We start from the raw sequence: 269,710 nt of genomic DNA on the forward strand, positions 1-269,710 counted from the left end.
AACCAAACCAGTCAAAAGCTTTGGTTCCTGGCCCAAACAATCCGTTCCTCCAGGTGAGTCTGTCTTTGACCCTTCTTCTAATCCTACTTTGGATTTACCAATTGCACTAACAAAGCAGCATCGAACTTGCACCAAACATCATATTTCCAATTATGTTTCATATTAGTCTTTATCTCCAGAATTTCAAAGTTTTATTTCCTCTTGTCCTCTACTTCAATTTCTAACACTTGGCAGGAGGCATTATCTCACTCAAACTGGAAAGAAGCTATGGCTGAGGAAATGCAAACTTTGGAAAAAAAACAAAACATGGGACTTAGTGACTTTGCCCATAAGAAAGCAACTGTTAGGTGCAAATGGGTGTTTGTGATCAAGTACAAGGTATATGGGATTGTTGAAAGATACAAGGCAAGATTGGTGGCCAAAGGTTTCACTCAGACTTATGGCGTTGACTACATGAGACATTTACCTCTGTTGCCAAGATGAACACAGTTCATACTATTATTTCATAAGAAATTAATAAAGGGTGGAGTTTACAACAATTAAATGTGAAGAATGCCTTTTTGCATGGAGAACTCCAAGAAGAGGTATATATGGATATACCACTCGGATATTCTACTATAGAGACTTATAGGAAAGTGTGCAAGTTAAAAAGGGCTTTATATGGGTTGAAGCAACCTCCAAGAGCGTGGTTTGGAAGGTTCCATAAGGTAATGATATCTAATGGCTGTAAGCAGAGCAATGCAAACCACACTTTGTTTATTAAAAGAGATGGTTGCCACACTACTATACTTTTAGTATATGTGGATGATATTGTGATCACAGGCAGTAGTGAGGATGAGATTTTAGCATTAAAGAATTTTTTGGAAACTGAATTTGAGATCAAAGATATGGGAAAACTAAGATATTTCCTAGGTTTAGAGTTGGCATATTCTACTAGCGGTGTATCTCTATCCCAAAGGAAGTATACATTGAATTTTCTTGAGGAAACTGGAATGCTAGAATGTAAGCCTGCTGAGACTTCTATTGAGCCTAACCTACATTTGAAGGCAAAGGAAGGAGAACCAGTTGACAAGATAAGGTATAAAAAATTAGTGGAAAAGTTTATCCATCACATTTGCAGTTAGTCTTGTTAGCCAGTATATGCATGATCCCTATTCCTCACATTGGATGTAGTATATCGGATCTTGAGATACTTGAAGACTACTCCAGGAAAAGGAATTTTAATTTTAGCTCATGGACATTTGAAGATTGAGGCATATACAGATGCAGATTGGTCAAGATGTCCAGATGATAGGAGGCCTACCTCTGGGTATTGTGTATATGTGGGAGGTAACCTTGTGACTTGGAGAAGCAAGAAACAGGCTGTAGTTGCGCGGTCCAGTGCCGAGGCCGAGTTTAGGGCGATTGCTCAAGGCATTTGTGAGGCACTATGGTTTAAAAGGCTGCTTCAAGAGGTTGGGACGAATTTAGAGGTTCCTATACAGTTATACTCAAATAGTAAGTCAGCAATCAACATAGTTCATAACCCAGTACAGCGTGATAGGACTAAGCATGTGGAGATTGACAGACATTTCATCAAAGAGAAGCTTGAGGCTGGGCTAATCCATATCACCTTTGTACTTCAAACGAGCAACAGGTTGATGTGCTCACAAATTGCTTGAGCACGAAGATATTCAATTACATTATGAGCAAGTTAGGCATGATAAATATCTATGCTTAAACTTGAGGGGGAGTGTTGAAAACATGGACTGAGGTTTCCTAATTAGAATAGGATTATGTTTCCTAATAAGTCTAAAGTTTTATTTCTATTTATTTTATATTTCCTTTTCCTACTTAGTATAAGGACTTAACTAGGTTGTAACTATAAATACCCTATTGGGTCTTATGAATAATATAGTTTTAGAGGAGCAATTCCTCATATTATAACAGATACTTTTAAAACAAACACCACAAAATAGCGAATTGAAATAGAAGCAAAACGAAAACACATAGAGATTTAACGTGGTTCAACACCGATGTGGTATGTTATGTCCACGGACAAAGAAGAAGAGTTTTTCACTATATAGAAGAAGAACAGAAGGAGGTCAGACAACCAATCACCAAGAACGGAATTACAAGAACTCTCACCCAAAACCCTGATCTCAAATCTCAAATCTCTCAATAATGTGGTAGGCAAATATAAGATACATATATATAGACTCCAATCAGGTAAATGGGTTGACCCATCGGATCAGGTCGTACCGTATCGCGGGGGCTCTGCCCCCACAACCCCTCCACAAATCTCCACAAACAGATCATTTGGGTCAACAACCAAAATATGTCGAAGCAGGTCCATCTTCCAAATCAGGTATAAGAATTCAGGTCAAAACATAATAAATACAATCAACCATGAATTGCTCAGGATGTGACCATGAACATGAACTTAAGTTGGCTGTAGTGAGCCAAAATGAAATCTAGAAAATAGTGTTTGTCTTGACTAGTAGGGCAATTCGTTCATTCCCAACCTTAAACAGTTTACAATGTGTTTCAGTGAAGCTAACCAAGAATCTCAGGACTCAAAGACATTTACTAGTTCAAATTTCACCACATATGCCTAGCAACGGAAATTCTTGTGGTTTCCACATGGATGCATACCTTTTCTGGAACTTTGCTGAAAACTAGCGTCTTGACAATGGGTGAAACAATTAACTTCTGCGACATTTGAGCAAAGCTAGCGGTCGGCTCCAAAAGGTTTGATGGACCAAGGAACAAGATTTGGAGAACCATTCTCTCCCATCCTGCCATTAAAGAAAGATACAACAACATGTCCATTGGTTGAGAACTAACAAGCCTATTTTAATCCATTTGATTGTGACAAAATAAAAACCATGTAGACTGTGAAAGGGATGAAAAAAATAATTCAACATAGATTGGTATAAGGGATTACACCTTTCTGACGGTTAAACTTGTTATCAACAACTGGTTCATCAGGGACTTCCTTTCCTTTACTAAGAAGCTTCACAGCCAAACCATTTTTTGCAGATTTTAACAAGGATTCTTGGCTAATGCACTCTGGTGGTTGCCTGGGGACAAAAATTACTGCATCAGTCACCAGCAATGTCCTTGAGCGCTTATGGTAAAATGCCACCTCCACATATGGCCCAATTCCTGAAAGCCATGACCACGTTAATGAAAAACAAATCAACAGAAAAAGGTTCAGATTTGTGCTTGTATAATTCAGCTTACCAACTTCTGGTGAGCTGAGGACTTTCTGTTCTATCTCACTGGCCCATGGGGTGGAAGAATCCTCATCTTTCAGGGTTTTGGCACGAAAGATGCCAAAGAACTCAAGTGGCAAATTGAGTGGCCAACTCCATTGCCTAGGTGCCACCCATATTTGAGCTCTTGGAAATTTTCTAGAAAATGGACCCACAAATATTTTGTGTTCATAAGCAAAGGTTGGAAGGACAATATACTCTACTGGAGCCCCCAGTTCCTTTACAAGCTGGCAAGAGACAATAAAGCTGAATGGACATCAATATAAACAATGGAAAGCACATACTTTGCAGAAAATACAAGTGAATCATATAAACTGATTAAGAATAAACTGATCCCGAGGATACCCTTTGATACATTCTCATACTGTATGTACCAATATTATTTGAAGATTGGGTGATAAGAGACTGTAAGCAGATAAACTTCTCTTTTAGGATGAATGTGCTGGAAGATAAGTAGACATGTAATCAGCTACCTAGGGACACATTCAAGTCAGAAGTAGAGTAATATGAGGAAGTTGTCCTTCGTTGCCTTTGCCATGTATGCAAAGGTTGCACAAAACCATGGGGCAAAAGCTCACCATTTGAACCACATTCTGAAAGAGTTTGCACATAGATGAACTGGTCCACCTAGGCGATTTGACCTTTTCAAGGACCATTCACTCTTTCTAATAGTCTGAATAAGGAGATTGCAAAAAAGTGGGCTTCTTTCCATCTCTCATACTTGGTTCTAATATTCTTCATATGTTGACAACATAGAGATTATAAAACAGAATATTTATCTGCACAACTGATCCATAATCTCTCGTCTATGAAGATAGTACAACATATTAATAGGAAGAGTGACTTGGAGAAAAAGAGAACCTGAATGCACTCCTTGGTCGGAGCAATCGGTGCATGTATCCATAATCCTCCGGACTTGAGCTTGATGACTGTCATTCGGATGTTTGTTGAGACGCTGCTGAATCCTAAAGCTTGCTCTTGTTCGAAGAGCCATATAGAGCCTTTCACAGCCTTAAGAAGATGGGATACGAACAAAATGGCAGTTAGAGCAAGCAAGTGGGTAGCAAGAAATGTGCACCTCTTTTCTCCAAGAATGATTTATTGTTGCTGTAATTTACAGCAAATCAGAACTATAACTTTTAGCCTCTGAGCGCTCAGAGTTCTCAAAATCTTGTGCAAGTGCCAAAACAAATTTTATGTCAGCTTTACTATGTTGGCTTCTATGTCTACCAAAACACAACAAAGGATGTAATTGGGCGGGAAACAGAGTGTATTTCTAGTGTTCCTGCTGGCTTGGATGAAGTGTGGGATGTGATTGTCTTCATAACTATAGTGTGTCTAGGTAGCATAGCAGCCAAGTTGAGTCACCAGAGTGAGTATATTCTTTTCAGGATCCCAGAAAAAATCAATACTCCAATAAAAACAAGCTGGTCAAGATGTACTTATTTGTTTTAAGACAACGGAATTTAATCAACTTCATGAATTTTCTAAATCAACCCCATTCAATAGAATGCTGATATGAATTGGAAAGGCGGCAGCTCGTACATGTTCAAGTTGATAAATCTAAATCAATTAAACAATAATTTGGTACATGGAATACATCTTTCTAGAAAGACACAGCAGAATATTGAAGTACCAAACCAATTTAAAGAAACCTAAGGTAACCATACAGTTGTCATAAATCATCTACTTCCAGATTCCATATGTGCACATATTGAGTATAACTGTATATGATGGTTCAATACCTGATACTGAAGGCAATCAGCACACAGGCAGTTAGAGATAAAAAATGAACCCAGCTCATTAAGTGATAGTATCCATCTTAATAATACATTTTCTCTGAATCATACCCACTTTGACTCTTTAAATTGTGATAATGCAATGAGAAAAAAATGGGCAATTACTTCAAAAAGTAAGAGGACTCCTAGTGGTTCAGTCAGGAAATTCCCCCCAGGGGAGGGGGAATTGTTCATACAATAGAAGGTTTTCCAGTGGCAAAAACCTATGTGGAAGTTATATTGGACCAGAAGACAGAGAAAATACAAGAATTGATAGACAGCACCATCAAAATATCGAGGAAAACAGGAAGAAAAAAAACTTGAATTAGTTATATGCATTCAGACACCAGTAACAAATAGTGGGGGAAACCCATTCAAGTACAGCCATTTACCATTCTGGAATTACTCTTTATCAATCAGAAATGAGACAAAACTTGTATCTCTCACTATAAGACCAGTAAAATTTTACGACAAGGTCAAGCAGCTAGAATTTCATTAAATCAACCATCCAAGGGAGAAAGTATGAGCGAATACTCATATGTTTTTTAAATCAAGCAATCACCTAAGCAAAGAAGATCTCAAGAAATATTCTGACGGAAACAAAATAAACAAAGAATGTAGTGAATAAAGTTACCACTGAAGAAGCGAAACAGCCCCTCACCTCAGTCCTAATTGTGCGCCTACTTAGAAAAGGGCCAAGAGGGAAAGGAAACCCTGTGAAATTCAAATAAAATCGGCCACCATTGTCGTTAGTTGTAGTAGTGCTTGCAGCAGCAACCACCAATTTGAAGTGATCTCTTTTCTGGCTTCTGGGTTTCAACCGTAAACAGATACCCTGCAACGGTCCTCTCAAAAATGTGGAAGTTGGGTCCCTGATGGATTGAGGGTTCTGCAAAAAACTCGATTTTGGAGAGGTAACGGCAATAGCTGTAACCATTTTTTAATGCTTGATAACCATTCTTAGGAAAGACCATTCTCGCTATTTCAGCTTTCAGATTCACCACCTTCAACATAAGATGAAAAATCAACTTCAGGTGAACGTTGTGACACGTGGAGGATCGACTCTTGAATCTTGATCTTTTATTTCGATTTTCAGAATTTCTCGTGGATATAAATTAGGTTCAGGGAGATCGAGAAGCAACTGTTGAAGGCAGCGCAGGAATAAGGTCACAGAAAAATTTGACTAGGCGAGAGAAACCAAACCAGACGGAAATTAAGTGAATCTGGGCTTTAAAAAACTAGGCCCAATGCTTAAGTGAAGCCCAACATCTGGCCCAAGGGTTAAATCTGAAAACACAACATATGGGCTTAGATACAGATGAGGAAGTTGTATGATAAGAGGTGTTAGGTTTGATACAAAATATTAGGTATTTGATTTGAGTTATTTATTTATTTTTGTTGAGAATTGTACTGTTCATTAAGAGGCAAAACTTAACACATAGATTTTATCAATCACACAGTGGAAAATGGCCAAGCCATCAATGCCTCTAGTGACAGGGCCTCCTGGCTAGGGAATGAGCGACCTTCTTGGCCTTCCTAGAAACAAAAGAAAAATTACAAGATTCTGTATATGATGCCAGACGATGGATATCCTGTATTATTCTTATTATATATAGAGAGTGGGGGAGTGAGATTTTGTTCCTCGATCCAATGTATAATATTAAGTGCATTAGACTCTGCCTCCAAATTGCGTAGATCCAACCCCAGCCCCCTCCCCCCAAAAGGCCTTGCGAGTTGCCAATGCCTCACCCACCTCAATCTATTAAAAGGTCCAATTAACCGACTTTACAAACTTGGATTCTCCAGAGTGATCCCTAATCACATAGCCCAACCAACTTTCCAAATCTTTCTTCCTTAAAGAAGCATCGCAATTAATCTTGTAGGACCCAATACACAGGGGTTTCCAAAACGTTTGTTCCCGTGCTTTCTCTATCCCCATAATCGACCTTCCTGGTTGCTGATGAAATCCCATAAATTTCATAGCTGCCTTCGACGCTTGTGCAATTTAATCTGAAGGATGCCAATCACGTTCCTCATATATTTTAGAGTTTCTTACACGCCAAATATACCACAACAGGAAGCACATTGAGTTTCCTTGCCAAGAGTCTTCTCAATGTTATGTTCTTGATTAGTATGCAAAAAATTGCATATCTGATGAACTATGTTGAATTGAGCTCTTAACCTATTTTATATTAGGCTGGTCCAATCCAGTGTCCATTCACCAAATTGAACATTATTAAACACATAACAAGTTCACGTCAAGGTGTCAATTCACAATTCTCTTGACCTCATGGTAATGCGGAAATGGACATGCTTGGACTCATTGAAATGCCTTTCGTCTTATAAAATTAAGAAACATCAATTTAAAGCTGCATTTAGGCAAGATGGAAATTATTGCCATATATGAAACGTAGAAGGATGTAAGAGATCATTATGATTAAGACAATATTTGAATTATGTCATCCTTATCAAAACCACGCGGTAGGTCCTTGAACATCTATGACAATTACAAATGATGCTTCGCTAACTCTTGCTCTACCTCTCTCAACCTTTCTAAGAGGAATATATTTCATTGTCAAATTGGATAGAAACAAAGTAAATGCAACTTGTACGGATCATATGATCACAAAAAATTTGCAAGAAATCAAACTAAGAGGACTTCAAGTCTTCAACAGGGAATCAAGAACAAAATATCATTGAAAACTCTTTTCCCATCTTCCAATCACTAGGCGTTTGTTTACTGGAATAAAGGTGGGGTGGAAAAAAAGGGGTGGGAAAATTCTTGAAAAAAGTATAGATTTCTTACTTTTTCTTTAAATCCCAAAATGATAGATTGTTTTGTTGCTTGGGGTGGAAAAGTGGAAAACTTCAAGGAAACTTGTCTGCTAATGTAGCAGCCTCAATTTTTCCACCACATGCTATTTTAAAACCCTACATATTTAGTGGGACTTTGTGAGAAAGTTGGGAAAAGTAAAAAGTGGGACCCACCCCTATTACTTTTCCACAAAACATTTTCCTTTTCTTTTCCTTTTCCCTCACCCCACTATACATGGGACCCACATGTTTTTTTTTTTTTTTCCCACCCCGCCTTTGGAAACAAACGCAGCCTAGCTAAACTGTATTTTCTGGGGTTTTATCTTATGTTTGATGGCTTCATCCATCTAAGCTTCTGGGTTTGTAGAACTTTTGCGTTTGTTTCGGTTCTCTCCTTTTTTTCAATGAATGAAAATTTCTGTTTGAACTCAGAAAGGAAAAAAAGAAGAAAAAGATGTAATATCTATAAAAGATAATCAATCTTTTACTGATAATGTAATTTTTGCATGCAAGATGCATAATAATTACGTGAATGATAGTCGTATCAACTGCGGTGGATCATATTTATTTGAACAAATGACAGGAACAACCACCAAATAAGATCAAAATCAACTGTGGTGGATCATTTGTTTTTTGAAATGGGTTCCTTTTCTTTCAGGTTAGCTATGGATTTCTTCATTCTTTGTTGTATATGCAGGGATATCATATCTTTTCCTTGTCCATTTATGTAATACAAATCGATCTCTTCCAACCCATTGTCTCCCATAAACTTTAGAAAGATTACTGTTGATTGATAGTTATCAACAATAATCCATCAGATTTTCTCAACTTTTATCATTAATTATGTCTCCTCTACCTGCTGTGGTTCAGTAAACTCCACAAGGCATCAACTCAACATTATCACTTCTCGTTGTTAACTCCCTCCACCCTCTCAAAAAAGAAAAGAAAAATATATGATCATTTCTGGTATTAATTTCTTCATCAGATAAAGTTCTGGATGGTTGGACTGTCACTGAGAGATAGAAATCTTTGCAGGTATGATATGTGGGTCATATGGTTCTGGATGAGAGGACCACAAAGGCTTAGCACCAGAAAAAAAGAAAAAGGTCCAATCACATGTATAGATATGATCTTGCAAGAGATTATGTTTCATTTTGTCTTCTTCAATAATTGAAGCTTTTAAATTATTGACCAAGAGCTAGCTGCTTGGTTTTAGATTATATATCAAGGGCTATAGTAACCCAACAACATATGGATAACTATGTGAATAAAAACAGATATATAAATGACACAAATTAAGAGCTTTGAAGCTTTAATTATATATTAACCAAGTTGTTGCAGTATGATTCCTAGCTAGAATTTAAGCTCAAGAGATATATATTAATCAAGTTGATGTATACGTAGAACAACTTCATATATGGTGGGTGAAAGAATCTAATTAAAGACCTATAATGCCCATTAGTCTGAATTTTGATCATTTTGTTTGTATCCCTTTAATTAGTTTGATTGTTTCCTATTTAGTTACGTAATGCTTGTTTGCGCCACGTGTTTATCTCTATCTCCGTTAGGGAGTTAATGCTTATGTGTCGTTTCATATAAGGGGTGGAGAGAGATTGATATAAGAAATTATTTATGTGAGTACCCAAAGTGGCTCAATTGGTAAAAAAAAACAACACCAAGTTGCTTTGTCTTGTTGGGACAATCGAACTATGATGACCAATGTCAATTATGCCACATCCAAGGAAGGCTGATTTGATAATCTCGATCTTATAAACCCTAGACACTAACAGTGAGTATAAGTTCCTTAGGTGAAGACCAAGGGTATACACGCTTCAATCCCTCGAATTCTCTTATTGTTCACTGTGATTCCATATTTTCTGGTGTTGTTCATTGCCGGACTTTACCATCAGAGATGTTTCGCCAATCAGTCTAGTCTGAGTGGCTCTTAGCAGAATTTTAGGGTTATTTGAAGGTCAAATCAATCTCATCTTACTAGAATGATTTGATTGGCCATCTAATCCATTCAAGCAATTTCAGCAGCTAACACTCTACACAAGGGAATTTAATTAAAGACCTTCGATCAACATGGCTATGACCATATACTAGAAAGTAGAAACACCACTTTTTGTGAAAAAGAAAACCACTAAATTAAACAAATCATGGTGACCTTCATTTGTCTATTGTGAAAAATAAAAAGGAAGATGATTCATGCACGGCAAATTAATCACATGTTGTCCTTGAACGTACGATATGAAAAGCCAAGAAAAGGAAGAAGAAAAATGGTAAAAAATGGTAATCTCATGAGACTTCAGTGAAGCCAAACCACCCATCTTCATCTTTGAATTCATTTACGTATTGACAAAATGACTGAAAATACATGAAAACAACAGAACAAAGAAAGAAAGAATAAATCCACGTAGTAATTATAGCAGTAGCTAATTAAGAGCTTCATCATCTAATTATTTCTCATGTGAAAGATGGAAAGAAAAGAAAACTGAGTGACGGATTCCAAACCTTACAAACAATTCTCCTTCTTGAAACCAAACAGATCCATATCTGCAGGCCATAGGGCCAAAGAATAATTCCTTCTCTCTCTCTCTCTCTCTTTTGTCACTCTCTGTCTGCAACTTGATTATTAGTACTAGTGCAGTTCTTTTTCAAGAGGTCCCAAGGATGATGGTGACCTTATATTGTATGGCCAAACAGTGTCCTTCATTTGCTGTATTTGTCGATATCTCATACCTAATTGCCAAGTGTTCTTTTCTTTACTTACGTCGTTGTTTGGGAGATGATGATGATGGTTATAACCAACACATATATATAAACATAACCTTGAGAAGATAATTGTCTAAACCAAGTTCAATTATAGGCAATAATGGAACATTTACTATTTGGGTTATGATTTTTATTTATTAATCACTCAATTAATTCATGAAGCATTCGTGTATTGTAGAATATATTGAAGGATCATCAGAAGATTCCAATCAATTCATATAGGTAAATAAGTTAAATTAGCTTACTCGGATAAGTTAATTAACAAGGTGGAAAGAGCAAAAAATCATCCATAGTAGAGAGAAATTCACTTTTTAAGTAAAGTAATCTTGGATTTCAGGTATTTTCTCACAGTGATTATGATCTCTTTTGTCATCTTCTGGTAACAAAATTCATTTTAGATACAAGAAGACAGATTATACATGGGTTAGGTTTAGTTAATGTAGATTCTCTCCATCTAGCTTGCTCGTCAAACCATTCTCTCATACTACCCTGCCTGCCTGACACGGTAGAACGTACCTGTGAAATTAGGTTCCACTATCTCATGTGAGTATGGAAAAATGATCTGATGGACATGTTGGGTGAAAAGGATTCAAACTTGTACCAAACACCAACAAGAAAAATATTATATATCAATGGGAGCAGTACTGTGTGAGGTAGGGGATAGCTGAAACCAACAAGAACCCTAAAAGCATTACTGTAAACACTGCACAGAATTACAAATCATATGGTAAAAACATAATGCACCATGCTCTTTTGAGAATTGATAATCTGATCCAGTCTCTGAAAAACATGGGCTTTAGTTTTCTCAGAAAAAGAAAATCAACCACTGGTAGTTTTGGTGTCTGCAGGTTATTTTGATTGGTCTGAGGAGATCTGTTAGACTCCTATACTGTTTCTGCAGGTTATTTTAGTGGAGTGAAGAGATCTGTTACTGTTACTGTTACTGATATTAACTACCTCTTTATTTAAGCATCTGAAGAGAAGAGAGAGTACAAAACGTACTGTACGGACAAACTGGGGATTATTACTGGGAAAACAGAGATGGAAGACACTTAATCACACACGAATCTGTGAGAATGAATTCCTGGTTTAGGTTTACGTAGCAATCTGAAATTGAATGCAAATTTCCATTTGATGTCCTGACAAGGGACACCTTCACCATCATCTTCATGTGCAGCATGACAGATTCACTTATCAACTCCAAACCAAAACCCGAACCCATTGGTGGGCCTCTCTTTCTCTCCACCACAGCCTCTCTGCTTCCTTCCTTCTTTCTCTGATTCACTAGAATTGATTATATATATAATATGTTTCTGTGCTTCTTCCTGAATTATTAGTGTTTCCTCTCAGTTTTTCTGGTGTCTCTTTCTCTCTTCATCGATTACTCAATTTTTCTTTCAAGCTTTCTGCTACTCTCCCATGGTTCGAATTTCACTCTATCAAGAATGCCTTCACTTCCGGAACTCCAAATCTCCCTTCCAAGGTGGATTGGGATATTCCGGCAGCAAGGAGAACACTCTGACAACCATTTGGAAGATGGCAGCGGCGGAGGTGGAGTTGAAGAGGAGACTTCCGCTGCCGTCTCGGAGAGCTCTCCGGTGGAGTGCTACGCGTGCACACAGGTTGGAGTTCCTCCTTTCCATTCCACCAGTTGTGACCATGCCCATCCACCGGAGTGGGAAGCCAGTGCTGGGTCGTCGCTGATTCCAATACAATACCAGAACCCTCGTGGTTCCGCCACCACCAGAGGTGGCAGTGGCAGTGGCGTTGGAGAGTCGAAATTTAACCGCAGAATGTCGATTAAGGGGCCTTGGGGACGTGTGCTTGATCCGCGGAGCAAATTGGTACAGAGATGGAACAGAGCATTTCTGATAACGCGTGGTGTGGCTTTGGCCGTAGATCCGTTGTTCTTCTACTCGCTCTCGATTGGAAGAGACGGAGCTCCTTGCCTGTACATGGATGGTGGCCTTGCTGCCATCGTCACGGTGTTACGGACTTTGGTGGATGCGTTTCAGCTCTTCCATCTCTGCCTTCAGCTCCGACTCGCTTACGTCTCTAAGGAATCCCTCGTCGTCGGCTGTGGAAAGCTCGTCTGGGACGCAAGTGCCATCGCCTCTCACTACCTTCACTCCCTCAAGGGTTTCTGGTTCGACGTCTTCGTTATCCTACCTATCCCCCAGGTTAATTAGTTTTCTCTCTCTGAATTCGATCAGAACAGAGTCACCGCTTCCGATCGCATTGATCGCCTCAATTTTCAAATCTACTTTTCAGATTAATTTTTTAATTGGTAATTTTATTGCAGATGATTTTCTGGTTGGTAGTGCCCCAATTGATCAGGGAAGAGAAGATAAGACTGATCATGACGGTTCTTCTATTTATGTTCTTGTTTCAATTCCTACCAAAGGTCTATCACAGCATCTGCATCATGAAGAGAATGCAGAAGGTCACAGGTTATATCTTTGGCACCATCTGGTGGGGTTTTGCTCTTAATCTCATTGCCTATTTCATAGCTTCCCATGTAAGTTTTTCTTCATTTCTCTGTAATTCCCTGTGTTGTTTATCTCCTCCATCACATCAATGACTATATGAAAACAATGTGAAGGTGGCTGGGGGTTGCTGGTATGTCCTTACAATACAAAGAGTGGCTTCATGCCTTGGAAGTCAGTGTGACAGAGGGAAGAAGTGCAGGGTATTGGCTTGTTCCAATGAAGTCTGCTACCGGCTTCCATTACTAGTGGATGTAATTGATCAATGTAGTAACAATTCAACAATGGCAACGAATGGAATTCCGAATGTTCCAGTTTGTTTGAACGGCCATGGACCGTTCCCCTACGGAATCTATAAATCAGCTCTTCCCATTGTTGCAAGCAATTCTATTGTGGTTAAGATCCTTTACCCAATATTTTGGGGCTTGATGACACTCAGGTATATAGCTGAAACACTGACAATAAGTAGAAACATATATAGGAACCTGCAGGTTCTAATTTTGATTTTCATTGTTTTGTTACAGCACATTTGGTAATGATCTTGAACCTACAAGTCATTGGCTAGAAGTGATTTTCAGTATAATTGTTGTGCTCAGTGGTTTAATGCTTTTCACTCTATTGATTGGAAACATTCAGGTTAGTTTGCATGCTTTGAATGAACATATATAAAGAAAATTTTCTCTAGTTAGTCATTGTGATCAGTTGCAAAGTTGTAATATGCATAGGTATTTCTGCATGCTGTCATGGCAAGAAAGAGGAAGATGCAGTTAAGGTGTAGAGACCTGGAATGGTGGATGAGGAGAAGACAGTTACCATCTCGTCTGAGGCAGAGAGTTCGCCATTTTGAAAGTCATAGATGGGCTGCTATGGGTGGAGAAGATGAGATGGACTTAATCAAAGACTTGCCTGAAGGACTCCGCCGAGATATTAAGCGCCATCTCTGCGTGGATCTCATCAGGAAGGTAAACAAAGGAAAGTTAATAGGATCACCTAAGCTGGTCCAGACACCTCAGTTACATTGGCTGAGACCAGCATATCCATCTGGGTTTGATGTTGTTCTTCAGATACATTCTTTTTCAGATTTTGGTTAGCTTAATCACATGTACTGATAATGTTTTTTGTGCAGGTACCCTTGTTCCAAAACTTGGATGATCTAATCCTTGATAACATTTGTGACAGGGTTAAGCCCTTAGTCTTCTCTAAGGATGAAAAGGTACAAAACCATATATGAAAACTTGAGATGAATACTGAACTGGGTTATTTGTATTCTCTCCATCTTAAGTGATTCTTGCATCCATGAATGCAGATAATCAGAGAAGGAGACCCAGTGCAAAGAATGGTATTTGTGGTGAATGGTCAGTTGAGCAGTAACCAAAAACTAAGTAAAGGCATTGTAGCAACATGTACATTAGGCCCTGGCAGCTTCCTAGGGGATGAACTTCTTTCATGGTGCCTTCGCCGCCCATTCATCGATCGTCTCCCTGCTTCATCGGCCACATTTGTCTGCATCGAACCAACAGAAGCATTTGGTCTAGATGCACATAGCCTTCGCTTCATCACTGAACACTTCCGCTACAAATTTGCCAATGAAAGGCTTAAGAGGACAGCCAGGTACTACTCTTCCAACTGGAGGACATGGGCAGCTGTGAATGTACAATTAGCATGGCGTCGTTACATAAAGAGAACAAGGGGTCCTATGATTCAGGGGATTGAAAATGGCAATGGCAATGGCAATGGTAATGGCGACAGCGATCGACTCCTTATGCGCTATGCTGCACTATTCATGTCTCTTAGACCACATGATCATCTTGAGTAAGAAGAGCTTGAAGCTACCCTGGGTGTTCTATCTACCCAAATCCTAGTGTTTAATTTGCATAAATTATATGATTATGTGTACTCCCCTCACGGATTTGCATGTTCGAAAGCCTTCTGCACCGGGTTTGCCTTTTCTATGTGATGGGTGATGGGTTAAGTATTCCTTTTGAAACACCAGCCCAGCCAAAATTACTCTAATTTCAACCTAGCCCATCTGGGCCTAAGTTTAGGGTTAAGAGATCTCATGAGACCAAACCCGTTCCTGCTTCTCTTACAAGTCTGAATCTTCTAAACTCTCTTAAGACCTACCATAATTCTATAAATTAAAAAGGACAAACTCCTGAATTTATAATTGATTATATCTATTACCCCTGAAAAAATAAATTATAAATATTTTTTTGCAGTTAAATTATTAAAATTAAATAATGATATTATCACCAAGCAATGTATATGAAATACCAAATTTACTTTTATTATGAAAAGATTGTGTAGAATAGCATATTTGGACCTTGCAAGCTCAAGAATTATTTGTGTTTTTTGAGGCGTTGGAAACTTTTGAGCTCTGGGTTCTCTCATTTGTAGATGGGTTACCCCACTTTTTAGTGTTTGAATTTTACATTTTTAAAATTTGAGATTTCTATCTCAAATGGGTGCTGCTTCTTTTCTCAAATTTCACATACCCAATTTAACAAACACAATTGATATTTGTGGACTTGCAGTTTAAAATGATTTTGGATTTCTCTTTTCTTGTTTTCTAGAACATATAAATCAAACAATAGCAACAACAACGATAGTGGGTTTTTGGGCAGTATTGATAATCAGAGCTGATTCTCTCCCTGCACAAGCCTGGATGAATCATTATCAAACAATCACGTCTTGCCCCTACCAAACACTCATAAGCTGAGAATTTTCAGTCATGCCAAGCTCAAGTCTGCCACAAGGAACTTCAAACCTGATTTGATGATGGAGAGGGTGGTTTTGGGAAGGTTTTCAAGGGTTGGCTTGATTAGAAAAGTAAAAACCTACGTGTCTTTAAATAGAAAAACTAAAGGCGACTGTGACCTACCGATAGCTAAATATTCCGAGAGCATAGATGAACTGAGGAGCGAAGGAGAGGTCATGAGAGAAGAGAGACAATAGAGCAAGGGGTTGAGGACAAAATGGTATTGTAAAAAATATTTTTATAATTAAGGATAAACTTGGTATTTGTAATACTTGTTTAGTGATAATATTGCAATTTAACTTTGATATTTAATTATAAGGGGTATTTGTAATTAATTTTTTTTAAGGATAGTATATGTAATTGATTGCAGAACTAGGGTATCCATATTTAATTTGTCCGATTAAAAAATAATAATAAAATAATAAAAATACACCTTCTAAACTCTATCATTTGCTTTTCGAGAATATTTGTGAGAGAGCTAAAACCCACGTGACAATATAATTGAAAATTGTGAATCTATGACATGATTTCACTTAAATCTTATGTATCAAGTTGATCAAGCACAGTGGGGGCACTCTCTTATGCGACGCAGGTAACATTAAGAAACTCTTGAATTCAAACCTCAATTCTTGCACACTTTTCTCCCCGTCCCCTTCCATGCTTGGGCTTATGGGCACACAGTCTTTGTGACCCGACGATAACAATTAAATAAAAAGGACGATTAAGTATCCGAAAAACTTTCAACAGATTAGGCCTTAATAAACTAGAAAAATTATACCACAATGGGTAACGATAATTAGTATGGTTGATTTGTTGCATATGACAATTCAAGTTCAAGTGCTATGTAATAGATACTAATGATAGAGAGTTCACCACTCAATTAAAAATGGAAGAGCTTCTAAATCAAGTCATGAAATACTCTATCTCTAATGCCCCGCATCTTTTTCTAGTATTATTTTATTATTGTGGGCGAACGTGTCATTGTGATCGAGGTCAGACATCGTTTGTGGGTCCCACAACAATGGAATTAGACTTAACGAAAACGAGGAAATGATCGGCAGTTTTCCAACTTGAGCCCCGTGAGCACCTGCCAGTGGGCCCTGCATAAGATATTACAGCGGGCCCACAAGCCCATAACAAAGCCCATTAGTCCTATAATTAAATATATATTATATGTATAATAATATATATTATATGTATAATTATATACGTGTATATATATATATATATATTATATATATTATATATCATATATATTACCGACTGGGGCCGACTTAAGAGAGATTAGAGGAGGAGGTGGCATTTAGGATAAGGTTGAGAAATCGATGCAGAAAAGGAGAGGCGATGCGTGGAAACGAGAGGAAGGTTAGTTGAGAGAGAAGAGTGGAGTGAAGAATAAAGAAGTTCGAAGAGGAGAAAGAATTTTACTTGTACGTGGAAGGGAAGTGAAGGCAAGAAAATCAGAGGGAATAACGTAGAGAAGAGAGAGGAAGTAGAGGAGGAAAGAGCAAGGAAAGAGAAAGGGAAGTACTTGCAGTTGCAGTTGCAGAATGTACAGGAAGGAGAGAGAAAGAATGAAGAATGAATAATAAGGCCATTAAATGAGAAAGATGGTAGAGTTGGAAGATTAATGGGAGTTGTTACTTGTCCGTGGGGTGAGTTGAGTTGAGAGAACAGAGAAGAAGAGTTAAGGAGAGAGAAAATAAGTGGAGTGTTTAAGAAATTGAAGAAGAAAGAAGCCATTAAAGAATATTAAGAAGAGAAGAGAAGAGACAGAACGTGCAAGAGGAGAGAAAGAAAAGTGAGCTAGAGGAGAGAGAAGAAGTGGAAGTGAAGTGAAGCATAGAGGGAAATAGAGATAAAGGGCAGCCATTAAAGGCCTTAGAGGAGAACGTGGAGAAGAGGAGAGAGAAGGAGTGGAAGCAGAGGAGAGAGGAGAGAAATGAGAGAAATAGAGAAAGTGGAGGGAAGCCATTAAAGGAAGAGGAGAGAGGAGTGGGGAGAAGAGGAGAGAGAGAGGGAGTGGAGACAGAAGAGGAAGACAAGAAAGGAGAGAGAAGAAAACCGTGGGGAGGAGAGAGAAAGGAGGAGAGAGAGAGAAAGAAAATAATATAAAAAGGGAAGGCATGAAGTAAGACTGAAAAGTGAAAAGATTGAGTCCGTGCCGATGGCAATCCCCACGGTGTGTAAGGCCTTGTGCCTAGAAGCCACCCACTCGGTGGTGAAGAGAGAGCCACTCCGGTGGTGAAGAGACCGAAGCACAGCATCGGTGGTGAAGAGACCACACCCGGTGGTGAAGAGCCACCCCCCCCTGTCGTGGTGAAGAGACGAAGCCACTTCGGTGGTGAAGACGAAGCCACTTCGGTGGTGAAGAGATATGTGCATCCTCTGGATTTGCCTAGGCACAAGACTATAATGTCGGATAAGCTGAAATGCAAGTAAAAGAAAAGGGAAAAGGAAAAAGGAAAAAGAAAAAAGAAAAGAAAAAGAAAAATGAACAGGAAAAGGAAAAAGAAAGGAAAGTTTGGAATGTATGATGTTATATGATTTTGATGACGGTGATGTGATGATTGATACATGATAAATGTGCGCACTTACATGGTTGTCTTTATTGCTTGCGGCGCAAAGCTCATTATTGTAAATGTGCAGAGCTCGGATTCATGATAAAGGCAAGGTGTTGCCATCGTCAATGCCTTTAAAGTTGTAGATGTAATCTCATTCATTTAGTTACGTTTGATGTTTGTATGAGGGAATGATATATTTCTTTGAGACGCATGTATTGATCAGACACCGTTGAAAGGTCAAATGTAAATATAACCTTTAGGTGTACATATATATGTTTATGAGGCAAATTGTCAACAGGTTGTTTGTTTTTGAGAATGTTTTGTCTAGCATTTGTTTTAATGATTAAAAGAGGTGTTAAAGAAGGGGACACGTGCCTAGTGGAATGTACATGATGTGGAAACTACGGTTGGTAATGTAGAAAATTGAGAACCTAAAGCAAATGCAGACAATCATACACTAAATATAAAGAATTGATTACAATGAGATCTTACCTAAATCACTGTCGGAAATATGATTACAACCACCCATCTTCATACCTCCCAGATCATTATAGGAAAAGGACTTTTTTTTACCCATTTGGTTGTGAAAATTTTTGGATTCATGAAATATAGAAATTCATCTTTTTACATTAAAAACGTGAATATGTAGATTTATACATATGGGGTGAAATCCATGCACTAAATATTTGTGCATTCACAAAAATTCTGTTGACCAAACAGTTTTTCATAATGAAATTTCCACAAATTTAGGTTAACCAAACAGTTAATTTTATGAATTATAACTCCATAGATTTGAAATCTATAAATTTGAAATCTCCATACTCATGTAACCAAACAAGCCCTTAGGAGATTTAAATTTAGGGTTTTCCATTTGTAGAGGTTCCGCTCTAACCAAATATGAGCAACACATACAAAAAAATAAAAGAACATTCTCTACAAATATATGTGATATCTATGCAAGTCAAACCCACGACCTCTTCACTAAGAGGGGTTGATTTCACCACTAAAACAGCTCTGCGTTGGCTGCACCTTTCATTTAGAATCAAGGTTTAGAAAAAGAAAAGAAAAAAACCCTCCATTTTCTTTTGTTCCATCGCAAGCTTTAGCTTCAAGCAAGCTGAAACTACACATGTCGGTCAGAAACTTTGCATTGAGAGCTTCAAGTTGTTCATGAACTTTCTAACATTCACTTTCCAGAATAGATCCTCTCCAGTACATTAGTTGACGTGCAAGTTTAAATGCATGCCAGATTGATCTAAATCTATATTGAAAAGGCAACAAGGACCACACAAAAGGAATGAGAAATGATGAACTGTTCCTTAGTAATGGATGCTTTCTGATACGTATGTTTCCATAACGTGAAGAAGAGGCAAACAGTTCATGGTGGGGGCCTGTGATACAGAAAAAGAGACCAACAGAATGTGCTTGAGACAAGATGAGATCCAACAGTTTGGCAGCCGACAACAAAAAAACATCACGTTTTATATAATTAGCTCTAAAAACTAGAGTTGGTATTTCAAATAGGGCCCTGCAATACCTACCTGAGCTAAAGATCATCAATGGAATTGATAATTCTATAACCATCTGCAAATCTGGCTCTGTTTTGGTTAATTTGGTTACATTACAGAGGTCTTTTTAATACTGTGTCTATCTAAATACAGTAATTAGTGTAACAAATCATCAATAACAGAGACAGGGAAGGTAAGGCAGATCCAACTCAAAAGGTAAATAATGCGTGCAATGGCCTTTGTAATGAGTTCCAAAAACTGAGTCAACCTGAGATCTGCAAAAAGAAAGGAGGGGGAAGAGTGGTGGGGGAGATTGAAAAAGTTAGATATTCATTCATCCACACATTTAGAGTTTGGATTTCGCTTGTGTTGCAGGCTTGCAACGCTACTGCAACAACAGGCTGTTTCATTGCAGCCAAGTGGTTATGGGTTCAAGTTAGGAAGAAAAATAAACTCTATTATATAGGGATAAAGGGTTATCAGATCCCGCAATTGCTTGTATCGGAAGAAGTAGGGTAACTAAAGTCCAAGATCTTGCTCAGAACAACATAATACAGATATAAGAAAATTGGAGATCATTCTACCAAACACCTTCTTTTCATTTTGAAGATTGTAAACAAGCATAAGTAATGCCATAATTTGAGAGTCATGTGTGTCTCCTTGAAGGCACAATGTGTAAATTCAACATAATTAGGTCCCCACTGCATGAGAATCTAATTCACCTATAAAATGAGAAGACCTTTCACTCAGCAGACATACACTGCAGTCATCAGTTACAAAAAAAAAAAAATTTACTTAGCCACCACCACCTTCACCACTATCAGATCATCCAAGAGAGAGCCGCACCAAGCTACCATGGTCTCTGTGGGAAGCAACTCCAAGCATGTCTGTGTGATTGGGGCAGGTCCTTCAGGGCTAGTTGCAGCAAGAGAGCTTAGAAAAGAAGGGCACACTGTAGTTGTCTTGGAACAAAACCATGACATTGGAGGACAGTGGCTATATGAACCCAAAGTAGAGAATCAGGATCCCTTAGGGAAAGGGTCTATCTTGGAAGTTCATGGCAGTGTGTATGCCTCCCTTAGACTGGCTACTCCTAGGGAGATCATGGGCTATAGTGACTTCCCATTTGTAGCTAAGAAGGGTAGAGATAAGAGAAGATTTCCTGGACACAGAGAGCTGTTCTTGTACCTGAAGGACTTTTGTGACTGGTTTGGATTGAGGGAGATGATAAAGTTTAACACCAGAGTTGAGTATGTGGGTATGGTTGATTCTTCCATGTTTGGCAAAGATATAAAATGGACTGTAAAAAGCAAAGATAGGATGTCTGAAAAGGTAATGGAAGAAGAATTTGATGCAGTTGTGGTAGCTACAGGTCATTATTCTCAGCCTCGGTTGCCCACAATTAAAGGTAATGTGTGTCTCTCTGTTCCATGGAACTTGAAGTTAGTTGACAGATTGTATTAATTATTTGTCTTTGGGAAACTATAAAGGAATGGATGCATGGAAAAGGAAGCAAATGCACAGCCACATTTACAGGTGTCCAGAGCCATTCAGGAATGAGGTGAGAAATCATCCATTAATGTTTCTCTTTTTCTTGTTTTGACTAATGGAAGTATTCTCCCTGAGACTGTGTTCTGATCAGCATTTATGATTTTGCTTCAATATTGATCAATAGATTACTATCTTAAATTCTGAACTGAAATGTATTAACCAACAGTTCCCATTCTCTTTTTCTTGTTTTGACTAATGAAAGTATTATCCCTGAGATTGTGTTCTGATCAGCATTTATTATTTTGCTTCAATATTGATCAATAGATTACAATCTTAAATTCTGAACTGAAGTGTATTAACCAACAGTTCCCATTCTATAGGTTGTGGTGGTGGTCGGAAATTCAATGAGTGGACAAGATATATCAATAGAACTTGTAGACATAGCCGCAGAAATTCATCTCAGTGCAAAATCCCTGGAAATTTCACCAGGCTTAGCTAAAGTAATAAACAAATATGAAAACTTGCTCCTACATCCACAGGTACTCCCTTACTCTGTTTTCTTCTATGTATGAACTATGTAAAGGAAAATTTTCCAGGTTAGCACTAGTTTGCATTGACTGCATTTCTATTGAAGGGAAAGTGTAATCAGGAAAAATTGAATATGCAGATTGACTCCCTTTATGACGATGGACGAATTCAATTTGTTGATGGCTCTTGGGTAATTGCAGACTCCATCATTTACTGTACTGGGTAATTATCATATTGACTATGGGTTTCTCTTACTATAACAGTCAACAACATGTATCATCCAAGCTCAAACATAATTTAACCCCAGAATATGGGGAAGAGAAAAGATGCAAGATTTGTATTAATACGAACTTGATTCATGTATAGGTACTCATATTCCTTCCCATTTCTTGACACCAAAGGTATAGTGGTGGTGGATGATGACAGAGTGGGACCATTATATGAGCATACATTCCCACCATCACTTGCTCCCTCTCTCTCATTTGTGGGAATACCCAGAAAGGTAAACATTATTACCTGTGAACTGTATGCTTTCAATTCCAACCTATACTAAATTAGAAGATCTAAACCATGCATCATTAAAGAAATTTTAGTAATTCAATACTGGACTCACTGACAAGTTCCCTTTGACTTCAATATATAGATCATAGGCTTTCCTTTCTTTGAATCACAAGCAAAATGGATTGCTCAACTCCTATCTGGGAAAAGAACACTGCCATCTTGGGATGAAATGATGCATTCTGTCAAGGAATTTTATCACTCAAGAGAAGTTGCGGGCATTCCAAAGCATAATACACATGATATTGCGGAGTTTGAGGTAAGCAATTCTCTTCCCACTTTATTCATTCTTTGCTTTTGGTTCTTGTATGGACAATGCTTGAAACCTGGCAAACCAGGAGGGTCTACCAGTGAGAACACACCTCTATATATGATTTCTTATTTGATATTAAAGAGAGAGAGAGAGAGAGAGAGAGAGAGAGAGGAGAGAGAGAGAGAGAGAGAGAGAGGAGAGAGAGAGAGAGAGAGAGAGAGAGAGAGTGCCTGTACCAGAAAATCTTGATCATATCCAATCCAACATTAGAAGCCTTAATGTAAGAAATTCTCTTATATTTAAAATAACTCTAACATCAAGTCTTCTGCCCTGCAGTACTGTGACAAGTATGGGGAAAACTGCGGATTCCCACATTTAGAAGATTGGAGGAAGGAACTCTGTATATCAGCTCTAGTGAATGCCCATAACAACTTGGAAACATATCGTGATTCTTGGGATGATTGTAAACTCCTTGAAGTTGCTCACCAGAGCCCTCATTTCACCCAATTCAGCCCTGATGTTTATGGAGTGAAGGATGTTCTATAAATTTATTGATATCATTTTTCATGACAATTTAACATGCAGTCTGGAATTCTGGGAGAAAGTGAGAAGAGATGAGCATCAAACACTTCATAATGTTTTGGCGAAGTTCAGTTTTGTAATTCATTTGATCAGTTTCCAAATAGATTGTGAACAATAAATATCATCAATATGAAGCATTCTCGTTTATCTAGGTACTTGTTATGTTAATAATACAAGTGTTTGGTATAAGTAGGACTACTTAAATGTTAAGTAAGCCCCTAGAGAACTTAATTCAGCTGTGATTTCTTAACTAGGTTTGTCTTCGAAAGGGTTGCAATAGAGTTTTTGTCAATTCATCAACTAATATTGTGTGATCTGCGATTAGTGGCTGTAAAAGTTCATTCTTTCTAGTCCTGATCTTTATGGGACTTCCTCAAGGAGGAGGAGGGGTAGGGGGAAGGAGAGTCAGGAAGGCTCATGATCAGGATTTTATGTTTCATAGAGGAAACATATTTAGAAAGCATTGCAACCGTACCAATGTAACCAAAAGTTTGTCAGACAACTGAGATCAGACTACGAAGTGTTGGTATGGAGATGATCAAATCTATATCAACCTATAGAAGGTCAGTAATGGGTTACTTGAGCTGCAGCAAATGCAGTCAACCGGTAAGTACAGCCTGATTGCAGTCTTGCATAAAGGGCTCTTGTTTTGTTCCAGGTTAAGACAAACCAACCTAAAGTTGGACAAACCTGAAACATTCCAGGGTCGCCAAACAAGTCCTATATACTTGGGCTACTAACTTTTGAACACTAGCACCATCAGTTCAGTCCCCATCCTCAGCATCTACTCTCATTTCCTTGTCAGACTCATTATCATCTTCTTCATCATTAGTTTGGAATTCATCCTTCTGTTTTAGAATTCATCAACCAAACTAAAAGAGGGGGGGGACAATACAAAGAGATCTAAGGGCGAGGCCCAGCCAAAAGAAAACAACAAAGATCAAATGCCAGAAAACTAAATAAACCAACAGCAACAAGACCTAGTTTTTGCCCTACCCTTTTTCTTCTTTTTCCTAGGGGACTTGAAGTCAACAATAAAATCTCCGTTGACTTGGAATCAGTCCTTGGGAGCCTGGTTGCTTCTCCTACAACCCTTGAGATCATAGACAGGGGTAGGGATGTTGAACTTAGGAGCCACCTCCAAGGTTTCCTGATCGTCCAACGAGATAGGGTGAACATTGGAGATGGCAGGGAAACACGAGAAAGAGAATGTGCTAGCCAAACTGTTGAGGAAGTTCGAAATCACCCAGCTGGGGAGGAGGAAAGGAGGAAGAAGGGGATAAAGCAGTAGGATTTGGGCTGGAGGGGGAAGGACGACACATTAAGGTGGGTAGGGAAAGAGGGCCGGGGGGGGGGGTAGGCTGGATGTAAGGGGAGAGAGATAGGGAGAGACAGGGGCAGGGAGAGAGGAAGGAGTGGACCATGGGGAGGGGAGAGAGAGGACTGGGCACAGGAGGAAATGACTCAGATTGGCTGCAGGAAGGGGTGGGCCAAAAGAAGGAAGAAGGTTAGAGGGGTAATGGGCCTGGGTTGGGAGGAGGGTAAAGGGGTGGGCTGAATGGAAGGAGAGAGTAAGAGGGGGGAAATGACAGGGGGAGATAAAGATCTCACAGGAGGGGTTTTCGGCGGGAGAAATTATGAAGACAGGGGGATGAGAGAATTGGGAGAGAGGGCCAGGCCCAGACGGTAAAGGTTGGGGGTGTGTGTGGAGGGTTTCAATGAGACAAGAGGGAGAGACAGAATTCATCCCTAGTATCTTTTTTTTGGTTAAATTCATCCTTAGTATCATTCCTTCATCCTCTAGAGCTTCAATTAATATCTATGGAAGAATAAACAAATAAAATGGATGAAGACTGAATATGAACTCGTTGTTTCACACGAAATGAGCACGTACACCATGAAAACATCAAAAGTATCAGTGAAGCACTATAGAGTTAATTATGTATAGAAGTCGAATTTTTCAAGTATGAATAATAGATCAATGTCACTTGATTCACATAGGCATCAAGCAGATCTGCATTATGTTAACAAGATATTCAAAATCTTCCCTGGGAAACTTTTCTCTAGGAAATTGCAAGAAGATTTCTAATCCCAAGCAGAAAAAAAAAAGCATCCACTGCAATCATGAGAGGAATTGGAACCCAATTTCAAGATTTGAGTAATCAGATCAATCTCAAGAACTGCCAAATAAAAAACAGAAATAAGGTTGTCTTTAAGCCATCCTTTGATATTTAAATGCCGGGGTAAGTGTTTCCTGTCAAGGAGTGTGGATGCTAAAGCTGCATGAGACCCAAACCATGCCCTCCTTTGGTTCAATCCATGGGAGAGGTCGTTTTATATGAGGAGAGAAACAGACACAAGGGTCCTGGCATGGAAGCCACACTCCCAGATAAGAAACTTTCTTTCACAAATGAATGAAACCTAGTCACCTATTGAAATAGTTGAAACCACAATTAAACTTCTGTTACATGCCACTCTTTCAGAAAATTTTCAGATTCAAATTTGCATTTTAATAGAGTACTAGCTTTCTGCAAAACAATTAAAATGCTTAATTAAGAGATAGTAGCCCCAGCACTAGGCGTAGGAGTGTTATATAACAATGAAGGATATAGAGTACCATTGGGACATACCATGCACGGATCACACAATGAGTGTGGCCAATCTCTGGTGACTCCAAACTACAAAAGAGATAAGCATAGCCATCCAGTTATACTCAAGCATTGCCGAAGTCTACCTGAACGGAAAAGGCTGACACTGATGTTGTTGCATATTTCTAACGAGGTTTTCCATAGCATATATGTTAGAAAACTCCTCACACGAACTGATCCTTGGTGGGCTCGAGGAGCCATTAGTCACCACCATATCCTACTAAGTGGTGTACAACTAGTTGAAATAAGGATTACTGGGGTTGGAATCCTTACCCACCAGCTGTGTAATGCAGTCCATTTTTCTGCCGATTGCTCGGCCTAAGCATGACTGGTTTGTCCCTAGATGGCAAACCAGGGAGAAAGAAATGGATGGGGATAATAGTCATCCCCCCACATGGTAGGAAGAACACATCTTCTAGTCATCAATTGGGCAAATTCTTCAAACCTTGTCTCCTTGAGCACACTTGAACTGATCATAGCATCCAAGTACAAGGTCACAATTTACAAGACCTATACTTCTTGAGTTAAAAGGAATCCTGGGCACTAACTTGTACTAATCAATACATGGAAGAAGTTATAACTTGGTCATAAATTTTAAAGCAGTAAAACGAAAATAAGGACTATACAGTGCCAATTGGAGCAAAGACTCAGGTGCCATGATGGGAGTTCAATCAGGACAAGCCCAAGGCATATCATGAAAATTGAAATGCCCATACATGACAAAGGCACAACTAATAAAAGAAACGACCATAAGAAAAAAGGTTGACGGTTCCAAAAAAAAGATATCCAACAAGGAAGGAGTCATTCGGGCATTTTATCAAACAAAAGGAAGCCACCCACGAGGGGTGAGGAAGTTGCGCACAGCAAATGGGTGGACATACAGCTAACCCACCAGGGTCACAGGCCAAGTGCAGATGGGAAGTTTGTTAAACACATCATTTGGAGTTTGGGTCGCTCCAAGGCTGTGCTGCATCATTGAGATCTTCAGAGTAGGCAGGCGACTGAGGTGCATCGTTAGTTAAAAGTGAAAGAGACTGATGTTGCACTTGCACACTTATTATTTCAGTTGGTTTTGGTTTAAGTGTTGGGACTTAGGAGTAGAGAAACAATAGGAAAAATGGAAGAAAAACGGAGAGAGATTTGTGAATTCTATTTAAATTATTTTAATTTGGGAAGTTTACCGTGCCTCTCATAGTTGAACTCCTAATATTAATGTCCGTTCCTGAGTTACCCAATTTATGAAAGAGACAATCTTATATTACTAACCGTCTAGGTTAGTTTGTATTTGTTTACCCAAAAAAAAAAAATGGTTAATTTGTATTTATCTATTTTCAAGAAAACCATAAAACATAAATTCTAAGAAAAAAATATGGCTAAAGAGGAGAAAATAGAAAAAGTATTTATACGCAAATAGAAATAACGAAAATGCAATAATGAAAAAAATAGAAGTTATTGAAAACGATAGATGAAGAATAAGCCAAGATAAGTCAAGTGTAAAGTTATTTGTTCAAGGGTATTTTGTATTTTTAAAAAAATTTAACTTGCTTACATCCATGCTTCACTTTAAGTCTTTAACCATACTTCACTTTAATTTTATAACAACATTGGTGTCATTGATATTTTTTTCTCCTATAAAGAGTCTAATTGATAAATTAGGTAATTCAAATGATGATATTAATTTTAAAAAATAACTAAATATTTCTATTAATTTTTTATTTATTAATTTTAAGAAATAATTAATGAAATAGTATTTTTAGAAATAAATTGATTTCGGTATGTACCCAAAAAAATTGAATTGGTATAATTTTAGAGACGATAAATTCTTTTAAGGGAAATAAAAATCTTCAAAAAATAAATTCTCTATATTTTTTTATGGTAAAATTATCTATTTTTTTTTGGCAACTAGTCTCGTGAAATTAAGGGTGTCACTAGGTACGGTTTCAGTAATTTGATACGATTTTGGTACAATACTAACTTTGAATACCGAAAACCATAAATGAACTATACCAAATTTACACGATATGGGACGATTTTAGTATTTGCAAAAAGAGTTTGATACGATTTCGGTATTAAATTGATACCAGAAAACAGTTTAAACATAGTATTAAGTGCAATACAAATTGGGTAAGAACGAACCTATGCCCTTTTTGTCATTAGTTCGTTAAGATTCTAATGAAATTGCGATCAAACAATAAATAGAATTTGAAATTAACAAAGACAAAGCAAGTAAACCTAAGAAGATGAGTGAATGATGAAACGAAAAACTAAAACAGATAATTAGGAATAGGTTAAAGGTAAAAGTGTTTTAATTGTAAAATTACATTTATTTCCCTTAATTTGGTATGGTACGATTTCAGTACATACCAACAATATGAGTACCTAAAATATGAACTTTATTGAAGAATTTCGGTTTTTGTACATATTGTACCGAATTTTGAATGGTGTGGTTTTAGACTGTGCAATTCGATATAGTTAAACGATTCTGGTACGCATTTGACACCCTTAATCGTGATGTCAATAAGATTTTCCATTTCTTTTCGTTCAAGAATAAATTCGTGATGTGAATAAGATTATGACTTCTCTTGGGTCTGGTGTTGACAGCTTACAGGAGCTCGGATCATAGAGAACCCGGCCAGCTCTTGGTCGACCCGAAATCGAACCCCCCAAAATGATGAACCGGCAAACAGTAGAAGCAGTACCCAAAGCTTACCGGTCCAATCAATTTCGATGGGTTTCCTTTTGGTCTATTTTATTTATTTATTTATTTTATATATATTAAAAATATAATCAGTAATTTGCAATAACTAGACTTCCCTGGTGAATTAAATCTGCTCAGCTTACGTATTGCTTTCTACTTCGCATCCATGGAGTTTGTTTTATACCTCTTCACCTCTCCTTTTCCGTTTACGCGTCTCTGATTTCTCTATCTCTTACACAGATATAATTTATAGTCTCCATTAGTTTATCTAGGATTTGTTGTTTGCCTCTCTCCCTGGACAGTAAAACCCTAAGTTTTTTTTTTTTTGAGAAAATGAATTCAAAGGCTAAAAAGCTTTAATTTGGTTGCCCCGATTTGTTACCCTAAATTATTTTCTTCGTTTCTAAATCGTCGATTGATTTTGTATGTAATGGCGACACAGAAGACTCAAAGGTCTCCAGCAGAAATGGAAGATTTCATCCTTCGGAAGATTTTTTTAGTGTCTCTTGCAGATTCTATGGAGGATGATACCAGAATCGTATATCTGGAGATGACTGCAGCTGAAATTCTCAGCGAAGGTAAACCGCTTTTGCTTTCTCGTGATTTAATGGAACGAGTCCTCATAGATCGACTGTCTGGTCAGTTTCCTGCTGCTGAGCCTCCGTTTCCTTATTTGGTTGGGTGTTATCGTAGAGCTTATGAAGAGGGTAAAAATATTAATTCACTGAGAGACAAGAGTAATCGATCAGACATGGAATCTGTTATACGGCAGGCGAAGAAATTGGCTGTTTCTTACTGCCGTATTCACTTGGGTAATCCAGGTATGTTTCCGAATGAAGAAAAGAATGTTACTTCCCCGTTACTACCTCTGATTTATTCAGAAGTCTCGGTTTCAACCGATGGGTTTGGAGCAAGTAGTATGGGTAGTGGATTGACTTGTCCTCCTGGGTTTATAGAAGAGTTTTTTCGCGATTCTGATTATGATAGCTTGGAGATAATCTTGAAGGGCTTGTACGAGGATTTGAGGGGAAGTGTTCTCAAGGTATCTGCTCTTGGAAATTTTCAGCAGCCCCTGAGGGCGTTACTGATGTTAGTCAAGTTTCCTAACGGTGCAAAGGCTCTAGTGAATCATCCCTGGTGGGTACCCGGGGGAACTTATGTCAACGGTCGTGTCATTGAGATGACGAGCATTTTGGGTCCTTTCTTTCATATCAGTGCTCTTCCAGATCATACCATTTTCAAGAACGAGCCTGATGTTGGGTCAGTTTCATTCTTCTTCTTTATTTGTTATTTCCACTAATTTGCATTTTTTTCTCTTCCAACCTTGATTTTCTATCACTTGACAAGTAATAAGAATAATGTTATACTCTTCATCCCACCCATCCCAAAAATGGAGAAAATGAAAGAAAGAAAACAAAGCTAACTGGAAGTCCAAAAATGGCAGTGTTATGGTATACAACTTAGCCAATTGGTGGCAGATCATTATAGCTGGCCTTATTCGAATCTTCACCTTAGCAGCAGCAACTTGATTTGAATGGAAGAAACTGAAGTAGAGCTTTTTACGTTGCAGTCACGAACATGGTACTCAAGGGCAGTTGAGTTTAGGAGAATGAGAAGAGAAGATAGAAGTAGAAAGGGGTAAGGGGATGGGCTATCTCACCCATAGATATCTCAGTTGTTGAACATAGATACTCTACAATCAATGGCATGGCCTGCAAATTTCCTTGCTGGAATTGAACTGATAGAATATTAGAGAAGGAAGATGGAGATCTGACCTGGTTTCACTACCAAGGCTGTGAGAGGCTTCACTGGAGAATATAATTTATATTTTCAATTCTTAAAGCCTTGGACCTTGTTTCTCCTTTTTACTTAGAATGTGCAATAAATATTACAAGAAAGAACTCCCTGCGTGAGTAGTCTGCTTCCAACTAAAAGAAAGAAAAGAAACTTGTATGTAGCCTCACTCTTAACCAAGTAGCATCATGAAAAAGTATAGATACTAATGGAATTGCCACTAGATAATGAGGAACCCAAAGGTCTTTGCAGATTCTGACATTCTCATGCAGCCCGCCTGCCCATCTTCATGGGCCACCAATCTGTCAAAAAGTTTTACTTTAGTGCTGTTGGTCGATGGTCGTATGACCAGAACATGGGTTTAAGTTGTAACTTGATAGATGAGCCTAATTGCTGCACAAATCAGCATATTCACGCTCACCTGTGTTTCCTGCAGTCACTTAATGTTAGTCAATTTGTGGTGCTTGTTGGGTTGGTTCTTTCTTTGTTGAAGCTGGTGTTTTACTGCACCAAATAGCCAATGAAAAACTACAGCACGATGTAGATCCAGGAAATATATGTTTACAGTAGTTTAAGGAATTGCTTGATATTTTTCATCATTTTTGCAAAGGGATGCTTGACATTCATCTCTAATTGGTTGTGCTTAAACTCTACTTCTATATTCTGTCTCATGTCATATATTTCTTAAAGACAGCCATATATTGTATTTGATCTGGTTGCCTTGGCCCATAGGTTCTTGGAAGGACATGGATTTGATTTCTTTCCCACATGCAATAATTGCTTATCTGTTTTTGTATTTTGAACATCAGCCAGCAGTGCTTCTCAGAAGTGTCAACTCGTCGCCCAGCTGATTTATTGTCTTCTTTCACAACTATTAAAACTGTCATGAATAACTTATATGATGGTCTTGGAGAAGTTCTTCTTACTCTTCTTAAGAACACTGATACACGGGAGAGAGTTCTTGAATATCTTGCTGAAGTGATCAAGAAAAACTCATCAAGGGCTCATTTACAGGTGAATCTAGTTCATAGTTTAAAATGATTTTGATTCCCCCTGTGGGAGATTCCCTTTGCCCTTACTTCAGTTTTAATGTTTGGTCGACCCTACAATTTGTTCACAGGTTGATCCAATATCTTGTGCTAGTTCAGCAATGTTTAATAATCTCAGTGCAGTCATGCTTCGACTCTGTGAGCCTTTCCTAGATACAAATTTGACCAAAAGGGACAAAATTGATCCCAAGTATGTGTTTCATGGTACTCGTTTGGATTTAAGGTGACTTCTTTTAACTTAACAGTCTTAATCTATGTATTTACATTTTTTTTTCTTTTCCTTGTTAGCCTTAGTTCAGGACTGTTTATTGGTAACACAACTTTTTTGCTTTATTAGGAGTTTAACAGCTCTACATGCATCTTCGGAAGAAGTAGCAGCATGGATTAATAAAGATGATCCTTCTGACAAAAAGAGTGATGACGAGAATCGCATACTACAATCTCAAGAAGCCACCAGTTCTGGCAACAATGCCAGTGGACCATCTCTTCTCTCTAATGCGAGACCGATGGCAAGTTGTAATGGGAAACCTAAATATTCATTCATCTGCGAGTGTTTCTTTATGACTGCCAGGGTTCTCAACTTGGGGCTTTTGAAAGCATTTTCTGATTTTAAACATCTAGTTCAGGTGGGTGAGACATGTAATGAATATTTTTCCGGACTATCTCTTTCTCTCCCTCAAATTTTTTGTGTATGAAATGGATTTCAGGATTTGTCCAGGTGTGAAGAAACTCTGTCAACTCTGAAAACCATGCAAGGTCAAACACCCTCTCCACAACTGGAATTGGATATAGCTCGCCTCGAGAAGGAAATTGAATCATATTCACAAGAGAAGCTATGCTATGAAGCTCAACTACTTAGGGTATGCCTCTCTTAATTCACTTGTAAATTATTAGTTGAAATTCCTTTCATGGAAGTCATTTGACATTTCGTTAAACTTGAAAAGTACACCACCATACCTTTTCTATCCGTAAGAATGTGCTGGTCTGTTAATGAAAAGACTATACCCCAATTGAAAACAGCTTGAGTCTATTCTTGGCTGATTTCTCAAGATCAAGGACATTGATGTTCAATTGGGCTGATAGTCATGAAGTCGTGCTAGTTTAAGCATGTGTATTTATTTTGGCTTGAGGACATTTCACCGAAAAAAATATATCATTGGTTCGATATATATGTATTTGAGAAACCTGTGTTTCAAATGTATAAAATGTGGTACACAATGCCAAGGTTCCTGTGCTTAGGTGGGTCTGCGGAAGCTCAGATGTATGCGGCCTTACCCTTATTTCTAGAGATGCTGTTTCGAGGTCTTGAACCTGTGACCAGGTGTTTAGCAAGTGAGGAGTGCTTGGATTAGTGTAAATCAAATATCATTGTACTTTGAAATAGTTTGGAAACTGCTTGTATTAGTTGCAAAAAGACTAACTACAGTTATTGATATGGTTATGCATTTTGGTATTGGGACTTTGTAGAGTAGGGGGTTGAGGTGTTTAGTAGTATCTTGGGTCCATCTCTGCTGTTTTTTTTGTTTAGTAGTATCTTAGGTCCATCTCTGCTGTTTTGTTTTTTTGTTTTTTGGATGACTGAATAATTAATATGAAAGCAGCGAAGAAAAAAACAAAGGAGGGGAAGAAGAGGGGGGGGGGGCAGCACATGGCTTTAAGAGGGGGGATACAGAGGAGAGCTGAGACCCCAGGAGCTAGCAATTAACCTATTTCTGGGATTGTCAGTAATTGGGGGTGGGGGGGAAGAGAGCACTCTAGAAGTAACATAAAAATAGATGGCTTTCCAAATCAAGTCTAAGGATTGAGAATTAGAAGTCCATCTTCTAAGATTGCGCTCCCACCAGATGTGGTGGATGGTGGCACCAAATACTAGCTTGCCTAATTGATCACAAATTGAGTGACTGGTGAAGTTCCTCAAAATCCAAGTCCAATCACGAACAAATCCCTTGGAGCGCCTCGATTAGGGCTAGATGGAAGCCAAGGCTCTATCTCAGAGGGAGCGGGAGAAAGGGCAAGAGAAGAAAAAGTGACCAATGTCCTCTAGTCCATTTCAACAAAGGGTACAATTTAGGTTGACAGGGATGTGGCGGCTAATGAGGAAGGATTGGGTTGGAAGGGAGAGGTTGAGGGCTCTCCAAAGGGTGAGGTCATGGCTGGGGACGTGACCTTTGAACCAAACCAAGGGGGCCCTGGGGACAAGGGCGTTGGGGAGCAGAGAAGGTACCAGGCGAAGGAAGCGGTGAAGGATTTAGTGGGAGAGGGGAGCCAAATGGTGGAATCTCAACAAGGGTTGAGGATAGGGGGAGGGCATTCCAGATGTGGGTGAGGCTAGGGTGGGGGAGAGGGGTCCAAGTTCCATTAGACATGAATGAGGAAGGGGTGGCAGTCTTGGGAATATGGGTATCATAGACAGTGTGAGGACCAAGAAGGGAGTAGAGAATGCCCATCGGATGCCAGGGGGTCAAGCCAGAAGAGAGTAGAGGCTCCACAAGAGATTTGGACAAAGATTGCAGAGAGTGCTTGAGGGCGAAGGAGTAGGAGCTTTCTCCAAACCCAAGAGGGATTAGAGGGGCATGACACTGTCTAGAAGGAATCCTATTTAAGGAAAAAGGAATATACCTTGGAAACCTATATCTCATGCTTAGAGGCAATCTTTCAAATGAGCTTCAAGAGGCAAGCCATGTTAACGTCAAGGATGTGACGGATTCCAAGGCCGCCCTCAAATTTTGGGCGACAGATAGATGCCCAAGGGATGGGGTGAAGGAAACAGGAGGATTCTTGGCCTTTCCAAAGGAAGGCACAGAAGAGGGATTCCATAGAATGGATGATGGATTTAGGGATAGAGAAGATGCCACTCCAATAAAGATAGGAAGATTAGAGGACAGATTGAATGAACACCACTCTACCAGCGAAGGATAAAAGCTTTCCTTTCAAGAGTTGGGAGTCTTATCCTAATGTGGTAGAGCATAGGGAGCAATGGTGGCAGGTGAGTCTACCAGGGATAAGAGGGAGCCCCAGATAGGTCACAAGAAAGGAGCCAGGAATAAACCCTGAGAGCTGCAAGAGAGAGGAGTAGACATGGTTAGAAACACCGGAGAGAAAAAGAGTAGATTTGTTAAGGTTAACACAAAGGCCGGATAGGGATTCAAAGGTGGAGAGAGAAGAGAGGATGGCGGAAATGGATTGATGGTCAGCTTTGGAAAAGATCATGAGATAGTTCACGAAAGCGAGGTAAGTTAACTTGGTGGATCCGCATTTCGGAATAGGAGAGATTAGGAGCTGGTCATATTTGGATTGGAGGATGCGCGAGAGGACTTCTAGGGCCAGGGAGAGCAGGTAGGGGGAAGGGGGCAACCTTGGCGAATTCCCACTCAGATGGGAAGTAGCCAACCGTGTGATGCAGAATTGAATACATATTTACGAAAGAAGAAGCCCATTGGGTTAGGCCCATCAAAGGCCTAAAGTTGTCACCTGAATCAGCCCATGGCTTTCATGGGCTAGGGCTGTTTTAGTGGGTTAAAGTTAGCCCACATATGTTGAACTTCATAGTCTAGACCTAAGCCTAAATCTAGTTTTTGGAAAGTCAATAAAAGGGGCTTTAGTTTGAAAATAAGAGAACTCATTGTCAAAGGAGTTCTCCTTTGTCAAGAGTTAGGTAGTAGTTGAGTTATTAATAGGTAGGTGATGTTAGCTAGTGGTTAGATGTTGCCATTAATGTTTGTCTCTTTAGAATGTTATATAAAGAGACTTATGTAAGTGGTGAAAAAACAACTTATGAATTGAAATCAAATTGTTTGCTAGCATTCTTCCTCTTTGGAGAACCCTTGTGTTTGATCAAGGTAGGTTGGTGTTTGATCCAATCGATCCACCTTGCGGTGTGAAGCCCGGGTGTTACATGTTACATTGTTATTGTCACTTTCTTCATTATAGTTCTGTCCCTATTTGAAGATCTATTCAGCCCGTTATAATACCATTCTAGTTTCAGCCAGGGGTGGAGCCAGGATTGAACATTGGGGGGGCCGAATGTATGTGGGCCAATGTGGGACCCACTGTAGGTCCCATATCAGAATATATTATTATATTTTAATGTGGAGTTTGCATTAAAAATTAGGTAAATTAATAGAAAATTCGTGAGTGAGAGAGAGAGAAAGGAATAATTTGATAAAGAAAGAGTGAATACCTGATGTGGAGAAGATTTAGGAAAATTTCAAAATTTGCTAACTACTTCAATATTTTGTGAGACGTGTGAGAAAAAACCAGAGAAAAAATAGGAATAAAAGAGGAGATTCATGAGAGAATAAACAGAAATGAAAATAGGAGAGGATATATAAGGAGAAATTCATGGATCGTGAGTTAGTTTTTAATTAGAATTTAACCTTTTATTCCTTAAAACTAGGGATTAATGATAACCATTAGATAAAGATTATGAATGACATTTGTACCCATCATCTTTATCTTAAATTTTTATTTTTAATTTTTGGAGGGGGCCAAATAGTGGTATTTCACATTTAAAGATAGAGAGATAAGGAAAAAAACAAGAATATTTACCATTTCAAAAAATTCGGGGGGGGGGGGCATGGCCCCCTCCGGTCCCAACGTGGCTTCGCCACTGGTTTCAGCCCTTGTTCCCATCTAAACTCTGTTTCACCTTAAGTCCATCAAATTTGAACTTTATTCCCTGTAAAAGGTCCTATTTGGCTACTGTTTTGATCATTCAAATACAGTACTACATTACTGTGGAGCCATTAGTAATGAGGGAGAAGTGGGGGGGGGGTGGAGATGCAAATTTCAATCCAATGGACAAAGGCAGGGGGGAAGCCCATGGCCGAAAGAACTTCACTAATGAAGTCACATCTAATTGAATCGAAAGCTTTATGGAGGTCCACTTTCAAGAGGGTGGTTGGGGAAACACTGTAAAAACCTTGAACAATCTCCAAACAAAGGAGAATGTTATCTGATATACTGCAATACGAGATGAAAGCAAATTGGTTGGTGCTCACAAGCAAGGGAATGACTAGCTTAATGCGATTTGCGAGGACTTTAGAGATTAGAGATGAATTTATAAATGACATTACAAAGGGAAATGGGGTGAAAGTCAGATAGGGAAGAGGCTCCAGGCTTTTTGGGAATGAGGCAGAGGAATGTTTGGTTAATGGAGGAGAGTTGGGAGGGATTGAGAAAGAAACTCCAAATGGCATGGACGAGATCATCTACAATGAAATTCCAGACAAACAAGAAAAAACCCATGCTAAACCCATCAGGGCCAGGGGCACGATTAGCTTTGTGAGAGCGGATAACAGAGAGAATCCCTTTGGGGGAAGGGATAGAGCGGAGAGAATATAGAGAGGAGTTGGCAACAAATTTATTTAGTAGGGAGGGGGGGGGAGGGAGGGAGGAAGGAGAGAGTAGGTAGAAAAAGAATGAGACAATTTCAGCCCTGATGCTGGTGGGGTCGGAGATCCAGGATCCGCTCCTAAAGAGAAGACAGGGGATGAAGTTGAATTTAGCCGGCTTTTAGGGATCGATGGAAGTAAGCGGTGTTTGCATCCCCGAGGTCAAGCCATTTGATTTTAGCTTTTTGCTAAAGGAAACTTTCTTCCTGGGAGGAGAGGGAGGAGAGATTCAAGGAAGGAAATCTCTCATCCTCTGCAAGAGAGGAGTTAGTGGGGTCTCCCTGGAGAAGGTGCTTGATCCTAGATAGCTTAGAACAGCAAGAAGATACCTCAGAGGATATGTTTCCAAAAGTGGAGGAGTTCCAGGAACGAAGGGTGGTTCTGGTGTTTCGGAGCTTGCGGGCGAAGGCAATGAGAGGAAGGGAGTTACGGTGGACCGATTGGTTCCAAGCCTTAAGGACAGTAGGGAGAAAAGAGGGGTTGGAGGTCCATATACCAAATAATTTGAATGGCTTTGGACCAGAGGAAGGGAAATCAAGGATATGAAGAATGCAAGGGGAGTTGTCAAAGAGGCTGGGAGGGGAGAAGCGAGCATGGGAGGTGGGAAAGCTTGAGAGCCATAATTCGTTAACCAGCAATTGATCAAGCTTGGAGCCGATACGGAGAGACCTGTATCCTCAAGACAAGAGTTAAAAGCCTCCATAGCCATTGGATCCGGAAGACTACCACCAGCGCACTTGTGCGAAAAGCGAACAATATTGAAATCACCTCCAATACCCTAAGGATGCCCCTCAGTAGTAGGGGCAATAGAGAGGGGAACAGTAGGAGGGACGATTAAAACCATAGATAATGGTGAGGAAGAAGGGAGAAGCGGAGGTGCATGAATTGAGGGGATGAAGCGAGAAGAATTGTTTGAAATTTTGATGGGTCCCAAAAAATTCAGATACGACCATTGGGGGTGCGGTTAGAGTTAGAGAGACAGCCAAGAGGGGGCAATGGACTGGGTGATCCGATGGGCATTGTCACTATGAATATGGGTTTCAAGGAGGGCACAAAAAGAAGCTTTCGCTTTGCGAATTGAAAATTTCACATCAGCTTGCTTGGAGAGGGCATTTAACCCCCTAACATTCCAAATGAGGATATCAGGCATAGCTATTGATGAGAGGGGGCGGGGGCAACATGATTGCTGCTGGGGGTGTGTGCAGCGAAGAGGGGGGGCATTATGGTTGCTTTTGGGGTGTGGGCAGCAATAAAAGGGGGGGGGGGGAGGCTCACTGAATCTTGTAGGGGGGGGAGTGTTGCTTGTGTTTAAATATGCTACGCAAGTGCACGTGTCGCAATCAAGTAATATATAGTAAGTAGAGTATCGATCCCACGGAGGATTTTATTTTCAAATATCAATGTAAAAGGAAGAGTAATTTAAACAAGAATGATAAAGTGACTTTGTGATTAACAAACTAAGTAGACAAAAGACAAGTGAAGTAAACTAGAGATACTAAATGGGAAATATGCAATTGAAGGAACTTTAATAAATGATATGAGTGTTGGGAATCAATTTCCCCTCCCCTGAATTTATAATGCAGATACTATAGCAACACTACAACACCAGATATATCAAAGAACCTAGAACGAAATGACATAATGGCATTTTCCAACCCACATATGCATTAACATCTTAAATTCAAAATCCTCATATTCATGTGGAGAAATGAAATGAGAATGCAAATTATACCCAATTCCAATCATAGCAACATGAGGCAAGTGAGTATTCCTATCCAACCTACTAATTAGCTAAACCCAAATAAAGATTAAGCTAACCCACGCCATTCAGCAATTATCTATACTCAATTAACTTTCTAGTTAATTAAAATCACAGCATTCATTCATGGATGATCATAAATGAAATTAATCATAAACTAACATGCTGAATTCATTGATAATAGATTGTACTATAGCAAAGCTAAATAACAATGGATAATTACAGCTCAAAACACAGGTTCAGGTACTCTTATCATCCCAACACATTAAGAACTTGCTCATATCAGAATTCAAAGACAGAAAAAATATACGATCAGCATTATAGTTCAGCTAGAGTATAATATTCTAGAATTATGAAACCGAATAGAAAATTAGGAGATGCTTCCACACGAGCTCCAGCTTCCTATCTCCAGCAAGTCTCCTTGCTTCCACGAGCTTAGCTCTCCACTCTTCAGTCCTCCTTCATTCTGCTCTATTATATTCTGCCTCGCTTTTTCATCCGCCTGCCTCCTCTTTCCACCAAAAATTCCTTAAATCATTGGGTAGAACCTGGGCTGTAGGATTAGAAGATTCCTTTCTCATCTCCAGGGTTGAGAATACTCACGTATTTACAAGAAGAAAGTCCCATTTAGTTAGTTCCTTCTAGTCATTTCCACGTGAACAATCTGGGAATATTCTGCTCCGTGATGCTGCAACATCTTTACAGCAAAGTGAGAGGACATGTTATTTGTCTATTATGGATCTTCACCTACAATTCCAAGAAAAAGAGGGTTAATCAAATTCATTCATTAATTGAAGATAAATTCATGCAAGAATGACATAAAGGACCTTTCCAAGATTTAAAATGTTAAGACTCACTAAAACAACATCTAATGACAACTAACACTAAAATAAAGATAAAATACTCTTAAATCAAGCTATCTCAAGTATAAAATTACCAAACTTAACTCTATTTCATAGAGTTATCAAGGAGTGGTGGGGGGGGTTCACATAAGGGAGAATGCAGGGGAGAGGGGGTTTCAACTATATTTAGGTCAATGGAGGAGTCTGAGGTTGCAGTAGATGGGTAAAACAAGTGGGGTTTAGATAGGATATTCAAGTTGTGCAAGGGGGTGGTTAGGAGACGGTGAAGAGAAGGGAAAGTTTTGGCCAAAGGGTATTTTGATGGGCTAAATGGGTTAAGTTGGGGTTAATATTAGGATTATGAATGGGCCGAATGGGTGTGTCGAACAAAGGAGAGGGTGAAGGCCCAATAAGGGATGGGTGGGTAGTGGAGCTAGGCCCATGGGAGTATTGGTTTGGGTTGGGGTTAAAAAGGTTGATGGTGATGTGGGGGCCCACCACATCGCCATCGAGTACTAGTGGTGGTGGGAATATGGGAGATGGAAGGGGAAAGAGTGCCCGAAAATTGCATCAACCAAGAGGCAACAACGTCTATAGTGTTGTCGATGGTTGGGAAGGGAGCCTCGCTCAGAGAAACGTCAGTGCATGTAGTGTCAAGTGCCTGAAAATCTGGGGTGGCAAAGATCTGAGTTGTTAGAGGAGCTGATTAGACAGTAGGGCTGTTCTTCTTCTTTCTACGATTTCTCGGGTAAGTTTTGGCTGCCATAATTAGCACCGGATTGACGTCGGAGGAGGCAACAATCACAGAGACTTGATCTAGTTTGTCGACTAGAGGGATCTGAACATTAGAGGTGGGATCTGTAGTCATCTTGTCTTCGGGGTGCGTTAGGAGGCTTCCATCAGTGGTCGGAGAAGGAGACAAGGCAGGCAGCGTGGGCAGAATTTCGGTAGTTGAAGAGGTTACATTCGGAGCAGCGTTGCAAGCAGAGTATTCATGACCAAAGGAAGAAAGAATCTTGTTGGAATCTAGTCGTAGGCGATGATTTGATTGTAAATCAGTCCATATCGTCTTCGATGGCAACGTGGGGAGGTAGTGGCTTAGAAGCAGACACTTCGACACAGATTCTAGCATAAGAAAGGCGTTCTAGTCTCGTAGTTTTCAAATTGGAACGGAGAGGACGACCAATGGCTGATACTATATTCCTGGTTCCAGAAATCCAAGGGGAGGCCAGGGAGGTTAATCCATAGGGGAAGAGAGTTGAAATCGACCCAACAAAGAGGCTTAGATGGCTCCCAAGACTTGATGAAGATGGGCGATTTACCAACAAACCAAGGTGATCCTTCCAGAGCTTTGGCTTTGCATGAGGGTGAGGCAAATTGAAAAGTAGAGTACTGGCATCAATTAGGTAAGCATCCAATAGACCTTGGGCGTGCCATTGCTTTGACAGGGTAGCTTTAATTATTCCAAGGGGGGTGAGGAGGGACCAAGAAATTGGCCCAGGACAGCTAGATTCCAAAGTTGGATGCTAGCAGCAGTGGCAGCAGAGGGGCAGTGGACCAAGGGGGTGAGTTCAGAGGAGGATGGAGGGATAAATGAGAGGTTGCGGTCGTGGTTAGTGAGGTTTGGGAATGGTGGTGGGGAGGGGTTGAACAGTGAGTTCCATGCTGGGAATGGCATAGAGGGTAGAAACTGAGTTATTGTGAGTGGCGGAAGGGGGGTTGTTGAGGGTGGCGGAGGAAGGTGAAGGACAAGGGGAGGTCGGGGGGAAGACGTCGGAGGACATTTCAATTCGATGCAGGGTTATGAGAGCATATTACTTCTTTACAGTAAATTGATTGCCCTGATATCACTTAGCAGTCTCCCTCCACTATTGAAGCCCTTTCTGAAGATGACATGGAAAGTGAAGGAAATGTGTGTGCAAAACTTCATCTCTGCTGTTTTAGTTGGTCTTTCTCATTTAAACTCCAACGCTTTTGTCAAAGTGAAAGTGATTTTGTAGAAAGCAAAGATAAAAGAAGCCCAGCTTAATATAAGTACATCCAAGGACCAATAGCATCCTTTGCTTATAATTTCTGAGGCCACTAGGGAAGTCTTGCTTGTACAATTCACTTTTTTTATTTTTGTAATTACTGTTGTTGGAGAGGATCCAGCATTTTAATGCTTTAGGGGAAACCCAGAATGATGGCACCAATATCTTTTAATTTCTTCTTTTGGGTATCCGCAGCTTTATATGACTTGGTTTCTGACTTTGTTTGAAGGACGGAGCACTACTTCAGCGTGCACTATCCTTCTACAGGCTAATGGTGGTTTGGCTGGTTGATCTTTTGGGAGGATTTAAAATGCCTCTTCCATCAAGTTGCCCAATGGAATTTGCATGTATGCCAGAACACTTTGTTGAAGATGCAATGGAGTTGATCATCGTTGCTTCTCGGATCCCTAGAGCACTGGATGGGGTCATACTGGTGGGCGCAGAATTTTCCCTCATACCCCATAATATGCACATTATATTTTCCTTATTTCCGGTTGAAATTTAAGTAAATTTATGAAGCTTTGTCCATTTTAGGATTTCACTTTATTCTTCCTTATGCCAGGATGATTTTATGAACTTTATCATCATGTTTATGGGAAGTCCAGATTTTATTAGAAACCCATATCTAAGAGCAAAGATGGTGGAAGTCTTGAATTGCTGGATGCCCAGTAGAAGGTAATAGGATATCTCTTCTTCCCTATTCAGCTGGCGTGGCCATTTATTTTTTGGAGTTGAATTATTTGTGACCGCATCACTGTTTTTATTGCCTGTGCAGTGGTTCTTCTGTGACAACTTCCCTTTTTGAAGGGCATACACTGTCTCTTGAATATCTTGTCCGGAATCTTCTGAAGCTCTATGTTGACATTGAGTTCACAGGTTCTCACACACAGGTGGTTGTCACTCATGTCTTATCATTGTTTGGGATGTACAATATTCCAAGTTTCCGACATGGCATCAATCCTAGCCTAAACCTGCAGATTTGGATTTTACTGTTTTGGTTTTCAAAATTTGTTTAGGGGCTTGTGCTGCCTTTTCCCCCCTCATTACCTTTTTTCTCTCCCCTGCAACTCTGATTTCTTCCAGACTTCCCGCTTCTCCCAATTGGCCCTCCACAAATTTTAATATATGTTCAAACGCACCATTCTAAACCTGGGCCTAATGTTTATTAATATGTATATGTGGGCATAACCCTAAGGAAGTGGACAGGTGTTGGAAATTTTTAAACATGTTCAGAAAATATGAGATTTCTAAAGTATGTGTTTTGCTGTATACTGCTCAAGTTTCTTATGATACAATGTCAACAGGGTTTACATTAAGATAGTTGGAAGTTGTTAGATATCATTGGGTGTTCCATCGTTGCAGTTGGGCCAATATATGTTTTGATCAATTTCATTTTTATGGATTTAACATGTTTGTCCTGTTGCCATATGATTGTCATGGTCTTGTCCAGTGGCCAAAACTCTGATAGGTTGATGTTCGTGCAGTTCTATGACAAATTCAATATACGCCACAATATTGCTGAGCTTCTTGAATACCTGTGGCAAGTTCCTAGTCATCGCAATGCATGGACACAGGTATACTAATATTTGTGATTCCCTTCTTCCTGAGATTTGTTATTTTATGCTTCCAGAAGTCAGCATTATAAACTAGTTGTCCACTGCGTCAGTTTTTATTCTATCTAATCAACTCTATTGGCTTAAATGTGCCATTTCAGATTGCTAGAGAAGAGGAAAAGGGGGTTTATCTGAACTTCTTGAACTTTCTGATCAATGATAGCATCTATCTTCTTGATGAAAGTCTTAACAAAATTCTTGAACTCAAAGAGTTGGAAGCTGAGATGGCAAATACCACAGAATGGGAGCGAAGACCCACACAAGAGAGGCAGGAAAGAACTCGACTGTTTCATTCCCAAGAGAATGTGAGTTTTGTTTATCTTACATAGTTCTTGGTTTGGTTTCTTGTTGAAATTCTACAATCTACATTTATTTGATATATCAAATTATCAAATAAGAATGACATTCTTGGCATTCCCAGATTATTCGGATTGATATGAAACTGGCAAATGAAGATGTTGGTATGCTAGAGTTTACCTCAGAACAGATTACAGTTCCTTTCCTCCTTCCAGAGATGGTAACTTCTATCTTCATTATCATTTCAACTTATTTAACTCTATGGGGAAAATTGGTCCCAAACAACCCCCTACCCACCCTCTTTCTCTCTTTCAGCCCCTAATAAAATTTTCTCTTCTCCAGGTTGAAAGAGTGGCCAGCATGTTGAATTACTTCTTGTTACAACTTGTTGGCCCACAACGGCGATCTCTTAGTCTTAAAGACCCTGAAAAGTACGAGTTCAAGCCAAAGCAATTGCTTAAGCAGGTTTTTTCTTTTCTTTTTTCCCCTCCTTTCCTCTCTCTCTCCCCCCCCCCCCCAAAAAAAAAAAAAAAAAGAACAGCCAAATACACCTGGGCATGTGCTGGTTGATATGGCGACTCTTGTGTGGTTCTACTGTATATGGTGCTCCTGTTGGCCCCAGAAATGGCATGAATGTATTTGGAATGGTTCTAATCTTTATAGTTTTCCACATGTGAAGACAGAAAAAAAAACGTAGATGTCTGGTAACAGCAACTTTTGAACCTTCTATGCATGCAATATCTGTGTTGTGTTCTTCCTTCAGCTTATCATCTAGGTGTGGATTGGTGTAGCAACTATTGTGCATTGTTACTGTATATGGCGGTCCTGTCTTTGGGCAAACATCAAAAGTGGCATGGATATAGTTGGAATGGTATTAATCTATTTCGTTGTCCACATGTGACAGACAGACAAACGCAGATGTCTGGTAACAGCAACTTTGGAAACTTCTATGCATGCAGCATCTGTGTTATATTCTTCCTTCAGCTAATCATCTAGCTGTAACTATAAGAAAGCACCAATGTTGATGCTTCTGTGTGGCTTTCAGTCAACTGCACATGCAGGGGCCATGCTCCCCCACAAGAAACACCGTGACAAGCTCCTTCTCTTCGTCATCTGCCCTTTCTTTTGAATGGAAGAAGAAATGTCCAAGCTAGTAAGACAGGCTTTCTATTCTTAGTTTGTCTTGACACAATCAGAAAACAACATGATAGCAGGATTCCAATTAAATGGTGAATATGCTAGGTTGGTGCCATAAGGTTGAGTGGGTACTGCCCACCTTAATGGCTAAAAATGAATTTGGTTGGATAATTATCCCTTACCCAGGAAAGAGAAAAAGAAAATGCAGAGATGGGGGTGAATAAATTTTGATCAGTCAAGTGTTTATTGATGAATTAGAACAAGTTATTTTTCACCATGGAGTTACTCGGGTCCTGGAGTTAAACTATCTCACAGTTGGAATGCTGCCTTCCTTTTTTTTTTTTTTTTTTTTTTGGGGGGGGGGGTGTGGTTTATATATATTTGCAAATTAGTTCTGGTTTCTGGAGCAAATAGCATTCAGTGTTGTGACAAATTTTCCTGTTGGCACTATTCAGTTATCATGTATATGCATTCATTCATTGATAAGTCTAATAGGAAGGACTCTCCTACTAATTGAGTGGTTAATTAATGTGAAGATTGTCCACATTTACATCCACCTGGCAAGGGGAGACAAAGAGAAGGTTTTCCCAGCTGCTATCTCAAGAGATGGTCGATCATATAATGAGCAGGTAATTATTAAGGAAAAGAGTCCTTTTTCTTCCTTTTTCCTTAAGCTTCTATGATAGTGAACATGCAGGTCTCGCTCTCTTTCTCTACTCTTGAATAGTATTTTTTTATCTTGAGTCTGATTGTTTCAAATGCTCTCCAGTTATTTGCTGCAGCAGCAGATGTTCTACGAAGAATAGGTGAAGATGGAAGGATGATACAAGAATTCATTGAGTTGGGTGAGAAGGCAAAACTCGCAGCTGCTGAGGCGATGGATGCGGAAGCTACACTAGGAGATATACCTGATGAGTTTCTTGATCCAATTCAGGTATCTTATGCTTGAATATGTAGGTGGTCTTTTCCTTAGATGAAGTAACCTTTCCTGAACCGCTTCTCCCATTTTCCTTTTATCTTGCAGTATACGTTAATGAAGGATCCTGTTATTCTACCTTCTTCAAGAATCACTATAGATCGACCTGTCATCCAAAGGCATCTTCTGAGTGATGCGGTGAATTCCTTTTCACATGTTTGTCCAAGATTTCTTTTCTTTTCCCTTCTCTTCTCTTAGGCTAATTTGGTTTGCATTGAATGGATGACAGACCGACCCGTTCAATCGTTCCCACCTTACTCAAGATATGTTGATTCCCAATGTTGAACTGAAGGCAAGAATCGAAGAATTCATTAGGTCTCAAGGATTAAAGAAGCATGGGGACGGCGTAAGCCTGCAAAGCTCAAAGACAACAATGCAGACTGTTGATGAAAAAATTATTTTGATTGACTAGAAAGTAGCAGACCCAAAAGGGGCAAGGGGAAGAAGAGGTAGGGGTATCGAGTATGCCCTTATTCCACTCACCAACTGAAAAATGGAGATTGAAACTTTTTAATCTGTTAATATAGTATATCAGGAAATTTTTTTGTTATGTTGATAACATATACTATCTGGAAAAGAATATTGATGATCTCTACATCCCACACTTATTAATTTATTATTATTATATTTTTTTTAATGAAAACAGTCCTGGGAGAAGGTAATACCAGAGGGTCAAAAAATTATGTAAGTTTGAAGGAGCATTGGATACTATAGGGATTTTGGTTTAGGGTGATTTGAACTATATAAGTGGCAGACAATCATGATTAAAAATACCCGTGTATTTTGTTTCTGAGTTATGCTCTGCGTAACCCTGTGTCTTTGCTTCCCTCTTGCAAAATGATCGTGTATGCTTGTTTTTATACAACGGAGGAGAGGATGCTTGAATTGCTACATACATATAGCAAAAGAGATCGAGAGGAAATGGGCCAGGATAATAATGCCTTCTAGGTTAGTGAGTTCGCAGGAAGAGAAGCAGGATTGTAGACTTCAAGCGAACAGCCGAATATCCTGTATGAGGGGAAAAGCTATACTAGTTACTACACTTCGCTTGTTGGAGATCCAGCTGATGACTTCTTTACAATCCAATTCATCCACTAATCACTAGTTCTTCAATGTCTTCAGATTCCTTTCAGGCCAGCTGCCATGTCTCACTTTGTAAAGTGATTAAATTATATGTAAAAAAACCACTCCAGGAGAGGAGAATATAGTTAATTGTGTGTAAGTTGAAAGTTGAAATGGTCAAACCTCAATTCCCAAAAAAAAAAAAAAAAAAGGGAAAACTCTTCCCCATCCATGTTAAACAAAGCCAGTTGAATTAGTAAGGCCTCTTCCTTGCTAACCATGTCGAAATGTAGGGGAGCAGAATTAGCTAACATAATATTTGCCAACTTTGTTTGTCTTTTTGATAAGAAAAAAAGAAAAATAACATTATTCCAAAACAGGTACATCTGTTTTCCACTGCTTCAGTATTTAGTAGTCCTTACTATTAGTAGTATATTTGCTAGTATTGCATTTAGTAGCTACTTCAAGTGCAATAATATTGTTGTAAGAAGTGTGGGGGGATTTAAAGTTACTGATTGAAGGTAATTTTGTCTTTTAAGGTCCACCATTGGTGAAATCAAGTGAAGTGGTCAATGCATTTGATAGGTTTTTGTTAGGTCATTAAATGCTTCCGCTTCGTTGCGCCAAACTTCTTGAAAATGTTTGTTATGCCTCAAACATTGGTGTGCCCATTCCCAGATTACCATTATTAGCATTGCTTCCATTGCATTTCCACTAGCCAGTGTTCTTGTGAAAAGAAACTTTATTTTCCCTATTTTCTATTAGTTCCACACTCCAATCGGAATGCTGCCAAGCTTTACAAAAGCATATTTTGGTGGCTCATTAGCCAATGCATGGACACAAATTTTTTCAAAGTTCTAGTTAAGTTCAAAAAACCATTTATTTATATCTAGTAACACTTTATGGGGATTGGGTTTGTGTTTGGTGAATATCACCGAATTTCTTTCCCTCCAAACAAAGTAGCATGTTATCACAAATAGAGAACAGAACAATCGGGTTGTTTGCCTGTCTAGCTCAAAGTAAAAAAATTAGAATTGCACAGGTGTAAGATTGTCACTTGGGAAAAGAGTTCGTTCTAAGTCCTAGAGTTCTCGCCACTCAAATTCTCCTTGTCCATTCGCAAGATATGAATACATGCCCGAGAATAGAATTCTGCCAACCCTTGTTTGTTGGTGGTGATTACTGTGCATTTATTGCTTTCCCATAAAACTCTTTACCATTTGTTGACATTTCCTAGGTTGAATTCTGAATCCATGTGGTTGGAACTGGTAACGAGATCAGAATCATCTCACAAGGAATCTGATTCGGACCATCCAATAGCTTACTGGGTGGGACTCCTAGCGAGCTGACCAGTTTTTCAATCTCGTCAGTCTTGGCTATTATGATATTGTGTTCTTCAAAATCTATACGTTCACAAATGGATAACAGATGATTGACCTTGTTTCTGCTACCTTCTGTTTTCTGGGGTGGTTCCATCAGTTGAGACATCCAATCTGAAGTTTTTGACTCTTGTCCTAACAAAGGGCCAGAATCCCCTACAACTTTCCTGCCGAGCAGTGATGACGATACTGTTGGGCAATGATCAAGGTAATTTCCCACTTCCTTCTTTTGGATCCCTTCAAGCTGATTGTGAGTTGGGGGTTTGCACTTCTGGACCTTGGCACCGATTTTTCTCACCGATCCCTATCACCAGCTGGTGCACCACCCATACAACTGAAGCTGAAAGCAATCAGACAATAATAGTTATCACCAATAATCTTTGCAGGAACAATCACCTCCAACAAAATGGTGGAATCGTTTTCGATCTCTGACAATAATCTGCCTTCTATAGATCTCTGAAACACCCTTAAAAAAGTCATGGCAATCCTTGCAAATCCTCAGATTCTTCACTATCCTCAAAGTTGTATCCGGCGAAGTTCTAAGAAGCCCAAAAGCGAATGCAAGTTTCTCACTGTGATACATCAGAGAATGTTCCTTCTCTTCTTCCTCCACATCAAATGAAACCATGTTAGTGTCTGCAACATAGCCAGCCAGTTTCAAGTCTTCTTTTATAGCAGCTAACACGTAATAAACCTCCTGCAACTCAACCTCATTTTCTGGCAATACTACAAATTCATAAACCATATTGTCAACTTCAATCGAACTACAACCAGGGTTTTTCTTGATGCCCTTACTATTCATCAAGTGTCTTACTTCACCCATCTTGGTCCATCTTTGGTCTCGAGCATACAGGTTTGACAGCAACACATAGTTGTCCCCATTGTTGGGTTCTAATTCAAGAAGGTTGTGGATTGCAAGCTCACCAAACTGGATGTTTCCATGGATTCTACAAGCAACCAATAATGCCCTCCAAACAATTGGGTCTGGTTTCAATGGCATTGTTCGGATGAGCTCATGAGCTTCCTCCAAGAAACCAGCTCGACCAAGTAGATCAACCATGCAGCCATAATGCTCGATGCCCGGTTGCAACCCAAAGTTCTCCATGCAGGCGAAATATCTTCGGCCCTCATCAATAAGACCTTGGTGGCAACAAGCACATAAAACAGCTAAGAAAGTGACTCCATCTGGTTTAACATTCTCCATGAGCATTTTGGAGAGTGTCTGCAACGCAGCAATGCCATGGCCATTCATTGCATACCCCGATATCATTACATTCCAAGTGTAAGTATTCTTCACTCTCGTTGCCTCAAAAACCTTTTCAGCCTCGTGAATGACTCCACATTTCGCATACATGTCTATAAGAGCAGTACCTACGAATACATTTATTCTGAGTCTGTTCTGTTCTATATAATCATGAATCCACATTCCCTGGTTTAATGCTCCCAAATGAGCACAGGCTGAGAGCACCGCAACCATGGTGACCTCCCCTGGTTGGACATCGGACACCTGCATCTCTCGAAACACATCAATAGCTTTTCTAAACATTCTGTTGTGAATATACCCTGATATTAAAGCATTCCAAGAAACTGAATTTCTTTCGGGCATTTCATCAAACAACAGATGTGCCTCACTAACCGACAAGCAAGTTGCATACATGTGGACAAGAGCTGTGTTCACGTAGACATCTGAGTGAAAACCCATCCGAATTATGCAACCATGTATCGATTTTCCAAACCTTCGGCGACACAAATGGGCAACAGATTTTAGGGCAGCAGGAAACGTGGAGGAATCAGGAAGAAATCCATTCTTGTGCATCTGTGTGAGAACTAGAATTGACTGCAGATACTTGTTCGAGTGACTGTAAGATCTTACCATGAAGCTACAAAGATCGGAATTAAGGTATTCTCGGAACTGCTTGAAAAGAAGAGCAGCCGGGCCCAACACATTAGAAGAAGAAAAGAATATGTCAACGAGTCTCGTTAGTAACATTCCGTCGATTGGTAACTTGTTGATGATGAGATGACCAAGAAACTGTTTGACGTGGTTCCCATCTGCAAGAGATTTCAGCATTGTAAGGCGTTGCTCTGGAGCCATTTCATGTTGAACTGCCGCGGAAGTAGAGATTGGGAAGCGATGGAATTTACATTCGTGTCGAGAACTGACTTGAGATGTGCGAAGAAAAAATACGATCGGTTTCAATTGTCTTGCCATGATTCTCCATTACTAACCGTAATCTCTGCCCACTGTTTAAGAAGAATTCCTCTTAGTATTTCTCCATTACTAACCCTAATCCAGCGCTGAGTGACATGAGTAGCATCCACGAAGATCAAATTTGTCCCTTTCATAGGAGAAAAACGTTTGTTTCGCGCCTGTAGGAGAAACACGTTCGTTTCATGCTGCCTTTCGGAGTTAACTCGTAGAAATTGTGAAATTGTTTTTTAAAATTACGTGCAGCTTTACATCTAAGCTCTTCTATTATACTTGTGTTTCTTCATCACACAATAGATATGAAATTCATTTCTAAATTGATGATATGAAGAAAAAAATAAAACCTGCTCAATTGTGCCGTAAAATCTAAATTTGCTTAGAAATAGACTATCTATTTCTAATTAGTGATAGAGGTGTTTGTGAATTGAAATATGTATTTTTCTCACATGTCTCTGTCACAGAGTAAGAATGGAACTCACCTCTGATTTGATAAAATGAATAAAAAATAAAGCCCATTAAATTGTGCGGGGAAATCTGAATTTGCTTAGAGATAAACCATCTATCTCTCTAGTTAGTGATAGAGATATTTGTGAATTGAGATTTGTATTTTTCTCCCATGTCTCTATCATACGTTAAAAGAAAAGCCAAAGAGACCTAGTAGGGATTTCGTATCTGATTCATTTTGCGACTTAGAAGAAAACGTCTCATATAGAATAGAAAAATGGTAAATGGTAAAACCGTAGAAGGGTGTGAGAAGACCTTGACCTGTCATATTTCTCGTCTTTCATTAAAATATACCAATCATGCCTTCTTGATTAATGCCACGTGCCCATAGCCTTAACCGTCCACTCTAGATGACAACATTACTTTGCCCTCGGACTTCTGAGATGACAACATCTTAGTTTGCCGATGTCGACCGCCTAGTAATAGTGACGGCACGGTGTCCACATTTTTTTTTTGGAAAACAGCACGATGTCCACATTGTGACAACAAGAACGAGAGATTAGCATTATTTATAACGGCAGAGACACTCATACACAATAACATGAATGTCAAGTTTTCCATCACAATTAACAGAGTAAAGCCCCAGAGGAGTGCACCTGAGAACACAGGTGGTGGTGGTGTAAATCTTGTAGAATGCGTTGCTAGTTCTTACACCGCATCTGTGTTCTCAGGTCACCCCTTCGGGATACTTCTGCTACAAATCCACATTGAGCCGTGGCAACTGGCAACTGGCAACGCTCTCCAACTACTCCATTCCATTTCCTTGTAGCTTATGTTGATTAACCTTGGCATCTGCTTCTACTTGTGCAGGAAACGCAGTTTGTTGCATCGAGTCTCTTTGCTGGTCACTATGGTAGTTCATCCAAAGCCGCTATCAGTTATCAACGATCCTACCTTCTTGTTTCTGTGGTGTCTTCCAACATGGATATGGCAGAGTGCACAACAATCAATTTTAGCTCGAATGGTTTATAGGGGAACCTTACCTTCTCTGATCCATTCGAACAGGTGCAATTTCTTTTTCGTCCCATCGATACACCCTAACGGTAGTTGGAGTCCATCTGGGATCCCTGGGAAAAGGATCAATCTCACCCTTGTGAATAGCTTGATGCACAATCTCCCTTCAACCCGTTGAGTGAAATACGGCAGAACGAAGGCAAAACGAAGGAAAATTCATGGATCGACCCCATCGTCTCCGCCCCATAAGAACTACGAGATCACACCAAAACGCCTTCGGCATCCAGGGTCACGGACCCCAGAGAACCCTGATCAAGTTCTCTGCAGCTTCATCCTCAGGAAAACCAGAAAATTACTCGTATTGCTTCTTAGAAACAGATGTATCTCTTTTAACCATGTCAATTTCCTCAAGTTATTCAGATTTAGCGTATAATGCGCTTCTAATGGTTAAGTTCATACTTATTTTATGAAGCGACCGATGAGAATAACTGAACAAGTGAGCAACCCATTTTCCGAAATTTTTTATCATGCACAGGAAATAATTTGACTGATTCAGGGAGACACCTACTATTTCAGAATCCATGGTGGATCGGTGACATGCCAATTAAAACTGTCAAGGATTTCTAGGAAATGATCCAGTTGACTACATGCCCAAATTTCATATTTATCTCAATGTTTGTTTATCTATCTTCCCATGTCATTACAAAATTGCATCATCAAGGAGACAGTGGTAGTCCACATTCTTTTAATAGATTGAAGGTTGCAACCTATGGGAGCTGCAGAGAAGATCAGCCTGGTGACCGGAAAAAGATAAACTATGGATTGGCAAAGAAACTCATTTTCAACACTAGTAACAACAGGCATTACAAAGTATATTCCACAAAGGATTCTAAGTTAGATACTTGGTCCTCAGAGCTTAGGCATTGCCTTGACTGCCTTGCGCTTGGAATATTCATGTGCGATGCTAACGGAACTCTTACCGTGACGCAGCGAGAACTCTGCCTGAAGGATCTGGCTTTCTTCCAGTGTCAAGTCACCGTAACAGCCCTGTGATGTGAGTGTGATAGAACTATATGGTCAGCATTAAGACACTAGAAAGCAGGCCATGGCTATCAAAATAATAGAATAGCAAAGTAATTGCTGATTTACGGAAGAAAGCAGCTTGTTCAACAAAAACCAATAAAACAGAACTTCATTCCCTGGAGAGCCTGCGGTGACCATACAACATGAGATAGATAGGTTGAAGGTCCCAGTTATGTTTGTATTGCCACCAGGTCTCAGAAACAAATTCTGGACTCACCTTCATTTCATATTTATTTCCCAGCACCAGAAGATTAGGTTAATTTTAATGGACCACACCCTGCTTCTTCCCCCATCCCCCCCCCCCCCCTAAAACCCACCCAAAAAAAATCCCCAACGGGAGAATGTTTAATAGAAAAAATCAAGTCACTTTTTATGTCCAGGGATCTACAAGTTCAGCATTGGCATACAGCAAAGCTCATGTGCATAAACAGAGTCCCTAATGGAATTTCACAATTCTTAGAGTTTCTATGATTTTTTTCCTCCTTTTCTCCAAAGTCACATCTCTAAACTTCATCCAAACTCTGGTCCGTTCTGTATAACTTAAAAGTCAGTTAAACCTGACTCCTGCTCACTAACTGCACATGCTAATTTGAAGCTACTTTGTACATTTGCATCTATTTTGTGACCCTAAAACCTAATGGTGGATCTGACTATATAGAGGGCAATAATTACCAAGACTAAGCCATGGTGTGGGCCTTTGGTTGGTTAAAATCATGGTGGTTGATTTCATTGTCATTCCATCTAGCATAAAACATAGATATATGTTCTTTGGGTTGGGAAGATGAGACAATAAGAAGAGATTATATGACTGCAACGAAAGAGACAATAAAGGAGATTAAATGGCAGCAACTAAAAAATGTCCGAGGCACCAGCAAACCAGTAGTATTGTCATAAATCTCTTCCTGATGTACTGTTTAGTCACAGGTTTTACCAACCAAGATGACATGATTTGGTCAATTACCAGGCGGGCAGTTCTATCACAAACAGCATGATGCATGAGAATGCCTGCTGCAACTGAAACGTTAAAGGAGTCCACCATGCCTTTCATAGGAATATTACAGTGCAAATCAGACAACTCCTTTGCTTCATCACTTATGCCCCTGCAATCAGTCACCTGTCAACATAAGTTACACATACAAAGCTAAAAACAATACCTAAGTTATTAGTAGATACTCAGAAATAACCATAAGATGATAGATCATAGCTGCTCACTAAGATACAAACCAACAAATCAAGGGGCACACCTAGTACAACCTTATAAGAATTATTGAATTATTATGGGAAGGAAAAGAAAATCAAGATTTTGGAAATTATGATCAATGAGTTTCCAGATTGGTGAAGTCTGTGACATCTAATTTGATCAATGTGATTGCATTCTCGGTGAACAACATTCCATAGGACTCCTAGATTAGGATATATCACTAAAGAGGTTCTATCCAAAACAGGTAGGGAGAAAATTGATGGTTATCTAGACTTGACTATTCATTAAGATTTTTAAGGGTCAATACTTTGATCATGGTAAAAAGCCAGACCATAAGCAATAACCAAGAAGATGCAAGTTCAGTCTAAAAATTGGCAACTTTGTGCAAGAAATGCCAAAGATCATGTCTCTTCTCCACCCAACTCCTATGAGCCTGCAATAGTGGGACTTGCAGTAGCCATTAGGCATCCTTTTGATGGGTTGAAGTTCAGGTATTTAAGGATAATTGATTATTAAAAGATATTTTCTGAATTTGACATCGTACAGCTGGATCAGAGATCCTTTCTGAACATCAATCATTGGTTCTAGGGACCCCATGTGCCATTTCTGATGTTCTTCAGACCAGAAGTTATACTATTGTGAACATTAAATAGGGTTCAGTAACAGTCAGCAGTTATAAATTCCTTAAGTTTGTATTTCCAGATCTGTAGAGTTTCTGATTTCATCTATTGTTGCAGGATTTTGCGACTTCAGTTTCAAAATCTGATCACTGCTTGCTTCCAATTTTGGCTTAAGATACTAATTTGAATTCAGGACCTCCTATGAAGTCAGATTTCTACTCTGATTTTATGAACTTTAAAATTGGTATTTTTTATTTATTTTTCATTAAGTTACAATTTCAGGTTCCAGTGTCTTTTTTGGGCAGTTGATGCACAAATCCAGATTCTAATTTCACCAACTGCAAAATATGAATTACTATTTAGGGAGTTACTATTCCAGGTTGTTTCTAAATTCTGGTTTCAGTTTTGGGTGCCTAATCTCTTGGATCCTGGATTTAGACAAGGTTTTCTAATCCCTTAGCTGAGATAAGCATGCCACATTACACATAAGCAGGTTGCTTTGGAGGAGTCTCAATTGACTCAGAAACAAACTTTATCTCAACCATACACCCCCACTTCCCATGGTGAATCATTACTTGACAAAAACAAACTACCTAAATAAAGAAAGCAAACCAATTTAAACTGAAATTATCTAATCCCTGTAGTCCAAACAGCTGAAAACTGGTCCAGGTATGGACCAAACCACTCAACTTCTGCATTACTCTCACTAACTTAAACCACATCCTTTCTAAATGCCAGTCCTTGTTGCAGATCTTTGGTGCAAGTGACCACCCATATGTGAACTTCCACTCATTTTTTAACCTATTGTCAAAAAATCTAGTTCTGTTCTTCTAGTCTCACTCATCCATGTCAATATATCATATCCTCGTCTCATTGATGTGCATTACATGGATGAATGAAATGCATTGTTTTTGCATAGTGCTCCACTCCAATAAATAAATAAATAAAAACTCCACAGAGTTGCCTTCTCAAATCACTTTTACAGGAATAATAAATGAAGAAATATTTCTATCCAAGGAACATGATTGAAACTGAGTTTGTGGACAAGTGGGTACATATGCATGCATGAGAATGCTCACCTACTTTCATTTCCAACAACTATTGCAGTTGGGCATGACCAATCCATTTTGTGTATAGAAACCTAAAAATTTAAGAAAGAAGACTCAGTTATCAATCATCACAATTAAAGAACCAACAAGTCATTTAAGAGTCAACGCAAAAAAACAAAATTAAAAAAAAAATTGTAGTATAGCTACTATAAAAACATAGTTCTAAAAGATAAAAGCAAAATGCACCTAAGTAATACCACATCTACCAAAAGTAACCAGGTTTAGAAAATAGATGCAAAGAAAAAGGAGTGAGTTCAAAAGATAATAAGAGCAAACCGATATAGAGGCAGCAATAGTATGTGTCATACAAATAGCCGGTGGTAACAACTTTGTATAGGGCCAACAAGTACTGTAAACACTTGACAGCATTCTAACTATAGGTACTGCACAGTTTCCAGTTCCATCTTCCATGGTGATTCCAGTGGTTAATGTTTCTCACACCATTTTTAAAATACAGAACAAAGTGGTTGATGATTTGGCCAAGGAAAACCTCCATTTGCTGGCTTTGATGGAAGCACATGTACCTATTTGTTTTATATTTGCATATCTATCTATTGATTGCATGTATACAATCCACTTCTCGTGAAATCAGACATTTACATACACTCAGGTTCTTTTTTTCCCCCTCCTTTTGGGGTTTTTGGGTTGGCGAGGGGGGGGAATAAAATCAAAAGGTGACCAGGGATAGAGTTGATCAATTACTGCATTAGTTCCCATATGTGTTGTGGCAATTCGATAACCCCGTGACTTTAAAACCTCAAAGCATTCTTGGGTGGAGTCCCAGAGTTCAATGTCCAGCCACTTCTCAGCACCCATACTAACATGGCGATTATCCCTGTACCTGAAACAAGGATGGAAGGATTTAGAACCTAGAATGAAACTAAAGAAAAACAAAATCACGAAAGAAAAAAAAGTGGATATCTCAGCATCTCCTTAAACAGGATGTACTAAAATTCAAGAAATTAACTCTCTATAGATAGAGTCAGAAGTTTTATTCATCAGAATAATGGATCCAGGGAATCAGGATTCCTACACAACAAACAAGTACACTCCTTGCAGGACAAAAAAAAGTGCAACAACACATAATAGGGACACCTCTACAGACAAGATTTTGGAAATTTGATAGACTATCTGCCACTACAAAATCTGATTATTGTGGGCCAGAGGTAAGCAATTATTTGTCTATGAAAGTTCTGAGATTCTTTTTCATCATCTACATGGTCCAATAGAAAGAAAGAAGAAGAAAAAACAAAAACAAAAAAGGCATCAGCCACCACAAAATACAGGCCCCTTCAGCCTAAGAGCATGGATTTGGGAAGAAGGCCTTATAGTTGCTAGGTGTTCCCATGGGACACCAACATGCCTCAACATCAGTAACAAGAAACCAACTTCAAGTTCTGCTCTCGAATGAAATAGTGAGATTAACCAATGTCAAAATCTTATCGTCATGTGCTGTCTAAAGCATGAATGAGACCATAGAAGGCACTCCTGTTTCCATATAATGCTAGAGGGCAAGAGATATGCCTCCAATTATCCTACCAAAAAATATGAATAGTCTTAAATGTTAATACTAGATGTTGAATACCTTCTTTAACTGGCCAACTGAACCATGCATGGCCTAAATCAGTAATGCCTTCACCAAACACTCAAACAAGAGAGAATCTGGGAATTGTATATACTTGTCTCTTAAAATCTAAGCAGTGTCCTTGACTACTTCTCCTTGTCAAAAAAACCACCTACATCACAACAAGGACTGTCAAGCAGGGCTTCTTCAATCCACACATCCATCCAACATCCAACCTAATCTACTCTGCCTGCTAAACTGAACTCTTTCCATAAAACCTTTGGAAGAACCTGTTGAGGATTTACTCAAATTGATTTGTTTTTACAAGTTGACCATCAATTAGCTTGGGAAATGCTGATGGAGAAAGCAGTGAGTTTCTGTCTCCTGGAGCAAGTGGACACAGATTTATGTTGCCATGAACTTGCTCCCCTCACCTTGTGGCTCTTGCTTCTCATCAATGGACAGTGAAGAACAAGTATTTGGGTGGGCAAAACAACCTTTAGGACAAGGATAATAGCAAGACCCTTTCAACTCCACAAAAAAATTTCCCACCAAGACAGACTCTTTAGAATAGTCTATGAATCCATCAGCAGGCTCAATCCAGGATCTACTCAATAATTGATTCAGGTTAACCTTTCATCATGAAAAGGGAAGTCCATAAGTACATTTCTACTCATGAAGTTCTTGAAATCATCCATCCGTTATTTAACTCTTGGTTGCTTCATCCAGCTACTATAAAGAGGTAAATTATTGTCAACAGGACCATGAACCCCTGACAAAGCAAACAAGAATTGATACTCAACACTACTCAAAATTTAATGCAGGCAATACCTCTTTCAATTTGGGCAAATGATTGGAACGCACTGAAATCAGTACACCGTAAAATCTATGCCATGCTGAACAGCTCAAGATTTGGAACTTACGAATTATGGTCTTGTACTTGTGTGAAAAGTTAAACTAGGAACAGTTTGCAAAGTTAATTTCAAAAAATGGAGGAAACATGAATTTAATATGATAAAAAAAATCAACAATAAATAACAAAGGTTTTCACCTCACAAGTCACAACTCGATGCACCTTTTTGAGCTGTCACAGGAGACCACATGAACTGACTGAACACCAAGCGCATCAGCCGAGCGAAATGCAGCTGATACATTCCCAAAATCAGCCAAACCTTCAACAACCAAACAAACGGAGTAGCTTCTGTTCTTCACAACGTTCCAAATCCTCTCCTTTCGCACATCCAGTATATACGAATCAAGTGCTTCCAGAACCTCACGACTGGTCAGAAATGTATCCCCTGATTTGAAGATATCCAGATACGGAAACCACCGGCGCTTGCGAGTGGAATCCTCTCCGACGTCGAATCCAGACCTTCGTTCCATCTTCATTAAGCTCAAAACATCTTCCCTGTTTGCAAGCAACTCCTCGACATTGTCTTTCGTCCAGTCTTCCGAAGGTTCCTGAGTTGAACTGCTTGCAGCGGTTTCATGCAATCCATCACCAGTTTCTCGCAAAACTGCAGTTTGAACGCCACCGTAAGATCTCGATGAAGTTCTGTTCAGTTCGTGCCCCAATCCTGCATGCATCGAAAGGGAAAATCTGAGTGAAAACGTAACCGACTAAGAAGAGGACCAGATATGTTCGAACTTACCTCGATTCCGATAGATTTGAGTTGCCAACGACAAACCAGAAGGATTATTACTAGCGGAGAACGAACGGAAACACCGAATAGTAACCAAAGAGAACTTTTGCAGGTTACTTCGCATTCGAAGATCTGGAGATGAAAAAGATACACGGAGGAGATATTTGCAGGCGCTCATTGTAGAGAGAAACTCTCAGAACGCGCCTAAACGAGTGAAGATCGATTGATTTGGTGTAGTTTTGGATAGCGTTTAATTTTTCTAGTCGGGAAGAGCGGCAAGGAAATTTTGCTTACGTCATCGATCGATAAGTCGACGGTGATCGTATGGAGTTTGGTAAAGACCTATTCGTCAACAGAGATTTCAGGACTGATCTGTGCCGTCCAATTTGAGGACTCGCGAGGCTCAGAGGGTACAGAAAACAAACACGAAGCGTTGCGGTTGGGCCGGTGTTAGCCCTCTAATAGCCTAAACCCTAAACCGGATTATAAAACATTGGGTTGGCCGTTGGCGCCTGTTTCGCGTCCGAATCCTCTATCCGTCGGTCAAGTTGTATTCCTGGAGCACACTGGTAGATATGTCTTCAAGAGGTTGACTTTCTCCGATCTACAAGAGGTTGTCTTTCTCTGTAGCCATCACAATTCACAAGTAATAGTTGGTGGAAAGGCTTCAGATCTGCCGGCGATGGCAAGCGGTGGTGGCATGGAGAACAGCCCACACATGGCTCTCCTTCCAAGCGCTGGCATGGGTCATCTCACTCCATTCCTTCGCTTAGCTGCAACACTTGCTGCTCATGGATGTACAGTGACGCTCATCACTCCTCGTCCAACCATCTCTCTTTCTGAATCCCAGCACATCACCCACTTCCTCTCCATTCACCCTCATGTTAACTCCGTTGAGTTCAATATCTTATCTTCTGATCAAACTGCAGCCACTGTCAATTCCACTGCTACCGACCCTTTCTTCCTCCAATTTGAAGCCATTCAAAGCTCAGCCCATCTCCTTCCCCCTCTCCTCTCTTCACTATCTCCTCCTCTTTCTTCCCTTGTCACCGACACCATGTTAGCCTCCACCATTGTTCCGGTTGCCAATCAACTCTGCCTCCCTAACTACATTCTCTTCACCTCCTCTGCTAAAATGCTTGCACTCTTCGCCCACTTCCCTACTGTTGCCAACACATGGGTTTCTGATGATCTTGATCCCGATTTCAATATCCCTGGTTTGGCCACCTTGCCAAAATCGTGGCTTCCTCCGCCTCTCTTTGACTTGACACATATTTTCAGAAGACTCTTGGTTTCAAATGGTAGAGGGCTCATCGAGTCCAAAGGCATTTTGACTAATACCTTTACAGCGTTGGAGCCAGAGACCCTCATGGCACTCAACACTGGAAGTGTCTCAAGTGGACTTCCACCCGTTCTTGCCATCGGTCCGTTGGAAACATACGAGCACGGGCGAGGACCTTGGCTTTCGTGGCTGGACGGTCAACCTTCTGGGTCGGTGGTGTATGTAAGCTTTGGAAGCAGAACAGCTTTACCAAAGGATCAAATTAGGGAGTTGGGTGATGGGTTGGAGAAGAGTGGGCACAGGTTCTTGTGGGTATTGAAGGGGAAGAAAGTGGATCAGGAGGATATCGTGGAGATTGAAGACTTGGTGGACTATGATTTTCTGAAGAGAGTTGAGAACAGAGGGCTGGTCGTGAAGGATTGGGTAGATCAGTGGGTAATTCTTGAGCATGAAGCCATTGGTGGATTTGTCAGTCACTGTGGATGGAACTCAGTCACCGAAGCGGCATGGCATGGAGTGCCGGTCTTAGCCTGGCCACAGCATGGTGACCAAAAGCTTAATGCTGCTGTAGTGGAGAGCAGCGGATTAGGATGTTGGGAAGAGAATTGGGGATGGGGTGGTGAGGAGTTGAAGGGGGAAGAGATTGGGAAGCGAATCAGGGAGCTCATGGAGAATGAGGATTTAAAGAATACAGCTGCTCTTGTGAGAGAAGAGGCTAGAAAAGCTGCTGGGAAGGGTGGAAGCTCCGAAAAGGCATTAATGGAAGTGATGCATACTGGCAGGAAAATGAAAAGCCACTTTTGAAACTTTCTTTAATTCTCATTTTGTTTTTCCCCTGCTAGCTTGATATTCCGAGGTAGGGCTATTATCTGTACTGCATGAACTGTAACCTCTTTCACAAAGAGTTGCTCATCGTTACAAATTGAGAAACCTTTGATGGTTGGTTTGTTAATTTTGATGAGCTTGCATGCAAATGGTTCTCTTCTCCTCTTCTTCTTCTTCTTCATTTTTGTGTCTTCTCTTCATACATTAACCATGTAATTAGTAATAAATTCATATTTTGTAGGGCAAGGCTCTGGCACTAAGGAGATTTGAACTGTTAGATTCTTATTTTCAGGGGGTGGTCTTTCCCAACTAAACTCATCCCATGAATTATGTGGACTTCATCATTATTCTTCCCGTATTTATTAGTTAATTCCAAATCTAAACATGATATCCATCCATAGGACAGAGGTACCCCAATGCTAAGAGGCTAATAATCCCACATTTTATGGGGAGGCTTTGGCCCCAAGGAGAGTAATTTTTGAGGCAGTGGTCTTTTTCTTATTCCTTTTTCTATTTTTATTTTTATTTTATTTTTCCTATAATCCTCATCTACCTGTGGAATATCAGTACTTAACTCTGATTAAAATAAATCTGTAAAAGTAAAGATAATGGATAAAAAATTCAGTGCATTCTATGTGAAGCCTGGCCCGTTCTGAACCTGGCAACTGAAAATCACCCAACCGCGCAGGGTTATCTTTATTCTCAACCGCAAGCTCCTCTTCACAGTCCTCCGCTCCCTAAATCTTCTATCTATCTCTAAGTGCTAAGAGGAAAAACAGAGAGAGAGAGAAGCCACCCATGGCTTCCTCTTCAATTTTGTCTTTCTCCAACTCTAAACTCCTCATTTCCCCCACTGTTTCAGCCCCTGAAAATATAAAAAACCCTCAAAAGAAGCTTGGATTTGTACCTGGTGCAAGACTCTCTTGGAATTTTACCTTTAATCGCTCTCTCTCTTCTTATTCTCTTTTATCTTCCTCACCATATCGAGTTCTTCAGAAATCTATCCCGCTGGCTGCTTCAGTTGCGATTCTTCTTTGGTCAAATCCAGGTAAACCCCGTTTCCTAATTTGTTCCTTTGATCTGTGAGTTCTGTTTTACCGAATAGGGTTATTGTTTTTGCAGCAAATGCCGGCTTCTTATCTGGGTCATCTGGGATAGAATCGATCCCTGGTCCGGAACTACCTCAGATTGATTTCCTCAATCGATTCAATGGTTTGTTCTCATCCCTTATCTTCCTTCTATGTTGTATGAAGATCAAGTTTACAGAAACATACCTTCCTTCCTGCAGAAGAAAATCAGAAAAAATATGCAGAATTTGATGCAAGATTCAAGTCGTCTCCACTCCTTGAGAAGCTATTGGAGCGATCCAAGTTGAATAAAGAAAAGTAATTTTTTATTTATGATGCTTTAACTGCTCATAGTTGAATTCATGTCAGTTGATTTTAAGATTTTTGTCTTTTAAATGTTTCAGGAATAAGCAAGAGATCTTAGACAAGTATTGCTTGAGAGGTGCTGAGTGGGGAGTGGGAGATTGCTCCACAGAAGGAATGACGGCAGTGGAGAAAGACAACTTCATTTCTATGTTGAAGGAGAAAACTGGAGCAAAATGATTCAAATAAACTGATCAAATGCAGAAGCGTTTGCCTTCGTTAGGGATCAAACACAGAAGACAGTCCTGATGATTCTGAAGTTATATTTATTCATAGTAGGTCTTGTTAGTTATGAAATTGATCACAAGCAACAAATAGGATATTCAGTTTGCAGATTAAATGAGTCTGAGTTGCAGTTATAGCTTATTGCACCAAATCCATAATTAGTCACTGTTGCATACTTGCATTAGAGGAAACAACAAAAGAAGACTTTGGAATTGCTGTAGAAAGGAGGTGAATTCCACTGATTTCTACTATTTATTGATTGAAAGGAAGGAAAATTCTATCAAAAATAAAAATCAATGGTCATTAAATAATCATGACAACTTCAGAATAGGTTGCAGTAATCAAGAAAAACAGGAATTTGAAACCATGCATGATTAAAGCCTTTAGACTGACGAAACTATTGACTAGAGAAAAGATTCTTATTAATGGTATTTTTTTAGGTAAAGAAAAAAAAGGAAAAAGGAACCCCTCCTTAAGGAAAAATTGAGAACAACTCACAATTGTGGCAGATCATTAAGGGATGAACAGTCTATGAATAAGGGTGTCAATACGGTACCGAAACCGTTTAACCATACCGTATCATACCGTTTAAAACCGCACCATACCATACCGATTCAAATTCAGTACGGTATGTACCGAAACCGTTTTTTGAAATTTGGTACGGTACAATTATGGTTTCAGATGGTATACCGTTGGTACATACCGTATATCGCACCGAATTACCGAATACCGAACCGTACCGAATACCGTTTTTAAGGTTAGTTTTGTAATTTTAGTTTAACCTTTAAACCCTAATAAGTGAATAACAAATGTGCTAAAGGACTGTAGTTGTAATAGATGGTTCTTCCATTTCTGTAAATCTTAACAAATTAGTCTCTAAACAACTTGTGCTAATTTGGGGTTGTATTTTTATTATTTGTTTTCCCACCAAACAGGTTGCCTATTTGCCTAATAACCATTAACCTCCTACCAAAAAGAGCCAATAAAGCATAGCGTTCATTTGTATTTGCAATTTTCCAAGCATTTTAACTATGAAATTTACATGGGTGTTTCGTTATATTGGAAGCCTAAAAAATGTTGTCTTGTATAGGAGATAACAGACAAACATGTAGGCAAGTTTGAATTCTAGAATAGCTAGTGTTGTCTCTATTTTTTTGTCTCATCCATGTCCTTCAAGCTATCTTAAGGGTATGTTTCCCCTGGCTGTTATTTGGCTTAATCAATCTCTTTTCTTTCTCATCTATTGGAGTGCCCTTCTAAATTAAGATTCATTAGTAAAGTGATATGATTTTATACCAAATTCATACCGTACCATATACCGAACCGTTCCGTTTTTGTTGTACTCATTTCATACCGAAACCGTATCGAACCGTTTTTAAAATATAGTTTTCATACCGTATCAAATTTATATGGTATGGTACGATTATGGTTTGACGGTTTGAAATGCAGTATGGTACGGTACGGTACCGAATTACCGATACTGGACCGTATTGACACCCTTACTATGAACATAGTGATCATGACCCGTTTGACATCCTTCTTGAAAAGAATAACAATTACTATAAACTTTTATCTCTTTTGGGTAAACAAAATAATACCAAAATCATATCTAACCACAAATACGCAAAAAATAGAGGCCTTAATGGCCAGTTTGGTTACTTGAGTCTGGAGATTTCAAATCTATGGAGTCATGGTTCATAAAATTAACTATTTGGTTATGATGAAACTTTGGAATGAAATTTGTAAATTCACCCTGAAAAAACATTTATGGAATAATGGTTCAAATGTTTAATATTTTAACCACATACCTATAAATCTACAGATTCACGTTTTTAGTGTAAAAAATGTGAATATCTAGATTTCATGAATCAAAATATTCACACAATCAAACAGGTATAAATCTCCCATTCGTGAATCAAGAGATTTCAAATCTCTGGATTTATGTAACCAAATAGGCCCTAAAACAATAGCACCCCACTTTAAGTTTAAGAAAGCATAGAAACCCCACAATTGAACTTTTATTAGATATATTTGTCCATTTATCATTGAAAACCTTTCGGACACTATTTATTATGAGGATGTTTTCTAAAATAAATAGTAATTCAATTATTTTCAAAAATAAATTTAACAAATATATACAATAAAAATTTTAATTTTTAAGTTTATGTGTTTTTTAAACATAAAGTGAGGTATCAGTGCTTTAAGACCTCTATTTTGGAGTGCTAATGCAATTTACTCTTAAGTTTTTTCAAATGCATGCATCTACTCTTACCAGTAGAATGGATTCCCTTCAAAGTCTCTCTCCATAATATTTTCCTATCAATCACTGAATTCTTTACAATGCCAATGAGATCATATATTCTGTCATCAGCAAAGATCTGGCGTTTCAGCTAAGGCAAGTGTTAAAAAAAAGCTAAGGCAAGTGTAAGCTATCTGTGAAGAATGAAAATTGCAAAACTCGTTCTATCTTTTTAAGGAGTTTAAAACAGTAATACATAGGCACATAGCAACAACTTGTTGGAGTAAAAGTTGAAAATGGGTGTTAGAATTACTTCTGGTAATTACAAAGCAAAAAAAAAAAAAATCATTAAAGATGAATTAGTTTTCCAGAGTCTTAAGAGAAAATAATATTTTTCTAGATTAGGTTTTCATTTTATAAAATCGTTTCGGTTTTGACATCGGCAGAACATATTTTCTTCTTGTAGATTAAAAAAAAATTCTGGAACATCGACTAAAAATTCAGTACATCCAGCGATCGAGGAGGGTATTAACGTTTTTATCCGAATTGTCGTAAACGATTTCCGCTTAATCATCTATGAGAATGATCGCATTCTTGTGAAACACATCGCGAGGTCTGCGAGTAGCAGGTGTTTCTGCAAATTCATGACATCATTTCTTATAGAAATTTATCGTCAACTCTAATTAGAGCTTCATTGTCATCCTTGTGAATTATTGCTCATCGATTTTGTTGCAATTTCCTACATAGTTCCATATTGTAACGGCTAAATTTTCTGACGAAATTCATGCGTTCAGCGATCAGAAGGAACTTTGTTCCCTAGGTTTTCTCGAACATTGGTAGTATGGTTTTCGTGATTTAGTTTATCTAATTTTGCAGGTGAAATCTCATAATATATTGGGCTTTACTGTTTCAGAACGTGGTCACAGTTGAGTTGTGAATTTTGTGGGAGGAATCACAAGTTGATGATAATTGATAATTCTGATCCTGTTCATACGATATTGAAACGGAGATTGCTAGGTCTTTAGATATTGGGTAATAGGGTAGTAAGAATTTGATTTTTGGGTCGGAATTATGCACCGGACTGTGGCTTCGGCCACTCCCCGGGGTGGAATACCGACGGAGAGCGGAGAATATGTAGTACGTCTTGATCAAGTTCCGCGTTGGAGCGATACTGAAGAGAGGACTGCTTTGGGGTATGAAAACGAGGATCCTTCCTTTCCTAATTGGTATTTTTCAGATCCTCTAACGCCTTCTTCTGGAGTAGTAAGTCGTTCTAGTTCCAATGGGACTGTCTCAAGGTTTCCTGTGAACCATGAAATAAACTCCAAGATATATCTTTGGCGGGGAGATCCTTGGATTCTTGAGGTACATGCAGCCGTTAATTCCACAAATGAGGTGAGCCGTTTTATGTGCTTTCTTTCTTCTTATTGATGACTGTTTGGCATAACCTAATTGTTTTGTTGAAGAAATTGTTAGTTAATTCAAAACTTTGGATATGGGGACCTTGAATTTCTAAATTTTATTAGTCTTTTGTTTTAAACACCTGGCTTAGATGTTTAGCATGATTATAATTACAATGAACCCGTTTGGAGACTCATGGTGTGTCTGGGTTGCAGAGTTTGGATGAAGAACATAGCAGCCCTGGTTTGCATGCCGCAGCTGGACCGCGTCTTGCAGAAGAATGTGCAACACTGGTAATGTAGATTTAGTCGATTTTCTCTCTCTTTTTCTGACTATAAACTTATTAAAAAATAAGAGGTTGAAGCCGCAGCTTATGCCAAAAATGTTTCGTTATATTCAAGTATCTAAATAGGTCATGGGGACCTTGAAAACCCTGAAAATTGAACCCTTTTTTATTTTTATTTTCAAGTTTGGATATAGTGCAAGGTGATGAATCCAACAAGACAAGTGGAGAACCAGAAGTTCTTGGACCAAAATGGTGAATAAAAACTTAAAAAACTAAAAAATGAAATGAGTGGTCTGCATATTGTAGAGTGAATGAATATCAGCGGCCGCCTTGTAGTTTCACATTGACAATGTTATTGAAGTTCTGTTAAGGTGATACGGTAACAATTCTAGCTTATCGTCTTATTCTTGTTTTGGTATCTTGTAAGGCTGTAAATCATTTAGGTCAGGAAATTGGGGTACCACCATGTCTTTGGTGAACTTTGTGGATTTAAGTCCTGCTTTATCTAGAGGTTGGCATGAGCTTGTCGTTTATTCCAGTTGCCAACTTGAGTAGTTAGCATTTTCCGTTACCAGTTACAAAATCGTTGCATTTTTGTATTAAATTGCCAGCTGGTGTGCTATTCTTTCTACTGCAGCCAAAGACGCTAAATACTGAATCATATAATAACATGGAACCATTGAACCTCCAGTTAGGTGTGATGGTGCACAACATGTTGCTCCTGAAACGTGTTTCTTAGTCCCTTTACTTATTCCGGTAGAGTTAGATGTAATAGTTACAATAGGACAAGCTGAAGTATACCATATCCATTAGATTAGTATGGCAAGTAAAATAGCAATTAAAACAAATCAAGAAGCTGAAACTGGTTATAGGAATGACACAGTCACTGATATCTAGCATGGCTTTCCTATTATCCTATTTTCTATTCTTTGTCAAGGTTTGGCAATTATTCTGTGTCTTTGTTGCTTCACAGGGTGGATGCCGGACGGGGATGGCAAAAATTACGAATGCATATGATCTTCCTGCTCGGTAGGTGTAAAGCTAGTTGATTTTTTATATTTATATGTGTCAATTAGTTAAATTGTTATTTCATTTTATGGTTGGAGTAAAGAATTATTTGAACTAAATAACTTCTCGTTATTTATAGCCTATTCTCAGACTGTTTACTTAAAATGCATTGGCGTTGTGTTCTTAAATATATGAGAACTAAAAATTTAAAAAAGTGTGAATGGGCAAGTTTTTTTCTCCTTTCCTCTAAACTACAATTCCATAAAGCCAGTCAATGTTAACACTTAGATACTGAAGCGTTATCACACCGTCATATCTTGTATGTCTTGTTTTCACCTAATTATAGGTTGCATAACCTGTATATGTTAGCTGGCCTTTGCCTTTTCCATTTGACATCCATGAAATCTGCATGGCAGATCCAGCATTTGAGTTTTCGTGCTGCTCAGGATTTTTTTCTTTTGGGGGGGGGGGGGGGGGGTGCTATTTCCTGTATGATTCTTCTCGAAGAAATTATTTTATTTTATTTTTAGATTTTGCAATGCTTGTTGTTCTCTGTACTAGTTGAAATGGTTTGACAATATCACCTAGGTTTAATTAAAAATATAAAAAACTTATCATTTGTAGGAAGGTAATTCATACCGTTGGTCCAAAGTATGCTGTCAAATATCATACTGCTGCAGAGAATGCTCTCAGTCATTGCTACCGGTCGTGCCTTGAGCTTCTTATTGAGAATGGACTTGAGAGGTTATCAGCCTTGCCCCTTTCTTATGTTCATTATTTCTCTTGTGAAGATATGTGCAACTTATTTTATCTGGACTTCTCTAAGTGCAGCATTGCTATGGGTTGCATATATACGGAGGCTAAACATTATCCTCGTGAGCCAGCGGCACATGTGGCAATAAGTAAACCATTCCCTAATGTCTTGCTATCTTATTTATGGTATATTTTTTATGCTTCTTTGTGTCTGCAAAATACTTCTTGAAATGATCTAGATTTATGTAGGCAGAAACATTAGAAACATACTTGCATGTGGTGTGTGGGATGTACATACATGTGCCTGGTAGGGAGCATCAAACAATGAAAAGAAGCATGGTTAAAAAGGGGTTAGGGAAGAAAGGAAAAGAAATCAAGACCGTCAGGGTGGGTACCATTCTAGACATTTATTGATGCACTCACACACCCAGCCAACCCTAATCTAACATAAGAATCAATGTATCAAGAGTTCAAGACCATAACACAGGCCCATGTAGGATATTCTCATAACAAGCCGAGGCTGAGATACTTTTGCTGGTTGTATGCTCTAATAACCTGTAACTGTGGAAAATAAGGGGAATATGGTAGGAAATAAGGGAAGAAGATTGGGGGAGAGTGGTGAACACCAGATTTGCATGTGTGTTTTCGGGGAGAAGGGTGTAGAAGGCCAGATTTTGTGTGTGTGTGTGTGTATGTATGTATATCTACTCATGTCGTAACTCGTAATATGTATTCAATTCAACCCATGAGCAAGTGAGCCTCTTAACTTGTTGAATTAACGAAACCCAAGCTCAATCTAATGGAACTCTACTGCTGCTCAAGACAAAACTAATAGCTGAGGGATGGACCCCACAAGGCCCCCATGCTAGCTAGGATTTGTTACTTTTCTAAGGTTACCAATTACAGTGATTCCAATGTGTCCCTCCAATAATGAACTTGCATAGATGCTATGACAAAGTACTAAAGACAGATGTATGAGTTATTCTATGTTTTTAGCCTATGTTATTAGTTTATTACTACAATTAAATCAGACATATAACACCAGGAGAGGAAAACCCAGTGGGTTGACATCCAGAGAGAAAGATAACCGATGCCTGGCTCCCCCTCGCAACTCTTATTTATAGTTATAAGCATAGGAGATGAACTTTCATGTCCCTATACAAATAGAAGTAGAAAGTAGAAATCTAACTTGAAAGACCAAAGTAAATGCAAATAGAAATGAAAACCTAAGTCTAAAGACTAAATACAACTCAACTAGGAAGCAAGTAAAGAGAGAAAAATATAAAAATAAAATATAAAAATAGAAAGAGGCAAGGCCATAAGAGAGAGAAAGGGAGACATTGATTGATCCGAGAGAATTCTATGATAGAAAGGAATCCTTCTATCATGGTTACATATCAATTTGATGTAAACCAGATTCAGGGCTGAATTAGGGCCTACAGTAGCTTCCTCAAACCCTACTGCTTTCTAGTACCAGACTACCAGCAGGGGTATTTTGGTAGTTTTTACTTTTTTGTTGAGTCCAAATTAGGGTTTAGTTGGGTCCATTATTTTTGTGGAACCCTAGATTGCTTTTGTTTTTGAGTTTGAGTCCATTTTGTTAAGTTATTAAAGAGTCTTGTCAGGTTTGGATTTCTAAGTTGTGAAGGAGTCCTCTAGGATTTGTCCTACTTCTTGCAAGGATCCTGTATTGACTTAGAACTCAATTTGGACTCTTCTAGAGTGGGATACGAAGGTTTCTTGTATGAGAATGAGTCTTTAGTCAAGCGGGACTTTCAGTTTAAGTTGTTTGTAAATTAGAAGTTTGATTTATTTCCTAAAGTTGAGTCCTAGTGTGAGTTCCTTCATGTAGGCTATAAACAAACCTCTCTAGGTTGTAACAAATCAGTTTTGAATTAATGAAATTTCTGAGAATTGAGAGCCAGGAAGGATTGATGGGTTGGTGTTGGAAACCCTGTGGCAGCCCTTTTGTGGGTATTTTCTTCATTTGTTCATCGTTCAAAGCAGCAGGAGCAGTAGTTCTCTCGTCCTCTTTGAAGATGCAGCAAGTAAATAGTATTCCCCTGCACCAAACCCAAGCCCTGAGACCTCTCCACCCCCCTCTTCTCTTCTCTCTTACCTGCTGCAATTATCTGGAAACTTCTAAACCCCTAAAAACCTAAAAACCTGCTGTCCCTCTCTTCTAAAGCCTAATCCACACTAGGATTAGCCCCCAGATCATCCCTAGAGCCTTTGGTTGTAACCAGCAACCCTCCCCCATCCTTGGAAACCCCAAAAATCTCCCCCCTACCTAGTGCAACCCTAAACCTAAATCTGGAAAACTGAATTGCAGGGAAAATATCGAAATCAGAATTGAATTGAAGTCTTCCCCTATAGTAAACAACTAGCAGCACCTATTCTTCAGTTACCTATTAAACCCAGCTTGACCTAGACCTAAAACCCTAGCTGCAAGCCTTGAAGCCTAATTCTCCCTTAGCTGTCAGCTTTCAGAACCCTGGAAACTCAGCTATTCATCAAATAACGGTAAAATTAGTCCTTACCTCCTTGGTTCACAACTACAATAAAACACTGATATGAAGTACAATCAAAGGTCCAAAGTAGAATAACAAAGCAGGCTTGGTGTGAGCATGTGTGTCTGATGGAGAGAATCATCATACTGTGGCTGCAAAATCATGACTTTAACAACCAAAAGTTACACTCAATGTTCGAAAAGTGGGTTTTAAGTCGGGTGTCGGTGGCCAGCGAAACCACCGAAATCCCGAAATATCGGCGAAATGTCGCCGATATTTAAAAGGGTTAAAAGTTAAAATGGGTTCGTTCTTCATTCAGTTCATTGTTTGCTGGACAGCAGAGCTGGAGATGATTTTTGCAGCGAGAGAGAGAGAGATCACTGGAGATGAGCTGCAGAGTTTTGCAGTGAGAGAGAGAGATCGTTGGAGATGAGTTGCAGATTTTTTCAGCGAGAGAGAGAAAGAGATCGCTGGAGATTTCTGCAGATTTTTGCAGCGAGAGAGAAATCGCTGGAGATGACCTGCAGATTTTTGCAGATAGAGAGATATTCGCTGGAAACAGAGATTTTTGCAAAAAGAGATATTCCCTGGTGATGATTTTGCAGGGATAGAGATTTTTGGGGCATAGGTTTGCTGGTGCTGCCGGATTGCTTTTCCCGGAGGAGGATAAGCAGATCGATGGCGTTGCCAATAAGAACGCACCACTTCTGTGAGAGAGAGAGAGAATGAAAGAGAAGCCAGAAAATTTGCATCTCCCCGTTATTCCTTCTATCACTCTCTCTCACCTTGGAGATATGAAATTTGCATCTCCCACCACTTTTCCTCAAAATGTCCAGCGGCAATCCTCCGTCCTCCATCGGCAAAGGTGGTGGTGGTGGAAGCTCCGATTACATATTTTCGAGAGCAGATAGGTACCTGCCGATTGAAACCACAATATATCGACACGGTCGATATATCGCCGAGAAGTCGGCGATATATTGCCGACAAAAAGTAAAGTCGGTGTCGCCGGGGGTGTCGTGTCGCCCCCCAGCAACACCTCGAAATATCGCCCCATCGCCGACACGAGGTACCATGGTTACACTACAAGTATACAACCAAAGGACCAAAAAAGAATATCAAAGCACATTAATGTGAGTCTCAAAATCAACCTTCCAATAAAAAAAAATGAAATAAAATTCTATTCCCTTTCTATTTGGGAGGGAGGTTAAACTTCTTAACATAAAAAATGAACAAGAATCTCTTTTGACTTTAACTTCGTGACAAATAGTAACAATAAGTTACTGAAATAAACTCTTCCAATATTGAGCTCCCAGCTCTCCCTCTCTATTTTCAAAAGTATATAGAAATGGTAGGCACGGACCAGGCTTGACCTTATAAGCTTAAACAGAAAGACTGTTAAATTAAAAAATTACAGAAAGAGCACTGGTAATCAACCCCCCCCCCTCAAAAAAAAAAAAAAAAAAAAGAAAAAAAAAAAAGAAGAAGAAGAAGAAGAAAGAAAAAAGAAAAACACTTCTTCTGTTAGTAGCCACCTAGAGGCATCTACTGGACTTGGATTCCCCCAATAATGCTTAGGCTTTGACTTCCAACGCCTGTCATATTTCATTTGGCCAATCCAGTACCTACTGCATCAGGATCACCATTGGTGGAGATCCAAAAACGTCTCCAACCTATGAGCCTTTGCTTGGCAAAACATGTGCTATGTTCTCCTCACCCATTTCCATGGAATTATTGCTTCTTTGGTCTAAGTTTCAAATTAATCTGATTCCTCTTTTCTCATTTTATCTGAAATCAGGGACTATAAGACGGTTTCTGGAGAAGCAGACCGATAAAATTACAGCCGTTGTTTTCTGTAATTCTACATCATCAGATACTGAAATTTATAAAAGGTATTTCAGTTCCATTGCTTATGCTATTCCTCAAAGGTCCATTTATTTGAATAATCTAAGTGCGTCACACTGAGAAGTAAAGGTGAAAGTTTGCGGATCTACCTTTTTGAGTTATATGGCATGTTGGATTGGATCTATAAAGTGGTGGCAAAAGCTAGTATGATACCCAATATTTCCATTCAGGTCAGATTGGGAATGGCAGATTTCGTGTTGTGTTTGGGGTAAAATGCTGCGATCTATGTCAACCCAAAATGACCTGAAAGTACATTTAGTTCCTTTTTCGTTTGGAATAAGACTTCCAATTTGGGATGTGTTCATATTGGACAAGTTAACTGTGTTCAATTTTGTTGCTTTCATGTCAGGATTGGGTGAACATGATTAATTTCTAAGTTGCCTTTGGCATAGGTTTTGACCCAAACATGAATTGGAGCCGACATGACCTGGCTCCACCCAAACAGTGATCTTTTGACACCCTAGATGCAGGTTTGATGCACACGTAGAACCCATCTGCTCCCATGCCAAGTTCAGCCATAATGGAACCAGCTGTGTAGTTTCGGAAGTCTAGGACTACCAAGAGAGATGACTGCGGAGAGGGTGAGTATCAATATTAGGGTTGCATGCCAATGCATATAAGTTTGGGGTACATGGTTGAATTTGGTTCTGAGACTTAACATGTGCCATTATGACCTTGTCCTATCTATATCCAATAGTTCGTATTTTCACTCTTCCTATTAGATGGCAGAACCAGGTGGATTGTGTGAGGGTCATTATACCACTGAATGATATTTTTACTAGCACTTTATTTTCGGTCTTCTTCTTAAAGACCTTGTTCTATTGCTTTCGTTTCTTTAATATAATTATTTATTCATCCAAAAAATTAAAAAAAAAAACCGTGGACTTGCAGTTCATACTATGAATTCTAGTTGTATGTTTTTTTTGGTTACTAATTGGTTTTACCTTCTCACCCAAAAAAAAATCGTTTTACCTTGCAGACTACTACCGCTATACTTCCCTCGGGATAAATATGAGGAAGAAGTTGCAGCGTCAAAGCTTCCTGTCGATGTTTTGGATGAGAATGGTGAGACAGTATTAGATGAAAGGAAGATCAGAATAAAACCTTTGCCTGCTGTAACTAGTTCAGCTCCTAAATCTCCTGTGGACATAGCAGATCTTCCTGTCAGTGATGTCGGACTGATAGTGAGACGGTTAGTGGATTTTACGTACTCCATTATCATCTTTTAGTGCGCTAGTTGGTGAGGAATTATGCCCATGCTTATTGAAATGGATGTTTTTATAATGTCAAACTAGATCCTTGTATCATATGATGCTTTTTAGCCTTATATATTGCATAGTCAAGGCAATACCAATTTCTATATCAAAGGATACAGTAATTTATTGCAGGACTTGATCAGATCTTGAGCTGATTTTGCATTGTTTCGCATTGGTGGTTTTATTTGCTTCTAGAAGCTTTTATTTTGTCAGTGATTGATTCTGAAACTTACTTACCATTTCATATTTGTTAGTTTTGAATAACTTTAGTGTCTCTTGTCTGACAAGTTCCATTGAAGAGAAGGGCAGTTTCCCATGTGCCAAGATACTGAGCAAAGAGATAATTAATTAATTATTCTTTAGACACACAAAAAATGTTACAAATAAATAGATCATTCGTCATGCTACTGAATATATCTATCATCACCATCCAAAAAAGGAAGACATTGATTTTCCTTCTGCACCTCCAAAGCTCAGGTTTTTCTTGGCACTTCCTCTGTGTGTGTGTTTTTTAAATGAATGTTAGATCTCATTAAATATGTAAGTTTGATTTAGCAAATTTGCGTGTCAATAAAGTAGTAATATTTGGTACTGCATTTTTATGCAAATAGGCATGTATTTCCTAGGTATGAGGATCACTGACAGGGATAACCTTTTACCAAGTGAATGAAATTTGCTTTTTCTGTTGAGGCAATAGCCTAGGATCTGTTTTAAAGGAATGATCTTTTCTGGTTCCTCTATCATTGCTTTTAGCGAATTTGTGTGTCAATAAAGTAGTAATATTTGGTACTGCATTTTTTAATGCAAATAGGCATGTATTTCTTAGGTATGAGGATCATGGTAGGGACAGGGATAATCTTTTACCAAGTGAACGAAATTTGGTGTTTCTGTTGAGTCAAGAACCTAGGACCTGTTTGAGGAATGATCTTTTGTGGTTCCTCTATCATTGCTTCATTTGACAACCATTTGGTTGTAGAGGTATGAGATATCTATTAGCTTATAGCAATGATTTGGCCATTTTAAGGCTACTTGTTAAAGAATACGGGGATTTGTTATGGAAATGTAATGAAGACAAAAGTTGTAGCCATATTTATAGCGCTAAACAGAGGGTTTATGACTGCTAGGTAAAGATGTAGCGTCGACATATTGCTGTAATTTTTTATATATTGGTTTGTTTTAAATAGTAGAAGGTGTTTTTGGCAGAATTTTAATATTATCCGAGGGTTTTAACTGGTTGGTTAAATAGAGGTTCATGTGGGGCTCTAGAGGATTCTTTTGATGGTTGTCTATGACTTTTTATCTGGACAATTATGTTATGCTATATGGGATAATGGTCCTTCAGATGAGTTCCCAGGGTACTGGTAAAATGAACCTTTGTGGTCATTGTAATTTTTTTTGTTTTTGTCTTTGTGAGGGTGGCTAATCATATCAGGTTTACTAAGCAGGTCATTCAGACCTTGAGTGCAAAATGACACATAATGAATAACTTTTCTTTCTGATGCAAACTAGCCCTCCGGCACATTTGTTAAGGTTATATTGGCCAATTTCTTTCTCCCCATTTGTTGTTTTTTCTTGTTTTGGATATTTTGACCCTTTCCATCACATGAATATTGTTGGTTGTCGACTCACATGGCTTCTCTCCTCCACCTCCCTTTCTATGTGGTTTAGCTTGTTTTTTTTTTTTTTTGGATGAATAAATAATTTTATTAAAAGAGAGAAGAAGTACAAAGTCTTTAAGCAGAAGGCCGGAGAGAAGAACTAAGACCCCAGGAGACAACAATGAGCCTGTTCCTTGGGGTATCATCGACAGGGGGAAGGGATAGCTATCAATCTGGAGGAAACGTTAAAGTAGATGGCATTCCAAATCTGATCAACAGAGCGAGATTTGGAAGTCCATCTCTGGAGATTGCGCTCCCACCAAAGGTGATGGACTAAGGCACAAAACACTAATTTACCAATCCGATCGCAAATGGAAGAACCCACCAAAGGTTTAGCTTGTTGTGGAGTCAAAGTTGTATGTTGCTTGCTCTATAGATCATTTATTTTTATTATGCATGCTGGCCCATTTGTTCTACTGTAGTGGGAATCCATATATGATTTTTTAGTCACTTTTCCTTTTCCGTCTACTTCTCACTGGAAAATTATAATGTTGACAGGAATTCATCCTATTTGGATTCCTACCTCGATCCTGCATTTCTGTCCTTAATCAAAGATCCTGATCAGAGGCGCAAGGAACAGCAGGAGAAAATTTCTCAAGCACAGAGCAATTTTAATTGTGCTAAATTGTTTGGGTTTGGTGATCTTGGTGGCCCTCCTTTATCTGCTTCTGAAGAATACTCACTTCATTCTAGATATATTGCTAAAGCAAATTCTCTTGATGTTTCTGAAATTGAAGAAATGAAGATCGTGTAAGTATCCGTGTTACTTTTTTCTCTTCAATTGCAAATTTACATATTTGTGTTGATTTCATATGTCAATGATGTTACATTAATCTGCGTTCGTTTTTGGAAGTTCCCTATGATGTAATCATTAATGTCATTGGCTATAAAAACCATCATTTTTTAGTGCAATATCTTTCTACTAACATGTTTAATTTTCTTCTTTTTAAATAATATAAATCCAGGTTTAAATGGTCTCTACTGTGATTTTGATGGTCTGGTATTTACATAGCTTTTCATTTTTTGCTGTATCAGATATCGTGGTGGTGTAGACAGTGAGGGGCGTCCAGTAATGGTTGTTGTAGGGGCACATTTTCTGCTTCGCTGTCTTGATCTAGAGCACTTTGTGCTTTACATAGTAAAGGTATCAAATTATGTTTTGCTTCATTGCAGGATAGTTGGCTCATGAAGTCTCCTGTCCCAGTTGAGAGCGTGTAATCCCATACATTACGTAATTCTTTTTTGTTTCTTTCCATCTTGATTAAATGTTTCCCAAATGCATGCATCTATTCTTAATTCTTCAAATTTTTACTTTTTGGTTCAAGTTCTATTGCTTTGCTAATTTTCTGTTGGTCTCTTTGGACTTAAAACTGTCTTATTTGACCATAAAAATTTCCAGGAGTTTGAGCCCATAATACAGAAGCCTTACAGTATTGTTTACTTACACTCTGCAGCATCCTTACAGATGTAAGTATAGTATGATTGTCTTGCAATAGTATTTAATAACATGAGGTTATTGACTTCATAAATTATGTAACATAAAATTTCATGCATAAGAAATTTGGATATATGTTTCAGTGCTTTTATTTGGTCCGCATTTAGTTGTGCTGTCTTTGTTTGGCTTAGCCCCTTGTTCCCTTTGTATTCCTTCTCCCCCCCCCCCCCCCCTTTTTCCTTATTCATTCAATTTTTTTTTCATGCATAGATCTATTATATTTGCTGGCAGATCTCTTCTGGAGACCTGTATGTAACAAAAGCTTGTGGGCCTGTACTTCCAAAATGAACATCTAGGAAAGATCTCCATAATCTGGACCTGGTTCTGACACATGGCAGGTCATATCAGGCTGAAGTTTTTTGGACAGGTAGACCCAGGATCCTTGCTCAAAGCAAGGAAAATTAAGGAAACGAAAAATATGGGGCTGCCAAGAGGGCTATCAGGTCTACAGTTTTTATTTTTATTTTTTTTTTTTATTATTTTTTATTGGGGGGGGGGGGGGGTGGGTGCATCGACTTACATGAGAGGGTATATCATTGGATGGGAGTGAAATGTCTCGTGCGATAGTATTCCACAGTTTGAAATGTTTCCCGTGTGAAATATGCCCAAGGGTTAAATTTGCCAAATTACTCTCCCATGTGGTGGAATTAGGTCTTCCTGTGAAGAGATCCTTTCCTAGACAGCCGTATGTGAACTTTTTTGCAATGATTGACATTATTTTAAGAAAAATGGAGCTTCTTCTCCCTGTGTGATAGGATGGATTGCTAGTGCTCATTTTTTCCCTCTTATTCTATTGATAAATGATGTATTGAGTTTTCCGGGAGATTGTTTAATTTTGGAAGTTCCAATGTGTATCTCTAACACAAACGCCTCCTCCATACCCTGCTAAACATGGGAGTCTTGTGTGTTGGCTTTGTTTTCTTTTCTTCTCCTTTTTTTTTTGGTTGTTGTTGTTGTTGTGCCCCCAATTTGAGGAAACTTTTGAATATTTTTCTTGTTTCGCGGGAGATCTGCAGCTTGGTTCTAAATGTGTATGTGAAATTCTCCCTTGAAACTTCACATCATTTTTCTTTTAATTTCTGTGGGCTAAACAGTCAACCAGACCTGCGGTGGATGAAGAGATTGCAACAAATACTTGGTCAGAAGCACCGGCATAACCTTCATGTATGCAGCTTTATTATCCCCCCTTTCTAGGATTACTTTGTTCTCTGAATCTGATTTCTTGTCTCTTGTTGTAGGGAATATATGTCCTTCATCCAACTTTTGGGTTGAAGGCACTAGTCCTTGCTCTGCAATTGTTTGTAGATCCTGTGGTACTGTCTTAAAATTTTTCCGCTATCATTTGATTTGAGAATTACATAGATCCAGTGGGGGCCTGAAGCTAATTTGCATCTCATTAGGTCTGGAAGAAAGTAGTATATGTTGGCCGACTTTCACACCTATTCAGATATGTTCCGCGTGAACAGTTGACAATCCCTGATTTTGTGTTCCAGTTAAGTTTTTCTGTTCTTTCATTTCATATGATTGATTGGGCTTCTTACCTGTTGCTTTACATTTTAATTTCAAACTGAACTCACTTCCCCTTAATTTGTAATCGAATAGAATGGTAAAAAAGTTAGTGAATTGTTGTGGGTCATAACATGTGAGGATTTTGCAGGCATGATTTTGAAGTTCATGGAGGAAAGGATTTTATTGTGGACCCCAGAACAAAATATGTACATCAGCGACCATAGAGATGTCATTCACAGCATGAGCAGGCAACCAAGTGGTTCAAGTCCGGCAGGATTTGAGTTTCAGTTGTTTGCTTGTCATATTTTTTCCTTTTTGTAGGTTGAGTTTGGGCTTGTACCATTAGAGGTCCAGCAGCCCAGCCTTGTTACTCCCTTAAAATGATGAAAATATTTTAAATTTCGTGGAAGCAATCTACTCAAAATGGTGAGGAGTTAGTGACAAGTAGATTACAAACAGGGGAGATTACAAATCCTCAAGTAATTTACATATAATTGATTAGCAAGATAACAGACAAAGTGGTCTGTTCGACTGGATCTACAAGGTTCAAGACAGGTATTATGCTGTTTGTTTGCTTAGGGAAGCCAACTACAAAATGTTCCAAGTTGCAAAATGCAAACTTAGGTGGCTGCCTTTTTTAAGCAGTGCAGCCCAATGTAAGGAGGCTCACATTTTAACAACATTTTTTCAACTATTGTGATGCTGAAGTGCATATGAAAGGATATCGTGGTGGTAGGTCATTTCATTCATTAGCTTATCATTGTGTTGGCTATTTCAGTTTTTCATTTGTCTATCTTACACCATTATAATTTGGGATCACGTTCTTGGTGCTAACCCTCACATGTGTATTGGATCGCTTGATGTTGATGGATCATGGGTCTTGGTTTCTCTTAATTTTCTGAACTTCCAACTTTCTCTGTTCGGGTGGGGACTATTATGGGACCCAGGGCTTTCCTGTCATGCTCTTCACATTTGCGCCGTTTACTTTAGCTGGCATCTTTCAATCTAAAGAATGGAAGCTTTCTGGTCTGATTGCATGGGTTTTGGGACTTTATAGTGTGCTAGGTCACAAAGAATTCAGGTACATTTATATGAGCTTCAATCAAGTGATGTTCATCTATGTTGCAAATATATCCTTTAACCTAACACCCCCTCCCCCAATCCTTCTCCCTCTTCTTTGTTTCTTTCTTTTGAGAAATGATGTATCCATATACTTGGAAGTTCTATGCGAGTATATCCTTCAATCAAGGGTATAGTTCTTTAAGTTTTATTTCATGGTTTCTTCTGATTAAATCTGAATTGCGGGTTTGTCCTTCCTATGCTTCCGCTTGCTTTCATGTTTTCTGGATATTCATTAGCAGCAATGGAAGATCCCCATTCTTCGGATGGTAAAAAGAAAAGACCATTGAATTTCCATGTTAAATGCCCTTCAAGAATACAGATGGCTGTCATTTTTCTTCTTGCAACTAATCTGCCGATGGCATTATACATGAGTTTGGTTCATCAGGTGGGTATCTGGTTTGGTTGTTGGTTTGGCTGTCATTCTCAATGTGACTTAAAGCACTTCCATCTTCTATCTTCTTTTTGCCCTGGAAAGAAGATGAGGTACAAGCCCATGAGATTAAGCAATATAATTGCTCAGCTCAACTATGAAGCCAACTTCTGATTTTCTTGTACATTTCTTTTAGTTGATTCTTACTTTACTAATGTGCCAGACAGATAGGATGTGAAGATGTTATGAACTTTTTATCTAAAGAGGCTCTTGATGGGAGAGTGAAGAGAGTCCTTTTCTTAGTGCCCTGTCATGCCACGCCTTACTATAGAGCATATCATATTAGTATGTAAAAAGAGCTTAATTGTAAGTTGGTAGTAGGTGGAATCATTTACATACATCTGATCCCATTAAATAGGGATAAAGCTGACTTTATTGTTAAATTTTTCACCTAGAGGGGATAGAGTATCTTTTAACCTATGCGGATGTGGTTTCAGCCTGGCATTTAAAGTGTGGAAGTCCCCACGGGAATGAAGTTTGACAAGTTTTCTTACTCACCATGCATTGTGAACTCAGCCTACAACAGATTTGTTTGCCCCAGATTGTGATGGTTTTAGCTAACTAAAGGGAGAGCATGGAGTTAGTAATATGGCATTCTGAAAATCCCCATGCAAAGGAAGCATCTTGACACTTGAAGTAACATTCCTGGAAGGGGATATGACCTGTAGAATATTGATTCATCATCTTTATCAACCCACGGTGCCTGGATGTGTTGCGGATTCTAGAATTTCTGAATTGGTACCGACAGTTGGAGGGTCTGGTCGCCGGAAAGTTGAGGCGTTGAGCTCCATCGAGGTACCATTTTGAAGAAGACACATTGCAGGCTCTGGTAAGACGATAGGTAATTCTGGATTTTGATTTTGCTTAATGGAAGCAAAAGAGTGATCTTTCGAAGACTTGATCGGGGCCTGATGTTTTCCTTGTCGCCATTATCTTGTACACTAAGCTTGATTTCTTCGTCGTCTTCAACAAGGTTTTCCATAGGCTCCAACACAATGTAGGGCTCCAGCTTGGGCTGATTGCTTTGATTGATTCTGTCATCTTGTTCTTTCTGGAGAGGTGGAGTTTGAGGTACCCAATTGACAGAATGGGGAAGGAAGGAAATCAAGATCCCATTTGAGACTTTTTGCTGAAGAAATCGACCTGCTTTCAAGGAAGTGATGGATTGAATCCGATTTCAAAAATTTCAGGCATCTTCCCTTCATGGCCTTCATTTCTTTTTGAAGTTCTGGAAGAAACACCTAATTTCAGTTTCTTCCTCTCACCTCTAACAAGGTCGAATCTTGAAAGATAGATTCACAAAGAATGAAAAAGAATTCTGCTGATGAGTTTACTGAGGTTCTATACGAAGTTCTACTTTATGTCAATATCTCAATTTTTTCTTCTAATTATTTTTATTTGTTTAAAAAGAAAAAGTATAAGTAGACTTAAAAATTATTTAAGTCAAATCATGTCTCATTAAAAATCTATATTATGCAGCCTCATTAAAAATTTATATTATGCTTTAATCTAATTACATTAAGAGCAAAACGTCGACGTGCAAATTGCATATATAGTCTTAAAAATATGGGAACATGTATGCCCCAAGCCATCTAGGGTTTATTTGGCAATGAATCTTGGTGTTTTTCGCCCAAATGTGCGAGAATCAGTTTCTAGTGTGCTTGTGCCCATTTTCTCATTTGACCCAATTGAAATCCTATTTGGTAAAACCAAAATGGGCAGGTGCCAATGGCAAAATGGGCACAGAATCTTGTTTGGCAAGTGTAAAAAGTAGACACGTGCCCAAATGAGCAAATATAAGTATTTAAACTTAATTCAAACATTGTTCATAGTACAACAAATGTTATAAAAAAATGTTAACAATATAAGTACAAATCCAAATAATATAGTGTCCTAAGTAATTGGAGGCAATCCCTATTTTGCTACCAAATCATTCATAGTTGTATTCTATAATCATTTCATTTGTCTTACTTCGTTTTGATTGTTACTACTGTTGGGGGGAGTTACATAATCTTCTGATGAATCTTCATTCGGTATTTAATGCGGGTCTCCAATGTTTTAAACAATTTATCAACAATTTGTTCGTCACGAATATAATTGTGTATTGCACAACAAGCAATCACAATTGTAATTTGAGTTTCTATTGAGAACCCACGACGCATTTTCGACAAAATTGAAAATCTGCTCTTTAGGCATCCAAAACATCGTTCTATGACGTTCCTAACTGAAGAATGTCTGTGGTTGAAAATTTCAACTGCAATCCTTGTTTGTCTTCTTCTCCCCTTAAAGTCTAGATGACATAAGGGTGTCATCTATCCTGGCATAGTTGGGTGTTCAGAGTTAACATGTAATACTTACCTAAGAAAACACAAAATAATATGCGTGAGTCATATTAGCTTTCATCCGATAAAGTGTTAAAACGAATAGCAGAAGTCCATTTTTTCTTGGGGTTTAAGGTTGGGTTAGTAATTGCTTCTCCAAATACTCGGCAATCATTTTCCGAATCCTTCCCAACCAGTATACACAAAAGTAAACTTCGTGTCAAATGAGTATACACACATGACATTTTGTGTGGTGATTCATTTTTTTCCACTGTATGATATTTGCCTGTCTTCCTTTTTCTACTTGCTTCCATTAAATGAGGAAAACAAAACCAATATCTTTTTTTGGTGAAGGATAGAAACCCGTATCAACTTGCAAAGACGAAGAACTCTTCGCAACTTATTTTATCCGACACACCATAAAGAGTTCCCGATGTCAAAGATGCAACTCCAGCATCCGACGCACTATTCAAGCTAAGCTTGCTCCATGCATGAAATGAAGCGAGCAGTTTCACTCTGTTGGGTAGAAACTTAGACAGTTTTGGAACTTCTTGTGAGATTTACGTAGAAGGGTCTACAATTTAGAAATTTTTTATTAAACATTTTTAATTACTGGAAATGCCCTTATTATGATAATTTGATAACACTTGTCACAATTTCACACGTGTGCAGACGATACCCGCGCAGGCGCAGACATAAATCCCTGACTTGGGCTGGCTGACCTACCTTTGTTTTTCGGTGAAGATAGACAGTTGCAGAAAGTTTGTTTTTACGTTTCATAATCCTCAAGTATTTTCGTCTCTCTAGGTTTGAAATTTGAAAACACATAGTGGTGGGAGACGTGTTAGTCTACTTAAGATCCTGACATAATATATTGCACTAAGAGTACCATACATAATTTTATGGTCCCAAAAAACTTAAAGATAAAAAAAGTAAATAGAACTCAATAATAGCTAAATGTGGAGATTTCCAAGGCATTGTTTGTTTGAAAGTGTAGGGTGAAAAAAAAAAAAAACATGTAAAACCTATATGTAATGGGATGGGAAAATAAAACAAAAGAAAATGTTTTTAATGTGGATTATTCTTTGTTTTTTACATATTTTTTCATAAAATTTCATCTATTTTATAGGGTATTGAAAAAGATGAGATGAAAAAGTTTGCATTCCACCTCAACAGATGAAGTTTATATTTTTTTTTTAATCTCAGTAACCTAAATAAGTCATACTTTAAGATTTCATAAAAAGTTTTGTTTTTTTTTTTTTTCAATTTTTTTCCACTCCACTTTAGATCCAACAAACAAATGGTGTCTAAATGAGTGTGAATCCTCTACATGTAGAGGGAAAAAAATTTATCCACATGATTGGACATCTGACTGCTACAAACTTAAAATCATACTTTTAAGTAAATGAGAAAAAAGATTTGGATTCCTACATTTATGAAATTTTCCTTAGACCTGAACTCTTCCTTACAACTCCTGGGCTGGAAGTTGAAAACTTGATTATAGATAATTCAAAATTTGAATTTGAATGATCTTTTCTCTTTATTTTATTAAAATAGATATTAAAGTAAGAATTGGGTAATTTTTTCAAAATTAAACTCCTTCTCTCTCTCTCTTCCTTCAGGATGGATTACGATGCAAAGGGTTAGATACTGAAAACAAAAAAAAATACACATAAGGACAAAAATACAACATGAAAACAATAAAATATACAAAACTGAAAAATAGTGCATAACTGTTAATTGCAAATAAGTTGGGAGTAACCAAAGGAGTCATATATAGCCAATAAACGAAACAGGCTCTGATACCAAAACTGTTAAGAAAATCTAATCTAACGCAGCGGATTACGAACAAGAATGGAAGAGAAAGAAGCAATCAAACACATAACACATGTATTTACTTGGTTCGGTCAGTGACCTACTTCCAAGGATGAGATGAGCTCTCACCAAGCTCATGCAATCTTCAAATAGTCAAATCAAAGTTACAGTCCTAATTAAGACAATAAGACTCTATACATGGACCAAAGAGAATATACAAGACTTGGAATGACCATACCTGTAACTAGCACAGTCGAACCGAAGCTTTTTTCCTTCCTGTGCAAGCCAATAACACCTCTGTACAATGCCTTCAACGCATACAATAGCTAAGCTAAAGCTATTATCCAAAAGTAGAGCATCAATCTTGAAGAGAATCTAGGGTATAACCAGAGCAACCCTCAAGAACCGAGAGCAACATGCTAGCAGAGCATGAGAGAACCGAGAACCGAGAGCTAGAGAGGAGAAGAGAGAATGAGAGGTGAGAGAACATTCTGATCGAATGAGATTGCCTAGCCCTAACCCTCAAATGAAGTATACAAATAGAATTGGAAAAAGACAACCTTGCCCTTGAAACTAATCAATAAGACAACCTAGACCTAAAGGAAGTAAAATGTCAAAAATACCCCTTACAACAAGCAATCCAACCAACACTATGGGAAAGCTACAGAGAAACAATAATTATGGTCCATAAAAGACTCAAAGGAAGAAAAAAAAAACAAAAACTCTATAATAGCTAAATGAGAGGTTTCCAAGGCACTTTTTATTTGGAAATGTGGGGTGGGAAAAAAAAAGTAGGAAAAATAAACATATGCCATGGGGTAGGAGAAAAGAAAATTAAATAAAAGGATTTTATGAAAATATTTTAAAAGTAGGGACTATTACTTCATTGTTTTTCACATTTTTTTACAAAATTTTACTTATTTTGTGGATTTTTGAAAATAGATGAGATGAAAAAGTTAATATACCACTTCAACAAATTGAATCCCAACTTTTCTATCTCATAAACCAAACAAGCTATATTTTAGGATTTCATGGAAAAAATTATTTTTTCAAACTTTTTCAATCTCTTTTTTCCACTCTACTTTAGATTTAGCAAACAAATGGTGCATAAATGAATGTGAATCTCCTAAGCATGTGGAGAAAATTTTGAAAATTTGTTATTCACATGGTTGAATGCTTGACTTATATAAATCTAAAATCATCTTTTTAAGTAGATGAGGACAAGATTTGAATTCCTATATTTATGAAAATTTTCCTAAAAAAAAAAAAAAAACTTTGCTTTTAGATCAATCATGTGGATTATTGGAACTTGTTCTCTCCATATTGATGGAGGAGGATCTGAATTCTTCCTTATGTATACTTACATCTCTCCTCCTCGAGTTGGGGGAGACGTAAGAACAGAAATTGAAGAAGATTTTTCTTAAAAAGTCTAAGTAGGGACTGGTAAAATTTCAAAACCCCTTGCTGAATTCCATCCGAAGATTGAAAAAAAAAATAATAAAAAAAGAAGAAGAATAAAAACTTCTCTTACATATCAGCAAAATATTTAGAGCAAAATCTCATTCCTTAGCAATGAAATTCCACCTTTCCCTCTCTAAGTTTTCCCTCTAAATTTGAAAGTCACAAATTGAAGTAAGTTTTCCCTCTAAATTTGAAAGTCTCAGAGTGCTGACCAGTGACGGCGTGGCGCTGTTGGTGGTGGAGCAGCAAGTCATTTGGAACAGCTTAGAGCTTCATTCACATTACCAATCTTAATCCTCCGGCGAGGAACGAACAGAGAGACAGTAATAAACATTTCAACTTATTTCTGATTCGATTAAAGAAAGAAAGGAGATATTGAACCCTTGATCCAACGGAAGGTGGATTTTTCAGCTCTCGAAGGTGACTTTTTTTCCGTTTTCTTTTCCTGCATTTAGGGTTTTATGATGTCGACAATTATTCTGTTAACAGCAAATGTTGTTTGGGTGCTCGAATTGAACCAAGTTTTCTACGATTTGATTTTCCCCTTTTCTAGTGAAACACTAACATTGGATCTGGATTGATTATACAGCACTCTGAGGAACATTTACCTGCAGCCAACATCCTTCCAAACCATTGAAGTGAAATATGGTAGAAAATTGTGAAATCATCCAAAGACCCAAGCGTATCTGTCGGTAAATTTTCAGCCACTGCATTTCAGAATTAGGGTATTGTAGGTTGTTATTTTATTTATTTATTCAAATATTACGTCTATAGATTCGTAGCTAGCTATTTCGATTATCTTCTGGGTACATTTATATTCTCATCTTGATTGATTCTTGATTCTCAGAGGGAGAGGGAGAGGGAGAGGAATTGGACGAGGAAGAGGAAGAGGAAGGAGAGGAAGAGGAGTCGGTGATGTCTTCTCCTTGGAACGTTGTAGCAGCGATGATGTTCTTGTAGAGATTCTTGCTCGTTTGCCCCTAAAATCAATTTTTAGATTCAAATGCGTGTCAAAGAGATGGCACCAACTTATCTCAAAAGATTATTTCCGTGCTAAAATAATCGAGAGAAACAAAATGGATCCTGGCCCCATATACTTGTTCAAAACCCCACTGAACAACTACAACCACTACTACCACTACTACGGTAACCGTATCCGGACCTATGGGAGAAAGACTTGGTCTATCTTGGCAGAGGTTAAGAGTAGTGTAAGGAATTGTAGTTTTCCTCTTCCTCTTCCTCATCTTCCACATCTTCCAGGAAGTAATAATATTAAGTTTGGAAAGGGAGTCTCTGATGTCATCAATAGAGGAATTGGAACTGTTGGTGATGATGAGTTTAGATACTTCATCCCTTCTTCAAATGGCCTTTTACTCTGTTTTGTCAGCCATTGGAATAAGTCACTGCTTCCCCTTCCCTGGACGTGCCCCTGCGAGGATCCCCATAGCAGGTGTCGGTTCTTCTACCAACATGTCACCAGGTACTACATCTACAATCCCCTCACCAAGCTTGGTTACTTGCTTCCTTATTCCCCTAGTCAAAGCCGGCGACAATTTAACTCTCATGCTAAAACGGAGTCCTGCCCGGGGATTGGGAGAGACTGCGTAGCTCTGGTTGTTGGATCCAGTAGTGATGATAATTATGATGATGAAGGATACAAAGTTGTGCGTCTGCAGGCTTCTCTATCCAAATCCAATGATAATATCATTGAGTTGGAGACTTTCTCCTCCCACACCGGGGAATGGCGGTTATCCACTGTGACTGTAAGTGTTGATACTCATAAGTGTTTCTCATTCTATTCTATATACAATTGGCATGCCCAGGTGATAAAAGGAGCTATTTACTGGATGGCTGGTACTTGTAAACTTCAATACATCATTATGTGTAATGATACAAAAGAGGAGGAGGAGGAGCATAATCCTGCTGTCATAGAGATGATTCGCGTTCCATGCGACGACCAGATCTTCTCGTTTGATGCTGCCATGGGTGAGTCTGTCGACGGTTTACTCCAACTGGTAGAGTTGAATTATTGTTACAGAAGAAATTCTTTGAAGATATGGGTTTATCATCCACAGGATTGCAGATGGTTTCTGAGACATCGATTGCCAATATCATCCTCTCTTTTGTCTCCTCGTTCATCAGAGTTTATTCCAATTTCCTTTCATCCACTAAATCCAAACATTCTGCTTATCTATTCCTCTGGTTGGATCCATGCTTTTCACCTCAACACTACTCCAGTGTTAAGGGAACCATTAATTAGGTTTACTGATTTGACTTTAGCTACTATACACCCGTATTTGCCCCCAGCATGGCCCATTTCTCCTTTCCCAGCTGCTGCCCAGAAAAAATAGAATTCCATTCACCATGGTATGGTATGATCCTCATACGTTTGGAGTTTATGGCAATACTGCAGGCACTTATGATGCGATGGGCAGGTAAGAAGCCATTTTCTATGGCCTTCATTATATTCTTTTTTCCTGAAAATAATGCAGAACATAACTTTTTGTCCCCATTTCCTGTTTGTTTTTTCAAAGTTTGTATTGCATGCTACATGGGTTTCTTTTGGCTGTCATACTTAAAAGACTTTGCCTCTTCTAAGAGAACAGAAAGAAATCACAGAAGATGTCACAAAAGAATCAAATATGAACAGCATATTTTGTTGTCAATCTAATCATATTGAGAATACCCTAACTTTATGTGATTTGCATGTAGTATAACGAAACTTTTAAGTAAAACTTGAATTTACATTATCTGTATCTAATTTGCATATGTTGTTATCATACTTCATGTGCAGGTTAGATGATGCAATAGAGATTCTGGAACATGTTGGGATAAGGGAAGAGAAGCTAGGTATGGGTATGTTAATCGATCCTTGTTGAAGAAGTTGAATGGAATAATAAGAGTAAGGGGCTTTTGGTCATATTCTTAATTATGCTAGTTAGTTGATTGTTTTTGTATTAGATTGCTTAAGAACCTGAGGATTCAGCGTTCACCTCATCACTTTTTTTTTTTTTGGGGGGGGGGGGTTATAAGACATCATTTGTTTTCTATTGTTTAAGGATTAGATGAAGTTATCACAAAATTATTGCTAGTGTTGCACATTTGTGACATTTGTCTCTACCAAGAATGAAGTGTGCCTCTGATAAATGTTTGATTTTCTTGTAAGATGGAGTCCCTGTTCAAAACTTCAGTCTATAGAGTTCTTCTCTTTCATTTAATTGAAGTTTCAAATTCATACTGCATCAAGAAATGCTTAACAGTTGAATATCTGTGGGCACCACCAAGCTACAGTGGAGAATGCCAGTAGAAATTGATTAGCAATATTGGTATTTCCTTGTCCGCTGATCAACTCAATGTATTGCTTAGATGGAAATTTCAAGTCTTAATGCTTGCAGTGGGGTTTGGTAAGCCTCTGAATTCTGATTCTAAGGAATTGCTTCATGTTTGATTTCATAATGACCTCTGGACTATCTTTGGTCCTGTTAGGAAGACACACAGCAGCTATCCCTGCCATTCCTGCTTGAATTTTCAAGAAATCCAAGGTACCCAGAAGCTATCTTCTTCTTCTTCTTTTTTTTTTTTTTTTTTTTTTTTTTTTTTATTCTTCTTCTTTTTTTCTTCTCCCCTTCGTCAATGCTCTGTTTATCGAATATAGTGGAAAAGTATATTTGCTAGCATAATGACTACAGATAAGGTATACAGGGTCCCTGTTTGTTTACCTTTAGTGCTTCACATAGTTACAGGGCCCTTGTTTCTTTACCTTTTGTGCCCTAGATAATTCCTAGCCTCTATTCATTCAACTTTTTAATGTATGGAGGAGTTCATCACCCGAGGTTGAAAAATCTGGGTGAATGTTTGAGGTTTTTTTGGATGAATGTTTTTGAGTCATCCGCTTGATCATGCACATTTTCTCTCATACCATGTCAATATGATATGATACTGTGAGCGAGCTGTGCTGGACTTCCTTCCTGCACCACGGCCTCTGAATATTACCCCCCTTTTGAAACCAAATTTAGAAAAACTGGTTTTTGGGAATTGCTAGGTTCAGCCTAGAAAATCAGATCTCAAGCCATTGGAACAAATATTTTCACTTAAAACTTCTGGACCACAAGACACTTCAAAAAGAAAAGAAAAAAATGACCAAAGTTCCCAAAAGATACAAAGGTATCTACATTTAAACCTGCATTTATTGCAGTGCCTCTATTAGACGTTCATACATGAAAACTCAAAACTGTTTGGCTCTCCATTTACTGTCAAAACAGCTTGAAGGATGAAACATCTAGTTAATCTGAAGGAGACTAGACAGGAACAGCTTTCTTTGAGATGAAATCAAAGGATATCCCATGTTGCTGGAGTCGTTCCTGAAGATGGGTAGGACCAAAAACAATTCCAGGGGGAAAGACACCTCCTTTGGGCATGTTGTTGCGCCTGTCTAATACAAGAAGAGCACACTGAATTAAGATAATAGGAGTGGCTATGTATCCAACTTCTGGCCCCATCACTCTGGTAATTATCTCTGTATCTGATTTTCTATTTCCCTGTGATGCAAGACTCACATCACTGTAACCATGTCCAACGAACCACATTTTGAATGTGGCGCTTTCAACTTCTTCCTCAGTTGGACCCTTCTTTCTGAACCATCCAAGGCTGAAAAAAGAGGGAAACTTTAGGAGTAACCACCTCCCAAAAGCAGTTCTTCCAAGCACACCGATGGATATTCCAACAGTGATGAATCGCAGAATGCCCAACAGAGACTTGGAGCTTATCTTCACCCCAAAATGGGCTGGCTTCACCTTTGACCAAAAGTTATTTCTGTACATTATCTGCTCTTCACTTTCATCAACCCCAGGAAGGCCGTGTGGGTTATCCTTTAGAAAAGCAAGTGTCCTCCGCACAACAATGGAGTCTGCTGATGGTAGTTTGACAGCCCAAAGGCCCAGTGTCTTCTGGTGCTCTATTGTTGGTCCACTCGAAGGAGGGGGTCCAGGAATCTGCAGAAAAGACAGCTTTTAGTATTGAACGCAAATGCCCTATTGACTAATACATAAAGTCAGCTCTTCAGTCATCTACTCAGTCTACCATATAAGATAGAAGCGAAGCTGCTACTGCAGACAGGACTTAGGGGTAGGCAGGAGAGGCTGGAGACACGGAACTATCTGTCCATCGTGCTCTAGCTCACTCCGATGCCTGAAATGCTGCCCCCTTGACCATCAATGAGTATGGATCCTGCTCTTCAACTGGAGCAACGTAAAGTACTGATGGGTCCTGATCATCTAGTAGATAAGCTTGGTGGGCCAACTTAACCTCAATTATTAATGGTTTGTACGTTACAGATGAATTAAGTACAACGAATCCCCCCCCCCCCCCCCCCAAAAAAAAAAAAAGAAAAAAAAAAGAGTGCAGTGACTTTCTTTTCTTTTCTTTTCTTGTGCTGTACTCATAAAAACATATGCACAAAATCAAGTGAAAGAAATCGATTTTTGAATTATGGGATTTTATACTATGGTCTGCCCAGCTCTTACAGCTGATTGAAATTATGTGACCAGCAAACCTTTGAAATCTCAAATCTGGAATCCATCACACATGGCTTTTTGATCTGTCCACTGCAAAGTATACTTAATTACCTCCTCAACTAGGATTTTCTACATACATCGTAACACAATGTTCCAGAAAATAAGTGGGTAATTAGATAACAACAACAAGGTTCAGCTTGGGGTGGCTACTCCTGACACAAATGACTAGCTAGACATGGATAGAAGATTCAGGTGTCAGGGTCATGTTTCAGTTGCGCCATCGAGGATACGCCCTCTCAACCCTTCTTCACCTTTTACAATTTTCTATTTTATATGGAGCAACAGATTATGTTCTTAATCAAGTTGGCAAGTTGAATGTGTAGAAGAGAACATGAATCATTTAATAAGCAGGTAGAGATGTCATTCTCATCCCACAAGGTCAGCAATCAAGTCGTTTTCTTGTTTAAGTTTTCAATTTCTATTTAATAGGTTGTGTGCCACTGACAACAACATGCGAAATTGCCTCCTGCTATTATGAAGAACTGGAATGCTCGCATTTTCGTCATGGTTGATTATGTTGCTAAGAAACCAGCAGGACAAGAGGCAATGCAGTAATGCAAAATCTTCGTGGTGTAATGTCACCTTTGGTTTAAACATCAAGAGACCAGAAAGTGGGTCTAGGAGGCAACAACCATCTCCCCCCCCCCCCCCCCTTCCCCCATGAACACACACATCCATGTCACGCCCAGAAATCACACAGGAATAATCAACACAATCTCGAAAACAACACTGATGAACATAATTTGATACTCAAAATCTGCAAACAGTGGTTTGCACAAAGAAAAGACAGATGAAACCTGCTAGTAGAAAAGAAATTATTCAGCTAATGAACGGTATATTTCCAAGATGAAATGGCAACTCAGAATCAAATTTCTTTTAAACCAACAAGTAATATGAGTTTACAGTGGCAAGACAAAGAACGATCGGAAGAACCATACGAAACATACAAGGAGATCAAGAAAACCACAATCCATACAGAACATGCAAAGCAGGTTTCAAAAGCTGAAAGTCCCTCCATTATTTCTTTCAATGATTATTGTTTCACCTGTTTTATCTACCCAATTTTCCTTCCCTTATTTGGCTAATTGTGCCAAGAATAAATCAAGAACCAGATCCCTTAACCAAAAGAATGGCAATACCGCTAAAATATTAAGAATCAAAATCTTTAAAGTGCCCATAATTCCAAACTCTACAAGTTGCAGGTCACAGCACATAAGAAGATTTGTGGTCTATCACTGGCATGATGTGATCCGATACCATTTGAGATGTTTCGGAAGTCTCAGAGATGTTCAGCCGACAGTAAAATCTTACATTGAACTGCAATGGAGTAAGAGAGAAGGTCTTACCACTGGCTTCGCTCTTCTGGGTCTGGACCTACGCAATTCCTGCAACTGCTTCATGTTGGCAACACCCAAAACGGCCGACTCAAATGTCCCGAAATTCCCAACTATCCTCTTGCTCGACTCCAAACTCACATATGCCTCCACCCTGTTAGGCACCGACGGTGGTTCCCAGTGACTGGAATGGAACATCAAACCCAGTTCCGCCGGAATCGAATCAAACCCACAAGCAGAAACCACCAAGGACCCCTTCTCCAAAGCCTTGTCGTGGTACAGTGCTTCCATTCTCTCCATGAATTCAGGTTCACCACATATGTCCAGATAATCGCAACCCATTTCAACGCAAGCAGAGACGACGGGCTCTCCGTAAAGGCGAAAGGGGCCGATACAGTTCAACACGAGCTTCGTTTTGATGCATAGCTCTCGAAGTGAAACAGGATCGGAGACGTCGGCTTTGATGATGGAAATGGCAGGAGGCGACGTTGTGCGAGCGGCCCATTTCAGAACTTCAACCAATTTTGCAGGATTCCTGCCAGCAAGGGCTATGGTTTTGAGGGGAGATGAAGGAGCGTTAAGGAATTTCAGAGCTTCCCGTACAATGTATTTGCCTGTGAAACCAGAGGCACCAAGGATTACCAAGTCATAGTAATCAAGCTCTTCTTCCATATCTGGATTCTGGAACAGATGGAAATAGAACAACTGAACAGGAGCTACGAAATGAATCAAAAGCAACACTGCAAAAGCTAGTAAGAACAGTTAATCACCGACGCTGGCTATCTGTCAGCTCCTCGGCATGATCCATTTATTAATGCGTCGACATGACCTCGAAGTGTTAGCAGTTGGCTCGTTTTCCATAAACCGGGACTGCGTTCCAAATCCGGTCGGTCCATGATCGGCTCATCAATGGTCGAACCAGGCTGTGGTTTGTGAATTAAAATAGTCATCCCTTCCCTTTCTCATATCCGAATCATTTGGCTTGGGGTTTCGTTCGTATTCCTCAGTGCAACACTCTCATCGCTGAAGTCTGATTTCTGAATGCTCCATTACTCTCTTTCAAGAAGCTTACAGGCCTGTATTTCCACTTGTTGATATCGCGTTTGAGTCAGGTAATTATGCAATACCTGCTATGTTGGTGTTTCGCTTCTTTTTTTCTTTCTTTCTTTCTTTTTTAATCGAGTTCTGAGTTCTTTTCTTTCATGGTTTCGATTGAGCCATTAAGGCCTTGGTTTACCTTGTCATTGTTTTCCGTTTTCATCGATCATAAAAAACTGTCTATTAGTTCGTTTGCTGTTGCTTGTCGTCTTTCTTAGTTTTTGTGAGGACGAAGTCCTACTGTCGTTGGTTCTTGCAATAACTAGTGATTATGGTGGAAATTGGAAATATATTGCATTTTAAATTAGCATTCGTGTCGGCAGAATTTTTTTCTGGTAGAAGGATTGTTGTAACTGTCTGTTACAGGATGTTATTATGAACTAAAACGTCAACTGGGTTCCTGTAAACACACTTGTTTTTTGGGGTCATTCTATCTAAGTGCCAGTGGCAACGGGTGTATGGGAGGGATGAGGGTGAGAGTGAGGGCCTTTTGAAAAGAGGTGAAGACAGAAGATTCGAACCTGTAACTCCTGGCAGCGTTCACTTAACTGGAGAGGCACCAAATAGTTTAGCAAGCGATTATCTATATGATTTGCTGTAAGAGATAATTTTGACTATAAGAAGGCTTATTCCATATGGTTAAACAAAAAGATACTTGCATGTGTTAAATGCTTATCAATAATTTAAAAAAAAATAAATTTGCTGGGTGTTAAAAAGAAAAAAATCATATAATAATAAATAACTCGGTGGAAAATGGGAAATTTTAGCCTTATCCTGCAATGGGATTTAGAAAAAATATAATTTAGATGTTGCTTTTGCTTCTTGTTTACTATATATGTATATCCTCAGTTTATTGCCTTAGCAGATAATGAAGGTCCAGTTGATTTTGTTCTATTATTATTATTATTATTATTATTGAACGGAAACGCAATGAAGATCACAAATTCAGCTGTGTAGCTGACCTCTTACTGCAATTGATCTATTTTGATACTTGAATCTTCTTGATGCTTTACAAGAAAAATTAATAAAGTGAAATGCAAATGCCAGTTTTCAATTCAGAGGTCCACTACCACTCTAAATGTGTTACTATTTGTATACATCCCCCAACAGAGAGACTAAGCGCTAAGACTAGTTTACTTAGATTATTGTTTTCCATTATTGCTTGCATTTGGGGCTTTTCATTCTACTTCATTAATCTCCCTGCCTTTCTTACGCACACCTGCTTTAACTCCAGACGTGTCTACATATCCCAAATGTTGTGTTGCTATATGGATTCCTGTCTTGTGAAAGCCGTGCAGGTTTTTTGGTTGTTGTTGATTGTAATGTCTGCATCTCTTGGTTGTATCTCATATTTATACTGGAAAAGTTTAGTGTCATGTCTTTTTTCATTATTTATAGGATCAATTATGGACCATGTTGAGTGGCAGTCTTGAAGACTTTGATGTCACGAAAGGATTGATCTGAAAGGTTGTGGCTGAAGGAGATTTGAGTTTGTAAAAGAACTACACAGCTTCTGAAATGGTTCAGGGTACATCTGTAAGCACTTTGACAACTACTGGAAATGGTGGAATTTGTGGCTCCTCTGCTCTGTGGAGAAGTGAATACAAGTTTACAACCAAAACCCATAGGGCCTCTATGATTGGAAGACAATCCCTCTGGTGCCAGCATGTCCCCATATCATTCCCAACAAGTCAACCCAATAGATCACAACAAAGGGGGTGGAGGATTGAAGCTGGTTGGCTGTTTAATAAGAGTGAGGAGGGGATGAATGCAAGTTCAGAACGCAGTGAGAGTGCTAATGAGGACATATTGGTATTCTTTTTCCAGCTTGACTTAGCAACTCGTGTACAGGTTTGACTTCCAGGTTACTTGACTCAGAGAGTTTTCCTTTTCATGCTTTATGGCCTTCTGATTGGATAAAAAACTTCCTTTAAGTAGGTATCTTATCTATCATTGTGGTAGAACTTTGGGATTGCCCATTATTCGTGGATTACTTGGACTCTGTTAAGCATTGAATATATAAGCTTGTTCCATGTCTTTTAGATTAGTTATCAACGACAGTGATTTCACTAGAGCATGCCTTAAAAAAAAGTAACATTTAATTCAATGTCTTCCTGTCTAAATAAGATAAAGGAAGTATTTTTCCATTGACCTGGTTTCTCCTTGTAGTAGAACCAAAATTATTGGATTTGCTAAGGGGTTCCTTCTCTAAAAGTGTTTAGGTTTGCAACAATTGTAACTTCTACCTTCTGGTGTATGCAGCAGCTTTAACGACACCAGTCTCTGATTCTTCTCTAAAACAGTTTGTAATGTTTTCTCTAATTTTTGTTTGTTTGGCTGTTCTGAGATGACAGTATGCTCTGAACATGGAACAGTACGACATAGCACAACAGTTGAGAAACAAGCTTACTGAGGTAATGTCATTGAACTTTTATGCTAGAGAACATTGACCATATGTTGATTTACAGACACATCTAAGATGTGGTGATGGATTTCCTCTTTATTTTTTATTCATATTATATATATATATATATATATATATATATATATATATATATATTAAGGTCATTGTGTGTTACATTGCAATCCATGTCCATATCCCCTTTACATGGTTTCCTTGAGAATGAAACATACAATGTAATTGCATTCTTAGTATTTCTCTTTGTGAAAGGTTGAAGCAGAGATCATCAAGCAGCAAGAAGATAAAAGGGGATTGACATCAAAGAGTGAAGCACAGGATAAAGGATTAAGTATTCTGCGTCTGCGGTGAGGCTTTCACATCCTATATTCCTATCCCTTTATCTGCCAGTAGCTTTTAAGATTTGAATAATGTAAATTTGTATAATTGCCAGTAAGTTAGCCAAGAGTGGGTGCTTATTTATTTGAGCTGTCAGATGGTTAATATTACTTGTAAATTTAGAATTTAAATGTTAGTTCAATTCGAGAGTGCCTTCCTTCCTTGCAATAAAGTCTCGTAAAATTTTGTCTTTTTCTCTTTCTTCTTTTTATTTTTTTCAGTGCAGACATGCAGAAAGCAATTGAGAGTGAGAACTATGCTTTAGCAGCTAAATTGCGTGATGAAATTTCCAAACTGGAGGCAGAATCTCTTGCTGCTTCGGCAAAAGCATTAGTATATGAAACTGCTCAGTACGCATTTCGTCTGGGCCAGAAAGTGAAGCATAAGATATTTGGTAACTGATTTCATTTCCACTGCACGTTACTTCTAGTTTCTGTGTTTGTCTGTGGTTTTATAGGGTGTGGATTGTAGTGGGAGGAATTACATGTTTGCTTTTCTTATTTTATTAGATGGGTGAGAAAGAAAAAAATTCTTTCATATACTTGATTCATGCACTTTTTACTGAATTAATGAGGCAATGGTTCATTTCCTGGTTAATAAGCCATTTAGAACTTGAGGTCTTGGCTTTTCAGGCTATCAAGCTGTTGTTTGTGGAATGGATCCAATGTGCTGTGAATCTGATTCATGGATGGAGGGTGCATGTATTGAAAAGTTGCATCATGGACCCAATCAACCATTTTATCAGGTCAAAACTCAAAACAGCCCCCATCTTCCTCAAAATTTTCTTCCTACGATAAGTTTGTCTTGGAGTTCTATTTCTGATTCTCTTTCCTAATATTTTACAATACAAATGGAAATATTAAGTTGCTTGGTGGTTGACATAATATATAGAGCAGATGATGCATATTTTACATGGTTTATTAATCAGTGTTAGAATTCCCAAACCATTACAAACTCCCCAAGTTTCTTATGTATGCAATGAGCAACCATTATGCAAGAAAGCATTCACAATTTGGATTCTTTTGTTCCACAGGTTTTGGTTGATGTACATGCAGATCCTAACCTGCTTGTAGCCTATGGTAAAGTACTCTTCTGTTCTTCTTTTGGAAGATTTGTATGTCACTCTCTCCATTTGTACTTTCATGAAACCATATTTTCTAATGCGTCTCAGTTATCTCAGGCCACAGTTCTAATAATTGTTCTTTTAAATATTTTTTTCTTTCCTTCCACCCTTGTGATAAATCCTGAGCACATTTATGACACAATTTGTTAGGATCTACTCTTGGAATAGGACACACCAATGCATAGTTGTGGTATCTACAGAAGGATTTCATCTGCTTCTGTTCCAACTGATTCTCATGCTGCTGCATACCTTTCCATTTGTGTCATGCCATTACCCTGAAAAGCTTATTCTGGCCATTTCATTGTTTTTTATCTGAATGTCAGCTGATAATGTTTTTCTTATTAGCAGTTGCGGAGGAGAACTTATTAGCCCTTAATCAACCAGACAAGGTTAGTAATAGTCCTCAGGTACCCAGTTCTGCTCCAATGGGCTTCTTTGACACATCACATGGCCAAACTTGTACAGGAAAGGCTTGATCATCCATATATCTCCTTCCTATTTTATGGAATGGACACAGCTGGCGATTTTATTCCCATAAAGCAGTTGCGTGAGAAATACAACAGACCCCGCCATGAAGTGCCTATGGATCCAGAAAATGAAGAGGATGGTAGGGACAATACCTAAAAGGTGAGATGCTTTTTTCCCTGTTTCTGAAGAAAAACCATGAGGTTTGATGGTATAAACATGTTCTCTTGACAAAAATCTTGTTTTTGTTAAACTACTACTACTAGTAGTAATAATAATGTGTCTGGAGATCTATCCTAGCCCTCTGCTCTCTTGCCCTCTCCGTCATTACTCACTCCATCACTGACAAATTCAATATCTCCTGGATTGATCCCTGGCACCCCCTTGGTGTCCTCTTCAATGTTGTTGGGTCTAGAGCGGTCTACTTGTCCAGAATTCCTAAAGGCCCCCTGTTCTCCTTCATCTCCAATGGACCCCTTGTCCATTCCCCTGATCTCAGATCAGATTTGGTCCTCTCTTCCCCCTCTGCAAGGCCCTCCCCCTCTCAGAGACACCCTCATCTGGTTCCCCTCTGCTTGGAGCCATATCAGAGCTCCTTTTCCCTAAGCTTTTTTGGAGCAATATAGTTGGTTGACTTGGTTCAAATGCCACATCTTTCACCAATATTTTACTGTCAGGAGAGCCTTATCTCACTGCTTTCCCACCCAATCCCTTCTTAGCCAGTCCATTCAAACCTCCCTTTCCTGCATCTGTTGCCCTGACTTTGAGGACTTCTACCTTTTTTCACCTGCCATTTCTCAAAGCTCATTTGGACATGTGATCTTGCTGTCATTTGGCCCTGGTGTTGATGCCCTCAGTCATTTCAAAATAGAGTGCCGCTGGCTAGCCTCATCCATAGCCGAAACAGTGGGGGAAGCTCCTTTTCAGTGCTCGTGTCACCCATATTTGGTTGGATTAAAACCTTTGTAGATCCCATTCCTGAGCAGATTTGGAAGGCCATCTGTAAGGATATCAGCTCCAAGCTTCACTTGCTGTGCCCAAACCTTTGTTAGACTCTCTGAGGAACAAACTCATTGTTCTTACATGGGGATTAGATTCTTCTTTGTTTCTTCATCCTAGGCATTGTTAGCCTAGTTCTCTCTAATACCCCCCCCCCGCGTGGGCCGTTTATAATATATTTTTACTCAACCAAGAAAAAAAGCAATAATATATGCATGCATTTCATTCCACTGAGCTCTCACTACTGCAGGGTATATTTTGTTTACCTATTGTTGAATTTTGTTGTCTTCGCAGGAAACTGTGGCAGTATACATTAAATGACCACCATACAGCCTGACTGCTATCCCGAGCTCATTTTGCATGGTAGTGCTGTGTAAATATCTTTTTCTGGAGCTAGCAAAAAAGAGAGAGAGAGAGAACAAAAAAGATTAAAGCTGGGTCACTGGGGACCAGAGAGTTTGAGAGAAGTTTTAGGGAATGATTATTTTAGGAGGTGATATCTCTGCCTTTTCATTGCCTGCCAAGGGTACATGGTATCAAAGTGTTTGTATACTTAAAATCTGATGAACTCCAACCCTGTAATTTTTCATTTTATTTTATTTTTTTGCAATTCTATGCCTGTGTAAATAAGGCCCATGCGACTTTTGCACCATATAAACCTGGATGAATAAAGTATCCATGCTCCATGATATCAAAAGTTCTTCAAAATGTTCAGCAAAGCTTTGGTCAATCGTTACATGCTTGATTGTCGTCACCTTCCCCCACCCTACCCTGGACTCACTCTGGTTACTAGGTAGAAAACAAAGATGAAATGAAATTAATTCTAAAATGATTCGTATTTGTAAATATCACCTCACATGACCATGTAATTGATTCTAAAATACATGAATTTAATTAATAGATTGATATAGTTTTTTAAATATACTAAATTTTAAGGAAAAGAAGCCTGTCTAATAGTGTATGATTCTTACCTTCATGAATGTGAAAAATCCTGCCAAATATCTGTAATTACTTGTTCAGTATGGATGTTTCTCCTTCAATTTTATATTTGTTTTAGAATGGAGCGATGGTTGGAAGAATTATGAAGAAATTCGATTTCTGATGAACCGCTTGTGACCCTAACTTGTCACCTAGATAGAGAGGTGTTACTCAGAACCTTCTCCATCGGGGGTCTGTAACCAGTATTTGGTATTGAAACAGTTGTTAAGCGAAAAAGCATGAGGGTGAAGCACCACTCTGGTGATCAAAATCGTTAGTTCATTACTCTGCACCTCTGGTTCGAGATTCACGAAAGCATGCAATTGATCATTGGATGGGATCATGGAATTAACAGAGCAAATCTAGATTCTAGAACAACATGACCTTGGGTTCCGCCTATCTGCTCGGATAACCCAAGCTACAAAATCATGACACTTTATATGCCCCTCTTTAGATCCTGCACTAGCCCAAGAATGCTGCTGCAACTCCATGCCCATCTCTCAGTCACTGGACTTCACAGAGACGCACTTGTTTCTACCAAATTGATTGAATCTTATGCCAGTATGGGTAGACTCGAATCTGCTAGACTGGTCTTTGATTCCTTCTCACGACCAGATTCTTTTATGTGGGGTGTACTGATAAAGAGCTACGTATGGAATCTCTACTTTAAAGAAGCCATTACACTCTATCATGAAATGCTGTATCGGGGAGCTGAAATTACTAATTTCTTGTTTCCATCTCTTCTTAGAGCTTGTTCAGGTCTTGGTGACTTGGGTTTTGGTGGGAAGATCCATGGGAGGATCATTAAAACTGGGTTTGACTCTGATGGCTTCGTGGAGACGGCTTTGCTCTCTATGTACGGAGAAAGAGGAGAGTTAGAAGCTGCTCGTGTCATATTCGATAAGATGTCCACAAGAGATGTGGTTTGTTGGAGTTCCATCATCTCCGGTTATGTTCGGGATGGACAACCGGACAGGGGCTTGGGGATGTTCCGCAGGATGGTGGTACAAGGCGTCAAACCCGATTCTGTTGCGATGCTTGGTGTAACTGAAGCTTGTGCTGACTTGGGGTTTTTAAGACTAGCTAAGGTAGTTCACGGCTACATGGTGAGAAGGCAGATAGAGAATTCTGGGTCATTGGAGACTGCTGTTATTGTCATGTACAGCAAATGTGCAGACATAACTAGTGCAGAGAAGCTCTTTGAGAAGGCATCTCACAGAAGTAATGTTACATGGACAGCTATGATTTCCTGCTACAACCAGAATTGTTGTTTTCAAGAAGCATTAGACATTTGTGCTAAGATGCAGGAGAATGGAGTGGAGCCCAGTTGCGTAGGCATGGCTGGTGTTCTGTTTTCTTGTTCGCGATTAGTTCGGCACAAGGAGGGTAGATCAGTTCATGGTTCTGTTATCAGGCGAGGTATAGACCCAAATTTTGAGGTTATAGGACCAGCACTAATTGATATGTACGCGAGTTGCGGGAGAGTTGGAGATTGCCGGAAAGTGTTTGATGTGATCCAAGATAAACATATAGTCTCCTGGAATTCACTTCTCACAGTCTATGCTAGACGTGGATTCTCAGAAGAGGCACTGAAGCTTTTTATTCAGCTACTGGCTCAAGGACTCTTTCCAGACTCATTCACCCTGGCAAGTTCACTTTCAGCATGTGGAAGTATTAGTTTCTTACAGCTAGGGGATCAGATCCATGGTCATATTGTCAAAAGATGCTTTGATTCTAACGAATATGTCCAGAACTCTCTCGTGGATATGTACTCCAAATGTGGGTCTGTGAGAATTGCATACAAAATATTCAGCTACATCCAGAGGAAAAGCATTATAACATGGAATTCTATGGTTGGTGGATTTGCTCTGAATGGTTATTCAGTGGAAGCGATAGGGCTATTTGATTGGATGCATTCTAAAGGTCTTAGCATGGACGAGGTGACCTTCTTAAGTGTAATTCAAGCTTGCTCACATTTGGGTTACCTGGAAAAAGGAAAATGGATCCATCATAAGCTTATCATCTATGGTGTGGAGAAAAATTCTCATGTTGAAACAGCTCTTACAGACATGTATGCAAAATGTGGTGATCTTCAGATGGCTCAAAGAGTCTTTGATGACATGTTAGAGAGGACTGTGGTATCATGGAGTGCCATGATAGGTGGCTATGGAATGCATGGTCAAATTGATGCTGCGATTTCTCTTTTCACTCAAATGGTAGATTTAGGAGTAAAACCAAACGAAGTAACTTTCATGAATATTCTATCAGCTTGTAGTCATGCAGGATCTGTGGAAAGGGGGAAATCCTATTTTGATCTGATACTGAATTTTGGAATGGAGCCCAGCTTGGATCATTTTGCTTGTATGGTTGACCTTCTAAGCAGAGCTGGTGATTTTGATGGGGCATTTGGATTCATCAAATCAATGCGAGTTCCTCCAAATGCTAGTGTCTGGGGTGCTCTTCTGAATGGATGCCGGATCCACCACAGAATAGACCTCATCAGAAAGATTGAGGAAAACCTTCTAGACCTTGAAAAAGGACATCTTATATTACTATCTAATATATATGCTGCAGAAGAAAGGTGGGATGACTTTAGGAAGGTAAGATCAACAATGAAGCATGTTGGCCTGAGAAAGGTTCCTGGATATACTACAATTGAGATAAATAGAAGTATCTACAGATTTGGGGCAGGAGATACATGTCATCAACAAACCAGAGAAATATATAGAGCATTGGAGAATCTCATAAAGTTAGCTCAAGAACAAGGTTATCTCTTGGATGCTGCAATTCATGGTACAAGCGGGGGAACCAGGGGTGACAATGCTAAGAGTCATAGTGAGAAGCTGGCAATTGCTTTTGGTGTTATCAGCTCTCCTCCGGGAACAACAATACGTATCTCAAAGAACCTTCGTGTTTGTGTGGACTGCCATAATTTTGCAAAATTTGTGTCTAAGATCACAGGCAGAGAGATCATCATGAGAGATTTGAATCGGTTCCATCATTTAAGAAATGGGAGCTGCTCTTGTAGAGATTACTGGTAACAGACTTGGTTATAGCCTTATAGGTAGGAGTAAGACAAGAGACTTCTTTTTTTGGTGAAAAGAGTAAGACAGACATGTACAGTTACCAAGCTATTGATGTTAAATTCCAATGGAGGAACACATTAGGAATCATCTGATGAGCATCTCCAATCACATGAAGATAATGCAAAACACCAACAATAATAGATTTTCCAACAGTTCCTCTTTGGGGGCCAAAATTCCAACAGTTCGTTTTGTTAGCATGTATTCCTTCTTTCTAGTCCTCAGACGACAGTCATCCATTTGGAACCCACAAAGCTAGCTGATAAACCTATTACTGTCACTTTCACCATGTGCTTTGTAGAGGAGACAACTCTGTGAAGGGCAGTGTGAAGAATGTCTGGAGCAAACATATATACAATTGATGATTAAACATCTGAACTACCATGAAGTATCTCACTTTGAGATTCGAATTTGGAGCTTCAGTTCTCCCGAATATTATCCTCCTGATTCCAGGACCATAACCCCACATGGAAGCTATGGACATGAGTGCTCGAATGCAGTTCAAATGGTGAAGAATGTCCATGGCAAAGGGGTATTTGTTTATCATCAGTCCCCCTGATCAGATTTCTCACATTACGGAAGCCACAAATTTAAGTCGGTGGCCTTTCTACCTCATCTCAGCTATTATAACCATGACCCTCTCCAACTGCTTATGGAACAGAGACCATTTTCAATGCTGAGACGCTGGTTGCTGCCATATTCATACATTCCACTTTCCAGTAAGCTACATCGTGGTGACTTAAATCACCCTCCTTCATGGAAGCCTGCAGGTAGTTCAATTATCACTCCTCCACATTGTCCTCCAGATCTCAAGGCAGCCAGAGACTTAAAAGCGAGGGACAGTTCCCTCTCATCAAAACTATGAGAGAGATGCCACTCTCAAGGCAGAGATATGGTTGCCCCTGTCCATTTCTACTAGGCTACAACCTGGTGACTTGTTTAATCCTCTATCTTTCATTAACTCTCTCACTTCATTGGCCTTGTCCCACCTTCTGTCTGCAGCATAGAAATTGGAGATGAGCACATAGTAGCCTGCACTACTGGGTTCCAGCTCTAGCATCTTTTTCACTCCCAACTCCCCAAGGTCCAACCTTGAATGGAGTCTACATCCATGGAGGAAAGCTCCAAAAACACTGGCATCTGGTTGAACTGGCATTGTCTCTATAAATGCCAAGGCTTCTTCTATCCTGCCAGCCCGAGCCAGTAGATCAACCATGCAAACGTAATGCTTCATGGAAGGCACAAATTGATACTCTCGACACATGGAATTGAAATATCTCCATCCTTCCCCAACCATCCCTGTATGACTACAAGCAGATAAAATGCTCGTGAAGATCACTTCATTGGGCTCCACATTTTTACTCAACATCTCAGCAAATAGTGCGAGGGACTCACTAGCATCCCCATGCATGCCATATCCACCCATCATCGCACTCCATGTCACTGCATTCTTCTCTTCCATACTGTCAAAAACTTTGCGAGCAGATCCTGCATCTCCACATTTAGCGTAGAAATTGAGAAGGGCAGTGCCGAGACGTACATTGGATGATAAGAAACCTTCTCTTATAGCATAGGCATGTAATGAGCAACCCAAATACAGAGCACCCACAGAAGCACAAGCAGAGAGCACACCAACAACTGTGACAGCATCAGGTGAGACACAATCCAATCTCATCTGGTGAAAAAGTATCATGGCTTCATGAGCATACCCATTCAGAGCAAACCCAGTAATCATTGAATTCCAAGCAATCAAATCCTTGACTGTAACTGTCTGGAATACATGATAAGCATCTCCAATCATTCGGCCTTTTGCATACATATCAATAAGACCATTCCTTACAGTGCCATCTTCTAATCCTAGTTTAATCCCGATTCCATGAACTGACCTTCCCAAATTTGAATTACCTGACTGTCCACATGCAGAAAGAACACCCGCAATGGTAACAGAATTGGGCAAGAGACCAGCCCATCTTTTGTCCGTATACAGCCTTAATGCCTCATCTGGGTAGTTTCTCTGAGCATATCCAGCAATCATTGCTGTCCATGAGACTAGATCAACTATAGGCAGCTCATAAAATGCTGCACGAGCATCGGCAATCATCCCACATTTCACATACATATTCAGCAGGGCAGTTACTAAGAATGAATTCATGATGATACCCTCCTTTATTATGAATCCATGGACCCATTTTCCCTGATTCAAAGCACCTAACTTTGTGCATGCTGTAAGCAAGCTTCCCATGGTGACTTGGTTAGCATCAATCATCCCTTGTCTCATGCGATTGAATAACACGAGAGCTTCTTCTGGGCAATCATTCTGCACATAGCCCGCGATCATGGAAGTCCAAGAAACAACATTTCTCTCAGTAATTTCTTCAAACACAGCACGAGAATTTCTGATTTCTCCACATTTGGCATACACATCCACCAGACCCGTCAATACAAAGCTATCGGGATTTCCAAATTTAACAATCTCGCAGTGGAGCTTTTTCCCTTCATCTAAACCCTGCAGTTCACTGCAAGCCTTCAACACAACGCTAAAAACAACATTGTCGCGCTCTTTGAGACATTGTCTCATATGGGTATAAAACCGAATAAGTTCTGGGTAGGAATCACTCAAGAAATACCATCTGATCATCACCTTCCATGAGTAAAGATCCGGGTTCCTTATCTGATCGAAAACAGAGCGGGCACATTTAACATCCCTGAAGAAACCATACAAGCTAACTAATTTGGTTTGACAGAGAAGGTCATCTGTTAGACCTTCGACGATGAGCAAACCATGGATTTTCTTTAGAGAACCGATGGTGTTGCAGATACCCAGCAAAGAATAACAAGGGTTCGAGTAAATGGAATGAACAGAAGCAATGGTTCGATCGATATCTTTAGTTTCTAGTGATTGTTCGAAGGTACTGTCGGTTAAAAAAGACCTCCAACCAAGACGAGATTTTTTTATGCCAAAGACATGTCTATGCAGTAGACCGAAGAGTTTCATCTTTTCCTCAACCGTGGATCCTCTATTCCTTTTCATCATTTGTTGTTTTATCCTTGTAGTTTTGTCATCGCATACAGTTTCATGCCCAGTGAAATTTTGATTTTCACTGGTTTAACGCCTCCTTTGATAATCTTTCCCTTAATCCCTCTTTGATCTTCGCTATTATGTCCATTTGTAATGCCTTCTATGATAATCTTTCCCCTCAAATGAATTCTTTGCACTCATCCACCTATTTAAACCCCTAAGATTTGACTCAAGTCAGCTTTAATTCAAAAAAGAGTACATCTTCCATCTGGTTCCTTTTATTAGGGTATTTGAAAACGTCCCTACGAGAACATATAAATTTCTCTCACTTTATTATACTTAAACTTCCCTGCTAAAACTTTTATATATGATTTCTCAAAAAATCAAATTCCCACCATTCCTTGTATTAGTTTATTCGCCCTTTTCTAAAGCTCTTTAAATTTTCTTTATTACTTATTGGGTGTTTAGCGAGTCCGGATCTGCGACCCGTTGGGGATCAGGGGAGCACAAAGTGCTCTCCCAACGGCAAACCAAAAAACCAACCCAAACAACACAAAAGGGTGATGATGGGAGGGGTTTTTTTTTTTTTTTTACACATTTTGTTGTGGTGGAAAACCCGTCGGAGGTGATGATCCGGATTCTGTTTAGCCGGCTTGAATTTCTGGTCTAAATTGTATCAATTGATAATCAAAATATCTTGTGAAAGTTCAAATTTTGAAGTCAATTGCTGATTGTTTCTAGCGAATTGAGTAGCACATTGAAAGAAGGAAAAGGGAGATAAAAGAAGAATTCCCAATGCAAGTCAAGATCTGTTTGCAGATTTAAATTAAAATCCATTTTAAGATGATGTAAAAAACCATATGATTTAAATGGAATTTAGTCAGTTGTTACATTTCACCAATGGCACCAACCAAACACCCCCTTAAATCAGTTATTCGCTTTATATCTTTTCCTTTGTCTTGTCATATTGGATGGATTTGGAGCAGATTTTCACAATAGAATATAGGTCCAAAAGTTTTTAGGTAATCGATCAATATCTTACTCAGTTCAGGAACCATCTCCTATACCAAAAAAAAAATTCTGATTGTTTCCAACTTTGGACTCTCAAGTTAATATATGCGAGATCAAAAGTCTCATCCAGATGAAATTTTATGAAGAGATATAAAATGATTTTCAAAAACTACAACCATCACGCGGGGGGGGGGGCGCGAAGGGGGGGGGGGGGGCAGGAGAGGAGGGGGGGGGGGGGGGGCGCCCGGGGCGCGGGGCCCGGGGGCGGCCCGGCGCAGTCGGGGCGTGTGTGCCACACATGATAGTTACTACTAATCTTTATGTGGCAAGTTTTTTTTTTTTTTTTTGTCCAATACGTGGCAAGTTGAAAATGCTATATACTTTCACTAACAAGCAAGCACATGCTTTGTTCATATTCTAAAATTATTTTCAAATGTTCATGCAAAATAAGAATAAGAATTAATGTTTGATTCCAATTTTGTCTATTTGCAGAGATTTCTTTTTCCTATAAACAAACGCACTTGGTTTTATTACAGTGGTTTCTCTTTTCAGATTTTCAAGCAAAATAAGTATAAGAATTAGTATTTGATTTCAATTTTGTCCATTTGCACAGATTTTCTTTTTCCCAGAAACAGATGCACTTGGTTTTAGAATATTGGTTTCTCTTTTCCATTTTTTTGGACGATTATATCTTCAATTATTAGATGGAGATGAAAAATCATGTATCAATCATTCCTCCTTTTTAAAAAAATCTACAAAATAGACGATCATACCTTCAATCATTAGAGGAGATGAGAAATCATGTATCATAAATGGTCGATGGTTGAATTATAATTATGTTCATGACTGGCTGACAATGACCGGAAAAAACAATCTATGTTTATATACAAAACCCCTCACATGCTTAGACGCCTCACCCCAACCTTCATATGCTTGGCTGAATCCAAGTTTTACCTTTTGCTAAAATTCAAGTTTCCTTAGCATAACAGCCCAAATTTCAATGAGGTGGATGCTTACCCAAACTTGTGTTTTATGTAGAAAATGCTTACCCAAAATACTACAAAGATGGGTGGCCTCATATAGCCTCCTCCTCCAATTTCCCACGTGCAGAGATGAACCTGATACATTGTTTTTTCTTGAGGGATGAGTGAGAACCTGTACAGTCTTTAGCAGTTCAACTTAAGTAAGCTGGTAGAGGAAAACCTGTTTGATGTCCATTTCCTTAGTGTTAATTGTGCTCCCTTTTGTATAGAATCAAAGCTCTATCTGCTACCTGAATCTGGATGGCTGCAGTGATTATATTTGACTTGGTGAGTCCTTCCCATGGACAGAGACAGTAAAAAACTAGGGAAAACTCTTTTCTGATAACCAAAATTTTGCTTTGCTAGCTTCCCCAGCTTTGTCTGGCTGCCTCTTGTCATACTCTCGATCACCCTGGCAGTAACCCATGGATGAACATGGCTCCAATGACCCAAAAAGATATTACAAGTTCATGGTAACAATCCAAAAAAACCCAATCTTTCCCCACCAGATCAAGTCCACATGTACTGGACCTTTTGCTACTCCCTGAATTTGCTCTTCTATAGATAGTGTCCTACCAAAACTCTCCAATCCAGAAGTCCACCTTGATTTATCACTGGAGCTTTTTGGCATTCCATGGACACACTTTTAGTCAGTGAGAGATGTCACAAAGCATTAACAGTGTTTATAACCTCAATCAAGCTGTGACCTGGTGATTTTCTTAATCCCACTTCACTCATCATACTTCTTATATTTGCTGCATCTTGCCACCTTCCTACAGCAGCATAAATCTTGGCCATTAACACATAATTTCCCGTATTGTCTGGCTGTAGTTCAAAAGGTTGCTTTGCAGCCACTCTCCTAGCATGGCATTTTCATGTATCACACAGGCACCTAATAGGGCACCCCAGACAGCGTGACTGGGCTCAAATGGCATCATTTTAATCAGTTCGTAAGCCTCTTCTAGTCGACCTGCACAGCCAAGAAGGTCAACAATACAAGTGTAATGATCAGTTTGAGGTCTCAATTGGTGACTGTCAATCATATATTTGAACAACCGTAAGCCATCATCCACCATCCCTGCATGGCTGCAAGCATGCAAAACAGATGTGAAGGTGACTTCATTTGGTTTCACCTCAGACTGCATCATCTGAATAAAAAGTGAAACTGCAGCCTTACCATCCCCATGCTGTCCATACCCAGCAATGATTGCACTCCATGCAACGGTGTCCTTAACATTTTCGGGGATCTCATTGAAGAGCTCATGGGCCAAATCAAGGCTTTTGCACTTTGAGTAGATATCAATCAAACCAGTGGCAGTTTCAACGCTTGGATGAAATCCAGAAACCATTAGATAACAATGTATGTTTTTGGCTTGCTGCTGATCAGCCAGATCAGCATAAGCAGGAATAAGGCTAATCAAGGTTGCACGATCTGGGTTGACCCTTTCTTCCATCAGTATTTGTTTGAAAACTTTTATTGCTTTGTCTGCAAATCTGTTATGAACATATCCTGTGATGAGGGCATTCCAAGGCACTGCTCCCTTTCTTGTAGCTTTCATGAAAACTTGAAAGCTGAGGTGCATGTGGTTACACTTTGCATACATGTCAATCAGGGCGGTCTCCACCATAACATCTGCTTCAAGTCTGCATCTGATTGCCCACCCATGTAAGCATTTGCTGTGTTTCAGAGTAAACAGACTGGCAGAAGCAGATAGGAGGGCCGCCAAGGTTACCATATTAGGCCTTACCCCCTCCAGTTACATCCGATGACCAAGCATTAATGCACTTGCTGTATCACCATCTAAAGGTACCCTACAACATGGCCGTCCATGACACCACATCCTTCTCACACATCTCATCGAAGAGCACTCTGGCCTCAGCCAAACTACCACACTTGGCATACATATCTATCAATGAGTTCTTCACGGGAATATAATTCCCCAATCCCCTCTCCTCTAGAAGATCATGAACTCCCCTTCCCCGCTGCAAATCCCCTAAATGAGCACAAGCAGGTAAAACAGAGACCAAGGTGGCATGATCAGGCTTCTCCTCAGCACCCATCATCCAATCAAAGATGACCAAAGATTCTTCCGCCATTCCAGTTCTAAGGTACCCATTTATCATCGGATTCCAAGAAACTACAGTCCGCCCCTGCATTCCATAAAAAACCCGCCTAGCCATCTCCGTTTTGCGACAGTTCATATACATCGATAGTAAAGAATTCTGTACGTAAGTGTCTGAACCAAACCCAGTAGCCAATGCTCGACAATGAATGGACATAACAACATTAAGCAACGACATTTCAGCACAGGCCTTGAGAACAAAAGGATAGGTGAAATTATCAGGATTACTGTCACCTGAAGAGAGCATTTCGACAAACAGGTGGAGTGCATTAGCCGATAAACTGTTCTGGGAGTAGGCCCTGATCATGACGCTCCATAATAAGGAGTTTCTTTGAGGCAAATGGTCGAATGGAAGACGCGTATTCGATTCGTCTCCACAGCAAGCATATGCAGTAATGAGGCTGGATCGGATGCGCGCTGAGTGGTCCAAGAAGAGAAGGCCGGAAGTGATGACATGGGCGTGGAGTTTCTTTGTGTTGGTAAGGGAACGAGTAGTGCCACAGTGTCGCAGAAGGGATCCACATTGGGCTGCAGTGATGAGCAGGGACTTGGATTTGGACAAGGCATGTGAATTGCCATTCATCAATCTAGGAACTAGGATTCCCCAGACCCCTCTCGTCAATTGTCTAACCGTCTATTACTCGCTTCTATTCCCAGTCTATTTATTACGTGGATGCTGCTGTTTTTTTTTTTTTTTTTTGTACAAAAGCTGAAGAACTTCATTCATAAAATTAAAAAATATATATATAGACACACATCAAAGAAAAGAAAAAAATATAAAAAAAAAAGATACATGAAAATACAAGGTTTGGTCCGAACCAAGGAATGGAAATTGATCAAATGTCATACATGTAATAGACAAGGTCATCCAAGCCCTTAGAATAATGGTTGTAACAATCACAACAACAATTAAACACAAGGAATATTATATATGTATCCTCCATCTCAAACACCCAAAAAGGCGACACGTCATACAGGTGAATACAGACACGCCACAATGACGGAAATACACGCCACAAAGACGGAAATACACGCAACAAAGGCAAAGAAATAATTGTTGTAGCTCTGTTTCTCAGTGATATTTCTGTTTAGCCAAATGAAGAAAAAAAATGATACTCACCTTGGGTCCCTCATTACCAACTTCAACAATGAATCTACCCACGGCTTTCTATCAAAACAAAAAGAAAAAATCTACCCACGGCTTCCCATCCTCTTTCTCTATGGGACCTGCAAGATTGCCATCATGGACAGTAAGACTTCCACCATCCTAAGTCTCATCATTCTTCCCTCTGCAGCCATCTATCCTTTGTTCTATCTCAGTAGACAAGACAGCTTACCATCCCTCCTACAGCCATATTTGGATAGACCAGCCGAAGAGAAGAAAGATGATGATGTTTTAGCTTTACTTAAACCACCCGTATTGTTGTGGTTCGATTCCAGGTTTGATTCTTATATCCAAGTAATATGTATCACCTAAAGGTTAAAGCAAGCAAAATTAGAGTCACCTACCTGTTTAAAAACTTCAAGGACCCTGTGGACACCTATGGGTTTCACACCCGGCCGGAAAGAATTTCCGTCAATATACCTGCGTTCAGAGATTCAAATTTGAAACAAGTACATAGATATCAGTCTTTGCGGTTTCAACAATAAGAATGTGCTTCAGTTGAGTGGTATAAGGTATAACTTACATCTCTTTCAGGAAGGGGTGTTTATAAAAGGCTTCTGGAATCCTTCCCCGAAATTGATTGTGGTCCAAGTATCTAAAATTCAACAAATTAGGGTAATTATAAGATATCTAAACATTCCAACAAATGACATGGTTAGCACCAAAATTACATGCTGCAGAGCAAAATAACGATCAGTTCCCACAGTGTCTATACACACACACTCGTCAACACTTTTCGGATTTTATGAATGGTTACTTCATGTCCAATCAGTGCTTGTCAGCGAAGAAATTAAGAAAATATATACACCATAAGGCTACCTCATTATATCACACAATATGCTACAATCCTGAGGTTATACTCAATCTCTCTTTCCCTCCAAAAAATATATTTTGTGTTGAACCCGTCCTTGCCCTAGCTTCATATATCATATCCCAGGTCCATTAAGTGTATACCATCAGAAGACAATCAATCTCAGACCATTCAAACAACACAAAGAACATTTATGCAGGGATACTTCAAAGAAACTAATGTAAGGAGTTGTTTTTTTCCCCCTAAATGGGCATGGGGGTAGTTTTAGCTTGTGCATGAACCCTGTCAACCTAGCTATTAGATGTCTATGTAGGCGGTTCATATGCCATTCTGTAATCAACAAATGTGTATATTCGAACTGCAGTCATTTCATTTGTTGACGTTGCATTTTTCTTTATTTCCAACATGCAAAGGGTGACTTGGGGCAGATGTGGACCTGTGTGGATGGTCAACATAGAATGCCAACTGGGAAGAAAAAATTACTGATCCCACCAGCTATAGTTAAATTCAATCTCTTGTCAACATAAATTGTGTACCATTCCTTAGTACTAGCATCTATTTCCATCCTATCCCATTAGATACGCTTCTTTAATTTTTCTCAAGCAGAAAATAATGTCATCAACTCAGCACGTCATTGAACTATCTAAAATGCTCTGGTGAATTCACCGATGGCAACCGTCAGCCTAACAAGCAGGAGTGTCAACCACTATTTGATTACACAAACCACGAAGAGATACATATTGTCATTCCACAGCAACAATGATGATGGGGTATATGAAAACAATACATTCTTCAAGTAAGAAATTTAGCAGCACCAAGGGATTTCATTTCATAACAATGGGACACATGAATCATCTCAAATAAAGACACCACTAATTAAATGAGGTTTCATATTCATTGCATGCAATGAAGCCAGCCTGGTAAATATAATGAATACAAATGATAACAATAACAAGCCATTCTTCAAGTAACAAAAGTGACAATGATTGAAGAAACCATTCTTGTCTTGTTGCTTATAAATGTTTTCATTCACCAAAAAATGTAGCAACACCAAGGTTCTCCATTCATAATAGCCAGAATTTAATGGGTTTCATAATTAGGGTGATCTAAAAGGTTAAGACCCTATATGAACAAAATGTAAAGAACCACCACAAAGTATTGCATTATTTTACCCCTCCTTTTTAAGAAAATTATGGGGTTGGACAGGTAGAATGGCGGCTCAAGCCATACAAGAACTCTCAAGATCGATCCTCTTCACCTCTTCTTGGATTTGGAAAAAACTCTTTATCCTCCGTCCTCGTGCCCTTTCTGCTTTCTCTATCCAAATCTCCTCTAGATCCTCCACTTCCTTTTGGCTTAATCCCTAGCATCCGATGGGTATTTTGTTCACTCTTCTTGGCCCCCGTGCTGTCTGTGACACCCGCATCCCTTAAGATATTTCACTCTCATCCTTCATCTCTAATAGTTCATTAACCCCCTCCCCTCACTTGAGTCTCACAAAAATTTGGATCCCCCCCCCTCGCCCTCTCCTTCTGACATATCCATCTGGCTTCCCTCCTCCACTAAATCTTTCACAACCACTTTTGCTTGGAACCTCCTCAAATCCCCCTCCCCCCCCCCCCTCCCCAGTTCCTTGGGACCCTCTTGTCTGATTCAAAAATCATATCCCCCCGCCATTCCCTCACCCTCTGGAGAGCCCTCAACATTGCCCTTCCCACCCAATCTTTCCTTATTAGCCACCATATCTTTGCTAACCCCAACTGTATCCTATGTTGGAATGACTCAGAGGACCTTGAGCACATTTTTTTCACTTGCCCCTTTTCCCGCTCCTTATGGACCCTTGCCCTTGCATTTATTTGGCCGAGATTGAGAAGCTCCCTTGGGTTTGCCCATGATTGGAATTGGATCCTGAGAAGCTTTTCTGGCTCCTTGATTTGTGACCAAGTTGGTAAGCTAGTCTTTGCCGCTACCATCCATCATCTGTGGTGGGAGCATAACATGAGGAGATGGAGCACCAAATCCCGATCCTGAGATGGGATTTCGAACGCCATCTATTTTTATGTTTCTTCTAGATTGCTCTCTATTCCCCATCCCCCAGTGTCTGCCTCTCCAAGGAATAGGTTAATTGTTAGTTCCTGGAGTCTCGCTTCCCCTATTCACCCCCACTCTTGATGGGCTTTCTCTCTCCCTTTTCTCTTTGTATTTCTTTTGCTGTCTAATATAATTCTTTATTCACCGAAGAAAAAGAAAAAGAAAAAAAGCTCTCTTAGGATCGAACAGATGGTAGTCCCAAATCTCAAACTAATAGATGCAAAAAAAATGGCAAAAGCAAGGTTTTCTTGTCCTCCCAATGGTTAGAAAAACTCTCAAGCAAGAAATGTGTATAATAAGTAGATTAACAGGTAGACGAAGACTCACAATTAAATCAATCTTGGAATACTGGCCAGTTCTGCACGTACAACCCCAAACATCTTGTTGTACAATAAGTACCCTATAATCAAAACGGGAAATTAATTTCAAGACTATATAGGAATGTGCAAGAAGTCTCAAAAAAGAAAGAAAATCATGCCGAACGGCTATCTAGCTAGGCCATCATTTTGAATATTATTACTTACAAGATTTCTAAACTTGTCAAGTTAGCAAGTTGTGCAAGAATCCCTCCAATAAAGAAATTATTATTCAGATACCTACATAAAAATTAAACTAGTACATAAATTTTAAATTTCTAAGATACAGAATACCACATGCAATACCACAAATTCAACAACAGGAATTAGCTTACAGGTTTCGCAGAGCTCGAAAGCTTCCGTCAAAACGGATGAGTTCCCTTAGGGTACCCACCAAATGATTATTACCAACATCCCTACAAACATGGTACAATATATTAGCAGCAAAAAGATTAAAATGGCAGGGAAAATAGTAATGCATAATATGATAAAGAGAAGTTTCTACAATAAGACACCCAAAACCTAAACTTTTATAGCATTTCTTATTTTGGCAGGGTGAGGATGGGGTTGTGAGGGGTGAGATTGAATAATACAAATGTTGGAGGTTTCGCAGTGTCCCCAATTCCGGTGGAATTCGGCCTATGAAGAGATTCCCATGAAGATAGAGTTAACGAAGCTCTGGTAGACTTGCAAGTTACTTAGGAATTTCACCTTTGAAGTTATTGAAGCTCAGGTGGCTACAAAATTGACAGTAATAAATCACTCAATTAAGAAGAAAAAAATCACATCATACAGACTGAAATATTGTAATTAAAATTGATACTACTCACAGATGTGTTAGTTGCTTGAGTTCACCAATTTCCGGAGGAATAACATCTTGAAACTTATTCCATCTCAAATTGCTAACAGAATGGGAAATAAAAATGTAAACAACAAGATATTAAAATGATAAAACAAAGAATAATCAGCTTCTTGAAAAATTATAATTGTTTGCAAACTTCATAATTCAGAGAGGCAAAGAAAAACCTTTGCCTAAAACCCAATATTATATTATCCAATTATATTTCTAGAAATCAGCGATAAACTGCAACTTCAGAATGCAAATTACTTTGAGAAATTAAGCACAAGATTCAAGGACTACAAATCCTGACAAGTGATTCTTTAGGCATCGTTTATTTGCTCGATAAAAAGAGGTAGAAATAATAAACATGTGGAACCCACATGTAGTGGGGTAAGGAAGCAAGAAAGGAAAGAAAAGGATTTTGTTGAAAAATTACAAATGTGGGTCCCACTTTTATTATATTGCTCACTTTTTCACAAAGTCCCACTAAACATATAGGACTTTAAAAAGGGGTGGGGTGGGAGAGGTAACATGCCACATCAGCAAACAAGCTTTCGTAATTTAAGGAAGCTTGTCTGCTCACTTTCCCATCCATTAGACCAAACAAAGCATGCTTTGGGGATTTCACAAAAAAAGTTTACTTTTTCCACCCCTATTTTCCCACCCCATTTTTTATCTAGCAAACAAAAGATACCTTATCTATAAAGCGGAAAGCACATAGAACAGCCACTGCATGGTTTGTAAGAAACAGTATAAAATTATCATATAGAAAAATAAGGATAACTAAGAACCATAAATCTATATAAAGACATAGATGCCATTATTTTCCCATGAAAGGCAAATGAGTTTTTTATGAAGAGCGTGGATAGTTAAGAAAAGTGTTATAATTTATACATCAGAAAGATATGGAAAGAAGAACTCCGCTAGTGTTTGTTGTTGGTCCCAAGCCCGGGTAAAGGTGGAGGGTTGGTGCGTTAGGTCGGCAACCGGCACCAGAAAAAATCTAGCCAAACCCTTTTACATTGTAGCCAACCCCATTTAGTTGGGACAAGGCTTATTGTTGTTGTTGTAAAGATATGGAAAGAAGAGAGAAATGAGTGCTACTACAACAAGAGCTTGGGCATTATCACATATCAAAACCCTAAGCATGGAGAGTGAGGTATCATGGTAATTAGAAGAAAAGACTCTTACAAGATGCAGCAAGAGCCAAAAAGGCTGACAGGGAGACCATAGACCTCTTAATTGCTGGTGTATTGTGATTCATTTCAAGTACTTAAGATTCAATTGTCAGTACTACTCATTAAGAGAAGTACTGAATCCTGTCTACCCTAAGAAGAAGATAGGGGCTTTTGAGATTGACAATAAAGAGAAATCATAAAAACCTTAATGTTAGGCTGTGCTGATCCCTGACTTATTTGTGTTTGTTACACACACAAACAAGAGCAAGAGAGAGAGTGAGCTCTATGAGGAACTTGACCCTTGATCAAGCCAATCCTATAGCCCATAGTAAAGTCTTCTTCTTCTTTTTTTCTTTTTCTTTTTATTTTTTATTACTAAAAACCCTTAATGAAGTTCTCACGATGCCATCCGGTAAAAGCTGATCGAGTACAATAACCCAATTAAGCTCTTTATATAACACACATGCCTATGATTGAAACTGAAGCTAGGATGAGTCACTGCAAGGGATACGAAACACGTGATCAAATTTTGGGGTGAAATAGTCAACATGAACAGTTCATTGGAAGAGGAATTTAACAGGGACATCAAATTTTAGCATCATCATTGAATTACTTGTTCCAATAGAACCCAGTATCAACAAATAGACGGGCTGAGGGATTGGCATTTGGCAAAGCCAGATGAGCAAAGACTAATATGTTTTGGAGATAAATCTAATCACATCCTTTTGTTAGTATATCCTCATTTTGGAGAACCATATTCTTTTCATCATTTATCAACAGAGTCCATAATTTAAAAAGAGAGCAAAGAACCCACTATGAAATCAAACAAACAGACATGCAAATTAATTCAATCAGAAAGTAGGCAATGGAAGAGTTTGCAGCCATACAGTATCCTAAGACGCTTTAGCTGTCCAATCTGAGAAGGGATTGGACCAGTCAACTTGTTGTTGTGAAGATCCCTGAGATTAAAATACAGTCAAAATATTAGCCAGCCCCTTTGAAAAGAAAAACACAAACAATACTGCTAACTGAACCACTTTAATTTTATATTGCACTTCCACCATATACAGTGAAAAGATCTTTCTCATATAAATCAAAGACAGGTCAGGCATTTCTTGCAAGCAAAACATCTCCCTTTTATATAAATCACTGCAGTTCTCCAAGTATCCAAAAAGAATAAGGCTTCCACATTTGGGAGAGGAGGGAGCAGAAAAGAGGGTACAATCATAGATGAACTATTATTCAACAGATGTATATATCAAAGATTGTGTGCATGGAGAGGTGCACTAGGACTGTTATGTGACATGGCTATCAAGCTTAAGGAGAAATTCTACAGGAAATAATACCAGCTATAATATGAGGCCTACTTTTGGCAGATAAAGAAAGCAATATAGATGAGTTTATCGAAGGAAGGAATTTGCAGCAAGACCAGGAGATGAGTAAGGAATAAATGTATTAGAACCAATCTAAGACAAGCTCCATGAGAGCAGCCTGAGGTGGTACAGTCATATCCAATAGAGATCCATAGATGCACCAACAAGGAACAATGACCAGATCCAGTTTGGCAGAGCAAATGGTGTCTCCCTTTATTTTTTTATTTTTTTGGGGGGGCTTAAAATGACCATTGAAGAAATGGTAAGAAAGGATACTCGTGTGGCATGGCTCAATCATAATATAACCGCAAATAATAAGGACCCATTTAGCCGACTCCTTGTATGCAAATGATCACCATTTGCTGATTTGACTTTATTCCTTTAGTTATTTTCCCTTTTATTACTTCTATTTACTTCCTTTTACTTCTCTTATTTCAATCTAATTGGGATAAGGTTATGGTTGTTGATGTTTTTGTTGTGTGCATGATTGGACATGAGTAAGTGTTACCATATTATTGGCCCCTCTTCAGATGCTTTCATGTTACTCCAACCAAAATACACACCTAAAAAAACTCACACCTAAACAGTACATGCAAATGCATCGATACATGAAATTGATAAATTGACAATAACAGATCTACAGAGCTTGATGAACAAAAGAAATAATGGCTTAAAGAGCATGGTCATTTTGAAGCATTCCTAACTGAACTTGATAGACACATCACACAAATGGATGCACAATACCATACTATGAGCTCAATCCAGAGGAAATTCAGATGTGGCGCACTTACAGCCTTCTTAGATCCAACAGATTGGTTACAGCAGTAGGGAAAGCCCCAACAATTGATACAGCATAAACTTGCCTGCAAAAAAAAAAAAAAAAAAAAAAAAAAGATGATCACATTAGAGTAAAAATTAATAAGCATTACATGTCAACAACACTGCCAAAAACATTATTTCTAAGATTGGATTCTCATGAACATGAACTATCACTATCAGTAGAAATTACCAAGTACCGGTAGATGTGATAATATTTCTAACCCCTCCTCTCCCCAGAGATGGACTACAGTGAAGGTATACTGTCACAAGCTTTCTTATAATTATTTTGATGGCTTATTCTGGTATATTTCCATGTCTTGAGCAATCACATTGTGGAAATGAAACAAATAGCTTCCAAGTGCCATAGCCTCATACCGTCGTTACTTATACAGTAAACGGCATTTTCAAATATGGACAAGCATAAGATGAAGTTACATCACAAACTAGGCATTCAATCACTGATGCATAGCGGTGAAAACATCAACATTGGACAAATGAGAGAAAAGTTGGCATACAGCTCTGTCACGACTCTATAATCTCCTTGAATGGAACATGTGACACCGGACCAAGGTGGTAGATCACCATCTCCACATGGATCATCTCCAACCCAGGCATAAACCACCCTCCAGCCAAGAGATGCCTTGATTTCATTCAAGGCTAGCGCATTGAGAAGAGCACTAATTATGACGCGAAAAAAACGTATAATACGAAACTACTTAAGTTAATCATGGTTAATATACTTAGCAAAATTCTGTAATTTCAGAGTACAGTACATATTTATATACAGCATGATATCGAAAACGAGTAAGAAGTTTGGCTACATTGTAACCCTCTTAACCAGTCTAATTCGCATCTTACTAAATAGATTCAACTTACAACCCAGAAATTTTGAAATTTTAGATACGAGAAGTCAAACCTACCTAGAACGAGGGATCTTAAACAATGCACCAAATGATTGCAATTTTTCCTGTTCTTCACTAATTATAGAGGTTTAATTAACGGTAGAAAATCAGTGCGATCCAAGAAACGTCAGTCTAAATGAGTAAAAATACATAGTCCAATGTGAAACTACGAAGCTACATTACAAGAACCAAAATTCTCAAGCTTCTCGTGTTTCTGCTGAAACATCAAATATTTTATTGAATAACGATCAGGAATATACATATAAATGTACTTAAACTGAAAGACAAACCTACCGTCTCTTTTTAGGGTTTTGCAGTGACTAACATTGAGAAGCAGAAAGAGAAAACAAACAATGACCAATGACGATCGAAACGCCATTGAAACCGAGATCTCTGAGGTCGTAAACCTATCTGAGTTTAAATCGAACGAGTTACTTTATCGCATTCTGGTATCCAATAATCCTCTTTTTCTATATCTGCAAAACCATCCTTCTGTTCCACGTTGATACTGGTTTTTCAATACTGTATAACTAACACTATTTTCTTCCGTCGAACGGCTACCCGCGGTTTTGGCTCTCAAGTAGGGGACGACGGAAGTATGAGTGCTCGTCACGAGCGTTAGATTTTGAACAAAACTTATAAAAACCGGTTCGGTCTAGCGGTACGTACCGGTTTGCTCAAATCGGGCGGGGGACCGCATGCCAAATCCTATTTAATCTCTGCAACACCTCATTCCATCCTGCAACACCAGACCGATGACTCACGAGGAAGTACCCCGTCAATGTCCTCGCTTAGGAATTTCGCTCAATGAAAGAGGACACTAAGGGGGTGACACGGATCAATCCAGGAGATATTGGGTTCGTCTATGGAGCTGGAATAGGAAGAGGATGTGGGTGCAACTGTTGCGTATGCCAAGGCTGCCCCCAACGAGTAATACAGACCCCAAAAAAAATTTCAGTGTAGATACATTGTTTCTCACTGAATTACATTGTTAAAGAGAATGCAATTACATTTTTGCTCACTCTCTATACTGAATTTTTTTTTTTTTTGTCTGAATTTACTGGTTGAGGCAGCCCTGTAATATGCCACAGTAGCAACCACATCCTCATCCTCTTCCTATTCCTCCTCCTGCTCGATCATGACAAACCTAATATCTCCTGGATTGATCTTTGGCACCCCTTAGTGTCCGACTCCTCTCCCTCCTCTTCCTCGTCCTCGTCCAATTCCTCTCCCTCTGAAAATCAAAAATCAATCAAAACGATGAAGTGAGAATATAAATGAAGGATATAAATGTACCCAGAAGATAATCGAAATAGATAGGTAACTACGAATCTATTATAGACGTAATATTTGAAAAAATAAATAAAATAACAAGCTACAATACCCTAATTCTGAAATGCAGTGGCTGACTGAAAATTTACCGACAGATAAGCTTGGGTCTTTGGATGATTTCACAATTTTCTACCATATTTCACTCCAAGGGTTTAGAAGGATGTTGGTTGCACGGAAATATTCCTCAGAGTGCTGTAGAATCAATCCAGATCCAATGTTAGTGTTTCACTAGAAAAGGGGGAAATCAAATCGTAGAAAACTTGGTTCAATTCGAGCACCCAAACAACATTTGCTGTTAACAGAATAATTGTCGACATCATAAAACCCTAAATTTCGTAAAAAAAAATAAGAGAATGCAAACAGCGAGGAGGATAGAAAGAAACTGAAATTGACAGTAAGCAGGAAAAGAAAACGGGAAAAAAGTCACCTTCGAGAGCTGAAAAATCCACCTTCCGTTGGATCAAGGGTTCAATCTCTCCTTTCTTTCTTTAATCGAATCAGAAATGAATCCAGTGAAGAAGAAAACGAAAAAAGCTCTATAAGTTGAAATGTTTATTACTGTCTCTCTGCTCGAAGCTCTAAGCTGTTCCAACTTTCAAATGACTTGCTGCTTCGTCATGGACTCTTCCACCACCAACAGCCGCGTCTCATCTCTCATCTCAGGCCGCCAATATGAGACTTTATTAAACGTAGTTATGATTTTCAAATTTTAAACCGACTTCGAAATTGAGAGGGAAAATTTGAATTTTGTTCACTGTGCGGATATCGTCCACGCATGATGCTGCTACTTAATGACACACGTTGGATTCTGATCTAAAGGTAATAAATAAGGGACTGCTTAGTAATTAACTCTGTCAAGTTAAAACAAGTTTTGAATTTTACAAAAGACACCACAAATAGCAATTAAATTCACAAATAAAACCCTAAAACCTTAATAGAGATTTTATGAACGTATAGGTTGCCGAGTTACAACTAATTCGGAGGATATTCAAATCGTTTGATTTGTTCTCTTTTTCCTACCGTCCTCTTCTTCTGTGACTGATCTGATTATTAATGCCCTAATTAAACGCTAATTTCCCACAATTCATTCTTGAGGTAGACATGCTCTGTTTTCACTCCCATCTTCCATCGACGAGATTTCGAGAAGACACCAAGGATAAAATGGAATTTCTGGACATTAAGGCCTTGGACAACACCATTATGCCATAAAAAAAGACAAGAATCATTTGGCAAGAATGAAAAAGGTTGGGAATTTTATCGAAAATAAATTATGAAATGGAAAATAAGTTGGGTCAAGATAAAAATGTAAAAATGATAGAAACAAGTGAGAAAGAAGGAAAAGTAGGTTGTTATAAAAGAAGTGTATGACTATTTTACCCTCATCTTACTATAGAACTTAAGAAACCACAAATGAAGATAATGAAATTCATCATAATCCATAATGGACAAAAAGTTCATTATGGATTTTGGAGGTTTTTCTATTATTTTAAATAAAAATAAAATTCAGAATAGATGCCAAACAATTTAAAATAATGAAAATTTCTCATAATTGACAATGATAATTGATACCAAAAAGAGCCTAAAAGTCAATTACTCTACTTGGGTTTTTCCTTTTGATTCTAATTTTAGTTTAAATGTTTTTCGTTTTTGTAAGCTTTTCTAGCCGAACCCCCTAAACCCTAACCAGTTGTTTTATGTCACCAAATTTCTCTTGCTCTCACCAGAAAACTTGGAAATAGATGAATTCAAAGTTCCTAACTCTTTGACCAAAACAAGATGGGTTCCTAACTCACTATAAGGGCCTGTTTGGTTACATGAATCTAGAGATTTCAAATCTCTGGATTCATGAATCTGAGAATTATACCCGTTTGGTTGTAAAAATCTCTAGATTCATGAAATCTACATATTCACGTTTTTAGTGTAAAAAGGTGAATCTTTAGATTCATGGGTAAGAGGTGAAATCCAGAGATTTCAAAAAAGCTATACAATTGTACATTCACAAAAATCATGTCGATCAAATAAATTTTTAGGATGAATTCACAGATTTCATTCCACAACCAAACACTTAATTTTATAAATTATAACTCCATAGATTTGAAGTTTATAGATTTGAAATCTCTAGATATTTGAAATCTCCAGACTCATGTAACCAAAACAGCCCTAACAAAAAGTGATGATCTTGGCTACACCTCTGCTCAGTCATCAGCCCCATGTCTTAAGAGGTATCTTGCCATTGCATCTAAAAAGGAAGAGGTAAAACATTTGACTAGGGAGTAAGAATAAATAAATAAAATAAGAGAATTACTATTAAGGAAAATATCTCAATTGTGCACATTAATAAGAATCCAATTATTTTTCTTATACATACCAAACATTTTTTTGTTTCAATAAACCTTTCATTACTCAAAATAAGAAGGCCCGAATAGTGAGAAAACATCATCTGCCGTGCACGGTAGTGTGCTTATATGCCAAATTAAATGGCTGAGAAAAAAAAACTAAAAGATTATTAAGGATTATTTTAATTTAAAATCAAGCCTTTAATCACAGCCTTCTAGTTGACATAAAAGTACACTATTGTACAGAACAAAGAAATGTACATAATAGAGGATTTTTCCCCCATAATAGCCTAGACTAATAGATTGATGATCAATAATAAAAGGTAGGGACAAACCGCAAAACCCACCAAACCCTAGAAAGCTTCAACCATGAACAACTTGAAGCTAGAAAAAAAAAAAAAAAAAACAACAACATGGTCCAAAATTGTGGAGGTTGTCCAATTCACATTGAAAGCTAAACTATTTTACTTGGAGATAATCAGAAGAGAGTTAGAATAAATGACCGATGTAGTTCAATTTGAATGCCTTTGTAGCAATGTCTCCCGATTTTAGGAAAAATTCATCAATGAACAACCATGTTATTTTGTTTAAGAAACTCAGCATTACACTCAAGCCAAATTCCTCCCCACTAAGCCTAAAACCTCAGCGACCATTTTTTAGTATGAATGTCTTGCAAGTTTTCATCTTGGACTCATTTAAACAAATTGGCATTACAATCCTCAATTTAGTCCGTTAAACTATATCCTATTAAAATGATCCCATTTTTAATAACTATTTAATTAACAATTCTTGATACAAAGTGAAAGCGATCTAATTTTGTTACCTGATATATTAAGATAAATATAACATTCTTACATCAATGTATTTGAGTGTTATGTACATATGAGAGAAAGAGACTATGAATTTAAAGAGGTGACCAAAAATAATATAGAAACATTATTGAAAAGCGAAAAAGAGACAAAAAAAAATAAATTACATAGCTATGGGCAAAATTTAAGACACCTAACCCAAAACCCTTCTCTTTCTCTTTCTATTCCTTTAACACTTCTTTACAGAAAAAATTAATATAAAAAATTATAGGCACAAAAATTGCAGAAAGTGAAACTTTTGAGAAAAATCAAAGTAGAAAGTATAGAAAAACCAAAAAAATTCCTAATAATTTTAATACTTAAGCTACCATCAAATCCATGGAATCCCTTAAACTGCCATAGTATAGCTTACCTCTTTCTTGACATCAAGGGTCAGGGAGAGCAGATGTTAAGGGCGCAAGCACTTCTCCCACAAAGGAAAATTATTTTGGGGTTGGGATCTCTCTGGGGGCATAGGAACATCTGTGACATTTATCATTGACAAATGAAAACATTTTGGGGGCTTTAGCTCTTGAAATTCATCACAGCATAACCAAGGAAAACATCTACAGGATTTAACCTCACTGCCCAACCGAAGAAGGCATGCATAAAATAGAAGAATACTGCAACATTATTCATGAATTATACAAGTTTGTAAAAACTCCAACACAAATAAACTACGGCACCCAAATTTTGGGCTCAAGACATGTACAAGGAAGCAATCTCCATGGCTCTTACCTACCTTAGCACCCCCCCCCCCCCTCTCCCTTTTCTCCATCCACCTTCAACACACCAGCCTAACAACCACCCCCTCCCCCAACCCCACAACAATAGCCAAAGAAACAACTGGCGGTTCTCAACTCGATATGCTCTATAAAATTATCAAATTGCAAAGCATGGCCTCTTTCTATACTATGGTTAAAGAAGGAATGGGAGGAGGATTACCAGCAGGACATCTCTGTCTCCGGGGTCGTCTAGGCGTCTTCCCCCACCCTGTTAGGTTCCCTTCTTCCAGTCCTACTTCACTATTGTTAATGAGTGGCTGCACTGGAGGTAGGCAGACAGCAGGTGCTTCCACTGTAAGAACAGGGCCCCTTGAACTTCTTCTCCCCCTCGCCCATCCATTTCTAGTAGCATTCCTCCTTGCCAATCCTGTTTCCCAAGTTCGGCCTGTAGCTCGCATCAGTCCTCCAATTGTTTGCAGATCTTCTGTCACCTCATGCCTTGAGAGAGATGCAAGACTGGGTAAGATGTCCCTTTGGAAGTCCCTTCGCTGCCTTCCCCTCCTCCCTTGGCCTTTACGAGGTCGATTGACCTTTGAGATTGAAACAATTTCCTCTTCCTGATTCTCCAGAGCCTGAGGCCTACACCAGTACTCTTCCACCTTGACCTCTGTTAGCTTCAATGTCATGGACTCGAAATAATCAATCCCCTCAGAGGATGACCCCTCATGATCGCAACCATCCTCAACCCTAGAAGTAACCTTAACCTCACTCTCAAGGTCACCCATGTTTGAAATAACAACCTCAGCAAACCAATATAACGAGTCTATAAGAGAAGAGTCCGGTGGTGGTTGACAATTGGATTCCCCAACCTGCACCCCAACAGTAGACGATGAAATGGAGAGTAGACTCTCTGCAGCTATCCTGGCAAGTTCTTCATGATGCTCTCCAGCTTCCTGATGCGATGAATCAACAGGTACCTCAGGTTGGTCTCCTATATGGTTGTCTCTCAAAGGAGGAATATCCTCGGTGTCAAGAATAGGAAGGGCCTCCAAATCTATCTCAAATGCAGTTCTCATTCTGTCTCTTGGAACAGAAAACTCTGATGGAATCTCTTCTTCAGTGGTACAAGCATTCAAATTAATGTGATTCCTGGAGCTACCACGGCTGTAATCCAGTCCATTCTTGACCATCTCATCCTCTGTGGTTAACTTCACCCCTGAATCCAGCAATTTAGAATAAAGAGACAAGTCAATATGAGCTGCTCCCAACTCCACACTATTGTCAGCACCTTCAACCTCAGATGCATCAGGATGGGATTTAGTAGAGGAGCCAAGAAAAGAAGATTGGTTGGTGGGAGTCTGAGCCTTGTCAAAAATGGGAAGCCCAGCAATCTTCTTTTCAGTTGAACAGCCTTCAGGCTCAGTCTTCTTGGGCCCAGTATCATGGCGAGATGGAGCTGACATGATATTCTGAATAAAACTTAGAGTATGACTACTACTATTTCCACTTTTGTTCAAAGATTGCATGGAATATTCTTCTAAGAAACCTAATTTCAAGTGAGGTGAACCACCATTTCCTCTGGCAGGCCCATCATTGCTAGCTGATTTTGCTCTGAGCCAAGGCAAGCCCCTAGGTTGATCCTCATGTTTCCCTCCTCCATCAATGGAGTGATTTTCTTGGGGAACCCCATCCTTGAAGTCAATTGGTAGTGCCACATTCAGATTCATATCCTTTGCAGACTTCACATCAATGCATTCTGGAGCCTTAAAGTACTTATATGCAGAATGGTTTTCTGAATATCCAGTGGTCGAAGTACTGCCACCACAGTTCAGATAATCAAAGCCAGCCCTAGGGAACTTAACCTGTTCAGACTCCAACGGTAATCCCCGGTAAAACCCATTACAGTGTGATGCTTCACCTCGAAGACTAGGGTTCAATCTCAAATTTCTGTTGAGACTCCATTTATCTCCAAAGATCTCATCGCCTTGAATAGACACATTGGAACTCCTACTTGATGAAGCATATGGATCACTGCATGGAAGTGCTTGAACTGCCCCAGCATTCTGGCTCAGGCTATCCATTGTCTTTCTACAAGAAAAAAACAATGGTGGTTGGGAAATATCAGATTGATGGAATGTTGGATATTGACAGGGAACATGACCAGCTACCACTGATCCTGGATAGTTATTTGTGGTAGCATTTCTTTCTCTTGTCATTTCTGCCCATGACTCTCTCTGAATCTGATGAGAATGGAGAAATGCAGGAATTTCACAAGGTCTATTAACTGGTACTGTCTCAGAAACTGTAGACAATTTTTTTGGACTGAAACTCTTAGGTAAACAACTTGAGTTGATTCTACTTAGCCCTGTAAATAAACACATAACAAATGAGATCATGATGTCAGGAAAAGAAAAGAAAGAAAAAAGGAGACGAAGAAGAAGCAGTCAGGAAGATGAAGATGAAAATCAAGAGAAATCCAACAGGAAATTTTACTTTTGCCTGTACATGTGTTTCTATGTCCACTAACATCTTCAAAATTAAAGATGAAAACTGATGAATGTTTAGCTTAGCATGGCCCTAAAGTACTGAACAAACACTGGATCATCACAGACAGAAGAAATCTGGATTTGATGGCATAGTTACAGATAGCAGCTATTGCAGCATTATACGACATGTTCAATCATTTGGCCCCTTTACAGCATGGCAATTTGGCCCAATATCCTTACCAGGCACAGAATGGTCTTCCAAATTTCTATCAGCTGTTGCAGCAGCATACGACATGTTTGGCCCCTTTACAGCATGGAAATTTGGCCCAATATCCTTGCCAGGCACAGAATGGTCTTTCAGATTTCTATTAAAATATCCAGAACATTTAATGTCTGACTAATAGTTGAAAAATGGACTACATAGCGAGGCACCATAAACAGCCACTACAGAGCATCATCTAGAACTGACACAACCTGGAAATGTCCTCTGAAAAAAAAAAACTCCCACGGACACAAAACAAAAACAAACGAGACAACATGTAGTTTTTGAAGTTGAGAACTGAGAAGGGAATAATTTCCTTATCAAGTCTACAAATAGTCTGACGCAAATAATAGGATAACAACTTTCATGGATAATCACTTTCACCAAATTCCATGGTAGTTATCAGATACCATTTTGGGTATTGCTTTCTAGCCACAGTTCTCTACTTCTCGTCTTATTTGAGTTCAAAATATAATTTATAATCTCCCTAAGAATGAAAAGCGTTGGAGGAAAATTGACTCCTGCAATACCTCAAACCACTAGATATACTGAAAATTGATTCAACATCAGAATATGAGGCTGAATTTAGGTATTATTGAAATGGTGAAGAATCCTTACCAGCTTCAGGATTATAGCAGGGCCATTCTGGCTTGTTTCCTTCACTCTCTAAATGTAGCATGCTAGAGCAGATGCCATTAGCCCTTCCCTTCCAAAATTCCTTTGGCGACTCCAGGGTTCCTGATTTCGGTTTTCCAGGCGGATCACGAAGATGAACCTCCCCATGGGAGGTTATAGGGCCCAAGAAATCAAGAGAAGCCGAAGATGTCGCTTCATCTACCTGGATGGGCTCATTCAAGTCAGTCAATCCATTAGTGCTCCGCAAACATGAATCAGCTCTCAAACTGCATCCTGTGTCATTAACGTTACCACCATTGCCAAGACACAGCTTCACATCACTCTCAGGTGCATCCCTATGATTAGAAAGTTTCTCTTCTTCAGTTGGTTCCCCTTCTTCACTATCAATGTACTCATCAGCTGGAAGTTGGAGATCAATCATTTTCCTTGGCAGCTTACATTCATTTGAACTGCCTCCATTTTGAACCAGAACAGAACCTACTTGCTTGTTCTTTTCCTTTACAGAACTGAAAGTGGATTGCATGTTTTCAGTCCCTGAAATAGATGGTCTAATGGTAGGGTTTTGCTGCATCTTCTGGACTTCTGATGGCATTTGAGATGGAAAGAGACTTGATTGTGATGGCGCCATAGAGAACGTATATTTTCTGACATCCTTTCTTTTAAGTTCATCCATCAAGTCTCGCTGTATCTTATAAATACGGTGAAGTTCATAAACCTGGATGATGATAACTAATTCAGATAAAATTCAATTGCCCAAGAAACTCAGGGTATCAAATCAGTTTGATTTGAACACAAGTCCATCTGATCTACCTTTCAACTTGAAAATTCAGAAAACCAGATGGTGTATCTGAGGGAGTGCAAGTCATGGCTATTAATTCACTATGAGATATTGATATCATATTTCATACATACCTGATCCCGGAATATGGCTTCATGCTTCAGCATGGTCTGCTTCAGCATTTCCTTCTCATAACCCAGATATACATCTGTATGATGTCTCGGCAAGAAGCCATTGCAGTACTGCACACCCTTCAAGGTTTTGTCTTCATAATATGGAGGCCAGCTACTGTTGTTATCCTCATTGAGATCCCTCATGGAGTAATATCCTGGCAAGTAGCTCTTATACTGTACTTTTGTTCCCATTCCTGGTAATCTCTCGGTTGAGAAGAGAAAAACACAAAATAAGATAAGAATTCCTCAGAATGAAGGGAAATTAAAATTAAAATTAGATAACACCTTAAGCACCAAGCTAAGAAAAGTCAAAAAGTTGTATTATTCAGAGAGATGCTTTTATCCCCAAAAAAATAAAATTCATATGTTAATATTTAAAATTTGGTTATAGAATTATGATATTTATTGCTCAGCTAGATCCTCCAATGTATTCCCAACTCTAGAGAGTCTGCAGAAAAATAGAACCCCAAACCCACTGAAAGCTATGTTTTATTTTTAAAAATAATTGAGCAAAAACAAAGGAACTATAATGAATTTATTACACAAATAACAACCATGGACCACAAAGAACTAAAAAAGATGCACCTCAAGGGCACATGAGATTGTAACAAAGACTACTATATACACTAAGGGTTCCCTCCCCCCTTGGGTTAAGTCGTGATACACTAAGTTAAAACCATCTAAAACTTAATGACCATCACAATTATCTACAAGATGCAATGTCCTCTTAACAATGAAAGACGAATATCAACACCCATGTCTGACAAGTGGTGCACCATTCTCCTCTCACTTAATCCTCTTTTTGAAGTCATTATCAATTTACATGTAACATGCTAACATTCACCATGGGAGTGTGTTATTTGTCTGTCCATCCCAAGAAGAAGGGGGTTGGCCGGTGGGTGTGCAAAAGTTGTAACAAGCTAATGTTTGATGCATACAAGCATGCACTATCAATGTACATAGAATTTGCACATACATGCCATTCCAAATAACTGCATCAGATGAAAAGAAAGCAATTTTTGGAGCCAACAACTCACCAGGGGAAATAAGACAAGTCCTCATAGAAAACAATCCTGGCATGTTGGATAGAACAAGCAAGACAACTTTTTATTATTCTTATTTTACCTGGTTATGATTGACCTAATAATGCAGGATGGCTTCTGAATTAAGCCCACCATAGAGTACCATGAATTCTGGATTCTATAGCTCCAAAGTTTTGTAACAAGAGTACCTGCTCTTTCTCATTTATTATTATTAGCTTTTTTTCTTCAGGCACAAATATTAACTACGTGATTGGTATCATTCTGACTGGCATGGACTGAACTGGCAGAAGAAAGGATATAAAGGGTTTCACGGGAGGCTACTTTACCTTATCATAAACTAATCAAGCTGGATAGCTTCTGAATTGCACCCATCTAACTGAGATCTTGATTTTTTTGAAGGACTGGGATCCCTATTGAGACCGAGATCTCAAATCATGATATAATTAAACATACTATTTAAGGCTATAAATCTAGGCACATGCTACATACATACATGGACATTTAACTAAATGTACTATATTGGACTACAAGTTCATACAACATACTCCGCATACAGCTAATATGCGGTACCATAGTTTTCCACCGGTTGTCTAGATGTTGGCCAGGTGCCAAGATGGATTTTTTGGGGAGCCAGGTGGGGCTTAGCAGTATCCAACTCGTTAGCCGTTATTCACATAATAAGTGATGACTAGGCCTCCAGGCAGAATTTTTTAAAACAGACAGAAACAGAAGATAGCGGGCAACTTGGTACATCGGTTAAGTTGCGCTATTGCAACTGCAGGTTGCAGGCTAAAACCCAGACCCTCAGCAGTGGGACACCCTTACACTGGGTAGCTCCTTTTAGAAGGGAATGGAATATATTAAAAATCAAAGCAAAAAACGAATAGTGGTGAAGTACTCTCTCCATAATAATGGAAAACTGTGATTGGTACTTAAGACAAGCTTTACAACTTCCCTTCTAGGCTTAAAGAGAATCCTCAAAATTATCCAGGCAATGCCATTCAATAGAACTTAACTTTGGTGTATAACATGTAAATGTTTCCAAATATATTAAATTTCAATGTGCTTTTGAGTAGATACTTGGAAGGATATATTGTAACAAATGCATCCAAGCATTTATTCCTGTATCTTTAGTGAGAAATAGAAATTGTCGAACTGTTTAAATTTTAAAGTTACTTCATAAAACTGGAATTTAATCTTCAATTAGGAATAAATTTGGCACCAGGAGTCGAATTTCATGATAATCAACAAGAACGTCATTTCGAGTTTGACCAAAAAAGTTGAAATACTACCCAATAAAAATGTATTTGAAAAGGGTTTTGAGTAAACTAAACAAATAATTAATCCTTTACTACTTTATTAATTACAGCTTGACGGTACAAGCTCTCACATTCATTGGATCTGTAATCGACTATTCTCATAAAATTTTCAATTTCCCAATTGAGAAAGTGCTGATAAGCATAAATTTGGAGCATCAATCTGAGTCCAGCTTATCAGGGAGCACTTAACCAGGGTAAAAAGAATTTTTTCCTATGGCTTATCAGAGCATGCATAAATAAACCTTAAACCGTCACATTAACAAACTCAAAACTAGGATAAATTAAATTAACCCACCTTCCATGCATGTGTAACATCGAGCACACAGAAGCTCTAGTAGCGAAATCTAATATCTAACACTATCTTCACTTAAAACGATTCTATAACAGACAGTTCTGCACACATTCCATGCAAGGAACATATACTGAATGTAACCATGCTAGTTCATATAATTACAATGGTAATATCGAATAATACAGCTAGCAAAATACAACTCCAGACAACTGACCCAGATAAGGCACAAGCACTAGAAAAACAGTTGCATTAAATCATTAGTGCAAACTTTCAAGGGTAGACATAGCAGTTAATGACAGTTTCTCAAAGCATGAAGTAAATATAGAGTCAAAACTGAACTCAACTCGACAATTTGAGCATAATGAACTAAAATAATGTTTCTCTGCCTTCATACTTCCAACATAAGGAAGATATCAACAGAAGAACCAGTGAATCCAACATTTAATTTGCACCAGCTAAAAAAGTTACTAACTTTAAAGTTTGAATTGCAGATAAGTTGATATCTAGTTAGACAACATCCCATTTCCAAAAATTTAAGTATATATTAAAAAAAATGAAAAAAGAGAAAAAGAGACTGACCCTAAACTTAGCAGCAGCTGCCGACCCAATTAACCATTGCAGTTCCAAATTCATTTTTCCCCTGTCCCTTTTTTCAGTAGGATTATATACTGAAATATAGTCATCAATGGAACAAAACAATACATGACAAAGAGAGTAAGCCTGTATAGAGAAAGGTGAAGAAACAAAATCCATAATTGTCATTTCCCTTTATTTTTTATTTTTTTTGGGAAAAGGTAGGAGAGGGGAATGCCACAGTCAGGATCACAGTTTCCCAACACACTAGGAGTTCATGACTCCTGTCAACAAAAGGAAGTATAAATTATTTCTTTGTTTCTTTGTAGCTATTAGTAAGAGAGTACATAAATTAAATCCCAGTGAATTTATATAACTAAAAGGGTATAAGAAAAGGGAAACTCAAAACAGAAGAACAACCCAAGCCCCTACAATCAAATCACTCTGCAACCCCATTAAAGGAGCCGGCAGAGAGCAATATCCTAACAAACAATGATCGGAGATTAAGAAGAAATAAAAAATGCATACACCCAATTGGTCAATTAACGCAACCATCAATCAGAAAGACACAGTCACACAAGAGAAGAAAACGTGAATTCAACATAAAACAATAACTTGGAACGCGATCAACCATCCCAGTAAAATAGAATCCGTCAAGTTCCAAAGAAGAAGAAAAAAAAAATCATATACTAACAGAGAAATTGGAGGTACCTCAGAGCGACATCCTATTTCAACCATCGTCGAAAGTAAGCCGCGGATTTAACAAAAGAGAACCCATGAAAATTCAAAGTCTACTCCTCGCAGTCGTCTAACGGAATAAGAACCCAGAATAACCCAACGAATCACAGGTGGGAGAAAATAAAGCAGAAGAACTTGTAAAGCGAAAACAACGAAGTGGGTATTTCTGTAACGCCATTGGAGGAGCTTAGATCGTCATCAAGGAGAAAAAATATGGAGATTTCGATCTGCTGGGCCAGTCTCTGAAAGAAGAAGCGCAGAGAGATCCCAGATAAGAAATCTGCTAACAAACAAATAATCTTCTAAGAACAGTGACACAAAATTTGTCAACATTCGGTCTCTTTTATTCTCTGCTTTTTCTTCTCTTCTCTTCTTCTTCTTCTTCTTCTTCTTCTTCTTCTTCTTCTTCTTCTACCTTCCTCCTCTCTTTGATTTCTAGTTTATTTTATTTGTGGGTGTTTGGGGATGTGAAAGAAATGGGATTTCTAGATTCTCTCCACCATCCTTGCTTTTGGGTTCAGAGATTTAAGAAAACAAAAACAAAAATCTAAATCGAAAAAAAATAAAATAAAAAATTTTCAGACACACCTGCTTTACTGCAGGACAAACTCAAACATCAACAACATCCAAATCCAGTTATCTTTTACATTTGATTAATCTAGTATTACTGCTGAGATTTTTCCTTTTTAAGTATTTATTCCTTTTTATATCGGTTAAACCTCTGCTGTGGGACCCTTCATCGTGAAACAGATGCGATTTCTTGAATCTTGATTTTGTGTTTCTCTCTTTTTACCAAAACACCCCTCTTCCTTCCCACAATTTACAGAAATCTGATTGGTTCTTTTCCTTGTCTCTTGTGCCTGCCTACCTACAGTTTGGTGATGCCTCCCTCCTCACTCTTCCCAAATGCCCAAATTTACTAACCATTTGTGTTATAACCGTTGGATTGGAATCAAATCAAGTGTGAGGCTTCTTGTTGGTGTTTGATGAAAAGTAACACTTGATTATTATGATCATCATCAACTAGTTATTCATAATTCATATAATCTTTATGTAAAGGCGAACCCAGTATCAAAGGCTTCCACACTAGTAGAGTCGAGAGTCGAGAATGACACTTTTTCTACGTAACATTTCGAGCATAATCTTAGTCATAATGTGTATATTAAACAAATAAAGATAGTGGGTTAGTTTTTTGATAAATATGAAGCATTTAAAATTTGTGAGGTCTGAGTCAAGTCTGAGTTAAACCGGTCATAGAAGATATTTGGGTGTAACAAGAATGAAGTGAAGTGGTCCTAACACCATAACTATTCCCACCTTGCAAAGTCACCACATCACCATCATAGAAAATGTGTGAAGCCTTCCAAGTGGTTAAATAGCACTTTAACTATCTAGATCTGAACAAGGACCCATAGATTGTTTTGGGTATGGTTGATGTCCATGGTTAAGAAAACAGTGTTTTTATATATATATGTATCTCCTTATATTTGTGGTTGTATAACTAGCATTGAATAAATGGGGGGGCCCACATGAATGGGGGTGTTTTTCTTGCTTATTGTAATAGAGATCTGAGGTACTAAGGTTACAACTTTGATGGCCCATTTGAGAGATGAACCACCAAATCTGCCAGAGTTTATTGTAGTTTCCATTTCTTGATGTGGTCCTTCTTCTGTAAGTTTGGTATCCTGTAAGCCAAACAGATTCCAAGAAACAGCAAAGCAAGCAAAATTTTCAATCACTTCTGTCATGAATGAGAAAGAGAAAGAGAGAGAGAGAGAATACTATATTCATATACAAACCTAGAAATAAATATAAAAGTTTAAATGGAAATCCATGACCTAACCCAAACCTAAATTCTATTTGACATTGCTCAACTAAACTGAGAATTAAATCTTTCCATGTGGGCCCGGACCCATTTATTTCTTTATTATAACGAAAGATCTGATAAGAACCCATAAGTATTTTATAAGAAAACACTTATAGATGATGGAACTAATAGAACAATTGCTGCTACTCAATTACGGTCGGGTCAAGGATCCCGGTTGGTACTGGTTCAAGGGTAATTAGAGATTATTACTGCCCTGCCCTGCCCTTTATTCCTCTAATTGAAAAAATAATTGTGAGGGTATATCAGTAATTGTCTAATTCTGAAAGGGCAGGGCAGGTAAATCTGTAATTTTGGTTATTCGAATGGGTAGTTGTGGATAAATATGCAATTATATTTATTATGGAATTGCAAGGTAAAGTACATTTTGAATTGTCCGTACGATCCTTCGCAAATTCCTCCTGCGCCCTCCTGTTCTGTCTCTCTCTCTCTCTCTCTCTCTAAATCTCGAATTATCCATCTTTACAATCCCGATGTCGATTTCACGTCCACGAATCTTGGGTTTCTAAAAACAGCACAAGTCGGACTTCCGCATAAAAGGATCCAGTTTTCAAGAAATTAACGAATGTGCCACTGTGAATATAGAAAGACGAGATTGCCCTGCCACAAAATCTTATTTGTAACGCAGATGTCCTTTTCTGGGTTTCTTCCCGTATGAGCAATTTCACTTTACGTGAGCCGGTGACCCCAACAACAAAAAGGCTACTAATAAAGACTCTCTCTTTCTCTCTCTCTCTCTCGTCAAAGCACAAAGTTTGCCTTTTCAAAGTTCAAACCCCATGACCATCAGAGAGAGATGCTACAATACAACTCATGTACGCCAAAGCACTCCTACACTTTCCAAATTCAGGTTTACAAATATTCTCAGCTCTAAGGTTTCATGAGGCTCATGTGGGTCCGCTTAAAGTCTATGTCTTTTCGTTCAAATTTGGACCCCTCTCTTAATGTGTGGTTGAAAATGTAAAGAGAGTGTCAAACCTACTTAATACCAAATTTGATTCCATTATCAAAAACTAGATTGGCCCACGTAATAAAACCAAACCATATTTTGGGGTAAAGTTGTCATTAAATTTATATGGGCGTTTGTTTTTATAGCAGGTGGGAGTGGGATCCATAAACCGCGGATTTCTTCATTTACATCTGAACAGAGAGATAGTTGGGACAGATAGCCGTAAAGAGGAATCAAATCAGACCTGATAAACGTGTGATTGATATTTGAGATTGACTCGGAAGCGGAAGAGTCGACCCAGTCAACCGTGGAAGAAAGAAAGACCCACCAGTCATCTTCAACTCTTCCGACTCGGAGAACAAATAAATTCCTGATTCGGGAACAAAACCAGAAAAGGCAAAAATCAGAATAAGAATAGCTTTTGCTCTTTGGAGTTTGTTCGGATTTGATCAGTTTTAAGATTCGGTCAAATTTCTTGTATGACTATTATTATTAATTAAATATATACATATACAAAAAAAGGATAAATAGATAAATATGAGAATATAATGAAGGGATGAGCAAATATTAGTTTGTTCCATGATTCTCTTACCAATGTCATCCATATGCTTTTACTCGAAAAAAATATCGTTCGAATCTCCTCAGGGGTCGAGATGAAATCTGTTGTAATCAACATACGCACAAACTGGTTTTGGTGAACCTCAGTTCATAGAAGAAGAAAAAAATGTCATGCAAATGCATGAAACTACAAGGTACAATCTAAGATCCTGTGTACCTTCTCAAAATTCAAGCCATTTAATATGTTGGAGCTCGACCAATGTATCATGCTACGAGGTTAGGAATTCAAATCTCTTTGAAGCCAGACACGAAAGTGTCCATTGTATAATATAGCTTCCACTCGCGTATGATTTCCTAAACTGTTGAGCTCATGAATTTGAATTTAATCGGTAAAGTTGAGATGAATAGATGTGGGGTTGCACCGTAATACTTGATATTGAAAGAGTGAAGGGACCAACGGGATTTGGCCCAAGTGGTAAGTAGTTTGGTTTGCTTAAGCAAGGTTCCGGTATCGAAATCTTGTGGATGCAAAAAATTCTGTTGGAAGACTCACCCATCACAGCCAGGTGTGCGACCCAGGTCAAACATTAGATTAATCAAGGCAAAGCCTTGAAAACCGAAGTTGACAATCAAAAAAAAAATGTGAAGGTACACTCTTGCAATTAATAAACCCATCTTTCTAAACCACTTATGAATACTTTCCAGCTAAATTCTTTGAGTAATCTATTTATACATCTTTTGTGTAGTGATGATGTACCAAACTATAATATGAGTGGTTAGCCTCTCTTCAATTTTTATATCTTTCTTTTTTTAAATTGAAAGGTAAATTTAAAGTGAGGAGCATTAGTAGACTTGACAAGAATAATATTTTCATATATAAAGAAAGTAAAATAGTTTTCATCTTGTTAACGTTTGTACTTATACTTTCATTGATTTATATACTGTTGTGTAGGGATCACATTGTTTAATGCATGAAATATTTTTAAATAACGAAAGAAGTTTGGTAGCACTAACGACAATTTAATTTATTGAAGACATTCATTAATTTCTCCAATTTCAAAGAGGTGTTTAATGTCTCATCTTAATGTCTTTCTCAACTCTATAAATAAGGTTCCTCTTGTGTCTGGAATGTCAAATTGCTTTTCATCCATTAACATACGTGTATGGGAATTTCATCAGTTTTTTTTTTCTTCAAACGTACGAGTTATATTTGTAAATATTTTCTTTTTAATACCAATTCCTTTGCAATGATATTTAAACCTCTAGAGCCAATCTCCCACCATTCGTGCCTCCATTTGAGGGGGAATCTCACAAAAGATGACTCATGTCTTCAAAATACTAGATTATCAAATCTAGGACTTGTGGATATGCAAAGGGTGCAAGTTTGGCCCCGACATGCCCTGAACTCAAATAGGGCTTGAGCTCAAGATTTTGGGCTTACGGGCAGGTTAGCTGTTAGGGCCAAAATATTATGGTCTTGATTAGGGCCTTAGACGAGCTTGAGATTACTCTTTGGCCTGTCAGGCTTGTCCGACCCGTCTCTTGATTTTTCGCCCTAACCCTGGCCTTGATTTTGGCCCTGATGTTTGATTTCAATGAATTAGGAACATGGACAAGAATAGGACCAATCAAGACTAGGGTCAAGTATATGGTCAATCCGGCTAGGGACTGAGCTAGAGGAAGGGTCAAGGACATGGCCAAGTATAAGGCTAATCAAGGCTAGGGCCAGTGATAGGGCCAATGGGTTTGGCTTGACCCTATAGGGTTCAATCGGGGTTGGACAATGGGTTTGCCTTAACATTAGGCAGGCGTTTAAGTTTAGAGGACAATAATCATTTGGGCTTGGGATTACAAAAGTCTGGCCCAGCTTGACCCTATTGCAGCCCTAGATATGCTTCTTGCACAGTGGTGGTAGCTTCCATATAGAGGTAGTAAGTCCGAGAAGTGCCGATTCGAACCTTTGTCTTTCCATATCTTCTCTCCCCCTGGACGTCCAGTGTTGTTTATGATTTGTTTGACGTTGACCAAAAAAAAAACAAAAAATCTAAGTCTCCAAGTCACGGTTGATCAGTCTCCCAAGTCATGGTTGATCTTCCAATCATGGACCCACTTTGAAACTCAGAAAGTGATTGGTTTGACAGCTTTGGTTTTGGTTCTTGATAAGAATGTTTGAACCTCTAAATTCTTAGAATCTGGATCTATAGTTCCAACATGAATGATATGAGAGAGATCAACAAGTATGGATAAATTTAAAAACTATTTATTGGATATCCACTTAAAAAATAAATAAAAGCTGAGTGTTGTGTTTGTGAAGCAATAGGAATCAAGCCTCTTGTTGATGATTAGGGCATGCTCTTAAATATTCCTGGACATAGATTATAATCATGAAATTGATGATGTATTTGAGATAATAACAACTAATCTATAGGATATTAGAATGTATATTTGTAATGTTCTTGTTGGTTTTCCCTACTTAGCTGATAAAATAGTGTAAGATTTGGCTTGATTCTACTGGATTTAAGCAATGTGTTTTAGGATTCTCAGGGGAGTCATCAGTCTTTGTCAAAGTCGATCCATTAGAAAATGTTATCTTTGAAGCATAGACAGATCTTAAATTAATCTCTTACTTAATTTGGTGATAATCACTTAAACTAAATTAAGATCATTAATTAGGAAAGATAAGCCCATCAACTGAGGGCGTGGATTGGAGCTGTTCCTGCGCTTGACACAGGAGAACAAACTAGAAATATAATTAATGGGCTCAATCATGGGCCTTGGGCCTTTACCCATCACTTAATCTGCTGGGTTCTGGTCTTGGGTTGGAGATGCCTATAAGTCTAATTAAGGGCCGACAAGCAGCAACCAAAAATGATGCGTGGAAACTTGGGGGGGCGTGAGAGTCCGGATTATCTCCCCGTCGGTTTTACAATCACAAATTATGTGGGGTCCATAATTAAAAAATATGAAAACATTTTAAAAAATAATAATAATAATTCATCACCTAATCCTTTGGGCACCCCTGTAGGTTGTAGTTGTAAAGCCGTTGGGGAGTACAGAGTGCTGCCTCGAAGGGGAGATGATCCAGACTCAGGGCATGGGAACTTTTCAACTTTTAAGATAAATTAAAATGCACGGACTCATGCCTCATGTGTTTTATTCTACGGTTACACTTACATGAGTGTAGGACCTATATTACCCCTCTAATATGGATGAGCAATATGAGCATAGGGATGTAAATGGATAATCGAAAATCCAAATTTTTTGTTTTTGTTTTTAGGTATCCATTTAAGAGCATCTGAATTTGGTATTTTAGGATTCGGATGATCTGATTAATAATCAAATTCGACTTTGGATATGTCAACTTTTAAGTTGGATATTGTTCAATTCGATTAGATCTTTAACGAATACCATCTATATCCCATTAAGTTGAATTTTAGGGAATACATCATTATCTATTCATTGATATTCATTAATAGTAACTAATTACAGTATACTATCAGTACATCGTTACATTAATTGGGCCCAACACTCAAGAATGAGTTTAAAACCCTATTTGGATTCTGATATTTTTATCCATCTAAATAATTTGAATTCGAATAGGATATCATCCAAAAATTCGATTAACTAAACAAATTCAAATTTGGTTATAAAATTTACACATTTGATGGATACCGGATTCAAATTTGGGTAACATGTTTAATAATTGGATTCAAATATAGATATTACCATATCCGAACCAAATTCAACTATGGTTAGATTTTTTTATGGTGGACGAATGATGACTTGCGGTTAAGGTACTGGTAATGGCGGTGGTGGCTGGATGATTCTTGATGATGGGTAAAGTTAATGACGGTTGAGGGCAAAGGGACTTATGATGGTGATGGTGACAGGGCAACACTTGGTGGAGTTTACATCCCTAGCTATATGGGTGGAGGGGCAAGCTAGCTTAGGTGGAGAGGATTTTGACTCGTTCTATCAAATCATCATAACCTTCCATGTACTCATATCCATTTCCAATGCAGGTCCTCTGTGTTTGGGCATTTGGCCGATGGATGCCCTGCCTTTAGTACCAGGGCACGCTAGATGTTCAGACACAAAGGATCTAGACTCTTCTGTTTCTATAAAACGAAGTGGCTGCAGTGTGTTAACTTTTCTCCAGATGGAACAATGTCTTAAGCAAATTTTTTTGGCTAGGAGTGCTCGTCATTTTTCATTGTGTAAATCTTGGTGGGGAGTTCTTCCATTGTTTTTTTTTTTGTTTGTTGATATCACTTTGCACCAATCTTGGAGTGTATAAAAAAAAATGAGGGTGGCTGGTGGTGCTTAATGCTGGCATGGGAAAGTATCTGATAGAAGTGGAATCTTGATCACCTCCTCGTCAAAGATGAGGTATACATCATTCATACTTCTTCACCATATAATAAAGAAAGGTGGGTCCACTTGAGACCCATTTGAATCTCACCTCCATTCATTTTGTTCGTAGTTATTATGCAGTACTGTATATATTCAACGGGGTAGAGGATCTACAGTCACTGAAAGTGAATGGAAAACCTTCTGGGCTCGTTTGGTTGTGTTCGTCAAATGAGGAGTGGGGGACGCTCTGTGCTTATGTCTCTCGGGAACACGTTTGTATCCACTAAGGGTTGAAACCCTAATAGTACTACATCGGTCTTCATGAATAGAATTGAAAATGGCAACAGTCATTGAATTTCTAGCGTCTTCGTTTGCTGTAGTTATGGAAGGGTTAGCAGCTAGGGTTGAGGCACTTGGCAGCTAGAGCTAGGTCTCTTCTCTCCTGGCAGTTCCCTGCAGGCTTTCTTTTTGCACTGTTTGATGGATTGGGATAAGGCATGTATATCCAATTCACGAACGCCAAAACTTGATACAGTGGATTGATTTTTACAGAAAGTGATCCAAGAAAGCAACACTACCTGATTGAGACTATATCCTTTGTCCTAACATAGGAAGCTTCAGGTTTTAGAACCCTAGAAGGGTACTGGTCCCAGTAGGGAGGGATGACTCTAGCAGGTATTTGATGATATGTCTCTTCTATATATGACAAAGTCTGCAATAATAGAGTTTTAATTCTTGCCAACCTTATTTGTTACTTGAACACAGCAAGTAATGACTAATATTCTTCAATGTCCTCAAATACAAATTCGATTACCCAGTAAAGGAAAGCAATTCAACAAAGAACGACTGAAGAAGGAAATAAAAAGAGTTGCAAAGCAGCACTCAATACTCAAGATCACAGCACAATATTAATATAACACTAGTATTATTGTTTCAGGGGTTGTGATAGTATAGCTAGGCAGCCCTGAGTTGATCACACAGGATACTTCTTGGCATTCTTTACGAGCTTGGTTAGAGCAGCTTGTCCAAGATCAAGTCCACAAACATCAGCTAGACGAACAAGATAGAGCAAAACATCTGAGATTTCTTCCTCTAAGTGCTCTTTGTCAGCTGGAGTCCAGTTTGGAAGTCCTTTGGCTACTTCCCCCTTCCACTGAAATATCTCAGAGAGCTCTCCTACTTCTCCAACCTACATCATATATCGAATCAATAATATTAGAACAAACACTGATGAACATATATGTAACTGCAGAGAGATCGATCAAGGCATTAACAACAGTGACTTACCAATGCTAAAAGAAGATTTCTGGGGCTATGGAATTGATCCCAACCTCTCACACTGGCAAACTCAGCAAGCTTATCTCTCAACTCATGGAGTGAAACATCTTTTGTTCTCAGAGAGTTCTCCATCTTCTCATTCATAGTTCAGTAATACTCCTGTTCTCTACCTTCTCTATTTCATTCAGAATATCCCATGCAAAGCTGTAAAACTTCAACATATATAAAGGTAACAAGAGTGAGAGAGAGAGAGAGAGACCCAGACCCCATTACAAGCTGGGACTTAGTGGAGCACTTAGGAATTTCTGCAAAATCTTGTTATCACGTGATACACAGTAAGAATGTCTCCATTTTAAACTCCATGAGGACCATGACTTGATGCCACTTACTAGAATCTGCAATTCCTTTATTCAGGTATGTCACCAAAAGCCTCCAAAAATCATATCTAAATCAAAAGGAAGAAAGGTTTGCTTCCAACTTGCCTGGGCGAATTAAAGTTCATTTTATATATAATAATACATAAATAAACACCCTGGATCTGGTAAGTGCAGGAAGGAGATACTAATCACTGCTACTTCCATGAAAGGTGTGATCTCTTCTACCCAAAAAAGAAGGGAAAAAAATTGAAAAAAGAAAGTGTGATCTCTTAGTTAAAGCAAAAGGAACCCACAACTCAAAACAAAACATATGATCTGTTTTTTTCCTTTTTCTCATGGGTTTTGGAGACCAATGTGGACCTAAAAACATCATTTTTGGTCTTGGACTTGAGTGCATTTTGCCAGTTTATTATATGGTGTGGATCTCCAAAAATAGATTCACATTTCGTCGTTTTGTATGGTCTTTCACCAGACAAAATTTAATAAGGATCATACCTATTGTAAAAGCGTGCTTGTATATATCAAGTGCTGCTGGGTTGTAGACTCCGCACTAGGTGTTACAAATCTTAGTTGATTGAGTTCTGTCGGAAACATATAATGTGCTTAATGCATCTGACTAGTTTAGTATGAGATAGGTTAAAAAGCTTAACTTAACTCATTTGGTTAGTTTAGAAATTTTAACACATTGATCAAGTACTTAACATTTGGTATCAAAGTCGATATCATGTCAAAAATTCCAATCCTAAACAGGATAACCTAGGAGAATGGTTATATAGTAGCATAAATGGCAGAAAGTGAGCTGCCTAGAGTGAGGCTGATTGGGGGCCACTATGTAACTATTCTTAATTTTGTCAAATTACGATTTCATTCCCCAACTCTTAGCTCAACTTTATGCCATGTTGGCTTAACTGGGCCCCACACTTTGTGGGGGCCATATGAACTAATCAATAACAAAACCTTTTTCTACAAAAAACAAGAGCAAATCAAAGAAAGTGTAGGAAAAACCTTCATATGGTATTTAATTATTGATCTTAAAAAAAGTTATAGTAGAGTTCCTAGAACATTAATTTGGCAAGTATTAAATTAAAGAAGTTTGCAAGTAAATATGAAGTAATGCATTATCAATTACAATTGGGATACATCAAGGATCGGCTTTAAGCTCAGGATAATTCAACCAAAGATATTCAAGACGAGCTTCTTTAGTGTTTGTTTTTTTGTTGATGATATTGTGTTAATAGATGAGACACAAATATGAATTAATACCAAGTGAGAATCATGGAGAGTAACTTTCGAATCAAAAGACTTTAAACTAAGTAGAACAAAGAAGGGGGGGGGGGAAGGTAATACATTCTCAATTACAATTGGACTACATTGAAGATTAGCTTTAAGCCTATATTTATTTGCACTTATAATGGATAATTCAACCAAAGACATTCAAGACAAGATTCCTTAGTGTATTGGTTCAATCAAAGTACATTTTAGGATTCTTGGTTCACTTATAAGTAATAATAAAAAAAAATGATTAGAGAATGATGTTTTCTAAAAAATTAAAATATGGTAGATAAAGTGGAGATGTGTGTTCAAGATCATGTGTGATCAATTTATTCCTCTAAAGCTTAAAAAAAGTTCAGAGGATCATCATTCGACCAGCTATGCATAGGGCAAAGTATTGGGCTGTTAAAAAGAATGATATAGATAAACTTAGTGTAGTAAAAATGAAAATGCTAAGATAGATGAGTGACAACAATAAGAAGGATAAAATAATGAATGATCATATTAGAATTGGTCTAGGAGTATCTCCGATAAATAATAAGCTACAAGAAAGTCGTTTAAGGTGGCATGACGATATTCAACAGATGCCTATGTACGGAGAAGTGACGTGATTCAAATTAAAAAGAATTAAAAGAGCTAAGGACAAACCTAATATAACCTTAAGAGAAGTAACGAAAAATGATATGTATAGCTTAAGCCTTGTAATTAACATAAGCTCAAATAGAATTGGTTGAAAGACAATAATAATATATGTAGCCGACATCATTTAATTTGGATGAGACTTGTTGTTATTGTAGAAGGATGGCAGCCAACGCAAAGTTGTTCTAGTGGTGAAACCAACACCTCTTAGTGAAGAGGTCGTGGGTCCAACTTTTGCTTAGACATATTAATATCCCTATCCCCGGCTTAGTAAAGCCCCTTTGTACTAAAAAGAAGGATGGCGAATTGTAGAATATGCCTCCGACATCAAAGGGCCGATGATGATGCTGCTCTCTTGATTGACATAAGGGACTTGCAGTGAGTGGGTCCCACTGAACCCATTTCAGCATGAAGACATGACTTAGTATACTAAGTCACCCTGATCTTAGGCGATTCCAATTTGGTACAAAAAGGCAGAAATTTTATTTGGACAAGTAATCATAGCCGTCCATAGCGGTTGGCAGTTGGTACCCAACCCCAAGAATGCCCTATAGAACTAAGAATTATTAGGGAATGCCATGATTAAAGCTTTTAATTTATTTCCTTACCAGCAGGTATCCAAAAGAACAAGTTGAGGGAATTATTGAGCTGAAACCACTTACTTATACAACAGAGAGGGGAAGGAAGGAAGGACCTACCTTGTACCTTATTCCCTTCTCTCTTCTCTTAACCCATTTTGCTTTTTGAAGAAGGTGAAGCTCTCTTTCACTCTTTCTAATGGGTTTTGATTGAAGAGGCAAGTTGCAGAGAGTTCTGGGTGATGAAAGACTTGGGAGAAAACAAGCATAGCCATATATGTTTTCTTTATCACCATCATCATCATCATCATCAACCTCTACCTCTGCTCTCAGATATGCTTCTTTAGTTTCTGGCCAAGTATCAATTTAGGTGGGTGGTTTGGCCCTTTTCTGGCAAGGCATGGGTAGCCCATCTGTAACTTTCTTGTCTAAAGGTTTACTTTATGTGGGCATTTATAGCTTTTGGGCCCAAGTTTATTTCCTTTCCATATCTTCATTGGCACTGGTTCTAATAATAGGTTGATTGATGATTTCAAATTGAACTGATTAGGAGATCTGGAGAATGATGGAAGTCTCTATTGGTCCATCAAAGGGGCTCGACTTCAGTGCTGCACAATTATTGCGCAGCATTGTGCTGTAAAAGGTCGAGATCGAATCTATTTCTCAAAGTGTGAAAACACATTTTTTGGAAATCTCGACAGTTCGCTGCAGGCGTGCAGCTCCCAATCAATTTCCAGCTCAGATTTGTCTTTCATCTATACTGGATATTGATGGACTTTGACCCTTTCCAACTTAAATCTGGTTTTATTAAAAACTAAATGGGTTTCTGGAAATGGGCTTGGTCATGGACCTGGGGGCTTCATAATTGAATAAATCTACTTTGTTTTACAGAAAATCAAGTTTCGGGTTTACTTCTAAACCTGTCTCGGCCTTTTTCGCCATTAATACTATACTCTTATTTTCTTTTGAGCAAATTGCACTGGCACCCCAAAATGGAGGCCTTAAAGCACAGATACCCCACTTTATTTTTAAAAAGCACAGAGACCCCAAAATTGGATTCTTGTTGGATATATTTGTCAAATCTATCACTGAAAACAGTTAAGTCATTGTTTATCTTAAAAAATATCCATATAATAAACAGTGTTTGAAAGGTTTTCAGTGACAAATTGGACAAATATATCAAATGAAAATCTAATTTTGGGGTCTCTGTGCTTTTTAAACATAAAATGGTGTGTCAGTGCTTTAAGGCCTCCATTTTGGAGTGCCAGTGCAATTTTCTCTTTTCTTTTTCATTTTCAATATATACATATAACATTTTTCTTTTCTTCAATATTAGTTAAATTATGCATTAAAATGACTCTTTAACTTTTCTTTTCTTATTAATTATAGAATTTCTCCTTAATTCGTTTAGTTCTTCAAACTATTTTTATGGAAACTAAGATTTGCCTCAGCCAACTTATTATATACATCTTTAATTACATTCTCATGGGGGAATTGTTACATATAATTGAAATTTAAGGTGAGGCTTTGCCCAAAAAAATCGATTTGATTTTTAGCATTTATGAGGTAAAGTATTCAAGAAATCCAATCTAAGGAAACTCCAAAGACAAAGTTTTGATACCATTCTTATTCTTATGATCAAATTTTTATCATCAATTTCTTTTTGGATGAAAGACAATGTCCATCAATCACATTAAAAGGTTTAGATTAAATTAAAATAAAAAGCTTTATATCCTCTAAATCTTATCTTAACTTTTGAATGTAACTGATGAACATATATCTTACACAACTGTATTGGTTACAATGTAACATTAAATATTTTTTAATTATAATTGAAGAGCTTTTATTTTATTGATATTTTATATATAATTAAGAAAGAAAAAAAAATTAATAATGTAATAAAGTATATCATTCAATTTCGTTTTCGATAAGCAAACACGCATCAATGAGATACAGCTACCCAAGAGTGGTCAACTAAACTTGTAGTTATACAATCTTTTATTATTATTATTTATTCAAACTCTTAGAATAAGATATAATTTCTAGAAACTCGTTAAAACTGTTTATGTATAAAAGAAGATAATAACAACATCATATAAATATTGGAAATAAGTTTTCTATTTCATTGTGTCATGCATGCCTTGGTCAGAGCCGGCATTAACTGTCCACTCTTTATAATTTTTTCTTCTCAGTTTGGTAAGGTGTCAAAGAATGAAAGCGAAAACTGATGATCCAACTAATGATATCCATTAAAGAAAAAAATAAAATCTTTGCGTGCCAAATAGACCAAGCATAAAAGTCATAAAACACTTTCAACCATAAACAAAACTAGTTTAGAGAATTGATTTTATTCCAAAATAATAATTTTATTGTTTTATATACTTATTATGTGGCATTTGCATTTGTATAAGTGACATAAATCTCCATACCACAATTATTGGTGTAAGGAAAAAAATTTCTAAGTGACAAATAAAATCATCACTTGTAATATATAAACAGATATTGAAAGAGATAGAAAGAATCATGATAGTCAGCTCAAGTAATATTTTCCATGATGTTCATTAATGTCTGAAATTTTGCTCTACATATAGATTCCCTATAGATAATATCATTATTCATACCACTATTCTAATTTAGTAAATATTTGAGTGTTTAGCTCTTTCGTTCATTGAAGTAGCCTTTTGACGCCTTATCCATTATATAAGGTTGTTGAAGTCACTATCAGCCTTACTGACGTACCATAGGTGCGCTTCACCTGGTCAATAATAAATTGGTTAGTGACTAAATTTTGTCATCAATTACTAAAAAAAAAAAAATTAATTTTTTTAGCTACAATTTAACATTGTCAAAAACTTTTGTTTAATCACTATTCGCACCACATAAAGAGATCAAAAAACTTCCTTAGAGTTGTTAATTTAATTTATGTTAAAAGGTATAACATTTGCAAAAATTAATTTGAACTAAAACTAAATAATTACATGTGCTTTAAGCTAAAATATAAGTATAACTCCTTTTGTCTTAGAACTTTTCTTGGATGTTACATGGCAAGAAATAAATTTGAGAAAAGTAAGGCTTTTTTTAGTGGAAATGTTCCAATGGGGGAGAAGAATGCGATTCTTGGCACTCTTGGAATCAATGAAATGAAGAAAGATTTAGTCTACCTTGGCATTAACCTAATCCATGGCAAATAAAAAATGAAGGATTAACAGTTTACAATTAACAAATTGAGGAAAAAAATGGCAAACTGGAAAGCTTTGTGTTTATCTTTTGCAGGGCGAGGAGTACTATTACAATCTGTCCTTTAGTCACAATCGATGTATCAAATGCAATGCTTCAAATTCCAAAAAATGCTTTGCAGTAAAATTGATTCCCTATGCCAAAAATTCTGGTTAGGAAATTCGACAAAGGAAAGGTAGTTGACTCTTATCTCATGGGATCGATGCTGCCAACCAAAAGAAAGTTGAGGGCTAGGGTTAAAAAAATGGAGGAAGTCAACACAAATTTATTACTCAAGCAAGGATAGAGAATGCTTCAAGAACCCATAATCAATATGGGTACAGACACTAAAGGCAAAGTACTTCCCACACACTACACCTTTCGACCCAAAGGTGAAACAAAGAAGAGGATCTTGGACTTTGAATAGCATTCGAGGAATCTTATCACAACTTGAAAAGATGATATGGAGAAAATTTGGGAAAGGAATGGGAGAAACACTTTCTTTTGGTTTGACCCTTGGATCAAAAACCCGAAAGACCGATCATTCCTTGAACCTGATACCGAAGGATGGGAAAGAAATACGTCACTAGCATAGGTGGCAAGCTCAATCAATATGACCAACAGGGAGTTGTCTCATTCCCTAAACTCTCACCTACTTCATCTTTCCAATATAATTATCTTAAATGAAAATGATACATAGATGTCTCTTATTTCACGCAATGGAGAGTTCTTTGTCAAATTGGCAGGGAAAGCTCTTTCGCGAATAAGATCAACCTCACAATCTACTACTTACACCTCATGGTGGAAGTTTTTTTCTGGAAATTATCCGTATACTCCAAACTTAAGATTTTCTTCTGGTGTCTCTTAAATGCAGGTTTACTAGTCAAGGCAAAACTTGCCCAATGGACAAATATGTCCCAGATTGTGAGTTTTGCGATAAGTGCGTAGAAACTGCATGACATGTATTCCTGTCATGTGACTGAACAAAAAGGATTCGGGCTGCAGAACCCTTGGGGCTAAGAACAAAAAGTTTGCCAAACACATCACTCTTGGATCTTTGCAACACTTTCATCCACGACTCTGGAATGGATCAAGCATTGCAACACAATCTTCAACTACATGATATATCATGTAATGATAAACAAATTCGAGATCTACTCCTACCAAGTAATCACAGCAGCTGACCGATAACTCATGTCTTAATTTTGATAAAAATATTTTTAATCATACATTAAGGATACAAGACTTAATGTTTTTTGTGATACCACACTCCACAATTGGCTCATGTATTTAGCCTATGAATCCTCCGTAGATTATACCAATGCACTAAATGTAATCAACCCCACCACTATATGTATTTGCCACCTTAATTAATATTAAGCCAAAAATTAAAAAAAAAAATATATATATAAATATATATATATATATATAACTCATTTTGAAAAAAGAAAGAAAGAATCAGCCATTTAATTGGTTTAGTTTATATTTTGTTTTTAGGTAGTTCTTCAATTGTGTTTGACCTAGTTTGTATCCATGGACCATTACATTATTTGTGTTCGAGTTCCAGTTTCTAGAGGAAAGATACCCACCAAAAAAATAAGAGAAAATTTATTATTTATTTCTGTTCCTCATAGAAAATAAAATAAGCCATTGTAACGGTTTATCTGGCGGGCTAGAGACCTCGTCAACTATTAATAATTTCATTTGCGCCCTTCTTCTCTTCTGTGTGCTTGGTTTGAATGCCGATGTGCTGATGACTCTTCTTCTTGGTTACTGCTAGTACTTTAATTAGTCTCTCTTCAAAATCATAACAGAAGCAAAGGATGCAAAGGATATATTTATAGAAGCGATTTCTTCGATCATTTCGATCAATCGTATCTAACACTACTACGTCACAGGCAGATTGGATTAATTGGCTGCGGATTCGGATTTCACAGCCTGAAATTCAATCTTGATCTTCAAGTTCTGCAGCGCTAACTGCATCTTTTCCTTTCTCGCTCTTTCTCCTTTAAGAAGAAACTTCGAAGATATCTAGAGTGAAGATTTCGAAGGAGAACTTCTGGTAAGGATTTTTCTTATTTATGCGAAAGAACGAATCTTTATAGATCTTTTTAAGGCAAGAAGTTGGAAAATTTTGATTTATTAAAGTATGTTTGTTCGATGAATCATCATTTCACAGGTTCATGTTTGCGTTCATTTCGTTCTGAGAAAAGAAGTTATCGAAGTTCTGAAACTAATTCAGGAGAGATGAAAAGGGGAAGATGGACGACCGTGATCATATGCCTTGTTTTCATCTTCTTCTGCTCCGTTCACGAAATCTCTCTCTCATCGATCTTGAGATCATCATATTCTACACCTTCGAACAGTCTTCAAGGTATGAACTCTTCTCGATTTCCTGTCAAATTCAGAGTTTCCGAACTTGTTTTATTCTTATTCTTCTCTTACACGTCTTTCTTTCATGGTTCTTGGAAAGTCAAATATTTGAAATTGCCAAATTAACACGGCATTCTTAAGAATTTATTAACCCTAATTAGATCGTATTAATGAAGCTAACCGTATACCGATATCGCTCCTTGTCATATTAATTTTCACCTTTCACGAGGTGTTTTTGGTCATTTAACTACGGCTGATATTTCAATTTTCCAAACTCCTATATGGAGATGCACTCTTTTACCTTATTGGTTGCCTTTGCAAATTTCTACATGATAAAATATGTCAGGATCATCAACATCAATATTCGATTGGAGTTTATCTCGATTTATATTAAGTCTATTTTTTTGTTGTAGATGTGTGATATGTGTCATAACATCACATCAAATGGTTAAAATCCATTTACAAGTCACATCAATAACTCATTTGATGTGATTTATAAATAGTTTTTAACTATTTGATGTGATGTTGGGACACATTGCACACATCTATGAGGAAATTGATAATTCATTTTTGTGGATAAATTTTTGAGTTTTGAGAAAATGAATCAAAAGTAAGATCACAATGGGTCTGACCCCAACAAAGGTAAGATCTACTGTTGAATATTGACAACATGAATTAGAGGTCGACTCCAGTAAACCTCACGTGGACCCCACTGATACTAGGTAGTGAAAAAAATGTTAGGAGGACACATATAATACCAACAACATGCATGCATCATTCGAATGCATTGAAGGTTAGGACAGCACATATAATACCAACAACATCGACATGCATGCATCATTCCAATGCACTCAAGGTTAGTTTTGTAATGTTGGGTCCCTCGGATTGAAAAATGAGAATTTGAAATGGTGAAGCACATTGCATGTATTTTAGGGTTTAATAATCATTTACTCTGACTCTCGTTTGCCGTCGTCATTCCAGAAAGAAGTAATCCGCCGAAGCAAGAAGAGCCAAAAACCAAGTACATCGTGGACCCCACTAGATTCGGTACAGGTGGACGTGAAGGCAGGTAAACCTGACAAACCGCCAATCAGTTGTGACCGTTCCGATCACCGTTACGATTTCTGCTCTCTCAACCGTCAAACCGTCTTGGAACCAACTACCAATACCCTATTCGTATCGGGTTCGGATAATCAAGATCCAGAAGCCCGACCCGCTGAAGAAAAGATCCGACCCTATCCTCGCAAATGGGAGAAGAGCGTCATGGACGGAATCACAGAACTCACCATCACCACCTCTGCTCCGGCGTCTGCCGCCCCTGCTCCCGCCTGCAAAATCCGTCACTCCGCTCCGGCACTCATATTCAGCGCCGGCGGGTACACCGGAAACTTCTTCCATGATTTCACCGATGGGTTCGTCCCCCTCTTCGTCACCACCAGCTTCATCTCGTCGAATCGAGACATCGTCCTTGTCGTCTCCCATTGCGACGACTGGTGGCTCAACAAGTACCCAGAGCTGCTCCGGCAATTCAGCCGCTACCCAATCGTCAATCTCGATAACGCCACCGATACCCACTGTTTTCCGTCGGCCACGGTGGGGCTTATATCTCACGGTTTCATGGCGATTGAGCCCTCATTGTTGCCACATTCGGAATCGTTCCTTGATTTCAGAGCACTCATTGGAGCATCCTACAGTGATATACCAGTCCAATTCCGCCGCCCATCAATAGGCTGCCGGCCGCGGCTGGTGTTTGCTGCACGAAATGGTGGCGTTGGCCGATTGATACTGAACCAAGCTGAAGTTGTAAAGGTTGCAGAGGAGGTGGGATTTGAAGTAGTACTCTTCGAGCCCAGCCTTTCTACGTCTCTGAGTGAGGCTTATGGGTTGATCAACGGTAGCCATGCAATGCTTGGGGTGCACGGTGCAGCGCTCACCCACTCTCTGTTCCTCCGCCCTGGTTCTGTTTTGATTCAGGTGGTGCCGATAGGAATCGATTGGCTAGCAGAGACATGCTTTGGGAAGTCATCCAGGGAAATGGGCTTGGAGTATGTGGAGTATAAGGTAACGCAGGAAGAGAGCAGTTTGATAGAGAGGTACGGGAAGGATCACTTGGTACTGACGGACCCAAAAGCTGTAGTGAAGGAAGACTGGTTCAACATCAAGAAAATCTATTTGCAGGGCCAGGATGTTAAGCTTGATCTGGTAAGGACTCGAAAGTACTTGAACAGTGCATATAAGAAGGCTAAGAGATTCATGGAGAAGGATGATTATTAGGACATTTGAATCATGGCATTCTTGGCATCCATTTCTTCAAAACACCAACTTTGAGCTATTATACTTAGTTCCATTTTGCATTTGAGGACCGGAGAAAACAGCAGAGTCTTCAATTTTACATGATTACATTTGTATGTATTGTCAATAATAAAATGTAGAATACTAATCATTTCATTCTTTTAATTCTGATAAAGCAAGGCTTGAATGGTAGATTTATGCTTCAATGAACAAGGATACATATAGAGTAAAATCTACTGGGTTTTCTTTAATGTGCACAGAAGTTTTGTAACATCAAAAGAATATGAAAATCCCTTGCTTCTATTTATGGTGGTTGGGGACTTGGGGGTGTAAAGGTGTACACTGTGAATTATTTTCTATAAATCTGCAAAACATAAAAAAGAGTTGCATTTTTTGTTTTTCTGCGTTAGTTTCTTTCCAAGGTATCGTACTCCGGCCATATCGTGATCTGCGATTTCCTTTTCTGTTTGGTTTCATCCCTTGACTCGAGTGGAGTGTGTCCGTATGTCTCTGGGTTCAGGGTTTCCAAAAAAGAATGGAAAGGTACTGTTGAGGGAAAATCTTATTTTTCCTGACCAAAAAAATCTCATTTTCCCTCTCAATTTCGAAGTTACCAAAAAAAAATAATAGTGTTAGTTTGAAATTTGAAAATCATTACTAGGTTAAATAAAGTCTCATATTGCCTACCTGAGATGGTGGAAGAGTCCATCGCGAAGCAGCAAGTCATTCTAACTTATAGAGCTTTTTTTCTTCTTCTTCTTCACTGGATTCATCTCTGATTCGATTAAAGAAAGAAAGGAGAGATTGAGCCCTTGATCCAACGGAAGGTGGGTTTTTCAGTTACCGAAGGTGACTTTTTTCCGTTTTATTTTCCTGCTTACTGTCCATTCCACTTTCTTTCTACCCTCTCTGTTTGCATTCTCTCCTTTTTGTTACGAAATTTAGGGTTTTATGATCTCGACAATTATTCTGTTAACAGTAGATGTTGTTTGGGGGCTCGAATTGAACCAAATTATCTACGATTTGATTTTACCTTTTCCTAGTGAAACAATAACATTGGATCTGGATTGATTCTACAGCATTCCGAGGAAAATCTCCCTGCCCCCAACATCCTTCCAAACCATTGGAGTGAATTATGGTAGAAAGTTGTGAAATCATCCAAAGACCCAAGCGTATCTGTCGGTAATTCTCAGTCTCTGCATTTGGGTATTGCAGGTTGTTATTTTATTTATTTTTTCAAATATTTATCTTCTCACCTCATCTTTTTGATTGATTCTTGATTCTCAGAGGGAGAGGAAGAGGACGAGGAATTGGACGAGGAAGAGGAAGGAGAGGAAGAGGAGTCGGTGAACGTTGTAGCAGCGATGATGTTCTTGTAGAGATTCTTGCTCGTTTGCCCCTAAAATCAATTTTTAGATTCAAATGTGTGTCAAAGAGATGGCACCAACTTATCTCAAAAGATTATTTCCGTGCTAAAATAATTGAGAGAAACAAATTGGATCCTGGCCCCTTATACTTCTTCAAAACCCCACTGGACAACGACTTCCACTACTACAATATCCGGAACTATCGGAGAAAGACTTTGTGTTTCTTGGCAGAGGCCAAGAGTAGGGTAACGAATTCCAGTTTTCCTCTTCCTCTTCCTCTTCTTCCTGGAAGTAAGAATATTAAGTTTGGAAAGGGAGTGCGAGTGAAAGTGAACTCTGATGTCATCAATGGAGGAATTGGAACTGTTGATGATGATGATGATGAGTTTAGATACTTCCTCCCTACTTCAAATGGCCTTTTACTCTGTTTTGTCAGCCATTGGAATAACTCACAGCTTCCGCTTCCCTGGACGTGCCCCAAGAATCCCCCTAGCAGGTGTCACTTCTTCTACCGACATGTCAGCAGGTACTACATCTACAATCCCCTCACCAAGCTTGGTTACTTGCTTCCTTATTCCCCTAATCAAAGCAGGCGACAATTTAACTCTCATGATAAAACGAAGCCCTGCCCGTCGATTGGGAGAGACTGTGTAGCTCTGGTTGTTGGATCCAGTAGTGATGATAATTATGATGATGAAGGATACAAAGTTGTGCTTCTGCAGGCTTCTCTATCCAAATCCAATGATAATATCATTGAGTTGGAGACTTTCTCCTCCCACACCGGGGAATGGCGGTTATCCACCGTGACCGTAAGTGTTGATACTCTCAAGTGTTTCTCATTCTATTCTAAATACACTTCGCTTGTCCAGGTGATAAAAGGAGCTATTTTCTGGATGGTTTATACTTTTAAACTTAAATACATCATTATGTGTAAAGATTCAAAGGAGGAGGAGGAGGAGCATAATCCTGCTGTCATAGAGATGCTTAGCGTTCCATGTGACAACCAGATCTGCTCGGCTATGGCTGCCATGGGCGAGTCTGTTGATGGTTTACTCCAAGTGGTAGGGTTGAATTATAGTTATGTAGGAGATTCTATCAAGATATGGGTTTATCATCTACAGGATTGCAGATGGTTTCTGAGACATCAATTGCCAATATCTGATTCCTCTCTTTTGTCTCCTCGTCCATTAGGGTTGATTCCAATTTCCTTTCATCCACTAAATCCAAACATTCTGCTTATCTATTGCTCTGGTTGGATCCATGCTTGTCACCTCAACACTACTCCAATGTTAAGTGAACCATTAGTTGGGTTTAGTGTTTTGAGTTCAGCTACTATACACCCCTATTTGCCCCCACCATGGCCCATTTCTCCTTTCCCAGCTGCTGCCCAGAAAAAATAGAAGTCCATTCACTATGGTATGGCATTCATCCTCATACGTTTGGAGTTTATGGCAATATTGCAGGCACCTATGTTGCGATGGGCGGGCAAGTAAGAAGCCATTTTCTATGGCCTTCATTATATTCTTTTTTCCTGAAAATAATGCAGAACATAACTTTTTTTTTTTTTTTCCCATTTCCTGTTTGTTTTTTCAAAGTTTGTATTTCATGCTACATGGGTTTCTTTTGGCTGTCATACTTAAAAGACTTTGCCTCTTCTAAGAGAACAGAGAGAAATCACAGAAGATGTCACAAAAGAATCAAATATGTACAGCATATTTTGTTGTCAATCTAATCATATTGAGAGTAATCTATTGTTTGAGGATTATATGAAGTTGTCACAACTCTTCCATGTCTATAATTATCAAAGAAGGGAAAAAACACTTCCCTTGTATTTGAATTTGTTTGAGGATTATATGCTTTTCAGTGAATGTTAGTTCGGATTTGTACCGCACTCCAAGGAACATCTTCTCACGTTCTTCCGCCAGCCAGCCATTGGAGTTATGGTAGAAACTAGAAAGTTTTGAAATCATCAAAAGACCAAGCATATCTATCAGTAAATTCTCAGCCCCTCATTGATGCTACATTTGTAATAGATCCGTAGCTAGCAATTTCAATTCTTTTTTAGGATACGTCTAAATCGTTCATATTATCAACTCATTTATGTTGGCATGTCTTCTTGTTCTTCGAAATTAGGTGCCCACTTGCCTTGATTTCACCAAACAGATCATACAACGGAAATTGTTGTCTCCCTTTGGAGTTCTTCCTTAACCTCTCTCAATAGCAAATTGGGGTTTAGAGAATTAACAGAGTGGTTCTTAGTTTCTCTTCGCTTCTTCCCTGGCTCTCTCAATGGTAAATTAAGGTTTCTAGAAAATGAAGTGGCAATGGAAGGTAGGGTAATTTTAGAATTACGATAACTTAAAACGCAAGGTAACAGAGAGCACTAACAATTTGGACTAATGTGTCTGATGCAACTCCAACAGTTGAGTGCTTATTTTTATGTCATTGCATTAAGTACTCTGTTTTGCAATCTCAAAACAATTTGGCCCTAAAAAATATAATTGGAAAGAACCTTATATCCTTGTTGATGGAAACCTTTGGGAATTGCAGAATCTTTGTAAAGCCTGGTTGATCCCTAAACCGTTTCCTTCTTGCTTCCAAGTATTCTCCACAAGACTGGTGTGCTCTATGAATGATCTCTTTAGCTGTTGGAGACCTTCTACCAAAACATACTTCATTCCGAGCCAGCCATACTGACCAACAAACAAAAGAGAAGAGGGTGATAGTTTCTTCACTAACACTCTTGGATGCAAAATTCATACGGCTCCAAAGCTCCAAAACGCGAGTTAACTTGGGGGCCTCTCCTAATCGGACTGAATGGGTGAGGCTGCATTGCAATCAAATCACACAGCTAGGGCAAATTGGCATTCAAAAAGGATATGGTCAGCTTTTCTTAAAGGCACCCACACCAACTTGGATTAGCAGGGATGTTTCTTTTGATCATATTCTACCCAGTGGTCATTCCCTGAGAACATGTTCTCCACCAAAAGAAGGAAGAGATTGGACTAATATCATGTCCATTTCTGACAAGGTAATGTACCATCTATTTCCTTGTAGATGTGTGACATGTGTCCCAACATCACATCAAAAGGTTGATGTCCATTTATAAGTCACATCAATTTTGCCAACGGTGGGTTAGTTGAGCAGTTGAAAGCCCAAGTATTTGATGTGATTTAAAATGGATTTCAATCATTTGATGTAACGTTGGAACACATGTCATACATCCACAAGGAAATGAATGGTCCATTTCTGAATAAATTTTCAAAGAGCTTGTATCCATTTGTTGTCCCATATGTCTATTGAGCCCATCTACACATCATCATCAAACATCTTCAGGCCCAAGAGGGTTTATTCTCTTTTTTTGCTTCGAGAGAACTAGTGTGAGGGAAATAAACGGCTTTGATGAATTCGGCCCCAAAAGGAGGTAGGATCAGCCCATGATCTCCTAGCTACCTTAGCCAAAAGCGCCCTATTATGAAGCACTGGTTCCGAAATCCCAAAACCGCCGGGAGGGAGGTGTTCCACAGAGTGCTGTAGAAACACAACAGCAACTGAGTGAGTAAAAGTCCAATGAAAAGCAGGATTGCATGAAAAGAAGAACAAATTTGAATGAATACAAGCGAAGTATCTTTTTACTAGAATACTTCATATCTTCTGTTCAAACTAGGGCTCAAAAATGCATCGAGAGAACAAGAAAACAAAAAGCTCTATAAATAGAGTGTTTATGAAAATCTTAGCCGTTCCGAATGACTTGCATCTTGGCAATGGACTTTTCTCCCACAACAAATGTTGAAATTGGGGACTTTTTCATTGAAAGGTAATAATGATTTTTAAAATTTTGAAATTTCTAAATAAATTTGCAATTCAAAACGACGGATTTTATGAGATTTTGAAATTTAGAAGAAAAAACGAGAATTTTCTTTTTTCACTAAAGGAGTGATATTTTTTGGGGGTCTTACCTCCTTTCTTAGTTGACCAAATGACACTTGGACCCCCTTTTAAATAAATAATATCACTTAACTCCTCTCATAGTTGGCAAAGTTATCAAACACCTCATTTTTGTTAGTTTTTTTCTTCTTTTTGTTAAATTTTATTTTTACCGTTAATACTTTTTTAAATTTCCAAAATACTCTCAATGAAAACATATTTTAATTTAAATCCTACATCACCTTTAATTACTGCTCTAGTTAAAATCTTAAATTACCTGCAATTAATATTATTATTACAACCTAAAATACCCTCAATTATTTTAATAGTTAAATTCTAAATTAGTTTTATGATTAAAGGTAATAATGATTTTTAAATTTTTAAATTTCTATATGTTTCTTTTTCATTGTAACCATTAAAAAAAAAAACAATCAATCAAAATAAATTTAACAATCTTTTTATTTTTTATTTTTTTATCTCCTAATGAAAGAAATGCATCTAAATTAAAAGACATAGCGGTTTTTGTGGGTCTTGAAATAAAATTAATTAAGGGTAATTACAAAAGTTACTAATTAAGCTTGTTTAGTTCTTTTAGGGATGAATCCACAAATTTCATTCCACAACCAAACATCTAATTTTATAAATTATAACTCCATAGATTTGAAATCTCAGACCCATGTAAAAGATAACGGTTTAAATAAATTTGCAATTCAAAACGATGGATTTCCTAATGAGATTTTGAAATTTAGAAGACAAATGGAATTTGGACTAATTTAAAAATAAAGGAGTGATATTTAATTTTTTCTTATCTCCAATCTTAGTTGATCACACAGAAACTGGACCCCTTTAAAATAAATGAATATCAAGTAACTCCTCTCATAGTATGGCATAAGCTTGATCCAAACCACATCAATTTTTGTTAGTTTATGCCTTAGACTTTTGTCAGTTAAGACTTCTAAATTTTAAAATAATAAAACTAAATGAAATTTGAAAAAATAAAAGTTAACGATTACAGATTTTAATTATCAAAACTAAATGACATTTTAAAATTCAAAAGTTAACAATTAAGTTAAAATCTTAAATAAAATTACTTGCAATTAAGATTATTAAATTTTAAAAATAAAAATAAATGAAATTAAATTTAAAAGTTAAAATTCTAAATTAGTTTTATGATTAAAGCTTTAAAATGCTCCTATGTTTTTTTCTCATACGTCTCATATTCATGGTACCATTAATTAAATTAAAACAATACAAAAAAAATAAATTTAATATTTTATTTTTTTTTATCTCCTAATGAAAGAAATGCATCTAAATTAAAAGACATAGCAGTATTTGTGGGTCTTGGAATAAAATTAATTAAGGGTAATTACAAAAGTTATTAATTAAGGTTGTTTGGTTACTTGAGTCTGAAGATTTAAAAAATCTGGAGATTTCAAATCTATAAGGTCATGGTTCATAAATTTAACTGTTTAGTTAGCCTGAATATTTAGAATAAAATTTGTAATTTCATACTAAAAAAACAGTTATCGAGTCATGATTCAAATGTTTAACGCTTTTATAATAAATATGAAATCTCTGGATTCATATAACCAAACAGGTCCCAAAGGTATTTTGGAATTCTAATAATAATAGTATTCGAGGGTAATTTGAAATTTAAACTAAAATATCTTTTTAATTTAGGATAATTTAGAACTTTAGAAAAGTATTTAAAGGGGGACATTTTATAACTTTACTAGGTAAGAGGAGAAGTAAGTGATATTATCTAGTTAAGAGGGGGTGTAAGTGCTATTTGTCCAGCTAAGAGGGGAGGTAATATTTACCCTTTAATATTTGAAAATCATAACTAGACGCCGCTGTTGGCGGTTCTTCTTCACTGGATTCATTTCTGATTCGATTACAGAAAGAAAGAAAGGAGAGATTGAACACTTGATCCAACGGAAGGTGGATTTTTCAGCTCTCGAAGGTGACTTTTTTTCCGTTTTCTTTTCCTGCTTACTGTCCATTTCACTTTCTTTCTATCCTCGCTGTTTGCATTCTCTTATTATTTTTACGAAATTTAGGGTTTTATGATCTCGACAATTATTCTGTTAACAGCAAATGTTGTTTGGGTGCTCAAATTGAACCAAGTTTTCTACGATTTGATTTTCCCATTTTCTGGTGAAACACTAACATTGGATTTGGATTGATTCTACAGCACTCTGAGGAACATTTCCCTGCAACCAACATCCTTCTAAACCATTGGAGTGAAATATGGTAGAAAATTGTGAAATCATCCAAAGACCCAAGCGGTAAATTTTCAGCCACTGCATTTCAGAATTAGGGTATTCTAGGTTGTTATTTTATTTTATTTATTTATTTTTTCAAATATTACGTTGTTTGTAATAGATCCATAGGTAGCTATTTCAATTGCCTTCTGTGTACATTTATATCCTTCATTTTATCTCCTTATCGTTTTGATTGATTATTGATTCTTAGAGGAAGAGGAAGAGGAAGAGGAAGAGGAGTCGGTGATGTCTTCTCCTTGGAACGTTGTAGCAGCGATGATGTTCTTGTAGAGATTCTTGCTCGTTTGCCCCTAAAATCAATTTTTAGATTCAAATGTGTGTCAAAGAGATGGCACCAGCTTATCTCAAAAGATTATTTCCGTGCTAAAGTAATCGAGAGTAACAAAATGGATCCTGGGCCCTTATACTTCTTCAGTACCCCACGGGACAACTACTACTCCTCTCTGAGCTTTCGGAGTAAGACTTGGTCTTTCTTGGTCGAGGCCAAGAGTAGTGTAACGAATTCCAGTAATAATATTAAGTTTGGGAAGGGAGTGCGAGTGAAAGTGGACTCTGATGTCGTCAATGGAGGAATAGGAATTGGAATTGGAATTGGAATTGTGGGTGATGATGAGTTTAGATACTTCATCCCTTCTTCAAATGGCCTTTTACTCTGTTTTGTCAGCCATCGGAATAAGTCACTTTTGCTTCCCTGGACGTGCCCCAATGAGAATCGAAATAGCAGGTGTCGGTTCTTCTACCAACATGCCACAAGGTACTACATCTACAATCCCCTCACCAAGCTTGGTTACTTGCTTCCTTATTCCCCTAATCAGAGCCGGCGGCAATTTGACTATCATGCTAAAACGGAGTCCTGCCCGGGGATTGGGAGAGACTGTGTAGCTCTGGTTGTTGGATCCAGTAGTGATGATAATTATGATGATGAAGGATACAAAGTTGTGCGTCTGCAGGCTTCTCTATCCAAATCCAAATCCAATGATAATATCATTGAGTTGGAGACTTTCTCCTCCCACACTGGGGAATGGCGGTTATCCACTGTGACCGTAAGTGTTGATACTTATAAGTGTTTCTCATCGTATTCTATATACAATTTCCATGCCCAGGTGATAAAAGGAGCTATTTACTGGACGCTTGGTACTTTTGAACTTAGAGCTATCATTATGTGTAATGATACAAAGGAGGAGGAGGAGGAGGAGCATAATCCTGCTGTCATAGAGATGATTAGCGTTCCATGCGACGACCCGATCTACTTGTTTAATGCTGGCATGGGTGAGTCTGTCGACGGTTTACTCCAAGTGGTAGGGTTGAATTATTGTTATGGAAGAGATTCTTTGAAGATATGGGTTTATCATCCACAGGATTGCAGATGGTTTCTGAGACATCAATTGTCAATATCATCCTCTCTTCTGTCTCCTCGTTTATTAGGGTTGACTGTAGTTTCTTTTCATCCACTAAATCCAAACATTCTGCTTGTCTATTGCTCTGGTTGGATCCATGCTTGTCACCTCAACACTACTCCAATGTTAAGTGAACCATTAGTTAGGTTTACTCTTTTGAAACTAGCTACCATACACCTGTATTTGCCCCCACCATGGCCCATTTCTCCTTTCCCAGCTGCTGCCCAGAAAAAATAGAAGTCCATTCACTATGGTATGGCATTAATCCTCATACATGTGGAGTTTATGGCAATATTGCAGGCACCTATGATGCGATGGGCTGGTAAGAATCCATTTTCTATGGCCTTCATTATATTCTGTTCTCCTGAAAAATGCAAAACATAACTTTTTTTTTCCATTTCCTGTCTGTTTTTTCAAAGTTTGTCTTTCATGCTACATGGCTTTCCTTTGGCTGTCATATTTAAAAGACTTTGCCTTTTCACAGTAGATGTCACAAAAGAATCAAATATGAACAACATATTTTGTTGTCAATCTAATCATATTGAGAATACCCTAGCTTTATGTAATTTGCGTGTAGTATAATGAAACTTTATGCAAAACTTGAATTTACATGAGCTGTAAGAGTTGTCTACCAACATGCTAAACAGGTATAAACAAGGTAATTCCACCACGCATTCTGAAACTTCAGTGATACAGCCCAGCCCTCTCCGCCAAGGCCTCACCCATGAGAGCTGTAGTCAATGCCATGGGCTCTTTTACTGCAAATCAGGGACTGGCATTTGAGTCTCTTACGATAAAACCAATACAGCCGGTAGGAGAGTCATTTGGAGGGTGATAGTTTCATCACTTCACTAATACTCGTAGATGCAAAATTCTTACTGCTCCAAAGCTCCAAAATGCGAGTTAACTTAGGGGCCTCTCCTAATGGGACTGAATGGGTGAGGTTGCTGTCTCTAGAAGCCACCCACTCCTCTTGCAACATGGATCAGCAGGGATGTTTCTTTTGATCATATTCTACCCAGGCCGTTCCCTGAGAACTTGTTTTCCACCAAAAGAGGGAAGAGATTGCATCCATTTGCTGTCCCAGATGTCTATTGAGCCCATCTAGCAGAACCTTCCTACATATCATCAGCAAACATCTCCAGGCCCAAGAGGGTTTATTCGCATTTTTTGCTTCCAGAAAAATAAATTTCCTTCATCTGCTGAATGATTTTGTGTATATATATATATTTTAGATAGAATATTTTGTTTGATATTTTAATAATAGTTTATTTATTTATTTATTTTATTTTTATGGAATTACAGTTTGAGAGGGAGAGGTTAATTTTGAAGAAATTTATCTTCTTCATATTTTAGATAAAAAAGGATCATTTAAATTCAGAGGGGGAGGGTAATATCAAATTTTCGTATTTTCTTGGTAAATAGTTGGAGATTTTTGCAAATGGAGATCATAGTATTGTTGTTGTCTAGTTAAACAACTTTCATTGTCTTGAATTAGTTCTATAGAAGCCTCTAAAATGTTTTAATTATATTTCTCATTAGAAAAAGTCAATTTGCCAACGTAGGATTGTTCGGTTGGTAAGACCAACGCATCGTGAAGATGTCGTGGGTTCAACTCATGCTAATGTCATATGTAATATATTCCTTTATAGAAAAAGATGCCTTTGTACCTAGAGGTGTTTGTTTTAACTTCTCTAATGTGCTCTGCCCTCTAGTAGGCAAGTCACTGCAGTACTTACACCAAAATGCTGCTCTGATATTGCATCCACAACTGAGCACCATTTCGATGGGAGTTCTCATGTCACAGTTGATGAATGCACCTTATGAACATGCCAGCTTGCTTAAGTTGCTGACCCAATCTATCTAGCATGTTGTATATAATTTCTGATTCAGGATGTGATCTATCTTGCACTGTAAATTCATGAACCTCATTATCAACTCAATATAACTACCTCCAGGTGGCTTTGAGGATTCTGTATTTTTCACTTGCAACCTCACCATATAGCAACTTCATCCAGCCCAGTGGCATGCTGATGCAAAAATATTAGACAAGCTAGATTGCATAGTTCCCTGAATATGAGGGTGCAAAACTTTACAAGATGTTCAACTACCTCTTCCGCAAGTCCAACATTATTATGAATTCAACATGCCAACAAAAGGGTGCGATTGCATTAGGCTCTGCAAGCATTATCTTGGTAAAGTCAACTGCTTCCTTTAAGTAATCACCATGTACCATGTCCAAGAAGGTCGGTCATGCATTCTTTGTTTTTAAGTTGGAGAACAATACCCAAGTCTTCCTCCTTAGAGAAGTAATGTCATCTAGGGAAATGGGTTTGGAGTATGTGGAATATAAGGAAAAGCAGGAAGAGAGCAGTTTGATAGAGCTGTATGGGAAGGATCACTTGGTGCTGACAGATTCAAAAGCTGTGGTGAAGGAAGACTGGTTTAACATCAAGAATAAATCTATTTGCAGGGCCAGGATATTAAGCTTGATCTGGTTAGGTACTTAAACAATGCATCTGATAATGCTGAGAAATTCATGGAGCGGTTGATTATTAAGGTCTGTGAATGGGTGACATCCTTGGCACCCATTTCTTCAAAAACTCCAACTTTGAGTTATTATACACATTTTCCATTTTGCATTTGAGGACCGGAGAAAGGAGAAGAAAGGATCGGACTCTTCAATTTTACATGATTACACTTGTATGTATTGTTAATAAAATGTAGAATGCTAATCATTTCATTCTTTTTATTCTGATAAACAAAGGTTTGGATGGTAAATTTTGTGCTTCAATGAACAAAGATACATATACATACATATACAGTACAATCTTCTGGGTTGTCTTTATTATGTACAGAAAGACTCGTAACATTGGAGAATATGAAAATCCCCATTCTTCTTAAAAAGCTGAATGGAGAGCTTCAAGGTCTCCATAGGAACAACTTAGGAGATGAAGCAGGTTCAAAATTAGAGTGTGGATCACCTCCAGTGTGCTCCTCTGACAGTTTTTAACTACATAATTAACATGGGCTCTTTAGTTTTATATTAAAAATAGTTGAGAAATGAAAATTTAGTGAGCCCATCCTAATAGTGGTCAAAAACCGTTAAGGAAGCATATTCTTCTCCCCTGACGGAAAGGTGATGCAAGCTCCAAGGCTACCATAATCTTTAGGTTGTTTCTCAAGTTTAACCAGCATTCCCAGAACTTCCTTCATATTGGGTCTATCTTGTGGATCTTCAGCAGCGCAGCGCATGCCAACGCGTAGAAGCTCGAACATCTCCTTCGCACCCTCGCTAGGCCTAAACCCCAAAAGAACCAAAACATTCCAGCCCAGCCCGTCATCATCCCCACTTTCATGACCTACAACCCTTCTAGCCCAGTCAATCAAGCATTCGTCTCCTCCATCAATGGCCCACCTCGCCGTTGCCAGCTCCATTGCCAACACCCCAAAACTGTAAACATCACCATTCGTCGTTGCCCGCCACGTATTCCAGTACTCCGGCGCCACGTACCCAACCGTTCCCGCTACCATAGTGCTGACGTGGCTCTTGTCGGTGTCCACCAGCCTAGCCAGCCCGAAATCGGTCACAAGCACCCTCCCTCTCTTATCTAACAACACATTACTAGCTTTCATGTCCCTGTGTAGGATGGGTGGGGAACAGTCATGGTGTAGATAAACCAGCGCACGTGCCACGTCAGTCGCCACGTTGATACGCATGTGCCACGTCAGCCTGTCCCTATCCGTAATGAAATCCTCCAAGCTCCCACCATCCACGTACTCGTAGACTAACAGGTTCTCCTTTCCATGAACGCACCAACCGTAAAGCGTCACGAGATTCGGATGCGGCCAATCGGTACCGTTGCAACCCAATGCCTCCATTTCGGCTTTGAATTCTTTCTTCACTTCCAAGCTTTCTCTCTTTAGCTTCTTGACTGCAACTTCTCTCCCATCAGGCAAAACCCCACGATAAACAGTGCCAAATCCACCATGGCCGATGATTCTTTCCGGCAAAAAATTCCCGGTGGCCGTCTTTAAATCGTTGTAAGTGAATGCCTTCTTGTGAATTACGTTGACATCATCCATCGCTTTTGGTGTTGAATCGGCTGAGCTTAAATCTAAGCCCTCTAATGGAGACGGAGACGTTGTCAATGGGTTTAATAGGGTGTAGAAGGCGATACACATGCTGAGCAGCAAAATCCCACTCGATAGTACAACCGGTGTGAGAGCCAATAACACAATAACAATCGTGGATTTCTTTCGCTTTCTCGATGAATGATTTGTTTTGCTGTTGCCTGAATGTTGATTATGTCTTGCTTGGTTGTTGCCGTACATGAAATCCGGAAGAATCAACAGACGGTCACAGATGAATGAATCGTTCTCGAACGTGGCCAATTGTCCGGTCGATGGAATTACGCCGGTGATTAGTGGGTTGTATGAAACATTGAATCTGTTCAGTTCAGACAATTTGTTCAAGCTTGTAGGGAACTCGCCTGAGAAATTGTTGTGGGACAAATCCAGTTGCTCCAAACACTTGATGTCGCCGATTTCGGAAGGTATTTCACCAGAGAATCCATTGTAAGAGACATTCAGAACCATCAGAGGCATTTTTGCAATCTCACCAGAGAATTCTCCAGAGAAATTGTTGTTACCCACATGAAGAAGACTAAAATTCTGCAACCTAGCGATTTCTGGTGGTAGCTTTCCAGAGAAATGGTTTCCTGTGAGCTGAATATAACCACTGATTTGTAGAGTTCGAACCGACGAATTAGCCGTACAGATTGGGAAGACTCCATAACCCTTGATTAATGAATCCCAGATTCTTCTGCATTTCTTCAATGTGAACTGAGAATACACAAAACTGAAAGGAGGGTAATTCGCCGGTATACACCGCTTCATTGCCATACACTGTCCAGAACTGAACGGAGCCCTACTGTCACCCCTATTTGATTCGAATGTTGGTGTAGGGTTTTTGGCAATATTTGATATCTCAGAAGGAATCGTCCCTGATAACTGATTGTTTGAGAGGTTTAGCCATAATAGACTACTGCAATTCCCAATCTCATGTGGTATTTCCCCTGTAAGTGAATTGTTCGAGAGCATCAATATTAAAAGAGAGCTTAATTTTCCGATCGTTGGAGGAATCCTCCCTGTAAGTCTATTGTAGGAGAAATCTAATGCTTGGATTGCAGAGAAATTACCGAATTCCAACGGAATGCTTCCATTGAATTGATTGAAAGCAAGGAGCAAATACTTCAGCTTCCGCATTTCAAATAATTCAACTGGTAGCGGACCAGTGAACTGGTTGTTACTGAGATCTAATCGAACAAGTTTTGGCAACTTGAGAACTCCTGATGTGATTAATCCTCCGGTGTAGTTATTCCCATACAATATAAGATATTGTAGCCGCTCGAATTTTCCGAAGATTACCTGTATTTCTCCTCCGAAATAGTTCCGGCTGTAATCGAGAAATGCTAAATTACTCAAGTTCAGCAATGATTCTGGAATTTCTCTTGATAAAAGGTTCTTCCCCAATATCAGAGTTTCAAGATTTGATAGCAACCCAATCTCGGATGGAGTAACCCCAGTGAATCTGTTACTTTCCAGGTTCAGAAAATACAAATGCTTGCACTTGGATATCTCTTTGGGAATCGACCCATTGAAGTCGTTCCTCGATAAATCCAGAAATTGCAGAGTACAGTTCTCTGTGAAAATTGAGCCAGGAACTTCTCCAGTTATGTTGTTCTTCGATGCAGAGAACCATACTAACCTCTGTAACCCCAACCATACTTCGCCAGTGAAATGGTTATCACTGAGGTCGAGATTTTGCAACTTCAGGCATCCATCAAAGCAATCATCAATCCTGCCTGTGAAATTGTTCTCAGAAATGTTTAGAGTAACCAAGTTGTTGCAGAGTGCTGGGAAATTAAATCGAATTCCACCATAGAATCGATTACTTGTGATGTCGAGTGTTTCTAGTCTGGTCAGTGCAGTAAGATTGAGCTCTCCTTCAAGGATATTCTCAGAGAGATTTAGATATCTTAGATTCTTGCAACTGTTCAGATAATGATGGACGGACCCACCAATTGTGTTCTTGGAAAGATCCAATTTTGAAAGCTCAGTTACATGAGAAAAGTTATCAAACATCTTGCCTGAGATATTGGAGTTGGAGAGATCAATTCCAATGACCCGTGAATCATTGTCTCTGCAAGTAATCCCAGACCATTCACAAGGAGAGGAATTGTTGTTCCACCCCACGTATCTGCCTCTGTAGAATCGATTGCTATCTTGAAGAAATGTCTTCAGTTGAAGCAGGGCTTCTTTGTCGCTCTGTAGAGAGCTTCCACCAACTGCCTGACCTGGAAGGGAAGAAGAATTTGTAGAGAATAGAAATTGTCATTATTCATTAATGGAGTTCATATGAGCAGAAAATCGAATAAAAGAAGGAATTTTTGTGGGGCACCTGCTATTAATATCAAGAACAACATCAACCACCACCACCATTCCGACATGTTTCAGTTGCGGTGCAGTTGTTCTTCTTTTTTTTTTTTTTCTTTTTTTGTTTCAGTTGCGGTGCAGTTGTTCTTCGTTCCCTACAATTCTTGGTTGCCGCATGGAGAAAACATCATTTTGCATAGAATGAAGAAATTGGAGTGCTGGCGTTCACCGACCGTGACCCAAAATAAATACGCGAATCACAGTGTGAGTAATGTTTCCATATATCTTCTGTATTTTCAAATTTAGAAGATAATCTTCAAGGAGTGAGAGTTTGAATCTCATCTGTTATACAGATCTTTCAATGGTCCTCAGAGGAGAAGGAAAAGCAATTCCAATTCCGCCCGCCGCGGCGCCGCCCATTTTGACTCTCCTTGATCTCTTGCGTTTACGGTTAGAACAGAAGTCCTCTACCTTCAAACTGTCCATGGTTATTCTAACCAAAAGCAAAGCAACAAAAAAACTGTTCATGGTTATCAAACTCCAAATCGAATCGGCCGTTTCGATCACTCACAGGCTCACAGCAGTTTCCGATACGACTCGGCGATCCTAAAAATGGTAACTCTCCTTGGATTCAATCTTGTTTTATTCCTAATTTTTTCCTTAATTGGGATTATATCATCAGCATTATTAATAACAGAGAAATGATTTACTTGAACATAATACAATCTACGCCAAAAAAAAGAAAAGAAAATAACCCTAGAATGTCATTTTGGAAAGAATCAAAGAAATTTGATAATCATTTGGGTCCATGATATGAATGATCAAAATCATCATAAATTTGTTGGAACAGCTAAGCATGAACATATATGCAATAGATAATAGGATCTCTTTATTTTAGAATCTTTATATTTTTGTTAGATGTGCACCATCGAAATAGGGGCTTGTCTAGTAGATTTGGACCGGATCAATGAGTATAAAGAAGGCTATATAAGGATCCTTTTTGAAAATTTGAAAAGAATTAGAAAGGAGCACAATTACGTGAAAGGAAACAAAAATTCTCGATATATCTATGTTCCAAGTGAGGTGATGGAATAGATTAGCCACTTTTATGTTTTCCTTTTTTTCTTGTGAATTAGTAGTTTTATATTAGGGGAGTGTCGAATCCGTGACCTTGACTGAACAACTTTTCATTGATAAATTTCTTGTGTTTTTTTTTTAATTTTCAAGGAAAAAAAAACTCATGAGAGAAACTCATTAGGCTGATGACCCATGCACCCGTACATAGGTCCTGTTGTAATCTGTTTGAAGTTTGAGCTCACTGAAGAAAATCTGGTCTAAGCTTGTTCTTTTAAAATGAGGGTTAGCTTAGTGGAGTCATCACTTTGATTCTTCTAATTCATAGTTGATCCCCATTCCCAACAACTAAGATATAAGTTTGAATACCTTTGTAGAATCAAAGGTTAATCGAGTATTCATTTTCCTTCCTTGACCATACATACATGTTGAGTTACATCAGGAATCCAAGGTTAATTTATTAATTTCCACAAGAACAAGAACGCTGCTTTTGTCTTACCTTTTTTCTTTATTACTCTCATGAAAACTAAGTGTTTACGTCAGATTATATATATAATAGTCAGAATCTACAGAGTCTACACGCACCGCCCAAGATGAAACTCTGGTGCAATTAATTGGAAAAAACATACATGCTCTTCGCCTACGAGGTGAGAGTTTGAATTTTGTTCAGCAGGGATAAAGTATAGTTATTTCCTTGAGAAATAAGTCAATGTGCATGTAAACTGGCCTGAGCCAACCTCTGTTCCCAAAAACAGAGAAGAAAAAACAAATTCAGTAATGATGCTTGTTTGATAAATACCAAAGAGAGTGTCCATCATAACTACAATGTGGCTAGGAGCTTGTGAGCAAAACTATGGTCGAAGGTGGATCTAGATCTCCTGCGTCCAGTTCTTTGTGCGTTCATTGGTCCAACCACGGATGGATGAATCAGATGAATCAGATGGTCTAGCTCCTCGGCACAAAGACGTGGACGCAGAGAATATGCTTGACGAGGCATTTGGCCTGTTTGAACATTTTGAAAAACAAATGTCTCATTACAATTGCTTGGAGAAGGGGAAAACTATAACTTATTTCTTTCGATTGAATGAAGAAAGCTGTAACCAAGGACTTGGAAACTGACTTTGAACGTGTGTAGATGAAAGCTTGGTTCTCATGGATGGTTTGAATCTATTTTAATCTGTCTTAACTTGGAATAACACACAAGTTCAAAACGATGGTCATCAGGTAAGGTCCATATATATAATATTTTAGTCATAAATGAAGGTCAAGGTTGGGCAAGGATTGAACCTTTGAACAAGTCATCTTCAACTCGAGTACTCGACCCTACTGCTAGTATATTTTTGATAAATGTAGGATAAAAACATAGAATCGTGGATGTGTTTTGTTATTTTCTTGTCAGGGTTGAGTTCTTCATTTCGCCTAATCAGGTAGGTTCAAGCGATGAACAAGTACCTCATGGCCAGCGCAACCCCTGTCCCCCAATTTTTTTGAAAATTTCCCCTCCAACCTCCTCTTTCCATATGTGAAATATTAACACCTTTTCTTAATTTTTTTTCTAAATTTTCCTCTCCCCATTTTTTTATTAGCCATCTTTACATGTGTGAAATATCAATACATGACACCCCAATTGGAAAAAAAAATTTTTAATGACAAATACAATGAATAGATAAATCATTATTTTTTTTGTGAAATATTGGTACTTAGCCTCCTTCAATGTAAAATCTTAGCTTCGCCCCAGGGTTCAAGATTAGGGTAAAGCTAGGGCACAGAGAACACTATTTACTGACTGACCGAAAAAAAATTAATAAACATAATAATACTATTTACTGTGGTGGAGACGGGAGACCTACCCAAATTGTTGAAAACCTGGGCCTGGGTTCCAGGGCTCATCCTAAGCTAGCCCGGCCCAAGGCTAAGTGGTTACATTTTTCAGCACTGGTGAGCTCAAAGCAAGCTGGGTTTGGCTCTCCCTTTGTATATGTTTAATATACATTATTGTGAAAACTTAACTCAAAGGAGTGGTTGGTAAAAAAACCCAACAGCTCCAAGTAAGAAATCAAACAAAGTTCAAATCTCCTAGGACCAAGAGGCCTAGCCATATGCCTATTATGTACTTCTATTGCTCAGAATTAATTATATAGATGTGTTTATGATGCATTTGGTTACCTGATTCAACGAAATGAGCCGATCGTATGGAATCATCCTGAATACTGTTTGGTTATCGTGAATATGTAAAATGAATCCATCCTGAATTAGTCTTAAAAACTGTTAAAACTGTTAAGAAATAATAACAAAGAAAAAGACGTAATATTTTGAGTGACTTACCTTGGCAATTTCTGGATCTCATCAGCAACGCTTGAAAACTCACCCAAGCGTAAACCAGCACAATCCATTCCCGTCGCATCATTAAATTGATAAAGAGTAACATGGATGTTGTGGTGCTGGCCCAACGGGTAGTAGGATACTACCACTTGAAGGTGTTTCTACCTCAGTCTCCTCAGCATACTGCCACTTGGCTCCAACTGGATTTGAGTTAATAAGTGATTAGGCAAATCAACTTGCAAAAATCATCTATTAAACACAAGATTATAGAAAGAAGCTAAATAGAATCTTTCAACATAACTCCAAGGTGAGGAGTGAGGCCAAGATCCAGCCCAACATGGGCAAAACCCATTCTAAAATTAGGGTGAGTGAGGCCAGGATCTAAGCTGACATACATGATCCAGCCCGACATAGGCAAAACCCTTGTCAAATTTAGGGTGATCTCCTAGAACTCACCTAGCCATGGGTCATTTTACAATAAGAGAAATAAAAATATCAAACTGTAGATATAAATTTCTAACATCAATTCTTTACAACTTTGAGTAGCAACACAATACCATCGATAATACCATCAAGAAAACTCCTTGACACCTTCCAGATACTTATTCTTCCCTCCACCCCCATCAGATTGAAAGGTCATAGACTAGAAATTCCAGTTCATTAATGGAACAAAAGACATCTTTGGCCATGAACATCCCCAAGCAACAAATTAAAACAACTTAACACCCCCAGAAAAAAAGGTCAACAAATTCTAACTTAAATTAGTTTTTTTTCTCTTCATATTTCAGATAAAAATAGGGTGCTGTATTCAGCGCCAATGTACCCGAGGACTATAGGAAGCTCCATTATCATTTCTCTTCCTAAAAACCGCCATTTTTACTCCATCTAGTGAAAATGCAGACATTCTTAATCCACCCAATAATCCCCATATCAAACTCAAATGGAATCAGACTGCAAGAGGCATGTTTGACCATCTACAAAATGAGAAAACTACATAATTTATACTAACAGTTGCACAATTTGATTTGAAGATCATTACATACAAGAGAATTACAACCAGGCTATCAGGTTATATAGTATATATTTAGTTAGAGAGAGAGAGAAAGAGAGGCAGCAGATTAGTTGTTGCAGACTTGTAGTGTCAAGTGTCAACTATAATCAATAAATCAATCATTTATTCACTTTAGTAGCAACAGATTAGTAGATACACAGCATAACAGCATAGGGAAGGGAAGATGAAGATTTTGAATATTCTTATTATCATATACCCTCCCTCTTATGATCCCCTTGCACCTGTTCTTCCAGCAGAAAAAAGTAAAGAAAAAAGGGAATGAAGTATCAAAAGAAGCACTTCTCATGTAACTGTTTTATCCTGAGAAGTTATCAGATTTCTGTTTCTCTCTTAGCTACTATGTATGTATTTCCTCTTGAATTCACAGTGTCAACCCATATTCAATTTTTTTTTCATCTGTATTTCTTGTTCCAGCCTCACAAGTCAACATTAGCCTCCTATGTTCTCCATTTTCTCTCTCAACGCCAATAAATTTTTCCTGTTAAATTATATATTTATATATTCTCATGGTCTTAGACATATAATATTAAAGTCCAAACTCCAACAACAAAACATCCACGGAACTAACTTTCTTTTTCTTACTTCTTCTTTTTTTTTTTTTTTTTTTGGGGGGGGGGGGGGGGGGGAGGAGGGGTTCAAAACTTACTGTTTATTTTGAAGCATAAACAATAATAGAATAACTGAATGGGTCAAACGAGTAATATAGAACAAATAATTCACTAGGTTCTCACTTCTCAGTATGAAATGGAGAACCAAATCAACCAACAGCTATTTACCATACAGGATGGATTGAGTTCATTTTGGGGGATTCAGATGAATTAGGTTCATAGATCATATTTCATATTCCATATATGGTTGATAACTTTTAGTACAGATTTGACCATCATGGAAATGAATATTGAGTACTACAGATTTCGGCCATTACAGTGCAGATTTCAGCATAACAGCATAACATTTTATAGAAAACTACCTAAACATGATAGAAGAGAAATGAACTCACTCTAGCTGAATGCATATAATATAAGATTGAGTTCAGAACAATTTAGATTAACATTAGCTAAAGTCATGAAAAAACAAAGCCAACTATATTTACAGCATATCCAGAAGACTGACTGTCCAATTGCTTCAAATCATCAAAAAAGAAAAACCAACTATATTTCCAAACACACAGCAAAATTATGTTAAGAGGTCTCAACCAACACACACAAACCTAAAATAAAATCATGGAACAAGGATTTTCATCTCTGAATATGGGAAGAAAGGTTTCTCATAATCTTTAATTTTTTATCAAGCAGAGGAAATGAAGAGAGAAGTAAAGAGCAGAAAAGGATCCTCGAAGAAGCTGAAAGGAGAAGGATAAAGGAGATAACAATGGATGCTTCAAAGTAGAACTGGGTTTTGTGGGTTTCTTTTGGCTAATCTCTCTCAGGAATTGGGGCGATGGCAATATCTGAATTGTCCTCCAGTGACTAAGGTAGTAATGTTTGTTGCAGAATCAGTGAATCAAATATGCTTTATGTGCTTGACCTTTCGCAATCAAAAGAGCCCCTCAACAAAAACAGTTGGGCTAAGACTGCATACAAAAACTGCATCCCCCCCCCCCGGGGGGAGACTTTGCTTGTGCGTCAGCCTTTGGCATGAGGTTCGCCCTTTTCTTTTGACCTTTAGCAAGAATGATACAAAAGAAAGAATTTCGACCAAAATTACAACAAAAGGGACATGAAAGCAAGAAAGCAAAGAGAACAATCAATCGCACCAACACAAAAGAGAACAGCCATATTCACTGATAATGAAAGACCGGAACCGAGAGTTCAAAGGAGACAGCTAACTCTAAACTCTCAATGAAATTCAACATAAAGTCTCTCAGAAATCAAAATTAAAATCACACCAAGCATGTGATGTTTGCAACTGGACTCAGACAATGTTGGAATCTAAACACACTACTACTAACTAGAAAATGGTTTTATACATGAAAATAGAAAGCGCTAATGAATCAAAATCCTCTCAACACAGCTTTAAATTCATAGCACAAAAATACCAAATATTTGCGGGGATTATCGAGACTTGGGATTAAAACCAGTGGAGCATTTCAAACTGAAACAGTAAAGTGAGAAAGAGGCATGATCTTAACATTTGAAAGTTCGAAGGAGAGTGAAAGAGAGTCCGGAGATCAACATACCTCTCCATGGATGGAGCTCTGTCTCTCGAAGAAAGAGGTTTCAGCTCTCTTCCATCGCAGTTTCACCCTCTGTTGAAGCGTCTCTCACAGCTCCCTCCCTCAAAGAAACTCTGTGTCATCAAAGGTTTCTCGTGGAAGAAGAGACTCAGTCTGTTGCAAGATTTGGATGTTTAGGCCCGATAGAAATGAATCCAGGTATTCATGGGCTTATATACTATGGGGAATCCCTGGATTCCATCTCAAACCCTTGAATCCCAGGATTCCAATTTTTGGGCAAAAGTGAGGATTCCAGGGATTCCTGAACCCATGGATGTTTGTTAGCCAAACAGTTTTTAAAAACCAAATCATGATTCCATGGATTTGAAATTCATGGAATCAGGTAACCAAACGCATCATCAATGTCTAATTATATTTATTAGAAAAAGACAACTTCTGACCACCTATGGGGAGACATTTTCATTGCCCTTTTCTCATGAATGAATGCCTTAGTAGTGTACAGTTTTGTTTTAACTTCTCCCATCTCCTCTGCCCTCCAACAGGCAAAGTTCAGTGCAAGCTTTACGCAAAAATGCTGCTCTGATATTGCTTCCACAACTGGGGCCCATTGAAGGGGAGTTCTCACATCACAATTTAAAAATGCTCCTTGGGAACATAATTAACTTGCTTAAGATGCTGACCCAATCTATCTATCATGTTATATATTCTTTCTGCTTCAGGGTGTGATCTATCTTGCACTGTAAATTCATGAACCTCATCATCTAACTCAATATAACTAGCTCCAGGTGGCTTACGGGATCCTGTATTTTTCATTTGCAACCTCACCTTAGCAACATCACCCCAGTGGCCTGCTGCCGCATATATATTAGACAAGACTGCATAGTTCCCTGCATCTGAGGGTGCAAACTTTACAAGATGTTCAACTACCTCTTCCGCAAGTCCCACATTGTTATGCATTCGACATGCCACCAAAAGGGTGCCCCAGATGATTGCATTTGGCTCCACGGGCATGTTCTTGATAAACTCAAATGCTTCCTCTAAATGCCCCCCTCTTCCAAAAAGGTCGATCATGCATCCATAATGCTCAATTTGGGGAACAATCCCGAAGTCTTCCTCCATTGCAAAGAAGTAACGTCGGCCCTCTTCAACAAAACCCCCATGGGTACAAGCACACAATACACCAATGAAAGTGATTCCATCAGGTACAAAACCTTCTTGTTTCATCCTTGAGAAGATCTGGAGAGCCCTCCCACTAAGCCCATGCATAGCCATTCCTTGGATGATGGCATTCCAAGACACAACATCCCTTTCAACCATCCCTTCAAAAACTCTAAATGCTTTTTGTAAGTTCCCACATTTGGCATACATATCAATTACTGCATTGCACACTTGAGTACTACATATCAGTTTACTCCTCTCAACTGAGTTGTGAACCTTCTTACCCAAACTATATAAACCAGATTCAGCACAAGCAGCCAAGATGCTAATTAGAGTACCATCATCAGGCTCGAATCCAGCACTCTCCATTTCATTGTACAGTGTAAATGCCTCCTTGGCAAGTCCCTTCACAGCATAGCCAGATATTATGACTGTCCAGGCAACCAGATTCTTGACAGGCATCTTATCAAACAACAGCTTTGCCATGTCCATGTCCCCAACCTTGCTATAACCAGATATCATTGTGGACCAAGAGACAACATTTCTTTCAGGCATATTCTCAAACAACTCAAAGGCTGTGTTCATTTCCCCGGCCTTAACATACCCATCAATGACGGTGTTCCAACTTACAGTATCTTTGTGAGGCATTTCATCGAAAAGCCGACGAGCTGCACTCATATCACCGGATCTTGCCAGCGCAGCAGTCATGGAATTCCAGGAAACGACATCCCGATCTTCCATTGCTGCAAACAGAATCCTCGCAGCAGCCACACCAGAAGCCCCACACTTGGAGTAACTGTCAATCAGAGAATTAGGCACAAAGATATCAGCATAGAAACCAAATTTCTCAATATGAGAATGGATCATTTGGACTTGGCGAAGACCAAATCGACCACAACAGGCCTTGAGAAGAAATGGGTAGGTGAAATTGTCAGGATGCACGCCGTTCTTCTGCATATCCAAGAAGATAGAGAAGGCTAAAGAGGGCTGGGAGTTTTGGGTGAAGGCTCTAATGAGAGCATTGTAAAGAACTATATTTGGTTCCTGAATTTGACTGAATACATTCATTGCTAATACCATTTGGCGACATCGAGAAAAAGCAGTAACAAGCTTTGGTGTCACAAAAGGATCTTGGTGGAGATTGGCTTTGAAAATTTGGGCAAGAAGTTGCTTCAATTCGCTGATGTTGGAGTAGTTTTGGAGCTCCCCGAGCTTTTGTTCAAACAGTCGTCGTCTTGAGACCCACTTTGGAGTTCGAATGGCAGTCGACACTGAAATTGTATCTGCCGCTGCTAAAGTGTAAGACATGAATCACAGAGATTGGCTATGAATAATTTACAGAAACGCAAGCCAGATGGATGGTTTTTCAAAGAAGAAGATAAAGCAGGCTCCGGTGGAATGGAATTGGAAGAAACAGTGAAGGAAAGCTTATCTTTGCGTTTGCCTCTAGTTTCTGTGCATATGATTCGCTATCGGTGGAAGCTTTCGCTATCAGAGAAGCTCTGATCTTGGCAAAGAATCTAGGGTTTCATTATCTAACCATTGAAGGCGATAACCTCTTCCTTATCCAACTGCTGTCATCGACGATAGATCAGTCAAGCGTTCCTTGAAGAGTTCTTCCTATCATCTGGGATATTCAGCACCTGCGACTGTTCCCTCCATACTCACCATAGTGCTGCAGTCAAGCTCGCGTCCAACGCAGCTTTTTTTTCGTCCAAACAAAAAAAAATCTGCGTTGGACGACGAGCTTGTTCCGTCCGCAACACCATAATACGGATAAGTTTTCGTTTTATCAGAAAAATAAAGAAGAAAGGACGTGAGAGTAGGATCACAGCCCAACGTTTCCACATACGAGGTCAGAGATCCAATCCCCTAGGGGCCAGGAGCCAAGCTCTGCCTATATTAATTATATTAAAAGCGTGTTGATGATGTAGTCGTGGTATGCGCAAGCTGGCCTGATGAACATCATTCCAAAAATAAAAAAAGAGTTCAAATCATATTGGAGTACGGAGATAAAGTCCTGTTTTATATCATATTATCATACTACTATATAAAAGGAAAACCTCCAATACCTGTGGTAAGCAAATTAGTTGACCAAAATATCCTTTCTTAATTGACATGTACCTTCACAAATAACCTGAAACTACCCACCGAACCCCTTAAAAGCTGGACAAAAGTGACAAGCTACACACCCCAACATTACAAAACAACACACCTGATCTATGATACTCACACTTCTCTGTTGTTTCACAATCAGTGCTGCTTAGGTCAATCCATTAAATTAAACTAAACTTTTCAACTTTGTGTGTTAGTTTCTTAGTTGCCAATTGACTCTCACGCTTCTCCGTTTTAATCAGTTAATTGTGGGTTTTCCCGAATTTATTATCAATGTTCTTTGTTCATTATTTTGTTCACCTTGTTCTTTCACCATGCTTGATAATTGCTATTCTGTTATTCTCTTAAAAGTAAGAAGGAAAAGATTAGAAAGCGAATACTGACAACTAAGAGGAAAGCAGTCAAATGGGTATCAACAGAATGCCTTCTTCCACTTTGCTACCCAAAATCTGATTCAAGTAGCTTAATTTGCTGGATGTTGATTTCTCGGCCTTTAAGAGGTGGGATTTGCGGCAAAAAAATGTGTTTCCAATGGGAAGAAGAGGATAGGGAGGGATTGATCAAGATACCATTAGACAACAAAAGAAACTCCACTTTTCTTTTTCAAGTCGATGAAGAGAACCTATTGAAGTTGATCTCTCTTGTACCCCCTTCAGAGTTCAGGCAACGAATTGACATCTCAAGCAATGTAGGGTGAAGCCTCATTTGGTATTATTATTTATTTATTTTTATTATTATTGGTAAGGTATTAGCTTCGGTTCTTGTTTGTGGCCTATTATAGACTTGTTCTTTGACGCGTATGGATTCGTTGTGTCTTCGTCGTATTATGGTTCGCACTTCTACTCATTTACCAACTATTTATGTTATAACCATAGACTTATATTGGTTACTGATGTGGTTACCACTACACTGGGAATGTTATGTTTTACGTTTTGTTTAATTTTCCTCAATCTTGTCTTATGATATTAGAAAATGGCTGATTGTTGAGTGGTTTCTTTTTTTTTGGGTAGCAAATAGTAATCTTGTATGTGCAGACAACAAATGTGAAACAATATGATATTAAACCTTAGACAACATATACAATAATAAGATATATAATAACACACCTTTCAAACATATTTTCTTTTTATATTTATTTAAATTTGGAACACATTTTTTTGGGGTAAATATCACTTACCTCCCCTCTTAGCTAGACAAATAGCACTTACACTCCTTCTTAGTTGGATAATATCGCTTACCTCCCATCTTACCTAGTAAATATATCAAACACCTCCCATCTGTTAACTTTCTAAGTTAAATTTAATTTTTACCGTTAAATATTTTTCTAAAACTCCAAACTACCCTTGTTAAAATACTAAATTACCTTCAATTAAAGTAATTATTAAAAATCCAAATTATCTTTAATTATTAAAAGCCCAACATGCCATTCTTTTTTTAAAATTTTTTTATTAAACAATTAAAAAAATACCTACTACTATCAAATAAAATTAAAAATGCAAATAAAAATGAAAGGGTATGTTTATAAAATTAAACACGTACTAATATTTTGATTTTTTTTAATTGTTTGATAATTATTATTTAAAAAAAAAGGGTATGTTGGGATTTTAATAACAAAAGATAATTTGGATTTTAGCTTTGGTTTTTAATAATTATTTTAATTAAGGGTAATTTAGTATTTTAACTATTAGGGTGATTACGGCAATTTAGGGTGTAAAATAAAAAAATATTTTAGCCAATAATAGTTTTGGGTTTTAGAAACATATTTAACGGTAAAAGTTAAATTTAACAAAAAATGTTAACAGAGAGGAGGTGTTTGATATATTTGCTAGGTAAGATGGGAGGTAAGCGATATTATTCAACTAAGAGGGGTGTAAGTGCTATTTGTCTGGCTAAGAGGGGAGGTAAGTGATATTTACCCCTTTTTTTTGAGGGATTTGAAACATTATATTTTACTTGTTTATTATGATACCCAACAAGCAATGATAAAATAGGGTAGAATTAAAGATGAAAATAGAGTAGAATTTCTTGCAACCCAGAATTTCCATCAGAAAATGAAAATATAGTAATTATTTGACTGGAACCATGCATTAACATTAAAAATTAATATTCGATAATCTTCAACCTAATCAAAATATAAGCAAAAAGCTCATGTGAGTATTTACTAGTTTAAATTTTATGTAAAAACTACCTAAGATGTGGTCAAGCTGAGTAAAAACTCGCGTTGAGTACACGCAGAACAACTCCAGATCTGGGTACAAGTGCTTCTGCATCGAGCTTGATAGGTACGCCTATATGGCAGGTCCGAACCTTCTTTGCACTTTCGTTGCTACCATCGCTCCAACTGTAGGAGTTTTGTGTACGCCTTTGAGGCGTTTTGTATGTCCCCATATGCGGGTGTTGTATGTCCGCCCTTGAGGTGTGTTGTATTTCTTTGCTTTTGTAGTTGCTACAGTCTTTGTTCTAAAGGTTCTTTGAGCGTGACCCTTTTTGGGCTTAACCCAACCCTTAGCTTGGATGACCCTGTCTATTACATGTACGATAGTTTGGTCACTTTCCGCTCCTTGGTTCGGTTCAAACTATGTGTGTTCATACAGTTGTTTCTGTATTTTCTTTAGTTCTCCGAATGAAGTGCTGTTTACCCAAAAATAAAAAATAAAAAATAAAAAATAAAAATTCGCGGACTTAATTCCAAAAAATTAGGGGAAAAAATAAACCCAACTCCTACGAGGAGGCATCACCGTTTTAAAATGCACGAGGGATTTTGATGTTAGTTTACAGTTTATTTCCACAAATAGAAAAAACGGGTTTAAACTTTAGATATACATTAGATGTTCAAAGGCAGTTTAGATAAGAAGTTAGGTGTTGAAGGTTTACAATTTAGCAGTCAAAATTTCGGTCCCTCAGTTCTGACCATTCTTTGAAATTCTCTGTTTAGATTCGTTTCCGTTTCTCTTCCCGTCAACGAATGTTTGATCCAAGTTTCTTGTCACTCTCTACTCTTACAAATAAAAAGAAAATCAGAGAGAGAGAGGGAACATAAGAAGTAAAAACATTCTGCAGAGCTCTGTTTTTGGGAAATTCTACAGAGCTCTGTTTTAGGGACATTCTGCGTAGCGCTGTTTTTGGATTTGCTCTCCGTCAATTTGCAGTAACAAATTGTATTTGAAGCTCTCAAACTCATTCAGTCTTTCCATGGATGTGAAGCTCTCAAACTCATTCAGTCTTTCCACTTCTACAACTGTTCCTTCGCCCAACTCCATTTTCCTCACCCGACCTTTGTGGCATTCCCTCAGATTTCTACAATTATGGCAACCCAAAAGACTTGTTCTCTGTGCTCAAGCTTCTTTCTCTTCTGATGCCGGGTTTGCAGAAAAGGGAAAAAAAGAGATCCGCCATTTGCCAAATGCTTGCTCAATGTACCCACAATTCTTTTTAGTGTTCTTTGTCTATTTTGTTGAATTTGATAAGCTTGTGATGTTGGATTTTTTTAATGAATTTCTACTTATCCTTCTCCTGATGCTCAGTGATAACTCCGTTCTTTCTAAATGGGAGGATAAGCTGAAGACGAACAGACTCGATTACTCTGGAGCCGTGACCCTGGATCGTGCAAGAAATTTTTTGATACGTCTTGAAGATACCATAATATTTTGTTTGTTTGAAAGGGCTCAGTATCTTAGTAATGCTGGATCATATGATCCGAAAGCATTCTCCCTGAATGGATTCCAAGGTTCATTGGTTGAGTTCATGGTCAAGCAAACTGAACATCTTCACAAATCGGTAAAAAAATTTGTCTAATTTCCAGAAGAAAAAGATTGACGTTGGTGTCACATTCGTTTTTGTTTCATCTATATTTTTCATTCAACATAGGTTGGCAGATACCAGAGCCCGGATGAGCATCCTTTCTATCCGCAAGTGTCACCAAATGCAAACTTGCCAGCTGATCTGAACTACCCACAGGTAGAAATTATGTTTGGTGTCTTGAGTTTAAACAGTCACTGAACCTGGGATTCTTACGAGCTGTTTTTATAGCCAAATATAGTGATTGATCTTTCTGGGTTTAATTGTGAAACTGAAGTAGTACTCCAAGAACATTTTTAGATTTGGGTCTGGGATTTTTCCGTGAATCAACCATGAATTCATTATTTTCCCAAACAGGCTGTGAATGCGTGTGTGAAGCCCATCAATATAAACCAGAAAATCTGGGACATGTACTTCATCAACCTCATTCCAAAACTGGTTAAAGAAGGTGATGATGGTAACTATGGAGCTACTGTTGCTTGTGACAGTTCTTGTCTACAGGTAAGCAATTCAGGCCCCATCCTTTCATCCATTTGTCAGATTTTATTCCAAACTTGATCCTTAACTAAATATGATTTTAGGCTATCTCAAAGAGAATCCATTTTGGAAACTGTGTAGCAGAGGCAAAATTCCGAGCTTCCCCAAGTACCTATGAGCCTGCTATTAGAGCACAGGTATGCTTCTTGTTCTGCATTTCATCTTCCTGTAATTAATTTTTAAGAAGTTATACCTTTTGCTGAGAGTGGGTTTTGGCTGTTTGGTTTTCAGGACTCAGAAACAATCCTGGCTTTGCTAACAGATGAGAATGTGGAAATTGCAGTCAAGAACAGGGTTGAGAAAAAAACCAGAACATATGGGCAGGAGATCAGACTCAATGGAAAGATTGTTGGAAATGATCCAGTTTACAAAATCCAACCAAATTTAGTTGTGGATCTCTATGGAGACTGGATCATGCCTTTGACTAAGGAAGTTCAAGTACAGTACTTGTTGGCAAGGTTGAGTTGACAATAAAAAAAAAACAAAAAAAAAAAAAAAAAAAAAAAAAAAGATAGTAAGACTTTATTAGTTGTATATAAGAAAGTATGACAGCAAGATAACTTTAGCAATACTGAGTGCTAGCTAGAGGAGACCTAGATAGCAACAGTGTAGAAGATCATTAATATCTTGATCAAAGTGAAAAAGGGAAAGAAAGTATTCTTTATTTTTGCTTTCCTTTCGATTTGTTGGCCTAGCCAATATATCATCATGCTTTTTGGTATTAATTTCACTTTCATATACAAATATGTATGAAGGCTTTGGTCAGTAGTTTTAAAGAGCACCTTTTATATGCTCAATTACCAGTCAAGTATGTAACATAATTCATAAATTTTGCTTAATATACAAGTATCTGAGTATTGTGTCACTTTGACTTGGTGCTTCTATATTTGTTTTGTTTTTTTTTTTTTTTTTTAACAACATTTTCTGTATGGGTAACACAGTTGATGATAAATTTATGTCTCACCTTACAAATATTACCATAAATATTTTCAGTTTTAAGGATTTTTACATCTTAACATTAAAGGGTTTGGCTTAGTTAGCAATGACTATTACCTCACAGTGAAGAAGTTAGAGTTTGACTCTCCATGGTCTTATATATAATAGTCTGTGTATTCCGATATATATGCCAGTGGCAAAGAAGACTCTTTTCCAATATTATATCATGGGCTTCTTTCCTGCCAAGAAAGGAACAAAAGAGCCAATAATTTTGCATGTTTTGTTATGTAAGAATAAAAGCAAGCTAAGATTGCATAAAATAATTAAAAACACCAAACAATAACAATACAAGGTCATGAAACATACCATTTTTTGGATCCATTGGAAACGAAATGCAACAAGAATGGGTTTGTTCTGTACATTTGTAAAATAACTCTAGTTCTAAAGTCATACATTTCTAGCAAAAAAAGTGATCCCAACATATGATACTTTCTCTTAATCATCGCAAAGGGCTGATCAGGTCCATCAGATAATGATCTTTTTGTTCAGAAAAGTTGCTTATTAAATCGGATAAATATCTAGATAAAAATTTATTCGATTAGAGTAAAGTATTAGACCTTTTTTTTTTCTCTAAAAATGGTTGGTAATCAAATTCAGAACCGTTAACCATTAACTGGAAAATCATAAATCATTTTTTTTTCAATGGCAGTCAACAATCAATAATCGAATAGTTTATCGGACATGTGATAAAGTTCCAGATTCGAATTCGGATACTTAATGCAAATTTTCGCTAGATATGGGGTTGAATTTGAATAGTAGTTTTGGTTATCATATTCGGATTCAGAGAATGGTGTATATATCCTAGTCAAATGCAATCCGTTTACAGGTTTAACGAAAACCACATTGCCAGCACATAGAAAGCAATTGCCTGCTTGGTAAGAGATATTTGTTTCATCACATGATGACAATGAGGGGTAAATTACCTTTCAACCACATGGGATTTCGTTGGTAGTCTAATATTGAAAAATGTCAAAATTTCAGGAACACCCCAAGATAGTCGAAAAGTATCAACACCCTAAAACGATGTTAAATTGATAGTCACTCATTTTTCTGCTATAAACACTAGTTGGTTAGAGGAGATGACAAATATACCCTTAGCTATATTTCGATCTTATAATTATAATATAAAATAACAAATGGAGAAAGAAGAACAAACTCATGAAGGTAGACAGAAGATGACACTTACGATTCTATTTTACTAATCCCAACACTGTAAAGCCATAAGGTCCTTTTAGGAATTATGAAATTATATAGTCATGACTTAATAATAGTCGCTGACAAAATGTACTATTTAACAAATGTAAGAGATATTTTGTGACTTATTGTTAATTTGGCATAGTTTTGAAGTATTTGTACTTTTCTCCATTTATCTTAGAGTCTTGGATGAAATTTTCCCTTTTTTCAGTAGAAGTGTGACTTCATAACTGAAGTCACTAACTTGACACGAAAGATGGTTTAAAAAAAAAAAAAAAAAAAAAACTTGACACGAAAGAGAATATCTAGTTATATGACAAGATTATAGCCATTCAATAGGTACAATATCTTTCACGGAAAAAAAGAAGGCGGCACAATATCTGTAAGGGGCATTGACTGCAATTTTATAAGTTTACTTCCACATATGTGAAAGAGTGACGTTTGGATTCATTGTTCCGCAATAGTTGTGCAGCATTGAGCTGCGAATGGTGAGGATCAAAACTTGTGGTCGAGTTTTGATCTCGACCACTTGTTTTGCCCTTGTTTCACTACGCCGATTGTAAGCAAAAAGAAGAAGAAAAAAATGCAAAAAGGTTGAGATTGAATCTCGACCACACTTTGAATCCTGACCGTAGGCAGCTGAATGCCGCACATTAATTACGCAGCACTGAAGCACGACCTGAAAGAATGAACGGAGTGTTTAAACTTCCAAGGTTGTTGGCGCGTTGGATAAGACATTTAGAGAGTTCATGGTTGTATTTAGTAATGAAAAAATTCGTTTCATCTGTTTTACCCAAAAAGGCAAATTTTCATTTCATCTTCACTGTATAAGTTCAATTTTGGTTTCTCCTTCCTCTCACTAAATGTTTGATTCTCAATCTCGACTTATATCCTATTCCTCGTATCTGTTCTCCATCTCAAATCGATGCCGATCACGAATTTGCAGCCCATAAAGCCAGCAACCCTGTCTGCAACTGTTCTTTTGAACAATTCCCTTATTGTCACTGGAGCTCAATTCAATCCCTCTAAATTTAGGCGATGGTCACCCAAAAAACTTGTTCTCTCTGCCCAAGCTTCCTCATCTGGTGTTGGGTATGCCTAAAAAATAAAATCCTCCCTTTATGTGGTTCTAATTTTGTTATTCTTGTTTACCAAATGCTTGCTTTCTGTATCAGCAGTTCTTTCTAGCTTCTCTGTAAATGATTTCTTTATTTGGATATAATGCTTTCTTTGTATAGATTGAAGAAAAAGAGGAGAGTTGATATCAGTGCAAACTTGAGCCTTGACAACGTAAGAAGCTGTTTGATCCGACAAGAAGATACCATAATATTTTGTCTGTTGGAGCGATCTCAGTTTCTTCATAATGCTGGAACATATGATCCGAAAGCATTCTCAGAGAACGGATTCGAAGGTTCAATGGTCGAGTTCTTGATCAAGCAAACTCAAGAGCTCGATGGATTGGTAAACTAAAGCTCCTATTAACACACGGGTTTTGATGTCAGCTTTAGAGCTTTTGACGCACTGATCAAATACCTAACATGTTTGGTTTCAATTTTTTGTTTTTTCATTTTCTTTTTTTTTCTCATGCAACGCTAGGTTAGCAAATATGAAGATCCTTTAGCAATCATACCCAGGCCGGTGTTGTCATCTCAAAGATATCCACAGGTTAAATACCCACTGGTTCTGCTTTGTTTTGGATATGAATCAACCATGACCCAATTGAGATTTCCCTTTGAATTAAATGAAGCATTCGTTTGTTAAAATAATCATGTTTTCCATGCAAACCAGAAAATCTGGGATCTGTATTTCATTGATCTCCTTCCAAAGCTGGTTAAAACAGGTGATGATGGTAATTATGGATCTTCTGCTTTTTGTGACACTTCTTGTCTACAGGTAATTAAGCATTCCAGGCCTTCCTCCCTTTCATCCATTTGATTCTCAGATTTTATCTGAAACTTTTCCCTTAACAATTGCTTGTGTTTCAGGCAATCTCAAAGCGAATCCATTATGGAAACTGTGTAGCAGAGGCAAAATTCAGAGCTTCCCCTAGTGACTATGAACCTGCAATTAGAGAACAAGTATGCTTCCTCTTGGATGTTATGCTTTTCATCTCTCTATCATAAAATTTCAAGAATTTATTTGATTTGCTGAGAATGGGTTTTGAATTTTCAGAACCCAGAAAAAATTTAGGCTTTGTTAACCGATGAGAATATGGAAGTCGCAGTCAAGAGCAGAGTGGAGCGAAAAGCCAGAACGTTTGGGCAGGTGATCAGACTCAATGAAGAGATTCTTGGAGATGATCCAATTTACAAAATCAAACCAAGTTTAGTTGTAGATCTCTATGGAGACTGGATCATGCCTTTGACTAAGGAAGTTCAAGTCAACTACTTGATGGAAAGGTTAGGTTGACTCCTTATGGAAGAAAAAGAAGAAAGAAAAGATTGAGTTTGAATTAGATATCTTATAAGATTGAGAAATTTGAGATGTACATTTATAAATTTAAGAAACTTTGACAGTAATAAGTGCTAGAGGAAAAATAGATAGCTAAGGATGATGATATGATCTTCATTAAGTGGCGCTCGTTGTTGCTTCCACTTTGTAAATCAAGGATTTATTGTATAAATTGTGAGAAGATTACCTCTTCGAGTAGTTTATTTTCAGTAAGTGTTAGAATTAAGGTTTAAAGCACAAAAATGCTTAAAGCATTACTCTATGAATATCTATATTAAACTATTCAAATAGACAATAATAAGATTCAAAGTTAATATTAACTAATCGATCATTAATATTAAAATATAAATTTAAAACTCAAATACTTCAAACCACGGACTGAAATGTCGCCTGGTATTGCTGTGTCGGTGCCGGCGATACAAGCAACATTTCGGTAGAGTTTTTGAGAAAAATCAAATGTGTGGTCAGCCGTGTGGGAGAGAGATGATGTAAAACTTAAAAGTTAAAAGGGGTTAGAGAGAGAAGACGGTGCAGAGTTAACGTGTAGAGAGAGACCTACAGTGGGATTGTGGGAGAGACCGAGAGAGAGATCAGAGAAAAGAGAGCGGGAGAGAGAGAGAGAGAGAGAGAGAGAGAGAGAGAGAGATCTGCAGTGGGATTGTGGGAGAGACCGAGAGAGAGATTAGATCGCAGGGATGAGAGAGAGCACGAGATTAACGGCTTCTTCAGGTCACCGTCTGCCATGGTTTCCGTCCGGCTTCCGTTCTGAAGAGAAAGAGAAAGGAAAGAAATAGAACAGATCACAGGCCATCGCAGAGACTTTTTAACATTATTAGATTAATGTATTTTTTTTCAAATTCTGAATTTGAAGTTTTTTTCAATATTTTGACGATTTGTTGTAGAAAAAATCGTATTAACACCTCGATTTATATCGCCGACACACGATACTGTGCCTCAAACACAAGCCAAGAAAAGCTAATCATTTAACCACCCTCGGGGGAGATAAAGACTCAATTAGGATAAAAGGAGATCAAGTTTTTTTCCCCTTCCTTTTAGAGAGTAACTTATATGAGGTAACTTTTTACATATCTAATTTAAATATTCACTTCTACATTCTTAGTGAGGTAACTTTTTACATATCTAATTTAAATATTTAGCAGCGTCTAAATCCCTAGTCCCAAGAAGATTTAAACTATTGACCTTATGTATGGATGTTGACCGAGTCAACTCCTTAATGTTAAAAAATGGAACTTTTGATTTTAATCCAAATCAATATAGACACCAATTACAAAAATAGTATTCCCATTTTGGATCATTGTGGCTATGAGAGTTAGACAGATCACAATTGCTGGATCCGAGAAAAAAAATCACGAATGCAACACAAAAGATGCCCACGCCACCAGGGGCGGAGCCAGGATTGAACATGGAGGGGGGCCGAATGTATTTGGGCTAATGTGGGACCCACTGTAGGTCCCATCTGATCATAATATATTATTATATTTTAATGTAGAGTCTACATTGAAAATTCGTGAGTGTGAGAGAGAGAAAGGAATAATTTGAGAAAGAGAGAACGAATACCTGATGTGGAGAAGATTTAGGAAAATTTCAAAGTTTGCTAACTACTTCAATATTTTGTGAGATGTGTGAGAAAAAAAAAGAGAAAAAATAGGAATAAAAGAGGAGATTCATGAGAGAACAAATATAAATGAAAATAGGAGAGAATATATAAGGAGAAATTCAAGGATCATGAGTTAGTTTTTAAATAGTTTTTAATTAGAATTTAACATTTTATTCCTTAAAACTAGGGATTTAATGACAGTCATTAGATAGAGATTATGAATGACATTTGTACCTATCATCTTTATCATAAAATTTTAATTTTAATTTTTGGAGGGGCCAAATAGTGGTATTTCACATTTAAAGATAGAGAAATAAGGAAAAAAACAAAGATATTTACAATTTCAAAAAATCCAGGGGGCCATGGCCCCCTCCGGTCCCAACGTGGCTCCGCCACTGCTTGATGGAGAATTTTATCAGGTCAATTTCTCACAAGTAAATAAACTATTCATTTTCCTCTAGATGGAAGTCAGTTACATCGAAAGGTTGATATTAGATTTAAAAAATACAAATTTTTTTAGGTAATCTTTGGATGTGACTCGTAAACACAAAAACGTGTGGGTCCCACAAAAAAAAATTTCAAAAGTTTTTAAGCGTGAGGTCCAAAGTGAGTCTGTTGAAGGTAATATTTAGTAATAACAATTTAAATTCCGTTCCATCTGTTTTACCCAAAAAAAGCAAAATTTTACTTTCACCTTCTCTATATAAATTCATTTTGGTTTCTGCTAACTGCAGTGAATACATGATTCTGTATTCTGTTCTCTGTTTCTGATATCTGCTATCTTAGGCTCTCAAATCGACATCAATTATGGATTCGATACTCTCAAAACCAGTAAATCTTGCCAATTCTGCAACTTTTCTTCGGCGTAACTCCTTCTGTGTCAATGGAGCTCGGTGGAATCGTCTTGGATTTAGGCGATCATGTTCGCCGAGAAAGCTTGTTCTCTCTGTTAAAGCTTCCTCTTATGGTGCCGGGTATGAACAAACCTATAATTCCTCCAATTTTTATGTGGTTATAATTATGATTTTTGTCATTGTTGTTTATCAAATGCTTGTGTTTCTTTATCGATCTGTCATTCCTTTTAGTGTTTCAATCTGCTCATTGAAATGGTAATCTTGTGCTGTTGATTTTGTAATTAATTTCAATATCTCTTTTAAAAATGTTTTCTTTGCACAGATTGGAGGATATGAGCAGAGTGGACACCAGTGAAAAATTGACCCTTGACAGCATAAGGAGTAATTTGATCCGCCTTGAAGATACCATAATATTCTGTCTGTTGGAGAGAGCTCAGTTCTGTTATAATGGTGGAACATATGATCCCAAACTGTTATCCCATAACGGTTTACGAGGTTCATTGGTTGAGTTTGTGGTCAAGGAAACCGAACAGCTTCATGGATTGGTAATCTGGATCTCAAATTGGAACCAACTTTCATTTGAAAAGAGAGAGGGAGATTTTGAACCTTTTTTATTTCTCTTCTTCTTTTCGCTTGAACTGTTAAGTGCACCTTGAGTACTTTTAGGGGTAGTGGGGTTTCATCCCTAGACCGGAAAGGATTTGAATTATGACCTCCTATATGAAAATGTTGGTCTTTTGTCAATTGAGCAAACCCGAGGTTTTGATTTCATATTTTTGTTCATTTGCAATGTAGGTTGGAAGATACAACAGCCCAGATGAGCATCCTTTCTTTCCAGACATTTTACCTGTACCAACGATGTTTCCACCATATCCAAAGGTAAATTTGGGTGTTTATTTTTTACTCTTAGCCCCCAAAAGGAAAAAGAAAAAAAAAGGCTTTCACATATCCTATTGGGCTCTATGAATGCTTTTTATCGGTTTTGGTCCATTTTATTATTATTTTTCCCTTTTTTGGTGGTCATTCGTGTGAAAGGAGAGAAGGCGTGGAGGGATGGAGATTTGAACCGAAGACCTTCTAAACTTACTCTTTCTCTCTCTCTGCATAATAGATTGCCATCATTGTGCCAGAAGCACATCCACAGGCCCATTTTAATCTTGATTTTAGGGTTCAAAAACCTCAATCAATGCCTAACGCAAAGGAAACAATCAGGGCTATGTTGTGCTGGGGCAAGCAGCTAAATGTCCCAACCCTAGCCCATCCCAAATGTAACATAAAACCTACAATATCAACCCTAACACATCCTCAAGGTCAAAAACCTAGCCTAAACCTTATTCAGGCTCAAAGTGTATTGGGGTAGATTCCGACCTTTAGGGTCAATCTCACATCCCTAGTTTTTTCAAGCCAAATATTATGAATTTTGTTGTGTTGGGTCAAGCTGGGCCCCATTTGCAATCAACCCTTTCCCAGTCCAACCATGACCTAGGAGGGTAAAGAGCCTAGAGTAACTTTGTTCAGGCTCAAGGCAAATAAGGAAAGATTTGGATCTTAAAGATCAAACTTGGTTTGTGACCCTCAGATCATGACATGTGACATTTTAGAGATCCATTGTAATCTCAGCATTCCTTACAATCATAGCGTTGAATTTCCAAAACGTTACATCTCACAACGAGCCGTGTAAAAAATACCCATGCAATAACAAGGGTTCATGATCAAACTTACACCCCCACTTTTTCTAGCCAAAAGCTATGAATCATCTATCGAGTTTTGGTTTGAAACTATTACAGACAATAACTGATTTGAATCAAACATTTCCCAATAGAGATTTTCCTTTGAATGAAGCATTCCTTTCTAAACAATTGGGTGACCAAAATAGAATCAAACAGGAGGAAAACGGCAAACAAGAAAACGGAAGAAGGGGGAGGAGGGGGGGCCACAGGCCGGGGGGGGGGGGGGGGGGCGAGGGGGGCGCCGGCGGGGGGGGCCCGGGGGGGGGCGAACAGTGTGATGTTTTATTATCTTGGCTAGATACTTCTGGTTGACCAAGTTTTTTTCTTCTTCTTTTTCAAACAGGTTTTGGGTCCAAATGCAGAAACCATCAATATAAACCGAAAGATCTGGTTTTTGTACTTCAATGACCTCCTCCCAAAAGTGACCAAAGAAGGTGATGATGGTAATTATGGATCTTCTGCTGTTTGTGACTCTAGTTGTCTACAGGTGAACATTTTAGCCTCTACCCTTTTTTCCATTAAATCAGTGCATGGCAGCATCAATTTTTCCTCCTTGGAATATTTCATTCAAAACTCATTCTTTCCAGAATCGACTTAGCTTTTCTTCTAAATTTTGTTTCAGGCACTTTCAAAGCGAATCCATTATGGAAAATTTGTTGCAGAGGCAAAATTCCGAGCTTCACCCAGTGTCTATGTAGCTGCCATTAAAGCACAAGTATGCTTTCCCTTGAATGCTTGGCAATTTTTTTTTTTTTTTGGGTCCATTCTGTTCATTCTGGCGATTTGTTCGGTTTCCAGGACGAAGAAGAATTAATGGCTTTGCTAACCGATACGAATGTAGAAGCCGAGGTCAAATATAGAGTTGAAATAAAATCCAGAGCTTTTGGGCAGGAGATAAGAGTGAAGGGACAGACTCTTGAAGAAGAACCAGTGTACAAGATCAACCCAAGATTAGTTGCAGATCTCTACGAAAAATGGGTCATGCCTTTGACTAAGGAAGTTCAAGTGAAGTACTTACTAAGCAGGTTGAGATGACTGTGACTCTGTACCTTACATTGTAAGATCCCACTTGTAAATTGTAGCTGAGAGTAAATAGTGATTTGGGTCATCTTGCAATGTTCATACTGTGAGATCCCACTTACAGATTGCAACTCAGAAATAAATCAATTGGGTCATCTTCCAAGTTTATGTTAATTTGCAGAGTAATTTTAGACACTAAGTTGGCCACAAGAGAACCACTCCTAAAGAAGATCACTTAAAAGAGGATTTTAACAGAGTGATTCTTGCTATTACAAGGTTGGGGTCCATTTTTCGTTTGGTGGCATGGAACTTAGTTTCGATTTCGCCAGAGGGTGAAATAAAAAATGGAGCAAAACCGACATTTCAACCTTTCTGACGAAATCTTCAAACTTTCTCTGGAAAATCGACGATTTTCCGGCCAAACTTCAAAACTTTTTTTTTCCTTTTTTTTTTTTTTTCTACTGCTCTGTGAGTCTGAGATGGGTAGCAGGCTAACAGCCGCTGCTATTTTTGCCGGAGAAGAAGAAGAAGAAGAAAGAGAGAGAGAAAGAGACATCTGCTCCTTGAGTCTGAGGTGGGTAGCAGCCGTTTTTGCCGGAGAAGAAGAAGAAGAAAGAGAGAAAGGGAAAGAAACCGATCTAAGTAGAGCTGTAGAGGCTAATACCGAACGAACTAAACAAGTTTCTCGCCGCCGAGACGAAATCTCGGCGGCGAACCGAGCGAAACCATCAAAGCATCGTTCCATGTTTGGTAGTGTCTATTGGAGGTTCGTCCTCTCGGTGAGGGGTAGGTCTTGAAAACCCCAGGCTGTAGAGCCCACCTGGTGATGCCCCACTCAGAATATGCCCTTTATTGGCCAGTCAATATTTCGTTATAGCCCTGAGGCTATTTATAACTAGCCAATTAAGAATTCTCCGATGTACTAGTACTATAGTGCATCAAAGATGCAATCATCAATGGCATAGTCTTCTACCCTTGTGCGTAGAGAACCTAATTCGATACCATCTTTACTTGTTTGGAGAATCTTTCCTTTTATTAAGATAGCAGTTTAGTGTGCGTTTTTGGTAAACAATTTTTTAGTGTTTTTGTGCTAAAAGACCGTTCCTTACTTGGAAATGAGTGGTTGATAAATCATTTCTGAAAGTAATTCTAGAACACTATTAGAATAAGTTGGTGTCTGATAATCTCGTTTTAAGGTTTGGTGAGAGCCAATTTTTTCTTTTCGTTTCTGTTCTTTGGTAAAAGCATATTTTTTATGTTTTGCAAAAGGTGTTCTTTAGACCATTTTTTTTGGCAGGTGTGTTCGTAAAAATGTCTAATAGAATAGAAGAACGCCAAAAAATCTTCTTAGAATGTTACCAAACGCCCCCTATTGTTCACGTATCATCCGGAGGACCAGAACCCGGCCGTCATGGACCACCTGAGTAATTAATCTTGTGTAAGGGTAAAATCTATTTGATTAGGAAAGGAACCCTAATTTAAAATAATTAATAACCATTATTGGTTGTAAACTTGAAGTAAATTCAAATAAAATTTAAATACATTAATTCTAAGAAAGTAAATGCTGGTATTGGTCAAGAACGCATCTTACGATTCTTGCCTGACAATGGGCCCATATTCGTAGAGGAGTTTGTGGGTTCCACCATAACAGTTGATCTTGACCGTTGGAATGAAAACTCATATCGCACATTGACCGTTCATCTCAAAATAACTTTTGGGCGCCTTCACTTTCAGATACGCTGTCTTGTTCATCTCAAAAGCCGCGCCAAACCACTTTATGCTCTGGTCTGCACTCTCTGTGGAGCAATTTCAACCGAGAGAAGAGAGAGAGAGGGAGAGAGATTTCAGTAATGGAGAAAGCTCTAACGAAGGTGGGAAGCTTGAAAGCTGGGAGCTTTTGGATTTCCCGTAAAGCCAAGGAGGAGATCTCTAACATTACTGAAGACATATCCGTAAGTAATGAATCTGTTCTTCCTCGTTCTTTCCCTTTTCCACCACTGCCTCGCTTCTCATTTCTTTTCATCTTCTTTTCGATACTTGTCTGTTTATTTTGTTGCATTCTATGTGATTCCTCTCCTACCCTGGACTAAAATCTGTTATCTGATAGTTTTTGCTTTGGTTTCATGCAATACTGTTTGTTCGAACTTCGAAGACTGCCCATTTACTGAGTATCTCTTTATCTTGATTGTCCTGACCTACCTCTGGATTGAACATTAATGGAGTATTTTTCGTAAGAACTAAGTTTGATGGATGGGGAAAGGTCTTCCTTTTCTACTTTATTCGCTTAGAAAGAAAGAGATTTGACTCTTCGCACCGCAGCATCACATCATTTCCGACTACCAAACACTTGATTTTGTTGATCACCCTAACATATGGATCAAAATTCCAATTTTTAGAATAGGAAATTGCTTATTTGACTTATATATTAGTTAGGATCCAACAAAATAAAATTTGTGAGGTTCAACTTTCATTTCTTGCAAGTTGCTATGGAGAATTTTTTGCATTGTTTTTCTCAAGATATTTGATTACTTCGACATTCTGGTTCTCTACCTCTTTCTTTCTTTTTCTTCTTCTCTTTTTTTTTTCTTCTTCTTCTTTTTTTTTTTTTTTTTTTTTCTTCTTCTTCTCTCTCTCTCTCTCTGGAACTAAACATCTGGTTATATATGATGGTAGTTTAGTACTCACCTCAAGCCGGGATATAATCTTGGATACATTTGGTTGCGTTGGTTTTATTTCTTACTTTATTAATTGTATTATTAACTTCTTTTTTAGTTGCTTTTTTCCTATATTGAGTTGGTTTTCATCCTTGCAGTCTATCTCCAATACTGTTGAAGAGAAGGCTAAATGGATTTTCAACAAACTTAAAGGTTTGGACCAAATTTCTTCAACCTGCTTCCTTTGTTAAAATGAATCCTAGGCAATAAAATGCAGTACATCGTCCAGATTAGTCATGTAAAAGTCTCATTAGTACATGCTTCAAATCTTGTATCTTATGGTTTGTATTTGACTTAATGTCACTAGAAAGCCATCCATAATTTGCCAGATCAGTTTCTTGTATTTAACTTAATGTCACTATGCTTCAAATCTTGTTTCTTGTTGTTTGTGATTAACATAGTAGAGAACAAGTTACATAGGTTAAGTGCTACCATAATTATGTAAGAGTTCATTCCAAAATTATCTTCATTTCTTTCTATATGTAACTGAAATGATTTACATTTTCTCTACTAAGGAAATGATAAATTTGTTGTGAGAAATTTAAAAGTTGTTTTTCTAATGGGGATTTGTCCTTCAGAAATGATTCTGAGGTTGTACATATCCCTTTCTTAGTTCTTATAGCATCTGTTTCAGCTTTCACATAACCTGGAGAAACACTTATTCTGAAATGTGAAATCTGATGCTATCAACTTTTTCTTCGAGGTTGTTAATATTCTCACAACTATTTGTGATTGTATTGGATCTTGCCAATAGATTCAGCTGTTCTTTTGAATGTAGAGAAGCATCTAGACCAATCGTTTTGTAGGCTTATAACACCAAATATTCTTCTTCTCCAGCACAGATGCTAGTGACTTCATCTGAACTTGCCATAATTCCTTGAAACTCTTAATCTTAAATCTTAAACCCTTAAAATCATAACCCTATAACCTTATCTCATCCTCCTCAGACAGAGAGTCATCAGAGAGCTTTGCTGGGTTCTTCTTAACAAAATCATTTATAGTGGTGGAACCTTAACATGTTAAAACAAATGCCTTGAATCATAAAACCAGGCAACTGCTTTGTCAAACCTTTGAAGTATAATACATTGATACCTTATTCTTATACAAGTAAGGCGTAAAGCCTGAAAACCCCATAGGGCTAGCTCAGCTGGGAAGGACCAACACTTTACAATTAAGAAGCGTGAGTTCAACTCCCCTGAGGGCATAGTTGTCAAAGCATCTAGGTGATCCACGGCATTGGAGGGGCCTAAATGTAGACTCCAATCTGACAAAGGTGCCAAGATTACAATGCCTTGGGCCCTTAAATGAGTACCCAGTGCACGAGGCTTCTCCCACAACAGTGTCAATTGGGTATCACCATGTATGCACTGTTACCCCATCCCATTGATAGGTTACTTAACAATAAATGGATAATTTAAAACTATGCCTGACACCTAGCATAGAATATCCCTAACATGAATTGGTGTGATAAACCATGAATCCTAAACTGCCACTGTAAAAGGATCGGGAGAGTTGTCAATGCCTGAGATACTGAGGGATATCCAATGCTGTTGCTAATGACTCACTGTTGCTAAATTTATATGTGACATTTGCAATTGCTACAGCTGCTAGGCTTGTCATTTGGTGAAGAAGCAACAATGACTCAGTCACAGTGAGAGGAAGTGGGGAGTTTTTTTTTCTTCTTTTTCCTGGGGGGGGGGGGGGTTGAGCTTGACTTGAGTTTTGATGACAAATGAGTTAAGATATGGATTTACCCCTTCATAACTACAGTACATTAAACTAGAGATTAGGGATAGATCTCATCTTGTGAGATTCAGGGAAAACACATTACATTTTGAACCCAAATTTTGTGGCCTCTGTTAATCAAATTTTACCAATCTTTTGAATGTTTCAGTTGATGAACTCGTAGTGCTGCCGAATAGCAGTGGATGATGGAAAATCGAATTTAAATCCTTTAGTCCCTGCATGAAATGTTTTAGTGTTCCCTTGTATACATCTATTTGTCTTAATGCAATTACTTGTCATAAGCCATGCAAGGTGAGTTGGCAAACAATATTTTATGCCCTACAATGCTTCTTCATGTAAATATCTATCATATATGGATGGTTTTGGGCATTTGTTTATACACATGTTCAGGCATTGCAAACTTATGTCCTGGAAACTAACCATTCTACTTCTTTTCTAAAGGTAAGCCTTCAAAGACCCTGCCAGATCTCCTTCGAGAATACAACCTACCACCTGGACTCTTTCCCCGGAATATTACTTGTTACGAATTTGACGAAACAAAGGCTAAGCTAATTGTGTACCTGCCCTCTACATGTGAGATTAGCAATAAGGACTCCTCCGTTATAAGATATGCTACCTGTGTCAAAGGGGTGTTGACAAGAGGAAAGCTCAGTAGCATTGAAGGAATGAAGACCAAAGTCGTGGTATGGGTTAAGGTCACTAACGTGACTGTTGAGAGCATCAAGTCGGACAAGGTTTGCTTTATGGCTGGGGTGAAGAAATCTAGGCCAAAGGAAGCATATGAGATTCCTCGTGATGCCATTAAAGTGGAAGAGTTTTGAGAACAGAATATCAGATGGTAGCATCATCATTGCCATAATCATGCCTGCCCAATTTTGAAAGGGTCTATTCTGCATTTTGTATGTGCATGACCGTATTCATTAGTTCAATTATATATCATATACATAAACATGAATGTTGGATATCTGTCATTTATGAGGAAGATCAATGGGAAAATTTGTTATGGTTCTCAGTTCTTGTGGCCAATAGTTTTTTGAATGCATTGTACTGTCTAAAATAACTGAAGCTTTTTCCCCGAGGTGGTAAAGGTTTCTGCCTTAGTGGATGAAGCTCTCTGTCCTTGATGAGAATCTGTTGCTGGCTCCCAAGGCATTTCCTCTGACAAACTAAACGAGTAGATCTGCTCCTCTATCCTTTAGATATAGAGCCCACTGCCACATTGTTTTACCAGCTGCATTTGCCACTGTTGCCCTTTGGGGGTTCCTCTGTGCATTTCTGCTGAATCACTCTTGTTATGGATTGTCTTACTGTAGGAAAAATCTATGTTTGTAGCAGCTCTAAAATTGAGATTTATGTTCTCAAAATAGCATTCACTGCAGAGACCATTGATGGTGTCATTTTATGAGAGTGTGCTTCCTTAGTTGCTACTGTCCCTGAATGAGACCTCTACCCTCTGATATGTTCCATTCCATGTGAATAATTGTGTCTAATGGAATCACTAGATGTGGTCTACATTAGTCATTTTTGTTAAATTTAATGGTCTAATTCAGTTAGGGCCTGTTTGGTTACACGAGTTTGGAGATTTCAAATATCTAGAGATTTCAAATCTATGGAGTTATAATTTATAAAATTAGATGTTTGGTTGTGGAATGAAATCTATGGATTCATCCTAAAAAACTATTTGATCGATGTTATTTTTGTGAATGTGTAAATGTATAGCTTTTTTGAAATCTCTGGATTTCACCCCTTACCCATAAATCTACAAATTCACATTTTTAGTATAAAAATGTGAATCTTTAGATTTCATGAATCTAGAGATTTTTACAACCAAAGGGGGTATAATTCTCAGATTCATGAATCTAGATCTTTACACTCTCAGAATTATTAGTATAAGAAATACATGATATAAATAGGGAAACCTAAGAAAATGAGCAACCCATAAATGAGATGGATCACTGTGAGTCCGTCTACCTAGATGGACTTCAGTCTCAGACATTCGTGTGGTCCATTGTGGACCAAACGACATTCTGTACACCTTGTACGAATTAGTTTCCGTTAGGACGGGAAAAAATTCGTTTTTTTCTCCAAAATATTCATGAAAAATCCAAGAAACATAAAAAAAAAATTCATTATTGTGGATTCTCAATTCATATATGTTTTTATGGAAGGAAAATCACAAAGATCCTCCCATTTGTATCCCAATAAAAAATTTAATCAAAGAATTTAGGGTTTTTATTATACTCTAGATTCTCCATTAGATCCAATAAAAGGAACAACAAATAATTGAGAGGAACTAAGAAGTGCGGAAACCTAGTTTTGATACAAATGTTGGTTATCTTATTATTCTATAAATAGATGGGAAATAGATCATTACCTAGATTCACTTATCTCAAATTAGAAAGATTTGCAACGGAGGAAAACTCGAATCCACGTCCTCAGTCCTCATTCCTCTACGAAATTGTTACCGACAAATCCTCCACAATTAAAAAAAAAAAAGAATAAACTCCACCACCCAAATGAGTATAAGAAATATCTGATATAAATAGGAAAACCTATGAAAAATGAGCAGCCCAACAATTAGATACGTTTTGAAAAGTTTTTAAATGGAAAAAATCTGTTCAAAATAAGTATACATGTTGGGGATGTAGCTCAAATGGTAGAGCGCTCGCTTTGCATGCGAGAGGTACAGGGTTCGATCCCCTGCATCTCCATCGATAACACCTGGATCCTCTAGTTTTTCTGGCAAGCAAGCCCCTTCAACATGACTGTGGTGTAGAAATATGTTCGGTAATAGGAACAAATCTTCTGTCGAATTACGCTAGAAGGGCCTTTTGGTAACATCAGGGAAATGAACCCCACCAAAGGAACCCCTGGTCCAGCCTGAGTTAAAATGTCCGGGAGTAAGCACTCTTCAGCCGCAGGGCATTTTGGTAAATTCAGGGTGCTCCATTCCTATAAATTTGCCAAACTAAACACGCTGACGGTGACGTTCTGACAGCGAATGCGAATTCTTCGCGCAGCGTCGTCAGCGAATTGAATCTCAGAGTAGCGAGAGAGCGACTGTGTTGGTTCTTGTGAGGAAGATAGTTGCAGAAATGGAGTCATCAAGAAGAAGATCCGGAATTCTACTGTTGTTCATAATCTTCTTGGCTCTGAACTGCGCTGGTTTGGTTTATAGCGATCGGAGAATCACAGTTGGAGATAACCAGTTTTGGAAGCCCAACGTTAACTACACGAAATGGTCCGAGAAGCAACATTTCTACGTAGGCAACTGGCTCTGTAAGTAATCTGTAAAAACACACGTTCTCTCTCTCGAATCTCTCGAATCTCTAGCGATCTCTTTTCTCAGTAAAGGAATCTGTTCGATCTCCTCTGTTTCTTTTCGTTGTGGTAACTTGTAAGGGATTTCAAGTATCGAATAGTGGTTCAAAGATTAAGAAAATCGAATTACTTAGTTCTTGAAGTAACGAATTTCAAGATTCACGTAATGTGATATGGCGGTTCTGAATTTCCCTGTTTTTAAATTGAATTCCTCCAACTTGTCTCCCTTTATTCCAAGTATTCTCCCCTGCTAAACCCCGTTTTAATTCTTATCAAGAAAAAACCGTTTTAATACTTAAAAAGAAATAAATGTTGATTTTGAACAAATTGAATTTAATAGTTCAATGTAGATTCCTTTTATGCATATTTAGATTCTATAAATGAAAAGTATATGGGGAACAGTGATCTTGTAGTTCATCTTTTGCTTTTATATTGGTGTTCGGCTATCCACAATTCAAATTGATTGATTCTGAATTTCTGATTTGATTTTTCAAATAATTCTCATCAATGCTTTAATTTGAGCTGTCATTTCCTTTTATTTCTGTGATGGAATAATATTGATCTGGTCAATAATTACTTTTCATTTATTATTTCTCTGCGTTTTGGCTGGATAATCTTTTCAGAATATTATCAACTTCAGCTCAACTCGTAAACTCAAAACACTTGATATTGATTGTAGTTGTTGTTGTTGTTTCATCAGACTTCGTATATGAAAAGAACCAATTCAGCGTTCTGGAAGTGAACAAGACTGGTTACGAGCGTTGTTCGATTGAAAACATAATCAGAAATTTCACAGGTGGAGCAGGGAGGGATGTGGTTCAACTCAACGAATCGAGGCCTTATTATTTCATCAGCGGTGGAGGCTATTGTTGGGGCGGCATGAAACTCCCCGTTCTTGTTGAAGATCAACCGGTACCAGCACCAACTCCGACCAAGAACGCCTCGCCACCCTCCAGGTCCCTCTATTGGATTCTTGTTGCCATTGTTGTGGCTTGGACAAGCTCGTTGTTCTTTATATTCTGACAAAGCCATTCTGAATTGGTGGATGAATTGTTTTTAGCGACATGCATGCATTGGGGTTTGTATCAGATTGAAATCCTACTTTGGAAATTAAATACTGAAAATAGCCATAGTTAGTTCATGATAGCATTGTTGTTTATAGTTTTAGTGTATTCTTTGCTTTGGTTCCTCTTTTGAGTTGATCAAAACCATTAGCATAAGAAACAAGGAAGGGGAAACAATCAAACAAGGTGTAATGCTCCATCAATGTATAACACGCTTCAACCGATTAGCATCTCTAGCTAAAACGTCCGCGAAAAGATTCCTAGACCCATAGATATAAAGAAAGCTAACATATCAAAAGTCTGGTACAAGCTTTAAAATTTCAAAAATGAGACTTAAACATTCCAGTCAAGGGAGGTTTTGACATCATAAAGGCCTTAGAATTTCCAGCTTCAAATCTAAGTTGATTTGCACATCCGAGATCCCCAAAGATTTAACCAATGATAAGCCATCCCTAATAGCTTTCAGTTCCATAATTGTTGCCGATTCTCCTTCACTTCCAATACATTGTGTTGCTACAAACAACCTCTACCACCAAATCCAGTTTTAGAGTCCCAAGAGCCATCTATGAACACTTGATAGATGTTATGTGACCAACCATGCTTGCTACTATGACTAGTGGCCTTGGGTCCCTATGAAACGTATTATATCAATGTTCTTGGATTTCGGCACACAAAGCATTAAAAGTAGGAGTCATAGAAAAAAATTTCGAGGAAACTTAGGTGGTGATGCGTCCAAAAATTGTTTCATCATCGGGTTCTTATAAAACAAGGTTAGATGTGGCCCGATTCGATGGTCGAGAGGCCACCTCCGAAGGTTAAATTAATAATTGATCACTACAGAGCTTTGGGTGATTGCAGAGCTTTAATTGAAAACGATAATGGAAGGAAACGATTCAAATACTTCTGCTTCGTGTGATCTTCTAATTTATATATGGTTTACCTCCCAACTTCAACCGTTGGATCAATTCACGATCTTCCTTTGTAGCCTCCCGATTGTAGAGTTTGACCTTTTCTCCTTTGGGTTGGTTGAGGTTTCTATATTGGGCATGATTGTTTATCCCGGATTTAAAGGGATCACGTCTCTTTCTATAACTGTTCAGGTGCCTTCATGCTTACGACTTCTTAACTTGATTCTTAAACCGGTCCTGACAGGGATGATTGAATCGACCGTGGTTTGGTTCGGTTTATTTGTTTTATACTTTTTAAGTAGAAACCCGAGAAATTTTGAAGAAAATTGGGATTATTTAATGCAAGTTTCGATATCAAATTTTAATAGATTTTAAGGAGTATATTGGGGTTGGACTAGTGGACTATGCATTTAAGTTAATTAGAACATAAAGAACATATTGGCTCGTGCATTTGAAGTTGTGTATAACATTCAATATATAATTTCTAAATTCAAAACATCAAATACAAAATAACTGACAATAAAAATGAAATTTCTACAAAAAAAAAGGGGTACAACTCAGTACCAAGAGAAGTGTCTCGATAGATCCATCCCATGAACTGAGTGTGTATTGTGCTTATAACATCATCTCCTTCAACCAACAAACATAGATATCCAAATGCCATGTTATACATATGATTGTCAAGGTAATTGTTAGTAATCAACAATTGTAGCTCTATAAATCTGATCATCAACATGTCTAAGATAACTAGCATAAAAAAAATACACAATTTGGATAGAAAAGTCCTAATAAGGGGTATTGATTATGGTATTTGGAGAAATATGAAAGAAACAAAAGAAATAAAAAAAATTTGGAAAAACTATGAAACTTAAAAAAAAGTCTCAGGTTTTCACAAAATTTTGCAGGTTTTTCTAAATTTTTTTAAATTTCCATGAAATTTCTCAAGTTTTCTTCGAATCTTTTCTTATAAACTAGCTAGTTTAGCTAGTTCAAGTCAAGTTTGGCCCAATTTGACCCAATCTCAAAATTTTAAGGTTTGATGAAATTTTGGTCTAAACTTGGGATTTTTTTTTTTTGTTCTATTTCCCAAAGTTCCGTGTTGAAGTTTCGAAAATGCAAAATTTTGATAGAAATTTAGACAATTTGGACTGTATTGTGTACTGTGTACGATGGTAAGAGTATGCCTTAGTGAGAAATCTATTTCCTTATAAATAATAGAATTCTAAATTTTTTAAATGCACCACATAAAAGAACGCCATATTTGATCTAACTAGTTCACATTTCTCGCCCTAAGATAAGGGATGCTACATACACTAATGGAGAGCCTTTGATAGAGTCAACTTTGAATTAGACTCGCTCAAGACATTACAAAGCACACCCCACCCCTTGAGTTGGAGGCTGTTGTACTTGACATTAGACATTCTTCCTACCTTTTAAACTACAAATTTGTCTGTTGTTAGATTCATCAACCAGACATTGGATCAGATTACCCACCCCCACCCCCACCCCCACCCCCAAAAGAAAAAAAAACTTATAGTGGGTCATCAATTTGACATGAATGACATGAATTAGAGGGTTTTTTACTCATAAAAACAAAAATCAGAAGTGAAATTTCTTGAGAGGAGAATAAAAGTAAATATACAAAAATAGATGAGAGATAAATTTTCGTAATCAAATTCTAATTTGATATTGAATTTACACCCATTTTTTTGGGTGCTTAATTTCTTTTCTGCTGTCAATGCCGTGTCCGGATCAGCTTCCAAATTTGCTCCCTATGTCCTTTTAGACATAAATAAGGAGTATGGTTTATTAATTTTTATTAATTTATAATTTTTATTTAGTGAAAATCCCACCCTATTTATGTGATAAACCGTCACACTAGGTGTGGTGATCCGAATTCGTCAAATATATATTACTCTCGTTATTTTTTTCATTTTCCCCCAACCAAACAAAAAAAATAAAAAAGGTAATGCGCTGACAAGGTTGAGAAAGAAAGTATGCGCTAGCGCTACCGTTCACCAATAACGCATTTATGCCCTACTCTTCACCCCTAGATGCGTTCGCTGCTCTTTTCCAGTGTAGTGTTAATGAGCTGAGAAGCGAGAAAAAGAATTTTGCTTCAGACCCAGCAAAGCATTCCTTAAGATTAAACGAGAGTGTGCGAAATTGTATTATCAGTCGAAGTAGAAGAAGACGAATGGCGATTTCTGGAGATTTAAGGGTCAACATGCCCTTAGCGTCATTCCCTGCTCACCCACTTCGACGTTCTGCTGCCCCTTCCAAGGTAATTTCTCCGTCCCGTTAAGTTTCTGATTCTAAACCGAAGATTGAAATGCATTCCACATTATTCTGCATCAACGCCTCTTAAATTTGGAAAAGGAAACGTAGTCATGGTCTGAGGAAGACCAATTAACCATTTTCTTTTGGATTTTCTTGGAACTGATCTATGGTTTTCCGCATTAGTGCTTTTACTTGTTGCGTTTGTAATTCAACTTGGTTCCCAGCCTGTACATTAGAGGACGAGAAAGTGCTTGACCAAATTAAGTGCTTCCCATTTACTTTTTTCCTCTCAAGATTATACTTCTCATATTCCTTCAATTAATTAGAATCATTGCTATACAAGTTGTAGAGATTGATGGGAAGTTGACCTTTTGAATCTCAATTATCCAGGCCCTCTTTTTTCTTGTGGTATCAACCTATAATTTGGTTTGTAGCGCTTTTCTATTATAATGGTAAATTATTCTCGATATATACTCCTTTGGGAATTTTTAATTGTGATGTTGAGGATATCTTCTTGTTGTATGAATTGTTGCGAGTCGGCCCAAAACATTTGTTTTGGATAATTTTTTTTTTCACGATATGATTTGCTTTCATAGATCATTTGTTATTCGTCTTTACATATTGGCGGGTTAAAGCTGTACCTTTTGACGTTTCCTTATTTGTTTATCCATAGTTCATTTTCTACTTCTGTGTACTAAAACTAACGCACTAAGGCCTTTTCCTCTTTACACATGATGTTCAAGAAAGAAACCTTCAATTACATATCAGAACTGGGAAAAGAAGAAGGTCTTTGTCCTGTGGTATGGAAACCCAAAAGATCTTACTGTGGGAAAACTTCATTTGTAATTCAAGAAATGAGGCCATCTTAGGTTCCATAAGTGTTTAATTGCTACTATTTTGAATTTGTGACACTCCTTCATTATAGCAAAATAGCATTGATGCTAGATGGTGCCATAAACTTTATTTTACTGCATGACGGTCTACCCTCGTACCTCTGAGTAATCAAGAGTTTACTTCCAGATGTCATGATTCAGCAACCTTCACTATATAAAATTTCTTTGTCTCATTGTTTCCACTCTTGTCATTTAATGGAGTCAATATTTTGGTTGCACATCTCTTGTACAGGAACATATTGGGTACTTTGATGCAGTTGCATTAGACATTAATCTCATATGGGGCATATGGTGCTAGCTTGGAAGGCACATGAGGTGCTGGCACAGACCATTGGGCTGGAATTGATCTTTGGGTAAATTAAGGGCAATGTTAACGAAGTCCTAATCTAGAGTAGGATCATGGGCACTGCTGCACTGACAACTGTAGGTCTTGACATGCAATTCCAGCAAACTAAAAAGGTAAGGTACTAACATTAAGATACTGGATTAGTGTTTTAATTACTAATATAAACACTGCTCTGACAGTCAATCCCTGACTTGACCCCAGAGGACCAACAGCTTTAGAAAGCGCTGGTGTAGGCAGAACAGAATACATGTTTTTTTTTTGGATGAATAAATAATTATATTAAACAAGAAGAAAAAAGAGGACAGGTTTTTAAACAGAAGACTGAAAAGAAGAGCTAAGGCCCCAGGTAACAACAATATGCCTGTTCCTTGGGGTATCATCAACGGAGGGGTGGGGGATACCTACAACCTAGAAGAAACATTAAAATAGATGGCTTGCCAAATTCTATCTATAGAGTGGGATTTGGAGCTCCATCTTCTGAGGTTGCGCTCCCACCAAAGGTGATGAATAGAGGCACAATACACTAGCTTACCAATCCGATCGTAAATGGAGGAACCTGCAAAGTTTCTTAAGATCCAAGGCCAATCACGGGTAAATCCAAAGGTATGCCTCGAGCGGGGCCAAATGGAGGCTAGGGCTTTCCCCCATATCAATCTGGAGAAAGGGCAAGAAAAAAAGAGGTGGTCAAGGTCTTCCAAACCGTTCCAACAAAGGATGCAACTGGGGTTAACAGGGATATGGCCGCCAATAAGGAAGGACTGGGTGGGAGTGCAAGGTTAAGGGCTCTCCAAAGGGTAAGGGAGTGGTGAGGGATGAAGCTTTTGTACCAGACCAAGGGGGGCCAGGGGGTTTGGGGTTAACAGAATACATGTTGGAACTCAGAAAAACTAGAAATCCAGATTTTCTAAGCAAACTACTGGATGGAAATGGGGAAACCAGCACCATCGAAGATACAGGCTTGTAAGGGCCAACACATCAAAACCTCAGCCAGAACTGACGGCTGGATGCTGAGGGATCTCAGAGTTAGAAGGTAAAGTTCAGAAATAGTAACTCAACGTTAAAAGACTCAAAACCGAGTCCAGCCAATGAAACAGGTGCAGATCACAATTGAAGGTAGACTCAATGGAGGATAACAAGCTGTTAAGATATAATTGATGGATGGATTTAAAGATCCTTGTGCTTGAAAGTTTCTGTGGCAACAACAAAATAATAATGGGTAGAATCACTAGAAAGAAAAAGAAAGGGAAATGATATGATGAAAGCATCTAACCGATGGCCTTAGTTTCTCTCCCTCTCTCTCTCTCTCTCTCTCCTTGGCTTCTTAGCCTAGTTGAATCACACGGCACAAAGCAAAGCAATCCTTTTTTCCCCATTACTCAAATCATGGCCTTTGTCCAGGCCCTTCTTTCTAAAATTACACCTATCCTCACATCTCTCTTTCTATAAACATTACAAATTAGAAAGTAGTAATGTAGAGTAAATATGTTCTTAGCCGTCTTATATTTCTAGCCTAAGATCACTTCAAAGCAGTGGTCACAAGAATATGAATATAAGTAACTACTAACTAAACTAGCAAATAAATCTTCCTTCTCTTGCCATTGTCAATTGGGTTGACAGCAGGTCTATGTGAACTCTCAGTGCATGGACAGTAACAGTATGGGCAGTATGCTTTGCAAATTCTGATTTGGTCCTTTTCTTCTTCATTCTGAGATCTACATACAATTATTAGTTGGTTCTTTTATTTTCTTGGGTTTCATTGTATCGGAATATTTTATAGGCCCCTGAAGTGGGAATAGAGTTTGTACCCAAAACTGGTGGTTATGTTGAGTATTTTGAGTTGGATTAGAATACTTAATGGCTGGATAGGAATTTTAGAAAGCCTATACTTTTCCCCCAAAAAATAAAAAGTTCCAATCAAAGATGATCCAACTATCCAAGTGAAGAATATGATTTATATTTTGAAGAGTTTTTGTGCTATTTAGTAGTTCGTGCTGAATTGGTATCTTACATTCTTATTCCTAATCTATATTCTTGTGTTCTCTTCTTTCTACCAGGAAAATATATGTCGTCTCTTTCTTTTCTTACTCTTCCATAGATTTGATTTCTGCCTTAGCAGCACAGTTGCTTCCGTTATTTAGATGTGATAAACACATTTGATTACCAGACCTGCTTACGTCTGGGATCCATGATATCAATTTTCAGATTTGATCATACTTGGCCGTGAAAATATTTTTGTTTTGTTTCCATCTTACTGTAGATATTTGACATTAAAGTCAGACACCATGTATCATTCAGCCTCACCAGCAGCGTATCATTAGTCATAACTGTTATGGGCTTATGGCAAAAGAAGTGAAAAATCTAGTTTCTTCAAGCATAGAAAGTAGGTAGTTACCCTCCAGTATCAATTGTGATTCTTTTGGTGGTTGGAGGCTTACGTGGTAGTAGTTTGGGCTGTAGGACATAAAATTGAGTAAGATGAACCTTTAATCACAAGTATTCTGGTTTATTAAAGAATATAGGAAGGGCATGGTTGGGGAGTGACATTTTGGTTCCCTTCTTTTCTCCTAGCAAGGAAGTATTGTATTTATCCTTTGATAACCTTTTCTTTCCCTCTTCTGTGACTGGGTGATTATGTGTTATTTCCTCACAATGGAGTTGGGAGGCTAAAATTCGAAACCCATTGGAAGAGTTTAGGTTTAAATCCTGATGTAGCGTTGTATTTTTCTCTTCTGTTGCTTTGTTTGACTACAAAAACGGCTTATCATTTGTTTGTTTTATGCCGTCTTTTTTTTTTTGGTAAATGTTTTATGGCATCTTGCAGGTAGGTTATAGTGGTTTCCTCACTGGAGGATCTGGTATTTCTGATGTTGCTCCCAAGTGGCCACACATTGAACTTGAGGGACGTAACATCCGGTGCCACTATAACCGACCTTCTGGGATTGGAGGAGAGACAGCCAAAACCTTAAACCAAGAAGCTGAGGGCTTCCTTTTGAATGCCATTCACATGAGCTTCTTTGAACGTTTAAACTTGGCTTGGAAGATACTGTTTCCATCACCTGTGACGAAAAGGAATTCTAATGCAAATATTGCCAAACAGCGGCTAAAAATGATTCTCTTCTCGGACAGATGTGCAGTTAGCGACGAAGCAAAGCAGAAGATTGTGAAGAACATCGTGAATGCCTTATCAGATTTCGTGGAGATAGATTCACAGGATAAAGTCCAGCTTAGCGTCTCAACCGATGCTGATCTTGGGACTGTGTACTCTGTCACGGTGCCTGTCCGCCGAGTTAAAGCTGAATACCAAGAGGATGATGAATATGGGACAATAACAAATATTGAGTACAAAGATACAGGGGAAAGTTCTGGCTCTGTGGATGTGAAGTTTGATTTTTTCCTTCCAAATGAGAAATTTCAGTAAACTTGTGGCTCCTGTCTGCTTACCATTGAAGGGTTTGTGAGATCATAATCTCTGGTATGATGTGTACTTGTTCTCTTTGTAGCAGAAATTCCCATCTGCAACTGTTTTGGTCCTTTGGATTTTGAAATCTTAGAAAACCCTTGAGGTCCTGTATATATTGAAAGCTTGCTAAATGTTGGAGTTCCTTTGGTAATCTACACTTTGGCGTGTTTTGGGATTTGTTGTTGTTTACAATTTTTTTTAGGACAAAGTCATTGATACATGATGTGCACACAAACACCTATCATAAATTATTGCCTGTTGTGAATCATTTTATTTCACATAATTGATATTTGCATTAGTTAATATTTTCCTGCATTTTTTTCAGATCGGCATTTTCCAGGTGATCCTCTTGAATCACGACACGTGTTTTTTTCAGACTTTTCTGTTCAGCCTAGATTTTAACATATCTGTTCGAACCTACAAGATGAGGGAATAAGTAACTATGTCGATAAGTCATCTTTCAAAAATGGAAATGCAAAATATTCAAATATGTTAGTTATTTCAACTGGGCATCTATCCCAATCAAACGCAACCCATATGCTTTATTGATACGGGTTTGATTGATCAGACCAGGCGATTCCACTCTGAAGTTGACCCACTTGGATTTTAGATCAACCGTTTCCATTATAAAATTTATGATAATCCATGACCCTTTCACTAAGAAATGTTGGTCTTACCACTAGAGCATCTCTGCTTCAATAGGTTCCACTACAGGATATAGGACTGGGGCAACTTGGGTCGCTTATGACCGAACCATATCTAGAATCCGGTTTCATCGACCCATATATTTAGAATGTGGACCCCTTTATAACTCTAAAATTTTGATCTAAATCTCGATCTGACGGTCCTCTTTAGCACATTTAATGCGCAAGACCGGAACAACGTCCACAGGGGCGGTGGAGAAAAAGCTACAGGTATATTTTGAACTTTGACATTATTCAAATTAGAGATCCAGCTGTTGGGCGGGAATTCTCACTACGGTTCCGCTCCCGCTTTTTCATCTGCATTTTGGCCTTTGCTCCGCTAGGGTTCGAGCTGCTAGTCGAAGAGAACCCTAATGAATATGTTCTAATATTGGTGTTATCTATGAATATGACGTACCTTCAAATGCGGGAGATGGGATGCACTTGTTTGGACTTCGAAAACCCAATTCAAGACGCTGTCTCCAAAATCAGATTCGCTCCTCGGTCTAACAATCTCCTCATCTCGTCATGGGATTCTGTCAGTATTTAATCTACTAATTCCTCCTTCAGCTCTGTTTTCGTTTGAGATTTCTGTTCATTTGCAGTATTTCGTCTGCAGGTTCTTCGATTATACGATGTCAATAATTCTGTTTTGAGGTGCGAACTTCCCACTGAAGCCGCACTACTTGATTGCTGCTTCCAGAATGAATCTGTAGCCTTCAGCGTGGGCACTGATGGTTGCTTAAGGAGGTATGCTATTGATCGACGACTATACACGCGCTTCTTTTCTTCAGTTTCACTTGTGTTATTCTTCTTGCTGAAATTAGTCTTGTTATCGACCTGCAAATTTATACCTTGTATGTTCATTCGGTATGCTAATAGGGAAATTGATAATTTATAGGGAGCTGAACTGATTGAAATGGCATGATTCAACCTTCTTTTTTTATATATTATTCCTAGGCTAATTTAGCATCATCTTAGAGACGGAAAATAGTTCGTCAAAGGTGAATAGTGGCCACATGTTATATACTGCTTCACGCTTACTGATACTTCTAGTGAGCCCTTTGTGTATCAGCAAGGCTAAGTTTCCTTGTTACTCACGCTTAATTGAATTCTATGATGATGATAATGTGAATCCGTAGTGATCTGTTTGTACTTTTGACTTCTTCTGGTGCAAAATGTTCCTAGGTATGAACTTGATTCCGGAGTTGCTGAAACAATAGGGAATCATGGTGATATATCAACATGCATTGAATTCTCTGAGCCAACTAGTAAGTAACCTAATCACCACATTTTTCAGGTTAGCAGTACTCTTACTTATTTGCATGCGATAAATTCTAGTCCATATGAACTTTTCCCCTGTTTTCATGAACCTGAGAATGCTGTATTTTTGTAGCACTTCCTGTTAAAAATTGATGTGCAGTATGAACAATATCACTCTTCGGATGGCATTGGATAAATATCATTTAATAATAATAATAATAATATAAACAGATACAGTAGTAACTGTAAATAATCAAAATCATTTTTCAAACTAAAATTAGTACCATACAACTGTTGTCATTCTTTAGATTGTCAACATAGCCTATACAGCAATCCATTGTCCAAAACCCTGTGTCTTAATGGGGCTTGAATTCTTTTTAATCAAAAGGGAACAACAAACAAATGGAATGATGAGATTGGATAAATTTTGTCACATTGAACACTAGGTCAGTCACATAAAGGGATGCTGGGAGTATGTATGCCAGTTGCTATTTACATATTTCTAGCAGTTTAGTGTATTTACAGCTATAAATGTATTAGTACTGATTTGTTGAAGTAATTATCTTTTGAAGGTCGTGCTGGGTAAATATAGGGTGCAGAAATATAGATATGGATTGTTGTTTGAATAATTATGATACAAACTATGTATATTCTAAAATGCAAGACCCAAATATATGTCACTCCCATTCTTCTCTTAAATATTCTGCAAGCACAAAAATGTGCATTTCTTTTATTTTTGGGCAGCTAAAACCATTGGTAGATCATACTGATTAGAAAGATGATAAAACCAATTGTAGATTTGAATAAATATAAGATGAAGTGATTCCCCAAGGTGGGGAGCATGACCTTTGCACATGCACAGGGAAGCATTGATTTTTTTTTTATTATTAATATTTTTTTTTGGGGAGGGTGGGGCTGTCATTTCTGCCTTTCATGGGAGCTGGTGGTCATTTTCTTCCCCCTATGTGTCTGGGCAGGGGCATGGTATTACATCACTACAGGAAAGATTCTTCTAAATATAAATAGTAAATTGTCCAACAGTACCCAGTACCCATTACTACCATATTGAGCTGATGCATAGAAATTAAACCTCTTGAAGAACTGATCAGGGGATGGTTTCCTGCAAGAGTATCTACTCATGCTTTTCTTTTTTACAGGTCAAGTGATCACTGCAGGTCTTGACAAGAAAATCATGTCCTGGGATTTGCGGATAAAATGTGGCAGTGGGTGCTCAATATCTGTGAATTCAGAGGTGGACAAGATGTCTCTCTGTGGGATTTATTTATTAGTGGCCATTGGAAGATCAATTAATATGTATGATTTGCGTAGTCTCAAAGTACCAGTTAAAGAAAATGACTCAAGCATGGACCATCAAATACGATGTGTTAGCTCATTTCCTAGTGGCGAAGGTAAATTTTAAGAAATGCTATTGTACCATTGTTCATTTTATTGTTTTTTGGTCAATTCTTCCTCAAGAAACTCCTATAGCTCTTCCTTTGAGCTTCTGTTCTCCTGTATTTATTGTGCCACTGTCATTTATTAGTAGCTTGCGCCACTGAGGTAGTTGGTATAAGAATAAACTAAGAATTACTAATGATTGATGATCATTTGAAATTGGAAATTGTTCACTGCTATGCTGTATGCTGATTGTGGGTAACATATCTATGGAGTGCTAGAAGTTCTGTACTCTATAGAGTTGGAAACACTCACATTTTGGATTTCTGCTATATAGTAGAATACAAACTTCAAAGCAATGGCATATTAGGTTTCTTTAACATCACATAGCATCTTATTATTTCTAGTTTCTATTTCCTGAAAATATTGTATCAGAAATTCTATTTAAGCATATACATCATCTATTTGTATGTTTGTACAGGATATGCAGTTGGATCAATTGATGGACGTGCATCATTAAGATTTCTTGGTCCATCTGAGGCAAATAAAAAGGGGTCAGTTTTGTTCTCCCTGGATCATAATGATATTTCCAGCTTGCTTTGTCTGTTTTTAGCAGTATTCTATTCGATGCCCTTTTGTTTCCTTGCATTAGGCTTAGTATCTGAGAACGGAGATAGAACTGTAGAATCTTGTCCAGAAGGTGTCCAAGGATTAATGTTTGAAGTGTAAATCTGTTTCCTTTCCTATAACATCATACATATGATGTTGGGAGAGGCTAGGTTGTTGTTGTTGTTTTGTGTGATATATATAGTGGTCAAGCCATGGGCGCAATGGTTAAATTTCTATTGCAACCTGTTGGTTGCAGGTTCAAAACCAGGAAACTGCCTCTCTTGTGAAGCAGGGTGTGAAGCTGCATGCATTTTCCTCTCGCAAATCCCATAGCATAGTTGTTAATGTCTCAGATGAGCATCCGGGCAGATTGTGTGGGTCTAGGCGACTGTCATCTTAGTGGTATCAAACCAAGTTTGTCCCTTGTTATGGCCAATATCATTTAAATTAATGAATACATAATCATATTATGAAATATCAAATATTTACTAAAGGTCTTATCCACGAGGGAAAGAGAAAGGCACCTTGCTGTATGCAATGCTCTGCCACTGTGCTCAAATGCAACATGTAAAATGAAAGACCCCCTCTCAATGAAATGGCAGAATTTCCCAGGGATGTCGTAGTCATTTAATGTCACACCCCACCCATTGGTCTCGGTTACCCGCCCGACAGCCCGTGGGTGCGATCCATCACAAGATCCATGGTCTTATCCATCAATAGTAATAAATGCAAGTATAGATAAGTCAAGACAAGAGCAAGAGCAAGTTCAAATAATTAATCAAAGGATTATAGGAGTCCAAATACTTCAGTAAAAGAATCAAGGAAAGAATTAATGTTCAAAAGGAATAACGAGTTTAGCGAAAGCAATCAAAATAAACTAAATTATCTTCTTTCTAGTTTCTTTCTCTAAAGCTAAGTAATGTGCTTCATGAATAGCAAGAAATGGGGTTCTCCAGTTCTGCTCCATATGATCTGCAAAATGTCGGGCAACCTACCTCCTTCGGCCATCAATGGGTGCTATAAGCACACTCCAAACATCCATAGGAGGCTTCATGCACGCTATCTCCATCTCCCACTAACGGTGCCACATCTTCATACGAGAGGGTTATTTCATACGAATTATCTCCAATTTCCGACAATATGCAACCATCTGTGCAATTTAATATAATATAGAAGAAAGTGCAACGAACCAAAGAACATTCTCATCGATATGTTAACACCAATAGTCAAGTTATATGAAATGAGTAAATGTAAAGCAAAAGCCAATCCAACACAACCGGATATAACACCAGCCTCGCTATCCGCCTACCCTCCGACAAAGTACATAGAAATGAATGAGTTCGACGAACTCGTCAACTCCAAAGGATAACACATTTCTCATCGATATGTTAACACAATCAGCAATGCATATATGATCTAATCCAATGCAGGTCATACTGGTAACACACTACATGAAGTCAAGATACTTCCCCTATGGCACCAACCAACTCGGTTTCATATCCTTCGTAACCTAGGAATGAGAATCCTCACGGACTGACTATCGCTATTGGACTCCACTCCCTAACCTATGGTCATCCACATATTGTTGGGGCAGAATGCTCTCATGACTCCTCACAACACCCGGTTCGCTCCTTGGATGTCCATGAGCTCAACCCTAACATATGCAACCCTGCCATTGCATAAACAACAATGGACCATTGAGTCTCCGCACAGACTGGTTACCGCTGTAGGATGAAACAGAGTCACGTCACCATCGTCACGGCTTATCCGGCTTCAATTCCCCTACCAAAAGGGTAGTAGTATATAGGGTACCTAGCCATGCAATTCTAAACTTCCTAGGTATGTCATTCAGTAATCATGATGGTGCTGAAGGCATCAATGAGCATGTGTCCCATACCACAACCCTCTGATATCTCAAGCCAAGTATAAACCCTCTGATATTAGTCAGTTTATGGAATATAACAACTATACTCATTAGGGGGCATCATGTCTTATCCCAAAATATTTTAAGGGTGTTCATTGAAGATGCTTATTGTTGTCATTGATAACCTAATATTATTGGTTATTCTCATGAGGACTGGGCTGCTGTCTTGGTGACAGTGTTCTATTACTGGCTATTGCACCTTTGTTGGTGGAGATCTTCTTAGATGGAGTCATAAAGAGACTATAATAGCTTTACATAATACTGAGGTTGAGTACTGGCATATGAGCCATACTGCTAAAGAAATTGATGTGGCTGAAATCCTTCATTTGAACTTCAGCATAAAAAAAGGGGGAAATCCTTTGTTTGAAAGCTTGATTATTTACATGACAGCCCTATAGGTACTATGATAACCAAGCTGCTATCTGCATTGATACAAAATGGTCATTTATGAACAGATTAAGCATGGGTTGACAGCCACTTTAAGCTCTGATTTAGTTATGTCAAAGTGTCAAATGCGATCTTGACCCTCTTTATTAGGTATGGGAATCGCTTCAGTGACTTTGTTTTTCAAGCCGTTTGTTTCATATTGCATTATCTGGTCACGGTTCAAGTTGACCACAACACTAGGGTATTTGTGTCATTAACTTCTTATGTTTTGGGTACATAAATATCTAATATATAGATTGGGGTGAGTCTGTAATTTTTAGTACTTTGTTTTTTGTACATGAAGTTGTAGGCTGCAGTTAGATAAGCTGTTGCTTCTTCTCTCATTGGCTCTAGGGTTTTGATATTGTAACTGATTACATCATTAATATCCTGCTGAATTCAATGTGATTTTTGCCTATTGTTATCATATCTCATATAAGGGTATTTTACATCACAGATGTGTTTTCCGTTGTCATCCAAAGTCGAAGGATGGAAGACATCATATTGTCACGGTGAATGACATTGCATTCCATCCCAAGTATGCTTTTTCCCTTCTCTTGATTTAGCTTAGTATATTAGACTGATTGGCTAAACTTGTATATTGTACACCTGATGCAGTCACTCTGGAGCCTTTGTTACTGGTGATAATGATGGTTATGTTATCATGTGGGATGGTAAAAGTAGGAAGAGACTATTTGAGGTATTTCCTCCCTGTCTTTGTAATCTCATGATGAACTGTATGTGTTAGAACCTCAGAACTAGTAGCAACTAGAAACTGGTAGAAGAGGCATTTGATAAAAAGAAACATGGTCTGCCTTTAATGGTCATTATGGAATGCCTTGAAGCTTCAAGGCATTTTTTAACATAATCCTTTGCCATCCAGTGTGTGGATTTATTCCTCAAAATGTCACTACATGCACCAGCTTCCAGCCATCTTATTACTGAAAGATTTTAAACATATTTCAATGAACATTCTAACCTTTCTTTTTATTTTAGTTCCCCAAGTACTCCAACAGTGTGGCATCCTTATCGTATAATCAGGGGGGAGAAATTCTGGCTGTTGCCTCAAGCCATACATATCAAGAGGCAAACGAAATGTTAGTAATTTCTTTCGTTATTCATGCCTCATTTTAATTTTTGAAGCTAATTAGGTGGGTGATTGTTGTGATACAAATTTCTGCATTTCTGCTTTGATTATCACGGTGCTTATTAAGTGAATGATGATAAAGGCATGAACGTACATAGATGATTATGAGAATTGGATAAGAGAATTCTAACTATTACATTTCTCTTTCTATCTTTAATTGAAGAAATAATCGGAAAACAAAACAGCATGTCCAAAAATGAGGAGAAATGTGTACTTCACTTTATTTTATCCCTTGTTACGTATATAAACCATACATATCCTCAATGTTTTCCGTTTCTGATCATTTGAATTTTGAGGTAAATGTTTTTGATTGCACCACACTTTTCATTTTCATTTCTTTCATTTCTTTCATTTGTCATGGTAAGTAGTACTGTGTTTTTTTTTTTTACCTTTTGGGTTAAATGGTGGTGAGAATTTTGTATGCGTTTATCTTTACATGCATATTTTCCTGTGGCAGAGAAACACGGCCTCAGGTTTTCATAAACAGAGTAGACATGACATCTGTTTCAACTGAAAGTTTTAAACAAGCTACTCCTTTGCCATGAAGTTATCTATGAAGATGCTGCAGCATTCATACATGCATTGTTCGATGTCAACCGCTTTACATTGGAAGTCACTTCTGAAGACCCTACAAGGAAACAACGTTGAATCCCCACTGATAACAAGCGATCGAACCTAAGTCGATGACCAATGATGTAGCAGTGTTCTATACAACAAAACCACCCCCATAAAGGGCCTTGCCATGTTGATGCTCTCTTTTGTTTTCCGACATTTTCCTTTTTCTTTCGGGGCGAAATTCCGATACAGGTTGCCAGATAAAGCAAGATCATACATGTAAACGAACAGATCAACCTAGAATGTTTGAACTGGCCAATCAAGCAGGCACGAGCTAGAAGAAAGGATTTAACCGCTAATTTTGGGATTCTTGTGGGGATGCAGAACCCTCCACAGCATCAACCATCAGCCATGCTGCTTGCTAGCTTCTTCGAGATCATGCTTGACAACTGTGTTAACTGGTTAAAATGCTGAGGGGGTATACAACAGACAGGAGATTTGCGTGCATCTTTGAACACCTTTCATATGAGAGATAGGCAACTTTGGTAGAATTTATATTCAATATGATTTCAAATTTGAGTTCGTATCACTCAAGATAAATTTATTTAATAAAACACTGGTCGGATTCATGCCAAATATTCAGCTCTAGTTAAAACAGGCATAGCATTTTCCTTTTGCAGGAATTTTTTGAAGCATATGACGACATTCCAAATTCGATTTCAGTTGAACCATTTAAGACTATATGAAAGAAAATACCTGTTTTAGCAAGAACGCTGACTAGCTCAACAGTATACAATGCCTTCACGAGATACCTTTGAAACCCAACTTTATCTACTTGTTGAGAAACACATGAGTTTGGATCACTGAATGAATTGGGATCACTGAACAAGTAACACATGAGTTTGGATCACTTCCACGCCTAATACTTCCCCACCACACAACAAGAATGAGGTGAGGTGGTGATCCTGACTCACATAACTTTAGTCAAATTATTTTTCGAAATCACCTGTTGAGTTCTCTATGGGATGACTGGCCATTGCTTCAGGGATGAGGTTTGGAGGTCGTGTTTCTTACTTGGTAAATTAAAACCCCAAAAGTCGCTGAATCTTCAATTACAACATCATCTTCACTAACTACTGAACCCCTGACCTTGCACCTCTATCCAAAAGCTAACTCAAGACTTGAAACCAGCTTTAGCCTTCAGGGCTACTTTGTCTGAAAGTAAGCACTAAGAGATGAGAATTGCTTATGTTACCGTTATTGCAATTGCTCACAACCACATCGATTTGGGAAGACGGAGAATTTAAAAGTGAACGACTCGAGGCACCACCATCAACCCCAATCTTCTTTGCCAGAGACACAATGTAGCAAGAGCCATTCCCACGTTGTATTGAAGCGCTCACAAGAGCTCGAAGTGTGCAAGAAACAATGTTGGGTCATGCTACGAAACCCATTAATTTTTTTTCCTACTTCGCCACCAACCATGACTTCCCAGCATATCTTGAAGAACTAAGGTTTGCTTTGCTTTGGAGATTCATATTGTGAATAAGAGAGGTTTCCACGGCAACAGCAGATAGAGTGAAAAGCCATTAGAAGCTTCTGGCTTTTGAGAGAAAAATTACAAGTTCTAGAGACCATCATCATTCAATAGAGACAATGGAATATGGAAAATCCATCTCTTTTGCAACAGAAGACTTCACACGAATGCTTCTATCATGCTTCTCAACTCTCGGTAACGATTTACCGTGAATTTCATTCTTTGCACAAAACGTCTTATATGGTCTACAAAAAACATGCTCGAGATAACTTTTCAATGATTCGTGCTTGAAGAACAAAAGAACAAACCATCTTATCAATCGCTCAATAGCCGTTCTCAAGGAACAAAAGAACGCCAGAAACGTTCTTCCAGAACATTACCTACCTAACACGCCAGCAATTTCTCTGATAGGGCTACCAGCGACCAACCTAGAGAGGACCATCACTTCGCAAGCACATACACAAACTGAAAATGGCAAAAGCTTAGCAGAGAACCTCAGATGCATGAAACGGCCAATAACAAGAACTTGACCACTTAAGAAGACACAGAAAACCCAAGGTAGCAGTAGAGGATTTAATATGCATACCAAGGCCAAAAACATGAAACTAAATAGCAACACCTAATGGTGTATAATAGAAATCTAGCTGAAACTTTAATAATCCCCACCAACCTCACCCTGAAAAAACAGAATTAAAAGAGAGAGAAAAGGAAAAGAGACAGAGAGACAGAGAGACCCTAAACTCAAGTTTTGAGAATGTATAGCAGTTAAAAGAATAGAACAGAAAGCTAGTAGGAAAGGTCGTAACGAAAAAAACTAGATCCACCCAAAGACCAAGGATTGCTTGGAAAGAAATCCAGAGCCTTTAAATGCAATTAAAAACTGTTCCAAAAACTAACAATATCTTCTCAATCTGGAATAACAAGCCGTAAGAACCTTTGCAAAAATCTTCAGCTAAAATTGTGAAGTCTGCACTAACGAAGAAATCTACTTTGGGCCAATGTCCTTGAGAGCATTGATCTGTTCCTCCCCCATGGCAGTCATTACGGACACAACCAGGTCTTTCCCTTCAGCAAATCCATCCTTGATCTGTATGGTGAACAGAGAAGACAGCACCATGAGTGCCAGAGAACAATTGTGTAAACGATCACAAATACAACAAACTCCCAGAAAGATACAAACAGTCTAAATGACACGGCCTTATTTGTGCAAAGTAAACAATCTAATGTACAGAAATAACAGAACTGCATAAATTGAGGCTGTTAATCACCTGAGTGAGCAGACTGTCATCAGTTGGGAGCCTCAGGTCATCCTTTGTGTTACCATTTTCGGTCAACAGACTCACCTGTGACATTTAAGAAAGCATCAGAATTGGGATTTCGAGAATACGAAGGAAACCAAAAATCTCAAGATACACGATAACATACAAATCCATCCTCAGAAATATCAATAAGCTGGTAGTCAGTACGGTTAACATGGGGAACCTGCATTTGAACAAAATCCATGAGACAATGTTCTGAAGTGAATGTTATGCCAGCGAGATGGAAGAAATTTTACTAATCAGAATAAATTGCTTTAAGAAACTTAAATTCCTTACATCACAGTTATGAGAAGAGGGAACAATATCTTCAAGCTTTTTACCATTGAAGATATCAATTCCAACAAAGTGACACTTAGCATGACCATGCTTGCCAGTCTTGGAAGTTGAAACCTCAACAACCTGTAAAAAAAATGAAAAAACAGGTTCAGCACCTAGTAAAAAAAATATCAAGCAACCCTTTCAATTATATCCACCTACTTTGATCAACTTAATAGTTCGGAGAAGGAATTAGATTTACATTATTACAAAAATAAAAAATAGTGACCTAAGTTTCGTGAAAAGAGTGTCAAAAAACTCCTCTCAAACTCCTCTCACTCTAATGAGTACAAGAGGGAAAAGCCGGACTCTGAGGGCTACACAACATAAACAAGTCTTAAAAAATAAAAAAAATAAAAAAATTCAGCATGGGCAAGAAACACGAGGTTGAGTAACGACTATTTCTACCAAAAAAAAAAAAAAAAAGAGTAACGACTATGATAAAAAAGGAACAATTAACCATTACAAATTGGAAGTATCTAAAATAATTGCAGGCCAAGCTAAACATAATACACCTGAATGGATAAAAAACTTAGGGCCCAAAAAAATCCACTTGTAGCACACCGTCAAAAGGAATACCAGAAGGACAAAAACGTATTCCCAACGAGAGAGCGTCGTATAAAATGAAACGAAAAGATCTTCCCAGAACCAACATTACACAGCAGATATGGCAGACTAATCAGCTGAACCGAAGAGCCCTGGAATCTAATGAAACGAAAACTACGATCAATGAGAAACGGAACAAACATCAGAGAATAAATTATAAGGACCATTATAAGTTCCAGTCGATTCCATAAACATAAATCGACAGATCATGCGGCTGAGCTGCGAAACTTAAAGAAAGCATAAGAAACCCTAAGCAATTGAATCATAACCGTCGCGCACGAAGTATTTGTTAACAGACATCGATAACGAAGAATCAAAATCACAGCATTGAAAACAATCTACAGTCAAGAATAAAACCCTAGTAGTAAACGTCATAAACATGAAAACCCCAAGAAGAGGGGGAACCACCTTAAGAATAGACATAGAAATAACACCAGAATATGCTCAAGGAAACGAAGCAAACAAGAACTGCCAGATCTATTTAAATATATACAGATTAAAGAAAAAAACGAAGGAGAGATCGATGAATAAACCTTGCAAGGCCTGGCTTTGATCACAATGTATCCGTTCTTACGGATCGTTCCTGCCTGCTGAGGGTAGGTCTTGGATGCTCCGGCATCAGCCTTGGATTCGAAGTGGTGCTCTTCGTCCGACATGACTGAGCGAGTTCTTTCGAAGGTCAGAATTTAGCAAAAAGAGAAATGGGTGAGAAAGTTGCAGGTGAAGAACAAGAGAAAAGTTGCCAATTAAGCTCTTTATATAAAGGATAATAGATAAATATCCAGGAGATACTACTTGTTTGTCTCCAACTCCAACTCTCTGTCTGTCTGGTACAGAAAAATAACGGAAACCTAGGGTTTCATTAAACCCTTGGTACGAAACGGTTGCGTCCGACTCACTTACTACCGTTGGATCATTCCATATGAACGGATGGATTTTGTTCAATCTCCAGAGGTCGGGTCCTGGGTAAATTATGTAACCGTAATCCTGGCTCTTACCGACCCGATTATTCGGTAAAAGTAGAATCAAACTGAATTGACCAAAGGTGGCTAAAGAATTTGGATCCTCTATTTCGACACTCTCCCAATCCAATGAATTTTAGAATTTTGTCATGTGAAATATTTTAATTGGACGGTTGAGATAAATCCAATGAATACCTTTGGATTATAATATTATTACGTGAATATATTTTATATAATTCATTGAGTACTCATTAGGATATTTCCTCTAAAGAGAGAAGCCAAATACTAAATGACATTAAGACATTGTTTGCTCGTATTCCCTAATGACCTGTATAGGTTGGTCAAATGACAATCCCACCCCTCACCTTCTATGTAGAGATTTGTAATTAGATAGTCGAAATTTACCTCCGAATTTGCATTTGTATTCGGACATCCGATAAAGTTAGGGATTTGAATTCGGATACCTTATCTAAATTTCTACTGGATTTAGATTTGGATAACGGTTTTTCTAATCGGATGAGAATTCGAGTATTGGTGTATCCGAACCAAATCCAATCCGTTTACAGGTATACTTCTATACCTAGGTGGACAATCTCATTGATTCTCATACTAGCACGAGCCAGATGACCAAGCAGCATTATCAATTCCTTTTGTTAGCATAGCTGAAACCAAATATGACAACAAAGACAGAGTCCTATCGTAACTCTACCTCTCATCCTATGGTTTCTCATAGTAACTCTTGCTCCTTGAATCAAACCAAGTTGTATCTTTGTTCTCTTTTTCTCCTTTAGTTTTGCTTGGATTCTTTTTTACACCTTTTTAGCAATTCCCTAGTAATAATCATCTCCTCCTTCAGTGGTGCACTCTTCTTTCACTTCTAGTATTTTCTCCTCTTGAGAGAGAAACTCAGCTTCTTAGAAGTTCAAGCTTTATGGATTGGATTTCCATTTTATCTACCAAAACCCAGAATTGTTGGAATATAGGGGGATTCTACATTACATTAGTCTTCATTTTGCCTTCGATAATAGACAATCCAGACAAAAAAGCATAACATAGTGCACGCTTTGATTTTAAGTAGTCTGATTATTTCACAAATTGATAATAATTTGCTGTGATACTAACAACAAAAACTTCTTACCCAAAAAGAGTAAAAAATAAAATAGCCTAGGAATTACAACACAATATCTCAGCTTCCCTACATCTTCATGCACTAGAGAAAGCTCAAATGATCAAACCATACTAATTATGATCTCTGGAAAGCTCAAACGATCATACATCTGCACTTTTCTAACCAAATACATTTTTCTTCAAAACAAAGATTTCTCATACAATTAAAGCCTTTTACCAACCAAAAGTTTCTCATATTTTGTTAGATCCATTCTAACATGAATGCTCCTATGATACCCATGGAACATGCATTCAAAAGATGAAGTTGGAACTATTGTTTCTATCTTGAAGACCGGATGACAGTACCAAGCCAATCATCAGGAAGGTCACCTTTCAGTTCTCCTTTCAGAGCCTTTAAAGAGTGGTCTGTTGCAGCCTGAATCCACCGAAAACCTTAATACCAATCCTTAGAAAATAACTTTAGGAGATTCCTGAATGTTAAGCATATTACCTTGACAATATAGACATCAATTCCAAGTTTTGCAATCATTGCAGCTTCTGATATCTTGGTTAACATACCGCCGGTTGTGTCATGAGCTGCTACTGTAAATTCAACTGTTGATCAAAGTAAGTTGAATGTTAACCAAAACTCTGTTAATTTGGCCAATAGACTTCCTGGAATTAATTCAATAAACTCAAGATGTTCAAGCAGAACACTAGCAGAGAATACCCACCACCATACCCAACTAAAAGACAAATAAACAAATAGAAGGGGGAACAGAGCAATTTCCACCCCTCTTTCCCACCAAAAGAGACCTCTCCATAATTCAATAAACTTTCAAGTTGAACAAACCACCAACCAATTTGTACAACACCAGCTAACTCCATGACAAAATGTACTCAAAAACCCTCCTCTAAGTATGAGCCTGGCATGACAAATACATGGCCAGCACTAAGGCAGCATTTATATATCAAAAGCAGCTTATCCATTTGAGAATCAGATCCAACCTAGAAGTTACAACCTTATAGAAGTCAAAGAATAAATTCATCTAATAAAAGAAGGGTCTAATTATGCAAATTTGTCGGACATGGATTCATACGTGATTTACAGGGTTTTACCTGTTTGGGTCCTTTGGGACAACAGTTAGGGGGCATTCCCCCCCCGGGTTTGGAGTTTCCACCCCCTCTATTTGGAGTTTGGGGGTGCCATTGCCTCCCCCCCAGCTCTTCCCACACAAAAGGGGCCTGAATGTCGACCATATTTTTATTCACTGAAACCCTCACAGAATCTTTTAAACCGAAAAAAGAATCCTTTTTATGGAGCAGGAAAGAAAAGAAGAAGAGGAGCTCAGTCATAACTTATAAGATAAAAAAAGAGTTGGCAGCTTGCCTAAACCATATAAAAAAATCGATCCACATCAATGGTTAGAGAATTAGAGAATGCCAGCTTTCTTGTTTTAACTTTATAAGATTGATACGCCACAACCCTATCAGTTTATTGTTGGCAGCTAGAAAGTAAGAACACAAAAGTATCCAGGCATCATAGATTATGGAAAATCTTTCAGGTTAGTTGTGTCGGACATCATGAGCTAGATAAAATTGAAGTTTACACTGGTGTTCAATCACAGAAGAATTGATATATGCAAGCCAACATTTCTCTCACTGACCTTTCCTCTTCATGGTTCCAATTTGTGGATTCACAATGGACCAGCTTCCATCTTCATCAACAGCTGTCATCTTCACAAAGTCAGTTATGCTTACAGGATATTCGATTGTTTATAAGCACAAAAGTGGGGGGAAAAGAAACTCCGTAACTTCTAAAGTATTTTCTCTACATACATTAAGAAAAGGTCAGTGAAACAGAACAGGAAAGCAAATATCTATTAAACATGGGAGCTTAAATCAAGTGCTCACCAATCTCCCTTAGGAGTACCGCATTTGAGCTTGTAGGAGGACGGTCATATACTCCCAGAACATCTGTCTTCACAACTATGAAGGAGAAAATGTGGAGAAAGTAATTTATTCATGCAACCAATAGGAAGTTTGAAGCTTAAAGAATATGGGGTGGTAAGTCAGTAATTTCAATTTCAGAAATCCATCATGTAACTCAGCATGCATAAAAAATGACACTGAAAATTTCAGTTCCATTAGAGGGGCCATTCAAAGGCAAAAATCAGAATTTGGAAATGGCATTTTGTTCCCATCCATGCACCAATTGCCTTAACCCACCCTGATCTGACACAGACATTCATGTGTTGATCTGGGCCGCTCATTCATGGACACTCATGTTGTCCAAACTTATAATGAGCATCACATGATATTATTGGCAAACTGCCATTGGGTTACTATCTTAGAAAAAAGGAAGTCCAGCTATTGAATAATTAGTGTTCGAAAGTTTCTGATCTCCTACAATGTTCACAATGGAAGATAGATAAGCAACCAAGGCAAAGAGAACTTTACAGGGAGGATAGAGGCGACATTTAACAAATGGGAGGAGAGAAAAAGTATGGCAATTCCAATTGATTAACATTTTGAAAACAGAATCTGTTTGACCACATGCTCAAGAGACTTGGATTCAGAGTGAAAATTCAAAATTGTCATCTTTTTTTACAATCAATGGCCAGGGGGGGGGGGGGATCCATATTCAATTGGGGGGCCATAATGACCAAAAAATAAATAAATAAATAAAATAAAATAAAAAATTCCAGAGAAATTCTCTCCATGTTTTAAACCAACTAAATCCAATATAATATATTATTAACTGGCCTTCTAAATTTAAATGTTAGGATATATACTTATTGGTTTTGCCAGACACTTATGAAGGTGACCATACATGCATTTGTAATGTAAACATTCATAAACTATTTCTCCTGCTATATAAATGGATACAAGGAAAACAACATATTCAGGCTTTAGTAGCTCAGCGAGATGTCGGATGATCACATCACCACTTAATATGGTGCAGCCCTGATCAATTAAGTGAACCAACCATCAGCACTGATTACATCAAATCCTAAGAAAAAGACTAAAGAATTCACCAGACTTTTTAAAGAAAACTGGACCTGCAGATTGTCAAGCACAGCATCTCCATGCAAAACCTACACAAGGAATTGGCCATTATATTTAAACATGCTCAATAAAGTTATTTAAAGTCTAGAGAGTGGTAAATGACTGAGAACAAGAAAAAGAATAAGCCAACTAGCAAAAATCACATTATCTGGTACTATAAAGTTCTGCCGATACCCGTTTCACTTTAGCTTCCACCTCTGTACTCTTTGTTTTCTTTTAATTAGAAAGTTTGGAACTTGAGGGTAGAAAATTGTAGTGTAAGTTGGTTCAACAAGAATCCTTAGCTAAGCCATTTACATTCTGTACCAACTTTTGGCCACAGATTTACACTTCATCATTGGTTTTGCAGAAAAGTGAATCCTAAAATTGAACTTGGACCATTTATATCTGTACCAATCTTTCCATAGTTTTACACTTCATCAATGGTTTGGCAGAAAGTGAATCCTAAAATTGAATTTGAAGCTGTTACTATTCTGTATCAACTTTTAGCCATTGATTTACACTTTATTAATGACTTCGCAGATATGTTTACCTAAAAATTAAATTTGAAGCCATGTTTCTTCTGTATCGGCCACTGACCAGTGCAAAGCAATCCACATCATCCCATTTATGCAAACAATCTTGTTCCAGCATTCAAGCTATCATTATATTTTGCTTAACAGTTCTAACAGCCAAGGGGTGAGGGTTGATATAGAAGGTGTTTTCTCATCTGAGAAAGCATGCCACACACCAAACATCCTCCACCACAAAATTAAATTCAAAAAAATAAACCAGTCAACTGCTAGCCTTTTGGTTACGGGTGTCAATCAGTTTGGTTCAAGATACAATGCGTAATATCTACAAACTAAACTGAATAATTTCCATAACCTCAAAACTGCTGGTTTTGTTTGTTACCTATTCAGATTCTACATTTGGCTTAATTTTGGTTGGCGAAAGATCTTGGCTATTCAGCTCAAACTCAGTTCAACTAGAAACAACTTGCTGGAAAGTTAGCAAAGAAATTACAATCTAAAGAAGATACAATTCCACAATGTTATACTTCACACAATTCTCAACAATGAAACCGTAGTAGATAACTCCAGACAACTCAAAAAACAAATAAAAAAAATTGCAGAGTTTTGTATAGCTTAGCTGTGGCTTTAGTCAGTCTATACAGAAAAGGCATACCCAATGCATAAGGCTCCCACAGTCCCACCACTGCGAGGTCTGGGGTCATCATATGTGCAGCCTTAAAGGCTTAACCCTGCTTTACACAGAGAGAAGTTCCGAGACTCAAAACTCATGACCACTAGGTTACAGTGGAGCAACCTTACTTGCACCAATGCGTGCCCTCCAAACTGGCGGTTTTCAGTCTAAAACCAATTCCAAAATTTAAAGGTAAAAGCAAACTGAAATTTTTTTATTGAGTTTTAAAAAGCTGGCTTCAGTCTCAGTTTTGGTTTTGGTCATATAAATTGAAAGCCTTACTTTTGGTTGTGTCTACTCATTAGAACCATGGAAATAATTTGAATTTAAACATAGTTCTTTTAGGTTTTTTTTTTTTTTTGGGTGGGGGGGCATGGAGATGGGGGAAGACATCAGCCTAATAGGATCCCATCTATATTCTATCAGAGAAGGTGCACTGATACTGAAGCTATCAGCCATACAGATTGATTGCAGTTTGCATGTGTATCCTTTGGACTCCTGTTGGGGCATGAGACACTTGTAACGGAGAGTGTATGTGTCCCAATGGGCTCCAAGATGCTAAATGTTTTTAGTATCACCAGGAGCAGCCCATAACAGGCCCAAATATGCCACAAATATTGACCAAACTTATGACTAATACCAACGACTTTTTAGTACTATAACAAATAGGCAGAAATTATTTGTCACATTGTTGTTTAGTTAACTGTAGATTTATATGGCCATTCACACTAAGGAGAAGGAAACTCATGGAAACACCAGCATCACATAACCATCAGCCCTACAGAACCCTACCATAAGCAAAGCAATTCAAACTTACAGGAACAAAACCAGAGTTGATAGCCCTTGCTACCTGAGATATATCAGCAGAAGCAATCTGTCAAAAATATAACAATGTAAGTCCTAATTTGTGGGGTTTTAAGCCAAATATCATTTTGTGGAAAAGAAAAACAATCCAGGTGCAGTTGGTTGCTGCAAATAATCTCATAAGCCATGGGGGTTTTTGGATGCTGCTAACATTTCTTTCACAAGTTGACCATCCACAAGCAAATGGTGACATTCCAATGGATGGTATTCCCTCTGTAAGAAAATAGTGAACTCCATTAGCCATGATTAATTCAAGAGACAGCCTATATGCAAAGTACATGGTTAGGTAGCAAAATGATCATTTGAGCTAGTATCCAAACATCATCATCAGGGTTCTAAAAGACGAACAAATTCATCCATGTACATGAAAGATTTAAAGAACATTTGTTATGTCAGCTACCAAACCGCCACATAGATGTTGCACAATTGCAGGATGGATAGCAATCAAATATGTGGAGCCTTGGATCTTCCAGTTCAAATAAAAAATTGGCCATGTCAGAAAATGTACCTTGAGCAGCTATGTGGGTGGAGCACGGAGCACCCTTCAGAAAATTGAGGATGGAAAGGAAAAAGAATGCAGCATTACTTTTATGAGTACAGGTGACAGTGGAAAAGTGGGTGGGTGGCAGATTCCAATTGCAAAGGCATTTCAAAAGCTGAAATTAATCTCACAAGATACAGAGCCTGATGAACTATCTCCAGATGAAGAAGCATGGTTGGTGTCAGTAGACAATGCCACATCAGAATTTTCAGTAGTTACCACTGAATTATTTAATTTTTGTGCCCAATCAGGTTTTCTATATATTACCCAGCATTCTTCAATAGTATGATTAGGTTTTCCATAATGGATAAAATAAAATAAAGGTCAGTCAAACTTCTGTCCTCCACTGCTCCACAATCATCACAACATCTTCTACCCCACCCACCCCCGTCCCCGTGTGTGTGCATGGAACCAGAAACATGTCTACAACCACTCATAGTAGTAATAAATGCAGTGGTATCTCTAAAAAGAGGAGATGATTCAGATCTGGTGAGAATGGAGAGGCAAGGAAGGGACCTTGTCACCAGTAAGACACCGTCTTTTAACATATTGTGGCTCTGAATCCAATCCAGACGAAACTTAGCTACTTGAAATTCAACACGTTGAGATTTTGGAACTTCAAGACCAGTAGAAAGGTAGAAGTTGATGTTTAGCTCTTCCTACATACAAAAAATCCACCAGGGAGGAAGAAATAGGGACCCAAATGTCATCAATTACTGGCAGTCTGATACCATTTGGAAATATCAGATCTGTAGCAACTGATGAATAAAGAAGAAGAAGAAACAATAAACAAAGTAGGACAAGAAGAGAAACTGAAAGAGATAAAAGGTTCTGTTGATATGACTGTTATCTGAACCTATTGACAGCAGCAACATATCATTAAATATTAAATCAATCAAGGGGGAATCACACCCACCCCCTAGCTTAACATCACAACGTAAACCCACAATAACCAAAAAGGAAGAAGGGAAACACTACGTTTTCCCTGTGCCAGAACATAAAGATAGCAAACATAATCATAAATGTTAGCAGCATCATGTTTTCCCACATATACAAAAGAAGTTAAGAATATAAAATCCAGTCAGCAGAGATTATCTATTTTGGCTGTCTAAATGACAAAGACCAACAGTGGAGTCATGGGACCTGATACAGACCAGATTACTCAAATAGGGATCAAGTAAGATCAGACCGCCAATTCTTTGGCATTTAAAAGTTAAATGAATAGGAAAAACAAGGTTGCACAAATTGCAGTCTAATGCAGAATACCCTCCCCCCTTCAGGAAAGAGAAAAAAGCTAAACAGCAGAATCAATACCTCTAGCTAGTGCTCTCACAATTTCAAGATTGAGAGATGTCACCTGAAACAGTAGAATGGAACTAATCATAAATCTTGAAATAGAACAGTTTAATCCAGGGTATTAATAACAACTATCAAGGGCAGATGAGAATCCTTGAGACAGACTAATAAGGATGTAAACCTAGTTACTTAAATTAAAATGATGTCAAAGAACTGTGTAATTTTTTTTGTATTTAAAAGCAATTTAAAATTGACAGAAGTTGCAAATCTCTTCTTGTGTGTATCCATTAACATCTCATAGAGAAGGGGAAAACACCTGATGTGCAAGGGGTGAAGATTGAATTTGGAAGAACACCTGACATATGACAAAAAGGCTTTAAAGTTTCACTGTCAGAATATTTAAAAATATATGTTTTTAAAATCTTGTGGATTTACAAAATTTGGAAATTCTCACAACTGGTAGATCCATGAAATTATTCAACGAAATCATTTGAAACTAAAGTATGTCAGGCTACATAGAACAAAATAATAGCATAAGTTTGGGACCATATGCACTATGTAGAATCCAACGCCATCTTGACTATACAACTGGCTAGCTATGCCGGTTGCCCGGTTGTAAACCAAGATGCTCTGTATAGTGTCTGTCTTTTGCGTTAATATATTTTCTTTACCATCAACATAATAATAATGACAAAATTTTGGAAGTTTAGTTATCTATGGAGCTATACAGAACGTCCAATAGTCTCATCTTGTATAAACACAAAAATGTACCCCATGTTGTGCTACATATTCCTTTGCAAGAAGAGCCAACCCACTGACCCAATCACATAACGTTGTCCCGGCTGTTTTGAGGGCCACAACAAAATGAGCTGCCAAATGGTTTGATAAGTTAGACGAATAGGCTAGCACTATGTGAAGCCTGATAGGGCTGAGGAGTTCAATGACCTAGTGTTGATAATTATGTCCTTCGTGTAACCATTCTTTCCAAATCTAGGGTTATCAAGCATGAAATGGTTGATTAGATCAAGAAGCCAGGATAGTAGACTTGCCACCATGAAGATGAAGCTTCAAAACCGCTAGAAATGGGAATTTTCAAAAACAGCAAGAACTAATAATTGGTTGTATCAATGTCTTACAGAAATTCGGGTAGCCACAAAACCAGCAATGACAAGAGGCAGGTGCAATCCTCCACAGTGGACTCCTGATCTGCTCGCCTGGAAATGACCAAAAGAACCTGCATCCCACAAGAATGAACGTTAACCAACACCAAATAAAGGCGACAACTCAACTGTAAAAACTCTTTTAAGTTCAATAGTCAATTCAAAGCTGCCAAGATTCTCGCTAAGAAACAAACTGGAGCTACAGTGTACTCATCGATACACCATCACTTGTCCCAGTGATGACTAACTTAACGCAAATAAAACCCATCTGGGGCAATGCCTGTAATAAAACTTTTAGACTGAGAAGCACACAAAGAGCAATAACTGAGCCAAACCTGCTCCATGGACAACAATAAAATTGCTCGAATCCAACGATGGTGAATTCCCAAAATCGTCCAAACATGGAGAAATTTCTGAAACCCCAGATCGCTTGCTCCAATCCATCCCAATAACCTTATTTGAAGAAGAAGACGAATTCATTGCTTGTCTCAGCTGCGAAGAAGCTATTCCTAGATTCTCATCGTTTATCTTCTCTATCTCATTCTTACAAGTAATTGCCGCACCACCTAGATCACAATAACTAAATGTATAAATATCTCCAATAAAATGGACGAAAATAAACTCTGAGCTCTCTCTTTTTTCATTCCCGATCCCAGAGGCTTAGACCATAGACAGCTATACCGTCCGGGCAGAAATTATAAGTGCGAAGAGCAGAGGGGAAAAAAGAGTTCAGAGTTCAGACCCAGTTTTACTATGCAACGGAGGGGTTTGTTAAGGCTAATATCGTTCGAGGAGCTACTCTGCTGGTTCATTTGCTTCTCCTGCTCCATGGTTGGAACCATTAAATCTGAAGAAACTCTCTGAGACCTTCAATTAGGGAAAGGATGAAGAAAAAAAACTGCTAAACTAGCACTTTGGGGGCAATTAAGGGTGTAAACGGACTGGATTCAGAGATCAGATAGTGGTATTCATATCCCATCCTATAATATTCGGACAGAGGATATTGGTTTTCGGACAGATTCTGTAGAATAATTATTTTCTTAAGTAGATTCTTTTAAATGGGTATGAATATAGATTGAATACAAATTTTAGATTACCTATTTATATTTTTACCTTTTTATTTGTGAGAGCTAAATTTGAAATTTAAAAATTTAACAATTTTGATAACTATTTTAGTAGAAAATCTACAAAAATAATCACATTTGTAAACTTTATAAAAATAAGAATAATTCTAGATAAGTAACTTAATCGGATAATTTTATCGGACGGATAATATTCGGTGAAAAAGGGATATACCATATCCGTATCCTATTAATAATCCGATAGATTCGGATGTCCCTGGATGGATAAGCGGATGCAAATTCGGAAGCGGTTATTCATTTACACCCGTTCAGGACAACGCTAAAATATGGTTTGTCGCTAAAATATAGTTTGTAGATAGATATATATATAAATATATATATATATATATATAATATATATATACATATATATTTTTTTTTTTATTTATTTATTTTTAAATTTTTGGTGAAAAACTTCTTTCCGAGTTTTCAAAGATGCCTGACGATTCAACCGAGTGATCCTCCATCACTGCTATTCGGGAACGGATAACCCAGATAAGAACTCGAGAATCGCGAGACTTGTAAAGCTCACTGGTTCCCGCGTATCAAAAGTCGGTGGTGAAACACCCGCAATGGCTTCAATTTCTTCTCTGCCATGGACTGAAACTCCATATTCGGTCACAAGGCGAGGATTCCCTGTAAAGATTCCAAAGTTAAGGTCTGGTAATGGTGGTGTTTCCTTGTCGAGGAGAACTCGATTCCGGGTAGTTAAGTTTTCAGCTGCTGTTTCTGAAATACAGCAGAACCGAAGCGAAGAATCTATGAGCATCGACGCTTTGAAAAGTTTTATCGATCTCAACTTGGGTCGCTGGAACGGATCTTTTTACGTAAGAGTGAATCCTTTTGTCTTCAGCATTTAACTAGTTCAGGTTTTTATGAATTTGATTTGATATTCCCCCATTCTTTGAATTTCACAGCAATTTGATTACAAGGGAAATTTGTTGCGAAAAGTGAGTACAAAGCTTGCAGTGAGCTCATATGGTGAAGATGAGCTGATGAGTCTAATTCAAACGTAAGCATCTGGATTCTTCATAGTTGTTGGATCACTGGAATGACTATGCACCTTGTTGGGTAAATTCATGTTGCACTGATAGTCTTCATTCTCCAACCATCCCAATTTCAATTTCGTGTTGTTGTTTTCCTACTTCACGATATCTCGAGTACAAGTGATGGCAATTGTCAATTTCCCACTTTCCTCAAAACATAGGTTTTGGAGCTAAATGCTATCTTCGGGTTTTGATGAATTCTCATCTGTTTACCGATGAATCTCTGGATTTAAGGGTCCACATTCAGAGCTGGCTCCTTAAGAATGCAGAGTTGTCTTTGCGATATATTGAATTCTATTAGCTACATTTGGGAATTTGGAATTTGGTAATTGGAGATAATTAACCATTTAAAATTGAAGGTGTTCCTAATTTCTTTATGTCGTTTGATTCAAACTTTCATGAGCATTTTCTTTTTGGTGATATTTAAAGGACTTCCCGCTAGAGTTGATGAGCATAAATAGATACAATTCCCGAAGTCTTTTGTTCACTACTTGACATGTAACACTCAGAATTTTTTATAGATATGGCTTTTATGGCACAATGCGAAGTGTTATCCCATAATAAAGGGAATAAAATCATTGCAGATATGGCTGTGGTGTGCAATTGATATTTGTACTGTTTGGCCATCATCATCATCCTTGGTCAGAAGCATATGATTCATTGCACCTGCTGTTTCTTGTTACTCAAAATGTTTATCTTGTGCCTGATTGTTGTAGGCTGTACATAAAACAACCTCCATCAAGCACTTCAATTTCAGGATTTGATCCTGAGCCAGACTGGGCAGAGTACCAAATCAAAGAAACCAACATGTTCACTGTGGAAAAGTATCAGCAGGTGAGAGCATTTTGTATGCTTTGGGGGTAGGATGTATAGATCATGAGGTTTACCTGTTGTTCTCTATTAACTGTCTATCTTGGTTAGTCAACAGATTGGTTTTTTCCCCAAAGAGAAGGCGTTTTCTCTAAGGTACCAGACAGCTGGAATGCTAGAGACTGTATTGAGACAAGGGGTTCTTGGTGAAGATGATATTGGTGAGGAATCACCCAAGTGAGTGCTTGTCATCTGAAATTGCATTCCAGTGCTTATTCTACTGATCCCTGTGATAGAAACAAATTCATGCTAAGTCATTTCAAGGCATATCTCGATGTAGTTGTAGCAGGTCACACAATTGATATTTATTGTAATAGAAACAGGATAGGATTGGATCAAGTATCTCTTTCCTGGGTCTCTCACTGTATTTTGGTTTCTCACCATACTCTACAACAGAGCGACTCATAAAGCTTCCTCTCATTCTCATTAATCAAATTCATGTACCAGGCTGTAGACCTTTATCAATAATGTAGAATGCTCAACAACAGAATCAAGCACTAGACGGGAAGGCCTAACTCAGTCGTTAACTAATGAGAAAACATTAACTATCGAGTAGAATAATGAAAAGAAACTGACTCATAACAAGAATCTAACTAAATGAATGAACTAAAACCTGTTTTCCTACTTTCTACCCATATTTTAGGCTTATTGAATTGGCCAATTACTAATCAATCTATGGGATCTCAAGCCCAAAACCTACATAAACCAACTTAGAGCTTATTTTCATTAAAGTTAGCCATTAGCATGACCTAATACCTATCCGCATCACTTCATCTTATAGTCCGTTCTCAGTCATTTAATTTAGAACAGTTTGATGTGTGCTTGCTTTGTACTCATTTAGGGTTGTATTTAGGAATTTGAGTGTTTTTTTTTGGGTGAATAAATAAACATATGTGAAACCCCAGAGAGAAAAGTAAGGGGCACTGTGAAGTTACAAGTGGAGAGGTAGAGAGGGGCAGGTTTGGGAAAACCTACCCAGAGCTCAACAATCTAGTGGATATGTTGATATGGTCCAACTGGAGGTGAACTGCAACACTAAAAATTTAAAATTTATTGAATTGCTTTTATCGACAAAGAACCTCAAATTTTGAAACCTTCATATGGCAGATGGTCTTGACCAAAACTTTCCATGTTCAGCTAGTTTGGGTTCTTTCCTAAAAAGAATTTGTAACTAAGCTCTAATTTGCCTCCCTCCCCCCCCCCTAATGTGCAATGTGCTCATTCTGTTGCCTGCTAAGATAGGTTTCCCTGAAGTGGTATTGCTCATCCAATTCGTGTATTTGGTATAGTTGCACCAAAACTATCTCTGCTGAGTATTGCACCGATACCATCTCTGCTGAGTCATTCACATGGAGGGGCAGATGGTGAGTGATGCATGCAGCGTTGTTGACAATATTTCCACCGTAGTTTGTTTAATTGTGAGCCTTGACATTCAGGGAGCATTGGCTTCTCATTTGTGTCTGCATATGAGATATTCTGATAGGGCAATTTGCTTAGATTGGAGATCTTTGACCCATCTAATGAATTGCATGCTTTCATGCTAAGCACAGAACAGCACAAAAATTTGTCAAAAGATTACTGTACTTGTGTGATATTGGCTGTGACACCCATTAACTGGATGTTTAGAGTGATCCATTTCTTCATGTCAACTAGTATGGTAGGCTAGGAATCCACTTTCTTTTCAAATATTGTCCCACCACTATTTAAAAGTATCGAATAATCATGATGTTTTTTGTATTTGTTTTTTTCCCATTTTTGTTACTTCTGTCCAGGAACTTAAGGCTACCATCTTATCAACCTTCTGTTGTATGCGAGAATTGCCTTTACTCGAAGGAAAAAGATATCCGAGCAAGAGCCTTCCACATCCTGGACCCAAGAGGTTTTCTTGAAATGCTTCTTATCTTTCTTGAAGAAAAAGATCATGGGGTGACTCTTTTTCCTTCCCTAGAAAATTCTAAGGTAATCTTCACTAAGTTTATAATGCAAAATATTTTGGAAGGCATTTGCTGACCAGTGATTGATGTGATCTTTTTTTTTTTTAAGACATTTTTTAAGTTGAATGGATCATGTTCAAATTAACCTTTCTAGCCCTTCTTGTTTTGCAGGATAGCACAAACAACATAATGCAATTCCTTGGAAGGTGGGAAGGCCATTCTGTAACTAAACGTAGTGGAGTTTATGGGGCCACAATTGCAGAAGCCGATACAGTTACTTTACTGGAAATGGATGAGAAAGGTCAATTGATTCAGGTTGGTGAAATTAAAGCAAATGAGTTTAATTCTCAGCAGAATATGTGGTAATATCTGATCAAGAAGTTTGATTTCTCTAGATTGGAGGATTCAAGCCATGAAGACTTTTGGGGGTGCATAAAATAAGTCTTGCAAGTTTTTGAAGTGAATAACAAAATACCCTGACTATTAAGTTGTTACTGTTGAATTGATAATATGATTCAATACATCTTTTTGTATGACTCTCTGTCCATTCATGAGTGCTGAGTTGTCATCAAGTGGAAGATATGCCACTCATCAGGGGATGGAGACAAAATAGTGATTTTATGATGAGCATGATAAGCTCAGTTAGGTTTTGGATAGTTCAACAGTCATGTAGGTTCTGTGGTTTCATATGCTCGCAAATGATAGTCCATTTGCCTGAGCTTTGTAAACTTCTACTTAGAGCAGTTCTTCAAATTATTGTCACAGGCAGTTCAGCTTTCTAATTTATTAAAAGCAGTTAGGCTTTGGAGTGATGACTTAGTGGCATGCAAGGTTTAAATGTTGGTTTTGGGTTTGCTGTATTGGCCTACCTGAATCGGGATAAGCAAGCAAAGATTGTTATACTGAAACAAATACAACACACTTGGAAGTGACTGACTAGATCAGCATATTACAATTGACACCTCGGATCAACCGTGAATTATTGGGATATCCTAATGCAGAATGGGATCCGCAGGGTCAGATCCTAGATCCTAACTCCTGAATTTTAAATTTGACTGAGAGTGCTGTGAAATACCAATATGCCCCCTGTATCAATGTTTCATTTATAAGTATGTATTGGATGGATTCCTGACTTGATCCCCATTTCCAGGACATTAACTCAACCACTGATGGTGGAAATATTACTACTAATGTCCATTGGACGGGCTGCATATCTGAAAACTTGGTGACATTTGATGGAGGCTTTCAGATGACCTTGCTGCCTGGAGGAATGTACATGGGATGCCCCTCTGATGTGGCAAAGAGTGTGGCAGAATCGAAGTCTTTTCATCTGGAGTTCTGTTGGATGGAATCGCCTGGCAAAAGACAGAAACTTGTTCGAACTTATGATGTCGATGGATTGGCAGTGTCATCAACATATATCTTCGAGACCAAAGTCTAATTGTAGCTTTGATAATGAATGTTACTTGGGAGTGCTCTGCATGTGCCAAATGTTTCCAAATGCGTCCATGCTATTCTTTCAATGGATCGATGATTTTGTATTTGATTACATACCAGATTTATTTCTGTTTCTCTATAGATTCAGTCATTCCAAACGCAATTGCATTGGTGTGAATGTCTCTTTCAGTTACTTCTTTCTGTATATTGATTGCTACAGTTGAAGTGGGCTTGTGGTAGTTAGTAGGGTTAACTATAAACTTGAACATGTGCCTGTTCTTATAAAATTATAAAAACCTTCCTTTCAACAGATGCATGAAATCATGGTGTAAAGTGTAAACCTTGTTTATGCTTAGCCCATCCTCCCCTGCTCTTTTTATATGGAGGCTGTATACCTGTAGATGTTTCATCAATACTTTATTGATCCAAAAAAGTGTCCGGATATTTTACCCCTCAAGGTAGAGGTCCGTGCTTCCCTCACATTTATCCACAGCATTATAGAGATAGAGTCCTTGTGGGGTTCATTGGAGGTCCCACTTTTGATTCATTTTGTTAGATAGCATTCAGATGTTGTTCTCATCCCTATTATGAGGTAGAAAAATATGAGGAAAAGACAAGATTCTGGACTCAAATGAAAACCTTGCCACAATCTTTTTAAATATTCTTTCAAGTCTCATGACGTTGGTTCCCCCTTTTGAATAGGGGAATAGGGTAAGAACTTGAAGTTTCGAAAATTCAAAACAAAAGATCGCAAAGGCGGGAAAGTAAACCATATAGAATTAGAGAAATCAGTGCATCAGTGAAGCATTCTCATCCCAATGGCAACAATAACAAAGAAGGAAAACCTTAGTTCTTTTCACACTAAAACAAAGGGCTGAGTGCTGGAGAAAAGCTGAAATTCTCCCTGGGACAATGGAGGAAAGACACTGCCGGTAACATCGTGTAAAGCACTTTAGCAACTGACATGGATGCCTTTGTGTTATTTTTTATTTTTAAAGAAATCAAATATGACATGTCAATAATTACAGTTAAAATTCAAGATTGAATTAGTAATTTTAAAAGTATAGAAAATAAATAAAATAAAAAAAGTTAAGTAGGATAATAATTATGCTATTGCAATTGGGGAGAACAGTAATTATCCTTATACAATAAAACATGATTTTAGACTTTCAGCCCATATTAAAATATAAAAATTGACCTCAAATTGGTCGATTGTATAAGAATTGTAGTATTCATTCGACATATTGCACCCAAAGGGGAAAAAATATAAAATATTATTTAATTAAACTTTACGTTCAAAATGAACAAAAAAAAAAAAACCTAGTGAAAAGTCTGGACTCAAAATGAACAAAAAAAACCTAGTTAACTCTTTGCGTTACTCCTCATCATCGCTATCCTTGTCGGTTTCAGTCTGATCATCTTCCTCCTCCTCGTCTTCCTCATCCTCTTTCTCCTCCATGATTTCAACTAATTCGTCCTTTTTATGTTGGGCCACCTTATTAAGAGCTCGAATTAGGGTTTGAAAGGGAGTGGTAGCATCAAAGTCGAAGGTCTTAGGCATCAAATTCTCTGCAACATCTGCAGGGCTAATCTCGATTTCTTCGAGCAACCCTCGTATTGTATCGAACAATGGGTGTGATTCGACGCCCAAGTAATTCCTGGCCAGAACCTTGAACGCTTCGAAACAACAATAGGACATCTCAATGTGGAAGTCCATGCGTCCACTCCTTATGAGAGCTGGATCCAACCGATCTACGTGATTGGTGGTGAACACTATGATCCTCTCTTCACCGCAGGCAGACCAAAGACCGTCTATAAAGTTGAGAAGTCCAGACAGGGTCACTTGGCTGAAGCTTTTGCTGCTTTCTTTCTTATCTTTCTTCTTCTTCTCCTCCTTCTTCTCATCCTCCTTCTCCTTCTTCCTCCTCTGACCAGTGAGATGAAGTGAACAATCAATATCCTCGATGACGATGATGGACTTGGGTTCGGTATCGATCAAGAGCTTCCGAAGCTCGGTGTTGTTCGTCACTGTAGTGAGTTCAAGGTCGTAGACGTCGTAATGCAGTAGATTGGCCATTGAAGCGATCATGGTTGTCTTGCCGGTGCCTGGAGGACCGTAAAGCAAGTAACCCCTCTTCCAAGCCTTTCCCATCCTGGCATAGTAATCTTTGCTCTCACTGAACTTGATGAGGTCCTTTATGATCTCCTCCTTCTTCTCTGGGTCCATGGCGAGATTATCGAAAGTGGCTGGATGGAGAAAGGACACATTATTATTCCATTCTCCTTCTTGATCGTTGGTGTAAAGCCTCGGCTGGCGGTTGCTTGCAACCCTAGCTTGGCCCTCTTTTATGACGTGATCGAGGTAACGTTTGAGGAAAACTTCACGGTGTTTCTCGTGGAATGAGAGCTTGAACATGTGCTTCTCCACCTCCTTGTTGCGGTAGCTGCTGATGGTGACATGGTAGGACCAACGGAAGACGATACCCTCGAAGGTGTTGTCGATGATCTCATCGCCATCGTCCAAGCTGAGCACAATTTTGGTAGAATCCCCCACTAAGTGGGCTTTGAGGAACCTTCCTCTGGCTGAGGTAAGGTCAGTGAGGTAACCCTCAATGGCATCGTAAGCTTCGTTACGGCTGAAACGCCCTCCTCTGTATTCGTTGAAGCAGATCTCCATCTTTGGGAACAATATTCTCATCAATCGAGAAACCCAACCCTCTATTATGTTCCGAAAATCGGGTGAAAAGTATTGCAGCAACATTGGCCAGCAGAACATCAATGTTGCAACCAACGACCCCAATATTCCAGTCCATGACTCCCACATCATCATCAAGATTCTTCTTCTACTGCAACTTTCGTATTATTAGCTTTCTTCAGCTTTAATCAAGTTAGTCTCGCTCGGTTCCTCTTCATCTGCTTATATAGATTGCGCTGCGGCCTCTGTTCTTCGAGTTCTTGTCGGATTCTTCTTGTTGAAGTGTAGTGGGGGAATTCAAATCCAATTGCACTTAGCACGGAAGGTAGGATTTCGGATTTCGCGGCTTTTTTCTCTCCCGTCTTTACCCCTTTCAGTTACAAACCTTTTCCTAATCCTAAAGAAATTCCTTTTTATGATAGAATTCAAATAATGCTTTTACTAAGAGCACTTTTGTCCAACTAAAAACCTAACAGGAAGAAAACCATCGACCTGTCTTTTTTTTCCCATTTCTCAAACTCAGCCGCTGTCTTTGCGAGAAGGATCCGTCTTCTCCATCTTCTTTACCTCTCTGACACATTCCATCAATCATTTGTTTGCAGCGGTTCATCTCCTTTGCTTCTTCTTATTCTCAGCGTCTCGTGGTGGGATTTCGAGAAGCAGAATTGTTGAGGTCAGTGAAATATATGAGATTTTCTATGTGAATATAATGTTTTTGTTTCCCCCAATACTTATCAGATGGGTTTTTCTTCTTACGAGGATTCTTCCATGTTCATATGTATTTTTGTTTTAATTAATTGAATCCTCTTTCCTGAAATCAATCAATCTCGTAGTCTGGAGTTCTCAATAGAATAAAAATTTATTACCGTCTCCTGTTTTGATGAAATGGTGATCGTTTAATTCTGACATCTGTTACATGCTTTTCTTTTGTTTAATTAATTATCGATGAAAATTGCAAACATGGCCGCTACCTTTTGATCTTTGGTCAGGAGATGGTGTTTTAGAATCCCTTATCCAACCGAAGGTGATAATGTCTACATTGCTTCGCAGCACCATTGACATAGCTCCACTATGTTTCTGTAAATGTAATTCCTTTCATATGGTTCAACTTCAAAGACACATGTATTTGGATAATTGATGTTTTCGTTTATGATGAATGTTATTTTGTGGGTTTCATGGATTGTAGGACCGATAATGTTTCTCTTCTATGATGATTTTTATCTTTTGATTTTCATGGTTTTGGACATTATGGCATGAACTTTATCATTTGGATTTTGTAAATTATATGATGGATATTTTATTGGTATCTCTTTGATTAAAAACTAGATAAATTGCGCCACAGAATGCCATTACTTTGTCTATTAGGTTTTGAATGTCTATTATTGCTTATAGAGCAGCTGTATTGAGCACATACATATCATTGCTGTGCGTATCTTATTGTGCCTGATTTTTATATAAGTATTATTACAGTGTAGCCGTATTTTATTGTAATATTAAGAGAAATAATTGTTGTCAGAAAATAGGAACTTAAAAACCCCAAACTTTAGTAACCCATAGGAAAACAGATGGAGTCGAAAACTTGATGGAAATTCTGAAATTCCAAGTTCTAGATCTAAGGTCAGCTATAGAAACCAGATGTCCCAATATGGTAAAAGCACAAATTTCCTTGGCCTTACTTGGATGCCACCATTGCCCACTGTCGCAGAATTTCCCAGAAAGTTACAGTCCAGGTTCAACTTTTCAAGGTGACAATGGCGAAACTCCCAAGATTAATTTAAATTGAAGGGCGTTGCTGTTGTCAACCTTGGACTGGATTTCCCAAACAAGAGAGGTAATCTATATTTACTTGTATCTCCCAGATAAAGAAGTTGAATGCCAATCCTATGTACCAAATTGAGATGCTGAAAATCATGGTCTGTTGTAATTGTAGTCAATCTTCAGAGAAATTAAATCTCCAACCCTGAGTCCTAAATTCTCTCTTCAGAGAAGTTTGAGTACTAATATATCTTCAGGCAGGTAAAATTTAGAATTTCTTGAACCTGACTTTTAGAATCTAGTTTCATTGTGAAGCATCGACAACTCTAAAAAATCTGTCCTTTACAGCTTTGAATCCCATTGGTGTTTGAAAGTAGTTTTAAATTTTTATAAGAAGATAAGGTGACCCTGTAACCAATGGATGATAGAATTATTACGCTGTAGAGGGAGATTTATCTCCTTTGTGATTATTGGCCAAAGATACCTTTACTTTGTGGCTCTGATTGAATTTTATGTTGTTAAAGGTTCCTATATCCTTGAGAAAATGTAAAAGGGAAGGGGGAAAAAAGCACTTTCAGATCTTTACAACTTTACTTTCTTTCTTTTCACTTATTAATTATTTTGAAAGTATCCTGTAGTTAATTTATTTTGCCTGTTGGCCCCTTTTTCTTTCTTTTCTTCGTCCTCCCTCTTCCCACCCGTATCTAACTGTAGAAAAGTCATTTAATAGAAGTGTTCTTGGGTAGCTTAGGTGAAAGAAAGAAGAGATGGATGCTTTCAAGGCTTTCAAAGCCTGTGTACCAGTTGCATGGAGTCCTAATATATATGTTACATTGGTGAGGGGCATCCCAGGTATCAAGAGGCTTCATAAACTCACCCTAGAGGAAAGTGCAACAGAACTACTGTTCAACAGAATACACCTTCTCTCAGGGGAATGGTTCAACAGGTTTTAAAGCTGGCTATGACGAGTGATGCTCTTTATTGTTGAATGAGATATCTCATCCAAATTTTCCTTTTATTCTTTATTCTCCATTCTATTTTCATAGGTTAAGAGATTGGAGTGACTGACATTGAAGAGATGTATAAGGCTTGCAAGCAAAAAGAAGCACCTTCCAAGCTCTATGGCCTCCATTGGTTGTGAATCATTCCATTCCTGATTCTCTTAGCAATCATGTGGGGTCTTCATAGGTCAGTTTCTCTACTGCTTCTTTCATGTTGATTCAAACTACTCAATAAATATGGGTTTTTCAGGAACTCAGTTTGTCACAAGTATTGGCCATCACATGCATACATTTAAGTCATATAATCACATGGTTATTAAAGCGTCCGCCTAGGGGGCAAAGCGGTTTTTGAACTGCTTAAAATGTGACCGCTTAAATAACGGACTGATTTCTTGCCACTTTTTTGTTTGCACTTTCGCTTTGCCACCTAGATGCTAAAGCAGCCGCTTTTTTTACATTTTGTAATTTATGCATACTATTATTATTATTATTTTTAATCATAATTTATTCTACAATGCCGTATATAAAATTAAATATGTGAGCCATTTCGAAATCGATGCCCAATTTGCTAATGAACTTTGAGGCCCATTGTGTCTGTTGGCAACAGAATGTGAAGCATGAGCCATATTCAACATTGATAATCAATTAATCATTAAATAAACAATTATTGTCAATAGTTGTATTTTTTTCGCTTTTAGAATTGATTTTTTTTTTATTATAACAAAAAAATGTTGACATTTTTACATTCATTTAATATTCAGTATATACAGTAAATAAAGGATGAAAATATTACATATAATATAAACTAACTATAAAGATAAAAAGAGAATAATATAGTTTGCCATCAAAATGAGTTAAGAAGAATGCAGTCATGGTGTTATTAGATCAAACTAACTTTCACTATCTAAAGAAATTCAAAATAAATTAAATGAAGAACAAGGAAAGCATTTGAAACTTTTGTCTTAGATATGATTTTGGGCTTAGAAAAAGCACTTAAAGAATATAATAGTCTATAACATTTTTTTTATTAATTCATCAAACTCGAAGAAAGAGCAGAAGAAGAAAATACCTGATCCTGATGATCACCATTAGACTCCTCGTGCTCCTCCGTCTCCTCTGTAGTGTTACTAGTTTCATTTGGATTGTGAGACTCCTTATTGACTTCTGGACATCATCAAATTTCTTCGTTCCAAGAAGATAACTAATGAAGTTTGAGTCCCTCAAGCGGGAGGTTAGGAGATCATCAGAGAGTGTCGTTCCAAGAATAGAGGTGATGAAGTTCGAGTCCCTCCAGCGGGAGGTCAGGAGATTATTAGAGAGCGTCCAGCGGGAGGGCATGAAGATGCGATTGTAATTGATAACAATGAGCGCGACGAGTCTGATCCTTCAATGGAGCGCGATGAGTTTTCCTCTGCGATGTAGCATACTCCAGAATGAGGAGTCTCAGAATCCGAATGAAATTAGTAACACTACGGAGGAGCACGAGGAGTCTGATGATGATCAGCAGGATCAGGTATTTTCTTCTTCGGCTCTTTCTTCGAGTTTAATGAATTAATAAAAAAAATGTTATAATATTATATTCTTTAAGTGCTTTTTCTAAGCTCAAAATATGTCTAAGACAAAAGTTTCAAATGCTTTCCTTGTTCTTCATTTAATTTCTTTTGAGCTTCTTTAGATAGTGAAAGTTAGTTTGATCTAATAACACCATGACTACATTCTTCTTTACTCATTTTGATGACAAACTATATTCTTCTTTTTTTATCTTTATAGTTAGTTTATATTATATATAATATTTTCATCTCTTATTTACTGTATATACTGAATATTAAATGAATGTAAAAATGTCAACATTTTTTAGTTATAAGAAGAAAAAAATCAATTTTAAAGCGAAAAATACAACTATTGACAATGTCTCTTTTGGGTGCCTAGAATTTCTAGAACATCCAATTGCAAGGAAAATTAAAAAAAGTGAAATGTAATTTTCAAATTAAAAATAAATTTTTATGTGAGAAGCCAACTCCATTCTAAATAAAAGGGATGTTAATATACAATAGTATTACTAAATACAAAAAGAAATATGAGAAGTTTATGTAATCATCTTAAATAATGATCAGAAAGTGTTATATTATTTATGAAAATTTTTACATGTTGATTTTTAGTTTACTTTGTCAAATATATATAAAATTGATATATATCATAAACCCCACAAATCGTATTCAAAATCAAACAAGTTCTATAATTTTGTTATGGTTGGGTAGATTTATTCTTTTCTTATTATTATTTTTTTGGGTAGAATTATTTTCTTATTCAATGTATATGTGTATAGCAATTATGTCTTTTAAATACAGCATAGATTTGTCACAGGGTTTTGGAACCAAATGCCCATTCGCTTTGAATTGTTTTACAAGAAAGAGATCTACTCAGTTTTAATCTAAGAAGGCATTTTGTCCTCATTTAATTTCTTTTTCAAATAGAAAATTGTAAGTGCATATAGAATCATTTTCTATGATTTAACTCAAAATGTGTGTTGCAAAGTGACCCATAGAATTTTGCTTCCATGTCTTTTTAGAATTGTAAGTAAATATGGTAAAATCTTGACTTTTATAATCGTTAAGGATTTTGAAAAAAATCCAATTATCGCTAATTATCTATTCTACAAAAAAAAAGGTAGATATTTACTAAAAGAATCAATAATAATAGATGATTAAAGTTAAGCAAAAGTATTACGTGCCTTATATGCCAAATTTGAATTTTTGGTTTGTCTCATTAATTCTTTTTTGATGAATTTTTCTAGATCAATGCTTGTAATTTTATACTCTTTGCTTTAGTGAATTTATTTTTCACTAAGAAAATGATTTATATGTCAACTGATTTCACAACATATACAATGATGGATATCCACATTCATTAGATTCTTATGTGAGCATTAAATAAAATAAATTGGGTTGCTTACAAAGTGTTTTTTTTTTAATATGAGACGATGAAAATAGACAGAAATATCATTTATGGCTGAAATAGATAATGAATAGGAATAGAGAGGGCAAAGGAAGAAGGTCTGTGACTCCATGTGAGTGAGGGAGAGTGGCATGATTTTGAGCGACTGAAGAAAGCTTGGGGAAGGGTCAGATTTGCAGAAACTGTCGGATTACTAAGTGGGGGGGAACTCAGATATCACTGCATCAGATTCCGGTTAGTGTTAAATGTTCATCACAAACTGGGTGGACAAAGCTGCATTTGATCCATCATTGGGATTTAGAAACAATACATGTCTTTCACATCCAACTATAGAAATCTTCTTTATTTTTGAATGGCATTATTTTCTTCCCACATTTGAAATTGTTCAGCCTTTGCTAAGTTAAAGAAAACTGAAACTTCAATTAGGGACAGGTTGCTAGAAGAAGCCTTAGAGTTTAGCAGGCACCTGCTGTAAATTATAGGCAATTTTTTCAGAGAAGAGAAAGAGCTCAAAGAGCTCCTCATGCTGCTGCTGCTGCTCCTCCTCCTCCACCTCCTCCATCCTGCGGTTGCACTTGTGCAGTGTGCCAGGGGTGCACAAACTGAAGGTAAGCTGCAGTTGCTCTAAAGAGTTTGTTGCATGATGAGAGGAATTGTTTTCCTTTGGGTCTTCTGGATCCTACATACACTTGATTGAATGATTATGAATGACTGATTTAAGTTTCTCATTGCCAGTTATTTATTGTGGTCATGGTTTGTCATTTGATTTCTGTTTTGTAAAACCTTTCTTCATACACTTGATTGAATCCACCAATTGATGGATAATGCTATCGCCTAGAGTTCATTGGGGATTTGGCATGCTTGGGATAGTTCCAATATAAAATACCTTAGCGGGTTAACCCCCCAAAACATCCATTTGAGTACGAGATTAGTTCGGTATGTAACAACTGATCAGTCATCTTTAGCCAGTGATATGATCATGTTTGCCAAATATCGGGTGAATCCTAGGATGATATGCCTAATATAATATTCCAACCATTGAGCTGACTATCTAAATGTCAATATTGAACCATTGAAAAGTGTTTTGGGGACCCTAATGATGTTTTCTTTTTAGGCATTTGTATTTTGTATTTAATTTGTCTTTCCAGCACAATTTGACCTATCAGCTGGATAATATTTTTGTACTTACTGGTTGACTATTTTGAAGGTGACTGAAGCAGTGGAAAGCAGCCTCTTGTCGCAATGGTTATTGATGTTTGGTGGAGGTGGTTTACTGAAAAGGCAATTGGTTTGTAAGTTTTTGTTAGACATTATTGTGTTAGTTCTTCCTTAAGTACTGTAGTGATCATGGTTAGAGGAGGAGAGAATTGAGGCATAAATTTAGAATTGGAAACTAGAACAGATATGTACTGTAGCAATAAAAGTCTTGCTTACAATATAATTTAAGCAGGGTTGTTTTTCGTGTTTTTAACTAAATATGCCTCATTTTTTAGAAATCTAACAGAAATCACTTTTGCCCAGAAAAGGATGTTTAAAAAAAAAAAAAAAAAAAAAAAACTCTGGTGTCTCTTTATGGTTGTTTCTGTTTATTTGATGCTGCTGCATATATTAGGTATTAGTTCTTAACACTTTGTTTCAAGTAATGCATCATTCCCTGCTCGAAATGTAACCTGCTACTTTGATTCCTTTCTTTCTTGATGGTTTTATTTATAAACTTTGCCTTAGGACTCTTGATATTTTTCTTCGGTACTATTGTTGCTGGGGAATCTACGGCTGAGAACTGTCAGATTCTTCAAAGCAGTTTAATTCGATATAAATCACGTTAGGATCTGGTGGAAAGAAAACTGTTATGCAGGGTTTCTCTTTTGATTTAAAGTATTTCAATAAGTAACTCTTGATTACATGGTAAACCCTTTAAACTGGAGGCTTTCAGAGTGAATGTAAGCCTTGTTTGTAGGTTTATATATATATATATATATATATATATATTTTGGGTACCTTTTAATGCTCAGGTTCTCATTTAACATGTATCCATTCAGAGATTGATGAGGAATCTTAAAAGGGTTCTGTCATAGGGAGTGTTGAGGCCGCTGCTGACAGATGAAATTCTTGTAAATCATCAGTTTTATTAATAAATTGTTCAGATTGGTTGCCTGATGTGGTGGAAGGTGAGTTGTTAAACATTGCCAAGATTCACATAGATAAAAATGCTTTGATAGGTTAATAAAGACTGTTAATTGAAAGAAATTTAAGGTGTGCAACGAGCTTTCGTAGATGAATTTCAAATAAAGAGTCAAGTTGTAGTTTTCTCCTTCATGGGCATGGAGGGAGAGATTTGTTAGTCGGTGGCTCATTAGCCCATGTGGGCCTAGATTTGTTAGAAAGAAAATGTTTTTTTTAAGTTCGAAATGAAATGTGAAAAAAATGAAGAAAACGGGGGGGGGGGGGGGGGGAAGAGGAAAATGAGAGGTTTTCTTGATTTTTTTTACGAATTTGATGGTGAGATGTCACTAGAATGAGTTGCATTTTAAGGGAATGATGGTGACACTTGCTGCTTATTATCTTTGATCTGAATATCATTTTACCATAGAAATGACAGAAAGATGATGTCCCCTAATTTTCATCTGGACCCCCTAAGGTTAGATCCAGGTCACTTTTAGTCCAAAAAAAAGTCTTCCTTTGTATATGGTTCCCCTGAGGTTTTTAAAAATGACTAAGGACAAATTATAATTTAATGACCAAAATACCCTTATGGTGCAATGGGGATTTAAAAGGACAAATTATAATTACAATTTTAATCTTTTTATTTTGTATTTAAGGATCTTTAATAAAAGTTCAAATTTACAAACTTATACCTTGATTGAAATTCATGAAATCTCATTCCCATTTTAGAAAGCATGCGAGGGACCATTAGGGTTTTGATCTGCAATGAACCAGATTAGATTTCTTATTCTTCTTGTTTGTTCTTCTTCTGCTTCTTAATGATTCCAGAGCTTTCTCAATCAAATTGAGAAGTGAGATGAGCGTGTGAAGAGGGAATAAGGTAAGTCATGGGTTGCTGTGAATCATTGCACTTATCGCTCTTAAAAAGGAAGGCTCGAAAAGATAAAAACAAGGTACAACATCACAAACAACATCATAGCCAAATTCCGCCGTTGAAGCACCCACCTCAGGCTGGTGATTTGGACCCTACTGTTGTTGCTGTTGGAGTTCCTTCTTTCTCCTAGTTTTCACTTTCCGACCTTAAAGCCGCCACCAAAAACTTCGGCTCGAAGTTCATCGTTTTCGAGAGTGGGGAGAAAGCCCCCAATTTAGTCTACAAGGGTCGTCTTCAGAATCGCGGATGGATCGCTGTCAAGAAATTCCCCAAATTCGCCTGGCCTGATCCCAAGCAATTTGTTGTATTGCATCCCTCTCTCATTTGCCATTTGGGGTTTCTAATTCTCTTCTCTCAATCCCGTCTTGTTTCTTCATTACTCCTTAAGTTTTGGGTGTTTTTCCTCCCCTCTTTTACTTGACTCTAATCCTTTTTCTCTTCCTTCCCGATGGGTTTTAGGAGGAAGCTTGGGGCGTCGGAAAGTTGTGACATCGAAGGCTTGCGAATTTGATCAGTTATTGTTGTGATGGCAATGAGAGGTTACTTGTTGCTGAGTACATGCCTAATGATACCCTTGCTAAACATCTATTTCACTGTGTGTGCTGTCTGGCTTCCAGGGAAAGGAGCTGATCAAAACCCTAATTCTGCTTTGTGTAATGGGAATGGGATTTCATTGATTTTTAATGAAGGGTATACGTTTGTAAATTTTAATTCTTAAGAACTTTGAATATAAAATAAAAAGATTAAAATTGCAATTATAATTTATCTTTTTAATATAAACCGATTGATCGAAATGACATCCATGATACAATCTTGACCATTGCACCATAAGGGTATTTTAGTCATCAAATTATGATTTGTCCTTAATTAATCATTTTTAGAAACTTCAGGATGCAAAGGAGGATTTTTTTTAGACTAAAAGTAACCTGGACTAAACCAAACCTTAGGGAGTCCAGATGAAAATTACCCATAAAAATAATAAGGAAAGATAGAAGAGGAAGAGATGCTCCCAACTTCCACGTTGGGTATTTTCAACTGGCAATTCATATCTAGACTATCAAGGTTTGTATATTCACCAGATTTTAGTTTATTATGATGCGCTCATGTTGTCGCCAAGTGTGTCCATGCACGTATAATAATGAACTCTCCTCATCCTTGTACAACAGTTAGCTTGTGTATTCACGGCTAACAAATAATGAATTTTAGAAAGAAAGAATAATAAATAAAAAAGATTTTTTATTTTTTTATTTTTTATGTAGGTCTTTTTAGTGGATTATAACCATTCTTGGGTGACTTTGGTCCTCTTGGTCTCTCTATATTTAAAATTTGAATGTACTTAACAGCGAGTAACGGTATTAGCTTGGTTAAGACCCACTTGTAAATATACAGCATTAAAAAAATTCTCAAAAACAATTATCGTATACTTCAGTAATCATGATGGTGAGTGGTCATGAGTGGGTGAAAAGTAGGTCCCGCATGGAGACTGGTTTTTAAGGTTTGTTTACGTTCAATGATCACGTTTGGTTTGAGTTTCTAGTGTGTAGGATGATTTTCAATTCAAGTTGAACCCAGTTAGTCACTTAGAACCAAATCAAACATGGAATTGAACCCCCAAAACCCCAAATAACTGCTTACTTTTTATTCACAAGCAACCAAATAAAATTGAAACCATAGCAATTGGAACCAAAATTAGAACAAATCTTTACTAGATCATAAACTAATGTTGGGTCCTTTTAATGTAATATATTACATGTGGATCCCAAGCAGTCTTACATCGTTAGCTGCCGTTAAGTATATTCAAATTTCAAACGTGAAGGAACCAATGTGTTCTTCAAGTTATTTAATATATTGTATTAATATATAATTTTTTTAAAAATTGATTATTAAGCATTAATTACATGCTTAAATATATAGATAAGATAGTAATTATGGTATTGCACAAAAGGACAACAGTAATTATCCTCATAAAATGAAACATGATTTTAGACTTTTAATTCATATTAAAATATAAAAAAATTGACGTAAAATTGCTCAAAGTGTATCAGAATATTGCATCTATGAAAAACAAAACTATTTAACTAAACTTTACATTCAAAATGAACAAAAAAAAAAATTATAGTGAAGACTCCGACTCTACCCTGCTCTCTAATTTTTCCTCTACCTCACCACCCTCATCCTCTTCATCGCTGTCTAATTGGTCAACTGCTTCAATCTCATCATCTTCCTCCTCTCCTCCATGATTTCAACTAGTTCACCTTTTTTACGCTGGGCCACCATTGTTTCTATCTCATCATCTTCCTCCTCTTCCATGATTTCAACTATTTCTATCTCATCATCTTCCTCTTCTTCCATGATTTCAACTATTTCTATCTCATCATCTTCCTCCTCTTCCACGATTTCAACTATTTCTATCTCATCATCTTCCTCCTCCTCTTCCATGATTTCAACTGTTTCTATCTCGTCATCTTCCTCCTCCTCTTCCATGATTTCAACTTTTACTATCTCATCATCTTCCTCCTCCTCTTCCATGATTTCAACTTTTACTATCTCATCATCTTCCTCCTCCTCTTCCATGATTTCAACTGTTTCTATCTCATCATCTTCCTCCTCCTCTTCCATGATTTCAACTTTTTCTATCTCATCATCTTCCTCCTCCTCTTCCATGATTTCAACTGTTTCTATCTCATCATCTTCCTCCTCCTCTTCCATGATTTCAACTGTTTCTATCTCATCATCTTCCTCTTCCTCATCCATGATTTCAACTAATTCGCCCTTTTTGTGCTGGGCCACCTTATTAAGAGCTCGAATTAGGGTTTGAAGGGAAGTGGTAGCATCAAAGTCGAAGGTCTTAGGCATCAAATTCTCTGCAACATCTGCAGGGCTGATCTCGATTTCTTCGAGCAACCCTCGTATTGTATCGAACAATGGGTGTGATTCGACGCCCAAGTAATTCCTGGCCAGAACCTTGAACGCTTCGAAACAACAATAGGACATCTCAATGTGGAAGTCCATGCGTCCACTCCTTATGAGAGCTGGATCCAACTGATCTACGTGATTGGTGGTGAACACTATGATCCTCTCTTCACCGCAGGCAGACCAAAGACCGTCTATAAAGTTGAGAAGTCCAGACAGGGTCACTTGGCTGAAGCTTTTGCTGCTTTCTTTCTTATCTTTCTTCTTCTTCTCCTCCTTCTTCTCCTCCTTCTCCTTCTTCCTCCTCTGACCAGTGAGATGAAGTGAACAATCAATATCCTCGATGACGATGATGGACTTGGGTTCGGTATCGATCAAGAGCTTCCGAAGCTCGGTGTTGTTCGTCACTGTAGTGAGTTCAAGGTCGTAGACGTCGTAATGCAGTAGATTGGCCATTGAAGCGATCATGGTTGTCTTGCCGGTGCCTGGAGGACCGTAAAGCAAGTAACCCCTCTTCCAAGCCTTTCCCATCCTGGCATAGTAATCTTTGCTCTCACTGAACTTGATGAGGTCCTTTATGATCTCCTCCTTCTTCTCTGGGTGCATGGCAAGATTATCGAAAGTGGCTGGATGGAGAAAGGACACATGATTATTCCATTCTCCTTCTTGATCGTTGGTGTAAAGCCTCGGTTGGCGGTTGCTTGCAACCCTAGCTTGGCCCTCTTTTATGACGTGATCGAGGTAACGTTTGAGGAAAACTTCACGGTGTTTCTCGTGGAATGAGAGCTTGAACATGTGCTTCTCCACCTCCTTGTTGCGGTAGCGGCTGATGGTGATATGGTAGGACCAACGGAAGACGATACCCTCGAAGGTGTTGTCGATGATCTCATCGCCATCGTCCAAGCTGAGCACAATTTTGGTAGAATCCCCCACTAAGTGGGCTTTGAGGAACCTTCCCCTGGCTGAGGTAAGGTCAGTGAGGTAACCCTCAATGGCATCGTAAGCTTCGTTACGGCTGAAACGCCCTCCGCTGTATTCGTTGAAGCAGATCTCCATCTTTGGGAACAATATTCTCATCAATCGAGAAACCCAACCCTCTATTATGTTCCGAAAATCGGGTGAAAAGTATTGCAGCAACATTGGCCAGCAGAACATCAATGTTGCAACCAACGACCCCAATATTCCAGTCCATGACTCCCACATCATCATCTTCTTCTTCTTCTACTGCAACTTTCGTATTATTAGCTTTCTTCAGCTTTAATCAAGTTAGTCTCACTCGGTTCCTCTTCATCTCCTTATATAGCTTGCGATGCGGCCTCTGTTCTTCGAGTTCTTGTCGGATTCTTCTTGTTGAAGTGTAGTGGGGGAATTCAAATCCAATTGCACTTAGCACGGAAGGTAGGATTTCGGATTTCGGATTTAGCGGCTTTTTTCTCTCCCGTTTTTACCCCTTTCAGTTACAAACCTTTTCCTAATCCTAAAGCAACTCCTTTTTATAATAGAATTCAAATAATGCTTTTACTAAGAGCACTTTTGTCCAACTAAAAACCTAAAGGGGAGAAAAACGATCAACCTGTCTTTTTTCCAAACTTCTTCTCAAACTCAGCCGCTGTCTTTGCGAGAAGGATCCGTCTTCTCCATCTTCTCCATCTTCTTTACTTCTCGTGACACATTCCATCAATCAAAACAGTTTGTTGGCAGCGGTTCATCTTCTTTCCTTCTTCTTATTCTCAGCTTCTCCTGGTGGTGGGTGGGATTTCGAGAAGCAGAGTTGATGAAATGGTGACGGTTCAAGTCTGACATCTGTTACATGCTTTTCTTTTGTTAAATTAATTATTGATGAAAATTGTAAACATGGCCGCTACCTTTTGATCTTTGCGCTACTGGCAAATCGATAAATATCTCATCTGGTGTTTTGATCATTTGATTCTGAGCGTTTTCCTATTGGGCATGGATGATCTTTGGTCAGGAGATGGTGTTTTAGATCCCTTATCTAACCGAAGGTGATAATATCTGCATTGCTTTGCAGCACCATTGGCATGGCTCTACTATGTTTCTGTAAATGTGATTCCTTTCATATGGTTCGACTTCAAAGACGCATGTATTTGGATAATTGATGTTTTCTTTTATGATGAATGCTATTTTGTGGGTTTTGTGAATTATAGGATCGATAATGTTTTCTTCTATGATGATTTTTATTTGGTTTTGGACATTATGACATGAACTTTATTTTGTGGATTTTGTGAATTATATGATGGATATTGTATAGGTATCTCTTTGATTAAAAACTAGATAAACTGCGCCACAGAATGCCATTACTTTGTTTATCAGGTTTTGGATGTCTATTATATAGTTCCGTATTATTGCTTATAGAGCAGCTGCATTGAGCACATACATATCATTGCTGTGCATATCTTATTGTGCCGGATTTGTATAAAAGGATTATTACTGTCTAGCCGTATTTTATTGCAATATTAAGAGAAATAATTGTTGTCAAAAATGGGAACTTAAAACACTAAACTTTAGTAACTCATAGGAAAACAGATGGTGTCGAGAATTTAATGGAAATTCCAAAATCACAAGTTCTGGATCTAAGGTCAGCTATAGAAACCAGATGTCCCAATAGAGTACGAGCTCAAGGCTGAGCGAAGCAGCGAGCCTACAACGATTAGAAGCGAGCCTACAACAATAGCTTACGCTTACCATACTACTAAAATAGGGCTACAGCAAGCTTTCCCCCTTCGTTTGTTCCTTAAGCCTTATTTATGATGCCACCATTGCCTACTATTCGCAGAATTTCCCAAACAGTTACAGTCCAGGTTCAACTTTTCAAGGTGACAATGGCGAAACTCCCAAGATTAATTTAAATTGAAGGGTGTTGCTGTTGTCAACCTTGGACTGGATTTCCCAAACAAGAGAGGCAATCTATATTTACTTGTATCTCCCAGATAAAGAAGTTGAATGCCAATCCTATGTACCAAATTGAGATGCTGAAATCATGGACTGTTGTAATTGTAGTCAATCTTCAGAGAAATTAAACCTCCAACCCCGAGTCCTAAATTCTTACTTCTCTGACTCTTGTAATTGTAGTCAATCTTCGGAGAAATTAACCTCCAACCCTGAGTCCTAAATTCTTTCTTCAGAGAAGTTGAATTCTAATATATCTTCAGGCAGGTAAAATTTGAATTTCTTGAACCTGACTTTTAGAATCTAGTTTCATTTTGAAGCATCAACAACTCTAAAAAATCTGTCCTTTACAGCTTTGAATCCCATTGGTGTCTGAAAGTAGTTATAAATTTTTATAAGAAGATAAGGTGACCCTGTAACCAATGGATGATAGAATTATTACGCTGTAGAGAGAGATTTATCTCCTCTGAGATTATTGGCCAAAGTTTGGCCCCAAAAATAAAAGATTATTGGCCAAAGATATATGTGCTTTGTGGCTCTGATTGGATTTTATGTTGTTAAAGGTTTCTATATCCTTGAGAAAATGTAAAAGGGAGGGGGGGGGGGGGAACACTTTCAGATCTAACCACTTTACTTTCTTTTCACTTTATTAATTATTTTAAAAGTATCCTGTAGTTAATTTATTTTGCTTGTTGGCCCCTTTTTCTTTCTTTTCTTCTTCCTCCCTCTCCCACCCCTATCTAACTGTAGAAAAGTCATTTAATAGAAGTGTTCTTGGGTTCCTTAGGTGAAAGAAAGCAGAGATGGATGCTTTTGAGGCTTTCAAAGCCTGTGTACCAGTTGCATGGAGTCCTAATCTACATGTTACCTTGGAAAGTGGCATCCCAGGTATCAGGAGGCTTCATAGACGAACCCTAGAGGAAAGTGCAACAGTGCTACTGTTCAACAGAGTACACCATCTCTCAGGGGAATGGTGCAACAGGTTTTAAAGCTGGCTATGATGAGTGATGCTCTTTATTGTTGAATGAGATGATCTCATCCAAATTTTCCTTATATTCTTTGTTCTCAATTCTATTTTCAAAGGTGGAGTGATTGACACTGAAGAGATGTATAAGGCTTGCAAGCAAAAAGAAGCAGCCTGCCGAGCTCTATGGCCTCCATTGGTTGTGAATCATTCCGTGCCTGATTCTTCTTAGCAATCATGTGGGGTCTTCATAGGTCAGTTTCTCTACTGCTTCTTTCATGTTGATTCAAACTGCTCAATAAATATGGGTTTTTCATGAACTCGCTTTGTCACGACTCACAAATATTGGCCATCACATGCACACATTTATGTCATATATATCAATATCTGAATTAATGATTATGAATGACTGATTTAAGTTTCTCATTACCATATTACCTATGGTTTATTTATTGTGGTCATGGTTTGTCATTTGATTTCTGTTTTGTAAAACCTTCCTTTATACACTTGATTGGATCCACCAATTGATGGATAATGCTATCGCCTAGGCTTCATTGGGGATTTGGCATACTTGGGATAGTTCCAATATAAAATACCTTAGTGGGGTAACCCCTCCCAAAATCCATTTGAGTATGAGACTAGTTTGGTATGTAACAACTGATCAGTCACCTTTAGCCTGTGATATGATCATGTTTGCCAAATATCGGATGAATCCTAGGATGATATGCCTAATATCATATTCCAACCATTGACCTGACTATCTAAATGTCAATATCGAACCACTGAAAAGTGTTTCGGGGACCCTAATGATGTTTCTTTTAGGCATTTGTATTTTTTATTTAATTGGTCTTTCCAGCATAATTTGACCTATCAGCTGCATGATATTTTTATACTTAATGGTTGAAGATTTTGAAGGTGACTGAAGCAGCAGAAAGCAGCCTCTTGTCGCAAGGGAAGAAGGGGGCCTGAGTGCCTGACCACCTAGCTCCGAGCTAAGACCAGTTTGTCCACTTAGGCCAATCCATGGGCATCGGATGTCCTGTTTTTGGTCTCAGGTGTGGCTCCTATGGAAATAAGGGCGAACTTGTAGCCAAAGGCTTCCATACAAGTGGATTCCATGAGGCAGTTCTCCTGTGTAGCTTTACACCAGCAATTTTTGCTTAGAAGCTGTTTCTATATGTGGCTCCTATGGGCGTTATTTTCTTTTCAAATTAGGAGTTTGAGTTGGTTTGTTGTTATTGACTTTTAGTAGGTTCTCTTAACTTTGCTTTTGCGGAAGCCTTTGCACCAGGTTCGCCTTTTATTAGGTAGTCTTATTTCTGGTAAGGGGAGGAATCCTAATTTTTCTAATTTTTCTTTAATCTCTTATGGAGGATGGTCTTTACACTCAAATGCAGGAAGTGGGTGGATGCATGCTTGATAGTTGATTTTATTTTATTTTATTTATTTATTTTACATGCTTGGATTGCATATAAAGAGAAGTATTTCTTCTATTTTGTTGTGGAGGTGGAGGTGGAGGTGGAGGTGGTGATTTGTGAAAAATCTTTCTCTATATTGTGCCCTCAAGCTCTATGAAAGGCTGTCTTGTTTTCTTTTTATTGTTGGAGAAACAATGCTATTTATGCTCACTCGAGTACCCTAACCATCCAGAAGTGGTTACTGAACTGCATGGTTTAGAATAGTTTGGCAATATCTGGACAATGGTCATCTGTGAATGATTCTGGAAACCATGTTTATGTACGGGTTGTGATTGTATCAACAGTGTTTTCTTGTGTGTGTCAATGTACCATCCCTACTGTTCCTTCCAACTATCCTGGTTTTGATTATTGATGTTTGGTGGAAGTGATTTGCTGAAAGGGCAATTGGTTCATAAGTTTTTGTTAGACATTATTGTATTAGTTTTTCCTTAAGTACTGTTGTGATCATGGTTAGAGGAGGAGAGAATTGAGGCATAAGTTTAGAATTGGAAACTAGAACAGATATGTACTGTAGCAATAAAAGTCTTGCTTACAATATAATAGCAGGGTTGTTTTTCGTGTTTTTAACTAAATATGCCTCATTTTTTAAAAATCTAACAGAAATCACTTTTGCCCAGAAAAGGATGTTTTAAAATTAAAAAAAAAAAAAAACTCTGGTGTCTCTTTATGGTTGTTTCTGTTTATTTGATTCTGCTGCATATATTAGGTATTAGTTCTTAACAGTTTGTTTCAAGTAACGCATCATTCCCTGCTCGAAATGTGTCCTGCCATCTTGATTCCTTTATTTCTTGATGGTTTTATTTGTAAACTTTGTGTTAGGACTCTTGATATTTTTCTTTGGTACTATTGTTGCTGGAGAATCTACGGCTGAGAACTGTCAGATTCTTCAAAGCAGTGTTAATCGATTCAAACCACGTAAGGATTGGGTGGAAAGAAAGAAAACTGGTATGCCAGGGTTTTTTTTTTCTTCTTTTCTTCTTCCTCTTTCTTTCTTTTTGGTACCTTTTGATGCTCAGGTTCTCATTTAACATGTATCCATTCAAAGATTGATTAGGAATCTTAAAAGGGTTCCGTCATATGGGGGTGTTGAGGCCTCTCTGTTGACAGATGAAATTCTTGTAAAGCATTAGTTTTTATTAATAAATTGTTCAAATTGGTTGCATGATGTGGTGGAAGGTGAGTTGTTAGAGATTGCGAAGATTTGCATAGATAAAAATGCATTGATAAGTCAATAAAGATTGTTATTTGAGAGAAATTTAAAGTGTGCAACGAGCTTGTACACATGAATTTCAAATAAAGAGTCAAGTTGTGGATTTTCTCCCTCATGGGCATGGAGGGAGAGATTTGTCAGTCGGTGGCTCATTAGCCCATGTGGGCCCAAGTTTGTTAGAAAGAAGATATTTTTTGAAGTTTGAAATGAAATTTGTGTTGTATAGAATAGAAAAAAAATGAAGAAAACAAAAGGAGAGAGGGAGAGAGAGAGAGGAAAAAGAGAGGTTTTCATGTGTTTTATTTTTTTTTTTTTATGAATTCGATGGTGAGATGACGCCAGAATGATTGTGACACTTGCTACTTAATATCCAACGATCTAAATATCATTTTATCACAGAAATGAACAGAAGATGAAGCCCCCTTTTTTCTCTTGGTACGTACACCAACTAAATAGAAATAATAAGGAAAGATAGAAGAGGAAGAGATGGTACGTTGGGTATTTTATATTCTAGGCTATTAGAACTTCTAGTTGATGTTAGATGCATGTTAACAACTAGTCATCAACTGAACAACTCGATTTGTGCAATTCATATCCACTACATTTTAGTTTATTATGATGTGCTCATGTTGTCCCCAAGTGTGTCCATGCACGTATACCATTATTTTGAACTCTCCTAATCCTTATACAATAGTTAGCTTGTGTATTCAACAGCTAACAAATAATGAATTTTAATTTTTTTTATACAAATAAAATGAAAAAAAGAAAATAAATAGAAAAGAGTTTTTTTTACATGTAGGTCTCTTTATTGGACCACAATCATTGTTGGGTCCTCTTAATGCATTATATCATGTGTGGGTCCCAAGCAAACTAACACCGTTCAAGATGTCCCTAAGGTTATGTAATACATTGGGTTAATATATGGTTTTAAAAAAGATAATTGGTCATTAATGCCAGTTAAGGTTATATATGTATATATATATGATGGACATTTTGGTCCTTCCACATTTGAAATTTGAATATACTTAACGGCGATTAACGGTGTCAGTTTGGTTAGGACCCACACATAATATATTGCACTAAGAAGTAACTAACATTAGTTTGTGGTCCATTAAAGACTAAAGAGACCCACACGTAAAATCTCTAACGATGAAAATTAAAGAAGAAAACAAACCAAACCAAACCAAACCGATACAAAACCAAATGTAGGATGCATGTCATCATCAGCCTCTTAAACCCTAATTTACAAAGATGGCGACTTTCTTATTTTTCTTTGCTCCAAGTGATAGATGTTCAAACTAAATCCATCAACATGACTCACTATAGTCTCATTTGGAGGTGCCGGTCTAATAGGGGAAGTTTCTGCAACCTTACAAAGTTTGGAAAACATGTATTGCCCAAATCACTTGCCGTGTTTCTCTCTCTCCCCAAGTTACTGATCAAAACCCAAAAGATAAGCCACTGATCAATCAAATTTCACAAGTCTAATTTTATCAATACAAGACCTTTATTTTTAATGCCACCAGCCATTTGTTTGACTTTAAGTGCTTCTTCTAAGCCCAAAAGTTCGGATGCTTTCCTTGTTTTTCATTTATTCTCTTTTGAGCTTTCATTGGATAGTGAAAGTTAGTTTGATCTAATAACACCATGACTGTATTCTTCTTAACTCATTTTGATGGTAAACTATATTCCTTGCAATTGGATGAAGCCTTGGGCGGGCGCGGAACCCGCGCGGCCGGGTGTAAAACCAGATCGACGAGATCCCAATCGGCGGAGGGGGGGACCGGAGAGCTCCAACCCGCGTCAAATGTTTTTGGTGGTCCAAGTTTCTTCCCACCACATCATTTTTATTTAACCCAAGATTTGAAATTTATGTTTGAATCTCAGTTTGAATCCTGTAAACGGCCCTAAGTGGTTCTAAAAATTCTAGGCACCCAAAAGAGACGGTCAATTATCTATTCTACCAAAAAAAGGGTAGATATTTGTTAAGAGAATCAACAACAATAGATGATTTAAGCAAAAGTATAACATGCCTTTTTATGCCAATTTTGATTGAACTTTAGATTTTTGGTTTGTCATTAATTCTTTGTTGATGATTTTTTCTAGATCAATGCTTATACTTATTTAACTCTTTTGCTTCGGTGAATTTATTTTTTACTAAGAAAATGATTTACATGTCAATATCAACTGACTTCACAACATATACCATGATGGATAGTTACATTCATTAGTTTCTTATGTAAGCACTAAATAAAATAAATTGGGTTGTTTTGAATTTAAAGTTGAAATTAATTGGATGAAGGGTTACCAAAAGAAAAAATAAAAAATTTAATTGGATGAAGTAGATATTTCTTGTTATTAATGTAAGAAATAAGAATCTCAACACTTTTCTTTTAAAAAAAAGAAAAAAAATTCAAGAAGTCACTTATTTGGTGGGACCCACTCAAGTGTCTGGTGTGGAAGACTCAAACGCCTTAAATTCTACCCTTCGAAGGCTCTAATCATCCATCTCCATCCATTACGGTAGGACTTTGCGTGGATGACCTCTAGCGTGGTGGGGCCCACCCGGTTGACAAATACATTTGGGCGATCCAACATTAGCCAGCTCAACCGATCTGAGTTGTTATCGATTAAATTAAATAGAGTTTTTTTTTTTTATAAATAAATTAGAGTTTTTTTTCAAGTGTGTCTTTTTAATAGATTATAAATTAATATTGGGTCTTCCTAATATAATATATTACTTGTGGTTACAAACAATCTAACACGTTAACCGCAATTAAGTATATTTAATTTTTAAACATGAAAAGACTAAAGTACCTTCATTTAATACATTGTGTTAATTAATGGTTTTTAAAAATAAAATTAGTCATTAAGGGTTGATTATATGGTTAATATATATATAATATAATACATTTAGGAGGTATTTTAGTAAATTCATATTTAACATTTAGATATATTTAACTGTAATTAACCTTGTTAGTATGATTAGAACCCATATGTAATATATTGAATTAAAAAATTAATATTAATTTATGATTTTGGGTAAAAAATTCATTAAACTAACAAAATTTATACAAATCTAAAAGCTGCCGTGAAAGATGCTGTATGAAGTCGTCGGTTTGCTAATACGAGTCAACGCAGACTTAGATCGTGGCACGGCAGCATTTCATTTGCATTTTAAATCTAATTATTTTTGTGGGTTTATAATGAGATAAAAAAAATAATGATGAAAAAGAAGTTAGTTTTACGCGCCTTATCTCTCACTTATTTGCAGATCCACACTCCTTCGAAGAAAATTTTTAAGCAGAGAGGGGAAAGCCAGGAAGATTTTCCATGGAACTAAAAAGTAGAATCAAACAAGGGGATTTGGGGTTGATGGGTTCAGAAGTAAGCCCTATTAATGGCGGCTTAGGAGATTAAAACGAGAACTGTTAGTTAATATTGACAAATGGCTGAAAACGAGGGAGCTTCCAGAGGACCTGTGCCTCGTCGTCCCACGATTGCTCTTCCGCCACGTTCATCAGTCGAGAATCTCTTCAGCGGTGGCGCTGGTGCAAGCCCAGGTCCTCTGACTCTCGTTTCCAATTTCTTCTCCGATAATGAACATGACTCGGATGTTCGGTCGTTTTCACAGTTACTCGCGGGTGCCATGACTTCGCCGGCGGCGGTTGCAGGTTTGAGACCAAGTACTACTACCACTACGGAGGTTCATTCCAAAGAAAGAGATTCGGGTGATGGAGCTGAAGGAGAATCACGACTCAAACAGAGTCGTCCGTTGAGCTCGTTGGTTGCTCCGCAGCCTTGGTTTACTGTTCCACCTGGTTTGAGTCCCACTACTTTGCTTGATTCACCTGGGTACTTCTCTCCTGGTCAGGTAATTGAAAAGTCAAGAATTTACATCCAACCGATTAAGTATCTCTGTTTCTATGTTCTGTTTTTTCATCTCCACGGATTGGATTCTAGAAGTTTTTTACTTCTTTGTTGTATTGAGCTTGGGCCATGAAAGGGGACAGAGTTAGAAATTAGTATGAACTGCAGGTTTGGTTTTTGGCTTTAAAAGTCTGAAGCTTATTTAAACCAAATCAAACAGCTGGGTTCCAGTGACATTTTCGAGATTCCTTCTTTTATTTTGGAGTCAAATTTGGCCCGCTGTTTTTCATGTTTCTGTTTTTCACAATTGGGGATGTATACAATTCGAAAAATGGGTCTCGTGTGAGAGTTAAAGAAAAAGAATATCTGTTGATGCTCCATAGTTTCTTACAGGCTAGAATTATCTGTGCAACCTATTTTTGGTTGAATTGTAGCTTTCATTTGGTTGAAATTCTACCTGTTAAATGATCGGCCTTGAAGCTTCAACCTGCTGATGTGAGAAATAAGGTTTTGAGTCTTTTTAACTGGACTTCATAAGATTATCCTTGAATGAACTTATGACCGATTATAACTGAAATTACTCTGTATTTTATACTTTACAATTTTGGTAGAGTTACTTGTTGCCTAATGGTTTTGTAATTGGAAGTTGGCTATTTGTTGATGTTTTGTATAAGAGTAGTAGTTAGTTTTTGGGCTCCATTGTTGGACTTTAATGTGCATAAAATAACTAGTTTATTATCAGTTTAGACTGACCGGTTAGCCTGCCATCTCTTTGATAGACTGTGGTTCCAAATGACGTATCGATTGCTGTTGCCCAAATAATTCCAAAATTTATCCAGATTTTCATGGGGACCTTCTTATGTTTTACGTAGAAAGCTATGATTAGTACATGTTATCAGGAATTTATGTTTGTGATCACTGGCATATTGTAGGGGGCTTTTGGAATATCCCACCAAATGGTGTTGGCTCATGTCACTGCTCAGGCTGTACAGTCCCAAGCTCAGATGCACCGTCAAGTTGAATATCCATCTTCTCTATCAGCTCCTTCAGCTTCATTGGCATCACAGCATCCATCCTTTCCTTCCGATGCTACTAAGCAGGAGCATGCAACATTATCATTAGATCCCAAAAGTGCTATCAGGGAACCATCGGAAATGTCTAATTCTGATAATAGGTCCCAGCCTGTTATTGCTGATAAACCTGCTGAGGATGGCTACAATTGGCGAAAATATGGACAGAAGCAGGTCAAGGGCAGTGAATATCCTCGTAGCTACTACAAATGTACTCATCTTAATTGTCCTGTAAAGAAAAAGGTTGAGCGTTCTCTTGATGGCCAAGTCACTGAGATTATCTACAAAGGCCAGCACAATCATCAACCACCTCAATTGAATAAACGTGGGAAAGAAAATGGAAACTTGCACTATCAGGGGAATCCTGATGTTAATTCTCAGTTACACCTTGGAGATTTAAGCAGATCAAGTGAGACTTTGCCTGCCTCTTCGCTGTCTAGGAGAGATCAGGAATCAAGCCAAGTTACACATGACCAATTATCTGGTTCAAGTGATGGTGATGAAATGGGTGATTCTGAAACAAGAGCAGATGAAAGGGATGACATTGAACCTGATCCTAAGAGACGGTAATTTTTCTTCTGAAGACATGCATCTTTTATGCTTCAAGGTTCTTAGTTTTACTTTATTTCTAACAAAGCCTTATTCTTATTGGTTAGGCACACAGAGGTGCAGGCTTCACAGCTGCCTTCTTCACACAAAACAGTGACAGAACCCAGGATTATTGTGCAGACAACCAGTGAAGTAGATCTTTTGGATGATGGCTATAGGTGGCGGAAGTATGGCCAGAAAGTGGTCAAAGGGAATCCTCACCCAAGGTTGTAAATCTGTCTCCTTCTGTATAGCTATAAAAATTAGGAAGTTATTGCTGCTACATTACATCTGTTGTAACAAACCAATGCAAATTGTGGTAAAGATTTACAAATTGCTCTGTTGTAATGACTGGTCATTACAGCTGTCACTTGAAAAGAAAATGAAAGGAGAATGAATGTTTGGAGGGAAAGGACCCTATTTATAGACATTGGTTTCTCATTTTACTGGATTTTGATGGAAGTCATTTCAAAATTTTTCTTGGATGGTTATGGCTTTTCAAATGGTTCCTTTATTTTTTGCAAATTTAGCAAGGTTTTCATAGAAGTCCTCATAAAGCATGCTAAGCCTAGAATTTCCACAATTTCTTTTATTATAAACCATATAATCAAGAGTTTTAGACATGTTATAACCATTTTTAGCCAATGTCGCCCACAACTTATACAAAGTTATTAATGACTTTTGACATTGTGGGGCCTCTTTCTTATATTTTACACATCCTACGAGAAGAAGGATATGAATGAATAAAAATCTCAAGATACTTAGGGATATGAAGGAATAAAAATCTCAAGACACTTTCTCTCCCAAAAACTTTTGAATATTGTGAATTTGAGTTGATATTTAAAACTTATGAAGGAAACTAGATATGATGGGGTTCCAATTTTCTGTGAGTGCACTATTGTTTGGTTTTCTAGCTGGCATTGTTATTGTTTTCTTTCTCATGCTTCATTTGAACCACTATTAATTACCATATACACCCTCTTATGAACCAAATAGAAGCAGATGTCCAGATCTCCCTGACTCTTTTTTTTTTATTCCACTCTATAACTCTCTCTTTGAGGCAGCTAATGTGTCTTTGATTTGCCCAAGAAACCAAGATTGAGATCCATTTTCCATTATTATATACCTGGTCAGTTCTGTGCTCAATAAAATCAATCAGAAGTTAAGTGTCTATACATGGCTAGGATGACACCTTGGAAAAAGGCCGGTTCTCAACCGAACTCAATGTTACTTATCTTTTCCAGCTTTTGCGTATTTTCTCATGCTATCAAACAAATCCTAATATCCCAAACATGTTGCTCCAGCATTCAGTACTAAGACATTTGCACCTCTGTTGTAAACTCTAATCCTACCTTGCCCATCCTCTGGTATCTGCTGAAATTCCTGAGAATGAGTTGGAGGTTTATATTTTCATTTCTTATACGGATTTCTCTCCATCAGGACTTTTGACTATTTGCTAACTTTATGACATTTTGATAACCAGATAAAATAGATTTTGTTGTTCACATCCTTAATTATGTTTTGCTACTTGAAGCTCTAGGGAAATTGCTACATTGAAACATTAATGATAGCCATGATATGTTTCTTAAATCTTTCCCTTATGCTTCTACATTTTCACTCTTGCATCAGTAGCATTATTTCTAATCCTCTTCCCCCTGCTAGTAATATGGACTGCTATTCTACTCTGTCTGAAGATGCAACTTTTGCTTCCTTAAGTTTGCCTGTCATTGTACTGTCTTATTTTGTTTCCATTTGATAAATTTTGGCTTTAGGGTAAACTAAACCTAGATTTAAACTTTATAAATGTGTCTACCTCATTGGATCTTTCAATACTTTCAGCTCTAGTCTGTTGGCTCTCTGTGCTCTAAACACATATTCACCCTGGCAGGTGGTCTCTGCCCTAAAATTAGCCGTTTCCTGATTCTTCCTTTTTAATGATTTGTACATAATTCTAGGCAAAACCAGCTTGTTGATCTAATATTGTTGATCTTCAGTTAAGCATAACAATTTTCTTTCAGGCATGAGCTGCTTTTGATGACAATAAATTTTAGTGAAGGATATTTCTACCTTAGCTCTTTGTCGATAATTGTGTTAAACAACTGTGAGCCTAGCATGTTAGCTTCAGCCATTGTGTCAATAATATAGCCTCATAGCTGAAAAAAGCATTGTGTGATTATGCATGCTCTTTTGGCATGAATTATGTTCTATATTCGCTTTTCTGGTCTTTAGCTGTTGTGGTGACTGCATAATCATAATGCCCACTAAAAACAAAATGTCTCAGTGAAGGTTCCTCTTTATCTGATTATTCTCTGTAGGAGTTATTATAAATGTACAAATGCTGGATGTAACGTCCGCAAGCATGTTGAGAGGGCTTCTACCGACCCTAAAGCTGTCATAACAACGTATGAAGGGAAACATAATCATGATGTGCCAGCAGCTAGAAACAGCAGTCACAACACAGCCAACAGTAACATGACACAGTTGAAACCACAGGCTACTTCGACTGAGAAGCATTCATTTTTCAGAACAGATCTTCACAGCAATGTTCAACAGCCTATAGCAACTTTGCAGTTTAAAAAGGAGCAAATTACATAGGTTTGTCGGTGTTGATGATGAGAACAAATGTTAGAGAATAGAAATAGCACAAAGTGGACAAGAACACTGAAGCAGGTGACAACTGTAGGCTTCCTTTTTTCTGGGACTGATGTAGCAAAGCTCAGGCCAAAGGTTCGCATGGTTTCTTGACCAATTAATGAAGAAGCATACAAGTTGAAAAAGGAGAGAAAGAACCTACTGAAAGTTGGTGAGAAAACACAGATTTAGCATCAATTATTGCACAATGTAAACTAATGCTTGTTACTGTATCCAATTGAGTGATGATCTGAGAAGAGATTAGGTGTTGGTTGTAATTCTGTTCTTTTGTATATTCTTTTCTACATGGGATTTCAGAAATAATGTTGTTCTGTATTCTATATCATTTGGAAATGACTATGACAGTTATAGTTCCCATCTTCCTGGCTTGACTTTGACACTAGACTACTCTCCTTACCCTGACTCTGATGGTGAGCAACCTTGACAGTACAAACATAAGTCCTTGATTGAAGGAAGTTAACAGTTTCATCTCCCTTGCCTTTCTCACAGCTACTTAATGTGTGCAGGTCAGGGGAAAGATTAAGTAAGTCAAATTTTTAATGGATCTTATCCAGTTCTTCCCTGATGTTTATTCGGAGCTTCTCAGAATTCAGCTACTTCTCCAACAACGAAAAGTTCCTCTTAAGAAAGTTAAAATTCCTTTGAAAATGCAGGGTACGGAAAGCCTCTTAGCTTTTCTACAACAGTGTCCCGACTCCCAAGACAACTTTTTTTTTTCATTTTGTTTTCATTTTTTGCCAACAATATTGAGTCAGGATGGGAAATTCGTTATACTGAATTTCGGACTGTCCGACAGTCCCGTCGAGATTTTGATCCGACAGTTCAATTGTTTCGCATGACTGTCCTGTGCCGGACTGAAGCATCTGGATGATGGGTAGAGGTCTGGGTTTGTTTTAAACTTCTCTATTATTAGAAGGGGGTTTGGGGGGGGGGGTGCACTCAGGATTTCACCTCTAATTTTATTTTCTCAAGCATTCAAAAAGTATGTTCACCTCAATGCATGGTGAAGTATAAGAGGAGCACAAAACTCTACCTTAACTGATAAAATATCCAAATTTAAGAATATCTATGTTAAAGTTTTTGAGTAAATGAAATGAATCTGGGTCCCTCTATTAGGAGAATTGTGCTTTCTTGACTTCCACCACTCATGAGGGGTACACCTTTGAGCATTGAAAAGCTGGATCAGAGGTTGGCTTCCGCTTCCCTCTAAGTATGTGTGAAACAGTCATAATTCTAATGAAATTTCGCTTTGCTAGTTGACTGAATGGTAAGTAGACTTAAGTTTCAATATAGTCAATTTAATCTTTTATAATCCACTTAGCAAATCAGCCCGTCTAGCTCAGTTGGTAGAGCGCAAGGCTCTTAACCTTGTGGTCGTGGGTTCAAGCCCCACGGTGGGCGTAAAATATTTTTTTGCTAATTTAACATTTATAGTTAGTTTTTTAATTTCTGAAGCATCAGAATTAAGGATTAATATTTATAGCCCAACATGCCTTTAAACCGCATTTGATTAAGATTAAACATGGCCTGCAAAAGTCAGGTTTAATTATAAGTAAATGCAATGTTCTATTCATTTGAATTGAAGACACCAGCCTTTATAAGTGGGTAAAGTTTGTTGGGTTTGTACCATTGGTCTTCAAAACCTGCCTCTACCAACTAATAAACAACCACACCACTTGTATACCTGCTTCTCCATTGTTGGTCCATACTGGGAGTTGCACCTGAGGTTTTGGAACTATTGAAAGTTGAGATTGCTGCTCTGGGGCATTTTGATGTTGGGTTTTGATTTCTGATCTTAACATCTTGATGCTGATAGCTCTAATTCATTCAAATTTCAAACCAAAAACTTGAGTAGTTGTTTTCAATTGCTTTATACAATCCAATAAAAAAGCTGATACCTCCACAGATGAATGTAATTAATACAATGGTGCTAGACATAACTCCATGGACCCTCATTTTTCCATATTTATGGAGCTTCAATTCCATTTATGAGATTTCAAGCTGGACTTTAATTTTGAAGCTTGCCTGTAATGAGTTTATCAACACATTTTGTAAAGTGCTTTGAGATTGAATTAGTCAGATTGGAACCAACCAATTTGGATCTCAATTCTAAATGAGCCGGGTTGACAGATTCTCCATTGATTAGACTGTCAGTCAAATCCCTGTTCTGAGTGAGTATTACTAACAGGGTGCAGGGTTAGCTTGGTTGCTGCATAATTAATGCACAATACTCGCAACACACGGTCGAGATAGAAAACTCGACCGCTCGTGTCGAGTTCAACCGTATCCCTACACAACCCAAGCAAAATCAGAGGCCGGAGTGGGTGTGTCCAGTTTGCTCAACATCCAGGAATTGTGCTTTGATTGCTCCATAAAATCTGAAAGAGACCTCTAGAGCCCCTCACTAATGACAAAAAGAATTCTTCTTCTTTTGCAGACTTGAGAGACAAGTAGTCTTGCTTCTTTCCTATTTCCTGGTTCAAGCCCAAGAAAAGGGTAACTTCATAGACCAAACCCAACCATGGAAAAAGTAACGGTGGAAACACACGGTCGAGATAGAAAACTCGACCGCTCGTGTCGAGTTCAACCGGTACCCCTACACACAAC

At 38.0% G+C, this 269,710-nt stretch overlaps 28 protein-coding genes, 1 long non-coding RNA gene, 2 other non-coding genes and 7 pseudogenes across 46 annotated transcripts in view; 23 read left to right on the forward strand and 15 right to left on the reverse strand.

Moving 5' to 3' along the window:
• Window positions 1-6,106, reverse strand: part of LOC149020182 (lysine-tRNA ligase) — an 11,165-nt gene extending 5,059 nt beyond the window's left edge. The window contains exons 1-5 of one of the 2 annotated variants that reach the window (XM_089148284.1): window positions 5,670-6,106; window positions 4,119-4,268; window positions 3,226-3,484; window positions 2,929-3,147; window positions 2,635-2,777 (exon numbers count right to left, since the gene is read on the reverse strand). In XM_089148284.1, coding sequence (XP_089004410.1) covers window positions 2,635-2,777; window positions 2,929-3,147; window positions 3,226-3,484; window positions 4,119-4,268; window positions 5,670-5,972 — 1,074 coding nt within the window. In that variant the 5' untranslated portion in view covers window positions 5,973-6,106. The remainder of the gene's footprint in view (window positions 1-2,634; window positions 2,778-2,928; window positions 3,148-3,225; window positions 3,485-4,118; window positions 4,269-5,669) is intronic. The other variant, XM_089148285.1, reaches the window with a different exon arrangement.
• A 5,785-nt stretch (window positions 6,107-11,891) lies between these two features.
• On the forward strand, window positions 11,892-15,619 carry DND1 (Cyclic nucleotide-regulated ion channel family protein). Its single transcript, XM_089148287.1, has 7 exons — window positions 11,892-12,804; window positions 12,927-13,142; window positions 13,227-13,549; window positions 13,635-13,746; window positions 13,836-14,072; window positions 14,237-14,323; window positions 14,417-15,619. Exons 1-7 carry the CDS (start codon window positions 12,070-12,072, stop codon window positions 14,924-14,926), a joined length of 2,220 nt encoding a protein of 739 aa, XP_089004413.1. The 5' UTR covers window positions 11,892-12,069; the 3' UTR covers window positions 14,927-15,619.
• A 4,871-nt stretch (window positions 15,620-20,490) lies between these two features.
• On the forward strand, window positions 20,491-23,499 carry LOC149020184 (flavin-containing monooxygenase FMO GS-OX-like 9). Its single transcript, XM_089148288.1, has 7 exons — window positions 20,491-21,348; window positions 21,431-21,501; window positions 21,812-21,970; window positions 22,099-22,181; window positions 22,326-22,461; window positions 22,603-22,776; window positions 23,107-23,499. The coding sequence occupies exons 1-7, from the start codon at window positions 20,670-20,672 to the stop codon at window positions 23,314-23,316; spliced, it is 1,512 nt and encodes a 503-aa protein (XP_089004414.1). The 5' UTR covers window positions 20,491-20,669; the 3' UTR covers window positions 23,317-23,499.
• A 5,323-nt stretch (window positions 23,500-28,822) lies between these two features.
• Window positions 28,823-46,702, forward strand: LOC149020185 (U-box domain-containing protein). The gene is made up of 16 exons (XM_089148289.1): window positions 28,823-29,958; window positions 31,302-31,506; window positions 31,613-31,764; window positions 31,879-32,167; window positions 32,249-32,401; window positions 41,795-41,998; window positions 42,128-42,240; window positions 42,341-42,455; window positions 43,050-43,139; window positions 43,280-43,483; window positions 43,600-43,695; window positions 43,818-43,940; window positions 45,149-45,241; window positions 45,382-45,546; window positions 45,637-45,726; window positions 45,818-46,702. Exons 1-16 carry the CDS (start codon window positions 29,129-29,131, stop codon window positions 45,998-46,000), a joined length of 3,105 nt encoding a protein of 1,034 aa, XP_089004415.1. The 5' UTR covers window positions 28,823-29,128; the 3' UTR covers window positions 46,001-46,702.
• A 1,694-nt stretch (window positions 46,703-48,396) lies between these two features.
• On the reverse strand, window positions 48,397-50,124 carry LOC149020186 (pentatricopeptide repeat-containing protein At2g02980, chloroplastic pseudogene; annotated as a pseudogene).
• Window positions 50,125-51,170: 1,046 nt separating this feature from the next.
• On the reverse strand, window positions 51,171-59,228 carry LOC149020187 (tRNA/rRNA methyltransferase (SpoU) family protein). The gene is made up of 6 exons (XM_089148290.1): window positions 58,926-59,228; window positions 58,349-58,850; window positions 56,412-56,550; window positions 55,680-55,741; window positions 53,741-53,879; window positions 51,171-52,743 (listed from the first exon to the last, which is right to left on the reverse strand). Exons 1-6 carry the CDS (start codon window positions 59,092-59,094, stop codon window positions 52,606-52,608), a joined length of 1,149 nt encoding a protein of 382 aa, XP_089004416.1. The 5' UTR covers window positions 59,095-59,228; the 3' UTR covers window positions 51,171-52,605.
• Window positions 59,229-59,451: 223 nt separating this feature from the next.
• LOC149020188 (UDP-glycosyltransferase 708G1 pseudogene) lies at window positions 59,452-61,462 on the forward strand (annotated as a pseudogene).
• Window positions 61,463-61,679: 217 nt separating this feature from the next.
• Window positions 61,680-62,819, forward strand: LOC149020189 (uncharacterized). Its single transcript, XM_089148291.1, has 4 exons — window positions 61,680-62,071; window positions 62,146-62,235; window positions 62,312-62,408; window positions 62,495-62,819. Exons 1-4 carry the CDS (start codon window positions 61,822-61,824, stop codon window positions 62,631-62,633), a joined length of 576 nt encoding a protein of 191 aa, XP_089004417.1. The 5' UTR covers window positions 61,680-61,821; the 3' UTR covers window positions 62,634-62,819.
• A 2,483-nt stretch (window positions 62,820-65,302) lies between these two features.
• LOC149020190 (uncharacterized) lies at window positions 65,303-81,763 on the forward strand. Its single transcript, XM_089148292.1, has 15 exons — window positions 65,303-65,545; window positions 65,794-66,312; window positions 66,534-66,611; window positions 67,578-67,633; window positions 68,237-68,356; window positions 68,444-68,514; window positions 72,671-72,764; window positions 73,757-73,969; window positions 76,190-76,441; window positions 76,727-76,835; window positions 77,091-77,158; window positions 78,281-78,350; window positions 78,425-78,499; window positions 78,587-78,678; window positions 78,844-81,763. Exons 2-15 carry the CDS (start codon window positions 65,989-65,991, stop codon window positions 78,917-78,919), a joined length of 1,698 nt encoding a protein of 565 aa, XP_089004418.1. The 5' UTR covers window positions 65,303-65,545; window positions 65,794-65,988; the 3' UTR covers window positions 78,920-81,763.
• Window positions 81,764-85,943: 4,180 nt separating this feature from the next.
• LOC149020191 (F-box protein At5g03970-like) lies at window positions 85,944-89,435 on the forward strand. 4 transcript variants are annotated; one of them, XM_089148296.1, is made up of 5 exons: window positions 85,944-86,264; window positions 86,434-86,536; window positions 86,692-87,830; window positions 87,920-88,279; window positions 88,639-89,435. In XM_089148296.1, the coding sequence occupies exons 2-4, from the start codon at window positions 86,490-86,492 to the stop codon at window positions 88,102-88,104; spliced, it is 1,371 nt and encodes a 456-aa protein (XP_089004422.1). In that variant the 5' UTR covers window positions 85,944-86,264; window positions 86,434-86,489; the 3' UTR covers window positions 88,105-88,279; window positions 88,639-89,435. The 4 variants fall into 4 exon arrangements, with proteins under 4 accessions (XP_089004422.1, XP_089004419.1, XP_089004421.1 ...); XM_089148293.1 differs by having other exon boundaries at window positions 86,692-88,279; XM_089148295.1 differs by having other exon boundaries at window positions 86,698-88,279.
• A 483-nt stretch (window positions 89,436-89,918) lies between these two features.
• LOC149020192 (putative mitochondrial saccharopine dehydrogenase-like oxidoreductase At5g39410) lies at window positions 89,919-93,533 on the reverse strand. The gene is made up of 2 exons (XM_089148297.1): window positions 92,764-93,533; window positions 89,919-90,835 (listed from the first exon to the last, which is right to left on the reverse strand). The coding sequence occupies exons 1-2, from the start codon at window positions 93,421-93,423 to the stop codon at window positions 90,143-90,145; spliced, it is 1,353 nt and encodes a 450-aa protein (XP_089004423.1). The 5' UTR covers window positions 93,424-93,533; the 3' UTR covers window positions 89,919-90,142.
• Window positions 93,534-93,728: 195 nt separating this feature from the next.
• LOC149020193 (uvrB/uvrC motif-containing protein) lies at window positions 93,729-99,910 on the forward strand. 2 transcript variants are annotated; one of them, XM_089148300.1, is made up of 10 exons: window positions 93,729-93,863; window positions 95,248-95,700; window positions 96,204-96,263; window positions 96,521-96,615; window positions 96,868-97,040; window positions 97,279-97,391; window positions 97,680-97,725; window positions 98,115-98,158; window positions 98,235-98,396; window positions 99,528-99,910. In XM_089148300.1, exons 2-9 carry the CDS (start codon window positions 95,368-95,370, stop codon window positions 98,391-98,393), a joined length of 1,023 nt encoding a protein of 340 aa, XP_089004426.1. In that variant the 5' UTR covers window positions 93,729-93,863; window positions 95,248-95,367; the 3' UTR covers window positions 98,394-98,396; window positions 99,528-99,910. The 2 variants fall into 2 exon arrangements, with proteins under 2 accessions (XP_089004426.1, XP_089004427.1); XM_089148301.1 differs by having other exon boundaries at window positions 98,118-98,158; window positions 99,528-99,908.
• Window positions 99,911-100,031: 121 nt separating this feature from the next.
• Window positions 100,032-103,263, forward strand: LOC149020194 (Tetratricopeptide repeat (TPR)-like superfamily protein). Its single transcript, XM_089148298.1, has one exon. It carries the CDS (start codon window positions 100,640-100,642, stop codon window positions 103,250-103,252), a length of 2,613 nt encoding a protein of 870 aa, XP_089004424.1. The 5' UTR covers window positions 100,032-100,639; the 3' UTR covers window positions 103,253-103,263.
• On the reverse strand, window positions 102,987-106,640 carry LOC149020195 (Pentatricopeptide repeat (PPR) superfamily protein). The gene has a single exon (XM_089148299.1). It carries the CDS (start codon window positions 106,326-106,328, stop codon window positions 104,154-104,156), a length of 2,175 nt encoding a protein of 724 aa, XP_089004425.1. The 5' UTR covers window positions 106,329-106,640; the 3' UTR covers window positions 102,987-104,153.
• Window positions 106,641-108,302: 1,662 nt separating this feature from the next.
• Window positions 108,303-119,756, reverse strand: LOC149020196 (pentatricopeptide repeat-containing protein At5g39350 pseudogene; annotated as a pseudogene). Its single transcript, XR_016172162.1, has 7 exons — window positions 119,619-119,756; window positions 119,076-119,147; window positions 115,228-117,870; window positions 115,061-115,132; window positions 114,864-114,936; window positions 112,158-112,229; window positions 108,303-112,054 (listed from the first exon to the last, which is right to left on the reverse strand). The product of XR_016172162.1 is annotated as a pentatricopeptide repeat-containing protein At5g39350 pseudogene (transcript).
• A 1,284-nt stretch (window positions 119,757-121,040) lies between these two features.
• On the reverse strand, window positions 121,041-121,983 carry LOC149020197 (uncharacterized). Of its 2 annotated transcripts, none has more exons than XR_016172163.1 (2): window positions 121,427-121,983; window positions 121,041-121,239 (listed from the first exon to the last, which is right to left on the reverse strand). It is a non-coding gene; the product is annotated as an uncharacterized LOC149020197 (long non-coding RNA). The 2 variants fall into 2 exon arrangements; XR_016172164.1 differs by having other exon boundaries at window positions 121,390-121,983.
• A 3,307-nt stretch (window positions 121,984-125,290) lies between these two features.
• Window positions 125,291-134,191, reverse strand: LOC149020198 (uncharacterized). 2 transcript variants are annotated; one of them, XM_089148302.1, is made up of 4 exons: window positions 133,520-134,191; window positions 129,543-129,775; window positions 128,613-129,345; window positions 125,291-127,611 (listed from the first exon to the last, which is right to left on the reverse strand). In XM_089148302.1, the coding sequence occupies exons 2-4, from the start codon at window positions 129,771-129,773 to the stop codon at window positions 125,429-125,431; spliced, it is 3,147 nt and encodes a 1,048-aa protein (XP_089004428.1). In that variant the 5' UTR covers window positions 129,774-129,775; window positions 133,520-134,191; the 3' UTR covers window positions 125,291-125,428. The 2 variants fall into 2 exon arrangements, with proteins under 2 accessions (XP_089004428.1, XP_089004429.1); XM_089148303.1 differs by having other exon boundaries at window positions 129,543-129,783.
• A 7,840-nt stretch (window positions 134,192-142,031) lies between these two features.
• Window positions 142,032-142,749, reverse strand: LOC149020199 (uncharacterized). The gene is made up of 2 exons (XM_089146880.1): window positions 142,579-142,749; window positions 142,032-142,480 (listed from the first exon to the last, which is right to left on the reverse strand). Exons 1-2 carry the CDS (start codon window positions 142,711-142,713, stop codon window positions 142,265-142,267), a joined length of 351 nt encoding a protein of 116 aa, XP_089003006.1. The 5' UTR covers window positions 142,714-142,749; the 3' UTR covers window positions 142,032-142,264.
• A 7,583-nt stretch (window positions 142,750-150,332) lies between these two features.
• LOC149020200 (xylan glycosyltransferase MUCI21-like) lies at window positions 150,333-153,604 on the forward strand. Its single transcript, XM_089146881.1, has 3 exons — window positions 150,333-150,713; window positions 150,831-151,025; window positions 152,010-153,604. Exons 2-3 carry the CDS (start codon window positions 150,899-150,901, stop codon window positions 153,296-153,298), a joined length of 1,416 nt encoding a protein of 471 aa, XP_089003007.1. The 5' UTR covers window positions 150,333-150,713; window positions 150,831-150,898; the 3' UTR covers window positions 153,299-153,604.
• A 395-nt stretch (window positions 153,605-153,999) lies between these two features.
• LOC149020201 (F-box protein At5g03970-like) lies at window positions 154,000-156,719 on the forward strand. 2 transcript variants are annotated; one of them, XM_089148305.1, is made up of 3 exons: window positions 154,000-154,143; window positions 154,360-154,498; window positions 154,604-156,719. In XM_089148305.1, exons 2-3 carry the CDS (start codon window positions 154,452-154,454, stop codon window positions 156,081-156,083), a joined length of 1,527 nt encoding a protein of 508 aa, XP_089004431.1. In that variant the 5' UTR covers window positions 154,000-154,143; window positions 154,360-154,451; the 3' UTR covers window positions 156,084-156,719. The 2 variants fall into 2 exon arrangements, with proteins under 2 accessions (XP_089004431.1, XP_089004430.1); XM_089148304.1 differs by having other exon boundaries at window positions 154,396-154,498; window positions 154,604-156,718.
• Window positions 156,720-160,438: 3,719 nt separating this feature from the next.
• Window positions 160,439-165,265, forward strand: LOC149020202 (uncharacterized). 4 transcript variants are annotated; one of them, XR_016172165.1, is made up of 4 exons: window positions 160,439-160,573; window positions 160,805-160,898; window positions 161,086-162,614; window positions 164,251-165,265. XR_016172165.1 is itself a non-coding variant. In XM_089148308.1 (4 exons), the coding sequence occupies exons 2-4, from the start codon at window positions 160,861-160,863 to the stop codon at window positions 162,000-162,002; spliced, it is 606 nt and encodes a 201-aa protein (XP_089004434.1). In that variant the 5' UTR covers window positions 160,439-160,573; window positions 160,805-160,860; the 3' UTR covers window positions 162,003-163,539. The 4 variants fall into 4 exon arrangements, 3 of the variants coding, with proteins under 3 accessions (XP_089004434.1, XP_089004432.1, XP_089004433.1); XM_089148308.1 differs by lacking the exon at window positions 164,251-165,265 and having other exon boundaries at window positions 161,086-161,649; window positions 161,999-163,539; XM_089148306.1 differs by lacking the exon at window positions 164,251-165,265 and having other exon boundaries at window positions 161,086-163,538.
• Window positions 164,094-168,963, reverse strand: LOC149020203 (putative LRR receptor-like serine/threonine-protein kinase At1g74360). Its single transcript, XM_089146821.1, has 4 exons — window positions 168,756-168,963; window positions 165,421-168,651; window positions 165,149-165,238; window positions 164,094-164,203 (listed from the first exon to the last, which is right to left on the reverse strand). Exons 1-4 carry the CDS (start codon window positions 168,802-168,804, stop codon window positions 164,094-164,096), a joined length of 3,480 nt encoding a protein of 1,159 aa, XP_089002947.1. The 5' UTR covers window positions 168,805-168,963.
• A 1,025-nt stretch (window positions 168,964-169,988) lies between these two features.
• On the reverse strand, window positions 169,989-178,319 carry LOC149020204 (pentatricopeptide repeat-containing protein At3g29230 pseudogene; annotated as a pseudogene). Of its 3 annotated transcripts, XR_016172168.1 has the most exons (3): window positions 173,121-178,319; window positions 172,130-172,291; window positions 169,989-172,051 (listed from the first exon to the last, which is right to left on the reverse strand). The product of XR_016172168.1 is annotated as a pentatricopeptide repeat-containing protein At3g29230 pseudogene, transcript variant X3 (transcript). The 3 variants fall into 3 exon arrangements; XR_016172166.1 differs by having other exon boundaries at window positions 169,989-172,291; XR_016172167.1 differs by having other exon boundaries at window positions 170,004-172,326; window positions 175,378-178,319.
• A 3,111-nt stretch (window positions 178,320-181,430) lies between these two features.
• Window positions 181,431-183,780, forward strand: LOC149020205 (chorismate mutase 1, chloroplastic-like). The gene is made up of 6 exons (XM_089148309.1): window positions 181,431-182,063; window positions 182,172-182,424; window positions 182,515-182,604; window positions 182,803-182,946; window positions 183,027-183,119; window positions 183,214-183,780. The coding sequence occupies exons 1-6, from the start codon at window positions 181,840-181,842 to the stop codon at window positions 183,448-183,450; spliced, it is 1,041 nt and encodes a 346-aa protein (XP_089004435.1). The 5' UTR covers window positions 181,431-181,839; the 3' UTR covers window positions 183,451-183,780.
• A 2,317-nt stretch (window positions 183,781-186,097) lies between these two features.
• LOC149020206 (chorismate mutase 1, chloroplastic-like) lies at window positions 186,098-187,581 on the forward strand (annotated as a pseudogene).
• A 2,467-nt stretch (window positions 187,582-190,048) lies between these two features.
• LOC149020207 (chorismate mutase 1, chloroplastic-like) lies at window positions 190,049-192,947 on the forward strand. Its single transcript, XM_089146822.1, has 6 exons — window positions 190,049-190,215; window positions 190,418-190,640; window positions 190,891-190,974; window positions 192,169-192,312; window positions 192,448-192,540; window positions 192,624-192,947. Exons 1-6 carry the CDS (start codon window positions 190,049-190,051, stop codon window positions 192,858-192,860), a joined length of 948 nt encoding a protein of 315 aa, XP_089002948.1. The 3' UTR covers window positions 192,861-192,947.
• Window positions 192,948-194,607: 1,660 nt separating this feature from the next.
• LOC149020208 (uncharacterized protein At5g01610-like) lies at window positions 194,608-198,692 on the forward strand. Its single transcript, XM_089146882.1, has 3 exons — window positions 194,608-194,797; window positions 195,658-195,712; window positions 197,747-198,692. Exons 1-3 carry the CDS (start codon window positions 194,696-194,698, stop codon window positions 198,124-198,126), a joined length of 537 nt encoding a protein of 178 aa, XP_089003008.1. The 5' UTR covers window positions 194,608-194,695; the 3' UTR covers window positions 198,127-198,692.
• A 1,251-nt stretch (window positions 198,693-199,943) lies between these two features.
• Window positions 199,944-200,016, forward strand: TRNAA-UGC (transfer RNA alanine (anticodon UGC)). Its single transcript has one exon. It is a non-coding gene; the product is annotated as a tRNA-Ala (tRNA).
• Window positions 200,017-200,351: 335 nt separating this feature from the next.
• LOC149020210 (early nodulin-like protein 19) lies at window positions 200,352-201,699 on the forward strand. The gene is made up of 2 exons (XM_089146883.1): window positions 200,352-200,584; window positions 201,327-201,699. The coding sequence occupies exons 1-2, from the start codon at window positions 200,401-200,403 to the stop codon at window positions 201,647-201,649; spliced, it is 507 nt and encodes a 168-aa protein (XP_089003009.1). The 5' UTR covers window positions 200,352-200,400; the 3' UTR covers window positions 201,650-201,699.
• A 2,893-nt stretch (window positions 201,700-204,592) lies between these two features.
• On the forward strand, window positions 204,593-209,752 carry MINE1 (homolog of bacterial MinE 1). The gene is made up of 2 exons (XM_089148310.1): window positions 204,593-204,882; window positions 208,939-209,752. The coding sequence occupies exons 1-2, from the start codon at window positions 204,631-204,633 to the stop codon at window positions 209,533-209,535; spliced, it is 849 nt and encodes a 282-aa protein (XP_089004436.1). The 5' UTR covers window positions 204,593-204,630; the 3' UTR covers window positions 209,536-209,752.
• Window positions 209,753-210,534: 782 nt separating this feature from the next.
• Window positions 210,535-218,647, forward strand: LOC149020212 (Transducin/WD40 repeat-like superfamily protein). The gene is made up of 9 exons (XM_089148311.1): window positions 210,535-210,798; window positions 210,880-211,010; window positions 211,449-211,531; window positions 212,681-212,932; window positions 213,400-213,472; window positions 216,335-216,415; window positions 216,496-216,577; window positions 216,874-216,974; window positions 217,482-218,647. The coding sequence occupies exons 1-9, from the start codon at window positions 210,664-210,666 to the stop codon at window positions 217,567-217,569; spliced, it is 1,026 nt and encodes a 341-aa protein (XP_089004437.1). The 5' UTR covers window positions 210,535-210,663; the 3' UTR covers window positions 217,570-218,647.
• A 1,075-nt stretch (window positions 218,648-219,722) lies between these two features.
• Window positions 219,723-222,192, reverse strand: ELF5A-3 (eukaryotic elongation factor 5A-3). The gene is made up of 5 exons (XM_089148312.1): window positions 221,890-222,192; window positions 220,712-220,834; window positions 220,542-220,598; window positions 220,385-220,459; window positions 219,723-220,203 (listed from the first exon to the last, which is right to left on the reverse strand). Exons 1-5 carry the CDS (start codon window positions 222,010-222,012, stop codon window positions 220,102-220,104), a joined length of 480 nt encoding a protein of 159 aa, XP_089004438.1. The 5' UTR covers window positions 222,013-222,192; the 3' UTR covers window positions 219,723-220,101.
• Window positions 222,193-223,449: 1,257 nt separating this feature from the next.
• Window positions 223,450-232,502, reverse strand: LOC149020214 (Amino acid kinase family protein). The gene is made up of 12 exons (XM_089148313.1): window positions 232,283-232,502; window positions 231,876-232,106; window positions 231,517-231,614; window positions 230,399-230,441; window positions 228,695-228,756; window positions 228,497-228,553; window positions 226,488-226,523; window positions 226,315-226,392; window positions 225,340-225,406; window positions 225,093-225,155; window positions 223,937-224,040; window positions 223,450-223,861 (listed from the first exon to the last, which is right to left on the reverse strand). The coding sequence occupies exons 1-12, from the start codon at window positions 232,380-232,382 to the stop codon at window positions 223,766-223,768; spliced, it is 1,035 nt and encodes a 344-aa protein (XP_089004439.1). The 5' UTR covers window positions 232,383-232,502; the 3' UTR covers window positions 223,450-223,765.
• Window positions 232,503-233,112: 610 nt separating this feature from the next.
• Window positions 233,113-238,250, forward strand: LOC149020215 (glutamate NMDA receptor subunit epsilon-1, putative (DUF3598)). The gene is made up of 7 exons (XM_089148314.1): window positions 233,113-233,488; window positions 233,579-233,673; window positions 234,424-234,541; window positions 234,636-234,754; window positions 236,350-236,536; window positions 236,683-236,826; window positions 237,662-238,250. The coding sequence occupies exons 1-7, from the start codon at window positions 233,234-233,236 to the stop codon at window positions 237,950-237,952; spliced, it is 1,209 nt and encodes a 402-aa protein (XP_089004440.1). The 5' UTR covers window positions 233,113-233,233; the 3' UTR covers window positions 237,953-238,250.
• A 942-nt stretch (window positions 238,251-239,192) lies between these two features.
• LOC149020216 (AAA-ATPase At3g28580 pseudogene) lies at window positions 239,193-240,894 on the reverse strand (annotated as a pseudogene).
• A 10,747-nt stretch (window positions 240,895-251,641) lies between these two features.
• LOC149020217 (AAA-ATPase At3g28580 pseudogene) lies at window positions 251,642-253,573 on the reverse strand (annotated as a pseudogene).
• An 8,569-nt stretch (window positions 253,574-262,142) lies between these two features.
• On the forward strand, window positions 262,143-267,577 carry LOC149020218 (putative WRKY transcription factor 3). The gene is made up of 4 exons (XM_089148315.1): window positions 262,143-262,797; window positions 263,726-264,429; window positions 264,520-264,678; window positions 266,767-267,577. The coding sequence occupies exons 1-4, from the start codon at window positions 262,372-262,374 to the stop codon at window positions 267,044-267,046; spliced, it is 1,569 nt and encodes a 522-aa protein (XP_089004441.1). The 5' UTR covers window positions 262,143-262,371; the 3' UTR covers window positions 267,047-267,577.
• An 854-nt stretch (window positions 267,578-268,431) lies between these two features.
• TRNAK-CUU (transfer RNA lysine (anticodon CUU)) lies at window positions 268,432-268,504 on the forward strand. Its single transcript has one exon. It is a non-coding gene; the product is annotated as a tRNA-Lys (tRNA).
• The last annotated feature ends 1,206 nt before the right edge of the window (window positions 268,505-269,710 follow it).

Source organism: Hakea prostrata, chromosome 3 (genome assembly GCF_041222555.1).
Source record: "Hakea prostrata isolate BN-2017 chromosome 3, UWA_Hpros_2, whole genome shotgun sequence".
NCBI classification, from domain to species: domain Eukaryota; kingdom Viridiplantae; phylum Streptophyta; class Magnoliopsida; order Proteales; family Proteaceae; genus Hakea; species Hakea prostrata.

What these genes read in the sequence shown, in the direction of transcription:
- LOC149020189 (XM_089148291.1), top strand. Translation starts at nt 61,822, where the DNA reads ATGGCTTCCTCTTCAATTTTGTCTTTCTCCAACTCTAAACTCCTCATT. An exon ending in TCTTCTTTGGTCAAATCCAG is followed by an intron (nt 62,072 to 62,145) that starts GTAAACCCCGTT and finishes TTGTTTTTGCAG; the next exon opens with CAAATGCCGGCTTCTTATCT. An exon ending in TCCAAGTTGAATAAAGAAAA is followed by an intron (nt 62,409 to 62,494) that starts GTAATTTTTTAT and finishes TAAATGTTTCAG; the next exon opens with GAATAAGCAAGAGATCTTAG.
- LOC149020201 (XM_089148305.1), top strand. Translation starts at nt 154,452, where the DNA reads ATGGTAGAAAGTTGTGAAATCATCCAAAGACCCAAGCGTATCTGTCG. An exon ending in AGACCCAAGCGTATCTGTCG is followed by an intron (nt 154,499 to 154,603) that starts GTAATTCTCAGT and finishes CTTGATTCTCAG; the next exon opens with AGGGAGAGGAAGAGGACGAG.
- LOC149020190 (XM_089148292.1), top strand. Translation starts at nt 65,989, where the DNA reads ATGCACCGGACTGTGGCTTCGGCCACTCCCCGGGGTGGAATACCGACG. An exon ending in GATACTGAAATTTATAAAAG is followed by an intron (nt 72,765 to 73,756) that starts GTATTTCAGTTC and finishes TTTACCTTGCAG; the next exon opens with ACTACTACCGCTATACTTCC. An exon ending in TCTGCAGCATCCTTACAGAT is followed by an intron (nt 77,159 to 78,280) that starts GTAAGTATAGTA and finishes TGGGCTAAACAG; the next exon opens with TCAACCAGACCTGCGGTGGA.
- LOC149020184 (XM_089148288.1), top strand. Translation starts at nt 20,670, where the DNA reads ATGAGAAGACCTTTCACTCAGCAGACATACACTGCAGTCATCAGTTAC. An exon ending in TTGTGGGAATACCCAGAAAG is followed by an intron (nt 22,462 to 22,602) that starts GTAAACATTATT and finishes TTCAATATATAG; the next exon opens with ATCATAGGCTTTCCTTTCTT. An exon ending in ATGATATTGCGGAGTTTGAG is followed by an intron (nt 22,777 to 23,106) that starts GTAAGCAATTCT and finishes TCTGCCCTGCAG; the next exon opens with TACTGTGACAAGTATGGGGA.
- LOC149020192 (XM_089148297.1), bottom strand. Translation starts at nt 93,423, where the DNA reads ATGGAAGAAGAGCTTGATTACTATGACTTGGTAATCCTTGGTGCCTCT. An exon ending in CCAGAAGAGCGAAGCCAGTG is followed by an intron (nt 90,836 to 92,763) that starts GTAAGACCTTCT and finishes TCTTTTCTGCAG; the next exon opens with ATTCCTGGACCCCCTCCTTC.
- LOC149020210 (XM_089146883.1), top strand. Translation starts at nt 200,401, where the DNA reads ATGGAGTCATCAAGAAGAAGATCCGGAATTCTACTGTTGTTCATAATC. An exon ending in CTACGTAGGCAACTGGCTCT is followed by an intron (nt 200,585 to 201,326) that starts GTAAGTAATCTG and finishes TTGTTTCATCAG; the next exon opens with ACTTCGTATATGAAAAGAAC.
- LOC149020215 (XM_089148314.1), top strand. Translation starts at nt 233,234, where the DNA reads ATGGCTTCAATTTCTTCTCTGCCATGGACTGAAACTCCATATTCGGTC. An exon ending in CTGTGGAAAAGTATCAGCAG is followed by an intron (nt 234,542 to 234,635) that starts GTGAGAGCATTT and finishes GTTAGTCAACAG; the next exon opens with ATTGGTTTTTTCCCCAAAGA. An exon ending in AGAAAGGTCAATTGATTCAG is followed by an intron (nt 236,827 to 237,661) that starts GTTGGTGAAATT and finishes CCCCATTTCCAG; the next exon opens with GACATTAACTCAACCACTGA.
- LOC149020194 (XM_089148298.1), top strand. Translation starts at nt 100,640, where the DNA reads ATGACACTTTATATGCCCCTCTTTAGATCCTGCACTAGCCCAAGAATG.
- LOC149020191 (XM_089148293.1), top strand. Translation starts at nt 86,490, where the DNA reads ATGGTAGAAAATTGTGAAATCATCCAAAGACCCAAGCGTATCTGTCG. An exon ending in AGACCCAAGCGTATCTGTCG is followed by an intron (nt 86,537 to 86,691) that starts GTAAATTTTCAG and finishes CTTGATTCTCAG; the next exon opens with AGGGAGAGGGAGAGGGAGAG.
- LOC149020198 (XM_089148302.1), bottom strand. Translation starts at nt 129,773, where the DNA reads ATGGGAACAAAAGTACAGTATAAGAGCTACTTGCCAGGATATTACTCC. An exon ending in AAGCCATATTCCGGGATCAG is followed by an intron (nt 129,346 to 129,542) that starts GTATGTATGAAA and finishes ATCATCATCCAG; the next exon opens with GTTTATGAACTTCACCGTAT. An exon ending in CTGCTATAATCCTGAAGCTG is followed by an intron (nt 127,612 to 128,612) that starts GTAAGGATTCTT and finishes GTTTATTTACAG; the next exon opens with GGCTAAGTAGAATCAACTCA.
- LOC149020214 (XM_089148313.1), bottom strand. Translation starts at nt 232,382, where the DNA reads ATGGTTCCAACCATGGAGCAGGAGAAGCAAATGAACCAGCAGAGTAGC. An exon ending in TGTGAGAGCACTAGCTAGAG is followed by an intron (nt 228,757 to 230,398) that starts GTATTGATTCTG and finishes ATTTTCTTACAG; the next exon opens with AGGGAATACCATCCATTGGA. An exon ending in CTGAATATGTTGTTTTCCTT is followed by an intron (nt 225,407 to 226,314) that starts GTATCCATTTAT and finishes ATAGTTGTGAAG; the next exon opens with ACAGATGTTCTGGGAGTATA.
- LOC149020200 (XM_089146881.1), top strand. Translation starts at nt 150,899, where the DNA reads ATGAAAAGGGGAAGATGGACGACCGTGATCATATGCCTTGTTTTCATC. An exon ending in ACCTTCGAACAGTCTTCAAG is followed by an intron (nt 151,026 to 152,009) that starts GTATGAACTCTT and finishes CATTCCAGAAAG; the next exon opens with AAGTAATCCGCCGAAGCAAG.
- LOC149020208 (XM_089146882.1), top strand. Translation starts at nt 194,696, where the DNA reads ATGGAGAAAGCTCTAACGAAGGTGGGAAGCTTGAAAGCTGGGAGCTTT. An exon ending in ACATTACTGAAGACATATCC is followed by an intron (nt 194,798 to 195,657) that starts GTAAGTAATGAA and finishes TCATCCTTGCAG; the next exon opens with TCTATCTCCAATACTGTTGA. An exon ending in GATTTTCAACAAACTTAAAG is followed by an intron (nt 195,713 to 197,746) that starts GTTTGGACCAAA and finishes TCTTTTCTAAAG; the next exon opens with GTAAGCCTTCAAAGACCCTG.
- ELF5A-3 (XM_089148312.1), bottom strand. Translation starts at nt 222,012, where the DNA reads ATGTCGGACGAAGAGCACCACTTCGAATCCAAGGCTGATGCCGGAGCA. An exon ending in TCAAAGCCAGGCCTTGCAAG is followed by an intron (nt 220,835 to 221,889) that starts GTTTATTCATCG and finishes TTTTTTTTACAG; the next exon opens with GTTGTTGAGGTTTCAACTTC. An exon ending in CCTCTTCTCATAACTGTGAT is followed by an intron (nt 220,599 to 220,711) that starts GTAAGGAATTTA and finishes GTTCAAATGCAG; the next exon opens with GTTCCCCATGTTAACCGTAC.
- LOC149020212 (XM_089148311.1), top strand. Translation starts at nt 210,664, where the DNA reads ATGAATATGACGTACCTTCAAATGCGGGAGATGGGATGCACTTGTTTG. An exon ending in CTCATTTCCTAGTGGCGAAG is followed by an intron (nt 212,933 to 213,399) that starts GTAAATTTTAAG and finishes ATGTTTGTACAG; the next exon opens with GATATGCAGTTGGATCAATT. An exon ending in GTAGGAAGAGACTATTTGAG is followed by an intron (nt 216,578 to 216,873) that starts GTATTTCCTCCC and finishes TTTTTATTTTAG; the next exon opens with TTCCCCAAGTACTCCAACAG.
- LOC149020187 (XM_089148290.1), bottom strand. Translation starts at nt 59,094, where the DNA reads ATGAGCGCCTGCAAATATCTCCTCCGTGTATCTTTTTCATCTCCAGAT. An exon ending in TCAAATCTATCGGAATCGAG is followed by an intron (nt 58,851 to 58,925) that starts GTAAGTTCGAAC and finishes CGATGCATGCAG; the next exon opens with GATTGGGGCACGAACTGAAC. An exon ending in GTTGTTGGAAATGAAAGTAG is followed by an intron (nt 53,880 to 55,679) that starts GTGAGCATTCTC and finishes GACTGATTGCAG; the next exon opens with GGGCATAAGTGATGAAGCAA.
- LOC149020205 (XM_089148309.1), top strand. Translation starts at nt 181,840, where the DNA reads ATGGATGTGAAGCTCTCAAACTCATTCAGTCTTTCCACTTCTACAACT. An exon ending in TTGCCAAATGCTTGCTCAAT is followed by an intron (nt 182,064 to 182,171) that starts GTACCCACAATT and finishes CCTGATGCTCAG; the next exon opens with TGATAACTCCGTTCTTTCTA. An exon ending in CTGATCTGAACTACCCACAG is followed by an intron (nt 182,605 to 182,802) that starts GTAGAAATTATG and finishes TTTCCCAAACAG; the next exon opens with GCTGTGAATGCGTGTGTGAA.
- LOC149020185 (XM_089148289.1), top strand. Translation starts at nt 29,129, where the DNA reads ATGGCGACACAGAAGACTCAAAGGTCTCCAGCAGAAATGGAAGATTTC. An exon ending in ATGAAGCTCAACTACTTAGG is followed by an intron (nt 32,402 to 41,794) that starts GTATGCCTCTCT and finishes CTTTGTTTGAAG; the next exon opens with GACGGAGCACTACTTCAGCG. An exon ending in ATCGCAATGCATGGACACAG is followed by an intron (nt 43,140 to 43,279) that starts GTATACTAATAT and finishes GTGCCATTTCAG; the next exon opens with ATTGCTAGAGAAGAGGAAAA.
- DND1 (XM_089148287.1), top strand. Translation starts at nt 12,070, where the DNA reads ATGCCTTCACTTCCGGAACTCCAAATCTCCCTTCCAAGGTGGATTGGG. An exon ending in TTATCCTACCTATCCCCCAG is followed by an intron (nt 12,805 to 12,926) that starts GTTAATTAGTTT and finishes ATTTTATTGCAG; the next exon opens with ATGATTTTCTGGTTGGTAGT. An exon ending in CCTATTTCATAGCTTCCCAT is followed by an intron (nt 13,143 to 13,226) that starts GTAAGTTTTTCT and finishes AACAATGTGAAG; the next exon opens with GTGGCTGGGGGTTGCTGGTA.
- LOC149020218 (XM_089148315.1), top strand. Translation starts at nt 262,372, where the DNA reads ATGGCTGAAAACGAGGGAGCTTCCAGAGGACCTGTGCCTCGTCGTCCC. An exon ending in GGTACTTCTCTCCTGGTCAG is followed by an intron (nt 262,798 to 263,725) that starts GTAATTGAAAAG and finishes GGCATATTGTAG; the next exon opens with GGGGCTTTTGGAATATCCCA. An exon ending in AAAGGGAATCCTCACCCAAG is followed by an intron (nt 264,679 to 266,766) that starts GTTGTAAATCTG and finishes TATTCTCTGTAG; the next exon opens with GAGTTATTATAAATGTACAA.
- LOC149020193 (XM_089148300.1), top strand. Translation starts at nt 95,368, where the DNA reads ATGGTTCAGGGTACATCTGTAAGCACTTTGACAACTACTGGAAATGGT. An exon ending in TTAAGTATTCTGCGTCTGCG is followed by an intron (nt 96,616 to 96,867) that starts GTGAGGCTTTCA and finishes TATTTTTTTCAG; the next exon opens with TGCAGACATGCAGAAAGCAA. An exon ending in CCAATCAACCATTTTATCAG is followed by an intron (nt 97,392 to 97,679) that starts GTCAAAACTCAA and finishes TTTGTTCCACAG; the next exon opens with GTTTTGGTTGATGTACATGC.
- LOC149020202 (XM_089148306.1), top strand. Translation starts at nt 160,861, where the DNA reads ATGGTAGAAAATTGTGAAATCATCCAAAGACCCAAGCG. An exon ending in ATCATCCAAAGACCCAAGCG is followed by an intron (nt 160,899 to 161,085) that starts GTAAATTTTCAG and finishes ATTGATTCTTAG; the next exon opens with AGGAAGAGGAAGAGGAAGAG.
- LOC149020199 (XM_089146880.1), bottom strand. Translation starts at nt 142,713, where the DNA reads ATGAATGAGAAGATGGAGAACTCTCTGAGAACAAAAGATGTTTCACTC. An exon ending in GAAATCTTCTTTTAGCATTG is followed by an intron (nt 142,481 to 142,578) that starts GTAAGTCACTGT and finishes TATATGATGTAG; the next exon opens with GTTGGAGAAGTAGGAGAGCT.
- MINE1 (XM_089148310.1), top strand. Translation starts at nt 204,631, where the DNA reads ATGCCCTACTCTTCACCCCTAGATGCGTTCGCTGCTCTTTTCCAGTGT. An exon ending in GTTCTGCTGCCCCTTCCAAG is followed by an intron (nt 204,883 to 208,938) that starts GTAATTTCTCCG and finishes GGCATCTTGCAG; the next exon opens with GTAGGTTATAGTGGTTTCCT.
- LOC149020195 (XM_089148299.1), bottom strand. Translation starts at nt 106,328, where the DNA reads ATGATGAAAAGGAATAGAGGATCCACGGTTGAGGAAAAGATGAAACTC.
- LOC149020207 (XM_089146822.1), top strand. Translation starts at nt 190,049, where the DNA reads ATGGATTCGATACTCTCAAAACCAGTAAATCTTGCCAATTCTGCAACT. An exon ending in TGTTTCCACCATATCCAAAG is followed by an intron (nt 190,975 to 192,168) that starts GTAAATTTGGGT and finishes TTTTTCAAACAG; the next exon opens with GTTTTGGGTCCAAATGCAGA. An exon ending in TAGCTGCCATTAAAGCACAA is followed by an intron (nt 192,541 to 192,623) that starts GTATGCTTTCCC and finishes TTCGGTTTCCAG; the next exon opens with GACGAAGAAGAATTAATGGC.
- LOC149020203 (XM_089146821.1), bottom strand. Translation starts at nt 168,804, where the DNA reads ATGTCGGAATGGTGGTGGTGGTTGATGTTGTTCTTGATATTAATAGCA. An exon ending in GTTCTTGATATTAATAGCAG is followed by an intron (nt 168,652 to 168,755) that starts GTGCCCCACAAA and finishes CTTCCCTTCCAG; the next exon opens with GTCAGGCAGTTGGTGGAAGC. An exon ending in CCAATGTTACGAGTCTTTCT is followed by an intron (nt 164,204 to 165,148) that starts GTACATAATAAA and finishes ATGAATTTACAG; the next exon opens with TGCAAGATAGATCACATCCT.